Below are 288358 nucleotides of genomic sequence, written 5' to 3'. Positions count from 1 at the left end.
ACCAAGTGCCAAAACTACAACCGAAATCCACGTATTTACCGTGAAGTGCCAACATGAAATTTTAAGCAGTAACTTATTGCTACCTGTTCTTTCACATATTTCAATTGTATTGGCGGTCAGAGGCCACCAGTTAATTCAGATTATCATTATAGCTTCTCTCGAGGGTCTCTCTGTAAAGGTTCTGTCAAAACCTCACTTTTCCCGCAGCCAATGAAGTGTTGAATAGCACAGAGAAAGCAACATCCCTTAATTTGCCTGGGACTGCAGGAAGATTGGAAGTGTTTGGTGAACTCTGTCCTGGGGTGAGGACCTGAGTGCCCATAGAAAGACCTCTGAGTGCCACCTCTGGCACCCGTGCCATAGGTTCGCCATCACTGTCCTAGGGTCTCTGGGTATCAAAGTCGAGAGCAGTAGGAAGCAGTAGAAAACTGCAGCAACATCTAAAAACATCCCTGCAGACTTGGCACCTGGCCCGCCGATGTCTAAAGTCAGCGGCCGGTCCAAAACGAGTTAAAGATCAGTTAACTAGAGGTTTTTGTGAGTACCACAGATTATATAAAGAAAAATTTTGGATGCTTCAATCAACAATAAGATAGTAGAAGGAGCATTTACATTTCTTAACTGAATAATGTGGTAGATAATATTAACGTTACAAAATGCTTCTAATTCGTGCGGTCGCACATCGATATTGGGTGCTGTTAAGGATTAGGGTTCCCACCCCGATAATATCCAAGTACAAGTAAATCCAAGCACTCCGTACGTGTTTTTGATGCCAGAAAGTGATACTTTATTATATTTATACAGAAGTGATCAAAAGGTGTGACGTTTCGACCTACACTCAGGTCTTTGTCAAACACGATCTGGATGGAAGACAGGGTTAGGCTGGCTGTGCTGGTGAGCGTCCGGTATTGACACTATGTGTCTGTAGGCAGTCTGCCTACAGACACATAGTGTCAATACCGGACGCTCACCAGCACAGCCAGCCTAACCCTGTCTTCCATCCAGATCGTGTTTGACAAAGACCTGAGTGTAGGTCGAAACGTCACACCTTTTGATCACTTCTGTATAAATATAATAAAGTATCACTTTCTGGCATCAAAAACACGTACGGAGTGCTTGGATTTACTTGTACTTGGTTACAAAATGCTTCATTAGGAAAAACAGTTTCTCTGCACATTTTGCTCCTATTTTAAACTTTCTTAAGTACGTACACAGCAGATAGACAAGGACAGAAAGCTAGACTAACTCTTTATATCTAGAGAATATTTTACTGGATGATTCAGCTGTGTAAGGAGATATAACTGTATAGTGACTGTCTGCAAAGAGTAAAAGAAAACCTACCATGATCTGGTGGTAGCTTCATCCTTCCTGCCTCTTCCCTAATATGTAAATTAATAATCCTGTAACCTAGCGTAGCAGAGGTAGGCAGCAGGATTCTACCATTAGATCTACTTCTGATAGTAGACTCCTCATGGTAGGTTTCCTTTAAGTAAATGAAAGCTTTATCAGGCTTTTCTTATCCATCAGCTATCAGTGTGAGTACATGAAGAAAAAATATTTTTCTCCAGTTTATGTAACTTTAAAGGTTCCTTTACAAACCAGAATATTTTTTTTTTAATTCTTAAAAGTATCAATATTTTGCTTTGATGACAAGTTGTTTTCACAGTCTTGAAATCCTTTCAGTCAGCTTGCCAAGAGTAAATTTGTGGAATTTCTTAGATTCATAATGTATTTAAGATCATTTGTGTTCTGAAGAGGATGGATTGGTACACACATCCAAACAGTGTTTGTCACTGCGGATCTCATCCCCATTATGAAAAAAAACTCAACCAATCAAAGAGAAACTACAATTCATCATTCCGTGAAAACATGATGGTCAAACGGTCTGGAAAGGTATTGTGAAGTGCAGTCATAAAAGCCATCAAATATTTTAATGAAATTGGTTGTGATGAAAACTACCACATAAAAGTAATACTGATAATTTTCTTTACTAAAGAAGGTAAGTTCATTACCAGTCTCAAAAACCCTAAATATACAGCACTTAAAATTAGAGCCCCAATGGATACCATTAAAAAATCCATCATGATAAACCAGAAACACTTGGATCCAGGTACTGTGACTGGGGTAATCATCTTATATTTTATGTTCCATTTCTAAACAGGTTGTTGGAGCAGCACTGTGACTAACTGGATTCAATCCAACATGGGTGCAGGCTTCAGAAGAACTGATTCAAAGATCTTCCAAATGCAAACTCCAAAGAAGGGAAGCAGAACTCCAGAGTAAATTGGAAATATTTATTCCACCAGTGGTGAATACTACACTTCATTTAGCTCTATGTAGCCATTCTCAAGCACAGTGTAAAGTGGTACAGGGTGGGTTTATATCCCCCGCAGGTCGTGACATCATGAATACATAAACAGATAGTGAAATAATAAATTTAACAATATTCAAAAAACATAAACAACATAGCAATGTGCATTATTCTTACATCACACAATCATGACTTAGTGTCAAGTGTTAGAAACAATGTAGCCGACCAATAGTCTCCCCGTGCGCCGTCTCGCCACAGTTTGTAAATATCATCAGAACGCATGATACATTCACAATTAGAAAAATGCTCAGTGCCAGGGTACGACTAATAGCACCAACAGCAAGAGAAAGCGTGTCCTTACCTTGGTAGAGAAAAAGATCCTGAGGTGACTAGCCGAGACGGCGATCGCATTGCGGGGCTGCAACCAGCTCCGCTGCGAACCACCATGTCACACGGCACCATCGAACTCTCAGAGATCTACCCCGCTCTCACGAGAACTACATGGTGGGACTGCAATCATCGTTGAAGTGGGCAAGCGCACATGTAGCCCATAAGCGGATAAATACAGAAAAATCTGTAAAAGTCACTAATATGGGTATGATATAAAAAGGTGAGCAATAACATTTGAATCATCTCCAGGGTTTGTCATATAAACAAAAGTAATTCCAGGCGAGTATGGCCCGACCTACTATAATGTAGTCAGACGGAACCCTGGAGATAAGCTGTCAGGTCATATCTGAGCAAAATACTGGCATTTGTACTGATGATATTAAAAAAAATGGGATTCCTTAGACAAACACAGGAGTCCAAACAAGGATATGAGAGAAGAAAAAACACAAATGAGGGTGGTGGCTGACGGTCGGCGTTTCGGGCAACAGGCATCATGTGAATAGTGATCTAGATTAAAAAGAGAAGAAAAGAACAATTTTTACTATACAAGCATATGTCAATAAGAAAAAAAATTACTTCCCTACATCATTTATATTGTGATCACTAGAGGGGATCATCAGGCAGAACTAATTCAGAATATTTACATTAAAATCCACATTAAGGCCGGCCGGTTGTAGAGAGTTAAGCTTGTGTATCCATTCGATTTCTCGTTTTAGCAATCATTTCTGACGTTTACCACCTCTCCTTAGTGGTGGTATGTAGTCTACAATACAACATCTGAGTTGATGAACACTATGACCACTGTATATGAAGTGTCAGGGTACAGGTAAGTCATATTTCGACGTATTAATGGATAACGTATGATTATGTAATCTCAGTCTGCACTCAGTCGTGGTCTCCCCCACATAAATTTTAGGACAGGGCCAAAACAAAGCATAAATCACATGGTCTGACCTACATGTTAAATGATGTCGAATCTGGTACTTCTTGCCAGTGAGTGGGTAAGTAAATGAGTCTCCCTTACTCATGTAACTACAATTCTCGCAGTTCATGCAAGGGTAGGAACCCGGCTTAAGACTGGACGCCATGTTGTCCTTTTTCTTAATAGAGCCAAAATCACCCTTAACTAGATTATCCCTTAAGTTTTTTTGTCTTCTGTATGAGAAGAGTGGGGTTGCCTGGAATTCTTTGATGTCGCTATGATAACGAGACAGGGTTGTCCAATGTTTGCGGATCAAGTTTGACGCAAACTGGCTATGAGGGCCAAAAGTGGACACAAAAGGTATTCTGTCTGGTGCCTTAGTGTCCCTCATTTTCAGTGACAGCAAAGATGGTTTGTCAAGTCCCTTTACCTTGTCTTTATGTCTATTAATCAATTAAGTGGGGTACACCCTGTCTCAAAATTTGTCCAACATTTCATTAAGTCTAGTATTAACCCGGCTAGGGTCATTCACAATTCTTCGAACCCTAATAAGTTGACTGAGTGGAAGGGAGTCCACTGTACGTCCCACCAGGTAATTCTTGCGAGAGCGGGATAGATCTCTGAGAGTTCGACTGTGCCGTGTGACATGGTGGTTCGCAGCGGAGCGGGTTGCAACCCCGCAATGCGATCACACTGCCTCGGCTAATCACCTCAGGATCTTTTTCTCTACCATGGTAAGGAAACACTTTCTCTTGCTGTTGGTGTTATAAGTCGTACCCTGGCACTGAGCGTTTTTCTTATTGTGAATGTATCTGCTGTGAAGCGTCATGTTGCTCAGCAACTGGTCGGGGACATGCGCTCTGATGATATTTACAAACTGTGGCGAGACGGCGCACGGGGAGACTATCGGTCGGCTACACTGTTTCTAACACTTGACACCAAGTCATGATTGTGTGATTTAAGAATAATGCACATTGCTATGTTGTTTATATTTTTTGAATATTGTTATAATCTGTTTATGTATTCATGATGTCACGTCCTGCGGGGGATATAAACCTGCCCTGTATCACTTTACACTGTGCTTGAGAATGACTACATAGAGCTAGCCGAAGTGTAGTATTCACCACTGGTGGAATAAATATTTCCAATTTACTCTGGAGTGCTGCTTTCCTTCTTTAGAGTTATGTTTCGTTTTTGGGGTTCACTGCCAGGAAGATTGGTTTTATTTTTTTAACTGATTTTTATTTTTATTGTATATTTTTTGATACCATACTAGGGAAATGGGGATGATTTTAACTTTTAGGTTTATGAATTTATTAAGGTTTTTCAGTTTTCTTTTTACAATTTTTTACAACACCTAGTGGGGGTTTGATCAATCCTACCATATCCTGCCGCATAATGTATATGGCGTTTTTGCACAAGATCTGTGTCAGAAATGTGCAAGACTGAGGCTGTCATGGCGATGGATCGTCGTTCTCCAATGATGTCACAGGGAATGACTGTCAGGATTTGGGATGCGTGGATCCACTGGACCATCACGGGAAGTGGTACTAGCTGACACCTGGGACCGGAGTGTAAGTGTCACCTGGTCTTCACCGGAACCCAAAGCAGGATGGACTCGCTGCGGCAGGGTACCACCAGGTCGTTCCACCGGTGCGACTAGCACACGTTGGCAGCTGAGGTCGATGTACCTTAGCAGGAGACAGTCTCGAGGTCAGGTCCAGGCAAAGGGTCAGGGCAGGCGGCAGAGATGCAACGTCAAGTCCAATCCGGGATCAGCAACGGGAGGTCCAGGTGAAGGGAGGTCCAGGCAGATGGGAACGGGAACATAGGCACACAGGAATGCAGGACATGGGAACTCAGGAACACATGGGAGCAGGAACGCATGAGACACAGGAATGGAGGAGACACAGGAATATCGCTGGGGAGCTTTTTTTTAGGCTGTGAGGCACAGAGATCCGGCAGGGGACATAGGAAGGGGTTGGAATTTATTATGGCAAACAGCTGGCCAGCACCAATTAGCACCAATTAGCAGTGTGATGGCCCTTTAAACTTTACAGAGTGTACACATGCCCTAGGACATGGGAGCGCACGCAGCGCGGACATCGTGGAGATCACCGCTGGAGCCGGGACACGTGAGTGAGAGGCCGGGGCACACGGGTAAGCCTGTGACCCAGGATATGGGTTGCAGGGGCACCCGTGACAGTGACAATCTTAGCCAAGGCAGGACTACATAGTTGGGTAAACTAATTCTGCTCAAAGTGGATAGCAGACCACAAGCAGTGTAAAGCATTGGACCATAGTGAGGCTACAGCTGTTAGTGTAAGTCTATTTCAGATTTGGTACATCCATGCTCTTAAAATAATGTCCACTTATCTGAATTACATTAAAAGCATCACAGATAAGCACTCCAATTTCCTGGTATAGAGCCAGAGAAGTATTGCTGTGTCTGGAATACGCCATACAACTATCCCTAGCACCAGTCCTGCTTCTAGTTAAACATTTTAAGTTATTGTATTAACTATTACAAATATGTTTATCTTTATTTCTTTGTAGTGAGCATAGCCTCTGAAAATGTGAATATTACAATGTCAACTAAGAACCAAGTAATAACAAAGCATAATGGATGGAAACAAATCTAAATATGCTGCATGCATGCACAGTCATATCCCTGCTGAAGCGTCTTGTTTGGAAATGTAATTCTTCTGTTGTTTATAAAATATAAAATATGCAAATATCATTTCACAAAGCTCAAATGATAAAATAATGTTCAATGCTTGGGATTTATTGCAAGGGGTTTATAATATAAGCTTATCACTTATCTCTGATGGCTGCTAACATCATAAATTGTGGGTTGTGCAGTTTACCTCTGTGGTTCTTTCATTTTGAGATTGTGTTTGCTTCTGGAAGAATGCAATGATTTATTAATTAAATAATAATGATGAGTAGAAACAATTATGTAATCAATATTATGTATATACTGACTGTGTGAATATGATGAATATATTGCATGTTACAGTACTGCATTTATTATTCCACAATGAGCATTCATTATGATAAGGCCTAATGAATCTATTGTGACAAAATGGAGGACCAGATTTTTGTACATCAATCTTGAAATTCCCTGTCTTTGAGAGGCAGAACCCCAAATTTAAACCTCATTATAAATTAGGAAATAGGATACTTTAGCAGTCTGTGCAACTATTTTTTTAAACCCCTCCCCCAATTCCCTTATTACATCCCCTTTGGCTGGGGACAAACACTAGTTTAGTACATTGGGGCAGATTTTTCAAGCTCTCTGAAAGTCAGAATATTTCTATTTGCCCATGGCAACCAATCACAGTTCAGCGTTCATTTTACCAGTGCTCATGAATAGTTTAAAGGGGAGCTTTGATTGGTTGCCATGGGCAATTAGAAATATTCTGACTTTCAGACAGCTTAATAAATCTGCCCCACAGTGTCTATCCTCAGCTTTTTTATTCTCCTACCAAAAGTATGTGCACAAGTGTGGGGGAAATTTATCAGGCCCTGAAATAATCATGTTAACTAGTGAACTGCCAGGAAATGCATTTTTTTCCCCTTAATTGCACCTCCATGACAATTGAGCATGGAGCGGTATGGAAGGGGCACTTCTGGGGCCGAAACACCTCATGCTGGCCCACTCCTACACACTAGCTATAGCCTGTCAACCTTCAGGCCTGAAAGAAAAAAAAAATAATATCTATTTTTCTCCCTAGTTTGGCTGCAAATGGGTTGAGTGGGGCATGTAGACTACTGAAATGGGAGCATTAACAGAAGAATGGAGGGGATTGATACAGAAAGGGAGCCATGGGGGCTACACAAATAAAGCATAAGGTGGGACAAACAGAAAGATTGTCAAAACTTAGGGGGCTATAGAAAGGGGTCATAAGGTGAGAGGGCACAGAAAAGAGGTATAAGGTGGGGGGTTTACATAAATGAAGGCATAAAGTGGGCAGCAACAGAAAGGGAGGCATAACATGACAGCTACATAAACTGAGGGTTAACATGCAAGAGCTATATAAATATAGGCATAAAGTGTTACATCCCTGTTCGCAATTAGTCTGTGTGTGCGATTAGTCCGTGTATTGGCTCAAAATAACTGTTTTAAAAATTAACTGAGAAATTGGGCTATTTATTTTCCCCTGTGGTGAACCTTTTTAGTTCAATCAATCATACAGAGAGGTATGGTGCTTGTGATGCATGAATCTCCATTGACATTAGTATAGAAATCGTGTCAATGGAAGCAGATTCACGCTGCTAAAACAAGAGAAACTGAAAAGAAAAGGTAAAATATTGAAACATATAAAACGGGAGTAATTGAGTCTTTGGTAAACATTCCTATTGGTCTAATTATGTCCCTAACAGGTTACAGACACCTTTGTACAAGAGAAACAAATACACACAGATGGTGCTAGTTTTCTGTAGTAAAATAAGGAACACTTAGCTGTCTTTTGAACTGAACTTCTCTTTTCATTTAAATCTTTTCATTAATCATGATTTCCAGATTACAATTCCTTCTCTTCAGAGGGTGTTCCCTAGGACTGGTCATACATTTTGCTGTCTGTTAGTAGAGAATGCCAGAAGATTTTCTCCTCAATCATGTGTTACACTAATATACTGAGGCTGAGAGAGATGTGTATCACAGGACCTTATCTTTCTCTATTCACTGCTAGACACGGGAGATTAAAGATTGAGTAAGTATTACAAATGGAGAAGGAGAGGACATGGCTGAAGAAGGGACGTGGCTGATGGAGAGAAGCAACAGGATTGCATGCTATATCAGACTGAGCTGTCTTTTGTGAGATAGGAGAAGACTTTACTAAGATGCAGGATAAGAGTGACACATAATGAGAGCTGTGTCTAGCCATACTTGTAAATTGCCTGGTAGGGCAGGACATATTTAACAAATTCCTAAAATGATTTCAGTCGGTATAAATCCAAAATGCAGAAAAGAAAAGAACAAAGTCTGTAAAGGTGTAGATAGCCTTGAATATAGTGAACAATCCTCTTCTTAGTTATAGATAGATAGATAGATAGATAGATAGATAGATAGATATTGTAAATAGATAGATACTGTAGATAGATAGATAGATATTGTGTTTATATTTATCAGCAAAGAATAAATCTAGTTCAAAACTATGACAAGGGTAATATGCGAACTGGATATGAAAAAATGTTAATGTATTGTAGTTTGTTCAGTTCAAAAATATGAAAGTACACAGATGTTTATTTGGATGAACACTTTACAGATATGGAAGAAAATTGTCTTTTCAGAAAACACTGCAAGCATGAAATGTCAATAGCCTTAGGGTTCAGATGTAAGCTCCTCAGCAATGATTCACAGAAAATATTAAAACACAACCTTGAATGAAGGTTCCACTCCTGTTTTAAACCTATTTGGATACAATGTTCAAAACATACATTTTCTGTAAAAATGTAGAATTATGGGAGACCAACAGCTAGAATGATTTTTTTTGTATATTAGCACATGAAACCATATTCAACTATATTATTGACACATGAAGACAAATAAAACAAAGCCTCAGTTCTCCAGAAATCTGCTTACGTATAACGGTCCACGTTTACTAAAGTCTGCTTACGTATACAGGTCCACGTTTACTAAAGTCCCTGAGCCAGTTTGTGTCAGACTTTGCACAATCTTTTAAGTACCACTTAAGTGTTTGCGACACATTTACACCTAGTGCAGTTTGAACAGTTTTTAATAAATGTGGCCCACAATGTTTTATATTTCTTCCTTTTAAAATATATACTTATTTTCTTCATTAAACAAGTTGCCAAGTTGTGTATAGTACTGAAACCACGTTTCTACTTACAGTTCAAAACATGTGTTAACATTTTGTTGATACATGCAATTATTAACACATGTGTTAATGGTTGTGTTTGGTAAACACAAATGTTTACATCAATTTAATTGGGCAAAACTCTCTTCAGGTGTTGTATTGCATTTTGAAGCACATGCATTGAACGCCACATGTGAATGCGCCCAAAGGAGAATTTCTTAATAAAGTATATTAGAAAAATGTTCACAACAGTCCCCCATACAATATAAGATATCATCTAAAATGATGGTTACTCTTTAAATGCTCATCTAACATTCCTGTTGAAATGAACTGTATCACTTCTACCCATACATTATACAGTTTCCATTGTTGATAACAGTTGCAGGATCATAAGAAAACATAAGGTAACATTAGGAGACAATTTCAAATAAACGGAGAAAGCATGGGTAAATGAAATGAAGTTTATGCAATAGTTACTCCAAGGTTGAAGAAAAGTAAAATTGAATAAATGCTTTAAATGACAATTTTATTAAACGCATGCACATGGCATAACTGTGTGCACAAAGCCTGTGTTGAGGTACTCTGGAAAAGAATCATAAACCCGGATAAAAGAAAATCTGTCTTGGTAAGATGAGATGTCCCATGCAAAATGTAGGACTTAAAGGAAACCTACCATTTCAAATGGCAGGGGTAAGCTGTAAATACCGAGCACCAGGGTGCTTACTTTCGTTAGTGTTATTAACCGCTGTATCGCGGTTTTGACACTTTTTAAAGTTTATAGCAGAACTGCTTCGGCGCTGCGCATGACCGTGCACGCGCAACATCACCGGCATTTCCTATGTAAGCGCCGAATCAGCTACCGCTATAAACTTTAAAAAGTGTTAAAACCGCGATACAGTGGTTAATAACACTAACGAAAGTAAGCACCGACACCAGCTCACCCTGAGTTGGTGCTCGGTATTTACAGCTTACACCTACCATTTGAAATGGTAGGTTTCCTTTAATGCTTTCTATATTGTTCTTTAATTTTAATTTTTTATCTTTTCCAGTTCCATAGCTTTTGACACGTCTGCATTTGGAATTGACAGTACCTATGGGGCCTGACGGCGGCTGCACAGGCACTACAGCATTTGCGTGGTCATCCTCCACTGGAGGTATGCCACTGCCCTTCACCGGAGTCAGTAGAGGTAAGTGAGGGCAGCGGGAGCGGGGACTGCGGCAGCAGGCATGGGTGCACCCGCGATCCGTACCGAGGATTGTGGGTGTAACCGTGACACTAAGGAACTGAAACTGAACTTTAAGATGGTTATATAGTAATAGTTTATGTTGCAAGGATTAATAAAACATACACGATGCAAAGTGCAAAATATGACATTCAATTTTGAATAAACAATTCCAACTTCACTCATCGGTTCAGGGGATAGATTTATCAATCTTAAGCACATAATTTAAGCACAATAAAGTTATTTATTGCAATAAACAGAATTCAGGTATTTAGGAACTGACAAGATATGTGCAATTATACATTTAGTATCTAGGTAAATATTACAGAATTCATAATTTAAGATGATGGCCATCTTTTGTTCATGATACTGGATGATACTGATATGGATATTGATCATGATACTGCAGAGAAGGAGAGGATTTGGGAGATGGCAAGCCGCGTGTTCATTTGGATTTAAGTACATATAAAGATCCCAGGTTTATATGTAAGGGTAATGGGGTTCTAGTTTACATTACATGGAGAGGCCCATCAAGATGTCGAAGATGCATGAAAAAGACATGATATAGAAACAACCAGCAGAGAGGACCAAGCCATAAGTGTTCTTCTGTGGTGTCTTTACAGGCTCATATGCAGTCATGGGTACAGAGTACAATGGCAGGTCCCAGGTGAAAGTTTCAGGGGTAACAGGATACAGGACCAGGTTTTCATGGCTCAAAATTAATCATTCAAAGTTTGGCAAGATTCAAAGTCAAATTCTAGTCCTGCTGTATGCAGTGAACGGATCATTAATGGCAGCTCCTAAACCCATTATGGCATTGACCATGTATTTTATGTATGAATGCCAAGTTTGCACACACAGCCATAAATCTGCCATTTAAATGGCCATCATCAAATGAATGAAGCATATACTGTACCTAGCCATACAGATTCTCTGTGCAGACTCTTGGATGCCATCACTGCATCAGTCATTGCCCTCTGCATTTCATTTGTAAGAAAAAACCCTACATTTTTCCATTATCACACATATGTACTTCATTGATACAGTTTATGCTCCAATTATTCGTTGATGGCCATCTGAATGGCAGATTTATGACTGTGTATGCGCAGTCTGTATGTAGACATGCTCTATGTACATGACACCAGCTGTGATGACATACATTAAGAGGCGGCAATGACCAGGAAAAATTCTATATTCAATGGGAACCATATATTTCTAAGCTGCCAAAAGAAAAAAAATTGGGATCATAGGATCACAGTCAGTTAAAGTAGATCAGGACCAAAATAAAAGTACAAACATTTTACTGAAAAGTAGATGTGATTTGCCATTGATTTCTACAAAAAAAGTTAGTTAAATGAAAGAAAACTGCAATACCTATCAGCATTGCAGTCATTATTAAGGCTACTGAATGTTTAGAGTTTTGGAGTATATTAATGTACTTAATGCTTGATACATCCCTCTTCTCCAATCAGCTAGTGCAAACCTTATTGCAGTCTCATTTTGCAGTCACATAATGACCACATACAAAGCCCAGTAGAGCTAAGGTTATACATGATTACTATCTATCCATACTTTCTAATATATTCTATAATTATCCTCTAGATTTCAAGAGAATTATAATTGGGCAAGGAGTCATTTGAGTCCATGCTGCACATATGGCGAAACTGGGGCCATTTCCAGATATTAACTACAATATCGGAATGTTCATGGCTAACCCTGCACAGCTTGTTATCACTGTATCTTGCTGTACATATTTGTTTGTTTTGTTGCTAGAACACAATTTCTTTTTTCCCCACATGACACTCTAGACAATGTAAACAGTTGGAAGATATCATTAGAAATAAAGCTACAGAAGTTCTCAGTGTGACAGTGATCTGAGCAGACCTGAAACTTATCGGAATTCAACAGCAAATTGAAAATTCTTAGTTTGTGTTACCAGGACAAATAAAAAATTACATCTTAATTGGATTTGTAACGTTACCCTAACATTGATCTCTCTTTATACACTGACATCTGAAACATCTATTTTCTGTAAGATACAATTACATACAAAATGCCATCTCAGGGTTAAAAATGATACTATAAATATATTGGATGTTTGATTATTATATGTAGGATAGATAAAAATATAATTTCAGTGCTTGAAAACCTGTCTAATGAGTCTCATCCCACTTTATCAGTAGTCAGGAAGGTGTAATGTATTACAATACCCATTTGGATCTGAAGTGTGTATGTAGTCAAATATATCAAATGATATCCAAAGATGTCAGACGAGTGGTAGGAGAGGTTACTTATCCTTTCATCTTAACTAGCAGACGCAGGGGACCTCTTACATCAACTCTAATATATGTGTAAGGATTAAATCTAGCTTAAAAATGATTTTCTCTATAAAACAGTCTACTGAATCACACTGATTAAAACACTGCTATTCTTTCAGTTTCTGCTTGACAAGTTGCACACACTATTGAGAGCTGCATCTAAAACATTTTTTTTACAAGACTGCAGATTCACATAACAGTATTTTTTATGTTATCCAAAGCAAAGCTTGGAAACCTCATATGAACCCTATTTATTTCTATATCAAGGAGGAAAAACAGCAGTGTAAGAATATTTTAAAGGGATCTTCCAATAAAGAAAATTAATACTGCAAATGTGTCTGCTGGGGGCCAGTAACATAAAAAAACTGTTCCAGTAGCAACAATTATTGCCTAAAAAAACCCACTTCCTATATGTCTCCTGACATCACAGGAAAGGGTTGGGGGGAGGGGCTGCTAATCACTATTACCAATGATTGGAATATCAGCCTCACCTAGTACTTCCTGTGGACAAAGGAAGTAGATTGTAGTTGAGAAAAGTAGCTAATCTACCTTCTGTACAGTTTTATTATGGCATCAGTAGACCCATTTTTAACTATAGTTTTCCTTTTTCAGAAAACCTCTTTAAAGATTGACTGTATGTGAACAATCATAATACAAGAAATCAGAGTCATTCATTATTCCATATCAGGAGATATTAAAGAGCCCATGAAGACCAAAGCTGGGCTTTAGCCTATATAATGACATATAATAGATATATTTATAATTCTCAAAAGGTTTTGGTGGACTGTAATTTTTGTGGAAAGTTGATGTACTTGCTGATTCAGCCGAGCTACAGTGCACTTTGATGATAATTTGCTTCAAAATTAGATTTCCTCAGTATTTCCATATCATTTTTCAGCTATCATAGTATCTCTGCGTTTCCATTAGAGACATATACATGGCCACATGGTTGACTTGTGAGGGGTTTGGGGAAAGAGATAAAGCCTGAGAGATTGGCAGATGATTGTTAGCAGTCTTTTTACTATCAATGTAAGTAAGTATATACAGGCGGTCCCCTACTTAAGAACACTCGACTTACATACGACCCCTAGTTACAAACGGACCTCTGGATATTGGTAATTTATTGTACTTTAGTCCTAGGCTACAATCATCAGCTGTAACAAATATCAAATGTGTCTGTAATGAAGCTTTAGTGTTAATATTGATTCTTATGACAACCCAACATTTTTAAAATCCAATTGTCACAGAGACCAAAAAAGTTCTGGCTGGGATTACAATGATAAAGTATACAGTTCCGACTTACATACAAACTCAACTTAAGAACAAACCTACAGACCCTATCTTATATGTAACCCGGGGACTGCCTGTACTTGATTTCTGTTTATTTTCAAGCTTGTTTTTCACTTTGTTTTTGCAACAAATCTCACATTTGTTAGACTAACCCTTACACATGTAAGTAAACCTAAAAAACTGTCACAATAGCCTGAAATTTATTAACCCAAATAATCAGTCCGAGACTCAAAACCAAAATGCTAAATATATAACAAAACATGATACCTATTTATATTAAGAGTGTAGACTACACAAACAATCCCCACATTAAAAATACCCTATTAAAATACATTGTTTAAAAACATGAACTTGGACAGGGTGACATAAAAAAATCAGACAATGATGAAAAAATAGATATCAAAATAATCAGCAGTATAAATGAACAATATCATTGTCTAAGTCCAGAACTAGAGACAGCTACCTAGATGCATATATCTTGCTCGCAATACAAAGCAATGCTACACTCTAATAAGAAATCAATCATACTCACTACTGGCCATGTTGAAAAGGGGAGTCCCAGGTAAAAATGTCTAGCATGCCTACATACTTTTCACACATGGCAGTTGTCCGAAACACAATTCTTGGGTAGGTTCTGGGCATTATTACTCTAAAGCCCCTTCCACACTGGCGTTTTTCACGCGCGAGTTCTGCGCGTGCATTTGACGCGCAGAACTTGCATTGCACTCTGTCCCATTGTATTCAATGGGTCTTTCTTCATTAGCGTTGTTTTTCACGCGCGTAATTGCGTTCGTTTTCACGCGCGTCAAAATCGCAGCATGCTCTACTTTTGCGAGTCACGCGCGTTTTTCACGCCCCATTCAAGTCTATGGAGATGCATCAAGAACGCATTGCACTCGCAATCATTGCAAGTGCAATGCGAGTGCAATGCGTTTTAAACGTAAGGGTTGCTAGGTGACATGAATAACAGTATTTCCCCTGCTCGAGAACGATCATTTAATTAAAAAAACACAATGAAGAACAGTGAAGAATAGAATAAAAACAGTGAACACAGTGAACACAGTGAACACAGGATCATTTAAGAGAAAAACACAGTGCAGAACACAGTGAAGAATAGATTACAGATGTTCGCCACATCTGCTTACTTGTCGGGAGATACGCGCGGAACGGTGCGCCCAAAATAGCATGTGAAGAACAATATATATGTGTGAAGAACACATTGCAGATGTATTTAAACATCTGCAATTTGTTCTTCACACACATATATATAGTTCTTCACATGCTATTTTGGGCGCACCGTTCCGCGCGTATCTCCGGACAAGTAAGCAGATGTGCCGAACATCTGTAATCTATTCTGCACTGTGTTCTGCACTGTGTTTTTCTCTTAAATGATCCTGTGTTCACTGTGTTCACTGTTTTTATTCTATTCTTCACTGTTCTTCACATCTGCTAACTTGTCGGGAGATAATATACACGGGGAACAGTGAAGAATAGATCGCAGATGTTTGCAACTTATCAGAAGACATTATTTTGCAATTAAATAACACATTTTAATCCCAAACCATGGTCCCTTTGAAAAATGCTCGAGTCTCCCATTGACTCGCGCGTGAAAAATGCGCAGAAAACGCAAAAAAAACGCTAACAACACGCGCGTGAAAAACGCAAAAACGCTAATTACTCCAAGGAAAAATGGAACAAAAACGCAGCCAAAAACTGTTTTTCACGCATTGCACCCTGACGTGAAATGCAACGCTAGTGTGGAAGGGGCCTAAGTGTGTCCATTCCAGGTATACCTAATTTTCTATGGCTGTTTATGGCTGTCTGTCTTGGTTTTTACTCCTGTAGCAATTTATTCTCAGTAGATATCGATGCACTATGATACAATTTGTCTTGGAGCACAATAGATATTGTACATTGTTCATGTATCCCACATATTCTGCTGCCCAGCACTTTCAGTCAGCATATCAACCTATGTTTTTTTAATCCCTTATGGTGAGTTTTTAATTGTTTGTGCAATAAATTTTTGTATTTCTGATATCAGGGTTTAATTTTTTTTGTTACAGATAGGAGTCTTGCTATCTGGTACCTAGCACTTTGCTCCATGTATTATTCTTATATTCTCATATGCCACATATTCTTGGTTGTATATACCTTTTCTTTCTGGCATGCTAGTTGTCCAAAGGATGCAATGTGGTATACAATTCAAATGTAGGAAGAGCACTTGAATTCCATTTATTTTTGGAGATTGCATTTTAAATGTTTCAATTTAAGAACCTATGCTTAATTGGCAAGATAATATCGGAAATCCCCCATGGAGACCTCTCCAGGAATTTTTTATAAAGCCTAGAAATGTCTTTTAAAAATAGTCAAGGATTTCTCTGGGCGTTATTACATTTTTGGCTAATAGCTTCATAAAAGTTCAAATATATTTTCCCTGATGCTTATTAAAATGTAAGAATAATAAAAGATGTTTTACATTGTTCATTAACTCTGTCCCATTCTGTACATTAATTGACTTTTTATCTAAAGAGCTTGAAAGCTCAGCCTAGACATCTTACAGTATGTTCAAGAATAGTGGATTTCCAGACACTAGATAAAAGAGGATCATATTACATTGTGGTTCATTTCATTTTAACTTGATGATTTACAGAGAATGTAAATCAAGATACAACCACAGAAGGTACATTTAATGACATCTTAATGCATCATAGAATTTACGACATAGCATGGATAGCTTGAGCACTCAGCCATTTCAAGCAGATGCTGCAATAATTCTACTTAATACTTAGAAGCAAAGTAAGGCATATTGTTTTTGCACAAATGTTTATGAAACATTAATACAAATAATACGCACCATTCTGTGCTAAGCACATAATCTGAAATCTTCCTTTATAAATATTTATAAGTCAGACTTTTTGCCTTACCCTGCAAATTGATCACAAGCTTTAAGGATTTGGTTCCTGGGTTATCAACATAATAAGGCTACTTAAGAAAACATAAACACATAGAAATGATTAAAAGAACAAGAATTTATGTGCAGTGTTTGAAGCACAAAGAAATATTGCAAACAAAGGCATTTCATATCATATTGTTAGTGTCAGATATGCATAAAAACATATATTTTTGCTTTTAACTAAATGAAAGCATGCTGGTAGGATTCATTGTTTCCTATGTATACAAGAGAATATTTACTGCCCATTAATATCTTATGCAAATATAATATATCTTAAGTATTTTCCATCTTTAAACCGCAGTGAGCAGAATATGTACTAATATTGTTAATATCAAGGATTTTGGAAGATATAGGAATGCTGGAGAAGGTTCAAAGTAAGCAACCGGCTTGGGTATCTACCGTATATTCCGGCGTATAAGACAACCTGGTGTATAAGACGACCCACCTACTTTCCTGTTAAAATATAGAGTTTAATATATATTCGCCGTATAAGACTACCCCTTTTCCAACGCATACAAAACACCGGTAAAAATTAAAAAAAAAAACAGATTTGAATTTAACATGGTCCTTTTTTAATTTAAATTCTTATGACATGCAGGTATACAGCAGGAAAACTGTTGCTCATAAACATAAGGCATACAACAACAACATTACCATCGTCCATTGTACTGTAAATGTTACCATACTGTACTATAATACTGACCCTTATGTACAGGAATATAACTACTATGCCATATACCACCGCCAGCCCCACCAGTATATATCTAGCCCTCCCCTGTATATAGCCAAAAAACCACCCCAGTATACAGTCGGCCCCCCCTATATATTGCCAGCCAGTCCCCCAGTATACAGCCAGCTCCCCCTGTATTTTGCCAGCCATTCCCCTTAGTATACAGCCAGCCCCCTGTATATAGCCAAACTGCCCCCCCTAGTATACTGACTAATAACCACTGACATAACCACTGACTAATCTATGGGGGTGCAGACTCATAGGCCCTTTCAATATTAAAGTATTCTGCTTTATTGTACATTATCATCCATTGTACTGTACCTTGCTTTATTGATGGCCGCATGGCAAGATTTTCTGTAGAGCTTCTCACCTTTCCCGTGATCCACCGAAGCTCCGCTGCTACACTCCGGCCGGCGGTGACAGCTCGTTGAGCGCTGGCGGCTCACAGAATATGCCTTCAACCGCGTGCCGACGCCATATTCTCTGCGACGCCGGCACCCACGGAGCTGTCACCGGCGGCCGGAGTGTAGCAGCGGAGCTTCGGTGGATCGCGGGAAAGGTGAGAAACATTACCGGCGTATAAGACGACCCCAGACCAGACAGAAGATTTTTCAGTCTTCAAAAGTCGTCTTATATGCCGGAATATACGGTACTGTAGTGTGAATATGTTTATCATTGGAGCGTGAAGAAACTGGGCTCATACATGATAAAATATGTCTTAGAAGCACAATCCGAATGGCATATCCAAGTATCAAAGGACCTACTTTGTGTCAATAATCATCCACAATCATTTGGACCAAAAAAAGTTGAGCAGGAAACAGCAACATTTCGACCTGACTTTGATGCCAATATCTAGACACTGTTATTTATTTATTTGAGGCTAATAATTGATATATTTTGATGTGATAAGTGTTGAATGAAAAAAAAATTGAGCTATGATTAAAATTAGATATAGATATATTGCATTGTAAAATGTATAGCTTAACCTTTCATGGGTAATTTGACACTTCAGGACCAGACACAATTTTCTGTTTTTTTGTGAAGGTTCTTTTATTAGGTCTTTTTATTTTTTGGACTGGTAACAAGATTTTTGAGACATCTTTTTCGGGAAAAATATGGGATTCTGATTTTATTATTCTATAATTAGAATTAGAATTTATTATTAATTTCAAACAAAATTTTCAAAGTACCTGTTGCAAACTGTCTCACACACTGATAGGTCAGTCAGTGATGCAGATATTAATTGCTTCTAGTATCTTATAGGTGACAATCTGCTCCACCAAGAAGAGGAAAATCTTTAACATGTTTAATGAATCAACCACCAAAAGCATTATATGTTTCGCCATTGTCTGGTGGGGTGAATCAATAAAATGCATGAAATCACAAAATAGTTAGAGAAAGACTCTTTGTCAGAGAAAGACTAAGTCCTATTGATATAATTTGTTGGTAAGGTACAGTAGCAAATTTACATCAATCGCAGGAAACTATCCGCACCTGTTGCATCAAATGCTACTCCAATAACGGAGTACTACAAGTGACTAGTAAGTGACTACCTGTCGGGCCTGTGAGGTACCAGAACCCCTCTTTACTGAAGGTAATTGAAATTACAAAGAGCAGCTGACTAGTAGCTCCTTGCTTCTCCCCCCTCCCACAGAAATCCACCCCCGCCCCCCCCACCACCTGTAACTAACTGGTGTTAATATTTATTGTATTTTTGTTTTATTTTTTTGTATTCTCAGTCATTATTGTACTATACAGAGTCGGAGCTATGCATAAGTCAATTTCCTCAGGCATCAAAAAAGTTTTATTGTATCGTATTATATTTATCACTGTTGCATTCTCTTCCTCATGTCTTCAGCTCTGTGCAGTACAGCTTCACTTTGCACCCCTAAAACACCGCAGTCATTTACAGTATAAAGTGACCTGGATAACATGCTTCTAAAATTTATTAACCATTCACAACACAACTGACCCCACTGTCCCCCATATATAAGAAGAGGAAGAGAGGGAGTGGACAGATTTTAAGCATGAAGTAGGCATGCATAATTAGAAGCAGCCAGAGCGCCAAAGATCCCTGTGTAACATGCACAAGAGCGCATGGCACTAATTTGCATAATTTAAAAAGCTATTTTATTCAGAGAACACAAGGTTTTATGGATTATCAAGAAGAGATCCTGCATGCACTGAGCTATTAGGAGGTATGCTTGGTTTAAATTGGCATTTTTTCAAAGTGACAGATTTCCTTTCATTTGCATTGTGTTTTAAACAAAGCAAGTGCATCATGTGAATGCAGCCTAAATAATATATCCCCTTGTTGTTAATAAGTTATATCTAACACCCTAATGATTTTATATACCAAGCCACCCTGATTAATGAATATTTATATAGCCCACTAATTTTATTATCTACATACCCCCTTTCATTTTAGGGAGTCTGTAAATAAGACCCTTCTAGTTTTAATAGGGTACGGTCATCCCTAGTGGTGGACATTCTGCCACCCTCCTTAAGAATCTGTCATCTTCCTCCTGGGGCAGGGTTCATATCTTACCTTATGGCAAATGCCGTATGGCATATAATCTTCTAATGTATTTGTATACAAAACCTCTTTCATTTTAGGGAGTCTGTAAATAAGACCCTTCCAGTTTTAATCCATTATGCTTATCCCTAGTGGTGGGCATTCTGCCACTCTCCTCAAAAATCTGCCATCTTCTGCCTGAGGCAAGATTATTATCTTGATTTATGGCAGATGCCCCCTTAAATATGGTATGGCCAGAACTAGTTAGAGTCAGCATTTCTGTTAGTAGGACAAATGAACTATAGTCTGAAGCTTCTTAGATATTAAAATTCTATGGTACATGGACTGCCTGATCAATTTTATAAACTGCAAAAATATTTGGGGACATTTTAACCTTTCAACAACATTATGTCTAAGAAAAATAACAGTTTCTGGTCCTGTGTGACTTACAGTCTTTATTTTCCCACCGCTCTCATTTCTGCTTCCTTTACTTTGAGTTTGCAGTGCATTCTCAGTAATTGAGCAGAGATGTTATTCTTGTAACTCACCACCCCCTCCCTTCTCCTTGGAGTTACTATGTAATCTGAGTGAACTTCTGTGTCCCTGTTGCTAACAGGATAAAATTTAGGAAACATTAGGCAGATTAAGAGGGAAGTAATTTTGATCTAAAGTAGACGGAAAAAGAATTGTCTTTCTCTGATAATATATATTTTAGTGCGTTATTTTGAAAATTTAGAGACCATTTAAATATAGAAAATGCAGATTCAAACATTAATATACAAAGCATGTAAGAAAGTGTTCAATATAGTTAAGTCACACTTTAAATGTTGTACATGGATAGTTCATAACGATGTAAATAATATTGGTAACCAATTTGTACGGGAAAAATAATATGCCTGCTGCATGAGTTTAGGTAAAGTTTTTATTTTCCGTCCTCTTGTAGATCAAACAGCTGAGTCTCGTAACTATGAAGTTAACAAACATGCTAAAAAGTAATACACCATGAACTAAAAGTTATTTGTTACACTAAAATATGTGCATCACTCAGTAGTTGTATGATGTAATGAAAAGAATCATCTAACAACGGTACTAGCTATAAAGAAACAGTGGTGAGAAAGCAAGTCACGTGCTGCACGGTGTGACCTAATTGATTTTCTGTATGACACCTTGACCTTAGTCAGTTGATCGTTCAGAAACATATTCAGGTTTTCAAGGTGAAAAAGTAATCCAGTACAAAAACCAATGACTGTGGTTTTTACTTAGGACAAAAGCTCCTTAAGATGGATAAATTACAGAATTTGCAACAATACCACTCGATCATTGGTTACGGGATAGGCATGAATTTACCAGGAAGTATCCCCTAAATACGACATCTTACTGTCTTTAAGGTCAGCATATTATAGTTACTCCTATAGCAACTACTACACACCAAAACAACACAACAGCGGACTAATATTTCTTCTTTTCTTTAAATTACAATTAGCTGTTGTGCAGGCATGTAGACAGACATTATAAGCCTCTTCCATTATCATGAAATATTTTGTTCTGCTATGGTTACAACAGATCTGGTCGTCAGTTTGAGTACGTAAAGCAACATAAGGCAGAAACTATTAGCTGTAGCAGAAACATGGGAGTATGAGTTACTGGATGTAATTTTGAATATTTTACTTGTAAATGTATTCGACCAGTTCAGTATTAAAGGGAACCTGTCACCACATTTGCACATATACAGCCAGTGACAGGTTCCTATTAACTAACTGACACCCTTCTTTTAACTAAAATATGTTTTGCTTATATCCCGTTAAATCACCTTTGATCTTATATAATCTAGCATAAGAGGGGGAGCCTCTTAATAATAGCAAACTGAACCACATGCATGTATCTGACCACATGAAGTCACAGCAGGTCCTTTAGCCTTCTAACAGCAGTCTGTACAACATGTATGTGATCACATAAAATCACTGCAGCCTCCATGGAAGATGGAGAGGAGTAGAAGTCCATGGAGGCTGCTGTGATTTCATGAAGTCAGATACATGGTGTACAGATTACTATTCTTAAAAGGCTAAAGGACCTGCAATTATGTCACAGGTCACATGTCATGAATGTAACACAAGGCACTGTGTAAAAAAGTTCACACAATGGGGCACTTTTATTAAGGGTCCAAATCGCTTTTTTTCCACCGGTTTCCCGAATTTTTCGCCGGAATTTAAAAAACAAATTGTGTGGCAAAGTCAATCACTTACATGCAACAGGAATAGGTTGGTGAAATCCAACGGACCTCGGCGGACTTCAGCGCAGCAGCGACACCTGGTGGACATCGGACGCACTACCTTAGTGAATCGTGGGAAGACCCGAATCCTCGTAGGAGAACGCGCCGCTGGATCGTGACAGGACCGGGTAAGTAAATGACCCCCAATATTTCCCATATGTACATAAATCTTTATATGTCTGTAGTTGAGTATCAGCACATGGTCCCTAAGTACATAGAGTCAGAGCACTGCCAGCCTGAGAGAGAAGAGTCACTAACACCAGACATGAGTCACAAAAGCAAATTTGCATATCAGGTTCTCTGTAAGTAAAACAGGATAATTCTTTCCAGAAATTTTTCATATAATTTGTGGGGTATACCAGTAATGGTGTGACATGTACAGTAGTTTCATTTACTTTCCTAGCTTTCAGAACTCTTGCGGCTTGGGAAGAGGGTCAAATAACATAACACAACCCTAATTTTAGGAATACCCACCCCAAGTTTGGTATGGAGCGATAGAGGATGAGTTACTCAGCCAATTGACAATGATTATATCATTATAATCTTTTTCTGGAAAAAAAATATTTTTCTTAACAACTCACCTAAAAATGTGTCTTAGCCTATTTTCAGTGATGCCACAAGCTAGGAAGTTGGAGAAGGAGACCCACCATCTATAAATTATGGGCCTACAGCAATGGACATTTCCAGTCTTTGAATATCCATCTGCCAGAATCGTTATTTTCAAAGTTTCCCCTGCCGAATAATTATAGCTATTCCATAGTAATTGTTTAATTCCCTTTATATTCTGTAATTGTTGTGTCTCTGTTTGTAGCTTTAGTAATTCTAAGTTTATGAAGAGATAACACTTCTAGGATGCATTTTTAGTAACTGTATAGATAATTTCATAATTCTTAATCTGTAATATGGGTTTCTAAATTGTTTAGGGACTTCTGTAGACAGACGGAAACTTGCCTTATTTATATTAATCATACATTTAAAATGGGTGGTGGCACTGTGGATAAAACTGAGTGATAAAACTAAGTGAGTGCCATGGCTTGGAGAGTAAAGTTTAGCAAAAATTCGCCATCTTGATTAGATGGGTGGGACTTTATATGCTAAGGTTGAAGCTCTCTGTTGTAGAAACACCTTGTGACATCACTTGAGAGCGGGGCTTACGTCACATAAACCCAGAAACAATTTAGCATAAATAGAAACAACTTTTGGAATATGTAAATCTCAAAGCACCATTTTGAATACATAATGAATTTAATACATTTTGATTATCTCTTATATTCAGTATTTTCAGTGTGAGAGTAAATTCCACTCTCTACTTGACGTATGAACAATATCTATTGCCTTTTGTTACAAAACCTTAAGGAAAGATCTCAAATTAAAATGCAAAAAAAGCCTCTTGCTAATTATTTCCTCAAAGTAACTGTTATTGAGTCCTGTAAATTGTGTTAAAGAATTAAGTATGTTCCATTACCAGAATTTAACAGCTAATAAAATAAAAATTCTTTCTTGCTAGACCTGTTTTAATTCACATACTTATCTTGATAGAAGTACTTAATGGATATGTACAATTAATACTAATTAAAATTCTGCAAGTCCACTTTTGAGAACATTTTTATGGGAATGAATGTCAATAGGGGCTCCATCTGTTTTATGAATATGTGAGATGCTCTAAGCTTTTCCCTTCAAATAGTGGTCATCATTTGAATAAAAGAAATGAACTGTATATGTCATTATCAGAACCTATGAGAGCACTTTTAAAATAAGGCATGGGTTCACAGTGATGGCACTTCATTATTGAAGCAAAAAAAAAGTTCTAAATAAAAAAAAATTCTAAATGAAATAAAAATTCCAGTAAAATCAATATTTCACATTTTCACCATTTAAGACAATGAAGAACCTAAAAACTCCTAAAGTGACTCATGTCAGGATTGTGAACCTGTGGTGAATCCTGCACTGCCTATGTAACGTCCGTGCCTATGTCGCACTATGTGTAGTTGGCGGAATTGAGGCATTTATTTGTGTGTGAACTGTGGCTTACTGCCTGTGTTTGGATTAACTGAGCCACACCCTGCTCCTTGCATTTCTTCCTGCCCAGCAAGGGTTACTAGCCCTGATGGACAGTTTCCCAGTGTGCTGCTGAACCCGTTTGGTCTGGTTGTTTGAAGCCTGGTTGTGGTTGCGCGTTTGCTGGACAGGTGCTGACAGCCTATTCATGTTTCAATAGAAACTGATTTAAGATGTGAATAGGCAATGAAGTGATGTTGATAGTTGGAACTATCCCCTCTGCATAACCAGCCAGGCCCCTGCCCAGCACAAAAAAATAATAAACTCTGTACTCACCATTCCGACGCCCCCTGCAAGTCCACTACTTGATCCATTTCCACCGGCAGTGACACTGGCGGCGCACAGACTATGACATTACGGATCACGATCATCCCTAGTGTATAGCCAGCTAGCCAGTCCCCTGTATATAGCCAGCCCCCTGACCCCAGTATATAGCCAGTTCCCTGTATATAGCCGGCCAGTCCCCTGTATATAGCCAACCCCCTGCCCCCAGTATATAACCAGCTAGATAGTCCCCTGTATATAGCCAGTCAGCTCCCATATATAACAGCTTTGTACCCCAGTAACTAGCCAGACAGCCAGTCCCCTGTATATTGTCTTCTAGCCCCAGTATATAGCCAGCCAGGCTCTGTATATAGCCAGCCAGTCTTCTGTATATAGCCAGCCAGCCTATGTATAAAGCCAGCCAGTCCCCCTTATATAGCCTGTATATAGCCAACCCCCTGCCCCCAGTATATAACCAGCGAGATAGTCCCCTGTATATAGCCAGTCAACTCCCATATATAACAGCTTTGTACCCCAGTAACTAGACATACAGCCAGTCCCCTGTATATTGTCTTCCAGCCCCAGTATATAGCCATCCAGTCTCCTTTATATAGCCAGCCAGTCCCCTGTATATAGCCAGCCAGCCTATGTATAAAGCCAGCGCCTGTATATAGCTAGCCAGTCCCCTTTATATAGCCTGCAAGCGCCTGAATATAGCCAGCCAGTGCCATTATATAGCCAACCTGTTCTCAGTATATGTCCAGCTAGCCCTGTGTATAGCCAATTAGTTCTCTGTACATAGCCAGCCAATCCCCTGTGCATAGCCAGCCAGGCCCCTGCCCTGCAAGTCCACTACTTGATCCATTTCCACTGGCAGTGACAGTGGCGGCGCACAGACTATGACATCACGGCTCAAGTAGTGTATCTGTGGGGGGGCGTCGGAAAGGTCAGTATAGAGGATATTTTTTTATACACTCAAGTATAAGCAGAGTGTTACGTTTTCAGTACAAAATTTGTGCTGAAAAATTCAGTATATACTCAAGTATATACAGTAATAGGTGCAATTTATTACATTTACCACAGCAGACTGTTGTATTAACTGCCAATATAATACATTCCTCTCATTTTCTTAGGTGCCAAATAACTAGAAAAACCTGGACTATCTTGAAAAAAATGAATTAACTAGAAAGCCTGTAATGACAAGAAAAACCTGGAAAACTTACAATTCTGTTGAATATTTTCAAAAAAACCTAGTATTCATTACTACATACATAACATGCAAAGCAAATTTTCTTAATACTGAAAAAAGAAGAAAAAAAGAAAACACTATCATTATCAGTCAGAAAAGAGAATAAATCACTAAAGACAGCAAACAGGAGGATGCAAAGTCTAAAAATGCAGATTTGAAAGCAAAATTTAACAGGAACAGATGGGTTCACAGCAGAATATCCCATAACTGGAAAGAATACAAGAACAGCATTAACATCCTAAGATTTCTTTGGGGAAGAAGCAAATAAAAATATACATGAAACATTTCTCAAACACAAATATGTTATCTGCTTTGCATGGAACTGAGAGTGCATAAGTACTGAAATATGAAGATGAATAAAAATGCCCACATAGAAAATGAAAATGTCGGATCTCATCCAGGAAGAAGAAACAATGTTGCCAATCCTAATAGGATTGGATGCAATAGCCAAAAGAACAAAGGAGAAACCCAAAATGTGTTGCTTAAAGGGTTTGCACCGAATCTTGCTAGTGAAGGGATCGCAACACTAAGACAAGTGCTGCAGTGTCTTGCTACTAAGCACACTTTAATACAATGTAGAGAAACTGTGCTTGGTATTGTAGTGAACCTTATTTACTTGAATGGGACTAAGTTGCAACTGGGCCACTTGATGAATGGACTTTATACTGCAGATTTATTAAGTATTTAACATTATATTAAAAAGGTGAACTCTGTGACAAAGTCCACAGAAATAGAGAAAATAATTTCACTATGACCCGAGCTCCAAATATTCTTCTTCTCCCTCGTTTCCATCTTAAAACATCGATGAACAGCACCAATCTTCAGTTTCTCCTGCTGAAAGTATGTCACCATTCAGACTAGCACCATCGCACTCTCATTCTCCTCCTTTAATTATATTTGTAGCTTGCAGCAACGCCCCGGAAGAAGCCTTGCCGGCGAAACCCTGGGTCGGGCAGATAGGAAAGCTGACGACACATCCGGTTTTTGCACCAAACACACGGCACCACTGATTGGGGATACACCTACTGTAAGGTACAACGGGAGGTACTTAAGGGAGCATGGCATAATTGAGGACACTTTCACCCATGAGGAAGTCTCCACTTGGGAGACGAAACGCGTGGGGAGTCCTCCACATCCTCCATTACTGCTGACCCGCCCTGCTGACCACTGACTCGTAATATATACTTACCCATTTATTCGATAGCCGCACCATGATTGTTTTGGCAGATTTATCTTCATCTTTTCAGGGTCATTAGACAGCATGGGCCTTGTTCATCCTTCTATTATACTTGTATAACACGAGGGGCCAGGTTCTACTGTATGGAGGAGGTGTTTGTTTGGTGAACCTCACCCGGTTGTGCCAAACATTTGATTCATGTATGTTTTTTAATTGCTTTTAACTTGTCCTTCATGCCTTGATGGAGTTTTTCTATTATTGTTGAAATAAAGATTTATTGGTTTTTTTTATACAATCTTGTCTATTGGCACACCTCTTTTCTTCCCTGAAAATTCAAACGGTGAACCCCGTAACAGAAAATAGCACCTAAATATCTGAATAACCACTTTTGCACCATTTTGCATCCAATAAAAATTTGAATTAAAAGGTCAAAAGATTGTACAGTTTTCAAAATGACATTAATGAAACGTCATTCCATCCTTGAAGCAGTAACGCCTTACCCAGCTGTGTATACTGTAGTTTAATCATTTTTTTCAAGGTATTAAGACATAAATAAACTATATAAATTTGGTATAGCTGCGAAAGTACTGATCCAAATAATAAGAGAGAGGGGGTATCTTGACTGCACATTAATAGCCATACAAATAAAGCCCATCAGAATATGCTGCAAAGGTGTTTTGCCAATTTCACCTTTTTTCCCACCGTTCCAGTAATTTTCAAAGAATACTAGATGATACCACTAAAAATACAATTTGTTTTGAAGATAAAAAGCCCTCATTAAAAAGTTAAGGTTTCCTGGAAGAAGCAGAGTAAAATACAGACATGCAAAAAAATTAAAAGCCTTGGTCTTGAAAAGATGAAGGGGTTTCCCATGAAAGAAAGTCCTCAAATCTTAAGCCCTTATATGTCCATAGGCATGTGATGGACAGGCAGGTACACAAGCCATTATTATCACATGTCTCTGATGACTCTCTATGATAATGAATAGAGATGTGTAAATTGATTTTAACGAAGTGGAATTTGTTTAGCATTTCAGGAAAACTTCGATTCTGCACGAATCCGAAGTTTACAGTGATTCATGGGAAGAATTTTTTCCCCCCTTTATTAGCAAAATGGCCACAAGCAACGTGTTACATGTGGCAGAGAAGTCTGGGAAGAAGAAAAGAATACCCTCGATCACATGTGCAGGCATGTAAGCCAATCAGTGACCTGCAGGCTTATGTGATGTCATAGCCCTATAAAAACAGATGGCCATATGCAATTCCGTCATTTCACACTACATGTGCTGTCTCTAGTATCTAGCTGCTTGTACTCAGTAACTGATGAAGTACAAGCTAATGGCCAGTAGTGTGGCATCAGAGCAGGTGTTCAGTGTGGCAGGGGCCATCGTTACCCCAAGATAAACCCGCTTGTCCACCCATAATGTGGAGAGACTGACCTTAATTAAGATCGGCCAAGAACACACCAATGCCTTATGAATCAGATTAGATCAGCCATGACGCCTCCCCCAAACATTGAGAAATGAGTCTGGATTCGAACTACCTACCTCAGCCTCAATTCTGATGCTGCCACCCGCCTGATGCCACACATCTCCTGCCAGTTGCTCCATTTGCCTCCCACCATCTTTACCAGAGATTGGAATTGTCATCCACCTCTACACACTTCTGACCTCCTGTTGCTTCTGCTGCTGCCCAGACCTCCACACTCCGTCATTGTGCCACACTGTGGCCTACCATGTTACTGCCACCAACAGAATTTGTCATTGTGCCACTCTCTGGCCTCATGCTGCTGCTACTGCTGCTGCCACCTCCAGACTCTGTCATTGTGCCACTCAGTGGCCTACCATGTTGCTGCCAGCTCCAGAATGTGTCATTGTGCCACTCTTTGACCTCCTCCTGCTGCTGCTGCCACCTCCACACTCTGTCTTTGTGCCATACTGTGGCCTACCATGTTGCTTCCACCAACAGAATTTGTCATTGTGCCACTCTTTGGCCTCATGCTGCTGCTACTGCTTCTGCCCACCTACACACACTGTCATTGTGCCACTCTCTGACCTCATGATGCTGCTGCCGCCACCTCCACATTCACATGTGGACTGAACTCAGCAGGTCAGTTCAGTCCCGGTTTGAAGCATTTGGGCCGGGATATCCCGAAAGCATGCATTGCGAGTGTGATGCAAGTTCATTGCATCACACTTGCGAGTGTAGAAGGGGCCTAAGTGTTAACAATACACAATAGTACCTCATGGCTCAGATCCAAGGGGGCATAGTCGGTCAGCAGGGTTACTTGCAAACTAGTGGAGTTCCCCCATGAAGTTGCTTTGTAGCAGTGGGGTGGTCACTGAGCAACTATGCACCAAATTTAGAATTGAGACCTACCCATGTGAAGTAATATCTGGGTTTACTACTTTAGTGAGTAATAATCTTAATTTATGACAAATATGCTTAGCAGAAGCTTTTTTGCTTATCTTTTTATTGGTTTAAGACAAGAAAGTGTTTTAGATATTTCCAGGCACAGACGCTTGTGCAATGAAGAAACTGGCGGGTGCAAAAACCATTGAATATGAAAATGCTATTAATGTTCCAAATTATTGGAGTTTCCTGAATGTTATAATTAGACTTGTGTTTATTCTTTTTACTTGTTCTCAATAGTCTTTGCTGTGGTTAGATTAGAATTTAGACATCAACATAAAAGACATGCACAATAATCCCCGCAGCTGTGTCTTACAATTTGTTTAGAAACTGCTGCTGTAGTTAGTTATATTGTGAACTTCTCATCACTCAATAAGGATTATTGGTATGAAACCGTTTAACCAGGAAGACTGCCAATGATAAATTAATAGCCCTACCATTCTATCAATGCTGTAATTACAAGCTTTTGTTTTACAGGTTTAAAACAATTTTCCAGAAATTTTCCAGATGTTACGAGACATTTATCGGTCTTAATTGTCAGGCATTACTTCTACAAGAAACCAATCAAATAAATTGAATAAATTGAGATTCTACTGAGGAAATATGCAAATGTCAGAAGAGCATAAACTAAACCACATTCTGTCTAGAAAGCTTGTACGTTAAACACAAGCTTTTCTTAAAACAGGTAGATATTACTGAGATATCCCATCAAGGTGTGAGGCCCTCCTGCTAAAAGTATGGCAGTCTCCAAAAACAGGTTGTTAATTGGCAATTTGCGTGAACAAAGGTAATTGTATATTTAGGGCAGATTCACGTTGGGTTTTTTGTTCACATTAGTTCATTTTTACTGAAGCAATTTCTCTTTCTGGCTTCAGTATTTTGTCACTGATCCCTTGCTGAACAATTCTTTTCAATGGGCTTTTTCATACTTTTTTTTTTTTTACTTTAGTTTTTTCCACTGATCCAATGTGGTCAGTAAACACAGAAAGACATTTTCTTTCCAATCACCAGTGATCAGTGGAAAAAATGTATATATCTTATATTCTATATATATCATATCATCTTATGGTTCTAGGAGGCAGTCAAAAAGGTCATCAGTATGAAAAGTGCATAGGGGACCAAAAACCCCCAAATGTGTTTGGTACCCAGATATAACTTCTGCAATCAGCATCGACACTGATTGGGGGCGTTAACTAATTAAATGCTGCGGTCAAAGTTGCCAGCGGTATTTAAATTACTGCAGCCACACAACATCATTGATATAATGAGCAGTGCACCTGTGTGACATCACATGACCATGGGCCATTTGTTTATCTACAGGGAGTAAAGAATCTTACATGATAGCAAGCAGAGATCTAGAAAAAGTGTTAAGAATTGATAGAGAAAGTATATTGGAAATTTGTATAACTTTTCATTACACAAACAATATTAATTATTTGCTGGATATGCCCAAGTAAACAACCCCTTTAATCATGTAAACATTGACAGGAATTTGCTGTTTTTCTCGCAATCTGCTGAAAATTAATTAAATGAAAAATTAATTAAATGTAAGGATTTTTGGCTATTTTCACACATACATAGCACCTCAAATACCAAGCAGTCAACAGTCTATTTCTGCAATGATAATCATGTTAAATTTTAACACATTGACTATGTCTAAAGGTGGTTGGCAACAGACTTTAGCACATACGTATGTTGGTCCTCTCCAGATTTTTGCCATTTGTTCTAAATAAAAGATCAAAGTGTAATCTAATCTTTCTGAGGTTCCAGATTGCTTTACTGTAACTTTCAAATCCTATCAGTTTCCATTGCAGCTTTGCAGCTTTGTGCGTTAATCTAAATAAATATACAATCTAATAATTGTTTATGCAGCTTTCATCCAAAGTTTCCAGTATATTATAATTCTTACAAAGGAGTTCTCTGTAAGGTAAGTATCTAAGTGTTTCTAATAATAAAGCCTTTTAAAAGGAAATAATTTCAGGGGTCAAAAGATCCGGGGCCCGTGCGCCAGATCTTTTGGCCAGAGCCCCGGATCTCCCCAGGTCAGCAGGACAGCTGTCCCACTGCCCGGGCATCCTCCCCTCTCTCATCATGATCTGTGTCCTCAGGACATAGATCATGATGAGAAACTGCACAGTGCACACTGTTTTCTCCTGCAGGACCTGTGATGATGCCCCAATCGCATGACCTGCAGGGGGAAGCAGTGCACAGAGCTGCATGGTGAGGTGAGAGGGAGAACATAGAGGGATTTGTGTGGGGCACATTACAGGGGGACCTTACAGGGGGGCTGTGTGTGGGGATATTACTGGGGACATTACTGTGGACATTACAAGGGGGCTGTGTGTGGGGACATTACTGAGGGATATTACAGGGGGGCTGTGTGTGGGGAAATTACTGAGGGACATTACAGGGGGGCTGTGTGTGGGGAAATTACTGAGGGACATTACAGGGGGGCTCTGTGTGAGGACATTAAAGGGAGGCTGTGTGTGGGGAAATTACTGAGGGACATTACAGGGTGGGCTGTGTGTGGGGAAATTACTGAGAGACATTACAGGGGGGCTCTGTGTGAGGACATTACAGGGAGGCTGTGTGTGGGGAAATTACTGAGGGACATGATGTGGGGACTCCCCATTCAGTTGGCGTCATCTAATCCCCTTACTACTTTCGTTCCTACCCCGCCCTAAGCGGGCCCCCCAATAAGACAACCGGACACCAATTGACAGTGGAATGTGGCGGCCACAGCAGCCTAATTTTTAATAACAAATATTTTAGGCACAAGAATATAAATAACATAAATAACATGTCATAACAGTATAACAATATAAAACATTGCAAAAAATTGCCAGTAGAAGAGGTCTATGAGGGCCGGTGAAATAAGAGTGTCCGCAGGGGTTTTATTCCCCCCCCCCCCCACGCCGCACCGCTCCGGCTCGTGGTGGTGACAAATTGTCACGGACACCCGAAACCATATATTCCCTGGTCCACCCGTGGGGTGTGACCAACATCACTTTATTCCAACCACCGGCCCTCCTAGACCCCGCCATATGCGGACAGTAGTAACCCCTTACTGCTGTGCGCTGCGCCACACTTGAAAACCCTGCTGAATCCCTTCCCGGATACCCAAAGCCCACAAATCTATACCCATGTCTGTCAAGTGAACACCGTCCTTACGCCTAAATTGTGTGTCCGTATTTTCAAGATCATCATGGCGAACCACAATACCTCCATGCCGTACGATAAATTTGGACACCGCCTTATTAACCTTAGCCCTTGCTCGGTTTAAACTGTTAACTGATCTGGCGTTCCGCCATTTCAAACAGGGTAAAATATCGGACCAGATAATTATAATACCCGGAAACAAAGACAAAAGCCGCATTATGTCATACTTCACATCCCTTATTAATGATTGCGAAGTGCACGCCCCTAGGTCGTTCCCGCCTAGGTGAAGACATAGGATATCAGGGTCCCTATCCATTCTGGCATAAAAATGAAGCTGAGGGAGAAGAGCACTCCATAACATACCCCGGGTCCCCAGCCAGTGCACTTCCGCTTCTTCTCTAGAGAGCCCCAACACGCGGCCTTGAGGGCGAACATCAATTCTGCGTGCGCCCCAAAAAACAAAAGAGTGGCCCACTATCCAAATTAGGCATTGCTTGGACGCTACAAAATAAACAAAAACACGGGGGGGGGGGGGATTAGCTGACATGACGATATATGGACAACAAAAACAAACACTGGGGGAGGGGGGTTATAGGGAGGTGTGGGAGGGGGGATGGATTAAGTTGGGGCGAACATAAAGTTTGAACCTTTTGGATTCCCAACGACCAATCTACTTTATAATATCGTCCGGCAGTCCCCATCGAGCCGCCTCAGTGGCTGCCCCTATGCGAAATGAATGTGAGGCGAACTCACGTGGATCGAGACCCAAACTCGATAGGACCCTTCTAAATACTGCCACAAATTGATATTTCGTGAGAGGTCTACCATCTTTGTGTACTAACAAAGGGACAAGTCCCTCCGGGCGAGCTGTCATAAATGCTGCTAGCTGCTCAACCGGGCAACACGTGGATTGCGGTAACTTATTCAGTACTATCCTACATCCTTTACCCTCCTGATCCGTTTTTGATCTAGCCAAATAACACTCCACCTTACCGCTGAAGATACGGACGGCCGTAAGTGGCAGCCCGTCCGGCCTGGCAGCGCTGGAGCTGATCAGTTCACTCACCCTGAACGCTCCAAAGAACGCCAGGGTGAATGCTGCTTTAAATAATAACACCTCGTAAGAGTCCCTACAATGGCTGGGAAGAGACGCCAACAGGCGCTCCAGGAGGTTAAATGAAAACGGGCGCCGGATATTAGGGGAGTGTTGAAAACTACGACTATAACCCTTTAGTGCCTGTTTAATAAGGAAGTGTTTTGTTATGTCATGGACGGAAAATAATTTAAACCAGAACGCTAGCGCAGCTAATTCCTTCCGCATAACCGTTGGGGATACGCCCCTATTCAATCTATGCCCCAGGAAGCCAAGCAATACCACTAAAGAATCATCCTGATATGGGGTAACTCCTAAGCTAACACACCACTCCTCCCAGGCCCGACGTGTTACCTCGTAAACCCTCCACGTACCCTCTGTCACTGACTTTTTAACAAAGGAAAGTGCGACCTGAACGGGATGTCCCAGACGTGATTCCGGGTGCACGGGTATTGATCCGCCTGCGGAGCCAGGTCCCGGAATTTCTCCCACTGGAAACGAGAGAGAGCATCAGATATCAAATTGATCTCCCCCGGAACATGCCTGGCGCTTAGCCAGATGTTATTAGCCAAGCATAACAAAACAAGATGACGCATGAGATTAATAACAGGTGGGGAAGAGGCAGTCAAGGATGTTAAACACTGAACAACTGCCATGTTATCGCAGAAAACTCTCAAACGCTTGTTGGCTAATTTTGGGCCCCAGACAATCAATGCTGTCACAATGGGAAACAATTCTAGGAGTGCTAAGTTCTTTGTTAGTCCTGCTTCCCTCCATGATTGTGGCCATGCCCCCGTGAACCATGCTCCCTGAAAATAGGCCCCAAAGCCCAAGCTACCAGACGCATCCGTGTAGAATTGCACTTCAGCGTTAGTTGCCCACTCCTGCATCCACACAGACCTACCATTATACTCAATCAAGAACTGCGCCCAGACCGCAAGATCCGCTCGATGTGCCGCTGACAACCGAATGAAATGCAGGGGGGAACGTACCCCTGCCGTGGCCGAGGCCAGCCTCCGGCAGAAAATCCTGCCCATGGGAATAATTCTTGTGGCAAATGCTAACTTACCGAGTAAAGACTGCAACTGACGCAAGCGCACTTTGCGGGCTAAGCGCACCGCCTCTATTGATTCCCGCAAGTCCTGCAGCTTGTCCTGCGGCAAGCGGCATTCCATTGCAACGGAATCAATCTCAATTCCTAAAAAGCGCATAACGGTCGATGGGCCTTCCGTTTTCTCTGGGGCTAGAGGAACTCCGAACTGCGCCGCAACCCTCTCAACAGTTTTTAACTAAATTGCGCAAACATGAGTATTCGTAGGGCCGATACATAAAAAATCATCCAGATAGTGTAAAATGGAGTCAAGACTGGACTCCCTCTTTACTACCCATTCCAGAAAGGTACTAAACCGTTCAAAATAAGAACAGGAAATAGCACAACCCATTGGGAGGCAACGATCAACAAAATACTCTCCCTCCCAAACGCAACCCAATAAGTGAAAAGATTCTGGGTGCACGGGCAGGAGACGAAAAGCTGACTCAATGTCAGTCTTTGCCATCAGTGCCCCTACACCCATGCGTCTAACTAACGCCACAGCCCTATCAAAAGAAACGTAGGTTACCGAGCAGAGTTCCTCCGTGATGCCGTCATTAACTGACAGGCCCGGGGGATGGGATAAATGGTGTATTAGACAAAATTTATTTGGCTCCTTTTTGGGAACAACTCCTAATGGTGACACTATCAAATTTTTAAAAGGTGGATTCTTAAAGGGGCCCGCTATCCGACCTAACGCTACTTCCTTGAACAATTTATCATGAACCACCTGCGAATGCTCTCTAGCGGATTTTAAATTTCTAGTACAAATGGACCCCGTAACCGAAACCGAAGGAATTTTAAAACCTGATGAAAAACCCTCACTCAAGAATTCTGCTGCTTCCCTATCGGGGTATTCATTTAGCCACGGTTGCATCTGCTTTATTAGCACTGGCGTCCTCCCCCTTTCTAGCAGTATCGGAGGCACGGCCTCTGCCTCTCTTAAAGCATCTAGCTGCGGGATGCGTGCCGGCGCAGTGGGAACACTCGTGCTTAAATTTGCACGTGTTTCCAAAGCGGCAGCTTCCTTCATTAAATTGCCAGTAACAACCAGGCCGGCAATTGCCAGAGGCTGTGATGTTCCTGGGAGGGCTGGCCAATAAGAGGGGGCTGTACGAAAGGGTTGGGGCCCCACCCTGGCTGCCACCATTAAACTCATCCATAGGCTAATGTCCCTATGATCCCACCGCATAGAGGGGCGCATTGCCCTACGCTGCCTGAATTGCTCGTCATAACGGAGCCAAGATATGCCACCGTAAAGGCGATGCGCCTCTCCAATCGCGTCCATATAGGAAAACAATGCTGAACAATGTTGTGGCGCTTTTTCCCCAATCACGCTTGCCAAAATGGCAAATGCTTGAAAAAAATTATTAAATGTGCGAGGTATCAACCGGTACCTACGCTTCTCCTCATCATCTTTCTTATAACCGGTACCTACGCTTCTCCTCATCATCTTTCTTATAATCCTCTGGGCGGGGTTTATCCAAATTAAATTTGTCAAGAGGAAGTAGTGAAAAAATCTCCACATACTCATCTCTCCAAATCATTTCTTTGACCTCCTGTTTTAAATGACAACCTAACGGCCCTCAAAACAAACATATATCTCGCTTCTAGCGCCATCCTCAAGACGCATCTCGGGTACGGCCGACGTTTCGGTCAGCGAAACTACCCGAACTGGTCCTGCAACCTCTTGTTGCGAACAGGTGGAGGATGGAATTATTACAGGAGGTGGAACCGTTACAGGGGGTGGAACCGCTACAGGAGGAACCGCTATGGGAGGTGGAACCACTACGGGAGGCGGAGTTGCCACAGGAATTGCTACTGTAACCTCCTGTTGTGACCATACGGGGGTTGGATTATTGGTGCTCAAAGCCCTTCCCATTAACTCCTGAAAACCTGTCCATAAGTGTGCTACCCAAGGGGGAAGGGAACTAAACCCACCCGCTCTAGCATTAATGTTTTTAAAAGAATACATTTGTGGGGATGGAGGGGGGACAGGGGGAAGGGGCTGTGTGGTACTCACCAGGCTGCCCCAATGCCGGGAAAACAGCCGTAGGGCCGGATCCAGGATCTGCAGGCCGGACGTTGTTGATCGGGGCAGGTGGATCATCTGGCTGGAGGATGATGGAGCAGGCCGGAGAGGACTGCCGTGTAGCAGGGACATGCTGCAGTGACTGCACGTGTGGGGAGGCAGGAGCAGGTGGGGGATGGACCACTGCCGCCACCACGTGGTGTTGGGGCCTAGGCGAAGCGCTGGCCTCATGCGCTAATGGTGATGCAAGGGGGGGGCGTAGGGGGCGCTCTGACCCTCCCCCGTTCTCTGGTTGCCTCATGCTGCGGGGAAGGAGACCTCTGCCTTGTGGCAGCGGCGTTACCTCTGCTGGGCCTTGGTGGAAGTGGAGGTGGGGTCTGCTGCGCCTGGGAAGGTGTGCGGCGGCGGGACTTGGAAGCCCTAGCGGCGCCCGCAGGGGAAGGTAAGCCCCTCTTACCTGCAGACTCCGCCGTGTGTGTCCCCCGCGTGGCGGTCGTACCTGGCCGTGCAGAACCGCGGCTGGTGGTGACATCAGGTGGGGAGCTGTCAGGCCTGAAGCGCTCAGGGGGGCGAGCCCTGCGCGCCGGCCGTTGCTGAAGAGGAGATGGCGGTGCCGACGGGGTTAATGCGGCCTGCAGCTGAGCACGCAACCAATCCTGGCCGTGCTCAGCTGCTGCCGCACGCATTATGTCCTGGATGTGGGCCATCCTCTTCCTCTGGCGACGTCCGTTCGATCCCTGATGTCGCAGCAAGAGGAAGAGGAGGAGGAGCCCACATCCTTTTAAACCCGGCGGGGGAGTGTCGCTCGCGCGAGACTCACCCACCCCCCGCGAGCGCCCTCCCTCCGCCGCACTAGCTTAACCCCGGAACTTCCGGGTCTCCCCCATCACGGCGGGCCTGCGCTATAGGCTCTGCCGGACCCTGCGCTCCGGCCCTAACTTTACAGGGAGGCTGTGTGTGGGGAAATAACTGAGGGACATTACAGGGTGGGCTGTGTGTGGGGACATTGCAGGGGGGCTGTGTGTGAGGACATTACTGAGGGATATTACAGGGGGGCTGTGTGTGGAACATTACAGGGCTGCTGTGTGTGGAGGACATTACAGGGGGGCTGTGTGTGGAGGAAATTACTGGAGGACTTTACAGGGGGATGTGAGGGGGACATTACTGGGGAACTTTGTGGGGGGCTTTATTTGGGGGTTGTGTGGGGGACTGTGTCAGGGATATTACTGGGGATATTTGTGGGGGACATTACTGGCGGCCTGTGTGAGGACATTACTGGGGGGCTGTGGGGACATTTCTTGGGGTGCGTTCACACGTGGAAGTAGGACGGGTCTTGGTTTAACCTCACATGAGTTTCCAGTGATTGTTATGTGATGGATAACGAGTGTGTGGTGTCTTTTATTTGTTTAAATGCAAACATGTGAACACAGCACATTGCATTGCATTTCCACTGCATCTGCTAAAATGCAATGTTACCTCAGTGGACACATCACCTGCAGTAACTGGATGTAACAAGAAGGGATTTCTCCTGTGGTTTCTGTAGCTGTATCAGTAAAGTTGTTATTGGCACAACCAAATGAAAAGGGGCTATGCACAGGAATGGGTATTACTGAAAGTGTAATACAAATGCATTGGGGCCCAATGCCCCTGCATAACAATAATCTATCATTTTCTATGATATGCTATCTACTGCATGCCCTCACCCCAAGATGATATCTAAAATCTACAAGAAACTGATCCTCTACAATGCATTTCAGCCTGGGAAAAAGAACTTCACATTAGTTTAGACCCAAAAGAGAACACCCAGTCAATTAGATCTTGCTGTGGGCCATCTCAATGCATTATACTACAGGAAAGCACCTCCAGATGGTACAAAACTCCATATGTTCTGCATAAAATATTTCCTGGAGATGCGATAAGGACGCAGGCACAAATCTGTACATATAGTGGGACTGGAGTGTACTCAAAAATTTCTTTTAACAATTTGGAGCATTAACTCAAATCTGCCAAGGCTCCCATCCCCTAAATTCCTACTCCTCAATCTCACCCCTCTTAACCATTCTAAATTGTTCTCTCAAAACCTCTGGACCTATCTAATATTGATGGTTAAAGCTTTAATTCTCCTGTATTGGTAACAACCCGAACCGCCTTCGATAGACATGGGATACCAAATGTAGCCCAATTATCAAGATTAAAAGAACTCAGTGCATATGAGAAGATAAATGATCCCCATTTCAGACACATTTGGTCACCTTGGTTTGCTTTTTTCAAAACATAACTATGTAAAAGATATTTTTTTAATGAGACTAGGGATTGCGCCCTTCCTTAAACCATATCCAGAATACTTGGAGAGCTGACCCCCACCCCCAAACTATCCTCCACACATATGCTCTGCTTCCCATAGGTCTACACTAGGCACAGAATTAAATGACTACTCTCCTTAAAGACCCCCTCTAACTCCTCTTTTTTGCGGAATATTATCATCCCCTTTCTTACATGTTTTTGAGCAGTTGTGTTTTAGCCACATGTTTTTAAGCTTCCCATTTATGTTATATTATATTATACTCCGAGTTTCTGTATCTGGCTTACATGACTTCACCAATTAGAATCATCCCTACTGTGACTGACAGCAGATTTTCCCCCATTTGTATTTGAAGTTTATTTGAATGTTCATATGCAAAAAAAGCAAAATAAAACAATAAATACAATTTAAATTTTAAATGAGTTGTTCATTGGACTAGAGGTTAAAGGATACCATTTTAGAATCAATGTTAAAAAACACTTGAAACGCTTCAAAAGATCGAGTAAATATGAATGTCAATTTTTTTTCTGTTTTCAAATTATCTGTATCGCATAACATTAACTAAACCAAAATAAATCCAATTGTTAAAAACAGCTTCCCATCTTCTAAGAAAGGAACAGACATTATAGAGAGTTTGATTAAATGCATATCCATCTACTTCCAACTTGGCTAAACATGCATGTGTTTTTATCAGGGAGAGTTTAATAAGAAGCTTATATGGGGGCTTATCTTTTCTTAAGGAACAACTTTCATTAAAATCAAGCTGGCCGCTCTTTGCTGAAGTGCTGAGAGAGCAGGGGAGTGGATGAGACAGTGTACCAGTCTGTGAAGCCAGACCACAGAGGTGCTAGGGTAGCCCCTCAGATTCATTAGCATAATTTTAAAAGTTGTTATTAGAAGAAAGGAGGCCATGGATTACAAATATAAGAGAATTGAAACAGTCATTGATTGATTGTAGATTTCCTTTAAAGTAAACCTGTTATCAGGATTTCATGTTTTACCTAATAACAGGTTCCTAAATCCTGTTTGATATTAATTCCCAATCTGCTTGGAGACATCATCATTATCTGCAGAAACTATAATTTCTCCTCTCTCTCCTCCCCCTGTGCTTACAACACAGGGTCAGTTCATGTTTACTTGGGCGGGGGGGAAAAGGGCTCAAAGTAAAGTTGTAATATAAACTCAAATTCAAACATAATAATTGAGGGACATTTACTCATGGGTTCAGGCTATGGTAATCTTTGCATATTTGTTGTGCATGGCCTCTTTGCTAAAAAAAAAAAAAAAAAAAAAAAACTTTCATAATTGTGTGTTTTTTTTTTTTTATTTTAAACTTTTATTCACAAATAATTATGCAGTACATACAGTCAAGAGAAGAGAGTTTACAGAATTGCCACATAACCAATCTGCTTCTGCTAGAGCTGGTGTTTGTAAACTCATTGCTTTCATTTTATTACTATATTGTGGGTTAGTTGTTGGTTAATCTTTTAGTTTGTTACAGTTGGTTATTGTCAAATAGCAATAACAGTATCTCTTGCCGGTGTCCGTTATTGTATACTTGCCTATTGTTGTGACTCGAAACCATTCCCCCAATCGTTTGCCGAGTCCCGAAACTACTAGGGGATGGTGAGTAAACCAATTATTAAAAAAAAGAATGTAAAAATGAAACGACTAACTAGGTTTGTAATAATGTTGCTTTGTTCCCGTAGGTCCAGTTGAGGATGGAGCTGTTATGTTGTTGGTTTTTCTTTCAAGTTTTGGTCCAGCTTTCCCATTGAGTTTCAAAGTGTGATAATTTATTGTTCTGTGTCGCAATAGCTTTTTCATAAGCATAGGTGGTGTTTATTTGTTGGATTACCTCGTTAATATTGGACATATGGGATATTTCCAGTGGCGGGTCACTATTAACTTGGTTGACATAACTAAGTGTGCTATTACTGTGTGGTTTTTCTGTTCGGTAAGCTCTTTCAGGTTTAGAAGTAATAAAGCTTGGTGTGGCTGAAGTTTAATTTGCTGGTTGGTTAGAGATGATATCAGGTGGTTTATTGATTCCCATAGGGATGCGATTTTAGGACAGTCCCATAGCGTGTGTAACAAGGTTCCTCTATTGTTGCAGCCTCTCCAGCAGAGTGGTGATGAGGTGGGGTAAATAGTATTAAGCTTGGATGGGGTGAAGTACCATCTGTGCATGGTCTTGATTATGCCTTCTTGATGTGATATGCATTTGAATGTAGATTCTATCAGACAAAGTGCCTCTCTCCATTGTTTCGGGAGTAAGGAAATTTGTAAGTCTCTTTCCCACTTGTGCATGTATGGAAGCTTTTCTTCCACTGGAGATTCCTGAAGGAGATTGTAGTAAAAAGAGACCCCTCAGATTTTGGAGGAAGTTTTTTCTAAGTAATTTAATATGGTCGGATCTATGGAGGGTCTTGTGAGGTCTTTGTCTTGAAGAATGTTTCTGATTCTTGCGTAAATGAAGACGTCGCTACTTGGTAGTTTGAATTTAGATGCGATAGACTGGAAAGGTAAAATGCTGTTGTGGCCCCATATATCTTGTATTGTTTTGATACCCTTGTTCGTCCAAGGAGATATGTTCAAGTTTTCAGTGCAATATTTGAGAAAGGATAGTGGAATAGTGCTTAGAGGGAGCGGGGTTGCTTCTTTCTTTCGTTTTTGAAGGAGCAACAGCTTTGTCTGTTGCTCTTATTGTCATTGCTTCAGAATGGAGTGTTTTTTTCCCCACAAGCCGCAGAGTAGCCTCATTTTTAATGGAGATTTCTTATTAGATATGCATTCTTGGGTAGCCCATTGTTTCTCTGTGGAGTCCCTCCACCAGTGACTCATCTGGTCTAAGATTGCCGAATAGTAGTAATTTTTCATTTCTGGGAGTCCAAGGCCACCTGATGCCCTGCTTTTTGTCAAGGTTCCCCGAGCCACTCTGGGTTTTTTGCTTTCCCAAACGAATTTGGTCATTTGTTTGTTCGCTTTCTGGAACAAGGAATCTGGGATAGGGATGTTCAGAGTTCTAAAAAGGAATAAGTATCTTGGAAGGATCATCATCTTATAGGCGGCTATTTTGCCACACCACGATAATTGTGTTTTTTTATGATTACTAATGAAAATACCAAATCCAAAGTCATATGAACATTCCCAGCTCTGACCAAGCTTTATGAGGGTATTCATCTGGCATATAATATTAAAATTAACCTAGTCAAATTCATAACCCTCTGTATTACATGTTTCATGACAACACAGCTAGTACTAAGCAATATCCCATACAAATGGAGCTCTCCCCCTTTGAAATACTTATGCCACCTGCCCCTGCGCTGATAACTCGGCGCAGCACAGCAGGCAAATGTTTTAAATTGTGACAGCCACAGGCCTTCCTGTTACGGCGCATGGACTGTTCCTCACTATTCTTCTGTTTTGTACTCCTTCTGTTCAGTCTGTGTCATACTGCAGACTGACCTGAAAGAGGTAGCGTGTACTGCTCTATTGTGTCAGAGCCCAAGGTAAAGTTGTATATAGCATTATACCACGTATATATAACAGGTGCTTGACGAGGCATCAGCTTCAAAAAGTAAGTACTAGGTATCAGATGCATCTCCTGGACTAAGATTCACTACATAAACTAAAATAACTGCATCATAATGATGATAATACATGTTTCCAAAAACATTACACATCACTCACACACATTATGCACACAAAAACACTTACATTTTGCTCAGATAACAGTCTGGTCAGGTCCTCGAGCTGCGGATCACACAGAGACATTGTAGTACATCCTTCCCAACACTCATCCTGATGCTGAAACTGCTAAGTGAGGGGAGGGATGAAGAAGAATCTCAACTCCAGCAGCTGCCCTAAACTAGAGCTGCAGAAACCAAGTACCTGTTCTTTCTCGGTCATCACGTGATGTTCAAGGCTTTGAAGCTGCATGTGAAATGTCAAAGAATCCTAAAGGCTCACCTGAGCAGCTCCTTCATCCACTTCCTCTCCCTTATAAACCTTGGATAATTTGATGGACTTTATTATGGACCTACCCTTGTCCCAGAGTAAAACAATCATTTCAGTGGTATGTGACATGTTTTCTAAAATGTGCCACATGCTACCCCTGAAGATACTCCCCAGGGCCCCAGGGTTTTAGCCTTTGTTTATTTAGCACAGTCTAAGTCTGCATGGAATTCCAGATATTATAGTTTTTGACCACAGTGTACAATTTGTGTCTAGGTTCTGAAGGGAGTTTGTGGTTGCCTGGGCATCTCTCTATCCTTCTGCTCTGCTTTTCAACTGGCGACAAATGGACAGACATAGAGATTAAGTCAAAATAGAACAATTTTTAAGATGTTATGTCTCTTATTCTCAAGAAAAGTGGAGATCATTCCTTCCTCTTTTGGAGTTTGCTCTAAACAATAGTGTAAACTCTTCCACCAAAGTGTTTCCATTCTATTGTAATTATTGCATAATGCAGCAAACACCTGCAATGTATGAAGAGGACATAGCTTTGAACACTCTTTATACATCCTTAACCACTCCATGATGTATAGATCCATCACTAAGCGTCATTAAGGTGTTAAAGGATCACAAAATGGTTTACCTTGAACATTCTAGTTTTAATTGAGTAAAAATATTTAATATGGATTCATTCTATAAAAAGGTATACTAAATGAATTCATCAGTTGCTTGCATTTATTTTGGATGGTTTTCAGGTAGCCTTGGAATACCAATCAGGTCAGGTAAATAGATAGCATGCATATGTGACCTGAAGGCATAGTAACATGTGAAAATATCATTACATTATTGTAGAAAGTCAAGAATTCAGCTACTAAGTAGACAAAATTCAGTTTATTCAGTTACTTAATATCCTTATATATACACACAAATATATATATATATATATATATATATATATATATATATATAGATATTTATATAGATATTTTTCCACACACATAAAGTATTGCATATTTTCACTCTGCACCTACCATCATGTTATATATTGCACTTTCCAGAGTATCAATTTCTTTCTGCCTCAGGCATGCAGTCCTCCGGTTCCTGCTTTGCTCCTGTTAATTTGCTCAAAATGCCGATCTGTTGTCAATCAAGTGTAGAATAGAATTTGTAGGTGTACTTATAACTCACTGTGTAATATATGGCTCACCTGAAAGATGCTGTTATGTCACAGGTTCCCTAAAATACCACAAATGAAATATGAAGCTCTCAAGAAAAGCAATAATAAATTAAAATAGATATCTTTCTGTGCACAGCAGCTCAAATAAATTACTCATAAGATGTGGAAATACTGCTGGCACAGAACTAGATTAGAAAAAGAAGATTAAAAATATATTTTATTTTATCACAGGGCTTTGTGAATAGTCCTACCATATGTGTTCTGTTTTGTACAAAGCCCCAAAGACTATGTTTTATCACTTTAATTCTTTTCAAGAACATAAGTGAGTAAATGCACCAATCCACTTTTACACTAATACAATATGCTATGTAACATAATAATTAGAGATGAGCGAACACTAAAATGCTCGGGTACTCGTTATTCGAGACGAACTTTTCCCGATGCTCGAGTGCTCGTCTCGAATAACGAACCCCATTGAAGTCAATGGGAGACTCGAGCATTTTTCAAGGGGACCAAGGCTCTGCACAGGGAAGCTTGGCCAAACACCTGGGAACCTCAGAAAAGGATGGAAACACCACGGAAATGGACAGGAAACAGCAGGGGCAGCATGCATGGATGCCTCTGAGGCTGCATAATCGCACCATTATGCCAAAATTATGGGCAACAGCATGGCCATGACAGAGTGACAGAATGAAGCTAGATAGCATCTAAAACATCCAATAATTGACCCTGACACTATAGGGGACGGCATGCAGAGGCAGCGGCAGCAGGCTAGAGAGTGGCATGGCGACATACCCTAAATGGACTCAGGCTTCAAACCAATGGGTGGCAGAGAGGAACCAAAGGAGGTGAGCAAGAAGCGCTCAAATAATATCGGTACATGATAAAAGTTTGCCAGTATATTTTGTGGATTACACAGCAGGGTGGCGACAAAGTTAACATGGAAGCCATGAAAACAACCCAAAATTCTGCCTGACACAGCTCGTTTGATAAGGGGACCATGTATGGAGGCAGTGAACTAGTAGTAGATTAAAGGTGCTGCAGTTAAAACTATGTTAGTTGGATCTTGGCATGGAGCTGGCGCTCCGCTGCCAGGCGAGCTTTCGCCAATCCAAGCCCCTGTCTCTAGGCTACTCCCCAAACAGCACTTCTAAGAACCTTTTGTATAAGATCAAGTGTAGTAGCGTTCTTATAAGTTTAGGATATGCCGGGTGAGGGGAATGTAAACAGATGCGCAAGAAGCGCTGAAATAATATCCCTAAATGGTAAAAGTTTGCAAGTATATTTTGGGGATTACACAGCAGGGTGGCGACAAAGTTAACAACTTTGATGTGGAATGCCCTGTAATAGCTCTTGGGCGGTGTGCCTTTTATCGCCTAGGCTCAGCAGTTTCAGCACCGCCTGCTGTCGCTTAGCGACGGCACTGCTGCTGTGCCTAGAGCTACCGACTGATGGCGCCATGCCCACGGATGGTAGTTCGGAGGAGGAGGAGGTGGAGGAGGGGTGGGAGGAGGTATAGTAGGCCTTTGAGACCTGGACCGAGGTAGGCCCCGCAATTCTCTGCGTCGGCAGTATATGACCAGCCCCAGGGTCAGACTCGGTCCCAGCCTGCACCAAGTTAAGTGTAGTAGCGTTCTTATAAGTTTGGGATATGGCGGGTGAGGGGAATGTAAACAGATGCGCAAGAAGCGCATGATGCGCATGGAGCTGGCGTTCCGCTGCCAGGCGAGCTTTCGCCAATCCAAGCCCCTGTCTCTAGGCTACTCCCCAAACAGCACTTCTAAGAACCTTTTGTATAAGATCAAGTGTAGTAGCGTTCTTATAAGTTTAGGATATGCCGGGTGAGGGGAATGTAAACAGATGCGCAAGAAGCGCTGAAATAATATCCCTAAATGGTAAAAGTTTGCCAGTATATTTTGGGGATTACACAGCAGGGTGGTGACAAAGTTAACAACTTTGATGTGGAATCCATGAAAACAACCCAAATTTCTGCCTGACACACCTCGTTTGATAAAGGGACGATGTATGGAGGCAGCTATATGGAAGACTTTTGGAGGTAGCAATGGAGACAACGTGTGGAGGCTGCTATGGAGACAATTTAATTTGGATAGTGCCTGTATGTGGCAGTCCCAAACATTTTTCAAACCAGAGGAGCAGGTAGGTGGCCCTCCAGTAAAATGGGATAGATTGAGTGCCTGTATGTGGCAGTCCCAAAAATGTTTCAAACCAGAGGAGCAGGTAGGTGGCCCTCCAGTAAAATGGAATAGATTGAGTGCCTGTATGTGGCAGTCCCAAAAATTGTTCAAACCAGAGGAGCAGGTAGGTGGCCCTGCAGTAAAATGGAATAGATTGAGTGCCTGTATGTGGCAGTCCCAAAAATTGTTCAAACCAGAGGAGCAGGTAGGTGGCCCTGCAGTAAAATGGAATAGATTGAGTGCCTGTATGTGGCAGTCCCAAAAATTGTTCAAACCAGAGGAGCAGGTAGGTGGCCCTGCAGTAAAATGGAATAGATTGAGTGCCTGTATGTGGCAGTCCCAAAAATTGTTCAAACCAGAGGAGCAGGTAGGTGGCCCTGCAGTAAAATGGAATAGATTGAGTGCCTGTATGTGGCAGTCCCAAAAATGTTTCAAACCAGAGGAGCAGGTAGGTGGCCCTCCAGTAAAATGGAATAGATTGAGTGCCTGTATGTGGCAGTCCCAAAAATTGTTCAAACCAGAGGAGCAGGTAGGTGGCCCTGCAGTAAAATGGAATAGATTGAGTGCCTGTATGTGGCAGTCCCAAAAATGTTTCAAACCAGAGGAGCAGGTAGGTGGCCCTCCAGTAAAATGGAATAGATTGAGTGCCTGTATGTGGCAGTCCCAAAAATTGTTCAAACCAGAGGAGCAGGTAGGTGGCCCTGCAGTAAAATGGAATAGATTGAGTGCCTGTATGTGGCAGTCCCAAAAATGTTTCAAACCAGAGGAGCAGGTAGGTGGCCCTGCAGTAAAATGGAATAGATTGAGTGCCTGTATGTGGCAGTCCCAAAAATTGTTCAAACCAGAGGAGCAGGTAGGTGGCCCTGCAGTAAAATGGAATAGATTGAGTGCCTGTATGTGGCAGTCCCAAAAATGTTTCAAACCAGAGGAGCAGGTAGGTGGCCCTCCAGTAAAATGGAATAGATTGAGTGCCTGTATGTGGCAGTCCCAAAAATTGTTCAAACCAGAGGAGCAGGTAGGTGGCCCTGCAGTAAAATGGAATAGATTGAGTGCCTGTATGTGGCAGTCCCAAAAATTTTTTAAAACAGAGGACCGGGTAGGTGGCCCTCCAGAAAAATGGAATAGATTGAGTGCCTGTATGTGGCACTCACAAAAATTGTTTCAAACAGAGGACCGGGTAGGTGGCCCTCCAGAAAAATTAAATGCATGAAGTACTATAGCAAGAGCCAGTGGGCCCTGTCAAAAAATAGCCATTTTCCTCTGCTTTACTGTACAAAGAGGAGGAGAAGGAGGAAAATGAGGAGGAGGAGGAGGAGTGGATCAATTATTCAGGTTGAGCTTCCTTCACCTGGTGGAGATTGGAAATTCTGAGAAATCCAGCCTTTATTCATTTTAATAAGCGTCAGCCTGTCAGCGCTGTCAGTCGACAGGCGTGTACGCTTATCGGTGATGATGCCACCAGCTGCACTGAAAACCCGCTCGGACAAGACGCTAGCGGCAGGGCAGGCAAGAACCTCCAAGGCGTACAGCGCCAGTTCGTGCCACATGTCCAGCTTTGAAACCCAGTAGTTGTAGGGAGCTGTGTGATCATTTAGGACGATGGTATGGTCAGCTACGTACTCCCTCACCATCTTTCTGTAAAGATCAGCCCTACTCTGCCGAGACTGGGGACAGGTGACAGTGTCTTGCTGGGGTGACATAAAGCTGGCAAAAGCCTTGTAAAGCGTACCCTTGCCAGTGCTGGACAAGCTGCCTGCTCGCCTACTCTCCCTCGCTACTTGTCCCGCAGAACTACGCACTCTGCCGCTAGCGCTGTCAGAAGGGAAATACTGTTTCAGCTTGTGCACCAGGGCCTGCTGGTATTCATGCATTCTCACACTCCTTTCCTCTCCAGGGATGAGAGTGGGAAGATTTTGCTTGTACCGTGGGTCCAGGAGAGTGAACACCCAGTAATCGGTGCTGGAATAAATTCTTTGAACGCGAGGGTCACGGGATAGGCAGCCTAGCATGAAATCTGCCATATGCGCCAGAGTACCAACGCGTAAGAATTCACTCCCCTCACTGGCCTGACTGTCCATTTCCTCCTCCTCCAACTCCTCCAACTCCTCTTCTTCTGCCCATACACGCTGAACAGTGAAGGACTCAACAATGGTCCCCTCTTGTGTCTCGCCAACATTCTCCTCCTCTTCCTCCTCATCCTCCTCCACCTCCACCTCCTCCGATATGCGCTGAGAAACAGACCTCAGGGTGCTTTGGCTATCAACAAGGGAATATTCTTCCCCCGTCTCTTGTGACGAGCGCAAAGCTTCCGACTTCATGCTGACCAGAGAGTTTTTCAACAGGCCAAGCAGCGGGATGGTGAGGCTGATGATGGCGGCATCGCCACTGACCATCTGTGTTGACTCCTCAAAGTTACTCAGCACCTGACAGATATCAGACATCCACGTCCACTCCTCATTGTAGACTTGAGGAAGCTGACTGACCTGACTACCAGTTCTGGTGGAAGTTGACATCTGGCAGTCTACAATCGCTCTGCGCTGCTGGTAAACTCTGGATAACATGGTCAGTGTTGAATTCCACCTCGTGGGCACGTCGCACAACAGTCGGTGAGCGGGCAGTTGGAGGCGGCGCTGTGCTGCCCTGAGAGTGGCAGCATCTGGGCTGGACTTCCTGAAATGCGCACAGATGCGGCGCACCTTCGTGAGCAAATCAGACAGATTGGGGTATGTCTTGAGGAAACGCTGCACTATCAGATTTAACACATGGGCCAGGCATGGCACATGTGTCAGTCTGCCGAGTTGCAGAGCCGCCACCAGGTTACGGCCGTTGTCACACACAACCATTCCCGGCTTGAGGTTCAGCGGTGCCAGCCACAGATCAGTCTGCGCCGTGATGCCCTGTAATAGCTCTTGGGCGGTGTGCCTTTTGTCGCCTAGGCTCAGCAGTTTGAGCACCGCCTGCTGTCGCTTAGCGACGGCACTGCTGCTGTGCCTAGAGCTACCGACTGATGGCGCCGTGCCCACGGATGGTAGTTCGGAGGAGGAGGTGGAGGAGGGGTGGGAGGAGGAGGAGGCATAGTAGGCCTGAAACACCTGGACCGAGGTAGGCCCCGCAATCCTCGGCGTCGGCAGTATATGAGCAGCCCCAGGGTCAGACTCGGTCCCAGCCTCCACCAAGTTAACCCAATGTGCCGTCAGCGATATATAGTGGCCCTGCCCGGCAGCACTCGTCCACGTGTCCGTGGTCAGGTGGACCTTGTCAGAAACGGCGTTGGTCAGGGCACGGATGATGTTGTCTGACACGTGCTGGTGCAGGGCTGGGACGGCACATCGGGAAAAGTAGTGGCGGCTGGGGACCGAATACCGAGGGGCGGCCGCCGCCATGAGGTTGCGAAAGGCCTCGGTCTCTACTAGCCTATAGGGCAGCATCTCCAGGCTAAGCAATCTGGAGATGTGCACATTAAGGGCTTGGGCGTGCGGGTGGGTTGCACTATATTTGCGTTTCCGCTCCAGCGTCTGGGGTATGGAGAGCTGAACGCTGGTGGATGCTGTGGAGGATCGTGGAGGCGACGATGGGGTTTTTGTGCCAGGGTCCTGGGCAGGGGGCTGACTAGCAGCTGACACAGGGGAAGGAGCAGTGGTGTGCACGGCCGGAGGTGAACGGGCTTGTTGCCACTGAGTGGGGTGCTTAGCATTCATATGCCTGCGCATACTGGTGGTAGTTAAGCTAGTAGTGGTGGAACCCCTGCTGAGCCTGGTTTGGCAAATGTTGCACACCACAGTCCGTCGGTCATCCGGTGTTTCCTTAAAGAACCTCCACACTTCTGAAGATCTAGCCCTCGCCGCAAGAGCCCTCACCACGGGAGCTTCACTAGTTGACAGTGGCGCTGATGCACCAGCTCTGGCCCTGCCTCTCCGTCTGGCCCCACCACTGCCTCTTCCAACCTGTTCAGGTCGAGGACTCTCCTCCGTCTCAGAAGCACTGTGTTCACCCGGCCTCTCAACCCAGCTTGGGTCTGTCACCTCATCATCCTCCGATCCCTCAGTCTGCTCCCCCCTCGGACTTCCTGCCCTGACAACAACTTCCCCACTGTCTGACAACCGTGTCTCCTCATCGTCGGACACCTCTTTACACACTTCCACTACGTCAAGAAGGTCATCATCACCCACAGACTGTGACTGGTGGAAAACCTGGGCATCGGAAAATTGCTCAGCAGCAACCGGACAAGTGGTTTGTGACTGTGGGAAGGGTCCAGAAAACAGTTCCTCAGAGTATGCCGGTTCAAATGCCAAATTTTCCTGGGAGGGGGCAGACTGGGGGGGAGGAGGCTGAGGTGCAGGAGCTGGAGGAGTGGCGATTTCGGTGACATGGGTGGACTGCGTGGAAGACTGACTGGTGGTGGACAAATTGCTCGAAGCATTGTCAGCAATCCACGACATCACCTGTTCGCACTGTTCTGGCCTCAACAGTGCTCTACCACGAGTCCCAGTAACTTCAGACATGAACCTAGGGAGTGTAGCTCTGCGGCGTTCCCCTGCTCCCTCATCAGCAGGTGGTGTCTCACCCCGCCCAGGACCACGGCCTCTGACCCCTGCAGTAGTTGGACGCCCACGTCCCCGCCCTCGTCCTCTACCCCTAGCCCTCGGGTTAAACATTTTTAAAATGAGAGTTATAACTTTATTTTTTTTTTTACTTTTTTTTGTGTTTTTTTTTTTTTTTTGTGTTTTTTGTTTTTTTTTGAGTTTTTAAAACCAAACAATGCTATCCTATTGCTATGGCTATTTTCTAGCCAAGTATCAAAGGAAGCACAGTACTATGCCAGATGAGATGACACTGAGTTATTGCCTAATAGAAATCCAACCCCTACTGAATTTTGCCACTTCGGCCTTTGCTATGGATATGTGCGCCACTAAGCGCAGAACACAGCGGTCGCAAGTCCCACTACAAATTGCTCAGAATTGGCAAGTACATGCACTGCAGAAACTACAGCCACCAGCAGATCAACCAGAAATCAAATATATAGAACGCTACTGTAGGCTTCAAGATCAAGAAGCTGTTTGTATTCTCCTATGTCTATTTTCTAGCCAAGTATCAAAGGAAGCACAGTACTATGCCGGATGAGATGACACTGAGTTATTGCCTAATAGAAATCCAACCCCTACTGAATTTTGCCACTTCAGCCTTTGCTATGGATATGTGCGCCACTAAGCGCAGAACACAGCGGTCGCAAGTCTCACTACAAATTGCTCAGAATTGGCAAGTACATGCACTGCAGAAACTACAGCCACCAGCAGATCAACCAGAAATCAAATATATAGAACGCTACTGTAGGCTTCAAGATCAAGAAGCTGTTTGTATTCTCCTATGGCTATTTTCTAGCCAAGTATCAAAGGAAGCACAGTACTATGCCGGATGAGATGACACTGAGTTATTGCCTAATAGAAATCCAACCCCTACTGAATTTTGCCACTTCGGCCTTTGCTATGGATATGTGCGCCACTAAGCGCAGAACACAGCGGTCGCAAGTCCCACTACAAATTGCTCAGAATTGGCAAGTACATGCACTGCAGAAACTACAGCCACCAGCAGATCAACCAGAAATCAAATATATAGAACGCTACTGTAGGCTTCAAGATCAAGAAGCTGTTTGTATTCTCCTATGGCTATTTTCTAGCCAAGTATCAAAGGAAGCACAGTACTATGCCGGATGAGATGACACTGAGTTATTGCCTAATAGAAATCCAACCCCTACTGAATTTTGCCACTTCAGCCTTTGCTATGGATATGTGCGCCACTAAGCGCAGAACACAGCGGTCGCAAGTCTCACTACAAATTGCTCAGAATTGGCAAGTACATGCACTGCAGAAACTACAGCCACCAGCAGATCAACCAGAAATCAAATATATAGAACGCTACTGTAGGCTTCAAGATCAAGAAGCTGTTTGTATTCTCCTATGGCTATTTTCTAGCCAAGTATCAAAGGAAGCACAGTACTATGCCGGATGAGATGACACTGAGTTATTGCCTAATAGAAATCCAACCCCTACTGAATTTTGCCACTTCGGCCTTTGCTATGGATATGTGCGCCACTAAGCGCAGAACACAGCGGTCGCAAGTCCCACTACAAATTGCTCAGAATTGGCAAGTACATGCACTGCAGAAACTACAGCCACCAGCAGATCAACCAGAAATCAAATATATAGAACGCTACTGTAGGCTTCAAGATCAAGAAGCTGTTTGTATTCTCCTATGGCTATTTTCTAGCCAAGTATCAAAGGAAGCACAGTACTATGCCGGATGAGATGACACTGAGTTATTGCCTAATAGAAATCCAACCCCTACTGAATTTTGCCACTTCAGCCTTTGCTATGGATATGTGCGCCACTAAGCGCAGAACACAGCGGTCGCAAGTCTCACTACAAATTGCTCAGAATTGGCAAGTACATGCACTGCAGAAACTACAGCCACCAGCAGATCAACCAGAAATCAAATATATAGAACGCTACTGTAGGCTTCAAGAAGCTGTTTGTATTCTCCTATGGCTATTTTCTAGCCAAGTATCAAAGGAAGCACAGTACTATGCCAGATGAGATGACACTGAGTTATTGCCTAATAGAAATCCAACCCCTACTGAATTTTGCCACTTCAGCCTTTGCTATGGATATGTGCGCCACTAAGCGCAGAACACAGCGGTCGCAAGTCTCACTACAAATTGCTCAGAATTGGCAAGTACATGCACTGCAGAAACTACAGCCACCAGCAGATCAACCAGAAATCAAATATATAGAACGCTACTGTAGGCTTCAAGAAGCTGTTTGTATTCTCCTATGGCTATTTTCTAGCCAAGTATCAAAGGAAGCACAGTACTATGCCAGATGAGATGACACTGAGTTATTGCCTAATAGAAATCCAACCCCTACTGAATTTTGCCACTTCAGCCTTTGCTATGGATATGTGCGCCACTAAGCGCAGAACACAGCGGTCGCAAGTCTCACTACAAATTGCTCAGAATTGGCAAGTACATGCACTGCAGAAACTACAGCCACCAGCAGATCAACCAGAAATCAAATATATAGAACGCTACTGTAGGCTTCAAGAAGCTGTTTGTATTCTCCTATGGCTATTTTCTAGCCAAGTATCAAAGGAAGCACAGTACTATGCCAGATGAGATGACACTGAGTTATTGCCTAATAGAAATCCAACCCCTACTGAATTTTGCCACTTCAGCCTTTGTATGGATATGTGCGCCACTAAGCGCAGAACACAGCGGTCGCAAGTCTCACTACAAATTGCTCAGAATTGGCAAGTACATGCACTGCAGAAACTACAGCCACCAGCAGATCAACCAGAAATCAAATATATAGAACGCTACTGTAGGCTTCAAGAAGCTGTTTGTATTCTCCTATGGCTATTTTCTAGCCAAGTATCAAAGGAAGCACAGTACTATGCCAGATGAGATGACACTGAGTTATTGCCTAATAGAAATCCAACCCCTACTGAATTTTCCCACTTCGGTCTTTGCTATGGATATGTGTGCCACTAAGAGCTAAACACAACGGTAGCAAGTCCCCCTGCTAATTCCTCACAAAATGGTAAAATATGCAAATTAAAATAAAAAAAGTAGAACGTTATTGTAGCCCTAAGAAGGGCTGTTGGGTTCTTTGAGAATCACTCCTGCCTAACAGTAAGCTAATAGAACACCCTAACGCTTTCCCTGAGCAGCAGCAGCTCTCTCCCTAGCGGCATCCAGAGACAGAATGATCCGAGCAGCGCGGCCAGCGGCTAGTCTATCCCAGGGTCACCTGATCTGGCCAGCCAACCACTGCTATCGACGTGTAAGGGTACCACGTCATGCTGGGTGGAGTGCAGAGTCTCCTGGCTTGTGATTGGCTCTGTTTCTGGCCGCCAAAAAGCAAAACGGCGGGAGCTGCCATTTTCTCGAGCGGGCGAAGTATTCGTCCGAGTAACGAGCAGTTTCGAGTACCCTAATGCTCGACCGAGCATCAAGCTCGGACGAGCATGTTCGCTCATCTCTAATAATAATGATTAGTTATTTGTGAAATTCCTCATTTTGCTAAATGTTCCTTTCTCCCTGCTTCTGTCAATCTACTGATAGTTGTCACTATCCTATCTCAGACTGTAAGTGGTAGAAGGAAGATGCCTGCGGCATAACATCAATCGGTCTTCTGCTAGACCAGGAGGGTCACAGTAGAGTAGAAGGTAGAATGAAGAGTGGTGACATGGCTAATGTGTACCTGTTCTTATAGGCATCAGGCACAGCATAAGCAAGGCACGAGCCACATGCTAGACAAGTTTCACCTTGTTGCAGATTAAGGCCGACAGGTAATGGTGCAAAAGCATGTAGAAAAAAGGAGGTACCAGCTTGAGGGTAGGTAAGGTTGTAGACCAAGAAGAGTTCTGAGGGGACTGCAGCGGAAAAAAAGAAGCATGTTTGAGACATGCAGCCTAAAGTTTAATCTGAAGAAGGAGACAAATGACAAATTTGACTGACGTGTTTCAAATCTTTTGATTCTTAGTCATGGTCTGACTAGTACTTGCTGCAAACAAAGTTAAATAGCTATGAGTAGTGAGTTCCACCTAGGAACTATAGTCCCACCGTACTCAGACAACACCTGATGAGTATGTTCATAGTTTGTTAACCCATATGTGACTTGAAAAAGAAACAGAAAATATTGAAAGATATACAGCAGGTCATTGCAGTAATTTAGACCTGAGGGGGCACAGGAATTAAGTGTTAAGATCCAGTATGCTTCCCTGGATCTAAGTTTTTTTTATCCTGTCACCTCCTCTTTTAGGTTTTCTCACTTGTTCAATAGGAATAACTTGTAGTAAAGCACTTCTTTAAAATGCTTAGAGGCACCAGATACAGTAGTAGAGGACACAAAGGTGGGTGACATAGATAATATATGTTCTGCTAGTCTGACCTTTAATTTTCGTATAGTGCAACCTATGTAATATACATCACATGTGGTGTACCTAATTATGTATACTATATGGTCTGATTTGCCGTTTAAATATTTTTTGATCTAGTACATTTGTTTATTAGATGAAAAAAAGTTCCTGTTTCTCAATGAACTTGCATAAATTGTATCTTATCCCCTTGCATTTGTAACTTCCTTACGTATGTAACCATGTTCTGCTAGTATTATTTGTATAAATTGGTTTGGTGCCAATATGGAACCCATGGTCCTAGCATTTTTTGAGACAAAATGAAAAACATGATGCAGAATATCAGATTTAGTTGTTTAGTCAAATTTTTGTGTAACATTTGCAAATGTCTCTTGATAATTCTCAATATATCATTGAGAATTACCGGATTGTTATCCTTTATTGTACGTTTTAATGTTGTACTTGTTTTTCTGGTTTTGGAATACAGTACTTCTGACCTGGGTTTACTGTTAACATCTGTAAGCATTCTGGACGTATCATGTCTGTTATAGCCTCTTTCTAACAGACGATTAGACATGTATTTTGTAGTGTTAGTGTACATATTATCTGTGGAGCAAATTCTTCTTTCTCTAATAAATTCTCCTTTTGTTAGGTTCTGTGCTTCATGTGGTGGGTGGCACGATGTTGCATGAAGCAACATGTTGTCCGTAATTGGCTTTCTGTAAAAATTAGTTTCTACTTTAATAATAATAATAGGTCAAGGAAAAGGAATTTAGGAAGTGTACGAACTGAGGTATAATTACAGTCTTGCCCTGCCATATTAATAGACTATCATTTATATAACAATTGCAACTTTTTATTGCATGTAGATATGTTTTTATGCTGAAAAAGAATTTGTTCTTTTTAACCACAACATACAAATGTTCGCTAATGAAGGAGAAAACTTTGTACTTTGCAACTTTGCATAGGGCAGCCTGTAATTGGATTGCTTTCCCTATACCTCTACATGCGTGGAGCTTAATATGAAATTTATATAACTTTAAAAACGCTTGTTTTTTGTGGGACAAGTGTGAGTGCTTAATGGCCTGAGGGTGCATATATCACATAAATTGTTATTTCTCTCGGAAGGAATTGAAAAGAAGATATGTGAAATATCAAGAAAGTTAGAAGTTCACCAAGGTGTCAGATTACATAAATTTTTCATGCAGAGGGAAAAGTCACAGCAGCTAGATCTTCACATCACTGAAGTACTACCAGAAAATAAAAATTTGCATAATGTCCAATCAAACACACTGGATTACCGAGTTGCCTGGCACTGCCTAGGTAGCTGTAATCGGTTGCTGAAAAGTAGCAACCAGTTTTAGTATTGAGGATTCAGAGATTAAAATGTATAAATTCAAGGTTATCTTGACTATATTTGCACACATCATATCATCATTCTGTTTTCTTTAACTACTCCGCTTTATATCATGCTGTGTGTAGGAAAGAGAGCATGTTAAAAGTGACAGTTTTCTTTTTATATTGACCTAGGCATATTTTTAGCAATGCACTTGCACCTTGTTACTAATTATTGAAATTGTTAGAAGTTAAAGTAAAACATAAAACTACCCATGTTAAACATTTGTCTGTATAAAGTGGAACTTTCTTAAAGCCAGATAAATCAAGATATTAGTTTTCCTTGCTGGAGAACTACAACGATCACATGTCTTCATATAACATTGTTGTCAACTGGAGGGTGGTATAACAAGTCCAACCAGCAGTATAGACAGCATTACAATTATTTTTCAATGTCATATTTAAATCTTCAGCTTTACACACAAAAACAAAAAACCTTACAAGCTATTATCATTTTTTGATGCTTATAGCCATTAAGTTACAATGTTCTTGTACCAGGGCAAATGCACATTGATGAAGTGTGCCAATTCTCTAGTCTGCAGTCTGTATCTCTGACTTGCACGGCTTACAATACCACCCTGCTCTTAGTGTCTCCTCTGTTTTCCTCTTATTCAGGCTTCCTACCTACAGAGAGGAAGACCATAGTACAACCCTGCTTATATGTAATTGTATTTGAGTCATGCACATTCTTATATCTGCCCCTTTTGGTACAAATCATGTTGACAGTCGCTAAGCAATAATTTTTGTAATTTTGGCAAAATTGCTTAATTGGATTAATCATGACTTTAATTGCATCATGATTGTGGCTGGCCACATCCCATCTTTCCTGATCTTGACAACACAATGGGGCACATTTACTTACCTGGTCCATGCGCATTCCCCGATCCGGAGCGTCCTCCGGAATGCCCATCTGCCGCGATTCAAGAAGGTCATGCACCCGATTTCCTGCTTGTGTTGTTTACCCGAACAGGTCTGCCGGAGTTCACCATCTTCCTCCCGGTGTATGTAAGTGCATGCGACACAAATTTAAATGTTAAATCCATTGGATCATCCAACAGCCCACCCCTGATTTCTGTCACATGAAAGGCATGATGCGCCAAAATCTGATTGCATGTGACACAATCCCCTACGACATCCCCAAAAAGTTAGGAAACCTGACGAAAATTGCGTCCGTGGGACCCTTAGTAAATAAGCCCCAGCATTTTCCACACTCTTATTGAAATGCAATAAGAATTAAGGCACAACTAAATGGCTTTGGAAAAAACATGAAGTTATTATTGTAGTAATAAGAACCTAGATGAATGACCCGACAAATTGCGAGCAGACAACCTAAGCACCTCACACTTGTCAAAATGGTGAAATTAGCTTCACTTATGGAATGAAGATGATGTTCACACAACTATAAAAGTAAATTAAAGGGTTACCTTAATAGAAGAAAATAATAGAAGTATCATAACTAGAGATGAGCGAACATACTCGTCCGAGCTTGATGCTCGTTCGAGCATTAGCGTACTCGAAACTGCTCGTTGCTCGGACGAGTATTTCGCCTGCTCGAGAAAATGGCAGCTCCCGCCGTTTTGCTTTTTGGCGGCCAGAAACAGAGCCAATCACAAGCCAGGAGACTCTGCACTCCACCCAGCATGACGTGGTACCCTCACACGTCGATAGCAGTGGTTGGCTGGCCAGATCAGGTGACCCTGGGATAGACTAGCCGCTGCCCGCGCTGCTCGGATCATTCTCTGTCTGGATGCCGCTAGGGAGAGAGCTGCTGCTGGTCAGGGAAAGCGTTAGGGTGTTCTATTAGCTTACTGTTAGGCAGGAGTGATTCTACAACAACCCAACAGCCCTTCTTAGGGCTACAATAACGTTATCCTTTTTTTTTTATTTGCTTGTGGCTGGGCTTGCTGGCACTAGTAGTGCAGCTAGTACCATATTGTGAGGAATTAGCAGGGGGACTTGCTACCGTTGTGTTTAGCTCTTAGTGACACACATATCCACCTCAAACACCAAAGTGGGAAAATTTATTAGGGGTTTGATTTCAATTAGGCACAGTCTGGCAGTTTCTTTTTATTTTACATTTATTTTTTCATAACTCAGCGTCATCTCATCTGGCATAGTAGTGTGCTTTCATACTTGGCTAGAAAATAGCCATAGGAGAATCCAAAAGGCTTACTTACGTCTACAATAGCGTTATATATATTTGATTTCTGGTTGATCTGCTGGTGGCTGTAGTTGTTGCAGTGCATCTACTAGCAAATTGTGAGCAATTTGGAGTGAGACTTGCGACCACTGTGTTTTGCGCTTAGTGACGCACATATCCATCGCAAAGACCGAAGTGGGAAAATTTATTAGGGCCCGGGGTTGTATTTCAATTAGGCACAGTCTGCCATTTCCTTTTTTATTTTACGTTTATTTTTTTCATAACTCAGCGTCATCTCATCTGGCATAGTAGTGTGCTTTCATTCTTGGCTAGAAAATAGCCATAGGAGAATCCAAAAGGCTTACTTACGTCTACAATAGCGTTACATATATTTGATTTCTGGTTGATCTGCTGGTGGCTGTAGTTGTTGCAGTGCATCTACTAGCAAATTGTGAGCAATTTGGAGTGAGACTTGCGACCACTGTGTTTTGCGCTTAGTGACGCACATATCCATCGCAAAGACCGAAGTGGGAAAATTTATTAGGGCCCGGGGTTGTATTTCAATTAGGCACAGTCTGCCATTTCCTTTTTTATTTTACGTTTATTTTTTTCATAACTCAGCGTCATCTCATCTGGCATAGTAGTGTGCTTTCATACTTGGCTAGAAAATAGCCATAGGAGAATCCAAAAGGCTTACTTACGTCTACAATAGCGTTACATATATTTGATTTCTGGTTGATCTGCTGGTGGCTGTAGTTGTTGCAGTGCATCTACTAGCAAATTGTGAGCAATTTGGAGTGAGACTTGCGACCACTGTGTTTTGCGCTTAGTGACGCACATATCCATCGCAAAGACCGAAGTGGGAAAATTTATTAGGGCCCGGGGTTGTATTTCAATTAGGCACAGTCTGCCATTTCCTTTTTTATTTTACGTTTATTTTTTTCATAACTCAGCGTCATCTCATCTGGCATAGTAGTGTGCTTTCATACTTGGCTAGAAAATAGCCATAGGAGAATCCAAAAGGCTTACTTACGTCTACAATAGCGTTACATATATTTGATTTCTGGTTGATCTGCTGGTGGCTGTAGTTGTTGCAGTGCATCTACTAGCAAATTGTGAGCAATTTGGAGTGAGACTTGCGACCACTGTGTTTTGCGCTTAGTGACGCACATATCCATCGCAAAGACCGAAGTGGGAAAATTTATTAGGGCCCGGGGTTGTATTTCAATTAGGCACAGTCTGCCATTTCCTTTTTTATTTTACGTTTATTTTTTTCATAACTCAGCGTCATCTCATCTGGCATAGTAGTGTGCTTTCATACTTGGCTAGAAAATAGCCATAGGAGAATCCAAAAGGCTTACTTACGTCTACAATAGCGTTACATATATTTGATTTCTGGTTGATCTGCTGGTGGCTGTAGTTGTTGCAGTGCATCTACTAGCAAATTGTGAGCAATTTGGAGTGAGACTTGCGACCACTGTGTTTTGCGCTTAGTGACGCACATATCCATCGCAAAGACCGAAGTGGGAAAATTTATTAGGGCCCGGGGTTGTATTTCAATTAGGCACAGTCTGCCATTTCCTTTTTTATTTTACGTTTATTTTTTTCATAACTCAGCGTCATCTCATCTGGCATAGTAGTGTGCTTTCATACTTGGCTAGAAAATAGCCATAGGAGAATCCAACAGGCTTACTTACGTCTACAATAGCGTTACATATATTTGATTTCTGGTTGATCTGCTGGTGGCTGTAGTTGTTGCAGTGCATCTACTAGCAAATTGTGAGCAATTTGGAGTGAGACTTGCGACCACTGTGTTTTGCGCTTAGTGACGCACATATCCATCGCAAAGACCGAAGTGGGAAAATTTATTAGGGCCCGGGGTTGGATTTCAATTAGGCACAGTCTGCCATTTCCTTTTTTATTTTACGTTTATTTTTTTCATAACTCAGCGTCATCTCATCTGGCATAGCAGTGTGCTTTTATACTTGGCTAGAAAATAGCCATAGCAATAGGATAGCATCGTTTGGTTTTAAAAACTAAAAAACACACAAATAAAAAAAAACAAAAACAAAAAAACGTTAAAAAAAAAATTAAAGTTATAACTCTCATTTTCAAAATGTTTAACCCGAGGGCTAGGGGTAGAGGACGAGGGCGGGGACGTGGGCGTCCAACTACTGCAGGGGTCAGAGGCCGTGGTCCTGGGCGGGGTGAGACACCACCTGCTGATGATGAAGGAGCAGGGGAACGCCGCAGAGCTACACTCCCTAGGTTCATGTCTGAAGTTACTGGGACTCGTGGTAGAGCACTGTTGAGGCCAGAACAGTGCGAACAGGTGATGTCGTGGATTGCCGACAATGCTTCGAGCAATTTGTCCACCAGTCAGTCTTCCACGCAGTCCACCCATGTCACCGAAATCGGCACTCCTCCAGCTCCTGCACCTCAGCCTCCTCCCCCCCAGTCTGCCCCCTCCCAGCAAAATTTGCCATTTGAACCGGCATACTCTGAGGAACTGTTTTCTGGACCCTTCCCACAGTCACAAACCACTTGTCCTGCTGCTGCTGAGCAATTTTCCGATGCCCAGGTTTTCCACCAGTCGCAGTCTGTGGGTGATGATGACCTTCTTGACGTAGTGGAAGAAGTGTGTAAAGAGGTGTCCGACGATGATGAGACACGGTTGTCAGACAGTGGGGAAGTTGTTGTCAGGGCAGGAAGTCCGAGGGGGGAGCAGACTGAGGGATCGGAGGATGATGAGGTGACAGACCCAAGCTGGGTTGAGAGGCCGGGTAAACACAGTGCTTCTGAGACGGAGGAGAGTCCTCGACCAGAACAGGTTGGAAGAGGCAGTGGTGGGGCCAGACGGAGAGGCAGGGCCAGAGCTGGTGCATCAGCGCCAAATGTGTCAACTAGTGAAGCTCCCGTGGCGAGGGCTCCTGCGGCGAGGGCTAGATTTTCAGAAGTCTGGAGGTTCTTTAAGGAAACACCGGATGACCGACGGACTGTGGTGTGCCAAATTTGCCAAACCAGGATCAGCAGGGGTTCCACCACTAATAGCTTAACTACCACCAGTATGCGCAGGCATATGAATGCTAAACACCCCACTCAGTGGCAACAAGCGCGTTCACCTCCGGCCGTGCACACCACTGCTCCTTCCCCTGTGTCAGCTGATAGTCAGCCCCCTGCCCAGGACCCTGCCACAAAAACCCCATCGTCGCCTCCACGATCCTCCACAGCATCCACCAGCGTTCAGCTCTCCATACCCCAGACGCTAGAGCGGAAACGCAAATATAGTGCAACCCACCCGCACGCCCAAGCCCTTAATGTGCACATCTCAAGATTGCTAAGCCTGGAGATGCTGCCCTATAGGCTAGTAGAGACCGAGGCCTTTCGCAGCCTCATGGCGGCGGCCGCCCCTCGGTATTCGGTCCCCAGCCGCCACTACTTTTCCCGATGTGCCGTCCCAGCCCTGCACCAGCACGTGTCAGACAACATAATCCGTGCCCTGACCAACGCCGTTTCTGACAAGGTCCACCTGACCACGGACACGTGGACGAGTGCTGCCGGGCAGGGCCACTATATATCGCTGACGGCACATTGGGTTAACTTGGTGGAGGCTGGGACCGAGTCTGACCCTGCGGCTGGTCATATACTGCCGACGCCGAGGATTGCGGGGCCTACCTCGGTCCAGGTGTTTCAGGCCTACTATGCCTCCTCCTCCTCCCACCCCTCCTCCACCTCCTCCTCCGAACGACCATCCGTGGGCATGGCGCCATCAGTCGCTAGCTCTAGGCACAGCAGCAGTGCCGTCGCTAAGCGACAGCAGGCGGTGCTGAAACTGCTGAGCCTAGGCGATAAAAGGCACACCGCCCAAGAACTATTACAGGGCATCACGGCGCAGACTGATCTGTGGCTGGCACCGCTGAACCTGAAGCCAGGCATGGTTGTGTGTGACAACGGCCGTAACCTGGTGGCAGCTCTGCAACTCGGCAGACTGACACATGTGCCATGCCTGGCCCATGTGTTAAATCTGATAGTTCAGCGTTTCCTCAAGACATACCCCAATCTGTCTGATTTGCTCACGAAGGTGCGCCGCATCTGTGCGCATTTCAGGAAGTCCAGCACAGATGCTGCCACTCTCAGGGCAGCGCAGCGCCGCCTCCAACTGCCCGCTCACCGACTGTTGTGCGACGTGCCCACGAGGTGGAATTCAACACTGACCATGTTATCCAGAGTTTACCAGCAGCGCCGAGCGATTGTAGACTGCCAGATGTCAACTTCCACCAGAACTGGTAGTCAGGTCAGTCAGCTTCCTCAAGTCTACAATGAGGAGTGGACGTGGATGTCTGATATCTGTCAGGTGCTGAGTAACTTTGAGGAGTCAACACAGATGGTCAGTGGCGATGCCGCCATCATCAGCCTCACCATCCCGCTGCTTGGCCTGTTGAAAAACTCTCTGGTCAGCATGAAGTCGGAAGCTTTGCGCTCCTCACAAGAGACGGGGGAAGAAGATTCCCTTGTTGATAGCCAAAGTACCCTTAGGTCTGTTTCTCAGCGCATATCGGAGGAGGTGGAGGAGGATGAGGAGGAAGAGGAGGAGAATGTTGGCGAGACACAAGAGGGGACCATTGCTCAGACCTTCACTGTTCAGCGTGTATGGGCAGAAGAAGAGGAGTTGGAGGAGTTGGAGGAGGAGGAGATGGACAGTCAGGCCAGTGAGGGGAGTGAATTCTTGAGAGTTGGGACTCTGGCGCATATGGCAGATTTCATGCTAGGCTGCCTATCCCGTGACCCTCGCGTTCAAAGAATTTATTCCAGCACCGATTACTGGGTGTTCACTCTCCTGGACCCACGGTACAAGCAAAATCTTTCCACTCTCATCCCTGGAGAGGAAAGGAGTGTGAGAATGCATGAATACCAGCAGGCCCTGGTGCACAAGCTGAAACAGTATTTCCCTTCTGACAGCGCTAGCGGCAGAGTGCGTAGTTCTGCGGGACAAGTAGCGAGGGAGAGTAGGCGAGCAGGCAGCTTGTCCAGCACTGGCAAGGGTACGCTTTACAAGGCTTTTGCCAGCTTTATGTCACCCCAGCAAGACACTGTCACCTGTCCCCAGTCTCGGCAGAGTAGGGCTGATCTTTACAGAAAGATGGTGAGGGAGTACGTAGCTGACCATACCATCGTCCTAAATGATCACACAGCTCCCTACAACTACTGGGTTTCAAAGCTGGACATGTGCCACGAACTGGCGCTGTACGCCTTGGAGGTTCTTGCCTGCCCTGCCGCTAGCGTCTTGTCCGAGCGGGTTTTCAGTGCAGCTGGTGGCATCATCACCGATAAGCGTACACGCCTGTCGACTGACAGCGCTGACAGGCTGACGCTTATCAAAATGAATAAAGCCTGGATTTCTCATAATTTCCAATCTCCACCAGGTGAAGGAAGCTCAACCTGAATAATTTATCCACTCCTCCTCCTCCTCATTTTCCTCCTTCTCCTCCTCTTTGTACAGTAAAGCAGAGGAAACTGGCTATTTTTTGACAGGGCCCACTGGCTCTAGCTATAGTACTTTATGCATGTAATTTTTCTGGAGGGCCACCGACCCGGTCCTCTGTTTTCAACAATTTTTGGGAGTGCCACATACAGGCACTCAATCTATTCAATTTTTCTGGAGGACCACCTACCTGCTCCTCTGGTTTGAAAACTTTTTTGGACTGCCACATACAGGCACTCAATCTATTCCATTTTTCTGGAGGGCCACCTACCTGCTCCTCTGGTTTGAAAACTTTTTTGGACTGCCACATACAGGCACTCAATCTATTCCATTTTTCTGGAGGGCCACCTACCTGCTCCTCTGGTTTGAAAACTTTTTTGGACTGCCACATACAGGCACTCAATCTATTCCATTTTTCTGGAGGGCCACCTACCTGCTCCTCTGGTTTGAAAACTTTTTTGGACTGCCACATACAGGCACTCAATCTATTCCATTTTTCTGGAGGGCCACCTACCTGCTCCTCTGGTTTGAAAACTTTTTTGGACTGCCACATACAGGCACTATCCAAATTGAATTGTCTCCATAGCAGCCTCCACACGTTGTCTCCATTGCTACCTCCAAAAGTCGTTTATATAGCTGCCTCCATACATCGTCCCTTTATCAAACGAGGTGTGTCAGGCCGAAATTTGGGTTGTTTTCATGGATTCCACATCAAAGTTGTTAACCTTGTCGCCACCCTGCTGTGTTATCCACAAAATACACTGGCAAACTTTTACCATTTACGGATATTATTTCAGCGCTTCTTGCGCATCTGTTTACATTCCCCTCACCCGCCATATCCTAAACTTATAAGAACGCTACTACACTTGATCTTATACAAAAGGTTCTTAGAAGTGCTGTTTGGGGAGTAGCCTAGAGACAGGGGCTTGGATTGGCGAAAGCTCGCCTGGCAGCGGAGCGCCAGCTCCATGCGCATCATGCGCTTCTTGCGCATCTGTTTACATTCCCCTCACCCGCCATATCCCAAACTTATAAGAACGCTACTACACTTGATCTTATACAAAAGGTTCTTAGAAGTGCTGTTTGGGGAGTGGCCTAGAGACAGGGGCTTGGATTGGCGAAAGCTCGCCTGGCAGCGGAGCGCCAGCTCCATGCGCATCATGCGCTTCTTGCGCATCTGTTTACATTCCCCTCACCCGCCATATCCCAAACTTATAAGAACGCTACTACACTTGATCTTATACAAAAGGTTCTTAGGAGTGCTGTTTGGGGAGTAGCCTAGAGACAGGGGCTTGGATTGGCGAAAGCTCGCCTGGCAGCGGAGCGCCAGCTCCATGCGCATCATGCGCTTCTTGCGCATCTGTTTACATTCCCCTCACCGCCATATCCCAAACTTATAAGAACGCTACTACACTTGATCTTATACAAAAGGTTCTTAGAAGTGCTGTTTGGGGAGTAGCCTAGAGACAGGGGCTTGGATTGGCGAAAGCTCACCTGGCAGCGGAGCGCCAGCTCCATGCGCATCATGCGCTTCTTGCGCATCTGTTTACATTCCCTTCACCCGCCATATCCCAAACTTATAAGAACGCTACTACACTTAACTTGGTGCAGGCTGGGACCGAGTCTGACCCTGGGGCTGGTCATATACTGCCGACGCAGAGGATTGCGGGGCCTACCTCGGTCCAGGTCTAAAAAAGGCCTACTATACCTCTTCCTCCTCCCACCCCTCCTCCACCTCCTCCTCCTCCTCCGAATTACCATCCGTGGGCATGGCGCCATCAGTCGGTAGCTCTAGGCACAGCAGCAGTGCCGTCGCTAAGCGACAGCAGGCGGTGCTCAAACTGCTGAGCCTAGGCGATAAAAGGCACACCGCCCAAGAGCTATTACAGGGCATTCCACATCAAACTTGTTAACTTTGTCGCCACCCTGCTGTGTAATCCACAAAATATACTGGCAAACTTTTATCATTTACGGATATTATTTCAGCGCTTCTTGCGCATCTGTTTACATTCCCCTCACCCGCCATATCCCAAACTTATAAGAACGCTACTACACTTGATCTTATACAAAAGGTTCTTAGAAGTGCTGTTTGGGGAGTAGCCTAGAGACAGGGGCTTGGATTGGCGAAAGCTTGCCTGGCAGCGGAGCGCCAGCTCCATGCCAAGGTCCAACTAACATAGTTTTAACTGCAGCACCTTTAATCTACTACTAGTTCACTGCCTCCATACATGGTCCCCTTATCAAACGAGCTGTGTCAGGCAGAATTTTGGATTGTTTTCATGGCTTCCATGTTAACTTTGTCGCCACCCTGCTGTGTAATCCACAAAATATACTGGCAAACTTTTATCATGTACCGATATTATTTGAGCGCTTCTTGCTCACCTCCTTTGGTTCCTTTGGTTCCCATTGGTTTGAAGCCTGAGTCCATTTAGGGTATGTTGCCATGACACTCTCTAGCCTGCCGCTGCTGCCGCTGCCGCTGCCTCTGCATGCCATCCCCTATAGTGTCAGGGTCAATTATTGGATGTTTTAGATGCTATCTAGCCTCATTCGGTCACTCTGTCATGGCCATGCTGTTGCCCATAATTTTGGCATAATGGTGCGATTAAGCAGCCTCAGAGGCATCCATGCATGCTGCCCCTGCTGTTTCCTGTCCATTTCCGTGGTGTTTCCATCCTTTTCTGAGGTTCCCAGGAGTTTGGCCAAGCTTCCCTGTGCAGAGCCTTGGTCCCCTTGAAAAATGCTCGAGTCTCCCATTGACTTCAATGGGGCTCGTTACTCGAAACGAGCACTCGAGCATCGGGAAAAGTTCGTCTCGAATAACGAGTACCCGAGCATTTTAGTGCTCGCTCATCTCTAATCATAACCTGATGATGACTGCCTAAAATAGCAGTAGCAAAGATGCTAAGGTTTATTAGACAATACTAGTGTATTGTGCCACATAATAAAAGAATCCCAGCATATACAAATGGCAAATATCCTCATGACCTCATCACATGGTGTTTGTATTATGTAATAAAAAAATCTATACACACCAAATAAAGAAAGAAACCCCTCACTAATGCAGATATCACCAATGCAATTCTGTTTGTCAAAGACTATAGCTAATATTTCAAAATGACTGCAACAAAATAGACAACTCATTTTTTCAATGTGGCTAAAAGTTGACACTTTGTATCACTAATGCTAATCACTATCACTAATTAGTGATACCACTAATCACTAATGTACTTCACTTTTATCTAATAAATAAAAATCAAGTTAAAAAATAATTAAATAATCAAACAAATACTTTAATAAAAAAATGTCTTTTAGATATGAATATAGATGTATATAGAACAATAGCTCTGGCATCAGTACACTTATAGAAACATCTCCATAAGTGCAGAGCTGTCAAAGTTCAAGGTTGTCTCCTTAGGCAAAAAAAATGACAACACAATTTTCAGGGGATATCTCCTTAGGGGCTATGAGTCTCAGGTTGTCAAACCACCCTGTAAAATTCAATATGGTCCCATTTTATGATGATGAATGTTTCCCCTGGCACATAATTTCCTTTGCTTCACATCAAGTTATCATATAAACAAAAAGAGTGGCAAGTCAACCTTCAGAGATCTTTATACAAGAAAGGGTTATCCCAAGCGATAAGGTATTTTATGTTACTTTAAAAAAATGCTGCCAGGTGTCTATCTATTTATTATTTCTCTGTATATCATATATAGTATCTATCTATCTATCTATCTATCTATCTATCTATCTATCTATCTATCTATCTTTCTATCTATTGTCTAATTGTTTCTGGTTTCTTTTATATAATACTGATACAATATGGTTTGTTTTTATTATAAATCATGTTAGTAAAACTGCACTTAATTATCTAGAATATGAACTTTATTGCTTGACCAATCAGAATGATTGTACACATTTAAATGATGACTAGTTTGGATAAGAAAGGTAGTATGACCGAAACATTGTATTTTTCAGTATATCTATTTCATATTTTTCTATCTAGCCAGGTTAAGATTGGAAGTATTTTAATAATATTATATTTCATTTTGTTTTATCATAATTTTTTTGTGAAGTGACAATCTTAAAATATCATTATTTTTTATAAATTTTTTTCATGATATACAAAGTTGCAATAGTTAGCACAAAAATAGAAACAAGTAAATGGCATGATTCCTCCCTAACAAAAATATAACCAAAATATGATTTGAACACCCCTTCATAAAAAGCTATTTAGCATTTATACTGAATGAAAGAAATTTCATGTTATACACCAAATGATTTATATGAAACTGAGCTTCAAGGTACAAATAACCTTCAAGTGTTATCAGAGAAGCCGATATCATAGAAAAATGTATCTTGGTGTCATAGATATCTCCCCAGACCACCATCAGCAGATTTGCCTCAGGTCCCATAAGACATACAATAATAGAACTCAATGTCAAGCAGCATCTGGTTTGAAAAATGTCTATTTAAGCAGCTGCAGCCCAGGCAATATTCATCGCACCCCTCCAATAATTTCCATTTCCCACTATTGCACTAAAACAGAGCACAGAAATAGTAGTGCCGGATGTCAATTATGAAACAAACACTTCATATTGCTATAATGTGGGTCATTTAAATGTCAATAGAAAATAGATGTTATAAAGTTTCATATTACTTTCATATATTATACTATACAATATATGTACAGTATTATGAATCATTGTAATTGGTCATGGTTCTATTATTTGGGCTGTTTATAGTTTAACCCCTTAACGCTGAAGCCACTTTTCACCTTCCTGACACGGCCCATTTTTTCAAATCTGCCCTGTGTGACTATAAATGGTTATAACTTTGAAACGCTTTAACATAGCCAAGTGATTTTAAAATTGTTTTCTCGTGACACTTTGTACTTCATGTTAGTTGAAAAATTTTGGTGGTATGTTTTGCATTTATTTATTTATATTTATTTATTTATATTTGGTGAAAATTTGGAAAAATTCTCGATTTTCAAACTTCAAAATGTTCTACTTTTTCCACACATAGTCATAACAGCAAAAAAACTTAATAGCTAACATTAACCGAATGTCTACTTTATGTGTCCATGGTTTTTTATGCATACTCTTATTTTTGTAGGATGTTCTGGGCCTTTGAACGTTAGGTGCGATTTTTCACATTTTCATAAAAACCGCAAAATCCTGCTATTGAGGGACCTGCTCAGGTTTCAAATCACTTAGAGAGGCCTAAATAAAAGTAAAACCCCTTAAATTACCCCATTATGGAAACTACACCCCACAACGTACATAAAACAAAGAGAAGCTGCACCATTCAGAGCAGATTATGCATTGTCACATTTTATTGGCTATACATTCTTTATTTTTTTGGCAATTTGGACATATAAGGGCTTATTTTTTGCAACATGAGATGAACTTTACAAATACTTCATTTTAGTGGGTCATTAGCTTATTGATGAGATTTTATTAACTCTTGAATGAATGAGTGAAAAGAAAATTGTCAATTTTGGCTTCCTTTCTTTTTGTTTTTTTTGGGGGTCGTACACCGTACACTAAAAATACTATATTATCTTTATTCTATAGGTCACAATGATTACGGTGATACTTCATTTATATAGTTTTTCATTTATTTTTACAATTTTACAGGAAAAAAACGAATATAGAGGAAATCTCATTTGTTTTTGCATCGCCATATTTTCGGGGACATAACTTTAATAATTTTTTGTTGACAGAGCAGGTTTAGGACTTATTTTTTACATGTTGAGTTGTCCTTTCAATTGATACAATTTTGGCGCACATAACTTTTTTTGATCACTTTTTAGAACATTTTTGTGAAGAGATTTTATTTACATTTTTGGCGAGTTTTTCTTTTTTTCTATTTTGGAGTTCACCGAGCGGGCCCAATAATGTTTCTGAGTTATTGTACGGATTGTTACGGATGCGACAATACCAAATATGTGGGGTTTTTGGCGATTTTGTGTTTTTTCCACTTTATTGCATGAATATAGGGAATGTTTGTGTTTAGGGGACTTTAACTTTATTTAATTAATTCTTTTTATTAAAAAATGTTTTTATTAAATGTTTTTAACTGTGTTTTTTCACTTTTACAGGTTAGCTTGAACAAGTGTTCCACTGATCACTTGTTCAAGCTATTCTTCACCTTACACAGTGTAAGTGCACATGCTCAGTGTGTTACAGCCGGGTCCTGCCAGAAGGCAGGACCCGGCTCACGGAGGAGGATCGTGCAGCCCCGGGCACCGGCAGTCCCGGGGCTGCGATCGGAACCACGGACCCCCCTGGTAAGCGCCGCGGGGGGGGGGGGGTGTTTGATTCTTGCGAAAACGCCCCTAACATGCCGCGGTCAGCGGGTGTCAACTATAATATATAGTTGACACCCGTAGCTTCTGGCCCCGGCTCCGTTCAGGAGCCAGGGCCAGAAGCTTGACATAATAGTACTGCATTTTGCGGGAACGCACCTCCCGCCAAGCAGTACTATTACGTCAAATGTCGGGAAGGGGTTAACTTCGTAAATTGATTAAAAAGATCCCCAGGTTTCTCAGCAAGTGACTGTACAGATATAGCACTGCTTAACTTGGTTGGCTTAACTTGTAACCAAAGGTGATAACTTAGTATGTTAGGGTTATAGAGACTTTGCCAATTAAGGCCTACTTGCAGGTGTGTGGAGACTTATGCTCCAATAGGGGATTCTAGGAAATATGCAAATATGTTTTCTATGATGGAACAAGGTAAACCACACCTGTTTTGCCACCGTGGAAGGCTAAAACCTTACAATCATGAAGGACTTCAAGGATGTGTGATAAAAGCCAAACCACGGTGGCCTTAATTGGCAAAGTCTCCAAACTCTTACTTCCTGATCCTAATCAAAAGCCTCTCACTCAGCTACACCAGTTCCCTTACACTGTCCTGAAGAGACACAACCACGTCAAAACAGTACTGTCTACAGTTGGGAATCTGCTGGAATAGATTTACTGGTTTGGCTTAAATCTCATGTCATTAGACTTCCTGGAAGTTATGCTTGGTAGTAATGAGGCTGTCATACAAGGTGGAAAAACAGACACAGTTTTCCTTGTCCTAATCTGGAAACCTTATTAGCACATTATGTAGAGTTATCTAATACAGAGAACTCTGCTTTGATGAGTTAACAAACGAAGTTTATCTACTTTACAAGTGCTACACCTGTAAAACTAAAAAATCAGCCTCCCATTCAAAACAAAGGGAAGGCAACACAATTGGACCCAAACACTATTATAGCCTGTGGTGTATAGGGAATCAATTAAATTATTGAAAAAAAAAACAATGGTTGCCCGGCTTGCAACCAATATTACCCTTAGACCACCAGGGCACAAGTATTATAAAAATTAACTTTTATTAGATTTATTTAAGAACAACTAGACTGAAGTGTATTAAAATGCACAGTATGCAAATGACTGGAAAATGGGAGTACAGCAGGATTAGGAGGCTCCATGAACATACATTAATAGAGAACTTATGCTAGAGGGATTGATCAGTTGCCTCTGTTAAAACAACAGATACTAAGATGAGCATCTATAGATAGGTAAGAGAGTGCTCATAGATCCCTCCCAACTCTTTCTGTTATATGAAAGACCTCTCCGTTTTACTCTCTGAGCAGCTGTCTAATGTAGCCTAACCTTATGTGGCATCAATTTACAAAATTATCCTATTCAAATAAATCTAATAAAATTTTTATAATACTTGGGCCCTGGTGGTCTAATGGTAATATTGGTCACAAGCCGGATGACCATTGTTTTTTGTTTTTTTTTCAATACCTGTAAAACTTGCATTGTTATAAATACTAGAAAATAAAAATTGGGTGTTCACCATAAATTATATAATGCCCACGATTTATATTAAAGGTCACTTATGATACATCAATAAATTTTTGCTTTGAATTGTCTACTGTTGCTGAACTTGTGGAAGCATTTCCAAACCCGCATCAACTTTATTTCATAACTGTGATAATTGTGGAAATAAAATCATTTTTTTCAGTAGGACTCTTAATTATGTGAATTCATTTGCATGGTGTTTATATAGTACTGATATGTTACATTTTCTACTATTCAGTTCTACTATGGATAACCACAGAAACTGAAAGGAATTTATTATTATTTTTATTATATCATTATTATTATTATTATTGTGATATAAGGTACAACTGAAAAAAATTGTAGGAACATTTGGATCTAAAAAAAAACATGAAAGCATATATTATGTTTCTTTAACTAGAATATAATAAAAATTATATCTGTAATTGCTGGAAAATTAATTCCAGAGTACAAAATGTGCTAAAAGCAGTAACCAGGTTGGAGTTCAATGAAAAGTATTGTGTTTATTCTTTTTGTTGGTATTTTAAAAGCTTAGAATAGAATTTGAATAATGACTATAATAACAATGAAAACACATGAAATACCAGTATCAGAACATTTTGATCAATGTAGACATAAAGAAAACAGCTAATTCAGTTTCAACAAAGTACAGCGTACAAGGACTCATAGAAAAGAGGAAGCTGTAGGACGTACAATTTATGTTTTTGTAGCTACATAACAAATATTGTTTACAGTTTAACTATCTATAATTGAAGTTCTTCCAGTAGGACTATGTTATAATATGATAAGGGTAATACTTTTAGATACAACAGATTGTTCAGACATCAATCAACCATCATATATTGACTGCATTAAAGGTGCAAATTCCATCTTGACCACTAGACTAATAACCAGTCCAAGTAGCACCATATCACCTTATAATGTTGGTAGTTTAAGACATAAAGGGTGTTTCCCATGAAATAAAGTAGTTACATTTTAATCCACTATTGATATGTTGGTCCTATCGACAGGTCTGTGTATGAATCCAGAGTGTGAGACAGATCAGAGGTGAGAGATGATGAGATCCATGTGATGGATATAAAACAAAATGACACTTTGTTAACTCATGTAATCGTTAAAACACAGCCAGCCCTGCTCCCTCACCTAATCAATAAAACACACAGTCAGCTCTGCTATAAAGACCTTATCTGTCTGTAGCTAGTACAATAAGTATCTGCATGCTGCTTGCAGGCAGGAAGTGCCTGTGCCTGAGCTGGTCTTGTGGTGCAGGGGGGAGGGGCAGGAGGCAGAGAGCACTGCAGTGTGAAGACAAGAGAAGCTATTCATGAGAAGAATCTGACCATAGTCAGAAAATTTTTGGTCCAATCCAGGGAAACCACAATTATAAACACCAGGACTGATAGAGACAGGGTTGAATTATATCTGTGAAATGCGTATTTTTGTGATATTAGAACGGAGAATTAGAGAATATGTTATTTTGTTATCCTGAGTATATTTAAGAATCTTTTTGGGAATACCCATTTAAGGATTTTCTACTGAAATACAGTCTGTATAACATAAGCAAAAATTCGTAAAGACATGACAAGGTGATCTAATCAGATTGTAAAGCAAGTTGGAGGTAAATTCCAATATGATATGATACAATATCACACACTTTATTGTATGGTAAAAATTATTTTGTGCACAGTGCTCAGGCATACTTGTTACAACCAGAAAGGGATACAAATACAGTTACATATGGTTATATATACCTTACATAAGGAAAGCAAAGACTATATTGCGTTTGCTGGTTGGGGGGACATGGTGCCAGTGCATTAAGCTGCCTGGCTGACAACCCTATGCTGCTGGATACAGCATATCCCCTCATTTCCAGTGCTGATACACAAAGAATGGACATAATACTTGACTGTAACATTAATTAGCATTTGCAAGTACCATTGGGGGGAGGGGGGGTAGTTAGACAGCTTTTTCAGTACCAGGACTTTTGGCATCTGTTTTGACACATTTTTAGTGCAGTCAGGTTTCGGCACTGTAGTGCACCTGAAAACTCAAAGGCAGATTGGTGTATAGGCCATCAGTCTAGTCTTTGCTGATGCTATGGTTCATTATTGCTGTTTTCAGGCAAACACATGGTCATTGGTGCTCCCGGTCAGGTGTTGGTACCACTGCTGTTGGTACAAGGTACCACTGTATGCGGCCCCCAGTGATTTTTACTTTCTGCCCTCATATGTGCTGGTGTCCATGGTGAGGGCTGCGGCATGTGCCTAAGGCCCCGCTACGGCCCTGCATGTTGTGCACCTTTATGTACTTTAGCCTAGGCCTATGCTACCACCACTTGTTGACACATGTGTGCTTCCTTAAAGCCCCGTGTGTTGGCCTCCATATGGAAGGTGTGCCGTGTGGTCTTGTCATCCGGGAGTAAGGTCTTCAGCTGATTCTGGGGGTGTGGTCCAGTGCAAGCCTGTGTATGTGCTTCTGGAATGCCAGCTGTGCTTATGGATCGGAGGGAGCCAATCAGCAGGCTTTCACCGAGCAGAGTGCTGCTGTTACATGGATCCTCAATATGTTTGAACACTGGAAGGAGGGCACCACCTTCCAGCATGGAGACTAAATACTTGGATCTTAAACACCTTGATGGGTCTCCGTGGTTCTAGATCCCCACTACATCACCATGATCCCACTGGTGGAGATCTTCAAGCTGGTTCATATAGTCATGAGTGCGCAAAAATAAAACCAACAAAACTAGGGAAAGAGAGGGAATTTAGGGGGAAAAGGGGGAAAATGCCAGAGCAGCTGTACAGGCTGCCTTTTAGATACCAGCTATAGAGCAGGAGGCAGGATGTTGATGTTGAAACACTATGAGCTTCTTCCCTAATCACATGTTGAAGTAAGATTGCATTTCCAACGTGTTAAGCAAATGTGATAAAAAGGCAATACTACCTCAGCATATGGTGAAATTTGGAGACTTGGATTGCATATCAAAACGCAATCAAAATGCATTGTGTCAACACAGCCTTATCACCGGGTGATTGCCACAGTGATGTGAAGCCGGAACCTGTTAGCAGACAAGCTGTTAAAAATGTTCTGCAACACTTCAAAGATAAATTAGGAATTAAAACTAGAGATGAGCGAACACTAAAATGCTCGGGTACTCGTTATTCGAGACGAACTTTTCCCGATGCTCGAGTGCTCGTCTCGAATAACGAACCCCATTGAAGTCAATGGGAGACTCGAGCATTTTTCAAGGGGACCAAGGCTCTGCACAGGGAAGCTTGGCCAAACACCTGGGAACCTCAGAAAAGGATGGAAACACCACGGAAATGGACAGGAAACAGCAGGGGCAGCATGCATGGATGCCTCTGAGGCTGCATAATCGCACCATTATGCCAAAATTATGGGCAACAGCATGGCCATGACAGAGTGACAGAATGAAGCTAGATAGCATCTAAAACATCCAATAATTGACCCTGACACTATAGGGGACGGCATGCAGAGGCAGCGGCAGCAGGCTAGAGAGTGTCATGGCGACATACCCTAAATGGACTCAGGCTTCAAACCAATGGGTGGCAGAGAGGAACCAAAGGAGGTGAGCAAGAAGCGCTCAAATAATATCGGTACATGATAAAAGTTTGCCAGTATATTTTGTGGATTACACAGCAGGGTGGCGACAAAGTTAACATGGAAGCCATGAAAACAACCCAAAATTCTGCCTGACTCTGCTCGTTTGATAAGGGGACCATGTATGGAGGCAGTGAACTAGTAGTAGATTAAAGGTGCTGCAGTTAAAACTATGTTAGTTGGATCTTGGCATGGAGCTGGCGCTCCGCTGCCAGGCGAGCTTTCGCCAATCCAAGCCCCTGTCTATAGGCTACTCCCCAAACAGCACTTCTAAGAACCTTTTGTATAAGATCAAGTGTAGTAGCGTTCTTATAAGTTTAGGATATGGCGGGTGAGGGGAATGTAAACAGATGCGCAAGAAGCGCTGAAATAATATCCCTAAATGGTAAAAGTTTGCAAGTATATTTTGGGGATTACACAGCAGGGTGGCGACAAAGTTAACAACTTTGATGTGGAATGCCCTGTAATAGCTCTTGGGCGGTGTGCCTTTTATCGCCTAGGCTCAGCAGTTTCAGCACCGCCTGCTGTCGCTTAGCGACGGCACTGCTGCTGTGCCTAGAGCTACCGACTGATGGCGCCATGCCCACGGATGGTAATTCGGAGGAGGAGGAGGTGGAGGAGGGGTGGGAGGAGGTATAGTAGGCCTTTGAGACCTGGACCGAGGTAGGCCCCGCAATTCTCTGCGTCGGCAGTATATGACCAGCCCCAGGGTCAGACTCGGTCCCAGCCTGCACCAAGTTAAGTGTAGTAGCGTTCTTATAAGTTTGGGATATGGCGGGTGAGGGGAATGTAAACAGATGCGCAAGAAGCGCATGATGCGCATGGAGCTGGCGTTCCGCTGCCAGGCGAGCTTTCGCCAATCCAAGCCCCTGTCTCTAGGCTACTCCCCAAACAGCACTTCTAAGAACCTTTTGTATAAGATCAAGTGTAGTAGCGTTCTTATAAGTTTAGGATATGCCGGGTGAGGGGAATGTAAACAGATGCGCAAGAAGCGCTGAAATAATATCCCTAAATGGTAAAAGTTTGCCAGTATATTTTGTGGATAACACAGCAGGGTGGCGACAAAGTTAACAACTTTGATGTGGAATCCATGAAAACAACCCAAATTTCTGCCTGACACACCTCGTTTGATAAAGGGACGATGTATGGAGGCAGCTATATGGACGACTTTTGGAGGTAGCAATGGAGACAACGTGTGGAGGCTGCTATGGAGACAATTTAATTTGGATAGTGCCTGTATGTGGCAGTCCCAAACATTTTTCAAACCAGAGGAGCAGGTAGGTGGCCCTCCAGTAAAATGGGATAGATTGAGTGCCTGTATGTGGCAGTCCCAAAAATGTTTCAAACCAGAGGAGCAGGTAGGTGGCCCTCCAGTAAAATGGAATAGATTGAGTGCCTGTATGTGGCAGTCCCAAAAATTGTTCAAACCAGAGGAGCAGGTAGGTGGCCCTGCAGTAAAATGGAATAGATTGAGTGCCTGTATGTGGCAGTCCCAAAAATTGTTCAAACCAGAGGAGCAGGTAGGTGGCCCTGCAGTAAAATGGAATAGATTGAGTGCCTGTATGTGGCAGTCCCAAAAATGTTTCAAACCAGAGGAGCAGGTAGGTGGCCCTCCAGTAAAATGGAATAGATTGAGTGCCTGTATGTGGCAGTCCCAAAAATTGTTCAAACCAGAGGAGCAGGTAGGTGGCCCTGCAGTAAAATGGAATAGATTGAGTGCCTGTATGTGGCAGTCCCAAAAATTGTTCAAACCAGAGGAGCAGGTAGGTGGCCCTGCAGTAAAATGGAATAGATTGAGTGCCTGTATGTGGCAGTCCCAAAAATTTTTTAAAACAGAGGACCGGGTAGGTGGCCCTCCAGAAAAATGGAATAGATTGAGTGCCTGTATGTGGCACTCACAAAAATTGTTTCAAACAGAGGACCGGGTAGGTGGCCCTCCAGAAAAATTAAATGCATGAAGTACTATAGCAAGAGCCAGTGGGCCCTGTCAAAAAATAGCCATTTTCCTCTGCTTTACTGTACAAAGAGGAGGAGAAGGAGGAAAATGAGGAGGAGGAGGAGGAGTGGATCAATTATTCAGGTTGAGCTTCCTTCACCTGGTGGAGATTGGAAATTCTGAGAAATCCAGCCTTTATTCATTTTAATAAGCGTCAGCCTGTCAGCGCTGTCAGTCGACAGGCGTGTACGCTTATCGGTGATGATGCCACCAGCTGCACTGAAAACCCGCTCGGACAAGACGCTAGCGGCAGGGCAGGCAAGAACCTCCAAGGCGTACAGCGCCAGTTCGTGCCACATGTCCAGCTTTGAAACCCAGTAGTTGTAGGGAGCTGTGTGATCATTTAGGACGATGGTATGGTCAGCTACGTACTCCCTCACCATCTTTCTGTAAAGATCAGCCCTACTCTGCCGAGACTGGGGACAGGTGACAGTGTCTTGCTGGGGTGACATAAAGCTGGCAAAAGCCTTGTAAAGCGTACCCTTGCCAGTGCTGGACAAGCTGCCTGCTCGCCTACTCTCCCTCGCTACTTGTCCCGCAGAACTACGCACTCTGCCGCTAGCGCTGTCAGAAGGGAAATACTGTTTCAGCTTGTGCACCAGGGCCTGCTGGTATTCATGCATTCTCACACTCCTTTCCTCTCCAGGGATGAGAGTGGGAAGATTTTGCTTGTACCGTGGGTCCAGGAGAGTGAACACCCAGTAATCGGTGCTGGAATAAATTCTTTGAACGCGAGGGTCACGGGATAGGCAGCCTAGCATGAAATCTGCCATATGCGCCAGAGTACCAACGCGTAAGAATTCACTCCCCTCACTGGCCTGACTGTCCATTTCCTCCTCCTCCAACTCCTCCAACTCCTCTTCTTCTGCCCATACACGCTGAACAGTGAAGGACTCAACAATGGTCCCCTCTTGTGTCTCGCCAACATTCTCCTCCTCTTCCTCCTCATCCTCCTCCACCTCCACCTCCTCCGATATGCGCTGAGAAACAGACCTCAGGGTGCTTTGGCTATCAACAAGGGAATATTCTTCCCCCGTCTCTTGTGACGAGCGCAAAGCTTCCGACTTCATGCTGACCAGAGAGTTTTTCAACAGGCCAAGCAGCGGGATGGTGAGGCTGATGATGGCGGCATCGCCACTGACCATCTGTGTTGACTCCTCAAAGTTACTCAGCACCTGACAGATATCAGACATCCACGTCCACTCCTCATTGTAGACTTGAGGAAGCTGACTGACCTGACTACCAGTTCTGGTGGAAGTTGACATCTGGCAGTCTACAATCGCTCGGCGCTGCTGGTAAACTCTGGATAACATGGTCAGTGTTGAATTCCACCTCGTGGGCACGTCGCACAACAGTCGGGGAGCGGGCAGTTGGAGGCTGCGCTGCGCTGCCCTGAGAGTGGCAGCATCTGGGCTGGACTTCCTGAAATGCGCACAGATGCGGCGCACCTTCGTGAGCAAATCAGACAGATTGGGGTATGTCTTGAGGAAACGCTGCACTATCAGATTTAACACATGGGCCAGGCATGGCACATGTGTCAGTCTGCCGAGTTGCAGAGCCGCCACCAGGTTACGGCCGTTGTCACACACAACCATTCCCGGCTTGAGGTTCAGCGGTGCCAGCCACAGATCAGTCTGCGCCGTGATGCCCTGTAATAGCTCTTGGGCGGTGTGCCTTTTGTCGCCTAGGCTCAGCAGTTTGAGCACCGCCTGCTGTCGCTTAGCGACGGCACTGCTGCTGTGCCTAGAGCTACCGACTGATGGCGCCGTGCCCACGGATGGTAGTTCGGAGGAGGAGGTGGAGGAGGGGTGGGAGGAGGAGGAGGCATAGTAGGCCTGAAACACCTGGACCGAGGTAGGCCCCGCAATCCTCGGCGTCGGCAGTATATGAGCAGCCCCAGGGTCAGACTCGGTCCCAGCCTCCACCAAGTTAACCCAATGTGCCGTCAGCGATATATAGTGGCCCTGCCCGGCAGCACTCGTCCACGTGTCCGTGGTCAGGTGGACCTTGTCAGAAACGGCGTTGGTCAGGGCACGGATGATGTTGTCTGACACGTGCTGGTGCAGGGCTGGGACGGCACATCGGGAAAAGTAGTGGCGGCTGGGGACCGAATACCGAGGGGCGGCCGCCGCCATGAGGTTGCGAAAGGCCTCGGTCTCTACTAGCCTATAGGGCAGCATCTCCAGGCTAAGCAATCTGGAGATGTGCACATTAAGGGCTTGGGCGTGCGGGTGGGTTGCACTATATTTGCGTTTCCGCTCCAGCGTCTGGGGTATGGAGAGCTGAACGCTGGTGGATGCTGTGGAGGATCGTGGAGGCGACGATGGGGTTTTTGTGCCAGGGTCCTGGGCAGGGGGCTGACTAGCAGCTGACACAGGGGAAGGAGCAGTGGTGTGCACGGCCGGAGGTGAACGGGCTTGTTGCCACTGAGTGGGGTGCTTAGCATTCATATGCCTGCGCATACTGGTGGTAGTTAAGCTAGTAGTGGTGGAACCCCTGCTGAGCCTGGTTTGGCAAATGTTGCACACCACAGTCCGTCGGTCATCCGGTGTTTCCTTAAAGAACCTCCACACTTCTGAAGATCTAGCCCTCGCCGCAAGAGCCCTCACCACGGGAGCTTCACTAGTTGACAGTGGCGCTGATGCACCAGCTCTGGCCCTGCCTCTCCGTCTGGCCCCACCACTGCCTCTTCCAACCTGTTCAGGTCGAGGACTCTCCTCCGTCTCAGAAGCACTGTGTTCACCCGGCCTCTCAACCCAGCTTGGGTCTGTCACCTCATCATCCTCCGATCCCTCAGTCTGCTCCCCCCTCGGACTTCCTGCCCTGACAACAACTTCCCCACTGTCTGACAACCGTGTCTCCTCATCGTCGGACACCTCTTTACACACTTCCACTACGTCAAGAAGGTCATCATCACCCACAGACTGTGACTGGTGGAAAACCTGGGCATCGGAAAATTGCTCAGCAGCAACCGGACAAGTGGTTTGTGACTGTGGGAAGGGTCCAGAAAACAGTTCCTCAGAGTATGCCGGTTCAAATGCCAAATTTTCCTGGGAGGGGGCAGACTGGGGGGGAGGAGGCTGAGGTGCAGGAGCTGGAGGAGTGGGGATTTCGGTGACATGGGTGGACTGCGTGGAAGACTGACTGGTGGTGGACAAATTGCTCGAAGCATTGTCAGCAATCCACGACATCACCTGTTCGCACTGTTCTGGCCTCAACAGTGCTCTACCACGAGTCCCAGTAACTTCAGACATGAACCTAGGGAGTGTAGCTCTGCGGCGTTCCCCTGCTCCCTCATCAGCAGGTGGTGTCTCACCCCGCCCAGGACCACGGCCTCTGACCCCTGCAGTAGTTGGACGCCCACGTCCCCGCCCTCGTCCTCTACCCCTAGCCCTCGGGTTAAACATTTTTAAAATGAGAGTTATAACTTTTTTTTTTTTTTTACTTCTTTTTGTTTTTTTTGGTGTTTTTTTGTGTTTTTTTTTTTTTTTTGTGTTTTTTTTTTTTTTTTTGAGTTTTTAAAACCAAACAATCCTATCCTATTGCTATGGCTATTTTCTAGCCAAGTATCAAAGGAAGCACACTACTATGCCAGATGAGATGACACTGAGTTATTGCCTAATAGAAATCCAACCCCTACTGAATTTTGCCACTTCGGCCTTTGCTATGGATATGTGCGCCACTAAGCGCAGAACACAGCGGTCGCAAGTCTCACTACAAATTGCTCAGAATTGGCAAGTACATGCACTGCAGAAACTACAGCCACCAGCAGATCAACCAGAAATCAAATATATAGAACGCTACTGTAGGCTTCAAGAAGCTGTTTGTATTCTCCTATGGCTATTTTCTAGCCAAGTATCAAAGGAAGCACACTACTATGCCAGATGAGATGACACTGAGTTATTGCCTAATAGAAATCCAACCCCTACTGAATTTTGCCACTTCGGCCTTTGCTATGGATATGTGCGCCACTAAGCGCAGAACACAGCGGTCGCAAGTCTCACTACAAATTGCTCAGAATTGGCAAGTACATGCACTGCAGAAACTACAGCCACCAGCAGATCAACCAGAAATCAAATATATAGAACGCTACTGTAGGCTTCAAGAAGCTGTTTGTATTCTCCTATGGCTATTTTCTAGCCAAGTATCAAAGGAAGCACACTACTATGCCAGATGAGATGACACTGAGTTATTGCCTAATAGAAATCCAACCCCTACTGAATTTTGCCACTTCGGCCTTTGCTATGGATATGTGCGCCACTAAGCGCAGAACACAGCGGTCGCAAGTCTCACTACAAATTGCTCAGAATTGGCAAGTACATGCACTGCAGAAACTACAGCCACCAGCAGATCAACCAGAAATCAAATATATAGAACGCTACTGTAGGCTTCAAGAAGCTGTTTGTATTCTCCTATGGCTATTTTCTAGCCAAGTATCAAAGGAAGCACACTACTATGCCAGATGAGATGACACTGAGTTATTGCCTAATAGAAATCCAACCCCTACTGAATTTTGCCACTTCGGCCTTTGCTATGGATATGTGCGCCACTAAGCGCAGAACACAGCGGTCGCAAGTCTCACTACAAATTGCTCAGAATTGGCAAGTACATGCACTGCAGAAACTACAGCCACCAGCAGATCAACCAGAAATCAAATATATAGAACGCTACTGTAGGCTTCAAGAAGCTGTTTGTATTCTCCTATGGCTATTTTCTAGCCAAGTATCAAAGGAAGCACACTACTATGCCAGATGAGATGACACTGAGTTATTGCCTAATAGAAATCCAACCCCTACTGAATTTTCCCACTTCGGTCTTTGCTATGGATATGTGTGCCACTAAGAGCTAAACACAACGGTAGCAAGTCCCCCTGCTAATTCCTCACAAAATGGTAAAAGATGCAAATTAAAATAAAAAAAGTAGAACGTTATTGTAGCCCTAAGAAGGGCTGTTGGGTTCTTTGAGAATCACTCCTGCCTAACAGTAAGCTAATAGAACACCCTAACGCTTTCCCTGACCAGCAGCAGCTCTCTCCCTAGCGGCATCCAGAGACAGAATGATCCGAGCAGCGCGGCCAGCGGCTAGTCTATCCCAGGGTCACCTGATCTGGCCAGCCAACCACTGCTATCGACGTGTAAGGGTACCACGTCATGCTGGGTGGAGTGCAGAGTCTCCTGGCTTGTGATTGGCTCTGTTTCTGGCCGCCAAAAAGCAAAACGGCGGGAGCTGCCATTTTCTCGAGCGGGCGAAGTATTCGTCCGAGTAACGAGCAGTTTCGAGTACCCTAATGCTCGACCGAGCATCAAGCTCGGACGAGCATGTTCGCTCATCTCTAATTAAAACCAATACATATTAATTTACAAATATATAATTCTGTCATGCAAACACTGAAGCAAAATACTGACCAACAGCTTAGCTTCTCTATAACCTGTTGCCTGCAGATAAGATGTGTTTCATGGTAACTGATTTACATTAGTCTAAATTTATAAACGCTTGATTAAGTTTTAAGATTTCTAAAAATTTGACTGTTATATAATGTCCTAAAATACAGCAATTTGTTTTCTGTAAGAGAACAATGAACCCAATAAATGAATGTGAAATGTATTCATGAGATAAATCTTAAACTTTAGAAACAAAAAGAAAGTATTATTTTAAGCAAAAGCAAAATCTTCACAACACTTAATTTCCGAGGCAGTTAAAGTTTAGTAATGATATCTTATTAGCAATTAGCAAGATGTGCTGTGAAGGCCTCTTGAGCACAATGTTCTGACTTTTTAGTGCATGGTGCTGTACATGAACAAACACTAATACTTCTGCTGAAATAAAAATGTAGTAATGTACTAAATAACGTGAACCCTTTGTACATTAATGTTTTGTCACTGGAGAACAATTATGCAAAATTTCATTTCTTAAAGTTCTTAGCTTGAAGAATCTGCCATCTTCCATCTGCTAAATATGTTATTTTGCTTGATATTTTAAATGAAGAGAACAAGGGAAATGAAAGCATTATATGCCTACATTCATTAACTTATAGTGACAATAAGAATGTTTTAATTTTTTTGTGTAAAACAGACACTGTACTGGAGGCCTGATTGCATCTTAAAGGGAACCTGTCTCCGAAATGTGAAGTATTCTGCAGCGGAACAAAGTGATACATCAATAAAGATTCAGATTGAAATCTATGCTCTTGTTATGCTCATAATCTATCGTCTGGTTATGAAGGGGGACCCAGTAATGATTGACGTTGCTCCATCTATGATGGTACATACAGGCATTTACGTAGATAAAGGATCACAGATTGCATATGAAGAGCAAAGAAATTATACGTTATACAAAATCTTTTAACAACAATACTGTGTATCAATCAAATATGTTCTTAGCGTCAGGAGGTCTGTCCCTCAGATTCTCCTTAGTAGTCATTTCCCATTTGTCAAGAGTAACCATGACATAGCAACTAGCAGGTTGCTTGTGTAGCATTGGAATATACAGTAAGTGATAGAGGATTTATAAGGTCCTTACTGCTACTTTTGTAAGACCCTCTCCATATACACACATGTAGTAAGGTTAGCATATCACTTCTGAGGACAGTAGTTGACTGCAGTTGGCAAATGTGAATGTGAATATGCCATCATTCCAATGAAGCTAACAAAACTTCAGATTAAAGTCTGTTTTTAACGTCTATTCTTTCCGGAGGTGTATTTTTGGCTCAGTCTGGCATCTGATTTTCATGGATCCTCATGAACTATAGCAGTGATGGTGAACCTTTTAGAGACTGAATGTCCAAGCTCCAACACAAATCCCATTATTTAGTGCAATGTGCCATCATGGAAATGTAAGCAGCAGCTGATAGCTAACTTATTGCTCCCTGTTCTGCCACAATCTCCTGAGCACACCAAAATTGTTGAAAGAAAGAGGGACATTAGGCCACAAATAATTCTTCCTGGCCCCCCACCTTCTCAGTTTTTATGCAGTCTAAGGAAGCCCAAGAAGAGTCACTGTAGAGCAACGCTGAGCGTAGCACTTCCTAGGCTGCATGGATCTCCAGTAGGACGCCTTGAGTCAGGGCTGTCAATCTCTGTGCTGGCACAGAGTCCTCAGGGTCCACAGAGAAGGTTCTGAGCACACAGATAATATTCAATGTTGTGTGCACCTCCCCTTAGCCCACATTGAAAGAGCAGATGTTTAGTATATGTGATTAATATTAAATGATCTCAAAATATATAAGAATGAATAACAGCAGCAAAAGGGTCTTATCCTGCAGATCATGTTTCATTTACCATACATAGCGTGTCTCTACTGTTTACTTGAATGTAAAAAGAAACAAATCTCACAATTTTTTCACTGACAATTGGTTGCATTTTGTTGCGCTTATCAGTAACATAGCCCTGTTAATTAGATGCTACTTTACAATCTTGAATAGGCCGATGTATGAATCTATAAGTTCCAATTTTCCAGGATGTTCTGAACTTTTTTAAAGCTATTTTTCTGGTTTGTTTGATTGTTCTCTGCTTTTTTTAGCTCTGTGTGAAATCGATGTAATTTTTCATTTTGGTGTTTCTACTACAATCTAAAATCCAATATGTTGTCCCACTGTGGTGAATTCTGGTGAGAGGCTGGAGTATAGTGTTTGATCTCCAACCTCTCAGCCAGTGAATGCAGAGGCTGGCTAGCATCAGCTGTCACACTGTGTTGAGCATTTAAGGGGTTGGCCACTTTTCAACAAATCTCTTATTAGACATGAATATGTACCTATTTCTTTGCCTCCTTTGAAAGCTGCAGCCTTTAGCTGTTCTCAGCTTGCTATCCTCCGCATACATACACAGCATGCATATCGATCTCTGCTCCAGATTAATCCGCACTGATAGAGACTGGGAGATGAAGAGGGAGGAAGCAATATGACTTATAATATCCTGCTGTAGACTCCACCTATTCAAAAGAGCTCAGAGATGTCAAGAATAAAGCACCAAGGGTCTGCACACAGCACAAAAGTAAGCAGCAGGGCTGCTAATATGAGTAACAATATTAGAAAACTCTCCTAATGCTTTCTTTCTCAGTTTATTCCAACTGTTCTTCCTCCCTGTCCACTATCTCTTCTGCCGTTTTGATGAGATATTACTCAGTTTCTTCTAAAGGTGAAAATAAACAAAGTACTATCTCCACTGATCAGAAAATTGGAGTAATAAAGCAATTTTAGCAATGTAGTAATTTGCATTCAGTTCCCGATTTGGCATTTCGGTGGCCCCAGGCTGAGTAAAGTCTTGGATCAATGCTATTGCATAAATTAATTCCAGAGGATGCTGATATCATGTGTGCTCCATAGATAGAGAGGTCTTCTGTTAGAAGCCTGCTTAGAAAACAAACAAAAAAAGACTTAAAAAAAAAAAGGAAACAACTGACTTTCTAAACAATAGTTTTATTTCTTTATTTGTCTTCTTAGTTCTCCCATGTAACCTCCCTCCATGGATATATATCAAGAACCCTGGAAAGCAAAGCTCCAACGATTGCCACTATAAAATTAAAACTGGGAGTTTACATTCAGTTGGACTTTTCTTAGAGATCGGTCCCTGGTTATTGAATCATTTCTCAGGATAAGTGACATATTTAAGTTTTTATCTCATAGCAGAGAATTTGCCAAAGGCATAAAAAGAGAATCATACCTTTATTACTATTCTACTTGCTATCACCTTATGTGCCAAAGAATTTGTTCAAGAAAACAATAACAACTTTACTCATTTTAGCAGAAACTTTCTGTTTCAAGTTTCTATTTAAGATCAATAATCTTTCCAAAAAGCTAAAAATCCCTGTCTGAAAACTTTTCGTACACTGAAACCTCACATATTTTTTGTTTAAATGAAGACAGCCATAATTCTTTTGTAAAAGTGACAAATCAAGTGCAGAAAAAATCGAGAAGCTAAACATTAGATCAGAGAAGAGTTTTCTAAGCTGTGAAAACAAGAAACAGACACAACAGCAAAAAGTCATGTAGCAGTGGATGACATTGTACAGCAAGTGATGAATAGGAGACTAAAACTGGAAAAGACACCAAACAAATTGTATTCTCTATGCCAGTTCTGTCTTGGCAAAGCGACTTAACAATTTCTCAAATTACCATGTTATTGAAACAAAATTTCCTAAATATCTTCTTCCTCAAATTAAAGCTGTAAATGAAAGGGCATCTACCACCAGAATGAAGGACTGTATGCAAATGAGCCTGAGGGGCTCCAAGCTCCATAGGTGTCAATGGAGCCTGGAGCCCCTCAGACCCATTTTCATACAGTCTTAGATGCCCTTTTAAGGAATCAAAAACCACTCAGTATATAGATAGCCCCTGCACGTGCCCAGTTAGTATATAGTTATAGTATATAGTTAACCCCTGCATCTGCCCACTCAGTATATAGATAGCCCCTGTACCTGGCCACTCACTATATAGACAGCCCCTGCACATGACCACTCAGTATATAGATAGCCCCAGCATGTACCCACTCTAAATATAGGTAGTCCCAGGACATGCCCACTCCTTATATAGAAAGCCCCAGCATGTGCCCACTCTGGATATAAATAGCCCCAGCACATGTCCCCTTAATAAATAGATAGCCCCTCCAGTGCATTCCCCCTCAGTCCACAGTTTGTCTCCTTAGTCCATAGACAGCCACCCCATTCCCTAGACAGCACTACTCAGTCCATAGACAGCCCCCAGTCCTCAGCATGCACTCCCAGTCCAGAGATAGCCTTCCAGTCCATAAATGGCCCCCAGTCCACAGTCAGCCACCCCAGTTCACAGACAGACCCCCCCAGTCCATAGTCAGCCCCCTCTGTCCCTAGTCTGCTTCCCCCAGTCCAGAGTCCCCCCAGTCTACAGTCCCCGAGTCCACAGTCATCCCTCCAGTACACAATTATCTCCTCCAGTTCATAGTTGCTACCCGAGTCGATAGTCACCCCCCCAGTTCATAGTCACCCCCACAGTCCACAGTCAGCCCCCTTTTAACAAAATGTCCACCCTAGATGCCCCCCTTTAATTAAATGTCTACTCCAGATGCCGCCTTTTAATGAAAAGTCCAGACCAGATGTCCACCTTTAATGAAATGTCTACCCCATATGCCCCCCTTTACATAAATTCCCCTCCATCATTAATGAAATGTTTGCAGCAAATCTATATACACCTTTGGCTTCTTCTCCTCAGGCCCAAGGCTCTGTCTTCTTCTCTTCCGGCCTGAGTGCATACACTGTGATGCTGTGGTGTCGTGGCCACTTGACGTCGTAGTGTCACACGATCCTATGACATCACGCAGCTGCGACACCGCCGCATCACAGTGTATGCACCCAGGCCAGAAGAGAAGAAGCTGAAAGGTGAGTATAGATTTTTCTTCTTTTTTTAAGACTGATGACAACAATTCAGACAGTGTTGGTGGGGGTTTGTGGGTTATGTGAGACCCTCGGGCCCCCCCTTTTGATTGGAAGTAGGGGGGCCTTGAATACAGTCCCACTAGACCCCCCCCCATGATGGAGGCTTTGTCCTCTCAGCTCATCGGGCAGCCCATAGCCACGATGTGACCTGCAACCACCCACTGTGCCCTGGGCTGAGCACATAAAGGGCAGTCCAGAGGATCCCCCGGACATGGCATTTTTTCAAGCAATGTGCAGAAGAGAAAACATGTGTCATCTGCATGCTGTGCCACCAGTTCTTGAAGCGAGTAACAATCTAAGCACCCCATATACAGTATATAGGCAGCTGCAAACAAAACATGAGCTGCAGTGAGTGATACACAAAAAAAAATGGCACCCTCTGCTGTTTTCATTGTCTCAACCTCTACCCCCACCTCCCAAGTGACAATGCCACCTCTCTCCCAGCATGTTGGCCATGATAAAGCTATCACCCAGTAAGCTGTAAGGACTAGGTCATTTTTGTTTTTTGCATTTCCATTTTTTACTCCCCATCTTTAAAAATCCATAACTTTTTTATTTTTTTTTGTTTACAGAGATGTAGGAGGTCTTGTTTTCTTTGTACCAAATTGTTATTTCTAGTGACAGCACTTCATATTCCATGCCAGTCACTGGGAAGCTGTAAACAAATTCCAAATGCGATAGAATTATAGAAAAAACACAATTGAAACATTTACTTGTGAACACAGTTTTAACTATGCACTGCAAATGACACCTCTACTTTATTCCTTATGTCAGTTTGATTGTGGGTAGAAAACATTTATATAGGTTTTATTATGTTTTAATAGATTTTTTTTTAATTAAAACATTTTGTAAAAAAAGTCTTCATTTTGAAATATTTTGACGCTAATTACTTTTTCTTACTTGACCTTAGGGAACTTTATAAGGTGTAATTTTTAGCGTGGCATGATGACCTTTACAATACTACCATTTTGGAGACTGTACAACCTTTTGAACACTTTTTAAGAGATAACTTACATGTTAATGATTTTATTTGTTTATTTTTATATCAGTTCAAAAGAGAGTGGGTTGATTATAATTTTTATTATCTTTTAATTTTGTAATTTTGTTTTACTGTTTATTTTTTCTTCTTCTATTTAGAAAAGTCATATGACAATGACCAGAAAAGCATTGTGCCTTTGATTAGTAAAGTTTGAAGTCTGTGTGCAGAGAGTCACTTCAGAACCCCTATCTTTGGTTCTTTAGTAACATCCTGCTGTGTGTTTAGTTTGTTTGTAATTTTTTTAAACTTTTTAATTTTTTCAATGTATTTTTAGACCCCCTATGGTACTATTCACTCCCACCATATACTGCAATATTACTTTATTGCAGTATATGAGGATTTTGCAGTGTATCTGTATTGGTCACTCACAGACCATTAGAGATGCTGCACAAAGACATGCCTGGGAGTTCAACATAAACTCCTGGCTGTCTTGGCAACCGATCGCTGAATCCAGATTGGAATAAAGATGGCGGCGCCTGTACGTTACCAAAATTTAAATGCCCCCAACACCTTTGCTGGCGAAATTGAATTAGTTAACACACACAAGTTTTAGCATTGGTATTTGCTGCATTATTCAAAAAACACCCAGTGAGAATGAAGAGGCCTCAGCCCATTAGCCCTTTTCATACACCCCCTAATGCATCAGGACGTTCAGGAACATCCAAATGCGGTAAGGAGTTAATACACTATGAGGGTGGTAGTTTAATAGGGTAACAGGCACCCTTTAACTCTTTACTTGTCATTTAAATTTCTGTTGCAGAAAATACGATACATTACCACTTTAATAGTCTATATGCTATGTTTACTAAATCGCAGTACATTTACCATATTTCATCTATTTTCGTTTCAAGTTGAAAAAATGAGGAAATGTACAAAATTCTTAAACGATAAAACCTTTCATCTCACCATGCAATAGCTACTGATTTGAATCTTCACCATGACCTTAGTGGCAGGATTTTTTTTATCTCACACTTCTTACATTAGTTTTGATATGTGGTCCCATATCTTTGACTGACACAGCAGTGGAAAAGGTAATTTATAAGGGCATAATACAATTATAGATCACTGTTGTTTAAATGGAAATTCATGGTTGTTCTTTACTGACATTTCAATTTGTTGCAGATAATTCCATATAAGGCTACCTCTTCCAAGTGTCATCTGCGGTGGCTTCTTCTAAGCTTGACAGTCTTTTAAAGAAAGTTATAATACAACTAATTTCTATCATCACCAAGGGCACTGTAGATGAAAAATGAGCACACAGGTTGAAATGAAAATAAATATTGCATGACAAAATATATCACCACTTGAAATACAGCAGGGACAAAGTATTGTGCTGGCTAGTAGTTATACTGTCACATATGACAGAACCATTTCTATTTCTCACAGAATGATAAATAGGCAGCACTATATTCAGTAAAAAGCCTAGTTAACATGTATAGTATAAAGACCTCCTACCCCTAGACCTAAATATGTCCTTCCACTAAATCACCTTTACTACCATGAGCAAGAATGGTTCTGGAATTACTATTTGTTAGGTAACTATTATTATTAACCTTATTTTCCAAAAGGTTAGTGATACATTAGCATTCTCTAAATATTCCAGGGTTAGCACTATTTAACTATATATTGTAGTACAGACCACTTAACCCTGAGTATTGCTGAACCCTAAGCAGTACTGAAACATGTCAGGAGGGCAGAGGCATAGCTAGGGGGTTCAGCATAGGGGGTGAGTCCAACCCAGGTCTACCATTATTTCACCACCTATATATACAGGATAGGGGTAATAATACTAATCTGTTCGCATATATACAGGATAGGGATATTAATGCTAAGCTGTGCCTATATATACAGGATAGTGCTAGTACCGTACTACTGTGCTGTGCTCATGCATACAGGTTAAGGGTAGTAGTACTGATCTGTACTCATATATACAGTATAGGAATAGTAGTACTAAGCTGTGCCTATACAGTAGGGGTAGTAGTACTAATATCTGCCCACAGACTGCCCAAAGACTGAATGAGTTACAAAAACAGACAGAAACATCAGACACACAGACAGGCAGACACACACATACACAGAAAACACATACCACTTACCTCACATATGTTCTCTGTCTCCTCTCAGCAGTTCTGCATGAAAAGGACCTGTGGATGACTTATCTCACAGGTTCTGAAAGGTAAATAGTAATACATGTGCGTCGGGAGCCGGCACATGTATTGCAATAGAGAGTAGAGCAGGGCAGCTCTAGTCCCTGCATACAGCTCTGTGTCCTAGGTATACAGATAAAGCTGAAAGCTACTCAGTGGGCCCCTAAAAATCCCTGGGCCTCATAGACACAGATCAGCCCCTTCGCTGAATAGCTACACCTCTGCAGGGGAGAAGAGGGCTTTGATTTTAGCGAGATTTCACACGCCACACTTCCACTCCAATAGCTTCAATATTGGGCCTTGGTCTATGATTAGGATGCGGCCTCAGCAGTTGGCCATTGGCATCCGTCCAGACGGACAGGAAGCTCCTGTCCTTCACTGTATAGTCCTCAATGTGGCCGGAAATGGCCACAAGATCACTATTACTGCAGGTGGAAAAATGTGGCCGGAAGACAATCCCGGCGCACATTGTTCTTTGAATCTGAATGCACAGCCAGGTGATGCTGTCACCATGCGCCCGCGCACCCTTTCCTGTCTGGCAGCAGCCAAAAGAAAGAAGACACGGGAGCCAGAGGCGAGTATGGGATTTTTTATTTTTTAAAACAGCAGTAAAAAGATTGTGGTGACCTGGGGCCTAATATATGAATTAATTAAAAATGGGGGCATTATAGAAAATAATTAATGGTGGAGGGGCACCATAGGAAATAATTGATAATGAGGGGCAGCATAGGAATAATTAATGGTGGGGGGCAGCATATGAAATAATTAATGTTGGGGGGCAGCATATGAAATAATTAATGGCGGAGGGGCAGCATGGGAAATAATTAATGGTGGAGTGGCAGCATAGGAAATAATTAATGGTGGAGGGGCAGCATAGGAAATAATTAATCATGGGGGCAGCGTAGGAAATAATTAATAGTGGGGGCAGCATATGAAATAATTAATGGTGGGGGCAGCATATGAAATAATTAATGGTGAGGGGCAGCATATGAAATAATTAACGGTGGAGGGGCAGCATAGGAAATAATTAATGGTGGAGTGGCAGCATAGGAAATAATTAATGGTGGAGGGGCAGCATAGGAAATAATTAATTATGAGGGGCAGTCTAGTAATTAATGGGGGGAGTGCAGCATATTCAATAATTAATGGAGAGGGGTCCTAGTATATTTAATAATTAATTGACCCAATTAATTAATTCATTGGGCCAATATATAAAATAGTTCACAAGGGGGTGAGGTATATTAAATAATTAATTGAGGGGGGCCCAGATGTGTTCACATGTACCGCTAGCACTGTGTTTCCAAGGAATTTTTTTTTTTTTTAAACTTTAGTCCGGCCCTCCAATGGTCTGAGAGGGACCGTGAACAACCCCCTATGTAAATAGTTTGGGGACCCCTGTGTTTAGGCATACATCTTCATTGTAGTTCAATTATTTTTTGTTGTTCGCTGCTACTGTGTCATGCTTATTGTTTCTATTTAGTACATTTCTCACCCTATGATACTGGGGCCAGCACTGAGCATGTTATTTTGGTTGTAAAGCTATATGTAATGTGTGCCACTATTAGAATCTTCGTATAGTATCATTTAGTGGTCATACTGATGGGTGTGTCCACTGCGCATCCACAAATATTGCGAACATGTGATATCTGTGTGCAGTCTTGTAGTAGTATCCACATCCATTTTTTTCACATCTGCAAAAAGATTGATGAGATACTTTATCCCTGTCCAGTTGGTTGCCTAGCAACATGTGTATGCAATCCATTGACTTCTATGGAGGTCTGTGTTCTGCATTGGAGAAGAAAATTGTGCATGCTGCAATTTTTTTCTCACTGTCTGTACATCCATGAAAAAAACTTATGGGCAAACATGGTTTAGTATGCCATCTGATAAAAAAAAATGGATAGCATATGGACCTCAAAAACTCCCATCTGAATTAGCTCTAAGTTAAAAATGGTAAGGCATGTTTGCTTGCCATAGACCCTAATAATTTAGTTTCTTAGGTCCAAAAATTTGGACTGTGTTTTCATTTTATTCGTTCCACCTCTGCAAAAATGGTTTTTGAGTCATCTATTTGTCATCCATTTCTGTGGGAGGCTAGCTTAAAGGGGTATTCCGGGAATGTGAACATCTGACACAAAAACCCATGATGATACAAATTAATGAATACAACAATACTCAATGTCATTAGTCACAAAACGAAGCTTAAATAGACTGATTTTATGATTTACAAAATTTATGGCCTCTCTAAAGTAGGTGGAGTTATCGCTAAGATGGCCGCCACCAGAAACTACAAGTTCCATGATCCTTTAGTTCTCAGTAACTCCTCCCACCTCTTATGCTCTGCTGCCAGTGATGATATAACAGACTTTCTTGCTCTGTTACCATAGTAATGATGTGTAACTGCCATCACCACAACACTGGTCATACTGGATGCACTGCAACCAACCGACTACAGCCAAGGGTAGTGGTGATCACATGACCTGCCCAGGCAGGTGGAGAACATGTGATGTGGACATGTGACCAGCGGCCATCTTCTTCCTGTGTATACTCTGCAACGGACCACGCGGAGGAAATTAGCGGACTGATTAAAGGGCCAGTAGCATTTTAATTCTTCATTACAGTCTATGTCACCAGCATTTTCTGCTAAGGGGAGCAAAATTTTAAATAACAACTAATTACACATTAGCTTATATTTTGAGTACCCATTTGTATAAGAATTATTCTGATTCCTGGAATACCCCTTTAAACTATGTCATTGGCTTCTGGCCTATTTAAACTTGGTCATGTGATTATTTTCTGAACACCTGTGTTGTATCTAAGCAACAGAACGAAAAAAGGGCCTGCACAAACAGACAAACCTGAATGCAATCTCCAAAACATGAAACCAAAAGGAGGTCATTTATTTTATCTCCGTTCGATTTGGGTGTTTTTGTCATTTTTCTGTCTGCTTCTTTGGTAATTTATCAATCTCACTTTTTCCTTGTGTTAAATGAGGAAATTTTTTCAGATCTCTTTTGAGATATTTGTTACAAAAATGTCTCACAAATGACTCAAGTCACCTCTTTCCGTTTTCCTTAAGTATGGCTTAGTCTGGAGTTTTTTTGTGCCAAAAAATGTTTTAAACCATTTGGAATACAAGATAAATGTATCTTACTGATAAAAAACAAATGTCCGATGGACATTTCAAAATGTTCCCAAAAAGGTGCAAAAATTGCAATGCGCCAAAAAATGTCTCAAAAAGACAGAAAACAGGAAAAAAATAAAGATAAATGACCCCTATAGACTTCAATGAGAAGGCGCTAGATGAATATTAGGACAGGACCTGATATTATAGCCACACAAATACAGCACTAGGAAAAATGTCATTGAGAATACATTCATTAAAGAAAATAGAGACCTTAGGTATCCGCAGTTACAGGTCTGGACTGAACTGTTTCTGTGAAAGGGGCCTTCTAATTAAGAAATCTTATCGGTTTTAACCATAAAACATATATGAGAGGTGCGCTTTTATCATTCCATGTCAACACAGTTAACCAATGTTTGTAATGGTGCCATTATGAAATGCATGCTCCATCAATCTGGGGCAGGTTTACTTATTACACAAGATATCAATGCCTGCAAAATAAAAAATAATTCACATCTTTAAGCATCAAGTGTGCCTGGAATCTCTTAAGAATGTAGAATGTAAAAATAAGAAAATATGTGAAAAATATTATAATATTATTATATAAGTAAAAAAAGTAAAAGACTACTAATATAAGTTGTGTACATTATATGTTCTATTCACTCACATAATATCCTGTTGCCTACATTTTTGAAATCATAAAATAGAAATAAACAAAGGAAAAATGCCAGCATTGTGATTCCATAAAAAATGCTTTAACAAGAACTAAAACTCTATATTTTACCTGCTCTAATAGCAACTCTTTATAACATGTTGAATAATTTCAATAGCCTACATACAACTAACAATAAGGATACATAAAGTACATTCAAAATGAATTCTTACATTTTTTTTATTCAAGATTATCATGCTGCATTTAAAGTGATTATTACTATATGACTATTACTATATGACTATGAAAACAGTGCAATGAGTAATTATCCCAGGCACATTAGACGATTCCAAAAAGGGAGGGAAAGAGGAATGTGCAGTCCATCTAGATATAACTACTTCATTTCTATTTCTAATTATAATTTTATTAACCTCACACTGAAATAAATCACAAGTGTATAGTAACATAATGACTGATTTTACAGATAACAGACAACATATTTTGACACATAGAACAAAAACATGTTTATCTAGTGACCTTGTGTATACTGTGACCTTTTTCTAACTATAGTGTGGATTGTTTAGCAGAAAACTAAAGGATTTTCCTTTTATTTTATAAAAATAGAGTTATTCAGACTAAAATCGTACATATTTTGTGAAGGACACATTTATTTAAAGAGGGGTTATAAAAAATCCCCATGATTTCATGGAAGGTTGCAGGTTCTATGTGTTGCTACTAGAAATAATGTGAATTAATCCTGTTAGTTTTTTTTCTTGTCTTTTATATTTTTGTAAATATACATTTTATGTTTCTATAGTGAACGTGTGCATACACCTTTTTTGTATATCAAGGCCTTTGCTGCATTGTGACTAAAAACTCTATCTCTGCAGCTTGATGGCATGATTTCATCCATAGACCCAAAGTGAAGGGACAGCAATGTAAGCCTTTTTTATTTCCCTCTATGTGTGGTTGGAGAGGCTCAGAGCATTCTCTATTTGTATGCAGGCTGTTGCCAGATACTGTTCATGAACATTTTTTTTTGTTCCACCATTTTCTTTTTGCAGATTCTTCCATCAAGGCAGTGGATTTTTAAGGAAAATTTTAAGAAGCTTGCTTAAGAAGATGATGTTAAAAATATTTTTTAAATGGTTTATTGCGAATTTTAACAATAGAAAAAGATTACATACCATAGTTAAGAAACATAACAAGTTTTCATGATATGACGGATCTTGAACATATTTCAAGACAGGAGCTTATACATAAATACTTATTATATAAACAGTTAATATCCAGTCCATGACTGCAAACCTCTCTCGAGAGCAGGGCCATGCAAGCCCCCCTTTGGTATCACATCTGCTTCTTGACCTGGAATCTCCTATTCCCATCTCTTCTCTTGTACTCGGATCCATCTGACAAAGTTTAAAAAAAGACTTTTAATAAGAAGTACCGCAGTGAGTGCCAACTTTCTAAATAATTTTTAAATTGATAATTTTTTAAATAGTTAAGTGCTTTTTTGTATTGTACCCACAGGAAATGAGTGCATTGATGTAGCAAACCAGAGCATGGTGCAACATTGGGGCATATTTACTTACCCAGTCCATTCGCGATCCAGCGGCGCGTTCTCTGTGGTGGATTCAGGTCCAGCCGGGATTCACTAAGGTAGTTCCTCCGACGTCCACCAGGTGGTGGAAGACCATCGGAATGCACTGAAGTTCACTGTCCTATCGTGGGTGAAGGTAAACGCGCGTCGAGCGTCACTTTTTTTTAAAAATCAGAAATATTCGTGTAACACATCGATTCGGGCCCTTAGTAAATAACCCCCATTGTTTTTAAAAGGTTCTAACAAATTTGATTATAAGTCCCTATCCTGTCAGTCCAAGGATCCAAGAGTGAAAACCCTTTTCTGTGATAGTAGGGGTGCTATTCTCCTTGGGGTTCCAAACAAATAGCTGATACAGGGACATAATTATTAAATCACAACTCAGCTTTCATTATACCAGTGCTCATTAATATTTTAAAGGGGAGCTGAGGACCCATAAGCAGCTAACAGCGACATCTCACGAGAAGCAATACAGCCAAGCAATCACCCACAAGCTACCTAGCACTCCGGCACCATGGGGAAGACAAAGAAAAGAACAGGACCTGAAAAATTAATGGAATTCTTCCCTGCAGCACGGTCCCAAGATGGAGGCCGCAACACATGTGCGGTAGCAACATCAGGAGACCTCTCCAGCTCTGTCCTCGCGCTCTGCAGTGGTTCTCCCCGGCTCCACATACCCAGGTATTGCTGTACTCCCTCCTCCCATTTGAGGCAATATCCACAGTGACTTAGGGCCACCAGTGATTTACCAAGCAGCAGTCACTCCGGTACATCCACAACAACATGTTGCTGCAGCATTCACCTCTGCAGGGAGGCCCCTATCGGAAAACTTGCTTAAAACAGTACCAGGAGATTTACGCTCATCTCTCCAGCATAATATTCAATCAGCCCTAGCTGTATTCCGAAAAGAATGGATTAGGGGAGCGCACATTGCACGTGGTGACCAAGATGCCAGAGTTTACATCTGCCCATAACAAGCCGGTTGATGAAAACAGTGCACTAGAGAAGGAGGAGTTGAGAGACTTATGCCTGAAAGTGGCTAAAAAACAGGGAGATAAAAAGTGACCTTTCATGGGGCGCTATAAACCTGTCAATTAACTGATTCAACTCCGTCATAGAAAACACATCAAGTTTATTTTTACTAAAGTATAATGATGGTGAAAGGCATATCCATCAATCAATAAAAGCTATAAAACATAAAAATGTATATATGAATATAAAAAAATCTATTACAGGGTACCCTAGACAGAAATCTCTAAAGCGATAAAAACATTAAAAAATAATAAGACCCCAGGACCTAACAGCCTCACTAACGAATATTGTAAGGTGCATGGCAAATTTTAAGTTCCACACCTGACGGCCCTGCACACATCTATACAGTCTTCAGGAGTTATTCCTAAGGAGATGTTGATCGCAGCCATCTCAAACTTACCAAAACCAGGTAAAACACCAGATCAGACCAGGGTCTCCTCAGTTGCCACTCGCTGCTTCATGGATTAGTTGAATTGCGTGGGGAGTACTTGAACGCCTTCTCTGCTACTCTCTTTGGATGTACACCTATCAAAAATAATGCATGAAGCATAAAGTATTAAAAAGGTATAATTTTATTACTCAATCAAAGGTTCTACATATACTAAAATATGGAAAACACATGAACAAGGGAGAGCCCTAACAGTATTGAGTGCTAAGTAGCATCAAAAACAATTTGACTACAATATATAGGCAGAAGTGCGAATAAAATGCTGTAGCAGTTATACCCATGTAACATACATAGGAAAATAGTAGGTGAAGCAAACCATAGAATAGGAAAGGCAAGGATCACTCCATAATAAATCATATACTGACTACGGGCTAAAAGAATGGACACCGATATGTGTTTTGCCTACAATGGCTTCCTCTGGGGGTCCGTTTCCGAATGCCCCAGTTCTACTCTCCAAAGCTTATTTATCAACTTTATAAAAGTTACTAAATAAATATGTATAGAAAAACAGCAGGCCTAGAGTAGCAACTAAAACATTATATAGACCTCAGGCGAAAGGGGGCCTACCTTCCATCAATAGCTACTATGATGCAACCATTTTAGACCGGGCAACGCAGCGGTTCTTCCCCTTAGCAGAAAAACGCTGGATTCAAATTGAAAACGCAATGTCAGATAAGCAGAACGTCACAGTAGCAATTTGGGAAAGAGTTATTAACTCCTTAAAGACGCAGCCATTTTGTAGCTTAAGGCTCAGCCCGATTTATTGGATTCTGACCTGCGTTGCTTTATGTGGTTATAACTATTGAACACTGTTACTTTTCTAAACGATTCTGAGATTTTTTTTCCCCACATGTCGTACTTCATTTTAGTGATAATTTTGGCTGCTAAGTTTTGCCTTTATTTAGAAAAATAGAAAAAATGATTAATTTTTTGAAAAATTTGCCATTTTCAAAATTCTAAATCATTGCGTTTTCAGGCTGATAGATTTACCACCTAAATATGTTTCTGAATAACATTTCCCATATGTCTACTTTACATTTTCATCATTTTTGAAATGTCTGGATAATAGAGATGAGTGCGCATACTCGTCCAAGCTTGATGCTCGGACGAGCATTAGCGTACTCCAAACGGCTCGTTGCTCGGACGAGTATTTTGCCTGCTCGAGAACGAGCTTTCACTTAAGGATCATTTAATTGAAGAACACAGTGAACACAGGATCATTTAAGGATTATTAAGGATCATTTAAGTGAAGAACACAGTGAAGAACACAGTGAACACAGTGAAGAACACATTGCAGATGTTTCCATACATCTGCTAATTTATCAGAAGACATTAGTGCAGAAAGGAGTTCTTCACAATAGTATGTGAAGAACAATATGTGTGAAAAATCTTCACTGAAGAACACAATGCAGATGTTTCCATACATCTTCTAACTTATCAGAAGACATGAGTGCAGAAAGGTGTTCTTCACAATAGTATGTGAAGAACAATATGTGTGAAGAACACATTGCAGATGATTAACACGGGTCATTCTCCTTTTTGAAGTTCCACGAATACTCCATTGAATAAAAAAAATGAAGAAACTTGACTTCAACGGGGTTCGTTATTCGAAAAGAGCACTCGAGCATCGGAAAAAGTTCGACTCAAGCACTGGATAAATACAGTTTTGAATGAAATTTTACATATTTAGCATCAAAACCCCCTATATAACCAACCCAATTTCAAATCTGCACCCCTCATGCTATCAGAAACAGCTTTTAGAAAGATTGTAAACCCCATCAGATCTTCATAGTAATTACATCAAAATGGAGGGGAAATTTAGAATGGTCAAATTGTGCCGATTATACATTCATTTAGCCCTAAAATTTACACATTTCCAAAAGATAAAAAACCACCATACCATTTGTTCTATATTTTCTCCTAAGTACAGAGACCCCTCTCATGTGGCCGTTACTTGTTTTATTGAGGCACAGCAAGGCGCAGAAGGGAAAGAATGGCCTGCAGCTGCCAGGATTTTAGTTTCCTCATTGGCCCGTTTTGCAGACTATAAAATTTTCACTTTTTCCTTATTGGGGCAATGTGATGGCATTTTTTTTGTGGGATGAGATGCTTTTTCCATTGTTACCATTTTGGGGTAGGAGTAGAAAAGCATCAATTCTGTACTTTTTTGGGGTGTTCACCGTATAGCCAAATAATCATGTTATCTTCATTTTACGGGTTGATACGATTATGAAGATACCATACATGAATATTTTTCTTACTTTTTACTAAATTTGTTTAGTATTTTTTACAAAATTTTTTACTTTTTAGTAAATGTGTTACTTTTTTAGTGAGGGAGCTGGTTGATGGCTTGTTTTTGTCAGACATGTTGTGCTCTGCACCAGTATCATTCTGGAGTACATATGTTTTTTTGATCACTTTTTATAGCATTTTTTGTGGGATTGAATAGGTAAAAATCATAATTTTTGGAGGGTTGATTATATATATATTTTTTTTTACGGCGTTCATCATACGGGTTCAATAATGATTTACTTTTATTCTATGGGTTGTTACGGACGTGGTGATACTATATATGTGGGGTTTGTGTTATGATTTAGACTTTTTTTGAGTTATATGTCTCTTTATATGTTTTGGGGCTTTTGGGCATTTTTATTGATTTATTACTTTATTTTTTATTGAATAACTTTTTTTTTCTTACTTTTTCACTTTTTCTAGCATGGGACATGAACAAGCAATCATCTGATTGCTTGTTCATGATAATGGTCTGCAATACTCATGCACTTGCATAGGTTGGCACTCTGCCAGTAAGATGACGTCACAGACGCCATCTTACCGGCAGTTCTTGCAGGCAACACTGGGGTCCAGATCGGACCCCAGTGATGCCATAGCAACGATTGGCGCCCCCCCAAAATCAGTTCAGGGGAGGGGGGAGATCGTGGAGTAAAGAAACCCCCAGAAGAATGTTAGATGCCGCGGTCGCGCTGACCGCGGCAATTAACATGTTAAGCACCCGCGATAGGAGCCCACTCCGATCGCTGGTGTTACACTGGGGTGTCGGCTATATGTCACAGCCGGCACCCCGTCTTGATATATCGGACACTGAGCATTAAGTTACTGAGCTAACAGGTTAACAGGTTAACAAAACACCTGTCCATAATTCGCTAAGCACTATGTAAACAGCCCGTCCCGAATGGGGCCAGTATCTCCAGAATTTGCATCTATTCCGCCTGAGGGTTAAAGACCTCTCATGTAAAGGGTAAGCACAGCTAATAGGAAATTTAGATCTAAGTAACTGGGAAAGGGCGGGAATACATAGTATAGCAGATAATTGGAAGAAAAATCATTTACAAGCATTCTCGGATATACACAGTAAATTTGCAACTTACAAAAATGATTTTTACAAATATTTGAAGTTAAGACTTCATATAAGGACTTCTGGAATATACGAGAAAAGAATAGTCTCTTATCGAAAATAACTTCATAAAACCTATTAAACACCAAAGGTATGTCTCTGATATTTAGAGCCATCGTGGAGAGTCTGTTATCTCTGACTATTGTGTTTGGAACAGTGGAAAAAAGATACAGGGACTACCATTGACGAAGAGAACTCGAGTTCTTTCTTTAAACTGACACTATCTTTATCAAAGTGTTCTCTTCACCTGGAAACCAGGAGACAGCTGTACAGCTGGTTCTATACTCCATATAAACTCTCAAAAATATCCCCAAATTGCTCCAACATCTGCTGGAGATGCAGTATAGAGCTTGGTGGGATTATGCATATATTTTGGAAGTGTAAGAAAATTGAGGGTCTCTGGTTGCAAGTGCAACAAGTACTAAGGGATATTCTACATTTACTATCTCCCTAACTCCAGCTCTAGCTCTATTGGGATTGGGATCAGATTACTCAACAAGTGAGCAAACTATTGTATAATCTTCCATATTTCCACAACGGTTATCACTATAATTTTGTAGTTATGGAAATCCTGGAAAATACCATCTTTCCTAAAACTAACAAGGAAAATAAATAATATATGTATACTTGAGAGGTCTATGGCATTTGCTAACAATACACAGAAAAAATTCTATCTACGATGGGAATCTTGGATACAATCAGTATATTATAAGGCCACACCTACTTTTAGTAGCAAATATTTAGAGCAAATCTCTAATGATAGGACTAATGGTAGAAAGCTAAGGGTAAATAATAACATTATGTAATATGTAAATTATATGCATAAACATAAAGCAACGTATTTGACGGCACCGAAAATAAGATATTGTAATGTCTGAAAAGTTTCTTTCTGTTTTCCCCATGTTACATTATTTTACCGAGACAATTCAAAACTTGTATGGTCCGAAATTATCTATGTCAGAAAAATACTTTTAAAAATGGAGAATGTAAACGGGCAAGGTGCATGTGTATGAGCCTTAAATGCTGTAATTTGTAAAAGTTGATTAAGGACCGGGCCCTTTCCTGTTTATTCATTTCCATTTTTCACTCCCCACCTTCAAAAATCTATAACTTTTTTATTTTTACACGTAAAGAGCTGTGTGATGGCTTGTTTTCTGCATAACAAATTTCACTTCATAGTGATGGTATTGAATATTTCATGCCGTGTACTGGGAAGCGGGGAAAAAATTCCAAATGTAGTGAAAATGGTGAAAAAATGCATTTGCCCCATTTTCTTGTGGGCTTGGATATTACGGCTTTCACTGAGCACCCCAAATGACATGTCTACTTTATTCTTTGAGTTGGTATGATTACATGGATACCAAATTTGTATAGGTTTTCATACATTTACAAAAATTAAAACCTCCTGTACAAAATTTTTTTTAAATTTCTTCTGGCACTAATAACTTTTTTATACTTTATTGTACAGAGCTGTGGGTGGTGTCAATTTTTGCAACATTTGATAATATTTTCAATTATATCATTTTTAGGACTGTGCGACCTTTTGATCACTTTTTATAGATTTTTTTATGTTTTTCAAAATGGCAAAAAAGTGCCATATTCGACTTTGGGCGCTATTTTCCGTTACGGGGTTAAACGCATTGAAAAACCGTTAATATATTTTGAAAGATCAGGCATTTTCAGATGCGTTGATACCTAATGTGTTTATGATTTTTACTGTTTATTTATATTTATGTCAGTTCTAGGGAAAGGGGGGTGATTTGAATTTTTATTTTTTTTATGGTTTTTATTTTTACTATTTTTCAGACTCCCTAGGGTACTTTAACTCTAGGTTGTCTGATCGATCCTATCATGTACTGCCATACTACAGTATGGCAGTTTATGGGGATTTTCCTCCTCATTTATTACAATATGCTATCAGCACATTGTAATGAAGGGGTCAAAACAAAATAGCCTCAGGTCTTCGGAAGACCCGAGGCTACCATGGAGACGGATCGCTGCTCCCCGATGACGTCCGATGACGACAATCCTAGCACCGATCGCGGGTGTTACCGGTAAGTCTTTGCTGCAATATGCGGCAAAGACGTACCGGCTATGGAGAAGGCTCAGCCCGTGAGCCCTCTCCATGCAGCGTGACCCGACCGCCGCCGTGAATACACAGCGGGCGGTCGCTAATCAGTTAAAAAAATAACAAAGACAAACCAAACCTATAAATTAACATAAACACACCTATATTCCCCCACAATGTCAGTTGCAGTGCACACCATCATGTCTGCAATATCAATATGATAGCCTTGCTATGTTTTCAACAATGGCCCAGATAAAGAGCCTTAGTTTACCGTGGTCCATGTGGATAGAAATGCGAGAGAATAGTGCAACACAGTTTCTTTTTTAAGAAAATTTTCTTTAATATTATACTTACAAAACTTTTGTTGAAAACAGGCCTTATGAAAAAATCTCTTATGTGTTTTCTACCCGACTCGAGTTTCGCCAATTTGCGGCTTCTTCCGGGGCTAGCACACGGACCACGGTGAACTAAGGCGGAACTAAAAGAACTGTGGCTCAGTTCCCGAGCCGGAGGGACAGGAGATCTGTACAGCCGCCCGCTGTACACCGCAAGTGGAGCAACGGGACTCACATGAACGCCGCACAGAAGGAACTGCATCCACTTATTTCATCTTCACCTGATCGAAGGTACTGTTCATACTGGATATGTCTATGCATTCGTGCATGTATTTCACCTATAAATGACGAAGATGCAGAGGAAAAATCTATAGACTTTTCTGACCATAAGGAACATTGGACCCCCATTCCTTCTCTTTCTCCTCTGCACCGTCATTGTTTTTTGGCAACTGGATGATTTCTTTTTCCAATAATTGTTAAGTTTTATCTATTCAGAACAGAATGCTTCATTCATTAACACTATGCAGCCAAACTATATTATGCCACTTTTTCTTGTGTCCACATGAGTTTCTTTTTCTTTATGGCATCAGCAGAAGGGGAATTGGGAAGATTTACAAGTATTCCCAAAGGGTCATGCTCCCTTTAGAAACATGACTTCTGGACAGCTATTTTGCACATCATCAGCAGTGGCATACATGTAAACCATACATGTAAAACAGTAAAGCAGTGTCCTAAACCATGATGGTTATTGTAGTTTTCTTGTATGGTAGCTTCTTGTGAAGTGTATTATTAACAATGTTATTGTTAACATCACTTGATATATTTCACAGCGTAAAATCATTTGTCCAAATGCTTGTATGCATTGTCTACATTCAGTACTGCTTGAGAAACACTTATTTATCCAGTTATTACAAGGAGCTTAGCAGTATTGCCATTAACAGAGTGAATATCCTGTTCTAATCATTGTTTAGGGTTGGTAGGTTGATATTAGTGCCAAAAAAGTTTTGTACACCCTTTATCTCCCTCTCCTGCCTACTCAGTTTTGATCTAATAGCATGTGTGGTCCTGCTTTTTGGAATGGTTATTGTCATGTGTCAATTCACTCTAACAGTAACCTGGATATACCACCAATATTTGTCTCAGGTCTCAGATATATGCTGAAAAGATTTTTGATATATTTATCACAGTTTTGACTTCAAAAACTTGCATTGTGCAATCAATCCCTAGTTGTAGATGACAGCATTATGATATCACTTTCCTGTATTGTATACATGACATACATATAATGTTTTTATGTACCAGTATATACTTTATGACCCTTTATGCATAAGACACAACATAATGGGGGGATTTATTTGAAGTGTCTCAAAACAAGATTGTTCTAGTTGCTCATGGCAACCAATCAGAACAATTAGAACAGTTTGCTCTTTGATACTTCTTACTTTGATACATCTCCTCCATTGTCTATTGTCTTTAATTAGTCCCATCATGTAAAATTATACAAATTTCTGTGATATCTCTTAAAATATTTTTTCTGTGCTTGTAATGTATGTAGTATAAGAAATATGTAAAACAAAAATGTTTCTAGCTTCACTTTTTATTACTTGTGCCCATTTGTGTTTCAGAACTTACTAAATCATACAAGAGTCAAACATGATTGATCAAAGTCAATTATAAAGTATAATGAATAATTATGATGAGCAACTACTGATGCTAAAATTGGTGACAACCATGTTTATCATTGCAATGTAAATCAGTTGTAGTAAAGAATATAGATGAGACTAAAAGATTAACTTAATTTCAGCATTTATGCACTATCTATCTTTTGTAGAGAAAACACTTGGCTGCTGCCAAATATTATTTATGTTACATGTATTTGAGATAATTTAGGTCCATTAAACTGCCTCCTCTACTTTATAATATCTGAATATGCTTTAGAAAATGTTTTTAGAGTTTTATTAACTCTTAAAATCTAATCACCCTAGCCGAAAAAGTATATAATGTGAATCCATCTATCTGTGTACATTCTGTATTTTTTTCTTGAGTAATTTAGATTTCAAAAGTGACCATTCTGATCTAAACTGGGAATACCGTATATACTCGAGTATAAGCTGAGTTTTTAAGCACATTTGTGCTGAAAAACCGTAACTAGGCTTATACTGAAGTCTATAAAAAATGAACACTGTACACAACTTTTTGACGTCCCCGATAGGCTGTCTTCTGCGTCCTGTAGTATATAGCCAGCCAGCCCCTGTAGGAAAAAAAATTAATACTGTAATCACCTTTCAGACGTCCCCTGTAGGTCCTCTTCTGCTTCCGATGTGGCCTTGGGTCCTTTGGATCCTCTTCGGGTTCTTCCGTTCCTCTTTGGCTAATCTTCAGGAAGTTCCGCTCCTCTTTGGGTCCCCACACGATGCCAGCAAGCGGCTGACGTCATTTTGTGTGCCAGCCAAGCAAGAAGACCCGAAGAGGAGCATAACATCCAGAAGAGTAGCTGAAGAGGAGCGGAAGAACCTGAAGAGGACCAAAGGACCAGAGGCAGCATCGCAAGCAAAAGAGGACCTACGGGGGACGTCTGAAAGATGAGTACAGTGTTCATTTTTTTTTCCTACAGGGGCTGGCAGGCTGTATACTACAGGGGCTGGATATATACTACAGAGGCTGGCAGGCTATATATGACGGGGGGCTGGCAGGCTGTATACTACAGGGGCTGGCTGGCTATATACTAGGTGCTGGTAGGCAATATACTACAGGGGGCTGACATGCTATTTACTACAGGGGCCAGCATGATATATACTACAGGGGCTGGCAGGCTGTATACTGATTGGGCTGGCAGGCTATATATTACAGGGGGCTGGCAGACTATATACTACAGAGGGCTGGCAGGCAATATTCTACAGGGGCCTGGCAGGCTATATACTACAGGTGCTGGCAGGCTGTATACTACAGAGGCTGGCGGGCTGTAAACTACAGGGACTGGCAGGCTATATACTACAGAGGCTGGCAGGTTATATACTACAGGGGGATGGCAGGCTATATACTACAGGGGGCAGGCAGGCTATATACTACAGAGGCTGTCAGGCTGTATACTAGAGGGGCTGGCAGGCTGTATACTACAGGGTCTGACAGGATATATACTATAGGGTGTGGACGGTATATACTACAGGTGCTGGCAGGCTACATACTACAGGGGGATGGCTAGCTATACACTGGGAGACTGTGACCAATGCATTTCCCACCCCCGGCTTATGCTCAAGTCAATAGGTTTTCACAGTTTTTTGTGTTAAAATTAGGAACCTCGGCTTATACTCGGGTCAGATTATACTCAAGTATACACGGTATGTTCCTTATGGAGTATGGTGCCTTTTCAGCAACTTAACTACATGTGACATAACTGTACATGACATGTCAGTTAAGGATGTATGGAGTGGGCTCATGGATTGAGCACTCTTCATACATCATGTTGTTAGCTGCATTATGCTAAATATTTAAGTGCCATCATCAAACACATTCTTAGAACTGGTCATCGCCCCCTACAACATGGTTGGAGGGGTGTCAAATAGTTGGTATGACACCTAGGGTTCAGTGTCATCATAGGATCTATAAAATATACTGCAGTACAAGAGTATTGCAATACATTGTGATCAACATATTGTGTAGGGGAAATACTGTCGCTAGGATATACAATTTTAATGCAGAAAACAAGCCCTCACATGTCTTTGTACACTGAAAAATTTAAAAGTTGTACATTTTTGAAGGTTGAATATAAAGAAACCTTAAAATAGAAAAAGGCGAGGGTTGATATTCTTTTGGAGTTTTCCTTCACATGATAGCAAATGTAATTTGGTACATGGTTTATACGTAAAGGAAATGTCAAACTTTTGCTGAATAGTTTGCTGAATGTCTCCTCCAAGACATTCCAGGTAAGATAAGCCATGTGAAGTATTTTCACGCATGGCCCTATTTAGCTACATACAGTCCATGTAGTCGCATGTGGCACTAGCCTGCAAGGAATAACAACTAGGTCTTCAATGCCTCGAAGCTGGTCATTCGCTTCAGATACAAGTAACTCTAGTAGCAGCTTTGGAACCAGTTGATTCAAGAAAACCTCACTAGGCTCCTTCTCTGTGATGTAAACGTTGTAATAAGGAAATCCAATTCATTCTGCAGGAATATTAACAAAACTGACAGCAGGGAGTAAACTTTACTAAATGGAGTGTAAGTGCTTCTTTAATTATGTATTAAAAATGATATTCTTCATTAAGTGTTAAGTTTTATCATCCTTGCAAATTATGAAAATGAAACAGATTCTCTAGTATACTATATAATGGTTAAATATAAATCAACTCATAGTAGTGTTCACAGATGTGAAATAGTGTAGTATCCCATCAAATCAATATAGATGTGATGATCAGGTTGCTAAACGTTACACTGCTGCTAGTAAATAATTTGAATGTGAATGTATGTACCAGATGTGGTAAATAGCCACTATTTATGATGGAGCTTTGAACACAGGGTAGAGCTGTAATATCTTCAGTATATAATTTATATGTCTACTGTATGTTTATGTGTAATCTATACATTTTATAGAGAGAGAAATATTGATGTTGACTGTCTGTCTGGGTAAAGAGGATTCAGCATTAAATTACCTATTTGTCCACCAACATCATAAACATTTATGCTCCAGTTTTAATAACAGAAGCTATGGCATCTTTGTTTTCCTTCCTTTTTAATAAAATCAATGGCAACTTTCAATTTGATTTCGGCTAGTTTTGAAGTCATGTTTTTGTACCTTATCATGAGAGTAATGAAAGACAGTAAGATGAAAGTTGTTTATGCTAGTTATCCTTTCTAAAATTAGGCTTCATGTCAGAACTCTAATGCTTTCAGAAATACAAATAAACTATGTGAATATATTAGTGTATTTGATACAGACATTAAACTATAATAACTTGCATCAAAAAGCTACTGAAGTTTGAGAATAGAAAAAAGAAAGTTGTAAATATATATCCCTGAGTTATGTAAAAGTTAGGCTCTGTAGGTTTGTTCTTAAGTTCAATTTGTATGTAAGTCAGAACTGTATATTTTGTAATTCTAACTCCAGACAATTTTTTTGGTCTCTGTGACAATTGGATTTTAAAAATGTTGGATTGTCATAAGAACCAGGATTAACAACAAAGCTTAATTACAGCTTAATTGACACCTTTGATAATTGCTGTTTATAATGGCTGTTTATTGTAGCCTGGGACTAAAGGACAGTAAATTACCAATTACCAGAGGTCTGTTTGTAACTAGGGGTCATGGGTCATCTGTAAGTCGGGTGTTCTTAAGTAGGGGACCGTCTGTGTACATGTTATATATATATATATATATATATATATATTTATATATATACTCACCGGCCACTTTATTAGGTACACCTGTCCAACTGCTCGTTAACACTTAATTTCTAATCAGCCAATCACATGGCGGCAACTCAGTGCATTTAGGCATGTAGACATGGTCAAGACAATCTCCAGTTCAAACCGAGCATCAGCATGGGGAAGAAAGGTGATTTGAGGGCCTTTGAACGTGGCATGGTTGTTGGTGCCAGAAGGGCTGGTCTGAGTATTTCAGAAACTGCTGATCTACTAGGATTTTCACGCACAACCATCTCTAGGGTTTACAGAGAATGGTCCGAAAAAGAAAAAACATCCAGTGAGCGGCAGTTCTATGGGCGGAAATGCCTTGTTGATGCTAGAGGTCAGAGGAGAAAGGGCAGACTGGTTTGAGCTGATAGAAAGGCGACAGTGACTCAAATCGCCACCCGTTACAACCAAAGTAGGCAGAAGAGCATCTCTGAATGCACAGTACGTCGAACTTTGAGAGAGATGGGCTACAGCAGCAGAAGACCACACCGGGTGCCAGTCCTTTCAGCTAAGAACAGGAAACTGAGGCTACAATTTGCACAAGCTTAGCGAAATTGGACAGTAGAAGATTGGAAAAACATTGCCTGGTCTGATGAGTCTCGATTTCTGCTGCGACATTCGGATGGTAGGGTCAGAATTTGGCGTCAACAACATGAAAGCATGGATCCATCCTGCCTTGTATCAACGGTTCAGGCTGGTGGTGGTGGTGTCATGGTGTGGGGAATATTTTCTTGGCACTCTTTGGGCCCCTTGGTACCAATTGAGCATTGTTTCAACGCCACAGCCTACCTGAGTATTGTTGCTGACCATGTCCATCCCTTTATGACCACAATGTACCCAACATCTGATGGCTACTTTCAGCAGGATAATGCGCCATGTCATAAAGCTGGAATCATCTCAGACTGGTTTCTTGAACATGACAATGAGTTCACTGTACTCAAATGGCCTCCACAGTCACCAGATCTCAATCCAATAGAGCATCTTTGGGATGTGGTGGAATGGGAGAATAACATCATGGATGTGCAGCCGACAAATCTGCGACAACTGTGTGATGCCATCATGTCAATATGGACCAAAATCTCTGAGGAATGCTTCCAGCACCTTGTTGAATATATAAAACATTGCATATATATGCAATGTCCCTGCCAATGTGCATGGCAGAGGAGTAGTTGCGCGAATAAGCCCTTTTACTACCCAGTACATATAGAGGTAATTGAGCAGCGGTAGATTCTGCCTGGATAGGCAAGGGTTAAGCATGTTAATGTTATCATCCAATGATGTTCCACTATTGTAACTGGAGTGTCATTGGAGAAGGAGACCACCTGACCAAGGTTTAACTATACCCTTAGTCAGGGGAGGAGTTAGAACAGAGTTCCAGAAACTTGAGAGAGAGCACACTCTCTTGGGACCCAGCTTCTTACTGAGGAGCATCATATCTTAGAGCACCTGCTCTTACTACAGGCCTCCTAGGCCTCAGCTTTCACTACAGAGCTACAGGGTGTCAGTCCACCTTCAGGGCTGATACTGAATATACTCAGGATTAAAGCTGCAGCTTTCAGCATTGGACACAGCTACATCCCAGCCTGCCCCTGCATCCAGGCTGGTGACCCAACTCCTGAGGTTCCTCTCCAAGATCACTCCAGTACTGCACTTGTACAGTACTGCACTGGTACAGAATTGTTTAGCGTGTTGTTACCATTGGTTCGAATAAAGAACTGTAAGTTACTTTTATGCACAACATTGCCTCCGCCTGGTCCCTGCTACGGCTGTATCACCATCAAGGGCGCCCCATCCATCAACCAGGGACACATACTACAGATTTTAAGGGCTGCCCCAGGGAGAACCAGTACCTCAGCCTCTCCCTCTGCATCATTTCTTGCCAACACCACCTGCTGGAGACCTGCCAGGCTGTGGGACAGACCTCCAGTCCCCATACCAGCACCGTGACACAAACATGACTAGGCCGCAAACGTCAGCCACTCCGGTATTCCGGGCCCTAGCTGCCTTCAGGCCCCGGGAAAAGGCTAGGCCTCGGTGGGGGATGTTGCATATATATTTCGCCTATAGTATATTTGTCCATTTTATTTTATTGTGTGTGTTTGTCTTCAGTATATTGTCTTTGCCTACAATATACTCAGAGTTGATGTAAACAAAAGTCATGAACCTCATTATGATCAATTGTGGGTTACATGCATATGTCATACAATTTGATGAAATCATGTACAGTGCCATGGTTTCTGTTCTGAGCATGCACTATCATGCATAGGTGTACATGCACTTAACAAACATATATTGTACCATACATGCATACAACTATGATATTATATTATTTTATATTATATATAGCTTTGCGTAATAAAATGCTTGATGTTATCCTGCCCCCCCCCCCCAAAGTCACACTAATACCCAGAGTGTCTATTTGTGGTCTATTTATGTCAATGAAATAAATATTGGACTTTTCTGTGGAGAAAACAAACAGGGGAAGTGTCAGCTCAACGGAATTTCATTTAGTCCCCCATACTTGGTACCTGAGAAGACAACCTTGGTTAATTGCTGATAAATCAATTTGAAATATACAGACAACCTTTGCCAAAGGCTGATAGATCCATTTGAACTATACAAGTGATGTCCAGCTCCAAGGGAATTTACAGTTTAAATATAATCAATCAAATTGTTTAAAATCTAAATTTAAAATCTAAAGAAAAAAGTAAAAATGTATAGCCGGGCTCGATTAATAGTAGTTTATGGAATAAACTAACAGTTTTTCTTCAGGTTCAGAGATTTCTCTACTCGCTCAGAAAATGTAAGAATTGTAAGAAGAATGTACAAAGCTGCTGAAAGGGAATTCAAGTTTTACAGTGTGACACCTTAGTACATACATATAGCAACTTATTCTGAAATGTCATTTTCCAATGCAATTCTTGTATGCTCTTCATTCCTCTTTTCTAACATTCAGTCTGTATTCATGCCTGCCATCAGTGTAATTGTCATTGACCTTTTTTTAAGAAGAGTGAATGGAAATGTAGAATTGTAGCATTATATATGCTTGCTGTTCACTGGGTTATGTTGGATAAAAGTATGGAGAACAAATGTTCATCCTCAAATGTTGTTATTAAGCTATGATTAAGTACAGATGTCTCAAAATAGGTGTTTTCAGGTAACAAAAGACCAATTTTTGGTAAAGTGATTTATCATCTATCAGATATAACATGTGCACATTCATTGACAACTGCTGGTTAGTTTCAAATCAAGGCTAAAGCAATTTAAACCTTTCTTTGCAGTAGCCTCTATGATAAAAAATTGCTTTTTTTTCTCAAATGTGTGCAGGCAATTATAAAAATGAAAAGGGCTTTAAAACAAGTTCAGGTATTTTTTATTTCTTTCTCTACACAAAAAAATTCCCTGCCACCAAAGTAACAACAACATCGCTATTTAACATTCTCTTTATTTTAACTCTTGCAACGTATCTTTCTATAAAGTTTAATGACTTATTCTTAATATGTTTTTTGCTTAACTCTTTCCATATGCTGTAATTGACGACCTGTTACATCCGTACCTGCATTATACTTTGTCCTTAGAGAGCAGCTGATGATGCTCTGATAAGATTTTGTTCCATTTTGTCTTTGCCAGTTGAACACTGGTGCATTCCTTAACCCCTTAAAAGACATTTACAATCAGAATTTCTCATGGTAGACTGCCCTAACTTACATGTTGGTGACATTTTCTAGGCACTAGCATTTTTTCTTAATTTCTGGAATAGCACCAAAAGTCTAATAATGACTTTGTATAAATATGACCCGGAGGCGCTCCAGCCTATATCACTGGGGCACCTCTTGGCTCCAATGTCTAATTTTATATATGCACTCCCCAGACTCAGAATTTTACCCTGGGCCCACCCTCTGATCCATTCACCCGCTGATCCACCCTCCATGCTGATCTGTCTGCCCTCTGATCTGCACACAGTGGGTCACGGTCACCGGAAGGCAGTGCATATATAATCAGACAACAGAGCCAAGAGGCACTCCAATTATGTAAACCAGAGCACCTCTGGCTCATTAGCATAATTATATAAAGTCTTTATCAGACTTCTGGTGCTACTCCAGAAACAAAGAAAAAAGGTTCTAATGCCTAAAAAATTGCACCAAAAAGTAAATTATGGAAGTCTACCATTAGAAATTCAGAAATGACACAGCCATGGGTCTTATAAAAACCCAAGGCTGCCATGGCGATGACGTCACAAGGATCGATGACCTAAGCCAACGTACCACTGGCTATTGAATATGACCTGCGGCAATCAGAGAGTTAGAGCCTGTGTTTGGTGCTACCACCGATTTTGGTGTTACACGTGGTCTTCTGCTGAAATATGCAGCAAACACCCATCTGTTATGGAGAGGGCTCAGCTGTTAGCCCTCTCCATACTCCTGTAACTAATATGTCACATACTAATACATTATACATTTTTTAGGGGTTAACTAGCAGCCTTACATGATTCACACCATACCCATCTGGCTCCTGTGAACTCAACTCTGAGTGTAATTGACAGAATCTCTCCCCACTCTCATTGTTGTCTTGTCTGGTTTCAATGAGCTGATTCTATAATCTTCTGGACTGAGGCTTTGGCATCTCATATAAGGTTTTGCTCTTTGCCTGCTATAGTATTGTACTAAGGTGTATCTGTTAATTCTGTATTCTGGTATCCTTGATCATTTTGCTTGATTCTTTGTCCAGTGACTAGTATTTGCTTAGTGATTTTGTACTGATTTCTTTCTCTGTGTTTGCATTTTGGAAGAGTAAGGGAATGTGGACCAGTTCTCTCCCACCACTTTAATATAGGTAGGGCAATCAGGCAAGGACAGCGGGGAATACAGTTTAATCTCTGTCTGTTCCCTGATCCTACATAACACAATCCTTGTAGCCTGTATATTATTTAAGTATTTTGAAGTATACTGTGTGACCAGCTTTATGCCAGCAAAAAGCTATCACTATAGAGTCAAATATAGCTATTTGGCATACTTTTTCCCATGGATGCTCTAAATAATTCTTCAATAGGTTGCATTTCTACAGAGCTTATAACATATCTATCTAGAACCATATTCTTTGAAACCTACTCATAAAACCCAGCACTATAGTTCCAGTTATAGCTATTTCACTAGCTTTTACCATGGCTTATTGCTATAAATATTTCCAATGGGCAAGAGTTCTGAAGAGCTTATTACATAACCATCTAAACCCATCCTACTGATTTCAGATGCAAGAATTTGAGTTTGGCTGATAACCAAGTCATGTTCATGATCTATTTCATCAATTCCATCAATCTTCCATATTTGTCCTTACAATGATCACACAAAAGAATCAAACTTAATTACCAATGAAGTTATTGTATTGATTGAAGCCATCTTGAAGTAAAGAATTGTCTTTTTCATGACTCTTTCATATCAGTAACTAAAACAATCTGGTTAATGATCAATATATTTAGAATCTAATTTTTAAGAGTAACCATGCAGTAAATAATGTGATGTGGAGTGATTCCATAATAGTTTGAAATTAATGTTGACTGAGGTCATCTTACTTCAAAGGCGGCTCACGTAATGAAAGTTTATCATACAAAAACATTTTTCCTAATGGAGCTAAAAGCTTTTGAATGTACATAAACACAATGTTTCTAAACAAAACATGAATTATTTTTCCTCAGTTTTGCGCTTCGGCTCACTAAAATTGCCAAAAAAATTTTTGAAATCCCTAAGTCTTCCACTTTAGGTTGAATATTCTATTTGAGAGATTTGTCAACATATATTTTTGTTTAACATATTTGTTTATGTCTATTATTTAGCCATAGGTGAAATCTGCACTGCAAAAGTAACATTGTGGTGAACTAACGTGAACCTCTAACAAAATTTTATTAATAAACTTACTTACATAGTGCCATGGTAGAGCTCTGTGTTTTCCTAAAATTCTGTTAAAAACATCTTCTGATTTTCAATACGCATAGGAAGGGTGAACTAAAGCTTATTAAAACATAACTTTTAATATATTCAATAAAAGGTCATAAAGTACTTCAGACCAGAGCCACACTCCATCTCATAACACCAGAAGAAATGGAGAGCAGTAATAAAACAGACAATTTTACATCAATACACAATGGATAGATCTCAGATCAAAAGATAATAAACCAGAAAGATCTCACCCGTGGCGAGGAGCAAGGCCCCTTCCACACTTGCGTTTTTCACGCGCGTTTTCTGCGTGTGCTTTTGACATGCAGAACTTGCATTGCACTCTGACCCGTTGTAATCAATGGGTCCTTTCAGACTTGCATTTTTTTTCACGCACACACGCGCGTTTTTTTTAACACGCGTTTAAATCTCTACATGCTCTACTTTTGCAAGTCACACGCGTGAAAAACGCACCATACAAGTCTATGGAGATGCATCAAAAACGCTTTGCAGTGCAAGTGCAATGCGTTTTTCACACATCAATTGCCATAGAAGAGATAGAGCTCAGTCCTGAGTCCTTTCACGCGCATTACCTGCACGTGAAAAACGCATTGATATTGCATTGAAATTGCATTGAAATTGCATTGAAAACATGCGTGAAAAACTGAGACACTGAACAAACTCTGACGACTGAAAACTGATTGCACTCTGATGTAAAATGTGCTTTTTTCACTGACCAAACCCTGATCGCACCCTGATCGCACCCTGATCAAACTCTGTCGTATTTTGCAACGCACGTATGGAAGGGGCCTAAGGAGCCACGAAAATTGAGCAGGAATATGGAGCGGCTACTGTCAACAGAAGGGGGTCCCAGACCAGGATAAAGGCACTGCATCCAGGTATCGGTAAAGCTGCTCTGTACCTGCTCCTCAGAATAGCTCCTGTCCTAACAAGGACAGTCCCAGGAGATCCCTAGAATCTAAATGTCCCTAGGATTGCCATAGAATGCCTTCCCATACTTTATGACCTTTTATTGAATATATTACAAGTTATGTTTTAATAAGCTTTAGTTCACCCTTCATATACATGTTTTTTGCTGGTGAATTTATACTCATCATAATTTGATGTAATGAACTGATATCACCTGATGTGGTCTTCTCAGTCCTGCTTCTTATATTGTTCAATATTGTTCAAAATTTATTTATTGTGACCTTAATTTTTGAGGTCACAATGACATCATGGGGCAACAGGCCCAAATGGAAAAATAGTATATAAATGCTGCCGACAGCTTTGCTGGCAGCATTTAAAGGGGAACACCCACGATTGATACAAGCATGAATAATGGATGTTAATGGTGGGGAGCGTTTGGATTAGAGTACCCACACCAGAACCTAGCTTTCAGAATCGGGTTTGCCGAACTCAGCTAACGCGAACCAGATAGACTGGGCATTATGGGAAGTGGGTATCACCAAGATACTTATGATTATGTTTGTTTCATTGTTGTTATTTCCATGTTAAAGGATATCAATTTTTTGTTAAAAAAATAAATATATACAAAGTTTAGGCCCCCTAGGCTGTGTGAACCCTAGTGAGTCTGATTGCTCATACAAGAAGTGTCTGTTACAGATTGAGAATCCACAACTATGCCCCTCAATCCAAAGAACACTGTGAATGAAAGTTACAAGACATTGATAGCCAGCACAGTGGATCAATGGTTGGCACCACAGCCTTGCAGTGCTGGGGTCCTGGGTTCAAGTCCCATTTAGGTCAACATCTGCAAAGAGTTTGTACGTTCTATCTGTGTTTGCGTGGGTTTCCACAGGGTCCTCCGGATGATCCACCGTTGCATATGTGCAGACCAATTTTCTGTTAGGGCACTTGCTGAAGGGAAGTGAGAACTAGGCTTACGGTCAAGTTCATAACACTACAGACAGTGCTTCGGTTTATTAATAGGGCAATACTGCTCATAGATCTTTTTTTCTGCTCTGGGAACACAGTGTCATAGAACTGGAGTAATATATTTAAATAGTGAAATGTCGATACATTTGAATAGAGTGCTGTATATATGATCAGTGGGTATAATTGTATTTATTTTACTTTCATTTCTTATTCATGACTTAACGGAATAAACAAAGTTATTGTAGATTTTGACTAGGCACAATAAGTATGGATGGGTGATAGCTATTCATCTTCAGAAGAAGGGCAACCTGACCTTTTGCAACATAACACAAGTATACATACTGCATACAGTAACTCAGTTTGTCTTTCTCAGCTTTCAGCGCCAAGTCTGTATATAAATAATTTTAAAAGACTCACTGTCGGGAGAGGATCAACTAATCTGCTAAATGAATTTTAAAATCCATTCTCACAACAGTTGATAGCTGCCGACCCCCTCCTTGTGTTTGGTAATTACCCCAATATTTCCTTCACACTTGTTTAAAATGGTTCCCACTTGGGTTTCCTATGAAGATGAGCTTTCCCTTAGTTCCAGTACAGATCTGAAACACAGGAGAAAGGCACATTGGCTTATCACACAGCCTCATTCCATCTGCTGCCAGTGGGGGTTCGGATAATCACAGTCATTGCTATAGAGGACAAGCAGTCTGAGAGATGCAGATAGAAGTCATAATAATGGAGAGAAGGCTTTCTTGTAGCGAGAATGACATAACAAAACATAATAATACTTTAACAATTTCAAAGGCAAAGGAGAAAACCCTTTAAATGTGCAGCCTGCCTCTTAATGATAGAAAAGCAAAGATCAAAGCTACTATATCACCTTCATGGGAAACTAGGGGAAGGTATGAATAAAATTCCTTACACTAACTATGTAAGCTGAAATGCTGAAAATTAGGAGATGGGAATATATTTTATTTTGAGTGCACATGTTTATATAAGTACAATATGCATGCACTCAATACTGAGAGGTACAAGACTTTTACATGAATCCATTACAAAGTGCACTGAAGAAAAATATGAGTCTTAGTTTATACATTAAAAAAAATGTATATATATATATAACCCACACTAGAACTGAAATGTTGTGATCTGTGAATAAGCCAGTGCACAGTGTTTCCAACTGAAGCTTGGAGTGCTGACATGTTTGTTTTGTTTTGTTTCTGGAAGAATTTTATCCACATCCTGGGCCTTACATGTGAGTACATACATAGCATTGTACTGTACTGATATATATATGTGTAGGCGCTGTTCTCAATGAAGAGCATGTGAGTGGTGTCTGCAGTGACCAGGGAAAGCCACTACAACATACATAGAGCGGGCTCATGTGGCTTCATCTAAATTGTTAGAAACAGATCAGCATGCCACTGTTCACCTATTAATGATCTGTCCTGTAGATAGGTCATCAATAGTTTTGGGGGCAAAAAATCGTATTAACTTGTGCATTGTATCACCATCATGTGCTGTTGTGGTAGTCCTTCAGGATATTGGGGCACATTTACTAAGTGCTTTGCGTCACTTTTCTGGTGGACTTTGCACATTCTTTTAGGTGTAAACTGCTTGCACAGGTATTTAAGAAGTTTCTGCACCACAAATTAGGGAGAGTTCTGGTGCTCAGTCGGACCGTGCACTAGATGTATCATGCAAAGTCTGTTGCACACCCTATGTTAAAGGTGCATCACAATAAAGTTGGTGAACTCTCTTTGCCAGATTCATGATTTCTTGCGCATGTTCTTAATGAATCTGGCTCATTGAGAATTATACACAGGCAGATGCCTTTTAGTGCAGTTTCCTACATTCTTAGTAAATGTGCCCCATTATCTATAAAAAAAACCCCTCAAATATTTTTTCCAGATAGCTAAACTCATAGGACTCACAGAAAAGTTGTTGCTAGAGCTTTTGATCTCTTTTTTCACCATGTTATATATTTCACTGAAAAAGATTCTAACAAGTTAACCCCTTAACGCTCTGCGCCGTAGCTCTACGGCGCAGAGGTATAAGGGATGTATGAAGAGGGCTCACGGGCTGAGTCCTCTTCATACAAAGGTGGGGTTTTTTTCATATTGCAGAAAACCCCCACCGCTAACAACCGCGGTCGGTGCTTTCACCGATTGCGGCTATTAACCCCTCCGTTGCCGCCGGTAAAGTTGCCGGCGGCATTTAAAAGACAGCGCCGCGCGGGCGCCGCCATCTTTGTTACGATCGCCGCGCCCCCGAACATCATCGGGGGGTGGCGATTGGTTGCTATGGTAGCCTCGGGTCTTCGTTTGACCCGGGATACATGGCTTCTGCATATCCATTACAATGAGCCTGTGGCTCATTGTAATGTATAGTGTGCAAAAATGCCATATATTGCAATACTGTAGTATTGAAGTATATGGTAGGAGCGATCTGACCATCTAGGGTTAATGTACCCTAGATGGTCTAAAAAATTGTGAAAAAAAAAAAAGAAAAAAAAAGTTTAAAAAAGAAAAAAAAATTAATAAAATATTAAAAGTTCAAATCACCCCCCTTTCCCTAGAACTGATATAAAACATAATAAACAGTAAAAATCACAAACATATTAGGTATCGCCGCGTCCCAAAATGCCCGATCTATCAAAATATAAAAACGGTTACGGGCGGCGGTGACGTTCGAGGCGGGAAATGGCGCCCAAATGTCCGAAATACGACTTTTACACCTTTGTACATAACATAAAAAATGAAATTAAAAATTATCAAAATGTCGCACAGACCTCAAAATGGTAGCAATGAAAACGTCTCCTCATTTCACAAAAAATGATTCCTCACACATCTCCGTGCGCCAAAGTAAGAAAAATTTATTAGCGTCAGAAGATGGCAAATTTTTTTTTTCTTTTTTGTACACATTCGTTTAATTTTTGAAAATGTATTAAAACACAATAAAACCTATATAAATTTGTTATCACCGCAATCGCACCAAACCAAAGAATAAAGTAGGTGTGTTATTTGGAGCGAAGAGTGAAAGTCGTAAAAACTGAGCCCACAAGAACGTGACGACACGTGCTTTTTTTTTTCAATTTTTCCACATTTGGAATTTTTTTCAGCTTCGCAGTATATGGTATGTTAAAATAAATAATATTACGGGAAAGTAAAATTTGTTACGCACAAAATAAGCCCTCACACAGGTCTGTACACGTAGAAATGAAAAAGTTATGGATTTTTGAAGTTGGAGAGCGAGAAATGAGCCGAAAAACCCTGCGTCCTTAAGGGGTTAATACAAAATGCTGTTCAGTACATCAATGTGGTCTTCAAAATCAAATGCAATTACAGGGAGACAACACAGCTACAATGCAAAGTATTGTGTTTGTTTTTCTCTATTTTACAACTTAGGAGTTTGAAAGCTTTATACTGCTAGAGAAAGACAATCAAATCTATACCTTAAATGTCCCAAAGTTTGAACATAACTACAGAGGACCTATTCATGTCTGCCTTGAAATGAGTTTCTAAGTATTTTAGGGCTCATATTAGGGTTGGACTCAGTTTCAGTTGTGCATCCATTGTGTTCTGTCTCCGATTTTCTTCCGTTGTTCTCCGTGTTCGCAAAAACACTGAAAAACTGAAAACATCACACCTTGTTTTTTAGCCTTATCAGTGAAAAAGAAAAATGGATATTTCATCTGTTTTTGTTGTGGATCCGTAGACTTCTATTGCCTTCCGTCATCCACATCCGTGAAAAAAATAGGACATGTTTCATAATTTTTTTCACGAACAGCGGATCAGTGAAAATACAAGCCAATGTGAAAACACCCATAGAAATCAATAGCTTTGTGAGGCTTCTCATTGATGCAAAGGTTTTAGTTTTTAAATCAACATAACGAGTTTGATTCATGTGACATAACCTAATATGACACCCCTATAAACAGTAATTTTATAAATGGAATTGTCTAATGAAGGCTCTAATGAATTCACTTATGAACTGACTTCCAGTATCAATCATGACACATTAGCACACCTCGTGAGTATGTTCCCAATAATGACAATTAATGCCTCCATCAAACACATATTTCATTATAAAAAGAATAGCACTACATGTTTAACATTTTAAAAACACTTAAACTTACTGTTTGTTTACTAAGATATGATACAATTTGTTCTCTGATGTAGTGTAATTTAATTATATAATAATGTTTAAAGAAGAGGTGATTAAATCACTTTTAGTCCTTTCTAAAACAGATATTTTTTCTTATTACTGTATATACTCGAGTATGAGCCGAGCTTTACAGCACAAATTTGTGCTGAAACTTGGCTTATACTGGAGTCTATGAAAAAAACACCTAAAGCAAGAATTGGACATGCGGGGGGGGGGGGGGGGGGGTGTTATCAGAAAGGTGAGTACAGTGTTCATTTTCTTTTTATAGTCTTAGTATACTTGGGGCAGGGGTTGGCCAGTTATATACTAAGGTGGATTGGCTGGCTATATATTGCGGGGGCAGGGGCTGGCAGGCTATATACTGGAGGGGGTAGGGGCTGGCAGGCAATATACTGGGTGGCAGGGGTAGGCAGGCTAGATTCTGAGGGTAGGGCGGCAGGGGCTAGAAGAATATTTACTGGGGTCTTACCTCGGCTTATACTCAGGTCGGCTTATACTCGAGTATATGCAGTACTTTACAAGCACCAATAATGATTTAGCCAAATCAGATTTAATTAAAAAAAATTTGAAGTGTGAAGAACTGCAGGTGTTTTTAAATAAGCAAAGCTGAAATCAAGTGACATGGATGTGGCCCTGGTGCTGCTCCTGCTGGTTTTCATGGAGCTGATGCAGCAGGGAGAGGAAATGTTAAATCTGTGCTAGGTTAATTTTATTTTCGTGTAAGCAGGTGCCAGGTTGTGCAGTGTATATTTTTGGGCCTCAATAGGCTACACAAAGTTGACAAGTTAGTTCAGAGGGCCTCATGGTGTGGCTTCTTTTCCAGAGTGCAGAAGACAGAGCATGTATCATATGCACTCTTTACCAACAGTCCATAAAGCGTGGCCAAAGTGTCCACAATCGGACCACTTTGTGTATGACCAGGAACCTCCAAAGTGAACATGCGCTTCAGTGGATTAGAACAAAAAAGCCTGGAAACACAAGAGGCTCCCTTTGCTGCTTTGGTTGTCTCAGCCTCTATCTCCTCTCAAGTGACAAGGCCACCTGCCTCCCCGTAAAGAAAGGATGTGACGCCATCAGTAACACCAGCAGCAACTGTCACCAAGCCTGTTCACACCATCCATTCAGTTTCCTTTTTTTTTCAACTTTATTTTAAAGTTTAGTGAACAATATATATATATATTTATATATATATATATATATATATATATATATATATATATATATATATATGTCTGTACAATGCAATTTAAATCAATAAAGCATCAATGTCTCAGAATCGCTTTCAGTGTCTTACATCTTCAGCATTATGTTACAGTAGACTATGAAACAGTACTAGCATCTCAGATAGGATAATCATACAGTTATGAAAACCTGATTCAAGTACAGTATCTTAAATCCTTAAGATCTAAAAAGTTACAGAATGCCCATGTAAGTTCTGTTACTGCTGGCATATGGTTTGGGAGTGGTCCCGGGGAAGAAGTTGAGGAGAGGGGAGCACCTCGGACCGCTCCCTTATGACTTATTTAATGCTGTCCACTAATCTCCCAGTCGGACAACACATGGTAACTAGCTTTCCTTTGTTTACCTGTTACAACCATAAATTGTATGTTTTGACTTTGACTACTGTATAAATATATATGTTTATATTCCTGTGTGTATAGTGTATAAACTAATATCTAAATATAACCTGTGTTGTTCATTTATCTTGATTTACAAATACACAGGTCTGTGTTAATGGTATGATATATACGCAACCTGAGCTTGGTTCTGGCCTGATATAAATCTGTTAAGGACTGACCTTATAAGTAAAGAGAGGCAGCTCTACTGGCTGACTTAGTTATTTTTCATTGCGGCAAGTATAAAAGGTCTCTTAGCTTTTCAGGATTATGGGCACCTGTAGTGCCAGAGGTCGTGTGAGCCACTTTCACTTCTTATACTTTCCTGGACCTGTGTATTCAGGGTGTGTCTGTGCAACAGTAGCTAATTGACCTTGCATATCGTCACACTAGTACCAATGATTTTGTGGATAACTGGGCTCAATGGGAAAGATACATCAGATGAGGGGCATTTATGGGGAACAGGTAGTTGATTTGTAGAGATGAGCGAGCACTAAAATGCTCGGGTACTCGTTATTCGAGACAAACTTTTCCCGATGCTCGAGTGCTCCTCTCGAATAACGAGCCCCATTGAAGTCAATGGGAGACTCGAGCATTTTTCAAGGGGACCACGGATCTGCACAGGGAAGCTTGGCCAAGCACCTGGGAACCTCAGAAAAGGATGGAAACACCACGGAAATGGACAGGAAACAGCAGGGGCAGCATGCATGGATGCCTCTGAGGCTGCTTAATCGCACCATTATGCCAAAAGTATGGGCAACAGCATGGCAATGACAGAGTGACCGAATAAGGCTAGATAGCATCTAAAACATCCAATAATTGACCCTGACACTATAGGGGACTATGCAGAGGCAGGCTAGAGAGTGTCTTGGCAACATACCCCAAATGGACTCAGGCTTAAAACCAATGGGTGGCAGAGAGGAACCAAAGGAGGTGAGCAAGAAGCGCTCAAATAATATCGGTAAATGCTAAAAGTTTGCCAGTATATTTTGTGGATTACACAGCAGGGTGGCGACAAAGTTAACAAGTTTGATGAGGAAGCCATGAAAACAACCCAAAATTCTGCCTGACACAGCTCGTTTGATAAGGGGACCATATATGGAGGCAGTGAACTAGTAGTAGATTAAAGGTGCCAGGCGAGCTTTCGCCAATCCAAGCCCCTGTCTCTAGGCTACTCCCCAAACAGCACTTCTAAGAACCTTTTGTATAAGATCAAGTGTAGTAGCGTTCTTATAAGTTTGGGTTCTGGCGGGTGAGGGGAATGTAAACAGATGCGCAAGAAGCGCTGAAATAATATTGGTAAATGATAAAAGTTTGCCAGTATATTTTGTGGATTACACAGCAGGGTGGCGACAAAGTTAACATGGAAGCCATGAAAACAATCCAAAATTCTGCCTGACACAGCTCGTTTGATAAGGGGACCATGTATGGAGGCAGCTATATGGACTACTTTTGGAGGCAGCTATGGCGATGACGTGTGGAGGTAGCAATGGAGACAATGTGTGAAGGCAGCTAAAAAGACGACGCGTGGAGGCTGCTATGGAGACAATTTAATTTGGATAGTGCCTGTATGTGGCAGTCCAAAAAAGTTTTCAAACCAGAGGAGCAGGTAGCTGGTCCTCCAGAAAAATTACATAGATTGAGTGCCTGTATGTGGCAGTCCAAAAAAGTTTTCAAACCAGAGGAGCAGGTAGCTGGTCCTCCAGAAAAATTACATAGATTGAGTGCCTGTATGTGGCAGTCCAAAAAAGTTTTCAAAGCAGAGGAGCAGGTAGCTGGTCCTCCAAAAAGATTAAATAAATTGAGTGCCTGTATGTGGCAGTCCAAAAAAGTTTTCAAACCAAAGGAGCAGGTAGCTGTTCCTCCAGAAAAATTACATAGATTGAGTGCCTGTATGTGGCACTCCCAAAAATTGTTTAAAACAGAGGACAGGGTAGTTGGCCCTCCAGAAAAATTAAATACATAGAGTACTATAGCCAGAGCCAGTTGGCCCTGGCAAAAAAATAGCCAGTTTCCAGTGCTTTAGTGTACAAAGAGGAGGAGAAGGAGGACAATGAGGAGGAGGAGTGCATACATTATTCAGGTTCAGCTTCTTTCACCTTGTGGAGAATGGAAATGCGGAGAAATCCAGGCTTTATTCATCTTGATAAGCGTCAGCCTGTCAGCGCTGTCAGTCGACAGGCGTGTACGCTTATCGGTGATGATGCCACCAGCTGCACTGAAAACCCGCTCGGACAACACGCTAGCGGCAGGGCAGGCAAGAACCTCCAAGGCGTACAGCGCCAGTTCGTGCCACATGTCCAGCTTTGAAACCCAGTAGTTGTAGGGAGCTGTGTGATCATTTAGGACGATGGTATGGTCAGCTACGTACTCCCTCACCATCTTTCTGTAAAGATCAGCCCTACTCTGCCGAGACTGGGGACAGTCTTGCTGGGGTGACATAAAACTGGCAAAGGCCTTGTAAAGCGTACCCCTGCCAGTGCTAGACAAGCTGCCTGGTCGCCTACTCTCCCTCGCTACTTGTCCCGCAGAAGTACGCCCTCTGCCGCTAGCGCTGTCAGAAGGGAAATACTGTTTCAGCTTGTGCACCAGGGCCTGCTGGTATTCATGCATTCTCACACTCCTTTCCTCTCCAGGGATGAGAGTGGAAAGATTTTGCTTGTACCGTGGGTCCAGGAGAGTGAATACCCAGTAATCGGTGCTGGAATAAATTCTTTGAACGCGAGGGTCACGGGATAGGCAGCTTAGCATGAAATCTGCCATATGCGCCAGAGTCCCAACGCGCAAGAATTCACTCCCCTCACTGGCCTGACTGCCCATTTCCTCCTCCTCCAACTCCTCCAACTCCTCTTCTTCTGCCCATACACGCTGAACAGTGAAGGACTGAACAATGGTCCCCTCTTCTGTCTCGCCAACATTCTCCTCCTCTTCCTCCTCATCCTCCTCCACCTCCACCTCCTCCGATATGAGCTGAGAAACAGACCTAAGGGTGCTTTGGCTATCAACAAGGGAATCTTCTTCCCCCGTCTCTTGTGACGAGTGCAAAGCTTCCGACTTCATGCTGACCAGAGAGTTTTTCAACAGGCCAAGCAGCGGGATGGTGAGGCTGATGATGGCGGCATCACCACTGACCATCTGTGTTGACTCCTCAAAGTTACTCAGCACCTGACAGATATCAGACATCCACGTCCACTCCTCATTGTAGACTTGAGGAAGCTGACTGACCTGACTACCAGTTCTGGTGGAAGTTGACATCTGTCAGTCTACAATCGCTCTGCGCTGCTGGTAAACTCTGGATAACATGGTTAGTGTTGAATTCCACTTCGTGGGCACGTCGCACAACAGTCGGTGAGCGGGCAGTTGGAGGCGGCGCTGCGCTGCCCTAAGAGTGGCAGCATCTGGGCTGGACTTCCTGAAATGCGCACAGATGCGGCGCACCTTCGTGAGCAAATCAGACAGATTGGGGTATGTCTTAAGGAAACGCTGAACTATGAGATTTAACACATGGGCCAGGCATGGCACATGTGTCAGTCTGCCGAGTTGCAGAGCTGCCACCAGGTTACGGCCGTTGTCACACACAACCATGCCTGGCTTCAGGTTCAGCGGTGCCAGCCACAGATCAGTCTGCGCCGTGATGCCCTGTAATAACTCTTGGGCGGTGTGCCTTTTATCGCCTAGGCTCAGCAGTTTGAGCACCGCCTGCTGTCGCTAAGCGATAACACTGCTGCTGTGCCTAGAGCTACCGACTGATGGCGCCATGCCCACGGATGGTAATTCAGAGGAGGAGGTGGAGGAGGGGTGGGAGGAGGAGGAGGCATAGAAGGCCTTTGAGACCTGGACCGAGGTAGGCCCCGCAATCCTCGGCGTCGGCAGTATATGACCAGCCGCAGGGTCAGACTCGGTCCCAGCCTCCACCAAGTTAACCCAATGTGCCGTCAGCGATATATAGTGGCCCTGCCCGGCAGCACTCGTCCACATGTCCGTGGTCAGGTGGACCTTGTCAGAAACGGCGTTGGTCAGGGCACGGAGGATGTTCTCTGACACGTGCTTGTGCAGGGCTGGGACGGCACATCGGGAAAAGTAGTGGCGGCTGGGGACCGAATACCGAGGGGCAGCCGCCGCCATGAGGTTTCGAAAGGCCTCGGTCTCTACCAGCCTATAGGGCAGCATCTCCAGGCTAAGCAACTTGGAGATGTGGACGTTGAGGGCTTGGGCGTGTGGGTGGGTTGCGCTATACCTCCTTTTGCGCTCCAGTGTCTGGGGTATGGAGAGCTGAACGCTGGTGGATGCTGTGGAGGATCGTGGAGGCAAAGATGGAGTTTTCGCATGGGAGGTGTTTGGGCCGGGGTCCTGGGCAGGGGGCTGACTAGCAGATGACACAGGGGAAGGAGCAGTGGTGTGCCCGGCCGGAGGTGAACGGACTTGGTGCCATTGAGTGGGGTGTTTAGCATTCAGATGCCTGCGCATACTGGTGGTAGTTAAGCTAGTAGTGGTGGAACCCCTGCTGATCCTGGTTTGGCAAAGGTTGCACACCACAGTCCGTCGGTCATCCGGTGTATCTTTAAAGAACCTCCAGACTTCTGAAAATCTAGCCCTCGCCACGGGAGCTTGACTACGGGCAACATTTGGCGCTGATGCACCAGCTCTGGCCCTGCCTCTCCGTCTGGCCCCACCACTGCCTCTTCCAACCTGTTCTGCTGTAGGACTCGCCTCCGTCTCAGAAGCACTGTGTTCACCCGGCCTATCAACCCAGCTTGGGTCTGTCACCTCATCATCCTCCGATCCCTCAGTCTGCTCCCCCCTCGGACTTCCTGCCCTGACAACAACTTCACCACTGTCTGACAACCGTGTCTCCTCATCGTCCGACACCTCTTTACACACTTCTTCCACTACGTGAATAATGTCATCATCACCCACAGGCTGCGACTGGTGGAAAACCTGGGCATCGGAAAATAGCTCAGCAGCAGCAGGACAAGTGGTTTGTGACTGTGGGAAGGGTCCAGAAAACAGTTCCTCAGAGTATGCCGGTTCAAATGCCAAATTTTGGTGGGAGGGGGCAGACTGGGGGGAAGGAGGCTGATGTGGAGGAGCTGGAGGAGTGCCGATTTCGGTGACATGGGTGGACTGCGTGGAAGACTGACTGGTGGACAAATGGCTAGAAGCATTGTCCGCAATCCACGACATCACCTCTTCGCACTGTTCTGGCCTCAACAGTGCTCTACCACGAGTCCCAGTAACTTGAGACATGATGAACCTAGGGAGTGTACCTCTGTGGCGTTCCCCTGCTCCCCCATCAGCAGGTGGTGTCTCACCCCGCCCAGGACCACGGCCTCTGACCCCTGCAGTAGTTGGACGCCCACGTCCACGCCCTCGTCCTCTACCCCTAGCCCTCGGGTTAAACATTTTCCAAATTAAAGTGTAAACTTGAAAAAAAAAAAATTTGTGTTTATTTTTTTTTAGTTTTTTATTTTTTTTAACAAAACGATGCTATCCTATTGCTATGGCTAGTTTCTAACCTACACTGACAGCACACAACTGGATTTTGTGCTTTGCAAGATGAGTTTGAGCTATAAAATGAAATAAAGGTAAAAAAAAAAAAAAAAAATCTGCAGACTCTGCCTAATTCTACTCAAACCCCTAATAAATTGTCCCACTTCGGTGTTTGAGGTGGATATGCGTGTCACTAAGAGCTAAACACAACGGTCGCAGGTCTCCCAGCAAATTCCTCACAGTATGGTACTAGCTGCACTACTAGTGCCAGCAAGCCCAGCCACAAGCAAACCAAAAAAAGGAAAATATAACGCTATTGTAGGCCTAAGTAAGCCGTTGGGGTTCTCCTATGGCTATTTTGTAGCCTACAATGAGAGCACACTGCTTTGCAAGAGGAGTTTGAGCTATAAAATGAAATACAGCTAAAAAAAAAATAAATCAGCAGACTGCCTAATTCTACTCAAACCCCTAATAAATTGTCCCACTTTGGTGTTTGAGATGGATATGTGTGTCACTAAGAGCTAAACACAATGGTAGCAAGTCCCCCTGCAAATTCCTCACAATATGGTACTAGCTGCACTACTAGTGCCAGCAAGCCCAGCCACAAGCAAATATAAAAAAAAAAAAGTATAACGTTATTGTAGCCCTAAGAAGGGCTGTTGGGTTCTTGTAGAATCACTCCTGCCTAACACTATTCTAATAGAACACCCTAACGCTTTCCCTGACCAGCAGCAGCTCTCTCCCTAGCGGCATCCAGACACAGAATGATCCGAGCAGCGCGGGCAGCGGCTAGTCTATTCCAGGGTCACCTGATCTGGCCAGCCAACCACTGCTATCGACGTGTAAGGGTACCACGTCATGCTGGGTGGAGTGCAGAGTCTCTTGGCTTGTGATTGGCTCTGTTTCTGGCCGCCAAAAAGCAAAACGGCGGGAGATGCCATTTTCTCGAGCGGGCAAAGAATTCGTCCGAGCAACGAGCAGTTTCGAGTAGGCTAATGCTCGAACAAGCATCAAGCTCGGACGAGTATGTTCGCTCATCTCTATTGATTTGTTTTTTTTAGCCCGTTATTGCCCTGAAGAAGTGTTATGACTCTGTGTTAAGACACTGCTCTGCCTGATTGAAGTTCATGTGTTTTTCTATCAAGGTAAATTAATGTGAATTGCTGTAGATTCTAAAGTGTTCTGTAGATAAAATGTCCTATACAAACTATTAAAGTTGCTGCTTTAGTTTGCCTTTATGTTCCTTACTTAAAACTTGGCAAATACTGTATCATGCTCCAAATGTAATTATGATTAAGTTTTCTTTACTGTGGACACGTTTATAATTTTATATATAATCCTAACCATTAAGACTGTCTGGAACAATTATTTTAGTAAACATACATTTGTATTTCCATTTATTGGACAGATGATTCATAAAGAGACTGGCGAAATTTCAAAATTAAATGGAAGTAGTAATACTGATAATATCTAACCATTTAGTTCTTTAGGCAAGATGTAACAATGGCTCATTTCTACATGAGACGAAATTGAATTGCATTTGATCTTGCAGCCATTTTTAGATGCAAATAAAGTTTAAAAGTTGCAAATGTTCTATAATAAAATAAATTCTCCTTATAAGAGGACCTGGGTATAAGACAAGGCCCCTACTTTTACCAAAAATAATTGGGAAAACCTATTGACTCGGGTATAGGTCTAGGGTGGAAAATGAATTGGTCACAGCCTCCTAGTAAGATAATACCTAGTAATGAAAGCAGTCCCCCAAATAATAAAATGCCCTGCAGCCCACCAAACAATGAAATGTCCCGCAACCCCCTTATTAATGAAATGCTCTCCAGACCTTCCAATTAATGAAATGCCCTTCACCCCCCCATTAATGAAATGCCCTGAAGCCCCCCTACTAAAGAAATGCTCCGCATTATCCCTTATAAAATGCTCAGCAGCCCCCCATTAATGAAATGCCCTGCAGCCGCCATATTAAAGAAATGCTCTGCAGCCCCCCTATTAAAGAAATACTATACAGTATTCCTTATGCAATGCTCAGCAGCCCCCTGATGAAATGCCCTCCAGCCCCCCATTAATGAAATGCTCTGTAGTGCCCCAAATTATGAAATGCTCTGCAGCCCCAAAAATTGTGAACTCCATATGATAAAATGCCCTGGAGCCCCTCTGTATAAAAAAATAAACTTACATACTCACCTTCCAATGCTCCCTGATGCTCCCTGCGGCTTTTCTTTTTCACTGGTAACAGAGCGGACAGAGACTTGTCCATGTGCTCTGCCCAATTGCACACACTATGATGCTGCAATGTCACTGCTGCTGATGTCATAGTGTGCGCCGCCAGGCAAAATGCATTGACATCTCCCTGTCTGATCTGCTATGACTCAAGAAGAGAAGGAAGAGGAGCCATAGGGAGCATTGCAGAGCGACTGAGGGATTGTGTATAAGCTAAGGTGAGGATTTTCAGCACACTTTTTGTGCTGAAAAATTTTGCTTATACAAGAGTATATATAGTAATATGATTAGTGGTGAATTTCATCAACAGAACAAAAATACTTTGTTAAATAATATAGGTAGAGGAGGTATAATTTAACAGCCATCTGAAGCCACACATATATGTGTACTGTATTAAGAGAATAGATCAATAATATTGCAAAAATGAAAAGAATGGAGAGGATTTATTGAGCTATAGTTTGTATCTAGAGGGCATTCTAAACTAGAAAACTGAACATAATAGCTAGAACAGGAAACTTAGCGATTGTCCAACTAGGCATTCAAGCTGGGGACATGGGTTAGGGACTTGCATCAAAATCATTGTAAAAAACACTATGTAGGATTTTCCTGGTACTGGAGTATGTAATACTGTATGAGGGCGATTCAATAAGTACCCGTGTTAGAAATTAAGACACCATATTTATTTTTTTTTTATTTTCAACATAGTTCCCTTCTTCCTGCCATTTTTTAACCCATCCAAAAAATAGGACTTGTCAAATTCCCCAAAATATGCCTCTGTCTTGGCGATGACTTCCTCGTTTCCAGCCATTTGTTCATGCTAGGGAACAAGAAAAAGTTGCAGGGAACCAGATTGGGTGAATATGGGGGGGGGGGGGTTGTGCAGCAGCAATTCATAACGCAATTCATGCATTTTGGCAGTGACAACTCCTTTTTTTTTTTTTTTAATAAACTTTTATTGATACAACATATTTTACAGACAATTAATTGATTACATAACATTGCATAGCTTTATCCCAACACTTTCTTCCAGCCAAGAAAAAAAGGAGAACCCAAAAGAAAGAAGCAAAAACCACACTGACTCCTTTTCTAATAACCATCTTCTATTTCATATCTGCCTTTTCCCCATATCGACATATCTAATCGCTTAAAATTTTTCAACAAGTTCTGTCTTTCCCACTCCTTAATATTTGGTGGTTCTTTAAGTATCCATTTTCTGACTATTACATACCTTACTATAAATAGCACCCTTATTAACCATTTGATTTCATATTGGTCCCCTTTTATGCCAGTTAAATTACTCAGTATCATCACATATATATATGGTATAGCCATCCGTATGAGCTCGCTTATCCCGGCATATACTGCTTCCAAAAAGGCTACAATCGGCTTGCAATTCCATAACATATGCAGCAGATCTACATTTTTCTCCTTGCATTTATTTCACTCTATTTCTATTCCTTTTTTAAATTTACTAATCAACTTCGGACTATAGTAGAGTGTATAAACTATCTTAATCTGTATCAACTTAAAGGACTCTGGCAATCCATCCAATTCTATATTACTATAAATATTATCCCATTGTGTCTCATCCAATGTGCCTATTTCTCCCATCCACTTAGATCTACTTATGTGTTCATTTACTGTGTTCAGTGATCTCATAAAAAATCTTAGAAAGTGTCTTCTTTTTATTCCATAATCCACCCAAAAATTTCATCTGTTCGTGTTCCTCCACAAATAATCCTTCCTTGTTTGACATGCTCATCAGACCAGGCAATGTTTTTCCAATCTTCTACTGTCCAATTTCGATGAGCTTGTACAAATTGTAGCCTCAGTTTCCTGTTCTTAGCTGACAGGTGTACCTAATAAAGTGGCCGGTGAGTGTACAGTGTCAGTTAAAAAAAATTAAAAAACTTAACAGCTATCCAGAAACTGAATAGTTAAAGTTGTTCATTTAATGTCAATAAATGTTATTTTTGAAAGGATTGTATGGCTGTAAAATTTAGAACACTTGCAGTTAAAAGTCAATCATGGACAGACCATAATATCATCCAGATTTTCCATCTGTTTTGTAGCCATGGGCTCTGGTGTACAGACATTTTAATTGCTCCTTATTCTTGGGTAATCATTTTATGAAAGGTTTATTGTCACATCTTCCTTATCAGGGCACAACATTGCAATGTACCCCAGTGACAAATTATGCTCTGTGACAGAAGACAGGTCTGTGTTTATAAGTGCAATAAAGCACTTTTCAGATGGAAGAGTTCAGTGCATTTCCATTTATCAAATTCTCCTTGTGATTTTACACAGATTTTAGACTGCTGATTAGCTCATTAGTGAGGTTAATTGGATACATTTACTGGCAGAGTTACACAGAGAGAATATAAACCACAAGATGAAGCTATGTAAAATGTAGACCAGTTAGCGAAATCGCTGCTTGGCCGCTGAAAACGATTCCAAACTTTATTTTATAATTATGTTTCCATTTTTAATTTATTGTGAAAAAATAGCTTACTCTGTGAGAAAATAATGTTTTACATGTTTTAATTACTCATAGCTGTTATTAATGTAGAAAACACCAATTGAAAGCTGATTTATCGAATTTCATACAAGTAAGGCCAGGTTCATCTCTTATACAGAGATTCATTCCATTAATCTCTTGAGTCAATGAAACTGAAACACTTTGCTCTTGGCAACCAACAGCAGAATAGTTTTCTCACAGTCCACCTGAATAATGAAAGCTGCTCTATGATTGGTTGCAATGGACAAACAGACAGTTATTCATGGCCCAATATAAATTATTCTGTTACCTTAATATTAGGTATGATGTGCCAAAATGATGTAGGGATTCTGATACTTTCTATGGAGGCCATGCTTTTGTGAGAACTCCAGACATAGATGCTCACTGACAGCATATCTAAAGGAAAATGTGACTGTATTTCATTTCAGTTATACTTATATGATATATGTTTGTAAATAATAACAAATATGTTTTTAAATCCATAATGACCACTATAGCAGGATTCTACATTCGTCAGTAAGGGTACTTCTTCTGATGCAACACCTTTCTGCAGAGCTGCATCAGTAGAAGTTTGCAGGACATTGGGTCCTGCTGGTGCCGCATGGATAACACTTTATGGTTTTTTGTGAAAATGACCACAATGGCTCCTACATTAGGACCAACCCTAAATGGCCTTCCAGCCATATGCTTGTACCACCCAGTTGTCGTACCTCTTACTTTCTTTTCTCCATTTTTTCTCCTATTCACTTCATATTTGGTAATCACTTATTTTTCTTTATGTTCCGTCTTGTTTTATCCTTCTGTCTGTGTCAATCTGTTAATATACAATGTTTTAGGTATGTGTGTAGCAGGGATGTGATCTTCTGGAAAATGATTGCCTCATACTCTTGGCCATTGACACGGTGAAAGTGATTATATATTGATACTGATTTAGAATTTGAGCCAGTGGCTAATCTGTGCATAATAAGCTTTATAATTGCCCCTTGAAAGGTTTTACTGTATATCAGAGCCTTGCTTGTGAAGTAGGCGCTATATAAATAAAGAAATATTATTATTGTAGGATTGATGTGTCACTGTGCATGCACAACCTGGCTATTTAGGTATGATGGCAATGGAGAGGTCCACTAAGCACTAAGTTGCTTACTGAGCTTTCTGGTCATTGGAATTCCAATAAAAGGCTGTTATTACTGGATCTTGTTGTGTAAACGAAGGTTATGCAAATAAGATTAATTAATGATTAGTTTTTTGTTTCATCTAATTTTTATTCAATAAAAAACAAAAAAGTGCCTTACAGTTGAACAGGCTAAACAGAAACCATTCTTAAGGGGAAGTCAGTTTTGTTGGATACATAGCAAATTACAGCATCATAATAAACAGTAAAACAAAGGCACCTGTGATTTTTTTTAACTATTTATTTGCTGCACACTATATTTATCACTGTAAAATGAATTTATATCATATACTTTTCCTCATAATGATGTGTGATATGGAAATATGAAATACTGTAGTGCAATGTAATTGAATTAACTATGATAAATAAATAAATAAATTTATTAAGCTCAATGAATGAGCACACTTTGGGCTCTTTCACATCGGTGTTGTTTTTTACATCCATGTTTCAGTGATTTCCACCAATGCCTCTCAAAGCCATTGTTTTCTATGGATGTTTTCAGTAATCTGTTGTCCATGGAAAAATGTTGAAATGTTCTATTTTTTCACTGATGCGTATCACAGAAGCCAATAGAAGTCTATGGGGGACATGTATCTTTATTTCAATTAGCCAAATTGTTTCATTTTTGTGTCTTTTGTTGTTTATGCGACTTTTCACTGCTGTCGTTTTTCAAGTGCACCTTGGTCTGTACCTTGTGCAGTGCCTTATGTATCTTTATTTTCCAGATGTCCCATGATACTTATGTATCATCTTTTTTGCGACTTTTTAGGTGCAAATCTGCACCTGGTCCAGGGCAGGTGCAATGGAGGGATGTTTTTAATGAACCCTGTTTTAACATGTAAAATGGAATTATTTTACATGCTTTAAATGTTTAAAATTATTCACAGTAACCTGTTTTTTGAAAATTCTGAAATTGCATTTACATTCTTTTTTTAATTTAATGGTTACTTCTAAGGGTGCGGTCACACATTGCGTTTTAATTGTATTTTCAAACACATTACAACTCCTGAGGAGAGGTGATTTGCCTAATTACATTACTGTTAACATTTGCATATACAAAAAACTATATAAACGTGACATTAAATCGTGCGTTAAAACGTGCGTTAACATTGCGTTTACTATGTGTTTTGTAAGTGCAAATGTAAACAGTAATGCAATTAGGCAAGTCACCTCTCCAGAGCTGTTGTAATGTGTTCCAAATGCAATTAAAATGCAATCTGTGACTGCACCCTTAACACCACATGTGACCATGGCCTCATATGTCATCATCTCTCAGGGGACTGACTAATGTGCTTAAAAATGCAGGACACAGCCTCAAATCCAAAATTAACAGTAGTGCCAACTCCTGCATATAACCCCCTCACATGGCTTGTGTCCTCTCCTGTATAGAGTATAACCCCCTTACATGGATTTTATCCTCTCCTGTGTATAATGCAACACATGGCTTGTGTCCTCTCCTGTATATAACTCCTCACATGGCTTGTATCCTCTCCTCTATATAACCTCCTCACATGGCATGTATCCTCTCCTGCATATAATCCCCTCACATGGCTTGTATCCTCTCCTGTATGTAACCCACTCACATGGCATGTGTCCTCTCCTGCATATAACCCCCTCACATAGCTTGAGTCCCCTCCTGCATATAAACCCCTCACATGGCTTGTATTGTCGCCTGCATATAACCCCCTCACATGGCTTGTGTCCAATCCTGTATATAACCCCCTCACATGGCTTGTATCCTCTCCTGCATATAACCCCGCACATGGCATGTGTCCCCTCCTGTATATAACCCCCTCACATGGCTTGTCTCCACTCCTGTATATAACCCCCTCACATGGCGTGTATCCTCTCCTGCATATAACCCCCTCATATGGCTTGTATACTCTCCTGTACATAGCCCCCTCACATGGCTTGTGTCCTCTCCTGTATATAACCCCCTCACATGGCTTGTATCCTCTCCTGTATGTAACCTCCTCACATGGCATGTGTCCTCTCCTGCACATAACCTCCTCACATGGCTTGAGTCCTCTCCTGTATATAACACCCTCACATGGCTTTTGTCCTCTCCTGTATATAACCCAATCACATGGCATGTGTCTTCTCCTGTATATAACCCCCTCACATGGCTTGTATCCTCTCCTGCCTATAACCCCTCACATGGCATGTGCTCCTCCTATATATAACCCCCTCACATGGCTTGTCTCCACTCCTGTACATAGCCCCCTCACATGGCTTGTATCCTTTCCTGCATATAACACCCTCACATGGCTTGTATCCCCTACTGCATATAACCCCCTCACATGGCTTGTGTCCCCTTCTGCATATAACCCCCTCACATGGCTTGTGTCCCCTCCTGCATATAAACCCCTCACATGTCTTGTATCCTCTCCTGCATATAACCCCCTCACATGGCTTGTGTCCAATCCTGTATATAACCACCTCACACGGCTTGTATCATCTCCTGCATATAACCCCTCACATGGCTTGTATTCTCTCCTGCATATAACCCCCTCACATGGCTTGTGTCCCCTCCTGCATATAAACCGCTCACATGGCTTGTATTGTCACCTGCATATAACCACCTCACACGGCTTGTATCCAATACTGTATATAACCACCTCACACGGCTTGTATCTTCTCCTGCATATAACCCCCCTCACATGGCTTGTATCCTCTCCTGCATATAACCCCCTCACATGGCTTGTGTCCCCTCCTGCATATAAACCGCTCACATGGCTTGTATCGTCGCCTGCATATAACCCCTCACATGGCTTGTGTCCAATCCTGTATATAACCACCTCACACGGCTTGTATCATCTCCTGCATATAACCCCTCACATGGCTTGTATCCTCTCCTGCATATAACCCCCTCAGATGGCTTGTAACCTCTCCTGCATATAAACCCCTCACATGGCTTGTATTATCACCTGCATATAATCCCCTCAAATGGCGTGTGTCCAATTCTGTAAATAACCCCCTCACATGGCTTTTGTCCAATCCTGTACATAACCACCTCACACGGCTTGTATCCTCTCCTGTATATAACACCCTCACATGGCTTGTATCCTCTCCTGTATTTAACCCCCTCACATGGTTTGTATCCTCTCCTCTATAAAACCTCCTCACATGGCATGTATCCTCTCCTCTACGGCTTGTGTCCTCTGCATATAACCCCTCATGTGGCTTCTATCCTCTCCTGTATATAACCCCTCACATGGCTTGTATCATCTCCTGTGTATAACCCCCTCACATGGCTTGTTTCCTCTTCTGTATATAACCCCCTCACATGGCATGTGTCCTCTCCCTCATATAACCCCTCACATGGCTTGTGTCCTCTCCTGTATATTTATCCCCTCACGTGGCTTGTAACCTCTCCTGTATATAACCCCTCACATGGCTTGTGTCCTCTCCTGCATATAACCCCCTGACTTGGCTTGTTTCCTCTCCTGTATACAGTATAACCTCCTCACATAGCTTATGGCCTCTCCTGGATATAACCCCTCACGTGGCTTGTGTCCATGCGGATTGGAGACATTTGCAACAAAAAGTCTCAAAAAAGAAGGCAAAATTTGCGCCTGCCAGGATAGGAAAAACTTAACATGCACCACAAGGAAAAATACATTATCATACATAAGGCACAAAAAATTGCTTCCAAGTGTTTCAAAAACTCACCAAAGAAAGAAAAAACTATGATACATGTCCCCTAATAGGTCTACAAAAAAAAATGATGAAACATCAGGTTTTTTTCACTGATGGGGCTGAAAAACCAGGTGTGATACTTTCAAAGCAATATTAAACCTTCAGGGTTTTTTTGTGGAAACAGGGACAAAATGGACGCCTCATGGTGACAAAACAGAAGAAAAAAAGAGACACAATGGAGACAAAACAGAACAGATGTGCAAATGAAGCTGAGCACCAACCCCAATGTGAAAGAGCCCTAAGCTATTTCTTATACTTGCTGAAAAGTGGTCTTGAGTCTGCATCCTGTAAATACAATATTTTCTATATTTACTTTTCATGCATCTTACATGGTTGTTTTGTAATGAAAAAATACAATAAATTGAAACATTAAATATAATTTAGCTGTAAAAAATTAAAACATTAAACATCAATGCACAATGATTGCAATGTACTGTTAAGATCCTACAAATAGTATAGTGCCATCTTACCACATATACCTTTTCCAACTGTGAGGACCTATGGATCATGCAAAAAGTAAATAAAAATTTACCTTTCATGTTTCTGATAAATGGCCTTATTGTGCCTTTGTTAAAAACCAAAAAGCCTGACCTATTTGCCTTAAAATTGCAGATTATTAAAAGAAAAAAAGGAAAAGAAAAAAACCTGATTAGCACATAAATCCCTTTCAGCAAGAAAAGGAATGTTTCGCATATGTTTTACCCTTCGCTGGATTCAACAAAGAGATTGTTTTAGAAGAAAATTAATAAGGAATTCTGCCAAATTTCTTTTAATGTGTGTTCAGATGTGATAACTGCTAGGCAACAAACATTTACATGAAATTGTTTATTTTATTTTTTTTTACTCTGATGCCCCATTCAAACAATGAAATATACTTGCTGCAAAATACTGACTGCATCCTAGAAAATGCCATAAAACTTTTCAGTTTTACTAAAAGAACATTGCAGCTGGTGTAAAGTCTGGAAAATATCTGCAATCCTTTCTTTGCCTCCAACACAACCATTTTCAATGTCCAGTATTTACTGAATTGCTTTACACAAAGGGCATTTTACAGATTTTTAGATAAATATTATTTGACTAAAAGAAATGATAAGAGCTGAGGGAGGAATAATACTTGTGAAAAACACAGTACGGTGCTAGTTTTATCAAATGGGAAAGTTATAGGCTTTGTGAGCCTCTTGGGACCTCTTGGGTTCTTCGGCTTTTTGGGATAAGTCTTTGGAAATTTGGGTTGCCCGATACTAGACTTAACTGACTCATTTTGGGGGTAAGGGGACAGCAACTGTAGAAATTACTTTTCATTTTCCATTTTGTGTTTTAAAACAATAATAATAAATACTAAAAATCTTCTGTGTTTAATTTTTTAAAATTTTCCCATGAAAGTGGTTGAGGGCTTGTTTTTTTGGGTTAATGAAATGCACTATGACATAGTATCTTAAATGCAATAAGATACAGAAGCTTAAGGCACACATATGGGTTAAAATCATTCAAAAACCATCCAATGAAACATTTTTTAATTATTATGCAAAGTATTTAGCTATATGCATGCCTAATAATCTATGCCATGTTATGTACCCATAGCCAGTTTTCTTTATAGAGATCATATGTTCATGGCAGAGCTTCCAAAAGAAATGGCAAGTATCATGGCTGTTGAACTGAGGAATTGTAAAAGGATTGGAAAACTGGATTAGAAAGTAAGAAGGGACCATGTTGTTAGCTGCCAGGAGTAAGTAATTTTGATCCTGTCTTGAGCCCTCTCCCAGCTGCTTGGGTTGGCAGCATCACAATGTAAGGGTAACATCAGAGCAAAATATGATGAAAAGTTAACATTGAAGGTCAATTATCACAAATGTGTTTATGGTGTTTATTATTTTAGCACTTTACGGAGTAACCCAGAACAATGTTTGTCATTGAAGTTCATGCTGTAAAGACTGGTTGTTCTCATTGCAATATACAGGGAACAGACTGATGCTATGGCTAAACAGAATAGCACGCTATAGAGTAAAACCTCCCATTCTCTAGCGATCTGACTATTCCAGACTGACTAACTTGAACACAAACTTTCAAAATATTTAGCTGAGGCTAAACAAGTGCTTAAAGTGTACTTAAAAGTACCTCAAAAACATTTTTCTCCCATATTCCCTTGACAATTATATTACTCCAAAGCAGCAAATTCTGATTTACTTCTAAAATCACCTCAAATAACTTCTTATATGTCATCAATCATAAGCACCACTTCAGAATTTTCAGTTTCGAAAAATGGTTCAAATCACTTCAACGTTTTTAAATTCATTTTGATTTTTAAATTATAGTTTTTACACAAATGTCAATAGTTTTTTATGAGAACATGCATTTAATACGCAGTTAAATACTGAAGATAGTTATTTCACTAAAAATATGTTTCTAGGTATTACTTTATAATGACTGGTTTAAATTTCATATAAGAATTGAAAAGCAACATAACAGATTTAATCTGTGATTGTCAGGATCAGTGGATCCTCTGGACCGCCGTGGGAGATGGTACTAGCCGATATCTGGGACCAGGTCTTCACCAGCGCCTGACACAAAGCGGGATGAACTTGCTGCGTCAGGGTACCACCAGGTCATTCCACAGGTGCGACTAGGCCGCAGTGCCAGCCAAAGTTGAGGTCTTATGGTTGAGTTCAGGCACAGGGTCAGGGGCAGAGATGCAGGTTCCAATCCGTGGTCAGCAACGGGAGGTCCAGGCAGATGGGAATGGGAACACAGGCATATAGGACACAGCAACACCGGAACACAGAAATGCAGGAACACAGCAACGCAGGAACACAGCAACATGGAGGAACTCTGGTAACAAAGGAACACAGAGGGACTCTTGTAACACAGGAACACAGCAACACAGGAACACGGCAACACAGGAACACGGCAACACAGGACTCAGGAGCAGGAACACACCGGAACACAGGAATACACAGGAACGCAGGAATATCGCTGGGGAGATTTTTCTAAGGCTGTGAGGCACAAAGATCTGGCAGGGTTTGCAGGAAGAGGCAGGGTTAAATAGATTACCTGAAAATGGCCAGCGCCAATTAGTTGCGCACTGGCCCTTTACATTTGCTGAAGCCGGAGCGCACCCATGGAGCTGGGAGCGCGAGTTCATGGCCCAAGAGAGCAGAGCATAGAAGCACCTTAAGGTTCAGTATTGTGTGATTCCCTACTTTCTTTGTGGTTCCAGAATAAGACTGGATTTAAAATATGAGGAGCAAAATCCAAATTGTGCCATTTTCTTGTGGGCTCTGTTTTAACAGATTTCACTGTGCACTCCAAATAACACCTATTTGGATTGGTGTGGTTACAGGGATACTATATTTATACAGGTACATTGAAACCATTTGTGGTCCAACCTTTTGATAACTTTTTCTTAAAATTTTGCAAAATGACCATTCAAAGTGGTATTTCATACATTTGGGTGCTTTTTTCCTTTATGTTGTTAACTGCCATAAATAACCCTTTTATCTACCGTATATATTTTAATATAAGCCAAGTTTGTAAGCACAAAAAATTAGCTTTTTGAAACCCCCTACAGGTCTTTTTCTTTCTTCTTGTGGGGCAAGATCGTGCTCGGTAGCCTCAAACACACTATCATGACAGCCATTGCTGTGGGGGGCATCAAAAAGTTAAAGGGGTATTCTCGTCTCGGCATTCACATTCAGTTTCATTAATCTGCCATATATAAATATTTCTTCAATTGGATGTTATTAAAAAAAATGTTCCTGTGTGAAGATAATTTCTTATAAATGTAGTCATGTTGTCCCTTAGAAACGAGATGGCTTCCTCGGATACGACCACGTCACATTCTTGCAGCGGTGGCCAGACTTGCGCTATAGGGTCCTGCCAGACTACCAGGATTCAGCAATCATTACCATAGGGTGGCTGTGCGACATGTAGTAACTCCAGGACATTTTATATACAATAACCTTTTGTTTATTTGTGCAATCCCTCCAGCAGAGGTGGCCGTATCCGAGGATGCGATCTCCTTTCTAAGGGACAACATGGCTACATTTATGGAAAATTATCTTCACACAGGAACATTTTTTTTAATAACATCTAATTGAAGAAATGTTTATTAATGGCAGATTAATCAAACTGAATGTTAATGCCCAAACGAGAATACCCCTTTAAGTATTGAGTTTACTTTTTATATACTGAGGCAGGGGTGGGCTAAATGGCTATATACTGAGGGCTGGCTGACTAGTTATATACTGGGGGCTGGCTGACTAGTTATATACTGGAGATTGGCTGGCTATACTTCCGTTACTGGCTATATACTGGGGGACATGCACTGGATGGCTATATACTGGAGGCTGGCTGACTAGTTATATACTGGGACAGGATAGTTGGCTGCATACTGGGGCAGGGGCTGGCTATTTACTGGGGACTGGCAGGCTATATACTGGGGGACAAGGGGCTGGCTAGCAATATACTGGGGGAAGGCTGTGATCAATGCATTTCCCATCCTAGGCATACCATTTTTCATGCTAAAATTTTTTGAGCTTTTACTCAAGTACTGTATACACTGGGGGACATGGGCTGGATGGCTATATACTGGAGGCTGGTTGACTAGTTATATACCGGGGATGGGCTAGCAATAAACTGGTGGCAGGCTGTCTTTATACTGGGGATGGGCTGGCTATATACTGGGGGTAGGCTGGAGAGCTATATACTAGGGGCGGGCTGACTAGTTATATACTGGACACTGACTGGAAATATATTGGGTGACTGGCTGGATGTCTATATACTGTGGCATGCTGGCTAACAATATACTAGGGGCTAACTATATACTGTGACCTGGCTATATACTGAGGCAGGTTGGATGGCTATATACTGGGGTTGGGCTTGCTGGCTGAATACTAGGGTCTGGATGACAAGCTATATACTAGGGTCTGGCTGACTAGATATATACTGGGAGTGAGCTGGCTATATACTGGGGACTGGCTGACTAGCTATATACTTTGAAAGGGGCTTGATATATATACTGTGGGGTGGGTTGCCTGGCTACTTACTGGGGGTTGGCTATATACTGGGGGCTGCCTGGGTATATACTAGGGGCTGGCTATATACTGGGGGGGGGCTGGGTTGACTGGCTATATATTGTGAGATGGCTATGTACTGGGGGCAGATTATCTGGCTATATACTGGGGCTGGCTTTATACTATGGATTGGCTGGATATATACTAGGGGGAGGGGCTGAATAGATATATAATGGGGGGCAGGAGGCAGAAAAGTTGAAAGAGTCCAGCTCACCTCACGCCAAACAGGAGAATCCAATGAAGCACGGACTGCCCCACTGCAAGGGCTGCAACAAGTTAACAGACGTAGGAAAAAAGGATTCCGTGTCCAGCTTCATCCAAGATAATCCACACTTTTATTAGGGCATAATTGTTAAAATTCCAAAGTGTTACATGGCCAACATGTTTCAAGCGGGCAGACCGCTCTTAATCATGGCAGGAGGCAGGCAAGGAATATACTGGGGGAAAGGCTGTGACAAATGCATTTCCCATCCTAGGTTTATTCTTGAGTCAATCAGATTCCCCACTTTTTGTGTTAATATTAGATACCTTGGCTTATATTCAGCTCAGGTTATACTCGTTTATATATACGTTGATACCTAACATGTTTATTTTTTGTTTATGTTTTATATGAGTTCTAAGGAAAGGGAGGAGGATTGAACTTTTAGGTTTTTTTTTACTTTTGAACTTTTTTTTTACAATTTTTTTTAGATTGGCGTAGAATCCCTGAAATAGTCACAAATGCTATCTTATTGCTAGTACTTGAGATTATTTTTCACAATCCGCCATCTTCACGCCAGCAGGGAATGAAGAGGTGTGAAGGTGGGGGGGGCACAGCCAGCCGAGCAGAGGGAGCTGCTGGTGCGGGGCGTTACTGTCCCCATGCCTGCGCACTTGCTGCAGCCAGCAAATTTTCACATGTAAAAAATTCACCGGAGGCGTTTAGTTCTACGTCAGGCAGGGCCTGGCATAGAAATAAACGCTGAAGCCTCTTGATGTATCATGCTTCCGGCGTATGATAAATATCCCCCTTTGTTTCTATATGACTTTTGTTTTTTTAGTGCTACTATTTGACCTTTACCCTTTATGTGGTTCAATCTGTCAATTACAGCATGCAGCAGAGAAGGCCTGGCTGTGGATCACAAGCTAAAAAGACTGCATCAAGATCCCATTCAGAGAGTTCTGACATATAACGCCTTTACACCACTGATTTAATTTGAGAAACATGTATTTTAAATCTTTAAAACTCTTATTTAATCACATTTTTAATTAATTAGGGGGGGGAAACAACTGTGTTGCACCTGCATTGGCTTTAATGAATTATGTCTCTGGTCAATTTTGATTATTTTATAATCCATGATAAAAATTAAAAACATCAAATTACCTTTTTTTATTTATTCTAAAGCATAAGACTTTTTAATTAATTTATCATCAACCATGTTAACATTTTAATTTTAAAGGGCTCTTTTTAGATATGATACTTCTTCGAATATTGCCTTTTAAGTTTCACTTACAGTAGAAATTAATGATTAAGCATTTATTTTTAATGCTGCATTTAATACAGCAGTTTCCGAACACTAAAGCTGGTGAGACCTTATATTGTAAGAGCCAAATCTTCATTTCTGGTGAATATGTTGATTAGACTAGTGTGGTTTGGTGCATAGCCAAAAAGATTAAAACAGAGCCTCATCATATAGTAGCCATTAGGATCTAAAACCGTGCTATATATTATACTCAATAATGTATTTCTCTTTACAGGCAGTCCCCGGGTTACGTACTAGATAGGGTCCGGCGGTTTGTTCTTAAGTTGAATTTGTATGTAAGTCGAAACTGTATATTTTATAATTGTAGATACAGCCAAAAAAAAATTTGGCCCCAGTGACAATTGGAGTTTAAACATTTTTTGCTGTAATGGGACCAAGGATTATCAATATAGGTTTATTACAGACACCTTACAGCTGATCATTGCAATCTGGGACTATAGTAAAGAATTCTGAAAGCTTCACCAGAGGTCAAGGGGTCTGTCTGTGACTATGGGTTGTCTGTAAGTCGGGTGTCCTTAAGTAGGGGACTGCCTGTATTTTTGTTCTTTGTGCAAAAACTTAGTTTTTTGTAACCTGATAGCTATAATTAAAGAAATATATACTGCACAAATATTATTTTTTTTCAAATAAAATATTCTCAGAACCTATTGACCCAAAATGTTTTTTTTTTTTGGTCTGGATGATTGATATAAATGACCTATCAATGCGATTTAAGGGAAAGGTAAGCACATCTACATACTGTGCAAAATTGGATATATTTTAACAGGAAAGATGCAAAAAATAATAACATTTTAGAATAAGGCATCCTCATGAGATAAGATATTTGCATATCAAAATTCACTAGTGGCTAAACAAATATGGTCTAAGACAGAATATAAGAATGTCTGTAACATTTCATAGCTGAATCAACAGAAGTACTGCCTCTGAGAATCTAGCATTTACATTCTGCTATTATCATAAATGAAAGTTCAGTCTAAAATAAAAATGACTCTTATAAATAAGAAAATAAATATGGAGTCAATTATTTTGGTGTAAAACACTTGAACTCATTATAGAAAATGAGTGCAAAAATAATAAAAGACATATTTTATCTATTTTATGCTTCTTGATGGAAGAACATATAATGTGTTCACTGGGTATTTTCTATACATCCATAAAGGCAGACTATGAAAGACCATTAAAACTAATGTTAATGTAGACATAGATTTCAAAATACCCATTGAGGCATTATGAAAAGCTATTAACAAAATTAGCTGCTAATGTAACAAATAGATTCCATTTTCTACTTTGTACTCGCCTAGCATGCACAATGAAAAATGTATGTGGTCATTTTATCATATTTAAGCTTATATAAAGGTTGGTTTTAGGTTACATTGTTATGTCAACTAAGCCCCTATATATATTAGATACCTGTATGTTATTTCTACTTTGAAGCTAAAATGTTAGTTGTAACTAGTCATAGAACACTTTTTGCACTGAGATACAGATGCATCTCAATAAATCAGAATATCACCAAAAAGCTTTCTTTTCCAGTAATTCAATTCAAAAAGTGAAACTCTTATATTATATAGAGTCATTACAAACAGAGAGGACTTTTTTAAGTGTTTATTAAAGTAATTGTTGACGATTATGGCTTACAGCCAAAGAAAACCAAAAAGTCATTGGGGGTCATTTATTTTATTTCCCCCTTCTCTGCACTCTTTTTGCACCTCATTTATCTTTGTCGTTATGGCTCTTTGTCAGATGCTGTTTTTTTATTAGGTGCAAATTTTAAAAAGTTCATTTTTTTGCGCAAATTTTACCATTGCCTTTTCTAAGCATGGTCAGGACTGGCGTGTTATTGCACAATTATTTGCGCCCATATAGGCGCAATAGTATAATAAATCAGCGTCTCTGTAAAGAGGCGTAAGGTAATGACAATTATGGCAAACCAAAACACGGTGAATTGAGTCGTAACATTCCAAAAAAGCGCAAAATAGATGCAAAACAGCCATTACACACCAAAAAGGCACAAAAACACCAACGGCAAGGAAAAAAATAATGATAAATGACCCCCATTTCCTCTAAATAAGACCAACTGTGAAAAAAAATGTTTTGTTTTGAACACAGAAATGTTGGCCAAATGAAAATTCTGAAATTTCAATGCATGGTCGGGGCTTCTTTTGCATGAATGACTGCGTCAATGCAGCGCAGCATGGAGGCAATCTGCTGATGGCACTGCAGAAAGTGTTATGAAATGCCCAAGTTGTGTGACAGCACCCTGTCGGCTTATCTGCTTTGTTGGGTCTGGTGTCTCTCATTTTCCTCTTGACAATACCAATGGTCAGGCAAGTTTACTGGAAAATCAAGCAAGATGATTCGGTATTTAACCAAGTATTAGTAATTTTGGCAGTGTGGATAGATGACAAATCCTACTGGAAATTGAAAATTTAATCTAAAAAAAGTGCTCTAAAATTTCCTGGTAAATAGCTGCACTGACTTTGGTCTTGATAAAACACAATCTACCAACACCAGCATATGACATGGCTCCCAAAATGATCACTGATTGAGGCAACTTCACACTAGACTTTAAGCCAAGGGCATAAAAACAGTGGTAGCAGCCATAGCAGTTGCTACAGGGGCCATAGTGTCAGGGGGCCCAGCCACCCGACCTACTAAAATAAAATATGGAACGTGTGCACCAATATATACATAGTGGGGGTCATTTACTAAGGGCCCGAATCACGTTTTTCCGACGGGTTACCTGAATTTTACCGTTTTGCGACGATTTGGCACATGCGATCGGATTGTGGTGCATCGGCGCTGGCATGCACACAACGGAAATCGGGGGGCATGGCCGTAAGAAAACCCAAAGGATTCAGGAAAACCGCCGTATTTAAAAAAAAAAGCTAAAGAATAACCATTTAAAAAATAGCTTGGTGTACTACAGTGAACTCCGACGGACTTCAGCGCAGCAGCGACACCTAGTGAACATCGGGCGCACTACCTTAGCGAATCGCCGGAAGACCCGAATCCTCCACAGAGAACGCGCCGCAGGATTGCGACAGGACCAGGTAAGTAAATCTGCCCCATTATGCTGCACATTGAAAAGCATATTATGTTTATAATATTGCACACCTTCCACGGATTTCGACAGGTAAGATAAGAAATGATGGGGCGGCAGGACAGGAATCTCTCATCTCTACTTTCTGTTGTCATTTTCCTCCATGTTAACTGCACAAAGTCATATCTGTTGCCGCTGACTCACCCCTGAGATTAGAATACTTATTTACTAAGGGTCGCGCTTGCATTATTGTCAAACTGTGCAACTTTTTCATGGCTAAAACTGCTTGCACAGGTATTTAAGAAGTGTGTGTGCCAGGATTGTGGTGCAAGAGACCCTTTATGTGGCGCAGCTCCGCTGGCTTCCATGCGACACACATTAGGGGTCATGCCATCGCATGGTCCGACTGATTCAGACAGAGCGCGGTACTTAACTTTTAAATTGTGTTGCATGCCCTATGTCTAAAATGCACCACAAAAAAGATGGTGAACTCAGTCGGACCTGAGCGGGGAAGCGACTCATTCATGATTTCTGGCGCAAGATCTTAGTGAATAGCTGCAGGACAATAGACTGACAATGCACTTTCTGTGAACTCAGGTGACCCTGTAAATACCGTATTTTTCAGACTAAAAGGAGCACTGGATCATAAGGCGCACCATCAATAAATGCCTGCCAAAATGTCTAGGTTCATATATAAGGCGTACTGGATTATAAGGCACACCTGATTATAAGGATGAATGACCAGCAGGTATCAAGCAAAGAAGATAAGGCGGCACTCACCAGCATGTGCGAAGATTTCTTATTGAGGTAGGTACAGTGGCAGAGCGGGGCCTGGCGATGGACCGTTTCGCGCTATTCTAGCGCATCATCAAGCCAATGACTTCATCTCGCAGCGCCGCGTACAATACAATGCAATACATTGATGTATGCCGACTGTTTGCTCTGGCTGAGCACCACCACGCGTGCAGCTTTGTGCGAAGGCTGCTACACCCTGTAAACATCCTTGCCGAATGTAGCTGGAGCACGTCAGTGCCGTTGGATGGTGCCGAGAACTTTATCTCTATTCATGATTCCATGAATGACCAGCAGGTGGCTGACCTGTGCAAAGTTCAAGGCAGCTGTTGTTGAAGTATGGTTCATATATAAGGCGCACTGGACTATAAGGCGCATCTTTGATTTCTGAGAAAATCTAAGGATTTTTTGTGTGCCTTATAGTCCGAAAAATATGGTAAATGTGCCTCACTGTCTGACAGTGAGTGCATACACCGTGTGTGTGCATACATTGTGTGAATGTGCATACATCAAGAATATAGAACTTTATATGTGTGTATATAAGTATATAAATGTGAGTGAACAAATATGTATATCTTTTTGCAAGGGGAAGGGGAAGACTTTGTAGAAGTCTACTGTGGTGCACAAACTCTCATAGTTACGTCCACTCTTTCTCCAGACTGTGGGATCTTGATTTCCAAATGAAAAACAAAATTTCCTTTCATATGAAAAACATCATGGACCACTGATCAGCAGTCCAGTTCTGGTCAGACACTATTGGCTTTGTCTGATGGTCAGGGGTGGCTTGAATCATGGGGGACACGTATCCGTAACTAATTTTTCTTGGTCTTTTTCCTTCTTTTTTTGCAACTTTTTTGTGCTTTTGCGACTTTTCACTGTGTTGTTTGCTTTCATTTCTAAAGTACATATTGGTCTGCACCTTGTGCGGTGTGCCTTATGTATCTTTATTTTCCGTGCAACTTTTCACCTATGTTTTAACTTTTCACCTTTTGATGCCTACTTTTGCAACTTCTTTGGTCCGGGGCAGGTGCAGAAGAAGGATTTTCTTGGACACTGTTTTAACAATGATCTTTGAGTTTTTCTTGACTGTAAGCCATAATCATCAACATTGACATGCATAAACAACTGAAAAAGTTCTTTCTGCAATGACTCTGTATAATATATGAGTTTAAATTTTTTTAATTGAATTGCTGAAAAAAGTACCTTTTTGCTGATATTACAATGTATTGAGATGCACCTGTATACTTTTTAGTACATGATCATTTTCTCAAACATTACTATGCAATGCTCTTTTAAATTCTATTGCCAAGTAAAAAATCTAACTAAGCAAATAATTTAAAGTATGTTTAGTTGTAATGGTTCGGCACTCAGTCACCTGCGCCTCGTGCTCGTGGACAAATGGTGCTTATAAATAGACAAGGAAAATCCCGGCACTTCGAGGTAGGTGAAAATCAAATATTCTTCTTTTATTTAACAAGACATCATAAATCAAGTATAACACGCAAGGAAAACGCGTTTTTTCAGCTCGAAAGTGCCGGGATTTTCCTTGTCTATTTATAAGCAAATAATTTAAATTCTTCAAGTAATGAAAAGTTACACTGATTTCCAGTATATTTTCTGGATTTAGTTCTTTGCCTGTTGTCATTCCACAGGAAGCTCAATTGTTCACTTCCTGTAGGTAAAAACTCGCCCCTGATCATGTGCTGTCACACAAGAACATAGCTCTTTGGCATCACACAGAGCAATTAGAAGCTGTGTGATATAACAAGCCCTGCACCTGTGTGACATCATATGATTATAAGTCAGTGTTTACTCACAGGAAGTCAAACAATTAATCTTTATATAAAATGACACCAAGCAGAGGTTTAGAAAATGAATTACTATATAGAAAGTATTTTGGAAATATGTGTAACTTATTACACAAACAATATCAATTATATGCTGAAACTTGACAATCCCTTTAAGGGTCAGGCACTTCTCCAGTGAACCTAAATAGCAGAAAATAAATGATTGTGACATTTACAGTAGCTTATAGAAGCTATGAAAGTAAATTGTATCCAGTGAGGTGTCCCCTACCTTTCCCTTTGTGTATTGTCACTCTAAACAGGTAACTGATACCTTATATATTACATCCACAACCTATCTGAAAAAGAATTTTACAGCATGTCAATAGTCTTTTCCAAAACCCATTCAGATGTACAGTAAGGAACTAATGAATAAACCTCGTTTACAAGTATACCACATCTTAGCAGACTTTGAAGGTGGAAATTATTTTGAAAATTTTCCTTATAAAAGTAATGAAAGGGGACCTAAACAGAGGATTTATTGCATACGTTACATGTTACAAGCTTTCCAAAATTTTGCTTACCACACAGATATTAAAATGTGAGTGAACAGAAGGTTATAACCTGAAATTTATCATCTCTGTAATGGATTTTACTGAGGTATAACATACAGTATATAATGTAATTAGGGGATAATTATCAAACATGTACGGCCTTTATTTGTGGGGGGGTTATTTGTAAATCAGGCTCTTTACTTTCCAGTTTATGTTACAGTTCTATCTTTGCTAGTCCACTTGTCAATTTATATAGTTTTATCTATACTTTCCTCCAGTAAATGGTCAGAGTTTTATAGTTTGGCCTTGCTTGCATATTTATTATAGCTAATGACATCCTAAGCAGTACATCCAGTAAGAACAATAATACTGAAAAGCATCTAAATAATTAAAATCATAATCAATAATATCTGCTTTAATAAAAAAATAATAAAATAAACCATACCCATATTCCAGAAAACATCACTTTTTCCAATCTATTAATACATAATGATGCCGTAAAAAAATACAGACATTTATTAAAATCATTTGCACAATTATATTGTACAAATAGTTTTGGAATTCCAGAAAACAAAATAATTTAAAATAGAATGTTGCTAGCAAAATACCAAGTTTTTATGGTAATAATCTGCTTTCTTAGATGAAAAGTCTGTTTTAGATCGGACACTAATTGCACACAAGATGAATTAGCATTTTACTGTGAAGTAAATAAAATTTGTCAATTGTTGGGAAATTACTAGATACTATGTTCACATGGGCCCATTTAATGCTGAATGTATTATACCATAGGATTTTTGACTCTCTTTCAACAAATTTAAATTAAAAGTTGTCAAAAGGTCACATGTACTCATAAGAACCATTAAAGGGTTTGTCTCAGGTTTATAAGTTATTCTTTATCTTCGGGATAAAGGATAATATGGTGATGGGTGGTAGTCAGACGGCTGAGATCCCCAAAGATCATAAAGATGGGACCACTAGCAATCCAAAGAACACTAGTGAGATGTATCAGCAGGACTAGCATGTAATTCTATGGGAGTGCCAGAAATAGCCATGCACTGTTCTCAACTGTTTCCTCTGTTCTTGACTGTTTTTCAAATAGTCATTGAATAGTCAATCAGCTCTACCCACTACTGAGAATGGAATTCTCTGGATTTTGGGGTCCCATTCTCATGATTAATGAGCACCCCAGCAGTTGGAACCTCTCAATAACCCTGTTCTAAATATAAACTTGGGACAAACCCTATAAAACAATATTAATACAGATCTAGAAAGCATTGCCCTTTTTGCTGTTATGTGTTTTGCAGCTCGAGATGGCTCTCCTACATGGATATGGGACGGAGGCTGGTCCCAGGGGGTGCACCCGAACAGGATGTTTGGGGTCTGCTTATCTTTTTAGAACCTTCAAAGACACCAGATGTTCCTAACACAGACTCAAAGCCAGACTAAACCTGTTAAATAAAAACTCTCTTAAAAACAGATCCATCATTCAGATCACCAAAAGCCGACCTCCACATGAAATCATCTAAATGCTGACCATCTTAAATGGTGCAAGTTGTTTTTGCTAAAAACTACGGCAGTTATATGGACTACTATAATCCAAGAATATGATTGATTCAATTTGGCAAGATCTGTGTAGCGCTGCATAATCTGTGTGCGCTATATAAATAAAGGAATTATTATTACCAGATGTACTAAACTCGGCTTATACTCGAGTAAGGAAAAAAAAAGTGTACCCACCTTCTGACGGAACCCCCCCCCCCCCACCCGGGGCGTCGGAAGGTAATTTTTTAAACTAGTTTTTTTCCAACAAGCATTATATTGGGGGCAGAGGGGCTGGCAGGCTATATACTACAGCGGGCTGGCAGGCTATATACTAGAGAGGCTGGCAGACTATATACAACATGACTTTCAATAGTGATAAAACATACTTCATTGCTAAAAATGTTTTACTGTTTTTAATGATTTATCTTCTGATTTCTGATTGACAGGTGTCCAACATCCAAATGCCTATTGATCAACTGCCTAGAGCTGTCCACTAACACAATGCTCATTCATTATGTGGTCTGTGTGCAGAATAGGGCTGAGCTTCAATGCCAAGCATGGCTGCGTAAGCCAGTGCTTTATAAATCAAGAGAACCCAGCAATTATCTACATAGCACTTACACAAGACTAGAGGTGAGCAGACCGGATTAGTGTTTCAGTGTAGGGCACTGAGATCATAATAATAAGATCATAATAAAATATTCCTAATCTTTTAAGTGGTACTCATTTTTTAAAGATTTACAGATTTGGCAATGCCTAGTTGTTTTTTTTTCTGGTGTTCCCTAACGTTTTGGTTATTATGTACTGTAAGTATGTTTACCACTGAATAAGAGAAGCAGGTCTATAATAAATCTTTGGTCTATGGTTTGGAATTGTCTTAGATTTTTATTTAGTTAGCGTAAAACTTAGATTCTCTTCTTATATCACCTCTTCTGGTAAGCCGTGATATTGAGTTTCCATTTTTCCATTAGTGCACATTAACTTGCAATCAAAAAACTAGGTTAAAATTTGTGACCCCATTGCACTCATCTCAGTATTTTTATAATAATGAGCTGTCACAGGGATCTCAGATGAATATGGCTACATATTCTTATCATAACATCATAATGTCTACCACATAGAGTACATTGTATGAGATGACAGCCTCATTTTTTATGTGCTAAGCATGCATTTTGCCCAATCAGAATTTGCCTAAGGGAGAAAGTTATATGTGATGCAGGCTTTTATTTGCATAGATTTGCATCATTCTATCTGGCTTTCCAGGTTTTCTCTTCTACACATGAAGTGTAGTCACAGTTTACATCAATAAGTAGTTGTATTTATCTCCAGTCATGCTCTACCAGCCAGCAGGAAAATTACCTTCTCTCTCTTAGGTTCTAATAATACCTATCTAACAAATTAGATTAATTCTCTCAAGACTTTAAACTGACCAGCAAATTTATTAAATCTGAGAATGGGCATAGAAAACACAAAGTAATTTATATGTACCGCCAGCTAAAGAAATACATAAAATATCTGTTGTGCAGAATGTAGGTACCAGCTATAATTTACAATAATAATGGGTAAGGAGAAAAATGCTGAGATTTTAGACTCCAAAGTCCCTCATTTATCCAAGAGAAATATTGTCCTACGTGCAATGGTTTCACAAAAAAACAAAGAAAAAACAAAACAGTGGAAATGAAGAAACTGTATTCTTTTAATTAATTAACCTAGTCACATGTTATACAATGTACCTAATGATTTCTACCAACTTGCCAAAGTGATGCATTAGACACAGTACCGTCCAGCCACCTGAGATCTTGTGGGACTACTACTGGTACAAAGCCATGAGGAAGATAGAGGGAATGTGGATAAAGGCCACAAACTGTGTTTTTTTGCTACATTTTCATCTACCTTTGAAACTACAATGAAAAAATAAAACTGATGTCTATATAAATACATTTCTTATGCTATAGACCCTTTACTACTTTTTCCAAAATGGTATAAGTAAACTCAATTGAGCTTAATGGGAAAGGAGCATGGTCTAAGATCATCAAAAGATGCAAACATTTTGTACGGTAACCTAAACAGCAAAATTTTTAATTTTCTAGTTTACATGAAAAAATCGAAGTAAAAGAAAAATTTTGTTACATAATCCATCCTTAAAATAATAATAATAATAATAATATGGTCAGGATTCTGTATGCTGAACATCTGTATAAAATTTAATAAATGTATTCTGTCATGCAACAATCATGCAAGGTCTATTAGCCTACCTAACTCATGGGGCAACCCATGGATTTACTTGATTAGCTGTGTCCGATCTGAGCCTGATCAGAGGACTGCAGGTTTTCAGTTTGTCAGCGCCACACTTTAGAATATAAATCTTTTGACAACTTTCTGCACTCAACTTTAGGCATCACTTAAAGCCTAGTCTGAGTGTTTTCAGTGCTAAAGTTATAATTAATGATCATTTGGTGTTTGTATCTGGGTCACATATGGTCCCTAATGAGCCAGGTGCTTTAGTGAAATATGTTAATGTTGATAATATATTCCTGTAAATATGGCACACATCACGGATACATTATATATATATATATATATATATATATATATATATATATATATATATATATATATATATATATTTACAGTAAATGAAACAAAAAGCACTTAAAACATAAAAATCTTTCAATATACAGGCAGTCCCCTACTTAAGAACACCCGACTTACAGATAACTCCTAGTTACAAACAGACCTCTGGATGCTGCTAATTTACTGTACTTTAGCCCTGGGCTACAGTAATCAGCTATAAAAGTTATCACAGGTGTCTTGTCTTATTAATGAAGCGTTAATCTTGGTTCTCATATGATCCCAACATTTTTAAAATCCAATTGTCACAGAGACCAAAAAAAATCTGTCTGTGGTTACAATGATAAAGTATACAGTTCTGACTTACATACAAATTCAACTTAAGAACTGCCTGTATTCTCATCACTGTATTATGGCTAAATGTGATTGTTGAATGGTGCCATAATATACTGAGTTCTGGTTGTGAGTGATCATGTTGCAAAATGATTTATTTACTTTAGTTACTTGCATTTTAGGCTATTTGATTTGTTTATTATTTACCTTTTATTGGTCATACCTTATTGTCACTTACATGTTCAACTGAGCAATGTAAATACATCTTTATATTCTTTATTCATTCATCCAAAATAAAGTTTTAAAAATGAGTGCTCTAGGGGGGCAGAGCAGAGCACTTTCTACCCATCCACTGCTCTTTCCCCACTGCTCCTTCATGCCTAAGTCTCTCCATTGATCATGGGCAATGTACTTTAGGAAGAAAGTAGATGTGTCCAGGGAGACAAATCTTGTGTGCAGTCGCATGATTTCCATGAAAAGGAGGATTGACGTCATATTCAAATGACCTTTTAGCAGCCATGTGGGCAGAGTAGAGTAATGCTAGGATGTCTGCTTTTGGCTTAATTGATGTCCCATTGTCCAGGTGTGGCAGCTACTGATGGTAGCATATGATGATGTGCTTTTCCTATAAGTTGGGGAGTTTATTCACTGCAAAATGTTTTATCTGGTAGCAATAAAAAGAACATATATATCATCTGTGGACAATTTTTGATATGCAGTACAATTTTTAATAGGTGGTGCAATCAGTTAAATGCCACAAGGTGAGTGCAAATACTAACGTTATCAAATTCATCTCTTGCAAATGTGCCATTTAACTCCTATACCTTGTTACATTTAGCTTTTAAATGTTCATGGCACACTTAGGCCCAGTTCACACCTTCATTTTGGAACTCAATTATTATCTTCAGTGGCAAGTAAACAATAATAACAGAAATCCAATAGACGCAATAACATTTGTATTAATTTCAATGGTGTTTTAATGCTATTATTAGTTTCAGCTTTGCAAGGTTTCCATTAGTGTTTCCTTTATTAAAGTATAAATTTTGAAAAAATATCAGCACTATTTTTTCTGTCTTAAATAACAGAAGCTTAACGGACGTACCAACAGTAGCCATTAACCCCCTTCCTGACGCCGCGCCAGGTCCCGGGCCAAGCCCTCTCCATAGCCGGTTAGTAAGCAGGTAAGACCCGAGGCTGTCTTGTTTTAATCCATTCATTACAATGTGCTATCAGCACATTGTAATGAATGAGGAGGAAAATCCTGATATACTGCCATACTGTAGTATGCCAGTACATGATGGGATCAATCAGACGACCTATGGTTAAAGTACCCTAGGTAGTCTGAAAAATAGTAAAAATAAAAAAAGTTTAAAAAAATTATAATAAAAAAGACTAAAAATTCAAATCATCCCCCTTTTCCTAGAACTGATATAAATATTAATAAACAGTAAAAATCATAAACACATTAGGTATTACCAAATATAATAATGGTTTTTCCCTGTGTTTAACCCAGTAACAGAAAATAGCACCCAAATTCGAAAATGGGACTTTTTTTGCCATTTTGAAAATTTTTTAAAAATCAATAAAAAGTGATCAAAAGGTTGCATGGTCCTAAAAATGATAGCAGTGAAAACACCATCTCACAGCTCAGTACAACACCAAAGTATGGAGGTTTTAATTTTTGTAAATGTATAAAAACATTATAAAACCTACACAAATTTGGTATCCCCGTAATCATACCGACCCAAAGAATAAAGTAGACATGTCATTTTGTGTTCACAGTGAAAGCTATAAAATCCAAGCCCACAAGAAAACGGCGCAAATGCGTTTTCTCACCATTTTTACTGCATTTGGAATTTTTTTCCCACTTCCCAGTATACGACATGGAATATTAAATATCGTCACTATGAAGTGTAATTTGTTGCACAGAGAATAAGCCATCATAGAGCTCTTTATGTGGAAAAATAAAGCATTTATAGATTTTTAAAGGTGGTGAGTGAAAAATCTAAAAAGGGCCAGGTCGTTAAGGGTTTAAAAGCCCATTAAAACAATGGACATTTTGACAAATCCTTTACACTTGTGTTATTTTTGTTTTACCAGAGCAGAGTTCTGATTACAGGTATAAACTAGGCCTTATCTGGCCAATTAGAGTATGTTGTATTACCCCCTTTAACTTAACAATTGTCATGTTCCTAAGGGAAATAACTAGTTAACGCCATAGTTCCCTTTGTGTATAAAAACAGGCGTCACCATTTTTGGTGACACCAAATTTGACACCAAATTTGATAACATTTATTATAGGTGTTGTGGCTCCCCATTGACTTTGAACTCAATACCAAAACTTGGTTGGTAAATTATCTTCATATTATGCTTTTTTATTCAGGTAAAAACATATTCAATAGCAGTATGACCACATACTGTATAACTACATTGTAATATTTGATTAAATGACAGGACTATGATTTGTCTATGCTATGTAAGTTGGTTTTGTGTTCCTTTTGTTATTGCATTCTATTCCTTGCATGTAAAAATTTGATCATTAAAAAGTTTTTTTTTGCCTATTTAATTATTCATATCTCCTCTAACCCCTTAATGATAATGCCACTTTAGGGCTTTTGGACCCTGTGGCCCCATAAGTGGTTCAAACATTTATCCAGGCGATTTTGAAATAGTTTTCTAAACGCACACTGTACTTCCAAAAATTTGGATGATATCTTTTGCGTTGAGTTATGAAAAAAAATTAGAAATTCGGCAAATATTTTGAAAGATTCTCAATTTTAACCCCTTCACGCTCAGTGACTTAGCGCTCAGTGACGGATATATCCGCCACGACGCTTATGCCGGCTCGGCTCTGGATCAGAGCCGAACCGGCATCGGGAAACACGGGGTGCCGGCTGTAACTAATAGCCGGCACCCCAGTGTAACACCCGCGATCGGAGTTGTCTCCAATCGCGGGTGCTTAACCCGTTAAATGCCGAGGTCAGCGCGACCGCGGCATCTAACAAGCATCTGGGGGGTCCTTCCCCCATGATCGGCCCCCCGAACCGTTTTCGGGGGGCGCCGATTGTTGCCATAGCAACTCTGGGGTCCGATCTGTGACGTCATCTTACTGGCACAGTGCCAGCCTATGCAAGTGTATAGGCTGACACTGATAATACTCTGCAATACATCAGTATTGCAGAATATTATCATGAACAAACAATCAGAGGATTGCTTGTTCATATCCCATGGTATAAAAGTGAAAAAGTAAAAAAAAAAAGTTATTCAATAAAAAAATAAAGTCATAAATCACTAAAAATGCCCCAAACCCCCAAAACATATAAAGAGACATATAACTCAAAAAAAAGTCTAAATCATAACACAAACCCCACATATATAGTATCACCGCGTCCGTAACAACCCGTGGAATAAAAGTAAATCATTATTGAACCCCCACGATAAACGCCGTAAAAAAAAACTGCTATAAACCTTCCAAAAATTATGATTTTTACCTTTTCAATCCCACATAAAATGCTATAAAATGCGATCAAAAAACCATATGTACTCAGACATGATACTGGTGCAAAGTACAACATGTCCCGCAAAAAACAAGCCATCAACCAGCTCCGTAGCCAAAAAAGTAACAATGTTATGCCACTTGGAAGATGGCAATACATAAATGATAGATTTTTCCCCACATCAGGGTTTTGTTTGACAAATTTAGTAAAACGTAAGAAAATATATTCATGTCTGGTATCCCCGTAATCGTATCGACCCATAGAATAAAGATAACATGATTATTAGTCTATACGGTGAACACCAAAAAAAAAAAGTAAAAAATCCAGTACAGAATTGATGCTTTTCTACTCCTGCCCTCAAAAAAAGTTCCTAAATTTTCAACAATAGGTGATACCAACCCCAAAATGATAACAATGGAAAAAGCATCTCATCCCGTAAAAAAATGCCGTCACATGGCCCCAATAACGAAAGAGCGAAAATTTTATAGCCTTCAAAAGGGGCCAATGAGGAAACTAAAATCCTGGCAGCTGCAGCGCCCTCCTTCCCTTCTGCACCTCGCTGTGCCCCCATAAAACAAGTCACAGCCACATGTGGGGGGTCGCTGCACACAGGAGAAATTGCAGAACAAATTGTATGGTGGGTTTTCTCTTTTTATATTTTGGAAATGTGTAAATTTTAGTGCTAAATTAACGTATAAGGGAACAATATGACCATTCTAAATTTCACCTCCATTTTGATTCAATTACTATGAAGATCTCAAGGGGTTAACAATCTTCGTAAAAGCTGTTTCTGATAGCTTGAGGGGTGCAGATTTGAAAATGGGTAGATTATATAGGGGGTTTTGATGCTAAATATGTAAAATTTCATTCAAAACTGTATTTATCCCCCAAATAGTCAATTCTGAAAATCCGGAAAAGCGATATTCTATTTGTAAGCCGCGTGACATCAAAATAAATTATCCAGACATTTCAGAAATTATGAAAATGTAAAGTAGACAAATGGGAAATGTTATTCAGCAACTTATTTAGGTGGTAAATCTATCTGCCTGAAAACGCAATGATTTAGAATTTCGAAAATGGCAAATTTTTCAAAAAATTTATCATATTTTCTTTTTTTTGTAAATAAACGCAAAACTTATCTGCCAGAATTTACCACTAAAATGAAGTACAACATGTGGGGAAAAAAACTATCTCAGAATCGCTTTGATAAGTAACAGTGTTCAAAAGTTATAACCATATAAAGCGATGCAGGTCAGAATCCAAAAAATCGGGCTGAGCCTTAAGCTACAAAATGGCTGCGTCCTTAAGGGGTTAAAGTTCTAAATTATTTACTTTGCAGGCAGCTTGTGACACAAATAACTTCATAACTAACATTTCCAAAAAGTCTGTTTTATGTTGGTATGTTGGTTAGGTTGGCTTAAAATTGTGTGTGCAATTTATAGATTTTTATGAAAATAACCAAAACCTTTTGAGGCCCAAATAATAGTAAAACCCCATAAATGACCCCATTATAGAAATTATACCCCCTAAAACAAAGTGGAGATGGAATTTACAATTCGCAATTGTTTTGGACAATACATAAATTTTAGTCTAAAAATTAAACATTCACAATGAATTAAATAAAAGTTTAATACCCAATTTCTCCTGAGTGTACCAATATCCTATATATGTTTGTAAACTGCTACATGGGCAAACAGCTGGGCATAGAATGGAAGGAGCACCATTCAGATTTGCATTATCATATCTTACAGACTATATTTTTTTTCCTTTTTAATGTGGACATATGGGGCTTATTTTTTTCTTTCTGGGATGAGATCCACTTTACAGGAACATCATTTAGGGGGATTTGATAGCTAATTGATGAAATTCTATTAACTATTTGATTAATTCTTTATTCTGATAAAGGGTTTTTAGTTTTTTCTTTGATTGCTGTTCATCGTACCAGAAAAATAATATTATCTTTATTCCATGGCTCACCACGATTCCAGCCATAACCAATTTATATAACTTTTTATGGTTGACTTATTTTGCAGAACATAGAACTCATTTGGTAAGAAATGTGCTTGTTTTTGCCTCGCCATATTCTAAGAGGCATAACAGTATTATTTTCTGTAAATAGAACTGTTTTAGGGCAGGATAAGGTATGCTTTTTATTGGTATCCTGTCGGGGTAATTATAACTTGTTGATCAAAATGTAGTTTTTGTCAAATTGGATGTGAAAATATTGTAGTTTTTGCATGCTTTTGTAATTTTTTTTTCACTGCGTTCACCAGATGGGTTCAAAGCTGGGATTTGGAATATCGCCGGAGCCCAGTTGTCACACACAGTGGAGTTCCTGCAGGAACTGCATGGGCTCTGCTTCTGTGCCTGGGCAATCGCTAAGACATACATGCACATCGGGATGCAGCAACAGACCTCATTTCCCAACATACATGTACACATCTAAATGTGCCATGGGGTTATTCCTTTAATAAACAATATTTTAAAACACTTTGTAACAATAAAAACCTTATTTCATGGAACATAATATAATATAATATAATATAATATAATATAATATAAGCCACATCTTAAAAACAAAACAATTAAGATACTAAAAAACAACTACTCTACTATAGAGAAATAAAGGGAATCACATAGACAGTTTCAGTATGTTGAATTTTGGCAGGGCTGTCTAATATGACAGAATACTCATCCTAGCTTACACCTTCCCAAGCTAACAGCTGGCATAATTATAATTATTGTACTTTATAACACTTACTGGATATCTTCCAGTTCTTAGTTTATGTGGGAAAAAACAAAATAATTTTTCGAAGTATTTATTTACAAAATAGCTCATTAATATTAATGTTATTATCCTTGAAAATCAAATACAAGAACATTGAGAGTCTGCATTGAAATAAAGAAACAACAAAATAAAGTTTTGGAAGTTATTCAACATAAGCCTTTTTGAAAAGAAAATTAGAACTTGTGAATGTGACGTCCTTAGTTTTCAGACTAATGTTATGATAGAATAAATATCCAAGGGGGAAATGTCTTTGTGCTTTTGTTTATTATGCTCACTATTTCTGACATTTCATCAATTGTTATTGAATCCTTCAGTAGGAAAACAAAGTCATGCCGCAACAAGATATCATGTCCCACAGCCTATAAATTGAAGAGCTGTGTTTCTATTCAAGGATATATACGATAAAGTTCTGTTTATTATTCAGAACTAATTTCCCAAAGGTGGCAGAATGCATAGTAAGGGTGTAGGCAAGGGGGTTGTCTTCCTCACAACAAAACACTGGCCTGCAAGTTTCATTCCAATGGCTACTAACTTAGCTCCATTTTGTCACTGCAGCTGTTTTTAAATTTCAGTTTTTTTTTTAGTTTTTTGCATTGCTCTCCTAATGTGTTCTAGTCCTTTTTATATTCATTGTTTTAATATTATTATTATTATTATTACTTTTTCTGCTTACATTCACGGCTCCTTGTGAGTTTTTTATGTTTGCTGTCAAATAAATCCCATTATATTAAAGTGTATACATGAATATATTTGTGTACACAGAATTATAGAGTTTGAAAGACTTTTATAAAAGTTTCATGGAAAATGAACTGGAACAAGATTATGTCTTGTTTATATCCTCCTCTGGCCATTCTTTTAAAGCAAAACTGTAAAGTTAAAGTGATTTTAACAAATTATTATATGTGATTCCCCCATTGAAAAGAAAAGGAGGAGCAGCACAAAGCAGGCATTGTTCTGTTTGTTTTCAAAGACATGGCATGTTCTATTCTCAAAGTGTTTGACAAAAATCTTTCTTACCAGCTCTGAAGTGGGTGGAGACTAATGTCCGTCTTTGACCTCAAGTGGAGGCTAGTAAGCTTACCCACAGATCCTATGATACCTTGTATTCTCTCTCAAAGTAATTTAGCTTTAAATCCATTTAGTTCCCCACAAGTAAATCCACTGAGCACTCTTCAGTGCTCATACAGGATGTATATGGTGACTAGCCTAGCAGCTTACATTACATGGAAGAGCAGGGAACATGTAATAAGTGAAATAAATTATAAGTAAACCAGTCTATAGCCTGTGCTATGTGAGCTCTAAGGGTTAATAACTTACCTGCACAGTGCAGAAAGTTCCAATGACATGGTGGGGGAGGGAAGCAGCATGAGGTACAGAGAGAGACAGAGAAAGTTCTGTTAAATCACAGACTGGATGGAGGAACTGACATCCAGCTCTGCTACATACACAGAGAGAGCTCTGTGAAATGACCTAGATCAAAAATAAGAAAAAAGCGGGACCGGCACCACCCTACCCGTACGGCAGTAGTCTCGACCCAGTGGCAGCTGTATGTGTGAACTGACACCAAAACAGTTACATCACGGTGGTGCATATATGACGAAAGTGAAGGTCATGCAATCCAACAAAGAACAAGAACACGGCACTCACCGGCACAGGTAACATAGAAATCTTTATTGGACGAACACAGGACAGGGGCGATGCACGCCACGACTAGTCGACGGGCCATTTCGCCCCCACATGCTTCCTCAAGCCTCAGACCTTCAGGAAGTTCAGCACTAACTTAAACAAGAACACAAACTGCATTGAAGTCAATGCAGTTGAATTGTAACACCCAAAAATGACTGTAAAAAAGGGGTAGTAAGGGCTAGAGGAATTAAAAACTGTGGAAATAACAGGGCAGTTGCCCTGGAGAAAAATGGACAAGGGAAAATAATTAATTGCATAACATAAGAAACAAAGAAATAATAAAAAATGAATAAAACATGCTGTTAATGTCAGTGTGCAAGAAGACAGTATGGGTCGTGATAAGTGGGAAAAGAAAGAAGCTAGAAAGACAGTGAATTTCAGCTCGTAATTTTTAATAAGTGGCCGTTTCAAGGCAGTGAGAAGTACAACATGTGGATGCCCGGAATGGAAAGTACAGACAAAGAACTGGGAAGCCAGCAGATGATGCGTCAGGGTGCATAGGTGCATCGGTCAGTCCATAGCCATAACGTGGTCTGCTACAGCCCATTGTGCCCAGAGCTAAACATGCAAGGGATACCCCAGAGGATCTCTCTGATGTTGCATTTTTTTAAGCAATTTTCAGAAGCTAAAATACATGTCAATTGCATGCTGTGGCACCAGTCCATGTAGAAAGCAATAATCTGAGCAGCAAATAAACATGGGCTGCAGTAGATGACACACCAAAAAAGACATAGAAACACCTGACGCTCCTTCTGCTGCTTTGGTTGTCTTAGCCTCTACTACTGCATCCAAAATGAAGAGACCACCTATATCTCTGTAAATGGAGGATATGACACCACCACAACCATCACCAAGGCTGTCCACACCATTCAAGGGAACCATTCAGCTTTCTATGCCACCAAACAATGGTGAAAAATGAAAGTTTGGTCCATCTCACCCAAGAGCACTGGTCCTGACTGTTCGTTTTTCAAAAGCACTGCAATTTTGGAACTGCCTAATGCAGCACAGCTTTAAAAATCTTACGGCAGTGGCTGTCCCACAATACATAATTCCCATCTGCCACTAATTTTCTGGGCAGTAAGCAAGGGTGGGAATGTTACTTACTGTCCACTGGGTTAATAAAGAGGCACCTAAGTACCAGGCAGAAATCGCTGTGGTGCATATTCTTCCACCACCAAGATTTTTCCTGACCTCATTCCTTGCCTCCAGTTGCCTCTTCCTCCACTTCCTTTCTCCTTGCTCATCATCCAGTTGCCGCTGGGCTGGCATCACCAATCACCACAGCCATGGGGAAACAGCAGTAAGCAATTCTGAAACTCATCTGTCTAAGCAAAAGACCACACACCACGTAAAGTTGGGAAAAATTCCCTCCAGAACCCTAGAGAAACATTGTGGATCAAATAAAACTATTTACAAAAACTGAAACTTTTTAAAAACAATTGTTTCCAAAACTATAAGCTATTTACAAAATGTTTTGTTCCATGCCAATGGGAATATTTCATGCATGGTTGACGCACATTTTGTGCCCTGAATGTGGAGGTGCAAAAGTTCCTGGTCAACTACACAGACCAGCTGGAGCTGCTGCATAAAATGCATGGCATGTAAGAGCATTTTCAGTGTTCATACCCTGCTGCTCTGCAGAGGAATCATGGCCTTCAAACGTACCACCTCATATGTGATGTGGAATTCAACTTTACATATGCTGGAAAGGGTATATGAGCAGAAGCAGGCAATAGTTGAGCTCCAGAATGCCCAGTTGAGTCAAAGTAGTAGTTAACAGTAATTCACCATTGACTGGGACTTTGTGCTTCCAATAGGCAAACAATATGGTCATCATGGTTAACGACGTTGTCTTTGCTACCATCCCCATCTTCTGCCTGCTCAAAAAAGGTTTTCAGGCCATGAAGGAGGATGTAATTGTGACACAGGAGTAAGAAGAGGAGAAACATATGTCAGGCCAGTCAGCACATGGCTCACTGGATGGGTTGCTGGTCCAAAAGTGGCTAGGTACTCTACTGTCCAGCCAGTGGACAGTTAAGAGGAGGACTAGTTTTGCTCACAGCAGGTTGAAACCCAGTGCAGTTCACAGGCGTACCTGGAGCATGGATGAGGGATGTGAAAAGCTGAGGATAATTTGCTGGGCAGTGAGAGAAAGCACCAGGTTGTTTCCATTGAAATGGTCTCTTTCACACAAACACCACTTGATCTGATATAATATTCCAGAAATGTTAGAACGTTTGACAACATTTTATGTTCATACTTGCTACTGTAGGAACAAACTGTTTATATGTATATACTGTTTTGGTTGACAGTATCAGAACAGTATCATAACCATTGCAGTGCAGAAACTGTTAATATATGGAGCAGCAACAGATAATAGAGACCAGTGATCTATTGGTCCACTTATTTTTGACAAAGGGACTGCATGGAGGTGATCATAGATAAATGAAGTGATGATTATGTCAAGATATCATGGAGATGTTCAGAGGAAGATGATCACAGGGTGATTATGTAGATTATCAGGTCAGATGACCCTTTATAGAGAATATAAGGAAATGATGGGGTGATCAATATTGACATAATAAACTAATCCCCATGCACTTTACATATTACAAGTAGATAATGATTATGACAAAAACACTAGGGGAAACACTAAAAGGTGATAATTAGGGGAACCTTTTGTTTTCTGTCCTTCTCTCACTTTAATTGCTTTATTAATAAAACTGTTCAAACAATCCAAATCCAATCCAAAAAAATGAAAGCCAGATTCCTTCAATTCATATTGATGCTGGTTAAAAAATAATAACTGCAAGGCACCTTGGGTGGTTGATAACTAAATGACCATTCAAGTGACCATGCATAAGACTGAAAACACAGCAAACGTGAGAGACACAAATGTACAGGTTGCTAGTCTAAGGCCCCTTATACACTAGCAGGTGTGTCCAACTTGCATCACACTCGCAGCGTGTGCCAGCTGGAATACTCAGGTTTAACATTGACAACAGGAACTGAACTCAGCATGTTAGTTCACTTCTGGTTGTCAGTTTTCGGGCCACATGTTTCAGCAAGCATACGCTGCGAGTGTGATGCATGTTGGCACAAATAAAATAAACTAAACAAAAAGAAAAAACAAACATTTTCCATGAGCAAATGTAGAGTGTTGTAACAGCCTTTTTTTCATTGCAAATTACTCTCATTAGGACACATGTATCTAATTTTTGTCTAGTGTAATATATGTTCGTAATTTTTGGCTTTTCTTCTATCTTTGCAACTTTCTTTTAGCGCATGTCTATTTTTGTGACTTTTTAGACTGGGGTTCTAAACACCAGTATTAAGGAATTCCACCCATATTTCTTATGCTGCCTAGCCATGTTGACCAGTCTTAGGCCCCTTCCACACTTGCTTTGCAGATCACGTCAGAGTTTGATCGGTACGATCAGGGTTTGGTCAGTGAAAAACGCACATTTTGAGTGCAATCAGTTTTCAGTCAGAGTTTGTTCAGTGTCTCAGTTTTTAACGCATGTTTTCAATGCAATTTCAATGCTCAGGACTGAGCTCTATCTTTTCTATGGCAATTGATGCTTGAAAAATGCCTTGCACTTGCAAGTGTCTCAGAGTTCAATGCGTTTTTGATGCATCTCCATAGACTTGTATGGTGTGTTTTTCATGCGTGTGACTTGCAAAAGTAGAGCATGTCGAGATTTAAACACGCATTAAAAAAAAATGCGCGTGTGTGCGTGAAAAAAAATGCAAGTCTGAAAAGATTGATTACAATGGGTCAGAGTGCACTGCAAGTTCTGCGCGTCAAAAGCACGCACAGAAAACGTGTGTGAAAAATGCAAGTGTGAAAGGGGCCTTATAGTCTTGCAATGAAAAAACAATATAAATTGTGCAACTGTACATAACCTTTTAAAGCATAGAAGACTCATTTCTACAGTTCCATAGTTTAAGTTCACTTGTAAACAGTTGTTTTAGGTTTGCCCTCATTACATTGCTTTCATGTAGATTGTGCATTAAATAAAGATTACTTTTCAAACTAATTTCAAATTAATATCTCTCATGTAGAGAGTGATGAGGATTAATCCTTTTATCTTGTGACTTCAGTACATTGTATAAACCCTGACAAATTATGCAGAATACACGGAAAGGCATCTGCTTTCTCTTTCATCACAAAAGTAATGTTTATAAAAACAGATGAAAAAAATATTATCTCCAGTGGAAAAGTACATGTGGCTAAGTTCTCCAACAACATTAAAGTGAAACAAAATTAGCCTAGGGCCACAGTTATGTTACACAATAAAAACGTAGAGGACATACCATAACCTGACATATACTTTTATTTGAGGTGTAACAAGAAGCTTAATGTCACGGCAATGACAAAATGATAAATAAAAGGGAATTTATAGTCAAAAGAGGAATGTCAGCAATTTACCAAAGGAGTGATGCTCAGATTTGGTCATACGGATTTTAGAGATCTTTTTATATTTGGCAGTATTGTCTTTGGTTAAATTATTTAACTAAACGCCATTTTGTATAATCTTTACATTTTACAAAGGACAATTACAAAACAATAGGTAATTGTTTTCGCATTTGTGATAGAGGTATTTAGATAAATATGGAGTATTATCAAAAGTCACTAATGGGGCCTCCTCCTCAAGTATATAGCAATTACAAAGATTGAGAGACAGACCTGACAATATTTATTAGGATGGTCGGGACCTATATTTAGAAGAATTTGTTCATATTTCTTGCATCTCTGCAAGAAAAAAGGAGGTCCTTTGACCAGAATTTTAAAACTTAACTTTTATTTATCTTGAGATTAGAACTGAATAGTGTTTTTCGTATTTTCAATTCAGGATTTGTGTGCTAGTTAAATGTGCAAGTGAATTAAAAACGTAATGTGGTGGGGGTAGGTACTGTATTGAGTAGGGTTGGGGGGGGGTTTATGGTGTTGACTGGAGTGGGTATATTTCACTACCCTGTTATCGTGCGGTTGTAGGATAGCCGCTCTTCAGTTAGCCAACCAGCCAGCCAAAATTCCCTATAGTCTCCCTCCTAATAAGATGCCTAGCTGCAGTGTGTCGCTGCAGACCGACACAGTGCTAAACTAGCTTTGTCCCACCTCGTATCACCACTTCTAAAACTGTGAGTATAAACGCTCAGACAGCCCCCCCCCAACATGTTTCGCCATGATTATGGCGTCCTCAGGGGGTATCGGGGCTGAACTAACGCGCTCGGCGTGTTTCCACTCCTTTTGAAACCTTGTGATGTGACATCATTAGTGGGATGGTACGGTCAAGAACCAATCCGCAGCCGGTAATTTTGGAAGTACATCAGCTGTTTCCCTATCTACCCACCCCCTGTTCCTGATTGGCTGTTAACTGTGACCTCATCATAAAGAGATTAGCATTATTCTAATTAGATCGGCCGGTTGAAAAGATCTAGCGCATGCGTGCCGACTTAGATATTCACATCGCGGATTCCTATTGCGCATGCGTGCCGACTTAGATAAATTCGCATCGCGAATTCCTATTGCGCATGCGTGCCGACTTAGATATTTTCAGTGTGGGTTTCACTGTGTTCCGATTGCGCATGCGTGCTGACTTAGAAATATACCACACGGGTAAGTGTACTTGTAGGTCTTTGTTATAAGCATGGATGCTTGTCTCATAAATCTGATGTACGGTTTTGTCCTTTTTGAGCTGACGGTAATAATCGTCTTAGTACAGAGAAAAGGGTATTTTTTAGCCTCATAGTCCAAATAGCCAGTCCCTATTATTCATACAGATGAATCATTGTCTCTTAGAGTTTTTGTATAGTGGTATTATTATTGGATTGGCAATAATTATAATGTTTAAGTGGGACAGGGCAGTTTAGATCTTGTGCTTTATATGTATTATTACTTTTTATTAGGGGGGGGGGCGGGGGCTAGGGGATGTATTCACACCATAAGACTGCTGTTTGTCTATTAGTCTCTTTGGTCAATGTTGTTCTTTTGATCACAAGGCTCACAATAAGGTACAGTCAGTACCATTAGGAGGGTATAGTGGTTACTAGCACCTGAATTGGTATTTTCAAATTTCAAAATGTGTAGATAATATATTTGGTACAAAGAGTATTGCTATATTCCTTGAGCTACATCTACATTAGTATTTATAGTGGAAGAGTTCCAACTTGAAAGGTGTTAGATAAAGGGGGTAAAGGTAAAGCCCTCGTTCAAACCATATGGGCTTAGGCTTTTAAGTCGATAGATCCACCAAGCTTCTAATTGCATTAGTTGGCGATCCACGTTGCCCTTTCTAGGACCAGTTTTAAGGGTATCAATTCCCCAAAACCTTAGGTGTTCCATGTCGCCATTATGTTTTAAACGTATGTGTCTGGCTAGAGACGTATCTTTTCCAGTTCGAGTGGCACTGAGGTGGGATGATATTCTTCTTCTCAATTCTTGGGTTGTCTTCCCTATGTACAGTTTAGGGCAGCTACATTTTGCGGCGTAAACCACATTAGTGGTTTTACAGTTAATAAATTTGCGGATTTCATAACTTTTCTGATCGGGCGGATTGGTGAAGGTTTTAGTTTTCACCATATATTTACAAAAAGTACAGGTTCCACATGAATGCGATCCTTTGAGAGAGCTTTGTAGCCAATCACTGCCTTTGGATATTTTGTCTGAGAGGTGACTGTGTACGAGTAAATCTCTTAAGTTCTTACCCCTCCGATATGTTATAGTAGGGGAGGGTGGTAAAATGTTTTTAAGATCTTTGTCATTACTCAGGATGGGCCATAAAGATTTTAATACCCCCATAACTTCTTGTGAATAGGCATCGTAGGTACCGATGCATCTCACTATGTGCGCACCATTATCTTTAGGTCTGTTTGATAGGAGATCCTCTCTTTTAGTAGATTTAGCTCTATGATAAGCTTTATGTAAGGTCTTTTTTGGATAGCCCCTCTCTCTAAATCTGGAATAGAGATTGGAGCATTCTCCTTCAAAATCTCCCTCTATGGAACAGTTGCGCCTCGCTCTGAGGTATTGACCCACTGGTATTCCGCTTCTGAGAGAGTGTGGATGCCAACTCTCCCAGTTTAGAAGGTTGTTTGTGGCAGTTTCCTTCCGGTATATAGTCGTATGAAGGTGTCCTGTGTGATCTGTGGTGATAGTGAGATCCAGGAAATTAATTCTATTTTTATTAATTTCTGAAGTGAACTTCATGGCGATGGTGTTTTGATTTAATTTGTGTACGAATTCTTGGAAAGTGGGGACATCTCCCTCCCTGTTCCATAGAGGGAGATTTTGAAAGAGAATGCTCCAATCTCTATTCCAGATTTAGAGAGAGGGGCTATCCAAAAAAGACCTTACATAAAGCTTATCATAGAGCTAAATCTACTAAAAGAGAGGATCTCCTATCAAACAGACCTAAAGATAATGGTGCGCACATAGTGAGATGCATCGGTACCTACGATGCCTATTCACAAGAAGTTATGGGGGTATTAAAATCTTTATGGCCCATCCTGAGTAATGACAAAGATCTTAAAAACATTTTACCACCCTCCCCTACTATAACATATCGGAGGGGTAAGAACTTAAGAGATTTACTCGTACACAGTCACCTCTCAGACAAAATATCCAAAGGCAGTGATTGGCTACAAAGCTCTCTCAAAGGATCGCATTCATGTGGAACCTGTACTTTTTGTAAATATATGGTGAAAACTAAAACCTTCACCAATCCGCCCGATCAGAAAAGTTATGAAATCCGCAAATTTATTAACTGTAAAACCACTAATGTGGTTTACGCCGCAAAATGTAGCTGCCCTAAACTGTACATAGGGAAGACAACCCAAGAATTGAGAAGAAGAATATCATCCCACCTCAGTGCCACTCGAACTGGAAAAGATACGTCTCTAGCCAGACACATACGTTTAAAACATAATGGCGACATGGAACACCTAAGGTTTTGGGGAATTGATACCCTTAAAACTGGTCCTAGAAAGGGCAACGTGGATCGCCAACTAATGCAATTAGAAGCTCGGTGGATCTATCGACTTAAAAGCCTAAGCCCATATGGTTTGAACGAGGGCTTTACCTTTACCCCCTTTATCTAACACCTTTCAAGTTGGAACTCTTCCACTATAAATACTAATGTAGATGTAGCTCAAGGAATATAGCAATACTCTTTGTACCAAATATATTATCTACACATTTTGAAATTTGAAAATACCAATTCAGGTGCTAGTAACCACTATACCCTCCTAATGGTACTGACTGTACCTTATTGTGAGCCTTGTGATCAAAAGAACAACATTGACCAAAGAGACTAATAGACAAACAGCAGTCTTATGGTGTGAATACATCCCCTAGCCCCCGCCCCCCCCCCTAATAAAAAGTAATAATACATATAAAGCACAAGATCTAAACTGCCCTGTCCCACTTAAACATTATAATTATTGCCAATCCAATAATAATACCACTATACAAAAACTCTAAGAGACAATGATTCATCTGTATGAATAATAGGGACTGGCTATTTGGACTATGAGGCTAAAATATACCCTTTTCTCTGTACTAAGACGATTATTACCGTCAGCTCAAAAAGGACAAAAACCGTACATCAGATTTATGAGACAAGCATCCATGCTTATAACAAAGACCTACAAGTACACTTACCCGTGTGGTATATTTCTAAGTTGGCACGCTTGCGCAGGCACTTGTAATCGTCCAACACAAGGAGGCCAACACCGAGGAACCCATGCTGAAAACACCTAAGTCAGCACGCATGCGCAATCGGAACACAGTGAAACCCACACTGAAAATATCTAAGTCGGCACGCATGCGCAATAGGAATTCGCGATGCGAATTTATCTAAGTCGGCACGCATGCGCAATAGGAATCCGCGATGTGAATATCTAAGTCGGCACGCATGCGCTAGATCTTTTCAACCGGCCGATCTAATTAGAATAATGCTAATCTCTTTATGATGAGGTCACAGTTAACAGCCAATCAGGAACAGGGGGTGGGTAGATAGGGAAACAGCTGATGTACTTCCAAAATTACCGGCTGCGGATTGGTTCTTGACCGTACCATCCCACTAATGATGTCACATCACAAGGTTTCAAAAGGAGTGGAAACACGCCGAGCGCGTTAGTTCAGCCCCGATACCCCCTGAGGACGCCATAATCATGGCGAAACATGTCGGGGGGGCTGTCTGAGCGTTTATACTCACAGTTTTAGAAGTGGTGATACGAGGTGGGACAAAGCTAGTTTAGCACTGTGTCGGTCTGCAGCGACACACTGCAGCTAGGCATCTTATTAGGAGGGAGACTATAGGGAATTTTGGCTGGCTGGTTGGCTAACTGAAGAGCGGCTATCCTACAACCGCATGATAACAGGGTAGTGAAATATACCCACTCCAGTCAACACCATAAACCCACCCCCCCAACCCTACTCAATACAGTACCTACCCCCACCACATTACGTTTTTAATTCACTTGCACATTTAACTAGCACACAATTCCTGAATTGAAAATACGAAAAACACTATTCAGTTCTAATCTCAAGATAAATAAAAGTTAAGTTTTAAAATTCTGGTCAAAGGACCTCCTTTTTTCTTGCAGAGATGCAAGAAATATGAACAAATCCTCCTCAAGTATCACACCCTTCTGACCATTTTGTAATTCTCTAGAATGTTATATCCCAATAATTTTTTAAAGGTATAATAAATAACATACTTTAAATTATAATTAACATGTCAAATTACTTACTATTACTTCTTCCATATAAATCACCTAGCTTTTAAAAACTGGTGAGAGAAAAAAAGATATCATTTTGAAACAATTTTGGCTGGCACTATTTGTAAATTTTCTGTGCCAAAAATTACATAATTTTAACGGTTCTTTTAAAAAATCCATTTCATTTCAATTGACTTTTAATGGCTTCCCTTAGTCTTTGTTTGGACACTTTCATTAACGCTTCCTTAAACTGAGCAGAACATTTTTGCAGCATTATCTTTTCTATCTGAACATCCTAACGACATGTGACAAACTTGTACATTAAGGATGTATGGAACGGGCTCATTGGCTAAGCCTGCTCCAAACAATTATGCAGCTAACATCCATGGTTGATACCTGATTGGTGCTGGCACTGATCTTGACATCATCAGAGGCCAGCAAGGACCCTAAGTATGACAGCATGGACCCTAAGGCCCGTTCCACACTTGCGAGTGTGATGCGATGAACTTGCATCACACTCGCAACGCAAGCTGCCGGGAACGCACGGCCCGAACGCTGCACGCATACACAGGGTGCCATACAGGGGCTCAGGGAACAAGCTGTGTTCTCTGAATCAAATGCATTTGCGTCTTTCAAATGCTCTTAGGCTACTGGTTCTTGTAGTGAATTCCATAGAAGGATGGGCTATAAACCAGGCAATGTGCCCCTAGTTTCACTAATGACATAGGCCCCATAGTACCCAATGTTCTTCCACTGTGGGTATTTTGTGCACCCCTGTAATCTTGAGGTGATGAGAAATGAGAATAAGCAAGCTTGCAGAGGGAAAATCCTGCTGAAAATATATGAATATTATGGAGTTATAGATGTGCATATACATTTTTCACAATGGGAAAAGGAACACTATGCCTCCAGTGCTACCTTAAATAAGGCAGCTCCATCTACTTCAATGTCCATGTAACCCTTTCAAGACCTTTCACCCTTTCACCCTTCAGGAAGGGTGTATTTCAACTTTAAACTCACTGTGACCCAGTGCCTTCATCAGGGTCAGCTCGGGAAAACCTTTCATAAGCATTAGAGTCCAGTCTACTCATGGAAAAGAAGTGCTGGTGACTACTGGTCTTATTTCCTGCATAGGATTAACTGCAATGTGAATTGAACATAGCATGCTCCCTGCAAGGGCTACTTCTGACTTTCAATAAGCCTAGTGATGTCAGATAAGCACAAGGCAAACCAGTAAGTCTTTTCAAAACAAACAGACTACTGACTGTAGACGGAGTCTTAGAAGTCATGCATGCATCATTGGGGATACTGGTTAGGTAGCATACAAATAGATTTTCCTGGTTGGGAAAATGCAAGTACATTATTCATATTAGTAGAAATAGTGTTTTTTCTCCTGTACATTAAAGGGGGATTATCAAATGGAAAGTCACATTTAATTTAATTAATCTGCCATTTCTATACATTTCTTCAATTAAATGTAGTCATAAGGTCACCTATCCATCAATGCGACCACTGCTGTTGGAGTGATTGTGCAAAGAAAAAAATTGTACACATAGGGTATACACATGGTAATCAGTAGAACACCCCTGATTTATCCTTTGTGAATCAGACCTGTGTGTAGGTCCCATCCCACAACCTAAACACAGTGCAATGGACCAGAGTTTTTTTTACCATCCAGAAACTGTGTTTGTGACCAGAATGTGGGTCCATTTTCAAGAGATGAACACATTCATGTACATAAGTCAAGGAATTTGCTGCTAACTAAGAAACTGTCCAGAAAAGAAACATTTTATTAAACACTCGTCCTCACATAATTGAGGACAATAATTGCTCTAGAAAAATCTGCATTAAACTATTAATTTAACACTAGTCTAAATTTATCAAACTTGCTTAGGATGTGTGCTGAATGTAGTGCAGCTGTAAATCACTTTATCTAATGTTACACCACTTATTGGTTGTCTTTCTTTGAGCCAAACTTTTTCAGCAATATTGGGGCACATAATGCATCTCTTCTGATTGGAAAAACTTTATAGACTGTATAAATAGTATTTGAAATCATAGTCTACCCACTGAAACAAAATTAAAGCATTGTCTTCAAGGGTGCATCCAATGCAAGAAACCGAAGATTTGTATTGGATAAGAAAAATAATGGGATAAGAAAAAGGAATGAATGATTCATTATCAATCTGTAATTAATTTGAGCTGCTTAAATTAATTTAGGTTAATTAATAGCTCTGCTAATCATTTCCGTAACCATATGAGCTATACTCATGCTTGCCACAGAAGTTTTTTTCTACAATTAAATTAACCAAATTAACAATTAGAATTATGTTTAATAAAATTGTAATAATCTTTGGATTTATTTTTGCCAAAACAAAAAGACTCATGGCTTCATTGGGTAACATTTTAGGTGTTATTCTGAATAAATACATTTTAATACAAATTATTAAGTTAGTTGTTTTTGAAACATTGTGTCTTAGCTTTGACTTTTGTCAGAACTAGAGATGAGCGAACATACTCGTCCGAGCTTGATGCTGATGCATTAGCGTACTCGTAACTGCTCGTTGCTCGGACGAGTATTTCGCCCGCTCGAGAAAATGGCAGCTCCCGCCGTTTTGCTTTTTGGCGGCCAGAAACAGAGCCAATCACAAGCCAGGAGACTCTGCACTCCACCCAGCATGACGTGGTACCCTTACACGTCGATAGCAGTGGTTGGCTGGCCAGATCAGGTGACCCTGGGATAGACTAGCCGCTGCCCGCGCTGCTCGGATCATTCTCTGTCTGGATGCCGCTAGGGAGAGAGCTGCTGCTGGTCAGGGAAAGCGTTAGGGTGTTCTATTAGCTTACTGTTAGGCAGGAGTGATTCTACAACAGCCCAACAGCCCTTCTTAGGGCTACAATAACGTTATACTTTTTTTTTTTATTTGCTTGTGGCTGGGCTTGCTGGCACTAGTAGTGCAGCTAGTACCATATTGTGAGGAATTAGCAGGGGAACTTGCTACCGTTGTGTTTAGCTCTTAGTGACACACATATCCACCTCAAACACCAAAGTGGGAAAATTTATTAGGGGTTTGATTTCAATTAGGCACAGTCTGCCAGTTTCTTTTTATTTTAGGTTTATTTTTTTAATAACTCAGTGTCATCTCATCTTGCATAGTAGTGTGCTTTAATACTTGGCTAGAAAATAGCCATAGGAGAATCCAAACAGCTTACTTACGCCTACAGTAGCGTTATATATATTTGATTTCTGGTTGATCTGCTGGTGGCTGTAGTTGCTGCAGTGCATCTGCTAGCAAATTGTGAGCAATTTGGAGTGAGACTTGCGACCACTGTGTTTTGCGCTTAGTGACGCACATATCCATCGCAAAGACCGAAGTGGGAAAATTTATTAGGGCCCGGGGTTGTATTTCAATTAGGCACAGTCTGCCATTTTCTTTTTTATTTTACGTTTATTTTTTTCATAACTCAGCGTCATCTCATCTGGCATAGTAGTGTGCTTTAATACTTGGCTAGAAAATAGCCATAGGAGAATCCAAACGGCTTACTTACGCCTACAGTAGCGTTATATATATTTGATTTCTGGTTGATCTGCTGGTGGCTGTAGTTGCTGCAGTGCATCTACTAGCAAATTGTGAGCAATTTGGAGTGAGACTTGCGACCACTGTGTTTTGCGCTTAGTGACGCACATATCCATCGCAAAGACCGAAGTGGGAAAATTTATTAGGGCCCGGGGTTGTATTTCAATTAGGCACAGTCTGCCATTTCCTTTTTTATTTTACGTTTATTTTTTTCATAACTCAGCATCATCTCACCTGGCATAGTAGTGTGCTTTAATACTTGGCTAGAAAATAGCCATAGGAGAATCCAAACGGCTTACTTACGCCTACAGTAGCGTTATATATATTTGATTTCTGGTTGATCTGCTGGTGGCTGTAGTTGCTGCAGTGCATCTACTAGCAAATTGTGAGCAATTTGGAGTGAGACTTGCGACCACTGTGTTTTGCGCTTAGTGACGCACATATCCATCGCAAAGACCAAAGTGGGAAAATTTATTAGGGCCCGGGGTTGTATTTCAATTAGGCACAGTCTGCCATTTCCTTTTTTATTTTACGTTTATTTTTTTCATAACTCAGCGTCATCTCATCTGGCATAGTAGTGTGCTTTCATACTTGGCTAGAAAATAGCCATAGGAGAATCCAAACGGCTTACTTACGCCTACAGTAGCGTTATATATATTTGATTTCTGGTTGATCTGCTGGTGGCTGTAGTTGCTGCAGTGCATCTACTAGCAAATTGTGAGCAATTTGGAGTGAGACTTGCGACCACTGTGTTTTGCGCTTAGTGACGCACATATCCATCGCAAAGACTGAAGTGGGAAAATTTATTAGGGCCCGGGGTTGGATTTCAATTAGGCACAGTCTGCCATTTCCTTTTTTATTTTACGTTTATTTTTTTAATAACTCAGTGTCATCTCATCTGGCATAGCAGTGTGCTTTCATACTTGGCTAGAAAATAGCCATAGCAATAGGATAGCATCGTTTGGTTTTAAAAACTAAAAAACACACACAAAAAAAAAAACACAAAAAAAAGTTAAAAAAAAAATTAAAGTTATAACTCTCTATTTCAAAATGTTTAACCCGAGGGCTAGGGGTAGAGGACGAGGGCGGGGACGTGGGCGTCCAACTACTGCAGGGGTCAGAGGCCGTGGTCCTGGGCGGGGTGAGACACCACCTGCTTATGAGGGAGCAGGGGAACGCCGCAGAGCTACACTCCCTAGGTTCATGTCTGAAGTTACTGGGACTCGTGGTAGAGCACTGTTGAGGCCAGAACAGTGCGAACAGGTGATGTCGTGGATTGCCGACAATGCTTCGAGCAATTTGTCCACCAGTCAGTCTTCCACGCAGTCCACCCATGTCACCGAAATCGGCACTCCTCCAGCTCCTGCACCTCAGCCTCCTCCCCCCCAGTCTGCCCCCTCCCAGCAAAATTTGCCATTTGAACCGGCATACTCTGAGGAACTGTTTTCTGGACCCTTCCCACAGTCACAAACCACTTGTCCGGTTGCTGATGAGCAATTTTCCGATGCCCAGGTTTTCCACCAGTCGCAGTCTGTGGGTGATGATGACCTTGTTGACGTACTGGAAGAAGTGTGTAAAGAGGTGTCCGACGATGAGGAGACACGGTTGTCAGACAGTGGGGAAGTTGTTGTCAGGGCAGGAAGTCCGAGGGGGGAGCAGACTGAGGGATCGGAGGATGATGAGGTGACAGACCCAAGCTGGGTTGAGAGGCCGGGTGAACACAGTGCTTCTGAGACGGAGGAGAGTCCTCGACCAGAACAGGTTGGAAGAGGCAGTGGTGGGGCCAGACGGAGAGGCAGGGCCAGAGCAGGTGCATCAGCGCCAAATGTGTCAACTACTGAAGCTCCCGTGGCGAGGGCTCCTGCGGCGAGGGCTAGATTTTCAGAAGTCTAGAGGTTCTTTAAGGAAACACTGGATGACCGACGGACTGTGGTGTGCCACATTTGCCAAACCAGGATCAGCAGGGGTTCCACCACTAATAGCTTAACTACCACCAGTATGCGCAGGCATATGAATGCTAAACACCCCACTCAGTGGCAACAAGCGCGATCACCTCCGGCCGTGCACACCACTGCTCCTTCCCCTGTGTCAGCTGATAGTCAGCCCCCTGCCCAGGACCCTGCCACAAAAACCCCATCGTCGCCTCCACGATCCTCCACAGCATCCACCAGCGTTCAGCTCTCCATACCCCAGACGCTGGAGCGGAAACGCAAATATAGTGCAACCCACCCGCACGCCCAAGCCCTTAATGTGCACATCTCCAGATTGCTAAGCCTGGAGATGCTGCCCTATAGGCTAGTAGAGACCGAGGCCTTTCGCAGCCTCATGGCGGCGGCCGCCCCTCGGTATTCGGTCCCCAGCCGCCACTACTTTTCCCGATGTGCCGTCCCAGCCCTGCACCACACCACGTGTGCACCACGTGTCAGACAACATAATCCGTGCCCTGACCAACGCCGTTTCTGACAAGGTCCACCTGACCACGGACACGTGGACGAGTGCTGCCGGGCAGGGCCACTATATATCGCTGACGGCACATTGGGTTAACTTGGTGGAGGCTGGGACCGAATCTGACCCTGCGGCTGGTCATATACTGCCGACGCCGAGGATTGCGGGGCCTTCCTCGGTCCAGGTGTTTCAGGCCTACTATGCCTCCTCCTCCTCCCACCCCTCCTCCACCTCCTCCTCCGAACGACCATCCGTGGGCATGGCGCCATCAGTCGGTAGCTCTAGGCACAGCAGCAGTGCCGTCGCTAAGCGACAGCAGGCGGTGCTCAAACTGCTGAGCCTAGGCGATAAAAGGCACACCGCCCAAGAACTATTACAGGGCATCACGGCGCAGACTGATCTGTGGCTGGCACCGCTGAACCTGAAGCCAGGCATGGTTGTGTGTGACAACGGCCGTAACCTGGTGGCGGCTCTGCAACTCGGCAGACTGACACATGTGCCATGCCTGGCCCATGTGTTAAATCTCATAGTTCAGCGTTTCCTCAAGACATACCCCAATCTGTCTGATTTGCTCACGAAGGTGCGCCGCATCTGTGCGCATTTCAGGAAGTCCAGCACAGATGCTGCCACTCTCAGGGCAGCGCAGCGCCGCCTCCAACTGCCCGCTCACCGACTGTTGTGCGACGTGCCCACGAGGTGGAATTCAACACTGACCATGTTATCCAGAGTTTACCAGCAGCGCCGAGCGATTGTAGACTGCCAGATGTCAACTTCCACCAGAACTGGTAGTCAGGTCAGTCAGCTTCCTCAAGTCTACAATGAGGAGTGGACGTGGATGTCTGATATCTGTCAGGTGCTAAGTAACTTTGAGGAGTCAACACAGATGGTCAGTGGCGATGCCGCCATCATCAGCCTCACCATCCCGCTGCTTGGCCTGTTGAAAAACTCTCTGGTCAGCATGAAGTCGGAAGCTTTGCGCTCCTCACAAGAGACGGGGGAAGAAGATTCCCTTGTTGATAGCCAAAGCACCCTTAGGTCTGTTTCTCAGCGCATATCGGAGGAGGTGGAGGTGGATGAAGAGGAGGAGAATGTTGGCGAGACACAAGAGGGGACCATTGTTGAGTCCTTCACTGTTGAGCGTGTATGGGCAGAAGAAGAGGAGTTGGAGGAGTTGGAGGAGGAGGAAATGGACAGTCAGGCCAGTGAGGGGAGTGAATTCTTACGCGTTGGTACTCTGGCGCATATGGCAGATTTAATGCTAGGCTGCCTATCCCGTGACCCTCGCGTTCAAAGAATTTATTCCAGCACCGATTACTGGGTGTTCACTCTCCTGGACCCACGGTACAAGCAAAATCTTTCCATTCGCATCCCTGGAGAGGAAAGGAGTGTGAGAATGCATGAATACCAGCAGGCCCTGGTGCACAAGCTGAAACAGTATTTCCCTTCTGACAGCGCTAGCGGCAGAGTGCGTAGTTCTGCGGGACAAGTAGCGAGGGAGAGTAGGCGAGCAGGCAGCTTGTCCAGCACTGGCAAGGGTACGCTTTACAAGGCTTTTGCCAGCTTTATGTCACCCCAGCAAGACACTGTCACCTGTCCCCAGTCTCGGCAGAGTAGGGCTGATCTTTACAGAGAGATGGTGAGGGAGTACGTAGCTGACCATACCATCGTCCTAAATGATCACACAGCTCCCTACAACTACTGGGTTTCAAAGCTGGACATGTGGCACGAACTGGCGCTGTACGCCTTGGAGGTTCTTGCCTGCCCTGCCGCTAGCGTCTTGTCCGAGCGGGTTTTCAGTGCAGCTGGTGGCATCATCACCGATAAGCGTACACGCCTGTCGACTGACAGCGCTGACAGGCTGACGCTTATCAAGATGAATAAAGCCTGGATTTCTCCTAATTTCCAATCTCCACCAGGTGAAGGAAGCTCAACCTGAATAATTTATCCACTCCTCCTCCTCCTCATTTTCCTCCTTCTCCTCCTCTTTGTACAGTAAAGCAGAGGAAACTGGCTATTTTTTGACAGGGCCCACTGGCTCTAGCTATAGTACTTTATGCATTTAATTTTTATGGAGGGCCACCGACCCGTTCCTCTGTTTTAAACAATTTTTGGGAGTGCCACATACAGGCACTCAATCTATTCAATTTTTCTGGAGGGCCACCTACCTGCTCCTCTGGTTTGAAAACTTTTTTGGACTGCCACATACAGGCACTCAATCTTTTCAATTTTTCTGGAGGGCCACCTACCTGCTCCTCTGGTTTGAAAACTTTTTTGGACTGCCACATACAGGCACTCAATCTATTCCATTTTTCTGGAGGGCCACCTACCTGCTCCTCTGGTTTGAAAACTTTTTTGGACTGCCACATACAGGCACTCAATCTATTCCATTTTTCTGGAGGGCCACCTACCTGCTCCTCTGGTTTGAAAACTTTTTTGGACTGCCACATACAGGCACTATCCAAATTGAATTGTCTCCATAGCAGCCTCCACACGTTGTCTCCATTGCTACCTCCAAAAGTCGTCCATATAGCTGCCTCCATACATCGTCCCCTTATCAAACGAGGTTTGTCAGGCAGAAATTTGGGTTGTTTTCATGGATTCCACATCAAAGTTGTTAACTTTGTCGCCACCCTGCTGTGTTATCCACAAAATACACTGGCAAACTTTTACCATTTACGGATATTATTTCAGCGCTTCTTGCGCATCTGTTTACATTCCCCTCACCCGCCATATCCTAAACTTATAAGAACGCTACTACACTTGATCTTATACAAAAGGTTCTTAGAAGTGCTGTTTGGGGAGTAGCCTAGAGACAGGGGCTTGGATTGGCGAAAGCTTGCCTGGCAGCGGAGCGCCAGCTCCATGCCAAGAACCAACTAACATAGTTTTAACTGCAGCACCTTTAATCTACTACTAGTTCACTGCCTCCATACATGGCCGCCTTATCAAACGTGCTGTGTCAGGCAGAATTTTGGGTTGTTTTCATGGCTTCCACAACAAACTTGTTAACTTTGTCGCCACCCTGCTGTGTAATCCTCAAAATATACTGGCAAACTTTTACCATTTACGGATATTATTTAAGCGCTTCTTGCGCATCTGTTTACATTCCCCTCACCCGCCATATTCCAAACTTATCCAAACGCTACTACACTTATCTTGGTGCAGGCTGGGACCGAGTCTGACCCTGGGGCTGGTCATATACTGCCGACGCAGAGGATTGCGGGGCCTACCTCTGTCCAGGTGTTTCAGGCCTACTATGCCTCCTCCTCCTCCCACCCCTCCTCCACCTCCTCCTCCTCCGAATTACCATCCGTGGGCATGGCGCCATCAGTCGGTAGCTCTAGGCACAGCAGCAGTGCCGTCGCTAAGCGACAGCAGGCGGTGCTCAAACTGCTGAGCCTAGGTGATAAAAGGCACACCGCCCAAGAGCTATTACAGGGCATTCCACATCAAACTTGTTAACTTTGTCGCCACCATGCTGTGTAAGCCACAAAATATACTGGAAAACTTTTTTCATTTACGGATATTATTTCAGCGCTTCTTGCGCAGATGTTTACATTCCCCTCACCCGCCATATCCCAAACTTATAAGAACGCTACTACACTTGATCTTATACAAAAGGTTCTTAGAAGTGCTGTTTGGGGAGTAGCCTAGAGACAGGGGCTTGGATTGGCGAAAGCTCGCCTGGCAGCGGAGCGCCAGCTCCATGCCAAGATCCAACTAACATAGTTTTAACTGCAGCACCTTTAATCTACTACTAGTTCACTGCCTCCATACATGGTCCCCTTATCAAACGAGCTGTGTCAGGCAGAATTTTGGATTGTTTTCATGGCTTCCATGTTAACTTTGTCGCCACCCTGCTGTGTAATCCACAAAATATACTGGCAAACTTTTATCATGTACCGATATTATTTGAGCGCTTCTTGCTCACCTCCTTTGGTTCCTCTCTGCCACCCATTGGTTTGAAGCCTGAGTCCATTTAGGGTATGTTGCCATGACACTCTCTAGCCTGCCGCTGCTGCCGCTGCCGCTGCCTCTGCATGCCGTCCCCTATAGTGTCAGGGTCAATTATTGGATGTTTTAGATGCTATCTAGCCTCATTCGGTCACTCTGTCATGGCCATGCTGTTGCCCATAATTTTGGCATAATGGTGCGATTAAGCAGCCTCAGAGGCATCCATGCATGCTGCCCTGCTGTTTCCTGTCCATTTCCGTGGTGTTTCCATCCTTTTCTGAGGTTCCCAGGTGTTTGGCCAAGCTTCCCTGTGCAGAGCCTTGGTCCCCTTGAAAAATGCTCGAGTCTCCCATTGACTTCAATGGGGCTCGTTACTCGAAACGAGCACTCGAGCATCGGGAAAAGTTCGTCTCGAATAACGAGTACCCGAGCATTTTAGTGCTCGCTCATCTCTAGTCAGAACTTGAAATGTACAAATAAGTCTACTTCTGGAATATTTTATGTAGTGATGTTTGCATAATTGTTCAGTCAGACTGGGTTCACACGATGCTTTCATTGAGTTTTGAAGTTTAAAGTTGTCAAGCTATCCCTGGATTTGTTGTATTCTAAGAAACGAGAGCAGCTATTTATCCACATCTTTTACTCTGTCTAATAGATGTAGATTACATTCTTTTGACTCATTTTATTATAAAGTATTAAAATTGCTTTTCTAATCTATAGACTATATGGAGGCTGACAATAAGCAATCTCAAGCCAATGTCAACCAAAGCTTCTGATATACATTAGATCATTGTTGGCCAAACTCAACAGTTTGTGAAGTACCGACCAAGTATCTAAAGAGAAAGGGACCTCCTGGCCCCCACCCAAACCCACAAGTGAATATAAGGACTAAGAAGTTTATTTTTGTTTTCTGTTGCATAAGTTGCCTCCAGATGTGTCTGGTCTGAGCTCTGTTTCCTTTTTTTCTAAGAACAAATGCATACGCCAAGGATATGTACGATTGCAGTTGGCTAAACAAGTAATATAACCCAACCTGTCTCATTTCAAAGATTTACTGATTGAATATAATTCCCTATTTTGCCATTGAAGATATACCAAAAGTTAACCGTCACTTTAACAAGAAGTTGTGCAAGATATTAAAATGTAAATGGCAATATTGTTCAGAAAAGAAAAATGCAGGAAATATTTAAAATTTTGTTATTTATGTTTGAAGCCATAACTTAAATATTTATGTTTGTGTTTTATTTTATTCAGTTTTTTGAAGACTTAACTAGGCTATCCATGGGTAACTATGTGTTTAATATTTATATTGGACTGTAAGATTTTTACATTATTGTCTCCCTTTAGTTCCATTATACATTTTAAAATGTTAAATAATGCTGTTTTCTTTCTAGCTCTGCTTCTACTATTGAGAATAATTCTGACATTATGACCCTGATTTTCTTTGAAGTTGTACACCTAATGATTGAAATCATCTAGGTAGCGCTGGAATCTTTAAATAAGTAACTATAATACAAAATGTGCTTGTCAAAACTTTTAATACATGGCAAAGTTCACCCTGAAAACTCAATTACTTTTTAATGTACAAAGCAGCAATGTCAAGAAATAAACATGCAGATTGCACACTCTTTTTAGAAAATTGTTGGAATAAAGCAAAGATTGTGCAAGCAGAAGATGATGGACTCAGAGTCATTACCCCGACTTGATATTAGATAATCATGGTATCATAGTAGATAAAGTTGAAACATATCAACTGTAACCTATAATCCTACAGTGTTCATCCAAAGGAAGACATTACAGGATTTTACATATAAAATGTCCTGTTGGAGTAATGTAGGTGAAATATGTATAGGAGGCTAGGATGATGGATTCTTTTTATAAGCAGCAGTCAATCCTTTCATATTCAAGCTGTAATGCATTTCTTAATGATTTTGGCTTAGATGTGTCAGTACTCTTTTATGTAAAATCCCACCCATTCACCTATAAAAAGTATTGCCTGAAATTAGTTACTTTTTGAGGCTGGATGCAGGGCCAATTCTACTATTTCTACTGCCAAAAAATGAAAATGCTGCTCCCCCCCCACTGCCCAATGATGCTACCTCACACACTAGTAGTCACTTATTAGACACAGACATTGATAACATCTAGAATCTAGTACCTTACAGTTGACAAACTGCTCCAGCAGTAAAAGGAATTCTTTACAATTTCTCTCAGCCATAGTTTTTTCTCTTGTGAATTCACAGTAAAATGTCTTCAGCTTCACGCAGCACAACTCCACACGACGGCCCTAAAAAAAAATCACAGTTACTTACATTATAATGGAGCATGTTCCTAAATACACAACATGACTGAACAGACTATACCCCACATAAAACTCCATACTCCATATAAGGCAACCCAGTTTAATTAAAATCAAGCCCCTATATACATATAATCAATAGACAGTATATAGAACTACCACAAATATAGTACCACACATCCTCCCGAGTAGCACACAGTCTCCCCCAATAGAACACAGCCTCCCTCAGTAGAACACCCCCCCCCCAGTATGCACAGCCTCCCCCTCAGTATAACACAGTATCCCCCAGCATAACACAGAATCCCCGGGTATAACAAAGCCTCCCTCAGTATTATAAAGACCCCCTAATATTACAAAGTCCCCCCAGTATTCACAGCCACCCCCAGTATTACACAGCCTCCTCCACTATTACACAGCGTCCCCCTGTAATACACAGCCCCCAAGTATTGCACAGCCTACCCCCAGTAAACACATGCTTACCCATTATTACAAAGCCCCTCAGTATACACAGCCCCCTCCCACAGTATAACGCAGCCATCCCCAGTATTACACAGCCTGCCCCAGTATTACACAGCCCCCCCCCCAAATTACACAGGCCCCCCAAATTACACAGGCCCCCCTGTAAATACAGCCTCCCCCAGTATTATACAGGCTCCCCCCAAAATGACAGATCCCCCCAGTAAATACAGCATCCCACCAGTATACACAGCCTCCCCACAAAATGACCGAGCCCTCACTCCAATATGATATGAAAAAGTGGTCTAGGTACTATAAAACCAAATACAGTGGTCTCAGAAGTGGGGTTCTCCCTCCAGCCTCTAAAAATGTTGAGATGTCATGTAAAAGAGGCAGTGCTTAAAAGGATAGTTCATACTCTTCCTTGGATTTTCATGCCATATAAGTCATTTTTGGATAATGTTGCTTATTCCTCTGGCAGCAAACCACTAAACAAGATTGCTACACATGTATTTAAAGACTCCTTTTTAGATCACACCAAACCATTACATATCCATTACTTGTACTATTCTCCTGAATAGTTAAGCAAAAGTGTTTGTTTTCAGATTTAACCAACAATATAACCCCAAATATCAGTTTATAACATGGACAGTCTCTTAGCTGCCTGTTTTGTATAGGTTTTGGTGCCAAATATGCACATCCTTAAGCTGCCCTATGCATGCGGCAACTGCCAAGGCAGCAAATTATAGAGCAAGTCCTCCATTCTGGCTCATAACTTCAGAAGTTATGGAAACAGTGTAGCTAACTCAGGTACGCCATTTTCATAACTCCAAATTCCTTTTGTAAGAGTTAGGGAAACAACATAAAACAGTCACATTTGGCTGATTCAGTAACTCAGTATCCCTTAATGTCCATACATCCTGGTGAGGGTCTAGGTGTATGAGGCTCACCTGCAGTAACACCTAACACCTGGTGTCAGCTCTGCTCAACTCGCAGGTGTTAACCATTTAAATGCTGGCGGCATGTGAGTGTTGGCATGTAAAATTGTTAAAACGTTCAAAAAATGAAAAGAAAAGTAATTAAAAAAAGTATAAAAATTAACAAATAAAATTATGGAATCATATCAAAATAAAAAAGTGGTTAAATCTGGCGGCAAATCCTGTAAAGGAAAATAGCACTTAAAGAGTAACCGTCATTTCAAAAAACTTTTGATATGTTGTAGGGCAGGCAATTTTAAGACCTTTTGCAATTGGATTAGTTAACCGAATCTTACTCCTTCCTCTTGTGTTCTGCAGACTTCCCCTAGATGTCAGTGATGTCTCATATAGCTGTTGCTAGGCACATTCCATCTTCACTGCAGTCCACGGAGCTAGAGACACGCCCCCTTTTCTCTCCTTGCAATCAGCTGTTCACCTCATGGCTCACTGCTCCAGCAGTTATGTGCTGACAGGAACACTAACTAATGTGGTTACCAAACACCTAAATGCTTATCTCTCTCTCAGCTTTCCCTACACTTTTGTATAAACAAATAATCCACACAGACACAAACAGATCACATCCCCCTCCCCCATCATATCACACTCCACAGCAGGAAGTGGCCGGAGAGACTCTCCATGTCTTCAAGCTGTCCTGTCATTTGCTGTGCTGAAGTTTTACTTAGATAGGTAGGTACATAGATAGATATAATATAGATAGATATGAGATAAATATGAGATAGATAGATGTGAGATAGATAGATAGATAGATTGATAGATATGAGATATACGATAGATATGGTTTCATTGGTCAGCAGCAGGTGCTTGTGTTGAGGTGACAGGAGGCAGGTCCTGCCCCTCCATCTTGCTCATTGTAGTTTTTTGAGAGCTGGTAACAATGGTTGCTATGGGCCAATAAAGGTACTAAATGAAGACCGAGTGGCGAAATACTTTGAGGAATGATTCCCAGGGACATCTGGACATCAGAATTTTGTATTTTAGTTTTTTTTTTTTGCTCAGAATGACTATTACACTTTAAATGTGCAAATTGCCACTTTTTTGCCATTTTACAACACCTAAAAATGTATCAAAATGTCATACAGTCCATATAATGGTAACAAGGAAAATGTCAACTCCTACAAAAATTAAACCTTACACAGGTGTGAAAAGTAAAAAGTATGAAAAGTAATTGGCATCAGAATAGAGTGGAATGGATAAACTTTGTTTGGAGGGATATTTGAGATGGAGATGGAGGGATAGTTGGTTAAAAATATTATTTTCTTATGATAATTCCTCAAATAAATACCATGAGACACTGAAATACTATGTACAATGTGACAGTACAATATTCAAGAACGTACTGCAAAGGATGTGTACAATTTTTGGTCAAATACAGCCATCATGTAGGACAGAAATCTATTTTCAAGACATGCATTCTAAAACTTCCCAAAGAAACCGTTTTTTTCTATGGTAGATTACTATTTTCTTTCTGAAGATAAGATATAACTTTGAGTTTTATGCCTTTACAATTAGAAATACTTTTCATAAAGACTCATGGAAGCTTCATGTTTGCAGCTGTATTGTTTAAACAACAGTCTCAGATATTTCAAAGTAAGGCATAAAACTTGTTTTGTTAAAACTAAATTGTACTCAGAATGCACAAGTTTAATATTGGTAATTTATATTCATGGGGAGCATTCCTAAGTAGTCACAAAGGGAGACAGGATTGATAGCTTTAATATAAATACACAAAATAGACAGATGAACTAGTGGAGCTATTCACTTGATAAATTATAGAACTTATCATTGAAGCATCAAAGAGTATAGACTACAAGAAATTGTTATTGTTTGGAGGAATCTGAATTGTTACTTTTTTCTTAAAGCATAAAAGTTTATTTTTTTCAGATTTTATTGTTAGTGCTATTGTTATCATCGCTAGATATTACTTTCCATAAATTACATTAAGATTTTATGTTTTTTTTTTCCTGGGAAAATAAATCTTATGAGTTATACAACAAGCAAAAGTATGGATGTTCCTGATATTTGAATGATGTCTAGAGAGCCTCTGCTACTATTTTGACAAAGTCATAAGTCACATGTATCTGTAGTTGTTGAGCCTGCTGAAATTGTTGATGACCAAGCCATTTTGTATTCTTATTTGAAAATTGTTTAATTCTACCATTTTGAGACTTTTACAGAGCAATTTTACAATAATAAATACTAAAAATACAGAAAAAAAAATCCTGATCTATCAACATATTAAAAAAAGGTTATTCCGGAAGGTGAATCCCTTAAGGTGGAAGGTAAAACACGTCCAAATGCCAGAATCAAAACTTTTTTGCCATTTTACAATTCATAAAATTTGTATAAAATGTGATCAAAAGGTTGTTCTGAAAAGGACACCTCACACAGCTTCATACATAGATGTATGAATACTGGTAAGTTATTCTTAAGAATATGGCTAAACAATGGACATTTTCATACAAAAGGTTTTAATTTTTAAAAATGTATTAAAACATAATAAAACCTATATAACTATAAAACCTATTTATAGATTGTACTCACCAAATTAATAAAGCCAAGGTGTCATTTGGAGAGCATAGTGAAAGCCGTAAAAACAAAGCCGACAAGAAAATGTTGCACTGTGTTTTTGTTTTTCCATCAATTTCACAGCATTTGAGATTTACTTCTTGCTTCCCAGTATAAAACATGGAATATTAAAGGAAATCTTCCATTTGTTGTATGCATGTGTGTATTGAGAATGCTTCAGCTACACTGCTGCAGAAATCTTGTTCAATCCCTGAGTGGTTTTGTTTAAAAAAACAATTATATACTCCAGGACCTTGGGTAAGCTGGGTGCAGGCTGGCTGCACTACACAAACACACTACTTACACATACACAGGAGCAGCCTAAACTGTCCAGACAGGACTTTTCAACCTGAACTGGATGACTTATACACAGCAGCTGGTGGATGTGATTGATTACTTCTGCCTGTCAGGGACAACACAATAATTAAGTTTTCTGCTTATGCTGGGCGGGACAAGGCTGGAGCAGTGCATAATTAGGGTGAGAGGAGAGCGCCGGTGCAGCCCCAGGAGCGACAGAGCCTCATTATCATGATTTTATAATTGTTATAAACAACATATGTCTCTGCATCAGTGTAGCTACATCATTCTCAAGGTATGTTTTCTTCATAATGCATCAAATCAAATAGAAAATTTCCTTTAAACACTGACACCAGGAAGTACAATTTATTATGAGGAATACAAGGTTTTATTCTTTCTAGGATGGAAAAAGAGTCACTACATTGTTATTATGTATTTTAAATTGCGTGCTGAGGGGTCGGGGAAAGTTTGATTTATTTTAGATGATGATAAATCTGGCATCTGAAATCTGTTAGTTTATTGTGAATTTTTTTTCAGAAAGTTGAAAAAAGTCGCACATCTTTGAGCATCTTCTTATAATTTTTTTTCTTATTGGAGTTGGTAGAGTTTTTATTGACTTTTTTCCACCTTTTTTGTACCAGTATTTTATGAGTGCATTCATCAGAAGCAAGCATGATAAACCAGGAACATTTACTCGTAGATATAGGCACTTCATATATGTGTTACCCATAACCTCTTTCCTTCTAAAATCAACTTTTTAGATTATATTTTTTAAATTTTGGTGTTACCAGAGTCCATCAGTGCTGCAGATTCACAGGCTGATACAATGAGAAGAACATGTCTTACCCAACCCCTGCTCCCTCTGTCTGGTAACAGCCGGGAGTGCTGGTAGGTTCTGCTCTGCTCTGGGAGTCCTGCTCTGCTCATTGTGAACCTACAGCACTAAGGGACTCATGTACCACTCCCCAAAGTCCTTCAGGCTCCAGGAAGGAAGGAGGCCATGGATAACAAATATAAGAATGTTACCACAGATTCGGTGCCTGGATCTATCAGTAAGTGCCCCTGGTTTATCATGCTTGATTTTGATGGTAGAGTTTCTTTAATAACATAACCAGTGATATAACTTTTTTTTCCTTTTCATTTATAGCACTTTTTTGGTGTTGGTGGTGGATTAATGTGTATAACTGTTTTTATTGCACATTCCAGGCATATTTTGGACCTCCATTTACCATCTTGGCTGTCTTGTAACTAAACTGACATACTGCAATAATGTTTTAGGTTGTGACTTCATTTTTAGACCACTTAGATGCCGCATTGGGTATTGACCACCACATGTGAAGTTAAATGCACAGGGTTAAAAAGGTTGCATGAAGGTTTAAAACATGGTTACTTTCTTCTCAAAAAACAGTGCCACATCTGACAAGGGTTTGTGCCAGGATTGCAACTCAGTTCTTTAGAAATAAATGTAGTTTATCTAAAGAACAACAAACTACTCATGGACATGAGACGAGCTGTGAAAGCAGTCATGTTTTTAACCACTTTAATTTTTTTCTGTTCCTCAACATTCTGGCAAAAGTCTTTGTTAGGCAATACATTTGTTACAGTATGGCAAATTTTATTGACTTTCACACCCCTAATGAGCTAATGAGGTAAAAAAAGAGAGGCTACACTTCACATATCATGAAAGCAGAGCAGAACTTTTAAGAGATATATATTGATTACTTAAACACACATTACAAAAAACATGAGATAAAGTGGCTTACCCCTTTAAGGTATAATTTGAAATGCATAGGCTCTGTCTACCAGTCATGTCTCCATTTTATATTATAGACATAAAATAAAGTGCCATGATATCATAGCCATGATTAAACTGAAATGCATAGGCTCAGCCATGTCTCCATTTTAACCCAAGTTGGAGTGTTTCAAATATGCCTAACAAGAAGAAGATGCATCTGGAGTATTCTCTGAAGCTGCATGTTAGCTTTCTATGGAGAACACATACAGTTCACATGTTTAGATACAGTACACACAACATACATATGAACATACAGAACAAACAACATATAGCACACACATTTTCACATAACATAATATGCACATATTAGATATATGATACTGGATAGTTTTATGCAGGACTGCAGAGTAAGGGGACTCATCCACAGCACATGCAGCAGTTGGAGACATAGAGTAGAGAGGAGACCAGCTTCCCTGCGCATCTCCTCCCCTAACTCCATAAGGTGTATACGGTAAGCTGTTCACTCCTGCCACAAAAACCTGGGGAGGAGAAGTCTGTAAGTTGAGTAGCTACTAAACTGACAGGCCAAAACTGACAGTTTCATAATTAATAAAATGATGAAATGCTCTGCAAAATTTCTCCCAAGTGTACCGATACCCCATATGTGGTGTTAAACTGCTGTATGGACGCACGGCCGGGCATCGGATGAAATCAGCGCCATTCACTGCAGATTTGTATTGTCACAATGTACAGGCTACAAAATTTACATTTTTTTGTTAATGCAAACATATGAGGGCTTATTATTTGTGAAATGAGATACACTGTATAGATAATTATTATAAATAATTATTTTTTTCCCTCTTGCCATAACATAAAAATAATATTTTATCTTTATTCTCTGGTTCACTACGATTATGGTGATACCTAATTTATATAGTTTTCCTTATCTTTGATCAATTTTTCTGAGCAAAACCAATATTGGAGAAAATCACATTATTTTACATTGACAATTTTTCAGGGGCATAACTTTTGTATTTTTCATCCGATTGCTTGCTCAAGCCCTTACTCTGCAATACACTTGCAGTGTGTTCAGTTACTTACAGCCGGGTCCTGCCAGGAACACATCGGGGGGTAAGCACATCGAAGGGGGGTCCAATAAACGGGGGCGCACTTACACGCCGTCATCATTCTGCATGTAGGGTTTCTTTCTGATCCCGGGTGTTAGTGCTGGGTCTGAGCTGTGATGTCAAAGCCCAACACCGGCACTTGCAGGACCCGATGTCCTGCAATCTTCTTCTGACGTGCCGACGTAGAAAGCCGGCTTGTGAGAAATACCCTTAATGACCCGCATAAAAAGCCGATAGGTGAGTCATTAAGGGTTAAAGTACACTTCTTTACTGGTAATTCTTGTTATGAATAAAGATACAATTTTTTTACTTGATTTTTTGGTGATAGCTTCATAGTTTTATTGGATACTTGTCAGATAAGGAAGAGCATTCGCTGCATAATTGCAGATATTTGCTATTTATGATATTTTGGTTAGTGACAGCAGGAAGGGGCTCAGCTGGATGTGATTAGTGCACCCCGCAACTGTTTGCAGTGCAGGCCCCATAGCAGCCTCTGAGGCTACTATTTATACCATTTTAATTTGGCTTTTGAAATATAAAAGCTGTGCTTGGTTGTTATTGGCTTTTCTTTGATTTGCATTCACTTACAACTTACCAGTGACAACATATTTTCTACAGGCCTTTACCTATGTAGAATCTACTTTAGGTCAAGTTGCATTATGGATTGTGCTTATGGTATATTTCTTTACTACACAATGAGCATTTTAAATATTAATAACTATTTCTAAATACATTTGTTAGGATATCTATGTACAATATTTGCATTGGTGATGTGTTGGTCAGGATAGTCTAGAAATATGAACCAATTATATACAATCATATACAGAATTACAACACAGTAAGATCAAAATTAGACATTTTCATCAGTGAATGGAGTAAATGATTTCTAACTGTGCATATTAAAAATAACAATTTTCACTCAGGTAATTAGACATAATGAAATCAGCCATACTAGTTTTCTAAATGAAAAGTGTTAATTTTCATTCAATGATTTAATAAGACATTAGACGTTCTCTCCTGGGTCTATGATTACTTCCACCCATAAACCAGGGTTAATAAAAAAAATTGTCTTAGGAAAAAGAACCTTTCTAATAAGAGTACTTAATGTCATAGCAGGACCAATAATTTTCTATAATTGTGGAAACTATATTTGCAATTAACTTAAGAGGTTCCATGGCAAAACATTTCTATAGTTCAGTCAAAAAGTCAACATTAAAAAAATAAAATATGTAATGATTATGACCTTCAACATTTCAGCCAGAATTTCATAGACTTCAATAAGCAATTTCTTTGCTTTGCTTCTGTTCAAAACATCTAGTTACAAAGAAAAGCACAGGACTAATCCAATTTGAATAGTTATGAGCATTTACAATTTTGTTACATCAATATAAACCCTGGGTCTGTGATTTATTGCATTGTATCCTACATGTACTTTCCATTCCTAATTAGCTGAAATTGTGTTATAAAGGTGTCTTGCTTGGGTACTACTAATGTTGTTATTGTAGTTTACAGGCCATTTGGATGCAGGTATAATTCACTTTAATAGCAAATTATATATCATTTGATAATAGAAAATTATAAACATTTGCACATGATTATGTGGACTTGAACATATGACTTCTATAACTTCTTTACTTTTCCAAAAAGAATATAGAAATTATATATATATTTATATATATATACACACACATATATATATTTATATATATATACACTGACACATATATATATATATATATATATATATATATATATATATATATATATAAATATACATATACACACACACATATATACATATATATAACAAAGAGAAAAATGGCAGCACTCCAAGATTCCATCCAAAATTGTGTCATTTTATCATTTATTCAATCGACAACTACAACATTTCGACTCCTGAGGTCTGGAGTCTTCTGAAGCAAATCACACTTATTTGCTTATTTTCGTGCAATGAGTTATGTTTTTCACTTTATTATAATAAATAATAAAATTAAATACTGTTAATACTTTATAATAATTATAAGCATGTTTAGAGGGTATTCTGGTGGACAGAGCTACACATGTACAGTACTCTCTCCTTTTCAGTACAACTGTAAGAACAGTGGACTCTCATCAAAGTGCTAGGGGAATGTCCCAGAAAACCTAATTCTATCATTTTTTTAAGGCAAATGCTTTGATTAGACCATAAATGTCCAGGATGGGAAACATCCATTACATAGCTTTTAATGTCAAATGTTTTCATAAGACCATCCAGTATGAGCTCAGTGTCACTATCATAATCATAAATCTATATTGATGTTACCTATTATGAAACAAGTATGTGATTGAGCGTAGGACAGTATTCTGGAATAACTTGTAGTATATGACTTGAGTGTCTGTTAACACTGCGCTAGCACCACTGTTTCATATATATGCCATACTTATACCTTCCAAGTTACTTGGCCTTACTGACGTTTGATCAATACATACAGGTGTGTATGTAGTATATAGTATGTAGAACCTCCTTTATGCTGGCTTCTTCTGGATATCATTACATTGCTAGCATCTATACTGTTTCCACAACAAACCAACAAAATGCACTGTTTATAGTTGTCAACTGAAGAAGCTAATCTGAGGTTCTGTGGCTTTTGAAGTATTTTTAAGATCTGCAGGAATGAATCATGAGTTTTTGTAGTAGCTGAGATGTGTATAAGGAAATTCTGTAGAAGCTTCGTTGAGTTTTAGGGGGATCAACTGCAGCTAATGTGTGTAACACATTGGGGCAGATTTACTTACCCGGTCCGTTCGCGATCCAGCGGCGCGTTCTCTGCAATGGATTCGGGTCCGGCCGGGATTCACTAAGGTAGTTTCTCCGCCGTCCACCAGGTGGAAATTCACCGGCCTATACCTGGTGAAGGTAAGTGTAATTTTCGTGACACATTTTTTTTCTTAAATGCGGCGGTTTTTCCGAATCCGTCGGGTTTTCGTTTGGCCACGCCCCCCGATTTCCGTCGCGTGCATGCCAGCGCCGATGCGCCACAATCCGATCGCGTGCGCCAAAATCCCGGGGCAATTCAGGTACAATCGCCGCAAATCGGAAATATTTGTGTAACACATCGGAAAACGCGAATCGGGCCCTTAGTAAATGACCCCCATTATTTCAATTGTTAACATTGTACACATTATTTTATGCTAGATTATGTTACGAAAAATCTGCATTAAGTAAAATCCTAAAAAAAATTAAAAATTTTTTATATGTTATAATTAAACTGTACCCTGTAAATATTAAAACTCCAAAGATAATATGTAATGCATAGATATAGTTTCAAAAAAACCATAATAAATGTTATCTACAAGCACCATTACCTCAGCTAAATAGGTGTGAGTTTTTATTATCAATAAATTTAACATAGGTTTAATTGCTTGGTTTATTTGCCATTATTCACACAGAGATTATTCTCTGCATCGTTTGCATCTGTGCTGAAATTACATTTCAGTTATGGAAATATGCATCATAAGTCTCCTTGTATCAGCATCAGTCTTATGCTCGAAATCCAACATATTGGGGCAAAATTATCAAAAGTGCCACAAGGAAAGTTAAAGAAAACAATTAATTCTGGATTTTTTTCAGAGCCTCTTAAAGTGCATCTTAAATTAAAACTACAGCCCTATTAATTTTACTGGTTCCATGGAAAACACCTTTACTGTTGTTTTCCCCTTTTTATAAAAAAAAAAGTAAATCTCATGCATTGAGGTGATATATCATTCCTTATATATGAGTGAGAAAGGAGATCACAACAGAGATGCCAGCCATATTTACTACAGTCTCCACATGAAAATTGTTGCAGCTCTAGGATCAGGGACATAGGAGGCAGATGGCGGAGCCCTGAGTGGGGGGTAGTAGCGGAGGTGGAGGGGCCCACAACTGCCAGATGGCAGATTATGGGTCAATGGCAGCGGAAAATAATCTAAAGTATGTGCCTCTATAAGATACACATATTATTGATAATGAGAGTACAACGACATGACTCTGCCTGCCTGTACTGCTACACTGAAAGGAGACACGGGGAGGAGAAGCTGTAGTGGGCACTGGTGGCGGGTGATTACTGAGTTGTTCTTTTTTTTACTGGCTTCTGATGGACATCATAAAAAGGAGGCTGCTGCTGCACATTATAATATAAGACAGGCTGCTTACATATTGTTAAAATATTGCTAAAGTAAGATGGTACTGTACATAATATTTCCATTATGTACAGCATTATGGCTGATGCTGGGCATTACATTATAAGGGAGGCAGCTGTTGGACATAACACTGCCATAAAAGGCTGACAAAGGGAATCATATTGCTGAGGGAGACTGCTGCTAGGCATTATATTATTAAGGGAGGCCACTGCTGGGCATCATATTATAAGGGAGGCTGCTGGTGGACATCATATTGCTATGGGAAGCTGATAAGAGAGGCTGCTTTTATACATGATATTGCTATGGGAGGCTGGGGCCATATTGGATATGGTGGTAGGACGCAATTAAATAAAAACAAAAAACATATATATATATATATATAACACATATGAATATGCACGCTATGTGCAATATTGGATGTATACTATGTGCAATATCGGCTTTGAAATATACCACTGTACAGCGATATTGGATTGCATTGTACATTTTGCTTAGGAACTTAAATTAAAAAAATTACAAAAAAAATGCATGGAGCAAGCTCACGAGCTGAACCTGCTCCATACATAGCGGGTGCATTATGCAGCTAACACACACATCTGACACCTGTAATTGTTTCTGGCACTTATTGTGGGTGTTGATCCTATATTTGCCGTCATCGGATTTATCAAGCTGTCTGAAAGTCAGGATAATCTCAGCCTAAATTAGAACATTCTAAGTCTAATTCCTTATGTAGTAGTACAATTTATTAAACATTGCAGTACTATATCATACTATATCAATTATTATGTTGGACTGAGATGTCTTCATTTGGCAGGATAGTATAATAAAGTGAGTTTTTTATCATGTAAAGTTAGCTATTTTAAGATTTTCAGTGTTAAGTGAGACCATATCATGCCTGAAGTGACCATTACAAAATTTGAAGCTTGATGTTTCAGTAAAGATTTAGTAGTTATAAACATATTTTGGTGCTCAGTGCAACCATTATTGCTTGTTTTTGTCCTAATCCTGTTTTGATGAATTTCCTTCACATTTTTTTAGCTTGTATAGATTTAAGTAATGTTGACAAATTTACTTTTAGTACTTAATAAAGAACTATAGGGCCACAGAAAGTTAGGCTCCCTTTCTGCAAATCCCTAACCCTAACCTCATGCTTGATGTGTGAATGTGTATTGCTTAAATGTAAGGTAGTTTTCCTAGAAACAGTGCACTCTTGTGTAAGGGCTATTTCTAGTACAGACACTCTCCTACTTAAGAACACCCAACTTACAGATGACCCCTAGTTACAGACGGAGCCCTCTGCCCACTGTGACCTCTGGTGAAGCTCTCTGGATGCTTTATTACAGTCCCAGCCTGCAATGATCAGCTGTAAGGTGTCTGTTATGAAGCTTTATTGATAATCCTTGGTCCAATTACATCAAAAAAATGTTGAAACTCCAATTGTCACAGGGGCAAAACAAATTTTTGGTCTGGATCTGCAATGATAAGAACAAACATATGGAACCTATATTGTATGTAACCCGGGACTGCCTGTAGTTTGGGTCACTCTAAATAGGAATTGGCTACAATATTGCAACCCAGGGACCAGATTTTATTTTATAAATACTAACATTTAACAGGTGCTTGTACAATCTAGGTAAACATATTCTTGTTTTGTTTTTGGTTACATTACTGAGTTCAATGGCAATACTTTTATTCAAATGAATAACATAATCCTCACAACAACCTTAGTATTATGTAATGTGCTTTATTTAAACATGCTTTTGAATAAAACTGTTTTTCATGTAAATGGCTGACCACAAGAGCAAGTTCTATCAGCTCATGTCCTTGAGATGCAAACAATATGCACAAATATTTTGTTGGATGTTAACACAATTTCAAATAATTGAACAACCTTGGTGATAAAAATGCAAGGACAATAAAAAAGATTGTCACTTAAGTTAGACAGTAAGCAAGGGGTTGGATTGTTAATCTAAAAAAATATTTACAATGTGTATTACATACATTTTTAATTTTCTAACTGCGATAAGATGATAAGAAGTCAATTTTACTTGTTTGCAAATTTAACTTTTATAATGCACTGCATAATACACAAATTTAAGACTACTGTTACTACTATTAGTAATAATGTCACCACTATAGGAATTTGAAACTCATATAAAGAGGTATAAGTAAAGTCAGCCATTGATGCTATGTTTAAAAATCCACTAAAATTCATATCTGAACAAAGTGAAACTCTGAAGTTTTCTGTTAGCATACTTATTCTTACACCAAACTAAACATAAATCAATAGTCATCAGAAATTGGTCTAATAAACCAATACCAGTTTGTTCTAAGGCAGCTTAACACCTTTAAGATCATGTTTCTTTTGTGGTCAAGTGGGGTGGCATCATCCAGATAATCACTTTTGATGTGAGCTGTAAAATGGTTGCATAAAGTCATGGAGGCAGAACGTTTAGTCCTGCAGTTAAGATCTTTCCACCTCAGAATACCTGCTATGCTGTGAATTATATAATGCGCTGGACTTCAGGAGATCTGGTTAGTGATGTCTCTGGGTCATCAATACAGTGAAGGGGGCTTTCTGAGGCAGGGAGAGCTTGACTTTAGAGTTAAATTCTCCACCTCCTTAACTTTATACAACCATTTCATTTCAAGGTTGATTTTCTGGATGGAGCCACCACATCAGGTCATGAAAGAGCCATCTTCTTGAAGCTGTGTAGCTGCTTGACAACCTACCGGTAGTGGTTTGTTAGGTCAATTTCTGCTGAAAGGTTCTTTTTGATAGTCTCTTCCTGTGCCTTTGTATCTCCCATCTCTCGCTCTCTTTTCCCCTCTTCTGTCCATAGTATTGCATGTAATCTGATCACTCAACTTAGTCTGTCATGCTCTTGCACAATAAATCCAAATAAACTTTGATTTGGGAGGTTGATAGATAGTAGCTTGGTAGGTGGAGGAAGAGAGCCTTATATAGAGAGAAAGAAGTATGGAACTTCAAAATCCTCCACAACATATTTCACTATTAAATATGTCCTAGAAAAAAATAAAATTAAACAAACTATACTTACCTCTAGGCTGCTGCTTTATGTGCTCATCTCCAATTACCCACATCCGGATTTGCAGTTGGCAGTTGTTCCTATACACGCAGCACTGGTGCAACCAATCACTGGTCTTAGCAGTCTTGTGCCATATACAGTACTTCTGAAGACAGCAATTGGCTGCAGCAGTAACAGGTGTAACACCTCCCTGCTCCACCAATGTATTCATAATCTGATTTGCAGGACCAGCGAGCAATTCTGCAAGTTGCAGTGAGGTGAACAGGGAAGAATAGCTTTATTAGGTTTTTTTTGTTTCCTTGCAAATTATTAAACTTCATAAAATGACTTTTTAGGCCATAAAGTTTTAACTAAATGTAGTTAAGATCAGCATTGATACTGTTTGGTAAAATACTTTTCTAACCACATATTGGAAATAAAAGTTTCCAATATTATAAAACTAGGTCCACATTTTAAAAAAATATAAACTTTGTTAAGAAGTTTTGCCAGCATTTTTTACATAAAGGTATAAATAAAAACGTATCTCATAAAAAAAAAAAAAAAAGCTAAACAAAAATGTTAAAACCTGCAAGAATGATGTTGCTTGGCAACAATGTACTGTATGTAATTTATCTTCATAAGTGTGATATTCTTTTCAATAGCAGGTTATCCAAGCAATGTATTAGAAACAATGTCAATATAAACTGTGTATTATTAAGACAGTATTTTACTAGTTTGCCCATAAACTTATCAAGCTGTGCAAACTTATATGACAAGCAATATCTTATTTGAAATTAAAAACCTAACTGATTTTTGTACAATCCTGAAAATAAAAGAAACATGAACAAAGTATTTGGTATGCTCCCTGGATAATTTTAGTTTGCAAAGTAAAAGTGTTGAATTGGAAACCACTTTAATAACATGTGAAAACCCAGAAAAAGGCCTGATTCCAGTATTTGAAAAACTGTGGTACAAATATATCATATGTTTTTAATTTTCTGGACCATTGTCAACATGCCATTGTCTTTCACCTAAATATAGTGCACACATCATTTGAGCTATACTTGCTGTACACTACTACACAGTGTTTTAGTATTAATTTACACTTCTAATTAAACAGATACAGTATGCCTGAAAAATAAATGACATAATTTTTCCAGTAATTATTTTTGCAAAACAATATGCTCTTTACATAAATCATCAAATTGGAAAATAATTGTAAATGCCAAATAATTCAGCTGGAGTTGAATATTGGATTTTTTTTGTAGGTGAAATTTTATGAACACAAATAAATTCTTCAGCCAGATATAAACTAAACATACGGCCTTGTTAAAAATCCAAGGGTTGGATTCATCCAGTTCTTCTTTGTTTGGCTGACCCGTATTACAAAATCACAGCTGAATTGCAAAACTGAAAAGAACTTTTACTAAATATAGGATCATAATTCCTCATACTGAGCATTGAGCTTTGCATTATAACATGTAGCATGTGCTTTCTGTCAACTGTCAACCTCTGCTTACCTTACTAAAGAGTATCCGGGACTCACTGGGGACAGAGCATGGATCAAGATAACAGAGCCTCCGTGTCTAAAGGGGTTAATCAGATAATCAGAGCTACTGGGTCTAATTAGACGCAGTCCAGCTCTGATCAGAATCCCCAGTCACAGGTGGTGGTTTTCCTCTATTTTAGATGCCTCAGTTACAGGGGAAAAAAAGTAAAACAAAAGGGGAAAATGTCCCCCAGGAGTCTTTTATGACCTCATGGGGGACATATAAAGTAAAAAAACACACACACAAAATATTAATAAATAAATAAAATACAATAACATTACCCCATAAAATAAAAAATCCCCTGCTATACTTCAAAAAACATTGCCACAGGTGCACCGTTTGCCCGAGACTACACATATTATATATTAAAATGACTGAAACAAGATCGGAAATTCATTATTAATGTTAAGTTTAAGTTAATTTGAAAATTTAGAAAAAATGTGTACTATAAATTACAAAAAAAGGACTTTTTTTCCACTTTTAACCACAAATAAAAAATATAATAAAAATAAAATATAAATAAAAAAGTTAAAAATATAAATGAAAATTTGTTAAAAACTTTTATTATATTTTAATTAGCTGTATGTGTCCCAAAAAAACACTGCAAAAAATTTTAAGATGCCACGCAAAATGAAAAGGTATGGCCCTAAAACGGCGCATACGAATATTTGCTTTTCAGGCCGCATCACTAAGGAGTGAAACAGTTTACAAGACTGAATCATTTCATCTTCTACTCTACTTCCTACAATAATTAGTCAAGATTTTTCTGCTTAGTAAAACATTGTAGTTGTTGAAAATATAGATATATTTTCATATAATAATTTCATTAACTTAATTTATTTTAAAGCAATATGAGCTTTGCTTCAAAAAGTTCTGACCCTTTTCTCTAATTCATCTACCAGCTTCCTGAATTTGTTGTAAAGCATCTTGTTAAGGTATGTGTTATCTCTCATTGTCACATTCTTTCTCACATTTTATCGCAATATTTATCCACTATATTTTCTAAGTTCATATTATGCATAGAAGTTCCTGTAATTAAATTATTTTTCATTGTTCAACATTTTCTATTTCTGTTATTTAAAAGGACTCTCTAAGAGCTCCCTCAAGTAGAGTCTGAAGTGCCCTTTCTAGAATTCCCTCTTTTATGTGAAATTTCTCTCATTTACCTATAAAAAAAAACCTGTGTTCCAAAGTCATGAGCCCATGAACTAAGAAGAGTTGTTTTATTGCCTTGCCTATTGTTGGCTCTGTAACTAGAACCATGTTGGTGTCATATTTGTTGAAGTGTTTGCTCCAGTTTTCTTTGTGACTTTGCACTAGAAAGAACGTGCAAACTGCTTGCACATGTATTTACAAAGGTTCTGCGCCAGTTTTATGTTGCGGCTGCACTGTGCTCCACAATTCCAACCAACATATGCCACAATTTTGCAGCATGAACAAAGTGCACCAAAACAATGGCGCACACTTCCAGAGCAGTGCAGGGTTGAATCTGGCACACTCTACACACTTTACAGGCAAACCTCATCTTTCAGATTGTGGTGATACAGGCAGTTAGATGTAGGCAGTTACTGGTTCTCTATCTGCAACTCACATTTCCAAATATGTCTTTAACTACCTGTATCTTTGGCTCTGTAGCTCACAGAGCCACCTGAAGCAAACTGAAAGAGGAGATTTCTAATATATTTTTTTAAACATTTTTTATTAGTTTTATAACAGTAGAAAAAATTTGACAGACAATATATTCCCCGTGGGCACCCATTACTTAACAGGACACAAAATGCTTGTTTCTTGGATACTATCAAACTTAAGACAAGGGCATCTGAATTGACACTTACTCCACAGCCTCTAATAATGACTCATGTCAGGAAATACATGATTCTTCTCTGCTCCTTTTGGTAAATGGGTGGGATTTCACATAAAAAACATTTCATACTCTGAGGGCACTAGGGTAAAATATGTTGACAAATATAAAGTAAACTATTCACATTGGCATACGTGTACTAAACCCATAAACATCCGAATTCGGGCTAATTTCTTTATGTGGCATATGCCAGAATTATAGTACAAAATATATGTCTAAAGTAAGCCCATTGAGAGCATAAAAATAGGAAATTGTTTAACTTCTAGGAAGAAAAAAAACAAATCTTTTTGCATGCTGTACTGCCTTGCTGTGGAAAAAAAAAAAACAAAAGAAATAGTCATAAAAAACAGGCATCTTATTCGAAGGTAGGACCATGTCCTAACCTATAAGTACAGTATCTCAATGTCATAATCAATCATAAGATAAAATGGTCAGCGAACATGGACATGACATAAAAGCTTCCTATAGAGCTTAACTTACTTCCTTTGGAACTTAAAGGATTATTTCAGGAATAAGAATAATTCATATTCAAATGGGTCATTAAAGTACAAACTAAAGTGTAATTAGTTGTTATATAAAATTTTGCTCCCCTTAGCAGAGATATGTTGTGGACATTCACTATGATGGAGAATTTAAATGCTACTGGCCCTTTAATAAGTCTATTTATTTTGCCCCTGTGGCGGTGACACAGGACAGAAAATGGCTGCTGGTCACATGTCCACATGACATGTCCTACACCTGCAAGTGAGTAAATGGTCATTAAAACCTTTTTAGGTCATGTCATTAAAGGGTTAAACAGAATGAAAAAATATCATCTATTTATGTCTAGATATATTCAATCAACTTGATACGTAAGGAAGGACACATATGATTTCCACTAAATAAGCACAAAGTCGTTTACTATATTAGAACAAATAGAACAAATCACTTGGTCCAGATGAATAATAAGACCAAATATGGCAGACCCTTATCCTTATAATAATACATAATAATAGATTCTGAGTATACTATTGTTAGTTTAGAGTAAAAAATCAGTGCTCTAAAATATTGATGTTAAAGAGTATTTTAAAACAGACGCTAATTTTGTTTAACAGGATCTGAAATTGATAAACATAAAAGGACATATTGTGGATAGAATACGAAGCTACATATGGCAGCTGAATAAGGATTTTCTTCATTACCCTAAAACAAAAGAATCATTTGTATCGCAGCTTGATGATCACACATGTCATCTGCAGTATCTCTCAATCCTTCAGAAATAGATGATACAGGCAATTGGCACAAAAGTAACAATCAATTCGGTTACAATTACCATTATAGTCAATCTGCATCTATGTAACTAAACACAAAGACAATAAAAGCAAAAGTTATTGTACAGATCAGCTCAATTTAGTATGTTCTACATACTACATAAATACCAGCCTATGCTCTTATAAACCAATTTGCTTGTTTCTTATTAGGCTTTTGATTAAATTGTCTGTTGTAAATATGTCTCTCACTAGAATTAAGTGATAATTGTTATTACACTAATCACAGTTTTTCCATATTCCCTTCCCAACCAGTTTCCTGATCCAATAAACTATCAAGGTCCAAATCTGTGAGACCAGACTGTACTTATACAGTTGAATGCACCAGACTCCCAGTGGCATATGACATGTTCAGTTTCTCAAGTGCTCTGACAATCTTAGCTGCTGCCGCTGTTCTGCAGCCAAGGCAGGGAAACAGACTGCTGTGTTTATTCACCTGTTAGTCTAGGCCTGCCAAGCCACATACGTCTTCTGGAAGGTTTGCTATACACATATGCCTTGCTTATTTGTTATTTAATGTCAAAATTTGCAATCATTTTGACTTTGTATATTTAGGAGAACATAGGGAGAAAATTGAGCATTAAGACGACAATAGCATTGAACACATGGCTAGGAGCATAACCAGGATTGTCCTGATACAATTAAACATAAAATGGGCTTTAGGGTATCATCTATACTGTAATTAAAGTAATCTGCCATATGTTCAATTTCATACAGAAAAGCTTTATTGAAAGGCAGACTTTTTTATAATAAAAGTCGAAATTGTAGAATATGAGTAAATAAACTCATGTTTATTTTGATTCAAATATCATTTACATTTTGTAAATATGTTATACAATGCACAAAAAAATGCAATATGCAGTCAAAATAACGTAGCTTTTTGTTACACTTAGCATCTATATACAGTTACCTTACTTAAACAGTGTTTTCTGATGATGGCAGCCTCAGTCCATAGCCCCATTAGGATATATGCCTGGAAGGACATGGGCATTCTCTGCTCTATTTGTCATTATGGGAATCCATTCTTTAGGACTGCCCAACCTGATGCTTTCCTTATTTTTTAACAAGGTGGAACCCCTGTGCTTTCCAACCAGTTTAACATAGGGCTACCACTAAGGGCATTATCCCACAGCCCCTGTGGCTTTCACACTTTCACCCCTATACATGGCTATAGAGGAGATGTGTAATTTATAATGCATGGGGAGCAGAAGGAACAGAAATTGAACAGTGCCATGGCAGGTAACATGGTACCAATTGCCATCATTCCAAGGTGACAGTGTTGTTTATAAATAAATGTTTTGTAAATAAGTGTGTTGTAAAACAAAAATATCACTTTGATGGGGTTCTGTGTAGAAATTAAAAGGTGGGACATATTGACTACTTTTGTGCACTGTTACCATATTGGTTACTAAGTGGCATTGGATATTCTAGAGGCTCTGTTACTATAGTGGCTACTGTGGAGATAAGTTATTATATTAATTAATCTGAGGACAATGTTTCTTTTTTGGCTACTGCGGTGATACTGTGACTACTGTACTATTGTACTACCATTGTGATGGTACTGTTACTTACTGTGGTAGGGCACCATTAATGGTTTTGCTACTGGGAGTTTACATTTACTATATTGGCTACTGTGAGGTCACAGTTACTATATTAGCTACTGTGGGGCCTTGTTACTATTTTGGATACTGTGTGGGACCTGTTAAAGTACTGGCTAATGAAGGGAGCATTAAATGTTATAGTGTGGGAGATCTATTTCTATATTGGTTACCATGGAGGCACTGTTACTGTTTTAGCTACAGTTGAGTCGCCATAACTATTTTGGCTATTGTGTAAACACTGTTACTTTATAGACTTCTGTGTTCCTTGTCTAGATTGGACCTTAAATAGCACTTTTACTATGCACTAGTTTTTTATGAAACAAACATGTGAGGTTTCTATAGCTGTTCTCTTCTCTTATTTCCTCTTTTACTTCAGTGCAGATTGTTACTGTTCGTAAAATGTAATTCCAATTTTTAAAATTGAAGGTAAACTTGTGCAATTATCCATAAATTTAATTAGATGGTTACTACATTATGGCATTACAGCAGATGTAAAACTTATCACAATCAGATTCAGTTCATAGATCATTGTCGTTATCGAATAAAGGGTCAATATATAAATAACTTATTTTATTTTTAAATGAACAACTTATCTTAATTAAAACCCATATTGTTTCACTTATCACCTAACCATTAGCAATGTAGACTTCAGATAACATATTCCTTTTATGTTTTTTTTCCAATCACAGCTAACATTTCTAAGATATCTTCCTTGGTCTTTGTACTTTGAAGCTCTCTTGTCATGTACAATAACCAGATACATTAACAGGTCAGGGTCGGGTCAGTATCTATTTCATGGTATTTTTATTTATCATGAGAAACATGAACATGTAATATACTTGGTGATAAGGGAAACAAGAGGATTCACACAATATATAATGAACAGATCTAAACAGGCATGAGAAATTGTTTAAGAGCTGCCTCAACAGCACATAAGTTACCGTACAGATTGTTTTTTGCTGAAAATTTAGTACAGCCACATCTTTGACAGATATCTTTGGTTGCTTTGCAGTTTTTCAAATGGCAAACAAAAGATTGATGAGCTTTGAAACAAAGTACTTCTTCTTTGGTCTTTAAGATTATGATAAAGAACAAAGTGCCCATGTTTTAGATATTTAAAGGGGTATTCCCTTTTCTAAACTTTTCCTAACTATTTATAACATGTCCACAGGACAGGTCATACATGGACATATCCACATCCTCCATTACTGCTAATTAAATGCCCCTGCAATACACTCTGTAAATCATCAAAAGGCTAAATAACGGAATTCATGTGGTAGACTTCCTTTAACATTCTGTACAAATACTACATTGGTCATAAATAACCTCTTACCTTAAATGGACATAAATGTATGTCCGACTTGCAAGTTACTTAATACAAATGGACATACATTTCAATCCATTACATTTAACCACACTGCTGGCACCAGGTAACTGCTATCACAGTGGTAGCAGTTACTGGATATAGCTGCCTAGCTCCAATCAGGGTCCCACATCAGCATTCGCTATGATTGGCTACTAAGTTCTTTCCCCCCAATCGCCTCTATGAGCCACCGTCATCCTCTCTATCAAGCTCAGTGTTCCCTCAAAAATTGTCAGAAATAGATCACGTCAGTGTGGAGACCTCAGAGACGAAGGTGACCCCCACAGTGCCCTTCTTTATAAAAAAAAACAACCAGCTGATCTCTTCCTTCACTGCCTCTGACAGTTGTTGGTGAGCAAGGACAACTCCTCAACCCCTAAAACCCTCCTCCCCTGTCACCTTTCTATAATACAATTCCCTTCTAAACAAGAGTAAGACATGGTATATAAAGTATGGAGTCCACTTCACCCAAACAGCACTGTAGTACTCTGAATTGTGGTATGCTGGAAACTGTGAAACATGCCACAAGTTCCAGGGAAGTAGTAATGAAGAAGTAATAAAGTCATTGATGTTGTGGGATGGAGTAGAGGGGGTACCTCATTAGGCACTAACCCCTTTTCTCCAAAGAACCCCCAACCGAGAAAAAAAGTGACCCATGTCACATATGTGCAAAAAGATGTATCCAAAAAGATAGCAATTGTCTTTGTGATACTTACCCAAATAAACTAGGTCTCTGCATTTCAATACCTTTTTAGAATTTCCAAAACACAAGAATGCTAAATATTTCACCCAAAATATACTGCTAACCTGTATTACAAAGTGTAGCAAAAACACTATCTCAAAACCACTTGGATACATTAAAGCGTATAAATGTTATTGCCACATAAAGAGACATATGTAATTGAAAAATGAGGTCCGGTCTTTAAGGCCCAAACTGCCTGCAGAAGCAAGGGGTTAATAAGCATGACCTTACTCAAAACCTTACTCTTCATAGAGAGTATATTTTAATATTTCATGTTTGCACATTCTCTGGTCTATTATAGCTGTTTGCTGTGTACAATTTTGCATTTTCTGATGGTTTCTGCTTCATATTGACTAATCATTAGTTTACTATACACAATTTCCTTCAAAAATCTTGTTTTCTGCTTTGTTTACTACTAAACAAAGCCCAAAATGCTAAATATGAATAAGACATCAAAAGAGGAATACATTCACTGACTTAACATTTAAAGTAAGTTACAAATTCCCTTCATATTACCCTTCATTAGTTACTTCATTTCCTAGACTGAAGTTCCTAACAGTCTTTTTGTCACAGGGACCTAGAAAGTGATAAGAAGCGATAAGAAATGATGTCAAACTATTTCCCTTGACAGCCAGAGCACAGATGGAGGCTTCATTTGGCCATATTGTCTGATTTAATGTCATCCCCAAAGCCATTAACTATCATAATGATGACTCTTAGGTAATTTATTTCTCTACAATTTCCTTAGACCTCGTGGATGACTTTCTTCAAATCTCTGAACTAGATTCTACTTTTCATCTCGCAACTACAGTGTGTCCTAGATTATTAAATAAATATAATTTGAAAGAATCATGATTTTTGTTACTTTATGTTTCTTGTGGGCAGTTCATGTCTAAATATGGAAATTATAATGTCTGTTTTGGACATTTTACATGTTCTGGTATTAGTTTTATCACTACCATAACAATAAATTACTACACGATGATGTTTGTGTAATTTGTTATAATGTGACGTATTACACTAAAATATAAAGGGGTGTTCTTTGTGCCTGTGTTTCAGCTGATAGAAGGCGTATGGCAGTGACTGGGATGTAAATGAACAGAAACCCGGCAGTGAAGGAGGGTACCGTGAGTAAACAGGACACAGTAGATGTGGAGTATAAGTGATTTGTTGATTTTATAGCCCCCCAAGCTATATATAACATTTTTATTTTTAATAATGATGTGTGTAACTCCAGCACTGCACATTTCCTCAATAAGGTGATGCCTCACCACATCACTGGCCACACTGGATGTACTGCAAGCAACTGACTATAGTCAAAATTAGTGATGATCACATGACCTTCCTATGTAGGTGCAGGACATGTGATGTGGACATGTGACCAGCGGCCATCTTCTGTCCTGTGTCGACTCCACAGAGACAAAACCAATGGACTGATTAAAAAGCAGGTAGCATTTTAATTCTTCATTACACTGTATGACCACAACATTTTCTGCTAAAGGGAGCAAAATTTTACACAACAACTAATTACATATTAGCTTATATTTAATGACCCATTTGAATTATGCTTATTCCTGAAATACCCCTTTAATGTTCTTTGTCAGATATATAATAGTCTAGGAAAAAGAATAGTGAGGCCTGTAAAACTTCGAAGACTAAGATAAAGCATTGTTCAACATTATTTTTCTTAGACGTATAGGATAACATGAATCTAATATTATACAATTAAAATAAGAAATAATAAACACCTTATCTTCATGTTGCTGAAGTTAAGGACTCGGCACGTAGCCTGCCATGTTCAGAATCTAGAACTACTCCACCATAATTAGTATACTACCACAAAAAAACAGAGTTACAGCGTTCTTATAAAATCAATACATATAATCTTTATTATAGACACAGGACAACACAAAATTGTATTGTCATGAATTAAAACAATGTAATTGTGCAGAGGAAATCCAAAACAAAAAAGGTCCGATGAGACAAATATCCACATGAATGCATAACAGGGTATATTGCTTCAATATGAGTCACACCTCAGTATTAAGTAACAGACAAGTGTCCTACCCATTGGGGTAGGGGGTACCCTGAAGAAGCATGGGCGAAACGCTCATTGGGGAGTCCGGGAGGCAGCCACAGATGGCGTACAATGGGTAGGACACTTGTCTGTTACTTAATACTGAGGCGTGACTCATATTGAAGCAATATACCCTGTTATGCATTCATGTGGATATTTGTCTCATCGGACCTTTTTTGTTTTGGATTTCCTCTGCACAATTAAATTATTTTAATTCATGACAATACAATTTTGTGTTGTCCTGTGTCTATAATAAAGATTATATGTATTGATTTTATAAGAACGTTGTAACTCCGTTTTTTTGTGGTAGTATAAAATAAGAAATAAGCTGAAACTGAGTTAAATCACCTTTAACATTTCTTCGCTATTCATCAATTAGTATCAACTAATTGATAAAATTCTGACAAGTGTATCAAATTCAATTAACTTATCCACAACAAATCAATTCACATCAACTATATAATTATAGTTACAATTGGGGTAATGGAGGATGTGTTTTAAATTAATTTAAAATTAATCAATTATTTTCACTAAAGGAATTGATTAATTGTTTTAATAAAAAAATATGTAGTTCTAAAAGACATCACTGAAACTAGGATTGGGTTTATAGGGCCAAATATATCCAGATTACACAGCTACAGTACAAGAAGCACTATCAGTTCCTGAATAAACTTTCATATGTTGGGTGGGCCAATGTTTTTTGAAAAATAACTAGAAAAACTAAAAATGTAAAGATAATTATCTTCCTTAACTCTGTAGTAGAGATGATGTTTAGGTCCGAAGTTGAGGTGCATCCTGTGGGACCCAGACAAATTGCTGCAATAGTGGTTGTATAGCCATTCTGACAAATTAACGCCCCTACCTACTAGCCATGGCTGTGATAGGCCAGGGGTTTCTACTATTCATTATTATCAATTAAAATAACAAATCAAAGTTACTATTTTTAGGGAAAAAAACACGCAATTAAAAAAAGCACAATACCCACTATACATCAATTAACAATAAGAAACACTTCAAAAGCAGGACTTCCACATACTGTAATGGGAGCACTGGACTTAGGGACTACAAGCAGGACAGTAACCCCTAAAACTCCACCCCACAAACAACCCTACTTGCTTGCCTTTACATATCCTAAATGATACAGGACATTCACGAAGACATTCTCTCTCTCTATGCCAGAGTACAGACACGAAACAAGACAAACAAACAGATAAACATAACAAGGGGTGGTAAACAATGTGGGTCACGTCTATAATAGCATGTTACAGAATCAAATATACCAATAGATAGCCACAGAAGAAGCCAAGAATCAGATAACCAGAAATACAGTAATAACATACAACAGAAGTACAGATTGAAGAACAGGTAATAATGACATGAAACCAGCAGAGGAACAATTCAAAAAGAAGATATTTATTTGTTAGCCAGAAACCCAGCTCCAGTTGCAAGAGGTAGGGCTCTGGCAGTCAAAGTGAGTTGACCCCTGCCAGACCAGAAGCCGGGCATGTTTCACTAGTTTCACAGTCCTGCATTAGAACTCTTTTCCAACTGCCGAAATGCAAGGGCATCACAGAGAAAGATCAGTGGGTTATGACACATACATTGACATGATTCTCAGATAAAGTAGCAGTAGTACGGTAATGCCATCAGTAAAATTACTGATGAAACAACATGGCTGTAAAGCTAACACTTACACCTCTTTTTATCTGATGAATTAGCAGTTACACGGTCCAGATCACTGCCATTTAAGAATTAACCTCTCATATATGGCTTCAGATGTGATTAGGATGTTTTAGATCATGCCTAATTAGTTTTCCAAGTCAAAAAGCTTTCTATCCTCTAGTAACGTGCACAATTAGAAGCATGCTTTGCAAGCTTATTTTTGTGAAAAAGAAAAAGGCACAATGAAATAATTTCATTTTAAGATTATGTATTGTGTTTTTTTGTTGCACACTCATATCACATGTCGGAGATATCAATCAGTTTAAAATTTAAATCTAATTTTGCACACTCACTTGATGGGACACATGTTTAATTTGTTTTCTTTTGCCACTTTTTATGGATGGCTGAATTTGGCATACTTTAGCAGTGCTGTGTATCTTTCTAAATTTGCCATTTTGATGCATGTCTTATGATTGGCTGAATTTGGCATACTTTAGCAGTGCTGTGTATCTTTCTAAATTTGCCATTTTGATGCATGTCTTTTTTCTTTTCTTTGTCTCTGACTTTTTACAACTTTTTAGATGCATGCATGGAACTAAGCATGGGGTGAGTTGTACTTTGATTTGCACCTACAAAGTCTCTAATTTGCACTAAAAAATGTCACAAATGGAAAAAAAACATGTCTTGCAGATACATTAGGAACACTGCAACAGACACACTCATCACTAAAATTGTTAAGAGCCTGGCTTAGTTGCAAAACCATACCCAATAAATTAAAACAAAATGCAAAAAGAAAGAAAAAAACATGTGAAAATAAAGATACATTTCTTCCAATGTCCAGTATTTTATATTTGAACACCTACCTGAGCCTGTTGTCATGGTAAAGCTTGGAGAAACTTAACACCAAAATGAATACAATTTGATATTTTCCTCTACACAGTAGCCCAGAGATAAGGAGGCTCTCCTGCGCAAATTATTTGAGTTTATTACAGGTTAATTGGCCTACTAGTCAAAAAAGGCCAATGACATCCAGTAAAGCAGATTGCCCTTTTTTGTCATTTAAGTATTTCTTATTGATATATCAGAGATTTTGACTACATAAGGGAAATCTTATTTTATTAAAATATTGTTAAAAAATTGTGTGCGTTTATGGACCGTCACATACAGGTACCAGCCTGCTACATTGTATGTAAGGTGCATTGTACTTTGATTAGTTAGTGCTAAGATGCAAAACCTGTTTTAGGCTACATTCACACCAATGTGTGAAAATGGCCGTATATACGGGTACTCTATTCTCTATTCTTTTCAATGGGCAATACAGCCTTCCATTGTATGGCCATATATGCGCTGTACCATTTTTGAGCCATATAAAAAATATAGAGCATTTCCTATTCTCTCATGTATTTGTGTCCGTATGCCCCATAGAAGTCAATGGGAACATATAAAATATGGGTTGCATACGGATGCAGTACCCAGAACCAGTGGGAGGAGCATTCTGTAAGCCAGCCAATAGTCAGCCATCGATCAATTGCCAGCCCACCATATTTTATATGGATACGGTACGGATACAGTGCCAATCATGCACATACATATGAAAAACGTCACGTATATATATGGATTAATTCGGACTCGGAACAGCATGGAAATAAAGGACTGGAGAAAACACATGTTCGTTTGAATGCAGCCTGAGATTCTTTTGGTGCTTAAATTAATACTTTGAAGGGAAAATGTCAGCTTTTTAAGGCTCTCCCAAATAGCATGTCCCCAAGGTTTCCTAACATTACTGGCATTTGTAGTTAAGATAATAACTAGAGATGGGCAAATCGATTCTATTGATTCTAACTTCGGTTAGAATTTCAGGAAAGATTTCATTCGTCAAGAATCCGAAGTTTATGCTGATTTTCGGGAACAAAGTTGTTTTTTTCCCCTCATGTTTCTGCTAAATGGGCGCGAGAACAACGTGTTACATGGGGCAGAGAACTCTGGGAAGGAAAAAGGAACACCCCCGATGTCATCTGCAGACCTGTAAGCCAATCAGCGACCGGCAGGCTTATGTGATGTCACACAGCCCTTTAAAACCCAGCCATTTTCTAAATCAGCACTTCACACTTCATGTTGTAGCGTCCAGCTGCTGCTATTGTACTGTGCGATTCTTGCTGCAATGCCTTGTTGTCCTTTAAGGGGGTTCTATATACCCCAAATAGTAGTTCTATTTAGTGACATAATTTAATAGGAAGAAATCTGTTTGACTTTAATGCATCTGCAGTAGCGATTGGTGGACCAATCCCTGGTTAATCTTTAAGGGGGATCTGTATACCCAAAACAGCAGTTCTATTTAGTGAAAAAATCGAATAGGAAGAAATCTGTTTGACATTCATGCATCTGCAGTAGTGAGCTGTCAGTTGTGGGTTATCTGTATAACGCACATTGCCATACATTTTGGGGGCTCTAGTTTACAGCCAGATTCATGTGTCAAATCCACGTAGTTTATACAGTGATTTTCGCTGAAATTACACTGTCAGTTGTGGGGTATTTGAATAACGCACATTGCAATACCTTTTGGGGGCTCTAGTTTACAGCCAGATTCACGTGTCAAATCCACGTAGTTTTTACAGTGATTTTCGCTGAAATTACACTGTCAGTTGTGGGGTATTTGAATAACGCACATTGCAATACCTTTTGGGGGCTCTAGTTTACAGCCAGATTCATGTGTCAAATCCACGTAGTTTATACAGTGATTTTCGCTGAAATTACACTGTCAGTTGTGGGGTATTTGAATAACGCACATTGCAATACCTTTTGGGGGCTCTAGTTTACAGCCAGATTCACGTGTCAAATCCACGTAGTTTTTACAGTGATTTTCGCTGAAATTACACTGTCAGTTGTGGGGTATTTGAATAACGCACATTGCAATACCTTTTGGGGGCTCTAGTTTACAGCCAGATTCACGTGTCAAATCCACGTAGTTTATACAGTGATTTTCGATGAAATTACACTGTCAGTTGTGGGATATTTGAATAAAGCACATTGTAATACCTTTTGGGGGCTCTACTTTACAGCCAGATTCATGTGTCAAATCCAAGTAGTTTATACAGTGATTTTCGCTGAAATTACACTGTCAGTTGTAGGGTATCTGTACAACGCACATTGCCATACCTTATTGTGGCTCTAGTTTACAGCCAGATTCACGTGTCAAATCCACATAGTTTATACAGTGATTTTCACTGAAATTACACTGTCAGTTGTGGGGTATCTGTACAACGCACATTGCCATACCTTATTGTGGCTCTAGTTTACAGCCAGATTCACGTGTCAAATCCACATAGTTTATATAGTGATTTTCACTGAAATTACACTGTCAGTTGTGGGGTATCTGTACAACGCACATTGCCATACCTTATTGTGGCTCTAGTTTACAGCCAGATTCACATGTCAAACCCACGTAGTTTATACAGTGATTTTTGCTAAAATTACACTGTCAGTTGTGGGGTATCTGTATAACGCACATTGCAATACCTTTTGGGGGTTCTAGTTTACAGCCAGATTCACGTGTCAAATCCATGTAGTTTATACAGTGATTTTCGCTGAAATTACACTGTCAGTTGTGGGGTATTTGAATAACGCACATTGCGATACCTTTTGGGGGCTCTAGTTTACAGCCAGATTCACGTGTCAAATCCACGTAGTTTATACAGTGATTTTCGATGAAATTACACTGTCAGTTGTGGGATATTTGAATAAAGCATATTGCAATACCTTTTGGGGGCTCTAGTTTACAGCCAGATTCACGTGTCAAATCCACGTAGTTTATACAGTGATTTTCGATGAAATTACACTGCCAGTTGTGGGGTATCTGTATACCGCACACTGTAATACCTTTTGGGGGTTATAGTTTACAGCCAGATTTACGTGTCAAATCCACGTAGTTTACACAGTGATTTTCGCTGAAATTACACAGTCAGTTGTGGGGTATTTGAATAACGCACATTGCAATAACTTTTGGGGGCTCTAGTTTACAGCCAGATTCACGTGTCAAATCCACGTAGTTTATACAGTGATTTTCGATGAAATTACACTGTCAGTTGTGGGATATTTGAATAAAGCACATTGCAATACCTTTTGGGGCTCTAGTTTACAGCCAGATTCACGTGTCAAATCCACATAGTTTATACAGTGATTTTCGCTGAAATTACAGTGTCAGTTGTGGGGTATCTGTACAACGCACATTGCCATACCTTATTGTGGCTCTAGTTTACAGCCAGATTCACATGTCAAACCCACGTAGTTTATACAATGATTTTTGCTGAAATTACACTGTCAGTTGTGGGGTATCTGTATAACGCACATTGCAATACCTTTTGGGGGCTCTAGTTTACAGCCAGATTCACGTGTCAAATCCACATAGTTTATACAGTGATTTTCGCTGAAATTACACTGTCAGTTGTGGGGTATCTGTACAACGCACATTGCCATACCTTATTGTGGCTCTAGTTTACAGCCAGATTCACATGTCAAACCCACGTAGTTTATACAGTGATTTTCGCTGAAATGACACTGCCAGTTGTGGGGTATCTGTAATACCTTTTGGGGGCTCTAGTTTACAGCCAGATTTACGTGTAAAATCCACATAGTTTATACAGTATTTTTCGCTGAAATTACACTGTCAGTTGTGGGGTATCTGTATAACGCACATTGCAATACCTTTTGGGGGTTCTAGTTTACAGCCAGATTTACGTGTCAAACCCACGTAGTATATACAGTGATTTTCGCCGAATTTACACTGTAAGTTGTGGGGTATCTGTATAACTCACATTGCAATACCTTTTGGGGGCTCTATTTTCCAGCTAGATTTAAGTGTCAAATCCAAGTAGTTTATACAGTGATTTTTGATGAAATTACACTGTCAGTTGTGGGGTATCTGTATACCGCACATTGCAATACCTTTAGGGGGCTCTAGTTTACAGCCAGATTTATGCGGGAAATCCACATAGTTTATACAGTGATTTTCGCTTAAATTACACTGATTGTTGTGGGGTATCTGTATAACGCACATTGCAATTCCGTTTAAGGGCTCTAGTTTACAGCCAGATTCACGTGTCAAATCCACATAGTTTATACAGTGATTTTCACTGAAATTACACTGTCAGTTGTGGGGTATTTGTATAATTGCAATACCTTTTGGGGGCTCTAGTTTACAGCCAGATTTACGTGTCAAATCCACATAGTTTATACAGTGATTTTCGCTGAAATTACACTGTCACTTGTGGGGTATCTGTATAACGCACAATGCAATACCTTTCGTGGGTTCTAGTTTACAGCCAGATTTACGTGTCAAACCCACGTAGTATATACAGTGATTTTCGCCGAAATTACACTGTCAGTTGTGGGGTATCTGTATAACTCACATTGCAATACCTTTTGGGGGCTCTATTTTACAGCCAGATTTAAGTGTCAAATCCATGTAGTTTATACAGTGATTTTCACTGAAATTACACTGTCAGTTGTGGGGTATTTGTATAACGCACATTGCAATACCTTTTGGGGGCTCTAGTTTACAGCCAGATTTGCGTCTCAAATCCACATTGTTTATACAGTGATTTTTGATGAAATTACACTGTCAGTTGTGGGGTATCTGTATACCGCACATTGCAATACCTTTAGGGGGCTCTAGTTTACAGCCAGATTTACGTGTGAAATCCACATAGTTTATACAGTGATTTTCGCTGAAATTACACTGATTGTTGTGGGGTATCTGTATAACGCACATTGCAATTCCGTTTAAGGGCTCTAGTTTACAGCCAGATTTACGTGTCAAACCCACGTAGTATATACAGTGATTTTCGCCGAAATTACACTGTCAGTTGTGGGGTATCTGTATATCTCACATTGCAATACCTTTTGGGGGCTCTATTTTACAGCCAGATTTAAGTGTCAAATCCATGTAGTTTATACAGTGATTTTCACTGAAATTACACTGTCAGTTGTGGGGTATTTGTATAACGCACATTGCAATACCTTTTGGGGGCTCTAGTTTACAGCCAGATTTGCGTCTCAAATCCACATTGTTTATACAGTGATTTTTGATGAAATTACACTGTCAGTTGTGGGGTATCTGTATACCGCACATTGCAATACCTTTAGGGGGCTCTAATTTACAGCCAGATTTACGTGTGAAATCCACATAGTTTATACAGTGATTTTCGCTGAAATTACACTGATTGTTGAGGGGTATCTGTATAACGCACATTGCAATTCCGTTTAAGGGCTCTAGTTTACAGCCAGATTCACGTGTCAAATCCACATAGTTTATTCAGTGATTTTCACTGAAATTACACTGTCAGTTGTGGGGTATTTGTATAATTGCAATACCTTTTGGGGGCTCTAGTTTACAGCCAGATTCACGAGTCAAATCCACGTAGTTTATACAGTGATTTTCGATGAAATTACACTGTAAGTTGTGGGATATTTGAATAAAGCACATTGCAATACCTTTTAGGGGCTCTAGTTTACAGCCAGATTCACGTGTCAAATCCACGTAGTTTATACAGTGATTTTAGATGAAATTACACTGTCAGTTGTGGGATATTTGAATAAAGCACATTGCAATACGTTTTGGGGGCTCTAGTTTACAGCCAGATTCACGTGTCAAATCGACATAGTTTATACAGTGATTTTCGCTGAAATTACACTGTCAGTTGTGGGGTATCTGTACAACGCACATTGCAATACCTTTTGGGGGCTCTAGTTTACAGCCAGATTCACGTGTCAAATCGACATAGTTTATACAGTGATTTTCGCTGAAATTACACTGTCAGTTGTGGGGTATCTGTATAACGCACATTGCAATACCTTATTGTGGCTCTAGTTTACAGCCAGATTCACATGTCAAACCCACGTAGTTTATACAATGATTTTTGCTGAAATTACACTGTCAGTTGTGGGGTATCTGTACAACGCACATTGCAATACCTTTTGGGGGCTCTAGTTTACAGCCAGATTTACGTGTCAAATCGACATAGTTTATACAGTGATTTTCGCTGAAATTACACTGTCAGTTGTGGGGTATCTGTATAACGCACATTGCAATACCTTATTGTGGCTCTAGTTTACAGCCAGATTCACATGTCAAACCCACGTAGTTTATACAGTGATTTTCGCTGAAATGACACTGCCAGTTGTGGGGTATCTGTAATACCTTTTGGGGGCTCTAGTTTACAGCCAGATTTACGTGTGAAATCCACATAGTTTATACAGTGATTTTCCCTGAAATTACACTGTCAGTTGTGGGGTATCTGTATAACGCACATTGCAATACCTTATTGTGGCTCTAGTTTACAGCCAGATTCACGTGTCAAATCCACGTAGTTTATACAATGATTTTTGCTGAAATTACACTGTCAGTTGTGGGGTATCTGTATAACGCACATTGCAATACCTTTAGGGGGCTCTAGTTTACAGCCAGATTTACGTGTGAAATCCACATAGTTTATACAGTGATTTTCGCTGAAATTACACTGATTGTTGTGGGGTATCTGTATAACGCACATTGCAATTCCGTTTAAGGGCTCTAGTTTACAGCCAGATTCACGTGTCAAATCCACATAGTTTATACAGTGATTTTCACTGAAATTACACTGTCAGTTGTGGGGTATTTGTATAATTGCAATACCTTTTGGGGGCTCTAGTTTACAGCCAGATTCACGAGTCAAATCCACGTAGTTTATACAGTGATTTTCGATGAAATTACACTGTCAGTTGTGGGATATTTGAATAAAGCACATTGCAATACCTTTTGGGGGCTCTAGTTTACAGCCAGATTCACGTGTCAAATCCACGTAGTTTATACAGTGATTTTCGATGAAATTACACTGTCAGTTGTGGGGTATCTGTACAACGCACATTGCCATACCTTATTGTGGCTCTAGTTTACAGCCAGATTCACATGTCAAACCCACATAGTTTATACAATGATTTTTGCTGAAATTACATTGTCAGTTGTGAGGTATCTGTATAACGCACATTGCAATACCTTTTGGGGGCTCTAGTTTACAGCCAGATTCACGTGTCAAATCCACATAGTTTATACAATGATTTTCGCTGAAATTACACTGCCAGTTGTGGGGTATCTGTAATACCTTTGGGGGGCTCTAGTTTACAGCCAGATTTACGTGTGAAATCCACATAGTTTATACAGTGATTTTTGCTGAAATTACACTGTCAGTTGTGGGGTATCTGTATAAAGCACATTGCAATACCTTTTGGGGGCTCTAGTTTACAGCCAGATTCACATGTCAAACCCACGTAGTTTATACAGTGATTTTCGCTGAAATGACACTGCCAGTTGTGGGGTATCTGTAATACCTTTTGGGGGCTCTCGTTTACAGCCAGATTTACGTGTGAAATCCACATAGTTTATACAGTGATTTTCGCTGAAATTACACTGTCAGTTGTGGGGTATCTGTATAACGCACATTGCAATACCTTATTGTGGCTCTAGTTTACAGCCAGATTCACATGTCAAATCCACGTAGTTTATACAATGATTTTTGCTGAAATTACACTGTCAGTTGTGGGGTATCTGTATAACGCACATTGCAATACCTTTTGGGGGCTCTAGTTTACAGCCAGATTTACGTGTCAAATCCACGTAGTTTATACAGTGATTTTCGCTGAAATTACACTGTCAGTTGTGGGGTATCTGTATAACGCACATTGCAATACCTTTTGGGGGTTCTAGTTTACAGCCAGATTTACGTGTCAAACCCACGTAGTATATACAGTTATTTTCGCCGAATTTACACTGTAAGTTGTGGGGTATCTGTATAAGGCACATTGCAATACCTTTTGGGTGCTTTATTTTACAGCCAGATTTAAGTGTCAAATCCATGTAGTTTATACAGTGATTTTTGATGAAATTACACTGTCAGTTGTGGGGTATCTGTATACCGCACATTGCAATACCTTTAGGGGGCTCTAGTTTACAGCCAGATTTATGCGTGAAATCCACATAGTTTATACAGTGATTTTCGCTTAAATTACACTGATTGTTGTGGGGTATCTGTATAACGCACATTGCAATTCCGTTTAAGGGCTCTAGTTTACAGCCAGATTCACGTGTCAAATCCACATAGTTTATACAGTGATTTTCACTGAAATTACACTGTCAGTTGTGGGGTATTTGTATAATTGCAATACCTTTTGGGGGCTCTAGTTTACAGCCAGATTTACGTGTCAAATCCACATAGTTTATACAGTGATTTTCGCTGAAATTACACTGTCACTTGTGGGGTATCTGTATAACGCACATTGCAATACCTTTTGGGGGTTCTAGTTTACAGCCAGATTTACGTGTCAAACCCACGTAGTATATACAGTGATTTTCGCCGAAATTACACTGTCAGTTGTGGGGTATCTGTATAACTCACATTGCAATACCTTTTGGGGGCTCTATTTTACAGCCAGATTTAAGTGTCAAATCCATGTAGTTTATACAGTGATTTTCACTGAAATTACACTGTCAGTTGTGGGGTATTTGTATAACGCACATTGCAATACCTTTAGGGGGCTCTAGTTTACAGCCAGATTTACGTGTGAAATCCACATAGTTTATACAGTGATTTTCGCTGAAATTACACTGATTGTTGTGGGGTATCTGTATAACGCACATTGCAGTTCCGTTTAAGGGCTCTAGTTTACAGCCAGATTCACGTGTCAAATCCACATAGTTTATACAGTGATTTTCACTGAAATTACACTGTCAGTTGTGGGGTATTTGTATAATTGCAATACCTTTTGGGGGCTCTAGTTTACAGCCAGATTCACGAGTCAAATCCACGTAGTTTATACAGTGATTTTCGCTGAAATTACACTGTCAGTTGTGAGGTATCTGTATAACGCAAATTGCAATACCTTTTGGGGGCTCTAGTTTACAGCCAGATTTACTTGTCAAACCCACGTAATATATACAGTGATTTTCGCCAAAATTACACTGTCAGTTGTGGGGTATCTGTATAACTCACATTGCAATACCTTTTGGGGGCTCTATTTTACAGCCAGATTTAAGTGTCAAATCCATGTAGTTTATTCAGTGATTTTCACTGAAATTACACTGTCAGTTGTGGGGTATTTGTATAACGCACATTGCAATACCTTTTGGGGGCTCTAGTTTACAGCCAGATTCACGTGTCAAATCCACGTAGTTTATACAATGATTTTTGCTGAAATTACACTGTCAGTTGTGAGGTATCTGTATAACGCACATTGCAATACCTTTTGGGGGCTCTAGTTTACAGCTAGATTTACGTGTCAAATCCACATAGTTTTTACAGTGATTTTTGCTGAAATTACACTGTCACCAGTGGGGTATGTGTATAACGCACATTGCAATACCTTTTGGGGGTTCTAGTTTACAGCCAGATTTACGTGTCAAACCCATGTAGTTTATTCAGTGATTTTCGCCGAATTTACACTGTCAGTTGTGGGGTATCTGTATAACTCACATTGCAATACCTTTTGGGGGCTCTATTTTACAGCCAGATTTAAGTGTCAAATCCATGTAGTTTATTCAGTGATTTTCGCCGAATTTACACTGTCAGTTGTGGGGTATCTGTATAACTCACATTGCAATACCTTTTGGGGGCTCTAGTTTACAGCCAGATTCACGTGTTAAATTCACCTAGTTTATACAGTGATTTTCGCTGAAATTACACTGTCAGTTGTGGGGTATCTGTATAACGCACATTGCAATACCTTATTGTGGCTCTAGTTTACAGCCAGATTCACGTTTCAAATCCACGTAGTTTATACAGTGATTTTCCAATGATTTCCAGTGATGTAGCCAATCGCACTTGGGAGTCGGGTGTAGCAGGGGATTCATCATGGTCGGGCGAAGAGATTGTCAGCTTGCAGAGCAGGCAGCACGTCGCTACTGTGGCTGTGAGTCAGCAGGGTGGCAGCAGGGTGGCAGCAGTGCGAGGACGGGAGCCAAACGTCCGTGGGGTACAAATCCCGATTCGCAGGCCAAAATAAGCAGTGGCACAGGGGCTCAGTGAGGCAGCGGCGGTAGTAGTCGCTCAGTGCAGAGTGTTGGTGGAAAATATGCCACCTCAGTTGTGTGGCAGTTTTTTGTAAAGACAACAGAGGAGCCGATCGTGGGTATATGTCTTATCTGCGGGCAGAAAGTGAAGCGTGGCCAGGGAGCTAACCTTGGCACCACAGCCCTGTGCCAACACATGCAGCGTCACCATCCACTGGCCTGGGAGAAAGGGGTGTCAGATGCGGTCCATCCTGCAGACGCAGCAACAGCAGCAGCACCTAGTAGCACACATGCTGTTTCAGCAAGTCAAGGCTACAGCACCTCTGCCGAAGGGAGCCGTTTTTCTTTGACATCATCTCCCGGTCCAGATGCTCCTACTCCTCGCTACGCATGGCGCCAGCAGTCGTTGTCCGAGGCGATTACAAAAAGACAACTCTATGCGTCCAGCCATCCTAAGGTGCAGAAGCTGACTGTGCTCTTGTCGAAGTTGTTGGTACTGCAGTCTCTCCCTTTCCAAGTCGTGGACTCTGCATCCTTCAGAGAACTAATGGCTTTTGCCGAACCGAGGTGGAGAGTTCCAAGCCGCAATTTTTTTTCCAAAAAGGCTGTGCCAGCCCTTCACCAATATGTACAACAGAATGTGGGCCAGTCCTTGAGCTTATCCGTTTCTTCCAAGGTGCACGGCAGCGCGGACGTGTGGAGCTGTAATTATGATCAGGGCCAGTATATGTCCTTTACGGCCCACTGGCTGAATGTGCTTCCCACCCAGCCACACCAACAACTTCCACAAGAGATGGCGCTTTCTCCTCCACGTTGTCAAACTACTGCTCCTGCGCCAGTGTCCACCTCCTCCTTCTCCACCATCACCTCAGCCTCCACAAGTGCTGCTCCATCATACCACATGTGCAGGGCACAGCGGCGTCACGCAGTTCTACACCTGGTTTGCCTGGGCAAACGAAGTCACACAGGGGAGGAACTGCTCCGCGTCATGCAAGAAGAAATCAATGTGTGGCTTTCTCCGCGACAACTAAAATTCGGAACCATGGTGACAGACAATGGGAGGAACATGGTGTCCGCGCTGGACAGAGGAGGGATGGTCCATGCGCCCTGCATGGCGCATGTGTTCAATCTGGTAGTCAACAAGTTCCTGAAGTCTTACACCCATCTGCAAGACATTCTAAAAATGACCAGGACACTGGGCATGCACCTAAGCCATTCTTACAAAGCCAAACCCTAACATAGTCTGATATGCGATGTTTCCACCCGTTGGAATTCCAGCCTCCATATGTTAGACCGCCTGTATTAACAGAGAAAAGCCATTCATGATTTTTTGATGATGCAAGCGGACCATAAGACTCCCCTGTGTAACTTTGATGTCAGCCACTGGCAGCTCATGCTTGACACCTGCCGTTTGCTCCGGCCTTTTGAAGAGGCCACGTTATTTGTCAGTCGCCAGGACTGCGGGATGAATAACGTCATTCCACTGCTTCATGTCCTGGAACTCATGCTGCAAAATCTGTCTGGTCAGGGCACTGGAGAAGTGGAGACTACATCTCTTGGCCACATGAGTCCGGTGGGGGCTGAACTGGAGGAGGAGGAGGACATTGGAGCACAAGCAGAGTCTGGTGCAATTTGTGGTTTTTCTACTCAGGTGACAGGAGAGGAGGAGAAGGAGCATCCGGAGGAGGTAGATGACGAGGCAGATCCCACAGAAGCACCGTGGCATTATACAGTGGATATAGAGACCGGGAGTCCCTCAGAGTCACTTGCACAGATGGCCCGCAGCATGCTGCTTTGCCTAACTAGTGACAGCCGAATAGTCAACATCCAGCATAAGGATGACTTTTGGCTCTCCACCCTCTTGGACCATCGCTACTGGTTCAAAATGGGTTACTTTTTTCCTGCTGCTGAGAGGAAGGAACAACTGGCATACTATAGAGAAATACAGAGCACACAGTTGGCCGCTGCCTATGTGCGCCATTGTCCATCCTCTGTCAGGTCTATCCGGGGGATTCCTGGCAGTCATTGCTCACATACTACTACGGGGAGCTGGGGGGGTAGGAGCAGTTGCAGTTCCATCAACAGTCGCTTAAGTCTGGATTCCTTAATGAGCAATTTCCTTCACCCGCCTATATCATTGTGCCACTCTGCGGGCTCCTGCTGCTGCTGCTTTTGATGCCACCAACACACTATATCATTGTGCCACTCTGCCGCTCTTGCTGCTTCTGATGCCGCTTTCACACTATATCATTGTGCCACTCTGCAGGCTCCTGCTGCTTCTGATGCCACCAACACACTATATCATTGTGCCACTCTGTGGGCTCCTCCTGCTGCTGCTGCTACTGATGCCACCTTCACACTATATCATTGTGCCACTTTGCGGGCTCCTGCTGCTGCTGCTGCTACTGATGCCACCAACGTCATGCAAGAAGAAATCAATGTGTGGCTTTCTCCAAGACAACTAAAATTCGGAACCATGGTGACAGACAATGGGAGGAACATGGTGTCCGCGCTGGACAGAGGAGGGATGGTCCATGCGCCCTGCATGGCGCATGTGTTCAATCTGGTAGTCAACAAGTTCCTGAAGTCTTACACCCATCTGCAAGACATTCTAAAAATGACCAGGTCACTGTGCATGCACTTAAGCCATTCTTACAAAGCCAAACCCTAACATAGTCTGATATGCGATGTTTCCACCCGTTGGAATTCCAGCCTCCATATGTTAGACCGCCTGTATTAACAGAGAAAAGCCATTCATGATTTTTTGATGATGCAAGCGGACCATAGGACTCCCCTGTGTAACTTTGATGTCAGCCACTGGCAGCTCATGCTTGACACCTGCCGTTTGCTCCGGCCTTTTGAAGAGGCCACGTTATTTGTCAGTCGCCAGGACTGCGGGATGAATAACGTCATTCCACTGCTTCATGTCCTGGAACTCATGCTGCAAAATCTGTCTGGTCAGGGCACTGGAGAAGTGGAGACTACATCTCTTGGCCACATGAGTCCGGTGGGGGCTGAACTGGAGGAGGAGGAGGACATTGGTGCACAAGCAGAGTCTGGTGCAATTTGTGGTTTTTCTACTCAGGTGACAGGAGAGGAGGAGAAGGAGCATCCGGAGGAGGTAGAAGACGAGGCAGATCCCCCAGAAGCACCGTGGCATTATACGGTGGATATGGAGACCGGGAGTCCCTCAGAGTCACTTGCACAGATGGCCCGCAGCATGCTGCTTTGCCTAACTAGTGACAGCCGAATAGTCAACATCCGGCATAAGGATGACTTTTGGCTCTCCACCCTCTTGGACCATCGCTACTGGTTCAAAATGGGTTACTTTTTTCCTGCTGCTGAGAGGAAGGAACAACTGGCATACTATAGAGAAATACAGAGCACACAGTTGGCCGCTGCCTATGTGCGCCATTGTCCTTCCTCTGTCAGGTCTATCCGGGGGATTCCTGGCAGTCATTGCTCACATACTACTACGGGGAGCTGGGGGGGTAGGAGCAGTAGCAGTTCCATCAACAGTCGCTTAAGTCTGGATTCCTTAATGAGCAATTTCCTTCACCCGCCTATATCATTGTGCCACTCTGCGGGCTCCTGCTGCTGCTGCTTTTGATGCCACCAACACACTATATCATTGTGCCACTCTGCCGCTCTTGCTGCTTCTGATGCCAATTTTTACACTATATCATTGTGCCACTCTGCAGGCTCCTGCTGCTTCTGATGCCACCAACACACTATATCATTGTGCCACTCTGTGGGCTCCTCCTGCTGCTGCTGCTACTGATGCCACCTTCACACTATATCATTGTGCCACTTTGCGGGCTCCTGCTGCTGCTGCTGCTACTGATGCCACCAACGCACTATATCATTGTGCCACTCTGCAGGCTCCTGCTGCTTCTGATGCCACCTTCACACTATATCATTGTGCCACTCTGCAGGCTCCTACTGCTTCTGATGCCACCTTCACACTATATCATTGTGCCACTCTGTGGCTTTCCCTATTGCTGCCACCATGTTGCTGACACCTGTGGACTCCTGCTGCTGTTTCTTCTGTCGCCACCTCCACACTCTTATCATTGTGCCACTTTGTGGCCTCCTGTTGCTACTGCTGCTGCTGATGCCATCTTCACACTATATAATTGTGCCACTCTGTGGCTTTCCCTGTTACTGCCACCATGTTGCTGCCACCTGTGGGATCCTGCTGCTGATGCCATCTCTACACTAAATCATTGTGCCACTCTGTGGCTATCCCTGTTGCTGCCACCATGTTGCTGCCACCTGTGGGCTCCTGCTGCTGCTTCTGCTGCCACCACCTCCACACTCTTATCATTGTGCCACTTTGTGGCCTACCATGTTTCTGCCACCTCCATAATTTGTCATTGTGCCACTCTGCAGCCTACTCATGCTGCTGCCAACTGACCGCTGTCTCCCTGGAACAATTTTGATGCTGTTTTCACCCTCCATCACTCTATGACGTTGCCACTATGTTTGGTTTAACCCTTCATTTCATCTGTCAGAAGGATGAAAAGATTCAGGATTGATAGCCAAAAGCAGGAGTGGATACAGAACACAGAGGACATGCAAGTATCCCATTTGCTGCTCATCTCTATTCTGGATCAACTCCTGTTTGTTTTTGGCTTTAGCAATACTGATGGATTATTGACCGATTGAAAGAGGACACTGACGCGTGAAAAGAAGGGCAAAATGATCAGTGACGTCAATGCAAAATTACTGCCGACATCCTCTGCACTCTTTTGGTGGTCTTTCCACATGTATCCGCATTTAACAGAACAGGTTCTGTCGTAATCTATGGAATCATCTGATGTCAGTGTAAAAAGAGTGCACTCTTTGATGTTATAGTGGTATCTTGGCCCTCAGCTTGGTCCTTTTGAGCTGGCACAGACGTTACATGGTCAGGCTGCGTTCCCGCTTCACTTACTTGGGGAAATTGGCCTATGTAAGTGCACATGGAAGTGAAGAGTGACGCGATTCTAAGAGCCGCGGCTGTCATGTGCGTGTCATACTAAAACACAGCATTGTTTGAAGACCAAACCACGCTCCCTATGCATATTTAAGCATGGCACAACGTTCTACAACACTCTACAGGCTCTCTGCAGCCAGGGAATACCTGTTTTTTAATGTGATTAGTTTTGATTCGATTCGGGTCGAATCTAATTTTTTCGAAAAATTTGGCGAATCGGGACGAAACGAATTTTAACAAATTCCCAAACCCTAATAATAAGTTAAATTGAAGTTTACCTGGATCTCTGTCAGCTCATGTCTTGGGTCCCCAGAGATGTTCAGCATGGAACATCTCCTGCTGAAAATGCTTCTCATCCATCACTTTGAAAAGAAAAAGCCTCCCTCCATCAGTCCCTCTTTGAATCACCTCTGCTTCCTTTTCATGTAGATACAGTGGAGATAACTGGGACAACTCCACTGTTATCTGCGCATACTCCCCATCATGATGGATGAGAAGCTTTTTCAGTAGGAGTCATGGGGGACTTGGCTTAATGGGGACCCAGGACATTATCTGGCAGAGATCCAGGTAAACTTTGATATAAAAATTATAAACTTACAGTACTAATACGGCGTGCGTCAGGTCCAAATGCATGGAGATGCTCTCTCCATAGCCGGTAAGTCTTTGCTGCATATTGCAGCAAAGACTTACTGGTAACACCCGCAGATCGCCGCTGGGAATGCTGCCGGCGGCTTCAAAAAGATGGTGCCGCATGGGCGCCGCCATCTTGCCGAGGATCGTCGCTCCCCGTGACTTAATCAGGGAGGGGTGATCAATTGCCAAGACAGCCTTGGGTCTTACACATACCCAAGGATAACTCATATTAACCCTATCAGCACATTGTAATGAATAGGGAGGTACTGTAGTATGGCAATATATGTTAGGATCGATCAGACAACCTAGGGTTAAAGTACCCTAGAGAGTCTGAAAAATAGTAAAAATAAAAATATAAAAAGTTTTAAAAAAATTATAATAAAAAAAAACCTTTCTCTAGAACTGATATAAATATTAATAAACAGTAAAAATCATAAACAAATTAGGTATTGCTGCTTCCAAAAATGCCCGATCTATCAAACTTTTGTGCCATTTTGAAATATATTAAAAAATCTATAAAAAGTGATCAAAAGGTAGCACAGTCCTAAAAATGATAACAATGAAAACATCATCAAAAGTCACAAAAAATGACACCATACACAGCTTCGTACACCTAAGTATTAAAAAGTTATTAGCGCCAGAACATGGCAAAATCCCCCCAAAAAATTTGTACAGGATGTTTAAATTTTTTTAAATGTATGAAATCATTATAAAACCTATACAAGTTTGGTATCCTCATGATTGCACTGATCCAAAGAATAAAGTAGACATGTCATTTTGGGTGCACAGTGAAAGTCGTAAAATCCAAGCCCACAAGAAAACAGTGCAAAGGTATTTTTTCCCCATTTTCACTGTATTTGGATTTTTTTTTCTGCTTCCCAGTACACAACATGGAAAATTAAATACCATCAATATGAAGTGCAATTTGTTACGCAGAAAACAAGCCACCACAGAGCTCATTACGTGAAAAAATAAAAAAAGTTATAGATTTTTGAAGGTGGGGAGTGAAAAATGGAAGTGAAAAAGCTAAAAAGGGCCCCCTTAATGGTTATATTAAACCATGCCAGAAGTGTTATAAAAACTGTTTATGTATATGCTATTTATTGTCTGTGGAGACTTGGGGTATGCTTAAACAGCGTGTCTGGTGACAGGTTTACTGTAACTGCTTTTGTGATTTACTTTATTTTGCTAAGATAAAGTGCTTGGTGCCATCATTGGTTCCAACGATTGTGGTTTGATACAGTAAATGGGGAATTTATTAAGGGTTTTTTTTTTGGAAAAAAGAAACATGCAATAGTAAAAAGCATGATTTGCACTATACAACAATTAATAATTTAGTACAAAATGCTTTAATAGCAGGACTTCCACAAACATCACCATGATTTTCAGATATTAACAACAGAAATGCATAACTTGCCAGATATTGTGATTCTTTTGCGCCCTACATGACTGTTCGAACATTTTTTATTTAAATATTCATGGGTAGAAAAATGTCGCAAAAGTGGCTCTTCGGGCATTTTGGCACTATTTACCTTTATACTGTAAATGGCTGGGAATAATCTTTTTTATATTTTGATAGACATGGCATTTTTGGAGGTGATACCTAACATGTGTATGATTTTTACTGTATATTTTTATATATGATCTAGGGAAAGGATGGTGAGTTAAAGTTTAAAAAGATTTTTTTTATTTTTTTTACTATTATTTCAGACCCTCTAGTATTTTAACCCTACATACTGTATACTGCAATACTACTGTAAGGATTTTGAAATATGTCTCGATATTGTATTTACTTAGTGTTGGTCAAAAGTGTGGAAAGTTAAGTGGAGTTGTGGAGTTGCCACAACTGTATTTTAATTTACTCTAGAAGATCCAGTCCAACCTATTCATGTAGGTTGTTTGTAGGGCATAGCAATTTCATACATTTGTATTGTTCTAAAGAGAAGTCATAATTTTACTTTATTGTTACATCAAAGTTGATATTTTAATTGCACCCTTGCTATCTGTCCATGGGTGTTGTTTTATATACTCACCGATATTGCAAATGTTTAGGAACAATGAAAGGTATATCTGTTTAATGAAAGGTTTGTCTCTGAAATTATGATCAAACTCCGGTTTTACATTTAACAGTGGTTCTATGTTCCCTCTGTTTACTGTTGTATCTCCTAAAATAAAAAAAATTGTGCTACATTATTTTCTCTTCTGTATGTCGATTTATGCTTTGCTCCTTTTGAGAATGTAATGATCTTGGATCCATACTGTCTAGCTGATTAATATGCAGCTGACTGAAGTATACATTTTCCTTATCTAGCCCTGTGCAGACCTGACTACTGCCTGGGGAAACCCACTGCTAAGTAAGTACTTGGAAATATGTTGTCTGCTTTCCATGGTAAAAGAAAGGAATAATAATCTGATAAACTTCATACAGAAATGTGACAAACAAAGGAAAGATTGTCTGTGACAAAAAGATTTCTTAGATCACTGTTCCAGTTTCCTTGGACTCTTTATGTTTACAAGTATGAGGGAGGTATACACATAATAGACATTTATATCAAAGCACATCTGTTACACTGTCTTCTATAATCATTCCAAACTACGTATTTTTTCTTAAATAGCAAAATGATATACACCAATTGTAAAATTGTTAAAAATAAAAAATAGTTACAGTTTGAAGGAAATCTACCATCAAAATCCATGAAGATAAACCAGGGACACTTACTCATAGAACCAGGCACTGTGGTAATGTTAGTCCATGCACCAATCCCTTTCACCACAAACTTACTACCCACAGAAAAATATAGTACGGTTCCAGTGCCACCATGCACCAAAATTAATAAATGCCCCTATTTGAGTTTTTACAAGCTAATTGCTGGAAAAGAAAATACCGTATATACTCGAATATAAGTCGACCCAAATATAAGCCGAGCCCCCTAATTTTACCACAAAAACCTGGGAAAACCTATCGACTCGAGTATAAGCTGAGGGAGGGAAATGCATTGGTCACATCCTCCCCAGTATATAGCCTGCTGGACCCTATGCCATAGTACAGTGATGGCGAACCTATGGCACTGGTGCCAGGGGTGGCACTCGGAGCCCTTTCTGTGGGCACTCAGGCCATCACCAGAGAGGACTCCAGGTTTCTGCCTGCAGTCCCAGACAGCCCAGGACTTGCTGTGCAAAGAGGTATTTTAAAGTGACAGCTCTACCTGGGACTATTTTCTGCTTTATTGGTGTCCTCAGGTGCTGGTATCCATGAAACCTGTGATAGAGAAGGGAGTATAAATCACAAATTAAATTTCTGTGTTGGCACTTTGCGATAAATAAGCGGGTCTTTGTTGAAGTTTGGGCACTCGATCTCTAAAAGGTTCGCCATCACTGCCATAGTATATAGCCAGCAACTGCCCCCAGTATATAGCCTGCCAGCCCATATCCCCCAGTATATAGCCAGCCCCCTTCCCCAGTATATAGCCAGCCCCCTGCCCCAGTATATAGCCAGCAGCGGGAGAAGTCAGAAAGGTGAGTTTTGATATATTTATTTTACTCGAGTATAAGCCGAGTTTGGGTTTCAGCACATATTTTTGTGCTGAAAAACTAGGCTTATACTCGAGTATATATGGTAAGTATTTCCCTACTCACCTGGCACATGAGCCGAAATATGTTATGGTACTTAAGCAGTACATGGATCTTTGATGTGATTTTAATTTACCATTTCACCATTATCTACCAAAATAAATAATGATTTGCATATAGCAACATAAATACTGTACACTGATTCATTATTTTGGTAGTAGTAAAATAAGGGTATTATTTGTCTCTAGACAACTAGTCTCCCAGCGTATTAAGATTGGCATGTTGTGTGGCAGTCTTAATAATAGGCACAAACAGTATGCAAAATGACCAGGTTCTATCAACTGTGACTTTTTATGCCTTATATGCCAAAAACTATTGCAGATAGTTTGAAACATCAGTCCCTCGGCACACATAAACTGCAAAGCGTAAAATTGTAAACAAAAATTGAATATTTCTACATGCCTTGATTGGTTTCAACAAACCTTGGTGCACATAGTCTCCATGCTCTTTGAATATTCTAAACACACTACATATGCACACACAAAATGATCAGTATGTATCCAGGTGAACTATATGGCACCTAGATGAGTGCATATCTTGGTGTATGTGTGCAGTTCTGGTGTGGGCATCTCATAAGCAACAAGTGGTGGCAGCTGTGAGAAGTGAAATTCAATCTGGGTTCCGAGTGTGAGGAGTAAATTTAGCGTAAAGACGCCATTTTGTGGAAGTGGGCATAGCATAAGGACTTAATTCTGGAACTCCATAGATTAGGTGCACCCCATGTTTGGATGCCAGTGGGCGGTGTTCATGACAGATATGTTAACAATTGTCTTGTTTTTTTTTGTACTATGATCTATTTAAGAATGGTTGAAAAGTCTTAACTATCTATTTAACCCTTTCACGACCCGTGACGTAATAGCACGTCACGGGTCGGCCGCGGGTGCATGGAGAGGGCTCACGCGCTGAGCCCTCTCCATAGCCGGTAAGTCTTTGCTGCATATTGCAGCAAAGGCTTACCGGTAACACCCGCAATCGGTGCTAGCACCGATCGCGGGTGTTTTCACCTCGATCACCGCCGGCAATGCTGCCGGCGGCTTCAAAAGGATGGCGGCGCATGGGCGCCGCCATCTTTTCGAGGATCGCCGCTCCCCGTGACATCATCGGGGAGCGGCGATCCGTCGCCATGGTAACCTCGGGTCTTGCGAAGACCCGAGGCTACTTCAGGTTAACCCATGCATTACAATGTGCTATCAGCACATTGTAATGTATGAGTAGTAAAATCCCCATATACTGCCATACTGTAGTATGGCAGTATATGATAGGATCGTGCAGACCCCCTAGGGTTAAAGTACCCTAGGGAGTCTGAAAAGTACTAAAGATAAAAATAAAAAAAAGTTAAAAAAAAAAAAATTATAATAAAAAACCCTAAAAACTCAAATCACCCCCCTTTCCCTAGAACTGATATAAATATAAATAAACAGTAAAAATCATAAACACATTAGGTATCTCCGCGTCCGAAAATGCCCGATCTATCAAAATATGATAACGGTTTTTCACTGCGTTTAATTCCGTAACGGAAAATTGCGCCCAAAGTCGAAAATGGCACTTTTTTGTCATTTAAAAAAATTAAAAAATTCTATAAAAAGTGATCACAAGGTCGAACAGTCCTAAAATTGATAACATTGTAAATGTCATCAAAATCCGCAAAAAACGACACCACACACAGCTCTGTACACCAAAGTATAAAAAAGTTATTAGCGCCAGAAGATGGCAAAATCCCCAAAAAAATTTTTGTACAGGAGGTTTTAATTTTTTTAAATGTATGAAAACATTATAAAACCTATACAAATTTGGTATCCCCGTAATCGTACCGACCCAAAGAATAAAGTAGACATGTCATTTGGGGCGCACAGTGAAATCCGAAAGATCCAAGCCCACAAGAAGGCGGCACAAATGCGTTTTTTTACCAATTTCACTGCATTTGGAATTTTTTTCCCGCTTCCTAGTACACGGCATGGAATATTCAATACCATCTCTATGAAGTGCAATTTGTTACACAGAAAATAAGCCATCACACAGCTCTGTACATGGAAAAATAAAAAAGTTATGGATTTTTGATCATGGGGAGTAAAAAATGAAAATGAAAAAACAAAAAAGGGCCAGGTCCTGAAAGGGTTAACTTAGCTTATTTAGATATATGTTTATATTTTTCGCCGCATTTATTTATTTTAGAAGGCATTACTAGCTATACTGAAAAGTGGATTACCGTAACGGTGATTTGAGTATGAGGCTCCCAGGTAGCTAATGCCATCCAAGATTACCACAATGCACATAAACTGTGTGCTACATATTTGCAGTGACAGACAAGTATAAGCATCAAGACTCTGGATTGTAGAGGGACATATGACAGCTGTTATGTCAAGATTTACTTTCCAAGTTGTAAATTTGCATGTCATAGCACATCATGTGACATTGCATATCTCCTTTTAAAAGCTCCTCTTATGCAGTTATGCGATGTTGCGATCTTCCGCCTGTAATAACTTTTTCATATTCCAGTGCACAGAGCTGGAGGTAGTGTCATTTTTTTTTTACTTTTGATGACGTTTTTATTGCAACCAATTTTAGGACTGTAAAAAGTGCCATTTTCGACTTTGGGTGCTATTTTCTGTTACGGAGTTAAAGACCATGATAACTGTTATTTTATTTTGATAGATTGGACATTTTAGGATGCGGAAATATATTTTATATGATTTTTGACTGTTTATTTATATGACTTCTAGGGAAAGGGGGGTGATTTGAATTTGAATTTTTTAACTTTTTTAAAAAAAATTTTTACTATTTTTCAGAGCTTCAAATGTCTGTATGGCACTATATTGGGATTTTCCTCCTCATTCATCACAATGTGCAAATAGCACATTGTAATGAATGGGTTAAATCCAGTCAGCCATGGGTCTTAGGAAGGAGGCTGTCATGGCAACCGATCACAGCCCCATGATGATGCCATGGGGAACGACTATATTCACTATCTTTTTGATCAATTGAAAGATTGACAGCCGCGATTGGGTGAGCCCTCTCCATTCACCCGCACCCGACAGGTGACGTAGTACTAAATCACATATTGGTAAGGGGTTAAAGCTAGAGATGAGCGAACATGCTCGTCCGAGCTTGATGCTCGGTCGAGCATTAGGGTACTCGAAACTGCTCGTTACTCGGACGAATACTTCGCCCGCTCGAGAAAATGGCAGCTCCCGCCGTTTTGCTTTTTGGCGGCCAGAAACAGAGCCAATCACAAGCCAGGAGACTCTGCACTCCACCCAGCATGACGTGGTACCCTTACACGTCGATAGCAGTGGTTGGCTGGCCAGATCAGGTGACCCTGGGATAGACTAGCCGCTGGCCGCGCTGCTCGGATCATTCTGTCTCTGGATGCCGCTAGGGAGAGAGCTGCTGCTGCTCAGGGAAAGCGTTAGGGTGTTCTATTAGCTTACTGTTAGGCAGGAGTGATTCTCAAAGAACCCAACAGCCCTTCTTAGGGCTACAATAACGTTCTACTTTTTTTATTTTAATTTGCATATTTTACCATTTTGTGAGGAATTAGCAGGGGGACTTGCTACCGTTGTGTTTAGCTCTTAGTGGCACACATATCCATAGCAAAGACCGAAGTGGGAAAATTCAGTAGGGGTTGGATTTCTATTAGGCAATAACTCAGTGTCATCTCATCTGGCATAGTACTGTGCTTCCTTTGATACTTGGCTAGAAAATAGCCATAGGAGAATACAAACAGCTTCTTGAAGCCTACAGTAGCGTTCTATATATTTGATTTCTGGTTGATCTGCTGGTGGCTGTAGTTTCTGCAGTGCATGTACTTGCCAATTCTGAGCAATTTGTAGTGAGACTTGCGACCGCTGTGTTCTGCGCTTAGTGGCGCACATATCCATAGCAAAGGCTGAAGTGGCAAAATTCAGTAGGGGTTGGATTTCTATTAGGCAATAACTCAGTGTCATCTCATCTGGCATAGTACTGTGCTTCCTTTGATACTTGGCTAGAAAATAGCCATAGGAGAATACAAACAGCTTCTTGAAGCCTACAGTAGCGTTCTATATATTTGATTTCTGGTTGATCTGCTGGTGGCTGTAGTTTCTGCAGTGCATGTACTTGCCAATTCTGAGCAATTTGTAGTGAGACTTGCGACCGCTGTGTTCTGCGCTTAGTGGCGCACATATCCATAGCAAAGGCTGAAGTGGCAAAATTCAGTAGGGGTTGGATTTCTATTAGGCAATAACTCAGTGTCATCTCATCCGGCATAGTACTGTGCTTCCTTTGATACTTGGCTAGAAAATAGCCATAGGAGAATACAAACAGCTTCTTGATCTTGAAGCCTACAGTAGCGTTCTATATATTTGATTTCTGGTTGATCTGGTGGTGGCTGTAGTTTCTGCAGTGCATGTACTTGCCAATTCTGAGCAATTTGTAGTGGGACTTGCGACCGCTGTGTTCTGCGCTTAGTGGCGCACATATCCATAGCAAAGGCCGAAGTGGCAAAATTCAGTAGGGGTTGGATTTCTATTAGGCAATAACTCAGTGTCATCTCATCCGGCATAGTACTGTGCTTCCTTTGATACTTGGCTAGAAAATAGCCATAGGAGAATACAAACAGCTTCTTGATCTTGAAGCCTACAGTAGCGTTCTATATATTTGATTTCTGGTTGATCTGCTGGTGGCTGTAGTTTCTGCAGTGCATGTACTTGCCAATTCTGAGCAATTTGTAGTGAGACTTGCGACCGCTGTGTTCTGCGCTTAGTGGCGCACATATCCATAGCAAAGGCTGAAGTGGCAAAATTCAGTAGGGGTTGGATTTCTATTAGGCAATAACTCAGTGTCATCTCATCCGGCATAGTACTGTGCTTCCTTTGATACTTGGCTAGAAAATAGCCATAGGAGAATACAAACAGCTTCTTGATCTTGAAGCCTACAGTAGCGTTCTATATATTTGATTTCTGGTTGATCTGCTGGTGGCTGTAGTTTCTGCAGTGCATGTACTTGCCAATTCTGAGCAATTTGTAGTGGGACTTGCGACCGCTGTGTTCTGCGCTTAGTGGCGCACATATCCATAGCAAAGGCCGAAGTGGCAAAATTCAGTAGGGGTTGGATTTCTATTAGGCAATAACTCAGTGTCATCTCATCCGGCATAGTACTGTGCTTCCTTTGATACTTGGCTAGAAAATAGCCATAGGAGAATACAAACAGCTTCTTGATCTTGAAGCCTACAGTAGCGTTCTATATATTTGATTTCTGGTTGATCTGCTGGTGGCTGTAGTTTCTGCAGTGCATGTACTTGCCAATTCTGAGCAATTTGTAGTGGGACTTGCGACCGCTGTGTTCTGCGCTTAGTGGCGCACATATCCATAGCAAAGGCCGAAGTGGCAAAATTCAGTAGGGGTTGGATTTCTATTAGGCAATAACTCAGTGTCATCTCATCTGGCATAGTACTGTGCTTCCTTTGATACTTGGCTAGAAAATAGCCATAGCAATAGGATAGCATTGTTTGGTTTTAAAAACTCAAAAAAAAACAAAAAACACACAAAAAAAAAAAAAACACAAAAAAAAACAAAAAAAAGTAAAAAAAAAAATAAAGTTATAACTCTCATTTTAAAAATGTTTAACCCGAGGGCTAGGGGTAGAGGACGAGGGCGGGGACGTGGGCGTCCAACTACTGCAGGGGTCAGAGGCCGTGGTCCTGGGCGGGGTGAGACACCACCTGCTGATGAGGGAGCAGGGGAACGCCGCAGAGCTACACTCCCTAGGTTCATGTCTGAAGTTACTGGGACTCGTGGTAGAGCACTGTTGAGGCCAGAACAGTGCGAACAGGTGATGTCGTGGATTGCTGACAATGCTTCGAGCAATTTGTCCACCACCAGTCAGTCTTCCACGCAGTCCACCCATGTCACCGAAATCGCCACTCCTCCAGCTCCTGCACCTCAGCCTCCTCCCCCCCAGTCTGCCCCCTCCCAGGAAAATTTGGCATTTGAACCGGCATACTCTGAGGAACTGTTTTCTGGACCCTTCCCACAGTCACAAACCACTTGTCCGGTTGCTGCTGAGCAATTTTCCGATGCCCAGGTTTTCCACCAGTCACAGTCTGTGGGTGATGATGACCTTCTTGACGTAGTGGAAGTGTGTAAAGAGGTGTCCGACGATGAGGAGACACGGTTGTCAGACAGTGGGGAAGTTGTTGTCAGGGCAGGAAGTCCGAGGGGGGAGCAGACTGAGGGATCGGAGGATGATGAGGTGACAGACCCAAGCTGGGTTGAGAGGCCGGGTGAACACAGTGCTTCTGAGACGGAGGAGAGTCCTCGACCTGAACAGGTTGGAAGAGGCAGTGGTGGGGCCAGACGGAGAGGCAGGGCCAGAGCTGGTGCATCAGCGCCACTGTCAACTAGTGAAGCTCCCGTGGTGAGGGCTCTTGCGGCGAGGGCTAGATCTTCAGAAGTGTGGAGGTTCTTTAAGGAAACACCGGATGACCGACGGACTGTGGTGTGCAACATTTGCCAAACCAGGCTCAGCAGGGGTTCCACCACTACTAGCTTAACTACCACCAGTATGCGCAGGCATATGAATGCTAAGCACCCCACTCAGTGGCAACAAGCCCGTTCACCTCCGGCCGTGCACACCACTGCTCCTTCCCCTGTGTCAGCTGCTAGTCAGCCCCCTGCCCAGGACCCTGGCACAAAAACCCCATCGTCGCCTCCACGATCCTCCACAGCATCCACCAGCGTTCAGCTCTCCATACCCCAGACGCTGGAGCGGAAACGCAAATATAGTGCAACCCACCCGCACGCCCAAGCCCTTAATGTGCACATCTCCAGATTGCTTAGCCTGGAGATGCTGCCCTATAGGCTAGTAGAGACCGAGGCCTTTCGCAACCTCATGGCGGCGGCCGCCCCTCGGTATTCGGTCCCCAGCCGCCACTACTTTTCCCGATGTGCCGTCCCAGCCCTGCACCAGCACGTGTCAGACAACATCATCCGTGCCCTGACCAACGCCGTTTCTGACAAGGTCCACCTGACCACGGACACGTGGACGAGTGCTGCCGGGCAGGGCCACTATATATCGCTGACGGCACATTGGGTTAACTTGGTGGAGGCTGGGACCGAGTCTGACCCTGGGGCTGCTCATATACTGCCGACGCCGAGGATTGCGGGGCCTACCTCGGTCCAGGTGTTTCAGGCCTACTATGCCTCCTCCTCCTCCCACCCCTCCTCCACCTCCTCCTCCGAACTACCATCCGTGGGCACGGCGCCATCAGTCGGTAGCTCTAGGCACAGCAGCAGTGCCGTCGCTAAGCGACAGCAGGCGGTGCTCAAACTGCTGAGCCTAGGCGACAAAAGGCACACCGCCCAAGAGCTATTACAGGGCATCACGGCGCAGACTGATCTGTGGCTGGCACCGCTGAACCTCAAGCCGGGAATGGTTGTGTGTGACAACGGCCGTAACCTGGTGGCGGCTCTGCAACTCGGCAGACTGACACATGTGCCATGCCTGGCCCATGTGTTAAATCTGATAGTGCAGCGTTTCCTCAAGACATACCCCAATCTGTCTGATTTGCTCACGAAGGTGCGCCGCATCTGTGCGCATTTCAGGAAGTCCAGCCCAGATGCTGCCACTCTCAGGGCAGCGCAGCGCCGCCTCCAACTGCCCGCTCACCGACTGTTGTGCGACGTGCCCACGAGGTGGAATTCAACACTGACCATGTTATCCAGAGTTTACCAGCAGCGCAGAGCGATTGTAGACTGCCAGATGTCAACTTCCACCAGAACTGGTAGTCAGGTCAGTCAGCTTCCTCAAGTCTACAATGAGGAGTGGACGTGGATGTCTGATATCTGTCAGGTGCTGAGTAACTTTGAGGAGTCAACACAGATGGTCAGTGGCGATGCCGCCATCATCAGCCTCACCATCCCGCTGCTTGGCCTGTTGAAAAACTCTCTGGTCAGCATGAAGTCGGAAGCTTTGCGCTCGTCACAAGAGACGGGGGAAGAATATTCCCTTGTTGATAGCCAAAGCACCCTGAGGTCTGTTTCTCAGCGCATATCGGAGGAGGTGGAGGTGGAGGAGGATGAGGAGGAAGAGGAGGAGAATGTTGGCGAGACACAAGAGGGGACCATTGTTGAGTCCTTCACTGTTCAGCGTGTATGGGCAGAAGAAGAGGAGTTGGAGGAGTTGGAGGAGGAGGAAATGGACAGTCAGGCCAGTGAGGGGAGTGAATTCTTACGCGTTGGTACTCTGGCGCATATGGCAGATTTCATGCTAGGCTGCCTATCCCGTGACCCTCGCGTTCAAAGAATTTATTCCAGCACCGATTACTGGGTGTTCACTCTCCTGGACCCACGGTACAAGCAAAATCTTCCCACTCTCATCCCTGGAGAGGAAAGGAGTGTGAGAATGCATGAATACCAGCAGGCCCTGGTGCACAAGCTGAAACAGTATTTCCCTTCTGACAGCGCTAGCGGCAGAGTGCGTAGTTCTGCGGGACAAGTAGCGAGGGAGAGTAGGCGAGCAGGCAGCTTGTCCAGCACTGGCAAGGGTACGCTTTACAAGGCTTTTGCCAGCTTTATGTCACCCCAGCAAGACACTGTCACCTGTCCCCAGTCTCGGCAGAGTAGGGCTGATCTTTACAGAAAGATGGTGAGGGAGTACGTAGCTGACCATACCATCGTCCTAAATGATCACACAGCTCCCTACAACTACTGGGTTTCAAAGCTGGACATGTGGCACGAACTGGCGCTGTACGCCTTGGAGGTTCTTGCCTGCCCTGCCGCTAGCGTCTTGTCCGAGCGGGTTTTCAGTGCAGCTGGTGGCATCATCACCGATAAGCGTACACGCCTGTCGACTGACAGCGCTGACAGGCTGACGCTTATTAAAATGAATAAAGGCTGGATTTCTCAGAATTTCCAATCTCCACCAGGTGAAGGAAGCTCAACCTGAATAATTGATCCACTCCTCCTCCTCCTCCTCATTTTCCTCCTTCTCCTCCTCTTTGTACAGTAAAGCAGAGGAAAATGGCTATTTTTTGACAGGGCCCACTGGCTCTTGCTATAGTACTTCATGCATTTAATTTTTCTGGAGGGCCACCTACCCGGTCCTCTGTTTGAAACAATTTTTGTGAGTGCCACATACAGGCACTCAATCTATTCCATTTTTCTGGAGGGCCACCTACCCGGTCCTCTGTTTTAAAAATTTTTTGGGACTGCCACATACAGGCACTCAATCTATTCCATTTTACTGCAGGGCCACCTACCTGCTCCTCTGGTTTGAACAATTTTTGGGACTGCCACATACAGGCACTCAATCTATTCCATTTTACTGGAGGGCCACCTACCTGCTCCTCTGGTTTGAAACATTTTTGGGACTGCCACATACAGGCACTCAATCTATTCCATTTTACTGCAGGGCCACCTACCTGCTCCTCTGGTTTGAACAATTTTTGGGACTGCCACATACAGGCACTCAATCTATTCCATTTTACTGGAGGGCCACCTACCTGCTCCTCTGGTTTGAAACATTTTTGGGACTGCCACATACAGGCACTCAATCTATTCCATTTTACTGCAGGGCCACCTACCTGCTCCTCTGGTTTGAACAATTTTTGGGACTGCCACATACAGGCACTCAATCTATTCCATTTTACTGGAGGGCCACCTACCTGCTCCTCTGGTTTGAAACATTTTTGGGACTGCCACATACAGGCACTCAATCTATTCCATTTTACTGCAGGGCCACCTACCTGCTCCTCTGGTTTGAACAATTTTTGGGACTGCCACATACAGGCACTCAATCTATTCCATTTTACTGCAGGGCCACCTACCTGCTCCTCTGGTTTGAACAATTTTTGGGACTGCCACATACAGGCACTCAATCTATTCCATTTTACTGCAGGGCCACCTACCTGCTCCTCTGGTTTGAACAATTTTTGGGACTGCCACATACAGGCACTCAATCTATTCCATTTTACTGCAGGGCCACCTACCTGCTCCTCTGGTTTGAACAATTTTTGGGACTGCCACATACAGGCACTCAATCTATTCCATTTTACTGCAGGGCCACCTACCTGCTCCTCTGGTTTGAACAATTTTTGGGACTGCCACATACAGGCACTCAATCTATTCCATTTTACTGGAGGGCCACCTACCTGCTCCTCTGGTTTGAAACATTTTTGGGACTGCCACATACAGGCACTCAATCTATTCCATTTTACTGCAGGGCCACCTACCTGCTCCTCTGGTTTGAACAATTTTTGGGACTGCCACATACAGGCACTCAATCTATTCCATTTTACTGCAGGGCCACCTACCTGCTCCTCTGGTTTGAACAATTTTTGGGACTGCCACATACAGGCACTCAATCTATTCCATTTTACTGCAGGGCCACCTACCTGCTCCTCTGGTTTGAACAATTTTTGGGACTGCCACATACAGGCACTCAATCTATTCCATTTTACTGCAGGGCCACCTACCTGCTCCTCTGGTTTGAACAATTTTTGGGACTGCCACATACAGGCACTCAATCTATTCCATTTTACTGGAGGGCCACCTACCTGCTCCTCTGGTTTGAAACATTTTTGGGACTGCCACATACAGGCACTCAATCTATCCCATTTTACTGGAGGGCCACCTACCTGCTCCTCTGGTTTGAAAAATGTTTGGGACTGCCACATACAGGCACTATCCAAATTAAATTGTCTCCATAGCAGCCTCCACACGTTGTCTCCATTGCTACCTCCAAAAGTCGTCCATATAGCTGCCTCCATACATCGTCCCTTTATCAAACGAGGTGTGTCAGGCAGAAATTTGGGTTGTTTTCATGGATTCCACATCAAAGTTGTTAACTTTGTCACCACCCTGCTGTGTAATCCCCAAAATATACTGGCAAACTTTTACCATTTAGGGATATTATTTCAGCGCTTCTTGCGCATCTGTTTACATTCCCCTCACCCGGCATATCCTAAACTTATAAGAACGCTACTACACTTGATCTTATACAAAAGGTTCTTAGAAGTGCTGTTTGGGGAGTAGCCTAGAGACAGGGGCTTGGATTGGCGAAAGCTCGCCTGGCAGCGGAACGCCAGCTCCATGCGCATCATGCGCTTCTTGCGCATCTGTTTACATTCCCCTCACCCGCCATATCCCAAACTTATAAGAACGCTACTACACTTAACTTGGTGCAGGCTGGGACCGAGTCTGACCCTGGGGCTGGTCATATACTGCCGACGCAGAGAATTGCGGGGCCTACCTCGGTCCAGGTCTCAAAGGCCTACTATACCTCCTCCCACCCCTCCTCCACCTCCTCCTCCTCCGAATTACCATCCGTGGGCATGGCGCCATCAGTCGGTAGCTCTAGGCACAGCAGCAGTGCCGTCGCTAAGCGACAGCAGGCGGTGCTGAAACTGCTGAGCCTAGGCGATAAAAGGCACACTGCCCAAGAGCTATTACAGGGCATTCCACATCAAAGTTGTTAACTTTGTCGCCACCCTGCTGTGTAATCCCCAAAATATACTTGCAAACTTTTACCATTTAGGGATATTATTTCAGCGCTTCTTGCGCATCTGTTTACATTCCCCTCACCCGGCATATCCTAAACTTATAAGAACGCTACTACACTTGATCTTATACAAAAGGTTCTTAGAAGTGCTGTTTGGGGAGTAGCCTAGAGACAGGGGCTTGGATTGGCGAAAGCTCGCCTGGCAGCGGAGCGCCAGCTCCATGCCAAGATCCAACTAACATAGTTTTAACTGCAGCACCTTTAATCTACTACTAGTTCACTGCCTCCATACATGGTCCCCTTATCAAACGAGCTGTGTCAGGCAGAATTTTGGGTTGTTTTCATGGCTTCCATGTTAACTTTGTCGCCACCCTGCTGTGTAATCCACAAAATATACTGGCAAACTTTTATGATGTACCGATATTATTTGAGCGCTTCTTGCTCACCTCCTTTGGTTCCTCTCTGCCACCCATTGGTTTGAAGCCTGAGTCCATTTAGGGTATGTCGCCATGCCACTCTCTAGCCTGCTGCCGCTGCCTCTGCATGCCGTCCCCTATAGTGTCAGGGTCAATTATTGGATGTTTTAGATGCTATCTAGCTTCATTCTGTCACTCTGTCATGGCCATGCTGTTGCCCATAATTTTGGCATAATGGTGCGATTATGCAGCCTCAGAGGCATCCATGCATGCTGCCCCTGCTGTTTCCTGTCCATTTCCGTGGTGTTTCCATCCTTTTCTGAGGTTCCCAGGTGTTTGGCCAAGCTTCCCTGTGCAGAGCCTTGGTCCCTTTGAAAAATGCTCGAGTCTCCCATTGACTTCAATGGGGTTCGTTATTCGAGACGAGCACTCGAGCATCGGGAAAAGTTCGTCTCGAATAACGAGTACCCGAGCATTTTAGTGTTCGCTCATCTCTAGTTAAAGCCTTTCCACTCGTTTTTTTAACTTTGTGCTACAAAGAATGTGCAAACTGCTTTCTCACTTATGACAGTGAATATATGGGCTTTCCAGTGATAAGATACTTTGCAATCCACTCATTGTTAGAACTTCCTTTTTTTAAAACAACTCTTTGTTTTATTAAGTTTTCAGTTTAAAAATTGCCCAGCATGGTTAATATAGCAAAAAAAACAATGCCAATGTCCTACAAAGTCCATACAACAAAAAAATATCTCTGTTTGCTTCCCCAGAAGTGCTTTCAGAGGTTTCAGGTTCCGTGTGCCACATTTCATGACCCCTGAGGAAGCCACTACATATGGCGGAATGCGTTGTGCCATCTTGACTACCCCATTCCTTGGACACTGACTGATGACTTTGTTACTGTTAGCCATTTGTCATCTGCATTATTTTGCATTTGTGCTGCATACACATTGAGGTGTTTAGGTGATTTGGTATATGATGTTGATGGCAGTAGATGATATGCTTACATTCTTATAGTCGGTTGTCACTCTGCATTTGGTGTTCTTTGGGTAGTGGGGTTAGAGTTATACTGATTTATTCCCACCAGACCCATGATGAAGCACAGATTGTATGCATTTTTAATTGTTTTTAGAGACTTTGCTATAATAAACTTAGAATTTTTCTATATTTAAATGAGTAATGTTTTTGATATATAGAGCCATTTTTTGTGGTATTTCATATATGTTTTTGATGGTGTGGGCTCAAATTCATTGATTTTCTTCTGTAATTGATGCTTTTCTCTCTGATAACATTTCATGAATCTCCACAGGCTCCACAGGCATTGCGCAGTTTGCTTTACTTTAAATATGGGCCATAAACTGAACATGAACTAAATATAATTGTAAAATTCTAATGTCAAGTTGGACTGGATGGCAGTTTGTGATTTGAGGGAATTTGATCATATAATAGATAAGCACCCTCACTTATGACAGCGGATGTATGGGCTTTCCAGTGATAAGAAACTTTGTAATCCACTCATTGTTGTGACTTCCCTTTTTTTAATCAGCTCTTTGTTTTATTAAATTTCAGTTGCTAAATGCTTAGCACGGTTAATATAGAAAATGAAAATAGGAAAAAAAAGCGATATACTGAAAGAATAAACAATGGGGAAACAGTATAGTCCTCAGTAAGTTACTCAAATAAACAAAGGGGACAATGCCAATGCCCAACAAAGTCCATGCAACAAAAAAATATCTCTGTTTGCTTCCCCAGAAGTGCTGTCAGAGGTTCAAGAGGTCAAGTTTCATTTAGAATAGAGTGTTGCGGCATCCACTTATTGAACAATTGGTCAAACATGCAACGCCTATTGCTCAACTAACTTTATTTAATTTAATCTAATTTTAATTATCATAGTCACTAGATTTCAAGCATGTTGACATTAAAGTCAGAAATGCAGAAGCTAAGCTTTTCCTGATAAAATGAATATACTGCTTTGACTTCATGGTAAATAAAGTCACGGATGAAGTCATTTATAAAATTAGTTTAGCGAAAAGGTTTAGCTTTTTGCTGACTTTTATCTCCATATAATTAAGTTGGACAATGCTGCCATTACACAATTTCAGAAATGGAAGTGACAAAAATACCTTACCATGTACTTACTTAAAACTGAACGACCTTCAACAGAAAACAAAGAACAATGCTGAATATTATATATTATACGGTGCTCCCAATTGTGATAGTAGAAGTGTTAATTAGAATACTTGAAATAAGCTACAGCTAATAAAATATTCAATACAGAAAGCAAACTAGGCTTTTATGTCATGCAACTACATGCATTTTGTGAAAATAATTGCCACTGTTTACATAATATTTTTTCCTTTTCTTTTAGTTTTTTTTTAAACATTTTGTTCACACGCTACCTTTACAGATACGAAAAGAAAAATCCAATTAATAAAGGAAATGGGTAATTCCAAAGCATCCATTCCCTCCTTAGTGACAAAAAGACAATATATTGCAAGGTTTTTTAAGCTGCCCTTGAGAGGAAATATTAAAATTACAAGATCATCACTTTTTCATTCTTTATTAGCCAAAATAATGAAACCACTAATAGGCGAATTTAATATATGTGTAAATATAGTGGCATCTAATATGGGAAAATAAAAGGTAGTAAGCAAACAGCTCATTCATTCACAGCAGATAAAATGCAAAACTGTATGAATCAAAATGACAAGGGGTGGGGGGCGTGGCTTGGCTGCCGTCTGAGATGGTTGTGTGAGGTGACAGCTCCGTCCTGCAACCACTCTATTAGCGACTTTCACAGCGTTCTTGGGGTGCTATCTTATCTCCTGACCTCCCTAAACACCCCTCAACATGACCAAGAGGAGAAAGAACTTGGGGAGACCCCGCAAACTAACAGAATTCTACTTTTCACCTTCTTCGGCGGCAAACCAAGATGGCGCTGACCCCGCTGCGCGCCAAGAAAACAGGCCGCAAGACGTGGACAGTAACTCCTCAGTACGGAGATCCCCCGCTGCACCTGGGATGACTAACTCACCTACCTTTAGCAACATCCAGGTAGGAGAGGGTTCCGGGGAACCTACATACGCTGCAGCGTGCCGCACACCAAGCGGATCACCGCAGGCGCGAAGTCCCGCCAAACAGAGACCTCGCTTACACAGCGACACTACCCAGATACTGCAGGGGCAGGAGTCCCCCAGCGCTTGGCTCTCTGGGGAGGACCATGACCCGTTCGCTACCTTGCCCACCTCGGAATCCACGATCACACAAGCATCAATGAAGGAGATGCTATCAATCCTCAGGAAGTCTTTTCAAAGGGACTTCAATTATATGCTTAAACCCATTAATGGCGCCATACAAGACCTGGGAGGTAGAACTGACCACATAGAAACCCAGTTCGGGGTCTTCGCCAGCTCACATAACGAGCTCATAGACGCTCACTATGAGCTGGAATCCGAGGTACATGAGATGCGGGCGAAACTGGCAGACCTGGAAGACAGGTCTCGGAGGAATAACCTCAAATTTAGAGGCATCTCCGAGCTCATACAACCAGCAGACCTCACCAGATACCTGCAAAACATGATCAAAATCATCCTGCCGGAGATCTCCCCACAGGACTTGGCCATTGACAGGGCTCATCGGGTGCCCAGACCTAAACACCTGGACGAGACTACTCCCAGAGATGTTTTGGCTAGAATACACTTCTATACAACCAAAGAAGAAGTCATGAAAGCAACGAGGAAAATGGAGACCCTTCCAGAGCCGTATAAGGATATCTCAATTTATGCAGATCTTTCAGCGGCGACCCTCCAGCTCCGTAAGCAATTGCAGCCTATCACTAAAGTCCTGCGAGACAATAACATTCTTTATAAGTGGGGATTCCCAGTTCGAGTTGTCATCACCAGGAACGGAGTCACGCAGATAATTAAATCATTTGAAGAAGGAATGGCACTGCTCAAAAGATGGAACCTGGAGATCCCAACTATCCCACCATCAAGGAAACCTCCGGCTTCGGTGGAAGAAGAGTGGATCACCGTCCCGGGCAACAAAAGCCATCGATGATGGATTACATCATTAATCCCAAGAGATCTTGATACTTAGTGGTGCAGACGTCTGATCCCCCACACGTCCAGACCGGGTAACTACATGACTGTTTTTTCCCTCCTTAGTCCGATTGACCCACATAAAGTGGCTTTATACAGGACATCGGACAGAATTGAGCTAGTTAGCTCTTGTTTGTTTCCGTTATTTTCTTTTATGTTTGCACAGAAAACAATCTTTATGTTTTTACTTGGTGGTAACTTGGGTTGCACTGCAGCTCCTATAAGGTGTTCTTATGGCAATTAGAATAACCAGCATTAACGCAAAAGGCTTAAATACCCCATATAAAAGAAATCAATTATGGAAAGAGGCGAAAACCTCTAAGTGTGACATACTCTGTGTACAAGAAACACATCTCCTACAAGCAGATGCGTTTCGTATCAACCATCCAACTTTCTCCCAAGTATTTCACTCCCACTTTCAAAAAAAGTGCAGAGGTGTCCTGATTGCTGTAAGAACATCTGTGTCCCTCCAAATTACAGAAACCATATGTGACCCACATGGCAGATTTGTAATAATTGTCGGTACTATCAATAATATCCTCTTTACAATTGCCTCTGTATATGCACCCAATCGTAAGCAGATTCGCTTCTTTCACAAGGTAATGCATGTGATAGCAGCCCATAAAAAGGGCAAATTGATCATATGTGGGGACTTTAATATCTCCCCGGACCCCAGCGTGGATTGCACCTCCACTGTAAGAACGGCCATACCAGCATTCAACCCTGAGATTTGGAAATTTGAGCTGTATGACACCTGGCGTATTATCAATGCATCTGAAAGAGATTATACATACCATTCTATGGTGCACAACTCATATAGTCGAATAGATCTTATTCTAGCGGACAGAGATGCACTATGCCAAATCAAAGAGGCAAAAATTGGGTTAATCAAGTGGTCAGACCACGCCCCAGTCACTATCACTATAGACACAGGCATACAAGACCGGCCGGCTTACATGTGGAGATGCAACCCCTATTATCTATCACATGACAAACACAGACTTCAAATCGAGAAAGAGTTAAAAGAGTATTTCTCTATTACCTCCCCTCTTATTGCGGACCCTGCTTTACTGTGGAACGCCCACAAGATATATATACGTGGCACTTTTATGAGGTTAGAACGCACAGACAATAGGATTAGGAAAATTCAGCTAAATACTCTCACTGAACACCTACATCAGGCAGAAATTGCTAATAAGAACGCTCCGTCTCAAACCAACCTAGAGAAGGTGTCCGAGATACGTCTCCAGATAAGAAACCTGTTACTATCCCAGTATGATAAGTGCCTCAGGAAACTTAAGGCCACATATTACTCCCAAGGGAATAAGGCAGGCAGACTACTAGCGCAGAAACTTAAACAAAAACACCAAAAAGCAAGAATTCCTTACTTATTGCACCCATCTAATGGCAGCAAATTATACACCCCAAAAATGATAGCCGACAGATTCAAAGATTATTATGAATCGTTATACAATTTAGCAGAGGATAGATTTACATTTCAACCAGAAAAAGAGGCGATTAACTCCTTTCTTACCTCTGCAGGCCTCCCCAAACTAACAAAGGAGCAGTGTAACAACCTTAATGCTAAGATTTCAGTGAAAGAAGTGATCAAAGTCATACATTCCATGCCATCCCAAAAGGCCCCCGGTCCCGACGGTTTCATAGCAGAGTACTATAAGACCTTTTCCTCAATCCTCCCCACACATTTCACAAACTTTATTAACACAGCTGCAATGAAGGGAACTCTTCCAAAAGAGAACCAGGAAGCATTGATCGTAACGATACCCAAACCTGGGAAGCCACCCGACATACCTCAAAATTTCAGGCCTATCTCGCTGCTAAACGCAGACACTAAAATATATGCAGCTGTGCTGGCAGCTAGACTCATGTCATGCATCACACATTTAATATGTGATGACCAGACAGGCTTCATAAAAGGGCGTCAGGCCTCGGATAATTCTCGCAGGGTGGTGGACATCTTGAGTTGGTTACATTTTAAGAAACAACCAGCACTTTTACTTGCACTGGATGCCGAGAAGGCGTTCGATCGCATTAACTGGTCGTACTCCTTCTCGGCGCTCAGAATGATGGGCATAGATGGCTTTTTGCTAAACTGTATTCAGGCCTTATACTCGGCCCCATCTGCCAGGGTTTTTGCCAATGGTACACTGTCCGACCCATTCAAAATAACTAATGGGACAAGACAGGGGTGCCCCCTGTCCCCTTTAATTTTTATTCTATCCATAGAGCCTCTTGCCAGACTGCTTAGATTGAACCCAAACATTCAGGGAGTACAAATAGGAAACCGTTCTCATCTCATATCGCTTTATGCGGACGACATACTATTAACAATGCTTGATCCTGAGGACTCCTTGGAGGCAGTAATGGAGACTATCATAGAATTTGGTAAAAATTCCTATTACAAACTTAACATTCATAAATCGCAAGCCCTTCCACTTAATATTCCCCCAGAGAAACTTCATTTTCTTAGAACTAAACACATTCTGGATTGGCAATCTTCCTCAATTAAATATTTAGGAATAACACTTACTAGATCACCTTCAAACCTATTCTTGAATAATTTCCCCCCCCCTACTAGCTGAAATATCTAAAGAATGTACAAACATACAAAAAGGAGAACTATCCTGGCTAGGACGCATCGCAGCCTTTAAAATGCTCTTATTGCCGAAGCTGATGTACCTATTTAGAACCCTCCCCATACCCATACCTAACGCCTTTTTCAACAAAGCGCAAACTACTTTATCCCGCTTTATATGGGCAGGTAAAAAACCGAGATTGGCCAAACATATATTGGTCAAACATAAAAGCATGGGGGGTCTAGGGGTTCCTGACCTTAAAGCCTATTACTTAGCTAACCTGCTATCCCAGGGATCTGCCTGGCATAATACTACGGTTGAAACCCCATGGATGCAAATTGAATCGGCTATGTGTGGCGGTCTTAGCCTCCGCAACATTTTAAGCGCAGCCATTTGGAACATACACTTACCTGTTTCCCTACCCACACCCATGAAGGCTCTGCTCCAAGGATGGAGGTCTCTTCATATAACTTCTAGTGACGAGGTCAATTGGTCAGACCTACCACTATCTATTCTAGCCATAGCAATTCCCTCAACTTCCCTATCCACATGGATAGAAGCAGGCATAAACACATGTGAACAATTGTTTGAGGAAGAGAATCTGCTCCCTTTCACTAAACTGAAACTTAAATATGCTTTGTCTGACAATGAATTCCTCCGGTATGCCCAGGTAACACATTACATCAAGACAAAATTAATACAAAAACCACACTATAATAAAGATATTTTCAACCTCATGTTTCGAAATATTAAGGGGATTAAACCTTTCTACACCAGAATTACACAGTGCATGTCTTTCCAATACATATACCCCCTGAGAATATGGGAGCGAGAGCTTGACACAACAATTACTCCCCAAAGTTGGTGTTCATCTATGAGGTTAACACTTAAAGCGCTTAAAAGCGTGTCCCATGTAGAGCTAACCACCAAACTAAGACTACAATGGTACTACACTCCAATCCGGCTTAGTCATATCTACCCTAACACATCTCACCTATGCTGGAGAGGATGTGGAGGCAGGGGGTCATTGTCACATATCTTCTGGAACTGCCCCTTACTGCAGGCATATTGGGGGAACGTATTTAATCTGATTCAGCAAGTATTCTCTAACAACATTCCTCAATCTCCTGAGCTTGCTTTACTGCTTATAGGGATCCCCAACCTTCCAATACACCAAAAGAAATTGTTAGTTAAAATTTTGACAGCCGCCAAAATTCTCATCGCTAGAAGATGGAAATCTCCCCTGGTTCCAACCAAGGATGATATCATAGCAGAAATCAACACAATCTTCTCTTACGAGATGGCTATGTCACATGGTTTTCTGAAATCACATGCTCCCAACCTCATATGGGAGTTGTGGTCCTCATCCCACTTTGTCTCCCAGGGAACCCTCCCCACAAACGCTTCCAACCACTAAGGTCCACTAGTATACCAGGTTGCCCCAACTGCAACACTAACGGTATTAACCGTTTTTATTTTCTGTGCTCCAGTTTTGTTGTTCCTTTGTTTGAGTTTTAATCCTTTTAGTTAAGTATGATAATAGGATGCATATAGTCATGTCTTATCGTTGATGTGCAGTGTATCAGCTTTTTAGGAATGATAAATCATTTACTTGATATGCTATCTTCTGACTTGAATCTAACATGTCATAAAGTATCTTACTTCCCCCTGCGTGGGGTATATGTGGCTCTAATGTTAGTAATTCATACATCTGAAATATTGCATGGATGAGATGTGATGCTATGTGATTTATAAAAAACTGTTAAAAAATTCTTAATAAAAACTATTTGACCAAAAAAAATGACAAGGGGTGAATATTTGAACTAGACAACATATTAGCAGCAGAGTAAAAATAATAATAATAGTTACATCTTTTTTATTCTGCAGGGATTTATAGATCCTAGGGTACATATACAGAGAAAATAAGACATTACAGAGCAATAACTTACATGAGGGCTCGCAAGAGCTTACAATCTATGAGACAGAATGATGCTTTGACTGTCGATAAAAATTAGAATATACTAAGGAACTTTGATGTCTTCTTTATCATCAAGTGATGACTTGATGCATCAAATGTTTAAAGGAAGTGTCTTTATGGTTAATTGAGCACATGCAGAATAAATACTTGGCCTTAGCTATGACCGTATACATAACAATACAACTCACATACACAATTCCTGTAGAAAACGTATAACAGCAAAATATTATTAAGATCAGACTAATATGGTCTTGTCTCCAGCTGAATATCTGCACACATTATGATAAAAAAGAACCACTAATGTCAGCCCACAGGGTGCATAGATTTCGAAAAGGCCAGGTAAATAGTATTAAAAAGTGTTTTTTAAAATAAAATGTACATTCAACCTTATGTTCACACTTTTAACCAACAGAGATATGAAAAGTAAAGACTGTCAGGAGTTTTCTCATTATTTCCAACGAGTATATGTCAAATGAAAGTCTAAGCCACAGGGTTACTTCTTCGGAGAACACTCATAGTCTGAACTTTGTATTCAACATTATAAAGGCTAATACATGTTTATATATTTGTTTTGAAAGGAGAAATGTTTTCAAGTGCATTTATTTGTGTTTTCAAATTACATTCACAATTCCCTAAAGCAATCCAAGCAATATTTTTTTTCCAAAAACAAACTCTGTTTGACTAACTAGAGATGCTCACTGAAGAGTAAAATGCAACTCTTTGCTTGAATATATACATATATGTATCAGCTTTAAATATAACAAGATTTCCCAAAACAAGAATGGAAACAAAATGTATTGTCTGCAACTACTGGCCAAAGAACAACAATGTAAACATACAGTCAGAGGATGTGTCATTGCAGTTACCTCAGTTTTCTGTCCTGAAATTTTCACAAAATTTTCAAACTTTATTTTTCACTTCACTGCAAAATTAAAGATAAATGTCATAAATCTCCCCCAATGTATACAAATTGAAGCTCACACAAAGTGGTATATATAATGAATGTCCCTTATAGATATGTACTCCCTAAATGTCAATAATAATAAAAATACGGAAGAATATTATATATAGTCTGCTTTTTCAGAAATCTACTATAAAGGCTATAATTTATCCAACCTATTGTATCATGGAAGACAGTCACTTTTGTAAGGTACTATTCCATTTCAATATTTTTATAATAATAGTCAATTTTATCATTACAACCAGCAAGTTGTCAATCTGATTACAAAATGCATCTGTGATAAGTTTATAGCTAAACTATTCTTGTAATAATAGATTTGTATCTGTCTTTGAACAGCACAATATATTACATGTCCTTAAAACAAAGCTGTTATTCAACTGCACATGAATTACGGCATCTTGCAAAAATAGACTATATAGTCAAGGACAAGATTACTGTGTGCTCCATGAAAATGCCAGAATATAACTCATTTTAGCAAAGTTTGTCCTTCAGGGGAGTTTAAGAAATTTCATGTTACACTTTCTGTTTCAAGCATGTAAAGTGAGGGGAAAAAAGGTTATTCCCATGAATTTCCCTGTTGCCTTTAAAATAGACATTTAGAAAGTTAATAAAGATTCCTTACAAAGAGATTCTGTACTTCCTAGCACAGAGATTCTGTCTTTAGAAGCTGAGCTCTTTATTTTGAAAATGCTATACAGCTAAATATTTTGTTAACTATAGTTGTTTCTTCTATTCATTTTATATAAACATTTGCATAATGTTTTTGAGTATGAGTATACAAATATTAGTGAATTATCCTTATAAATATTATCATTACTAATGAAAATATGATGTTCATGGACATCATTATGTCAATGGTAACACTGATCAATATGTTTGGAAACTTATCTTATCTTATCTTAATACCCGTATCTTAGAGGGTATTAAATGTGGTATTTTTGGTAGTTTTTTTTATTCTTCTTTTTTAAATATCCCAAATAAGGTTACAACAGCAGGGGAGACTTCTAAAGACTTCTAAATTCCCAAAAAAGGGTGGCACGGTGGCTGAGCTAGTACCACTTCTGCCTTGCAGCACTGGGTTACTGGTTTCAAATACCACCCAGGCCAACATCTGCAAAGAGTTTGTATGTTCTCTCCATGTTTGCGTGGGTATCCTCCGGGTACTCCGGTTTCCTCCCACACTCCAAAAACAAACTGTTAGATTGTGAGCGCCATGGGGACAGGGACCAATTTGACATGCTTTGTGCAGCGCTGCATAATCTGTGTGCGCTATATAAATAAAGAATTATTATTATAGAGTAAGTCTTAGGCTCAAAAATATAAGGTGAAACCGCTTATTCACCAACAAAAGCAATAAAACAAGAAGAAAAGAGGGGAAAAGATGCAAAATTATGTTATTTAAATATAATTGTATTATGTTTAACCCCTTCCCGGTCTGTGTTTGATATATCGGACGCTGAGCGCAGTGACTTAGCGCTCAGTGTCTAATATATCGAATGCTGAGCCGATGCCGATTCAGCTCAGATCTTGAGCATCGGGAAACACGGCGTGCCAGCTTTGACTGATAGCCGACATCCCAGTGTAACACCCGCAGTCGGAGTGGGCTCTGATTGCGGGTGTTTAACCCGTTTAATGCCCCGGTCAGTGCGACCGCAGCATTTAACTTGCCTTTGGGGGGTCTTTTCCCCATCCTGAGCCATTTTCAGAGGGGGGGGGGGGCGATCATTGCTATGGCAACTCTGGGGTCAGATCTGGAAGAACTGCCTGAAAGATGGCATCTGTGACATAATCTTAAAGGCGCAGTGCGTGGGCTGACACTGCTAATACCCTGCAATACATCAGTATTGCAGAATATTATCATGAAAAAGCAATTAGATGACTGCTTCTTCATGTCCCATAGTGGAAACTGTAAAAAAAAGTTTAAAAAAAAAAGTTATTCAATAAAAAATAAAGTAAGAAATCAGTAAAAAAAATTCCCATAAGCCCTATAACACATGAAGAGACATATAATGCAAAAAAAGCATAAATCATAATACAAACCCCCCCATATATAGTATAACCACATCCATAACAACCCGTAGAAAAATATTAAATAATTAACCCGTACGATGAACCCCGTTAAAAAAACTGTTATAAACCCTCCAATCCAATCAAACCCACCTATTCAATCACACAAAAAATGCTATAAAAAACATATGTACTCCAGAATGATACTGGTGCAAAGTACAACATGTCCCACAAAAAAACAAGTCATCAACCAGCTCCGGAACCAAAAATGTAACAATGTTATGCCTCTTGGAAGATGGCAATGCAAAAATGATAGATTTTTCCCACATTAAGGTTTTATTTGACAAATTTAGTAAAACATAAGAAAAAATATTCATGTATGGTATCTCTATTATCGTATCGACCCATAAATAAATAAAGATAACATGATTATTAGGCTTTACGGTGAACACCAAAAAAAAAAGTTAAAAATCCAGTACAGAATTGATGCTTTCCTACTCCTGCCCTCAAAAAAAGTTCCTAAATTTTCAACAATAGTGGATACCAACCCCAGAATGGTAACACTGGAGAAAGTATCTCATCCCGCAAAAAAAAAAAAAATGTCACATGGCTCCAATAATGCAAAAGCTAAAATTTTATAGGCTACAAAAGGGGCCAATGAGGAATCTAAAATCCTGGCAGCTACAGGGTTCTCCTTTCCTTCTGTGCCTCGCTGTGCACCCACAAAACAAGTAACGACCACATGAGGGGGGTCTCGGGAGAAATTGTAGAACAAATTGTGTGGTGAGTTTTCTCTTTTTATCTTTTGGAAAAGTGTAAAGTTTAGGGCTAAATTAATGTATAACCATCAAAATTTGACCATTCTAAATTTCTCCTCCATTTTGATTCAATTACTATGAAGATCTCAAGGGGTTAACAATCTTCCTAAAAGCTGTTTCTAATAGTTTGAGGGGTGCAGATTTGAAAATGGGTTGATTATATAGGGGGTTTTGATGATAAATATGTAAAAATTTCCTTCAAAACTGTATTTATCCCCAAAATAGTCAATTCTGAAAATCCGGAAAAGCGAATTTCGATTTGTAAGCCGTGTGACTTCAAATAAATTATTCAGACATTTCAAAAATTATGAAAATGTAAAGTAGACATATGGTAAATGTTATTAAGTGATTTATTTAGGTGGTAAATCTATCTTCCCGATAACGCTATGATTTCGAATTTCGAAAATGGCAAATTTTTAAAAAAATTCCTCACTTTTTCTTTTTTTTTGTAAATAAACGCAAAACTTATCAGCCAAAATTTACCACTAAAATGAAGTACAACATGTGGGGAAAAAAACAATCTCAGAAACACTTTGATAAGTAACAGTGTTCAAAAGTTATAACCATATAAAGCGACGCAAGTCAGAATGCAAAAAATGGGGCTGAGCCTTAAGCTACAAAATGGCTGCGTCCTTAAGGGATTTATAGCCTGCAAAGCCAAAAAAATGTCTTTACTATATTACTGCAGCCCAAATGTGCACATGTTTAGGTAAAGCTTTTAAATCAACTTTCAGAATAGTTTTTTTTGGACAGGCTTAAAAATATGTTTCTGAACTGTTGAGTAACAACAACATAATAATAGTAGTAAAGAAATGAAATATCCAGAAGCCCCTGGCTGTTAGATGCTAATCCTAGTTCTTGTTATGTGATGTTGTCTAGTTGTTCACAGCAACTTCTGTAGATAATCATTTTCTAAATAAACTGTGAATAAGAACACGGGCATTTGGAACTTTAATGAAATACATAAAAATATTAGAATTCTGCTGACGCTTTTCCATACATGCTGTGTCCAACCCTTGTGTGAACTTTCAATAAAACAACAGAAAGAAATAATCTTAAATACTGTACATTTTTATAATAGCCAAGGAAACATGTAACAACAATAAAAAGAAAACCTTAAATGTGCCTTTTAGGGCACTATAAATAGTTATGAAGTATTATTAAAGGACAGCTACTCCCTGGTGCCATAAGGCATGTTCATGCTAAATTATCTGTGGTTGATCTTGAGGCTGTTCTTCCACCTCAAAATCAGATGGAACACCTTTATCTGTGGCTCAATCTCAGCTTTCTGCTGATGATTAAAGGGGTGGTTGGGTATGTATTTTGAAGCAGAGGAAATCCTTGAAATCCAATTCAAAATATGGAGTGAACAGTCCTATCAACCAAGGATACACTGTTATAGTTGATCATTTATTTTGAATTTCAGCACAAGATTCTCCTTTTAAAGGGGTACCAAGTTTAATTATTCTCCCCATGTCAACAAGATAGTGGACAGAACCACAGCAATCAGGAGAATGGGGCTCCAGTTCTCTGTAATGATGCGGCAGGCCACTACATTCACAGTACTGTGAATTACTGTGGAAGTGATGCTAATTGCAGAGCACAGTGCTCAGAATTCTTTTCATTATAATAATATTTTTTTTATTTATCATGCCTGCTTCATGTCCTTCTCTGACCTGGAGGCCACAAGCAGATAAAAGCCAGGGCTCACTTACCTCACCTCACAGGTTTTTAGTGTGTTTATTGCCGTCCTGTTGTAAATAAGATGTCCCTGTATTTATCAATGTGTTGTTTTAAAGGTTTTTAAATATCCTTTGAACAGCACTGCCTAGTGTGTAAATGTTTCATGCATAATATCATGTCGGACGAAGAGAACTAGTATTCTTGGAAGCTCACCATCAAATATACTCATTTAGCTTCTAAAAGGTATTACCTGAATTCTTTACTGTTCTTCTCATCCATCTCCAGCATTCTCATAGACTGTGGCAAAAACTTTATACAACCCTTTTAAAGAAACATTGAGTATTTAAGAAAATGATCAAAATAAATGTAAATTTCAGAATTTGCATTACACCAGGAAGCAAATAAAATCCATAGACATATTATATTATAATAAACCTATTATACAGTATCTAAGACATATAGGAGTATGTAAGAAGTGCCTGGGCCACATTTGTGTTGCACACGACAGTTTTGTGGCATGGTTGCACTATGCTTTATGCAACACAAATTTCTGCACTGCAGGGGGTGTTCCAGTGCTTAGTTCCACCGCGTGCCACATTTAACATGCACAGTCCGACAGAAATGTGTTGTAGGCCATATGTTAAAGTTGCACCAAAAAAAAGTGATGCACTGCAATCCGGCACACTCTGCACTATACAAAGGCACCTAGTGCAGTTTGCACTGTTCTAAGTACATGTGCCCCATAATCTTAGAAACTGTATATTAAATAATTTAGTGATATAAACATCTAACAATTTACAGTTGTTAACCCTGCATAGGGAGGGCTCCTGATACAATAACATGGTTTGTGCTGCATCAAGCCTCCTTAGCTGGCACATCATTGGGGTATAGCAATTGCTCCAAGGCTCCCAGAGCTGTTATGTTAAGATCCTGGAGGTGAGTAAGATTTTTTGACATTTTAAAATGTAAACATCCTTACCCCTAAAAGTTTGAAAAAAGTGTTATTACAGTTTTCAATATTGTATAATTGAAAACATCAAAACATTTTTGCTGGTCTTGAAAAAAATGACACCTTACATAGTAATGTATATCAGAATATGGGTTTACAGAGGATTATTTACTTTAAACAATTTCTATTTTCAAGAGAGTTGAAAAATAACAAAAACTAAGTAAATTTCTTATTTACAGAATGGCAGTGAGCCACATAATAAAGGATATGGGTCAATCTGACCACATAGTAAAAGTCATAGAAAAAAAATATATCTTCAATTTTGCTGCATTTCAATTTTTTTTCTAGCTTCCTACTCACTGCACATAATATTCTGTCATTGATTCGTTAAGGGAGTATGATGGCTGAGCCCTCTTCATAGAGTAGGACCATACACCCCTGGCTAACACTAGTAGTGCAGTATATTTTACAAGTGATCAAGTACTCTGGGGGTTTAAAATAACAATGAAACAACTAAAAAGTGTTATTTAAAAAGTAAAAAAAAAAATATTTGACCCCCTTTTGTGAAGAAAACATCTAAAAAATGTAATTACCAAATAAATATGAAAGGTATCTGCGCATCTCAAAATGTCTGATTTATTAGAATATAAAACTAATTGTTCCCCCTGTGATGAACCCTGTAACAGAACAATTCACCTAAATGTCCCAAACTCACACTTTTCCCTCATTTTGATAATGTCAAAATCAGAAATGTTCTTATCATTGCTCAAACAATGGGAACTTACCCATCTCCATACACTGAAATATGAAAAGAGTCTCATAATATGGCAATGAATGGCATTTTTTTTGTTAAAATATAACCAAACTAAAATAACTGTGGTATTTCTACAATAAAACTGACCCAAAGAATAAATGGATATGTCACCTGTTTTTAAAGCCGTGAAAACAAAGCCCATCAGAAGTTTTTTTGCCCATTCCACCACATATTAAATTTGTTTCCAGTTTCCCAGTATATGGCACAAAATATTAAATAGTGCTACTAGAAAGGACAATTTGTCTGACAGATAACAAGCCAATATATGGCTAGTGGAGGGAACCGAGTGAAGAAAAGCATAGCCCAAAAAAGTTGGTCTAAAAGAGATTAATTATACAATTTAATTACAGGCAGTCCCCAGGTTACATACAAGATAGGTTCTGTAGGTTTGTTCTTAAGTTGAATTTGTATGTAAGTCAGAACCATATACTTTATTATTGTAACCCCAGTCAAAAATTTTTTGGTCTCTGTGACAATTGGATTTTAAAAATGTTGGGTTGTCATAAGAACCAGGATAAACAATAAATCTTAATTACAGGCACCATTAATAACTGTTATAGCTGTTTATTGTAGCCTAGGACTAAAGTACAGTAAATTACCAAAATCCAGAGGTCCGTTTGTAAATAGGGGTCGTATGTAAGTCAGGTGTTCTTAAGTAGGGGACCACCTGTAGTGTATTTTACTAGTAATTTAAACTTTCTACTGGTTCAACTTATTATTTATGTTGACAATCGGTAAGCAAAATTCCTTGATATCAAATGAAATACATAACATTGAAATCATGAAAATGTGTAACTTATTCTCTGTAAATATTTCTGTATTTCAAGAAAGATCTTTAGCTGTGTGAAAGTTAGAACTATTGTCCGCCCATCAAATAGTTTGAAATGCGTTATTATTTTTGCTTCATAGCCTTGCAGGTGAGCATAAAGTCTATTGAAATACTTCATTTCTTTTTACTGCTCCATCAGCAGTGGCATGGAAAGGACAATCTGATGCCGTCTCTTCTTCAGCCACTCCTCTCGCCCTCAGAAATTGCTAGTTACTCTGGAGAATTCTGTAGATGAATGAAAGGCAATTTTCTATTTTCACACATCTGCATATCCATCTGTACATACTCTACAGATCAGACACATTATAGACAAATGCCATAATAATTCTTTTATCCTCTTTTTGTTTTTTTGACATGCTTTTATGCTTGATGAACTCCCAAAGCTTTGTGGATATTATTGCCTTAGAAACCATTAAGTCTATTTCAGTCATCAGAATCACATATCCAAGTATTCTTTTATATGCAGGTTTATGAATTTTAACTTAGAAATAATGTTTCATTAACATGAGATATTTCTAGAGTTTAAGAAAATGCAACTTTAATTGTTCTTAATAATTGGGTTTTTCTACTAAATACAATGCCCTGGAATTTAGTTGATAGGTATTAAATACATTATACGAATTCAGAAATAATGTATTAGTAATGTTTATAAAATGGCAGGTAAAAACTAAAGGTGATCACCTAAAGGGTTTGTCCAGTTTCATAAAAAATTTTTTTTATTGTTGGTATGATGCATACCATGTTTCCCAGAAAGTAAGACAGTGTCATACATTCTTTTTACCCCCAAAAGTCCCCCTATGTCTTACTTTCGGGGTATGTCTTATATTGGAAAAAGTTAAGGAAACTTTACATGGTGCATTTTGTGAATTGCTTACTTGGTACCGTAATGGTGATCGGATCAATTCCTCTGTGGTGCTGGGTAGAGGTGTGGCTTCTTCTTCCTAATGCAGGAGCCGCTGGGCCAATCAGAGGGGCCACCGGCGGCTGCACATGAGGGCACTGATGCTGCGTGTTTTTGTATGTTGTCCATGGTCCTGATGAACCACGGACAACATTACTGCTGCTCCCGCGGCCTCCACGTCCTTCCGCTACAGATCCGTCCGCATACCGCTCTAACCGTCCGCATTCCTCAGTTAATGCAGCAAAAGGTACTGGAACTATGTCTTATTTTTCCAACGTACAGTTTACTATGTCTTACTTTCGGGGTACGTCTTACATTAGCCGGACTCCCCTAAAACCCCCACTACGTCTTACTGTTGGGGGTGTCTTACTATCGGGGAAACAGGGTACATGTAAGGTATAAGGTATAAGGCATACATAATGTAAAAGACATGCATAACAGGTGTTGGCTGCTTTAAATGGCTGCACCTGCAGTTAACTGCTAACTGAAGCACCTAACACGTCTGCTTTATTGGTAGGCACCGATCTGTCAAAGGCTCATAACAGTCTGCCTGAGACGGATTTAAATATAGAAGCAGTAAATTTACAGCATACTGTAATTCAGTTGTATTGGAGTATATTGTGTACGTGATGAGGAGTGATAAACAATAATATCATCTCTGCACATCCAGTCAACCCACTGCCACCACCCACAAATTTCTCTTAAGCTAAAAAGGATGTAGGCACCTCATCCACTAAGATAATGCTCACTGGTAATTCACACACAACATGCAATCACTAAATATGCTATGCTATGCTATAGGACCTGGTAACATAAATCTCTTTGGAAAATTTGATACTCTAATACTACAACCAGAGGCTAGTTAAGGTTAATACTTTAAAATATGTGTGAAGGTACAATACATTCATAGCAACATAAACTTGTCAATGCATAAAAACAGTTACAAAAATAAAAAGAGAATAAAAAACGAATAACCTTACTACTGGAATAGCTTCAGATAAATGCACCGTTTGGGTTCAGCAGAAGTTCCGGCCAGCCTTACCAAGTGCAATGAATTCCCAAAAGACTCGCAAAGGGCTCACCTGGATTCAGTAATTTAAATCCAGTGGGCTTTTGACCCCCACCCCTTGACTGTGATGTCACTGAGATGTGGAGGTCCATCCTACCTCTTTCCTCCAGAGAGGTACCCTCGGTGTCAGATTTTTATTAAAGCCCAATAACATTTGATTAGGAGATGGCACAACTCTGCCATTGCTTCCGATCATCACCACGCTACCTCTCACCACACACCAAACTTGGGGTGGCTATGCTTAAAATCAGGGGTGTTCCGCAATAGGACTGGGTTCTCACCCAGCTAGATTCTTAAAATGCAGGCTAGGTGTATATGAACCCTCTCCTGTAAGATGATGAAGACTCATGCAGACGTAAGAATACTCAAAATCCTGAATTTATGGAACAAATATGATCTCCCTTTGTATTTTTGGCAGGAAATAGGCAAACAAATGTTTCATCATTTTATGCCTCTGTTCCAGAGATATGCCTGAAATGCCTGAAAAACAGAGTGAATGCTTGCACTCTGTTTTTATACTGACATAAAACACAAAAAAGTTTTTTAAAAAGTTAATTAATGCCCTCACATCTCACAACAATGACACCATAACCTGCTCCATACACTTAAATATAAAAAGGTACAGGTCTGAGAATATAGCACTAGGATGTTTTTTTTAAATCAAAGGTTTTTGAGTTTTTTAAAAAGAATATTCAGACAAATAAACTGATGCCACTAGAAAGTACAATTTGTCTCACAGATAACAATCCTTCATATAGATTTGTAAATGGAAGAATAAAAAGATATGGCATATAAAAGAACTGGAGGGGAAAATGAAAATGCAGAAACCTGAAAAATACTGTTTTCAAATGGGGGGGGGGGGGGGGATAAAAGCTTTCAATTGAATGACGGCAAGTAGAGGTGTATAAATCTGCAAGAAATTGATAACATAAGTTTATTGGCAATTTTTATAACTTTTCCTGAACCTGGAAAATTGATTTGCCATGGGAGGACTCCATCATTGCAGCGGCTCCCTAGTATTCATTATTTAATCTGCTAGACCTTGCTACTGGGAACTATTAGGGCAGAAGTTGTCTCGGTTTAGTGATAGTTGTCCTTGTTTGGTCAAAAGACAGAAGTGTGTGCACAGTACAAAAGACAGAGACATGGTCACAACATAGTCCAAAGTTCAGTCGAATAAACATCATTCAGGGACAAAGACAATTGGAAATTTGTTCTTACCGTGTATGGTTACAATGGCAGAGGTCTGAAAAAGGCAAGTCGTCACTTCGAAACACTAGATGCTTAGGTATCTGCCAAGGGTATGTTTTCACGTAATACACAAAGGTCAGTTGCATATGCCTGCGTGATGCTCCATAAAACACTATTGACATCTTCTAAACAGATCATAGGACATGCAAAAACAAAAAACCTATTTCCTCCTTTAATATAAGGTATTGATCATGAATAAATCTGAGCAAATCTTGTTGATTCATATTTTTGTTATGAATCTGGTGATTTTCAGCCACTGAATCTGAACTGAGTATTTTCAATGTGCTTAGGATGAATCTTGTATACATACGATAATAATGAAAATCTAACAGATACGTTAAAGAATCCATTGATTTCAGTGAAGCTTCAGTGAAGACAAATCTTGAATTATTCACTCATCTCTAAACCTGAAAATGGATTCTTACCAGGGTTTAAAATACATGTTTTAGAATACATAGAAAACTGAAGAGTAAATGCTAAATGAAATACATAATCTTTATTTCTATTTATAATTTATGTATATAGAGAAAAAAACATATATCCACTTTTTTTCAGTGCAGTCTGGGTAATGGCATCATAAAAGTTTACCATGTATGTCATTTTACTACCAAATGTTTGCAGCCCAATGCCATCCATGTGTGCACTATGCTTGAAATAGAGGAACGAGAAAAAGCTTTTCCCAGTGAGTCGCATTTGAGCATAAAATAGATCAATGTTGCTCAGTGACATTTGTCACACTGTGATATGAAAATCAATAGTAATAATGATAATATACTATTTGAGTAGTGTTGGATGCATATGAAGAGCTATGTTACACAGCACTATAAAAATGATCAATAGTGCTGTTTTTTTAATCAATGATCTATACCACACAAGGAGGAAATTTGAAACGGGAGACACAACACAAAAGAACAGAATAGCAATGTGCTTTTTGATTGGCAATTTTTTCAATACAGCTTTGGAGTTTCTGTAATGTTTTTTTTATTTTATGGCAAAGTGTGATCTTGTCCCATACAATGAAAACCTTTTAAAGCAATCTTAAAAGAGTATATTTTCATATAGTCTGGTAACATGGGGGGTTATTTATTATGGCCTGTCAAACGGAAAAGTGGCAGTGTTTTTTTCTATCCTTTGGTGCCACAATTTTGGTGTTGTTCGGCACTCTTGACTTATTCTATTTTTGGGTGCAAGATTTTGGTGCCGCTTGTGAATCCAACAGTTTTCTGATGCTTCTATTTTTTGGTGCAATATGTCCCCAAAAAGAGAGCAGCTAAAAGCTGGTCTAGGAATATGTATACCTTTTAGTCCTTTTAGTTACCCACAGAAAATATAGCACGGTTCCACCGCCAGCCAGCGCCAAAATTAATAAATCCCCCTCATGGTCTCTGTTCTACAGGAGGAATGTTAATTTCCCTCTGATTCCTCAAATACAAGTTCCAAAAATGACCTGTACACTGCGTAGAATTAGACATGGTTCTCAGCTCTTCCACTAAGTCAATAAATCACTATGTTTTAGACTACAGTGCAATATATCTAATAATTAGATTACTAATTACTAAACGGCAAGTTTTGTCAAATTGCATTATTTGCATTTCATGAAGTTGATTGCTCAGATTTTTCTAAAATATGTATCCTGTTCATGTGGTTATTGTTCACAATAAATTCTGTTTGGTTTGACAGTTCAGTACGTGACTGGATACAAAATTGACCAAACCCCACGAAGGGGTGGGATTTATCAAGGGTTGTACTGGTCTACAAGTCTTAAATGTTGCAATTCCAGCACAAGACCCTCGCCCCACAGTGACTACTTTCATGCCAAGTAGGCAGGGAGGGGAGTGGGCCATGTCAGGCTACAGAGTGGGCCAGCAAATTGGCTACAGCCTGTGCCAATTATTAATGCATGTTGCAGTGCAATTCTAAAGCAACTACCCCTTAGTATATCTGGCATGACCTGAAGAAGTGGGACTTGCAAGATGTGCCAGTGCTTGATATATTCCCCCCCACATTCAAGAAATAGCTTCTTTTATATAAGATAAATGAATTAAGGATGCAGAATTTGGACTTTGTTTCCCTTTATCTTTAATTACAGATTACATAAAGCTTGATACTATGGATAAGGGATTGACCTATGCCATTTAGGATGTTTTTTTCTTTTTAGGTGCACCACATAGTCATGTTTCTTTTAAGGTTGGACTTTGTTGCCAAGTTAATGCAAGTACAGTTGGTCCCAGACTTAAGGACACCTTATAGACAACTTAATCCTAATTACAGATGGACCTCTCTGCCCACTGTGACCTTTGGTGAAGCTCTCTGGATACTTTACTTTAATCCAAGGCTTCTGGTCACCTATAAGGTGTCTGTAATGAGGTTTTATTGATAATCCTTGTTACCATGGCAGCACAAAATGTTGAAAAATTATAAAATAGAACTGTTCTGACTTACATACAAATTCATCTTAAGAACAAACCTAAAAAATTATCTTGTACCTAATCCAGTTTAGGATTTTTTTTCAAGGTTCATCTTCCCTAGCAATAATACTCATGTAGTAATATACTTTCTCCATATTATCCACTTCTCTATAAATACAGTAGATTCCATCTTTAATATCCTTACTGCAGTTGTGATCTCATGACAATGGTAAAGGCCAGGTATAGGTGTCACCTAGCATGTTAGCTCATTAAATTCTGTAGCTTTAGTATTTCAGAATCAAAAAAATTAAAGTGCTATACAATAAGTTAAGTAAAAAGTCAAAATCCCTCTCATCAGCTATTTTTCTTTTATAACAGGCACTAAACCCACTCAAAGAAATGTCACATACTGAACTCAGATACAGCAGGTAGCAACAGCTTCAAATGAACTAAAACTTTTCTTTCCAAAAGAACAAATCTGCTGAAGTATCTAAAATTATTAGTTAGGCAAACTTTTTTTAGTTTATTTTTTCATTTCTTTGTTAAAGTGGTCACATTTACAGATTTGTAGAATTTGTAAAGAAACAATGTAATGAGTTCTGTAACAATGGATTATCAAAGAAAGTCAATGTAGTAGGAAGTCCAGTACAGCTTACATCTCACAGGGATTGTAACGAACAGTTCTTTTCTATTAAAAACTAGCTGTAGATCCTGGTGTTACCAGGATAGGAAATAACGCTCTTAGCTAAAACAAAATGGGTTAAAAAATATATTTTATATGTATCTATCTCTCTTTTTCTGACTGTTTGTCTCCGACTTTTTCTAACTGTCCGTCTGTCTGTCTGTCTGTCACTGACCACCTCTTTCAGTGACTGTTTTTGACTGCCTCTGTCTCTGACCGTCTCTTTAAGTGACTATCTCTGACCATCTCTTTCATTGACTGTCACTGACCTCCTCCTTCTCTGACCTCTCTTTCATTAACTGTCTCTTTCATTTTGTCTATGGGGAGATTTATCAGGAGTGTCTGAGAGCAGAACTTCTCTAGTTGCCCATGGCAACCAATCAGAGCTCAAGGTTCATTTTTGCACAGCTGTTTATAAAATTACAGCTGATCTCTGATTAGTTTCCATGGCCAACAGGAAACATTTTATCTCAGACATTTCTGATAAATCTCCCACATCTCTTTATCTCTATCCATCTTACCTCACACATAAGGTGTCTTATACTCATTGCCTCTAGTAACCAATCAAAGGTCAGAGCTCATTAATGACCTGTGGCAGAACAGCAGCCAATCACGACTCTTAAGCTTCTAACTGCCACAGCAGCAGCAAACAATGGCTCCTGTATGGTAGTTATTAAGGGTATTTTGGTAGAAAAGTGTGGAGCTAAAATTTAGGCTTAACCCCTTAACGCCGGAGCCCTTTTTAGTTTTTGCATTTTCATTTTTCGCTCCCCACCTTCAAAAATATGTTACTTTTTTATTTTTACATGTACAGAGCTGTGTGATGGCTTATTTTTTGCGTAACAAATTATAATTTAAAATGTTGGTATTTAATATTCCATGCTGAGTACTGGGAAGCAGGAAATAAATTCCAAATTTAGTGAAATTGGTAAAAAAACGCATTTGGGCCGTATTCTTGGGGGCTTAAGGTCTTAAGAAGCTTAAAGAAGAGCTAATTCTGACAGAGTGGGCACACACCAGCATGTATGTGTGCTTGTTTTAGAAACCTTATTTCTGGTGGAAGATGTCCTTTAATCATGTAGTTGTGAGTCGGATCAATGTGAATCCACACTAAGCTAGATGCTTATTCATATGGGCATACCTCACTGTATGCTATCATGGTAAGCATGAACTTTATTTTTTTCTGTTGAAGACTACTCAGAATGCACCCATGTACTGTGTGTGATTTATTTGTAAGTGGTCATTGAGATTCGAATTAAGGAGAAGAAAGACATTCAGGTCAGATGCAGAACTGATTAAAGGGGTTTTCCCATGAAGAAAAGCTAGGCCCTAGGCACGGGTTAGGGCCTAATTTGATGATCAGAGGGGGTCTCAGTGCTGAGACCCCACAGATCATTAAAATGAGGGGACCCCTTCTTGCTCCATAAAACTAATGGAGCAGACAGCCGCGTGTGATCGTTCTGCTCCATTAATCTCTACGGAGCCGAAAGAATTTTTTTTTGTGGGTAAAGCCCTTTAAAATCACTGAAAGTGTATTAGCACAATTAGTTATCACAGAAAATGGGTGGTTCCCTGTATTCATTTGCACTACAGACTGTCATGTCTGTTTTTTTTTTTTTGATCAACTCTTTATTTTTGTATTTTTTCAAATGAAACAAAAATATACTTTGAAATGCAGAAAAGGTACATAAAAGAACCAAGGGGAGTACAGGGTTCCACAATAGCAGAACATAGTAAACGAGAAAAAAAGAAATTAAGTAACAACTATCACATATAACAAGTATTTCTTATAGTACACAGCCTACCTGTACACAGCCTACCTGAGTATTGTTGCTGACCATGTCCATCCCTTTATGACCACAATGTACCCAACATCTGATGGCTACTTTCAGCAGGATAATGCCCAAGTCATAAAGCTGGAATAATCTCAGACTGGTTTCTTGAACATGACAATGAGTTCACTGTACTCAAATGGCCTCCACAGTCACCAGATCTCAATCCAATAGAGCATCTTTGGGATGTGTTGGAACGGGAGATTCGCATCATGGATGTGCAGCTGATAAATCTGCGGCAACTGTGTGATGCCATCATGTCAATATGGACCAAAATCTCTGAGGAATGCTTCCAGCACCTTGTTGAATCTATGCCATGAAGAATTGAGGCAGTTCTGAAGGCAAAAGGGGGTCCAACCCGTTACTAGCATGGTGTACCTAATAAAGTGGTCATTGAGTGTAATTCCAGCAATGATGGAGGGCAGAATGTCTCCAATTCAATGATATTAAACACTTTGCTGCCGTAACTATATGTAGGAACAACCTGGCACTCGGACCCCTAAGAGAGCTGGGATATAGATTGAGTATATAGATTTCAGATATAGCTGGGATATAGATTGAGGATCCCCCCAATGAGGGACCTGACCTTCAACCAAAAATGAAGCAGCGTCAGGCCCTCCACACCTCCAGCATAAATTAGGAACTGAAGGGTAGATTATCATGTCTGTTTAACTCATTAAACCATGTTAACTTGTGCAACAACAGCTTATTTTAAATATGAAATATTGTGCTAATGATTATCATAAAACTGTATAACTTGTTGAACAAAACAGGGATCCTGTTAGTTAAAATTGGCCATTAACCCCTTAACAACTAGACCTTTTTCATTTTTGCATTTTCATTTTTCACTCCCCACCTTCAAAAATCCATAGCTTTTTTCCATGTAAAGAACTGTGTGAGGGCTTGTTTTCTGTAACAAATTGCACTTCATTGTGAGGGTATTTAATATTCCATGCCATGTACTGGGAAGCGGGAAAAAAAATACAAATGCAGTGAAATTGCGGAAAAAATGCATTTTCACAGTTTTCTTGTGGGCTTTGATTTTACTGTGCTCAGCAAATGACATGTCTACTTTATTATTTAGGCTGGTATGATCACAGGGATGCCAAATTTATATAGGTTTTATAATGTTTTTTCACCATACTTCAGTTTACGGATCTGTGTGTAGTGCCATCATTTGTGACTTTTGATGAGGTTTTCAATGCTACCATTTTAAGGATTGTTCAGCCATTTGATCACTTTTTATTTAAATTTTTTATATTTTTTGAAATGACAAAAAAGTGGCATTTTCAACTTTGGGTGCTATTTTCCGTTACGGGGTTAAACACTGGGAATAACCGTAACTATATTTTGATTGATTTGACATTTTAGGATGCGACAATACCTAACATGTTTATGATTTTAACTGTTTATTTATATTTATATCCGTGCTAGGAAAAGAGGGGCAATTAGAATTTTTATGTTTTTATTTTTTTATTTTATTTTTTACTTTTTTTCAGACCCCCTAGGAAACTTTAACACTAGGTTGTCTGTTTTATTAAAATAGAGCAGAGGTAATCAAAAAGTAACATACATCTAGTCATGCTAAATTCCCTATATCCAGCTAAACATTGATAAACAGCTAAAGCACACAATATTACAATGCAGAAAATCTGAGGTAAATATAACAACTGTTAGTATTCTGGATGTTTCTAGCCTCTTGGAAATATTCCTTATCTGTTTTATCTACAAGATTTTCTATGCGTAATAACTTTGTAACAATGTGCACATTGCTGTTAGCATTATTTGAATGTTTCTCTGTTATATAAACTTGTTATCTCTAAAAAAAAAACTAAAAAAACTGTTTGGAAAATAAAATTTCAAAGTAAATAGATAAATCTGTAGCTGCTGCGCAGCTGTGATCAGGACAGTACCACTATCCTTTATATAACAGCAGAGGCTGGGAGTGACAGACTGTGCAGTGGCTGAACAGGAGCTTCGGGGGAGGTGAGTATAAGAGGTTTATTATCTTACAGCTCCCCCAGCAATATATATATATATATTATTCCTAAAGAACCCCTTTAAGCCAAACAACCCAATAAGGCAGTGAAGTTCTCTCACAAAGAAAAGTGGTGCTGTACAGCATTACTGCTTTATTAAAGTGTTGTGCCTTTTATTATTGTTTTCAACATGGAAACACATACATTGCAAAAATCAGAATATTTACCTGTAATAATAACATTTGTATGTGTTTCATGTCTTTTTTTAACTAAGAGTGGTATTCCGGGAATATGAACGTCTGATACAAAAACCCAAAATGTTATAAATAATTGAATATAACAAAACCCAATGTCATGAGTCACAAAATGGAGCATAAATAGTTTGATGTTATGATTCACAACATTTTATGGCCTCTAAAAATGCAGATTTATCACCAAGATGGCCGCCACTGGAAACTACAGGTTCCATGATCCTTTAGTTCTCAGTAATCCCTCCTCCCTCTTATGCTCTGCTCCCAGTGATGATGTAACAGACTGTCCTGCTTTGTTACCATAGTAATGATGTGTAACTGCCATCACTGTTCATTACCTCACTGAGATGGATCCACCCACAACACTGGCCATATTGGCTGCACTACAAACAACCGACTACAACCAAATATAGTGATGATCACATGACCTGCGCAGGCAGGTGCAGGACATGTGATGTGGACATGTGCCCAGCGGCCATCTTCTGTCCCGTGCCTGCTCTGTGTGGAGGACATCATCAGACTGATTAAAGGGCCAGTAGCATTTTCATATGTATGACAGCAACATTTTTCTCCTAAGGGGAGCAACATTTTAAATAACTAATTACATATTAGTAACTTACATATTAGCATATACCCATTTGTGTATGATTTATGCTGATTCCTGAAATACCCCTTTAATTTTCAATATGTTTGTAAAAAATATGCAGTACTATAGGAAGAAACCATGTAGGAAAAGAATGTCATTGCTGCCAAAGCTGTTAATAAAAACCACAAGACACAGAGAATTGATTCTACCATATGAGCAGATTCGCCACTTATTTAAGCACATGCTAAGTTACTACAAGGAGAATAACAAATCAGTAAGACAAAACTGTGTTCAAGCTCCAGGGTACAACATGTCTGAAATAATTAGAAGAAACTTTGAACAACGTTGCTAAGGTTTTTAAATTATGCTAAGCGGTGTCTTTATTGAGCCTCCTAACTGAGCTGTACAGATAAAGTTTAGATTATTTCATGTTTATATTCCAGAGACCTTTTGGGGCCTTTATTGTTACTTAATTATGAATGATAAAAGAAATGTATCCAGGTCAGCTAATTTAGTTTTTGTTTACTTTGTATGTTGTTGGTGTTATGAAAACCCTGATTAAATTTATTTATAGTCTGAAGGTCAGAAGGGTGCAGAACTATTGTCTTGGAGATTGGGTGAAGTGTTAAAAAAGCATTACACCTGGTCTCCAAGAGAGAAGTCTCTGCACTGCTCTCTCCCTCTCCTAGCACCCTGATAGTAAGGAACAAGGGCCTTGTCTGACATCATAGGGTCATGTGTCTCAGGTCACATGACCTAGAAAGCAGTGTTATGTGTTATGGAACAAGGGATGGTGCTTTGGTGCTTTGCAGCTGGTGATTGTCCTCTGCAATTACAGATTGTGAGTGGCTGCGAGCGGCAGGAGAGGAGATAAAAAGCATATGTGGGTCAGTGATGCTGATGCAATACATATGTGTGTGTCTTTAGTTTGGTTTGGGGAGGTGGGGGATAAACTGAGGTAATTATAAGTGGTTGAGAGCTAATGGTGTGTGGCGGGAGGTAATTTAATGTAGCAAAGCTGTGTATTTGTGTGCAGATGCAGGAGAGATGTGCAGATCAGTGTGCATGGTACAAAGCCGTTTGCATAGGAGCTGTTGCAGATATGTTTGAGTGACAACCAGGAAATTTTTATTAGTGTGATTATATATCATATATATTTATGTATGTCATTTTTATCTGAAGCCATGCTCCAATAGCCTATACTATGCTGATTCTTAAAATGATTTTGTCAGCATTCTGAATAATTTCAAAACATTATATAAGTTTACTTTACATTACCTGGCTCCCTGTCAGCAGCATATAGTGTGTCCCAGGGAAGAGGCAGCTGCAGCCTGTGTGTGGCTGTGTTTCCTTATGCCTTCTTTTTCTCCTCTGCAACATTGCCCTCTCTCTGCTGCCTGCTCAATGCACATGACAGCAAGGGGGAAGGGATAATGGATCTCCATGAGTGAGGAGCAGAGCAGCCTGACATAGGGGCACATAGGCTGCAGCTGCCTTCTCCTCGGGAACTCACCACATGCCACTGGCAGGGAGCCAGGTAATGTGAATCAAACTTATATAAACTACTGAAATTATCCTGGTGACATGTTCCCTTTAAGGAAAACATTATTCTAACTTTTGTACAACCAATGTTGCCATAAAGCTATTTTATCTTATAGATCAATCCTTAAGGCCATTGGAACCAACACCTTATGATTCCCTTTGGATTAAATTTGCTTCTTTTCTGTTTTCCTCTTTATTCATGTAACATCAACAGAATACTGTATTTCATACACAATATGCACCTATTCAGTCCTCACACATTAAACATAGGCAATACAATCAAAACATATGGGGCACATTGAAAAAGTACCTATTATCCATGTCTTCTTAAGTAAATAATTGAATTGACAACATCATGCCGATTCAAGATAACATGTTGCTACTTTAGCAGTTGCTTCAAAAATACCTTATCATAATGTGCAGAACCTGAAAAGATTGATTAATAATTAATAATGTTACAGTTGTCCCTGCGATCCATGCCTCGTTAGTAGGCACACACATACTCCTCTCCGTGGCAGCATTAGGTTCCTACCGCACTCACCTCTCCCCGCACCTGCTCCCGCCTGGGCTAACCAGCATGTAAACCCCTGCCCCCTAGGGCGCATGCGCCGTCACTCACGTCTTGGAACAACCTGGTGGCACCTTGCCTGTCTTGGAGACATTCTTCACAACTGGCTGTGCACCCTTGGGTGCAGCTCTCTGTGGCCCTGATCTCCCGCTTCGCACTTTCCGAGTTTTCCATAAAGGCCAGCTTCTCTCAGAAACCCCTGCCGGATCTTTGCGCTCATGTTTCAGAGAAAGCTCTCCCTGAGATTCCCCTGTGTACCTTGTATTCCAGCTCTGACCTCCAGTTGTGACGCGGGATCTGATCCTGACCTTGCATCTCTGCCGCCTGCAATGACTATCTGCTGGTTCCTGACTCCGAGACTGCATTGTGTTCCTGTACCTCGACCTTGGTTGCCACAGTGGACAAGTCAAACCTGTGGAACAACCTGGTGGCACCTTGCCTGTCTTGGGGAAATTCGTCACAACTGGCTGGGCACCCTTTGGTGCAACTCTCTGTGGCCCTGATCTTCTGCTTCTACTGGTGGCCTGACCTGGTCAAAGATGTTCAGGATTTTGTAGGATCCCGCACATCCTGTACCCATAATAGGCCTTTTTGCCTAAAACCTGCTGGTCTGTTGCTTCCGTTGCCAATAGCAAGCTGCCTGTGGTTTCACATGGCTAACGACCTTGTCACTGATTTTCCTTCTTTCTCTGGTAATACCATCATCTGGGGGGTGACTGACCAGTTTTCCAAGATGTCCCATTTTGTTTCTCTTCCAGGCCTTCCCTCTTCCCCACGTCTTCCAAGTTTGTTCTTCCAGCATATGTTACAGCTGCATGGATTCCCTCAACACATTTCATCCGACCAAGGGGTCAAGTTTGTGTCCAATTTCTAGCATTCTTTGTGTAACCAGCTGAAAGTAAAACTGGACTTTTCGCTTCTTAACGCCCTTAATCGAATGGTCAAATAGAAAGGGTGAATGAAATTCTGGGCTCTTACCTCCATCACTTTGTCTCTGCCCATCAAGATGACTGGTTGTATCTTCTACCGTGCGCTGAGTTGTCCTACAATTAACTGGACTCTGGTTCTGCTGGGCAGTTCCTTTCTTTTTGATTTAAAGACAAATTCCTTGCTCTTCTCTTCCTCTGTCAGTTCTCTCGGATGTCCCTGCAATAGAAGAACTGGTAAAGGACCTCAAACTATTTAGGAGCAAACCTGTCACTCTCTCCTCCGGGCCACTGACCACACCAAGGCCCAGGCTGATAAGAAGCGTAGGACTCCTCCTGTCTTCTCTTCGGGTGACCGGATGTGGTTATCTTTCAAAACTCGGTGGTGTAAAATCTCCGCCTTCCTCCTACTATGCATCCAGAACTCCTTCCATTTCTTCCTCCTGAAGCCTGTCATCTTGAACCCCTTCTCTCAGCAATCTCCTCCTCTTAATCCAGAGGCTGATTCACAGCAAGAACATCCTGGTTTGTGGCAGGCTTTGGTGAAGACCGGGTGCCACTTAGATTCTGGTCCCAGGTGTCAGCTTGTGCTATCATCCATGGTGGTCCAGGGGATTACCAGGGGGCACTTACTACATATATTTGTTATCCATGGCCTTCTTCCTTCCTACTAGGTAAGTTCCCAGAGCCCTATATATCCAACATGTCCCATTTTGTTTCTCTTCCAGGCCTTCCATCTGCCCCACGTTTCCAGATTACCACAGTCACAGTGTCTGGATCTATGACAAAGTGTGACTGGTTTATCCATGCTTGCTTTTGATGGTAGATTTCCTTTAACAGTGAAAATAAATTCACATGAGCTACAAAAGCAAAGTTATTGAAGTGAATCCAATTGGCATTGTTGACCAGATGTGTGATGCATTGATTCAACACTAGGTGGCATTTTACATTTAAACAACTCCTCCTTAAGCCCCTTCTACACACGTTTTTCACGCGCGAGTTCTGCGCGTGCATTTGACGCGCAGAACTTGCATTGCACTCTGTACCATTGTATTCAATGGCTCTTTCTTCATTAGCGTTGTTTTTGACGCGCGTGCTTGCGTTCGTTTGCACGCGCGTCAAAATCGCAGCATGCTCTATTTTTGCGTTTCACGCACGTTTTTCACGCCCCATTCAAGTCTATGGGGACGTATCAAAAACGCATTGCACTCGCGAACATTGCAAGTGCAATGCGAGTGCAATGCGTTTTAAACGTAAGGGTTGCTAGGTGACCAGAAAACAGTATTTCCCCTGCTCGCGAACGATCATTTAATTAAAAAAACACAATGAAGAACAGTGAAGAATAGAATAAAAACAGTGAACACGATGAACACAGTGAACACAGTGAACACAGGATCATTTAAGAGAAAAGCACAGTGCAGAACACAGTGCAGAATAGATTACAGATGTTCGGCACATCTGCTTACTTGTCGGGAGATACGCGCGGAACGGTGCGCCCAAAATAGCATGTGAAGAACAATATATATGTGTGAAGAACACATTGCAGATGTATTTAAACATCTGCAATGTGTTCTTCACACACATATATATATTGTTCTTCACATGCTATTTTGGGCACACCGTTCCGCGCGTATCTCCCGACAAGTAAGCAGATGTGCCGAACATCTGTAATCTATTCTGCACTGTGTTCTGCACTGTGTTTTTCTCTTAAATGATCCTGTGTTCACTGTGTTCACTGTGTTCACTGTTTTTATTCTATTCTTCACTGTTCTTCACATCTGCTAACTTGTCGGGAGATAATATACACGGGGAACAGTGAAGAATAGATCGCAGATGTTTGCAACTTATCAGAAGACATTATTTTTCAATTAAATAACCCATTTTAATCCCAAACCATGGTCCCTTTGAAAAATGCTCGATTCTCCCATTGACTCGCGTGTGAAAAATGCTCCGAAAACGCAAAAAAAAAACGCTAACAACACGCGCGTGAAAAACGCAAAAACGCTAATTACTCCAAGGAAAAATGGAACAAAAACGCAGCCAAAAACGTCAGTTTTTCACGCATTGCACCCTGACGTGAAACGCAACGCTAGTGTGGAAGAGGCCTTACTAAGCTTTCCTGGAGCATTTTTTTCAATGTAGGTTCGGTTGTTATTTCCTTTGCAGCTGATGGTCCCTTTCCTTCAGAAACGTAAACTTGATTCGTTTATTCAGTATAGTATTAGTATAGTTTGATGCATTTTAAGGCCTTTTGTACTTTTTTGTATTCATGACTGCTTTTGAGATTGATTGCATAATGTTTTTGCATCAACATCCTCTATTATCGTTCCAGAGGACCAGCAAGTACCAGACATGGGCTATTATTTATGGTATACTAATAGTGTAACTTGAAAAACAGAAACCAGTTTGACATTACTGTTACTGAGAGAAAGTTGTCTGTGTGTTGCTTAGAAACTGTATTAGCAAATATATATAACTGACAAAAACTCACAGGTGAAAATCAGCATGTTATTCTGTGGGAACACTAGTTTTGTTACTGCAATATGGCAAATAGAAAATAAATCCTGGACACTTTGTACTTGAAACATTTTATATTGTCATATACTCTGCTGCAAAACAAAATCTAAAAATAGTACATTAATTGTTACTTGAATGTCATGGAGGTGGAGAGTTTAACACTGAAGTCAAGTTGGGGAGCTCTGACAGTTACCTCCTCTGTGATTGACATACTGGGGGTCATATACTAAGGGCCTAAATCTCGTTTTTACGGCGTTATCTTGTTATTTCCGATTTGCACCAATTTGCCCTGAATTGCCCCGGGTTTTTGGCGCACGCGATGGGATTGTGGCTTATCGGCGCCGGCGTGCACGCAAGGGAAATTGAGGGGCGTGGCCGAACGGAAACCCGACGGATTTGGAGAAACCGCCGCATTTTAAAAAAAAAGGGTCGCTGGACACGTGCTTACCTGCACCCAGCAACGGATCTTGAACTCCGGCGGACCTTGGCGGACTTCAGTGCAGCAGCGACACCTGGTGGACGTCGGAGGAACTGCCTTAGTGAATCGCCGGAAGACCCGAATCCACCGTAGAGAACGCGCCGCTGGATTGCGAATGGACCGGTTAAGTGAATCTGTCCCAATGCTTCCAACTTCAGGAGAAGAGGTTAGTGATGTCTCTGCAGAGAGAGCTTGAATTCAGTGTTAAAATATCAGCCTCCATAACTTTATGCCACCAATTTGGTTGTAGAGCACAGGGATTTGGGTTCCTGACTTTTCATTGGGGTACAAGCTGTTTTCGGCAAATAACTTGCACTAGGATAAGGGCAGGAGGAAAAGGAAGAAGCTAAAGGAGTGTTAGGTTGATTAGAATGTTATCCCCATGGGGACAGGGACCAATTTGACATGCTTTGTGCAGCGCTGCATAATCTGTGTGCGCTATATAAATAAAGAATTATTATTATTATTTATTAGACAGGCAAGAGAGGGGGCAGCCTATGTTGGTGGGTGGTGGTGAATAGGGGAGTAAGGCAGTGGATAGGCAGATCCACAAGTTGCAAAACAATAGTGATGTATATGTGCAAGTAAAATTACTATAAATCAAATAAATAACTCTGGAAAATTAAAGTGTATGTTCACAGATGCCAGAAGTATCACAGGCAAAATGGGTGAGCTTGAGGCCTTAGGATTAGAGGAACAGTTAGATGTAGTTGATGTAGCGGAGACATGGCTTGATGCATCACATGATTGGGGTGTTAATATTCAAGGTTTCACACTCTTTCAAAAGACAGGGCAAATAGGAGCTGAAACCTTGTGGGTTGCAATTAAAAGCCAGGAGAGCTTTGAGCTTTTGGTGTAATTTATAGACCATCCAATATCTCTGAGGAAATAGAGGGTCACTGATAGAAACAGGATGGAGCATTGTAAATCAAGAACACTGACATACTGGTGTGTGCCCCCTTTGGCAGATCGTCTCTTCTTTAAACGGGTTTTCCCACGAAAGAAAATTCTCACATCTCAATCCCCTTGTGATGTTAACCCAATAAAGATAATTTTAGCCCCTTACTTTACAATTTTACCTCCTATTGCTCACTATGCTGCTCAGTGTAGGATCCCAGGTGTGGGCGGGGCTTCTCTAAGCAGACACATTACTGTATTATCCATCTAGTCCTGTGGGGTGACAATGTGGTTACATTATCAGGGTATAGGTGTAAGTTCAGGGAAGTCGAGGACAGGAGGCGCAGGACAGGACCGGATAATTACTCCAAAATTTTTTCTTTTATTTATATTAAATAAACCAAATAGGCCAAGTAATAACAACACTTTTCGGGGCTCTGGGGTCCCCTTTTTCAAGTGAATAAAAGATCTCTCTCTGTGTCTCGGGTCCAGCGTGTAGGTGTTCAGAGTGGTGCTCACCATGTACCTTGTGCCATGTGCTCACCATGTACCAACAGGATGTAATCATTGAGAGTCTCTGAGCTGTGTGCAGGGGGCGTGGCTACAGTATACACAGCAGAGACAGGCAGAAACCCAGCCCACGATCTCATCCAAGATGGCTGCCTGACCCTAAGAGAACTGGGTCATCTCTAGGGGAAACTGAAATTTTGTACAGCAGGACTGATAGAGACAGGTTGGACTTATATCTGTGAAATGCTGCATTTTTGTTAATAATTAGAGAATGTGGTTGGGAAGCGTAACGGCATGACTTAATACGCAAGTCATGCTGCACGGCTCCCCTCGTCTGCTGTCTCCGCGGCTACCAGCTAGATCGGACAGATCGCAGTGATCCGAACGCCGTAACCGTCCCGCATACAGGAGAACCCCTATCGCTGGACGGATGGCTGCAATAAGAGGGTGGATACCTCTAGCATGAGGGGTGAACCCGTTGGTGGCGCCGTGGACGTCTGGGGATCGACGGTGGAAAGCGGGGCTGAGGGTCCGTCAGCTGATCGACTAGGAGCTCCAGCGGTGACCTCGAATACAGGAAGTGGAGGCAAACAGTGGACGACGCGGAGGACGCCTGGATCGTGCGGTGAGCTGTGACACGTCGGGGGTCCACGCGGATGGTTGCTGCCCAGATTGGAAGCCTGGAGGTCTAATGTTGTCTGGAGCCCTTTATTTTTTAATGATGATGATGACATAGGATGGTCCTGTAGAAGCCCCGATACCCCTGGGAGCCTGTGGAAGTTGCTGGATTGGTGAGATAAATCCATTTAAATCCATTTAATCCCTAACTGGAAAGCCAGTAAACTAACTGTGTTCTATCTTCTGTACTATCTGGCTTGGCACTTAGTGTAATATCTATGAAGAGCTTCGCTGTTATTCTTTCCCGCTTCTGTGTGTTTTCCATATAACAGTGTGCTGGACGACTGTTGGTATATGGATAAGGCCGCTTTCTGAGTGCAAGCTGAGTTGTGGAGAACTGTGCCTGGTCACTACTAATTGCCATCATGACCACTACTTTTACTAACACTATACTACGGATTGGATGCCGGACTAAGGAGGGGAAGGAAAGGCGAGAAATCTCTACTAACTGCTATTGATTAACCCCTACTAATACTGACTCTACTATCTAATTCCTTATCTGAGTTGAGGAACTTTGCGAGAGGAACAGACGGAAATCAGTGCTTGAATGCTTAAATCCTAAGCTGCCTCTATATATTGGTTTATGATCACGGACAATAGGATATAAGTGTGCTTTCTGTGTATATTACTCACATATGGTCGTACATCTGCATGCTGATTTGATAGCATTTTTGTTGGTATAGAGGTAACGGGTATACTGACTAACCGTTAGGTTATATATCTGCGGTACAGTTCGAACTGGTAATACGTATGCTAATTACCCAAAAAGGGCATTTAACCGTGATATATTAAGAAGTTGCAAATAGTAGGTTGTCTAACTAATTAGATACCGATCGGGGATAGTTTAAGAAATGGCTATTGTGTACAGATATTGTTACAAGTAGGGAGGAGGGCCAAGTGGGAAAACGGGGGAAAAATGGGACCTAAAAACGCAGCAAGGAAGTCTCTGGGCTCCCCGAAAGAAAAAGGTAGTGGCAAGGGAGAGAACTTAGCCAAACAAGACAAACTATGGAAGTCCCCCCCAGTGAAAACACGGGCGATGCCCACTGTACAAAAAAGTGATCTTCAAGAGGTGAAAAACAAACCGCAAGGGTCTAGATACTCCCCGCTAGAGGGAGAGGAACAATTGGAAGAGGATTCAGGGGAAGGGGGGGAGAATCCCATGTTAAAAGAAATTCTACTGTCTATTAAGTCATGCAATGCAGCGATAGTGGAGTTAACTGACCAAGTCGGAGGCTTAAGAAACGAGATGTCGCTCCTAAGGGAAGATCTAAATAAAGTTAGGGATAGACAGAAGTCCACGGAAGAAAGGGTGCAAAAGTTGGAGAAAGAAATGGGCTCAGTGAAAAAAATAACTAATGACCTTAGCCAGGAGAATGGAAAATTGAAAGATAAAATAGCCGAGCTAGAGGATCGATCTAGAAGAGCTAATATCAGAATTATTGGGATGCCTGAGAAGGCTGAAGGTCCGAACCCGACTAATTTTGTGAAAGATTGGTTGGTAAAGATCATTGGGAAGGAACACCTATCTGAAAACTTTGATATAGAACGAGCACATAGGATCCCTGGAACTCCGCATATACCCGGAAATCCTCCTCGAACACTGATTTGTAAAACGGTCCTTTCTAGGGACAGGGACATTATTTTAAAAAGAGCCCGGGAGCTAAAGGATTTAACTTATGAGGGGTCTACAGTGGCTTTTTATCCAGATTTTTCTAGGGATACTCTACAAAAAAGGAAAAGCTTTGTAGAAGTAAAAAAGACGTTAAGGGATAAGGGTATCCCATACTCGCTGATTTTCCCAGCGAAATTGAAAGTTATCCATCTGGGCCAGTCCCATTTTTTCACTTTCCCTGAACAAATCTCTGAATGGATGGATTTAAAGGGATTATAAATATAAGTATACGATCAAATAAATAAACATAATATGGGTAAATATGGTTGTTGAGGAGACAGCTAGGGCGGGGGGAGGTAGGTGGCTTTAGTAGGTAGAGTTCCATATGTTTGTGGGACATTGGTGGGGGTGGGGGAGGGAGAATTCCCTGTGCTGGAGCCAAAAAGGGGGTGGGTTTCTTTTTCTTTTTTTACTATTATTTCCGAAAATTAAACTCCGATGCCGTTTGAATACGATACGTGTTAAATAGAGATGAGCGAGCACTAAAATGCTCGGGTACTCGTTATTCGAGACAAACTTTTCCCGATGCTCGAGTGCTCGTTTCGAGTAACGAGCCCCATTGAAGTCAATGGGAGACTCGAGCATTTTTCAAGGGGACCAAGGCTCTGCACAGGGAAGCTTGGCCAAACACCTGGGAACCTCAGAAAAGGATGGAAACACCACGGAAATGGACAGGAAACAGCAGGGGCAGCATGCATGGATGCCTCTGAGGCTGCTTAATCGCACCATTATGCCAAAATTATGGGCAACAGCATGGCCATGACAGAGTGACAGAATGAAGCTAGATAGCATCTAAAACATCCAATAATTGACCCTGACACTATAGGGGACGGCATGCAGAGGCAGCGGCAGCAGCGGCAGGCTAGAGAGTGGCATGGCGACATACCCTAAATGGACTCAGGCTTCAAACCAATGGGTGGCAGAGAGGAACCAAAGGAGGTGAGCAAGAAGCACTCAAATAATATCGGTACATGATAAAAGTTTGCCAGTATATTTTGTGGATTACACAGCAGGGTGGCGACAAAGTTAACAAGTTTGATGTGGAAGCCATGAAAACAACCCAAAATTCTGCCTGACACAGCTCGTTTGATAAGGGGACCATGTATGGAGGCAGTGAACTAGTAGTAGATTAAAGGTGCTGCAGTTAAAACTATGTTAGTTGGATCTTGGCATGGAGCTGGCGCTCCGCTGCCAGGCGAGCTTTCGCCAATCCAAGCCCCTGTCTCTAGGCTACTCCCCAAACAGCACTTCTAAGAACCTTTTGTATAAGATCAAGTGTAGTAGCGTTCTTATAAGTTTGGGATATGGCGGGTGAGGGGAATGTAAACATCTGCGCAAGAAGCGCTGAAATAATATCCGTAAATGAAAAAAGTTTTCCAGTATATTTTGTGGCTTACACAGCACGGTGGCGACAAAGTTAACAAGTTTGTTGTGGAATGCCCTGTAATAGCTCTTGGGCGGTGTGCCTTTTATCACCTAGGCTCAGCAGTTTGAGCACCGCCTGCTGTCGCTTAGCGACGGCACTGCTGCTGTGCCTAGAGCTACCGACTGATGGCGCCATGCCCACGGATGGTAATTCGGAGGAGGAGGAGGTGGAGGAGGGGTGGGAGGAGGAGGAGGCATAGTAGGCCTGAAACACCTGGACCGAGGTAGGCCCCGCAATCCTCTGCGTCGGCAGTATATGACCAGCCCCAGGGTCAGACTCGGTCCCAGCCTGCACCAAGTTAAGTGTAGTAGCGTTCTTATAAGTTTGGAATATGGCGGGTGAGGGGAATGTAAACAGATGCGCAAGAAGCGCTGAAATAATATCCGTAAATGGTAAAAGTTTGCCAGTATATTTTGAGGATTACACAGCAGGGTGGCGACAAAGTTAACAAGTTTGTTGTGGAAGCCATGAAAACAACCCAAAATTCTGCCTGACACAGCACGTTTGATAAGGCGGCCATGTATGGAGGCAGTGAACTAGTAGTAGATTAAAGGTGCTGCAGTTAAAACTATGTTAGTTGGTTCTTGGCATGGAGCTGGCGCTCCGCTGCCAGGCGAGCTTTCGCCAATCCAAGCCCCTGTCTCTAGGCTACTCCCCAAACAGCACTTCTAAGAACCTTTTGTATAAGATCAAGTGTAGTAGCGTTCTTATAAGTTTGGGATATGGCGGGTGAGGGGAATGTAAACATCTGCGCAAGAAGCGCTGAAATAATATCCGTAAATGGTAAAAGTTTGCCAGTGTATTCTGTGGATAACACAGCAGGGTGGCGACAAAGTTAAGAACTTTGATGTGGAATCCATGAAAACAACCCAAATTTCGGCCTGACACACCTCGTTTGATAAAGGGACGATGTATGGAGGCAGCTATATGGACGACTTTTGGAGGTAGCAATGGAGACAACGTGTGGAGGCTGCTATGGAGACAATTCAATTTGGATAGTGCCTGTATGTGGCAGTCCAAAAAAGTTTTCAAACCAGAGGAGCAGGGAGGTGGCCATCCATAAAAATGGAATAGATTGAGTGCCTGTATGTGGCAGTCCAAAAAAGTTTTCAAACCAGAGGAGCAGGTAGGTGGCCCTCCAGAAAAATGGAATAGATTGAGTGCCTGTATGTGGCAGTCCAAAAAAGTTTTCAAACCAGAGGAGCAGGTAGGTGGCCCTCCAGAAAAATGGAATAGATTGAGTGCCTGTATGTGGCAGTCCAAAAAAGTTTTCAAACCAGAGGAGCAGGTAGGTGGCCCTCCAGAAAAATGGAATAGATTGAGTGCCTGTATGTGGCAGTCCAAAAAAGTTTTCAAACCAGAGGAGCAGGTAGGTGGCCCTCCAGAAAAATGGAATAGATTGAGTGCCTGTATGTGGCAGTCCAAAAAAGTTTTCAAACCAGAGGAGCAGGTAGGTGGCCCTCCAGAAAAATGGAATAGATTGAGTGCCTGTATGTGGCAGTCCAAAAAAGTTTTCAAACCAGAGGAGCAGGTAGGTGGCCCTCCAGAAAAATGGAATAGATTGAGTGCCTGTATGTGGCAGTCCAAAAAAGTTTTCAAACCAGAGGAGCAGGTAGGTGGCCCTCCAGAAAAATGGAATAGATTGAGTGCCTGTATGTGACCGTCCAAAAAAGTTTTCAAACCAAAGGAGCAGGTAGGTGGCCCTCCAGAAAAATGGAATAGATTGAGTGCCTGTATGTGGCAGTCCAAAAAAGTTTTCAACCCAGAGGAGCAGGTAGGTGGCCCTCCAGAAAAATGGAATAGATTGAGTGTCTGTATGTGGCACTCCCAAAAATTGTTTAAAACAGAGGACCGGGTCGGTGGCCCTCCAGAAAAATTAAATGCATAAAGTACTATAGCTAGAGCCAGTGGGCCCTGTCAAAAAATAGCCAGTTTCCTCTGCTTTACTGTACAAAGAGGAGGAGAAGGAGGAAAATGAGGAGGAGGAGGAGTGGATAAATTATTCAGGTTGAGCTTCCTTCACCTGGTGGAGATTGGAAATTAGGAGAAATCCAGGCTTTATTCATCTTGATAAGTGTCAGCCTGTCAGCGCTGTCAGTCGACAGGCGTGTACGCTTATCGGTGATGATGCCACCAGCTGCACTGAAAACCCGCTCCGACAAGACGCTAGCGGCAGGGCAGGCAAGAACCTCCAAGGCGTACAGCGCCAGTTCGTGCCACATGTCCAGCTTTGAAACCCAGTAGTTGTAGGGAGCTGTGTGATCATTTAGGACGATGGTATGGTCAGCTACGTACTCCCTCACCATCTTTCTGTAAAGATCAGCCCTACTCTGCCGAGACTGGGGACAGGTGACAGTGTCTTGCTGGGGTGACATAAAGCTGGCAAAAGCCTTGTAAAGTGTACCCTTGCCAGTGCTGGACAAGCTGCCTGCTCGCCTACTCTCCCTCGCTACTTGTCCCGCAGAACTACGCACTCTGCCGCTAGCGCTGTCAGAAGGGAAATACTGTTTCAGCTTGTGCACCAGGGCCTGCTGGTATTCATGCATTCTCACACTCCTTTCCTCTCCAGGGATGAGAGTGGAAAGATTTTGCTTGTACCGTGGGTCCAGGAGAGTGAACACCCAGTAATCGGTGCTGGAATAAATTCTTTGAACGCGAGGGTCACGGGATAGGCAGCCTAGCATGAAATCTGCCATATGCGCCAGAGTACCAACGCGTAAGAATTCACTCCCCTCACTGGCCTGACTGTCCATTTCCTCCTCCTCCAACTCCTCCATCTCCTCTTCTTCTGCCCATACAGCTGAACAGTGAAGGACTGAACAATGGTCCCCTCTTCTGTCTCGCCAACATTCTCCTCCTCTTCCTCCTCATCCTCCTCCACCTCCTCCCATATGCGCTGAGAAACAGACCTGAGGGTGCTTTGGCTATCAACAAGGGAATCTTCTTCCCCCGTCTCTTGTGACGAGCGCAAAGCTTCCGACTTCATGCTGACCAGAGAGTTTTTCAACAGGCCAAGCAGCGGGATGGTGAGGCTGATGATGGCGGCATCGCCACTGACCATCTGTGTTGACTCCTCAAAGTTACTCAGCACCTGACAGATATCAGACATCCACGTCCACTCCTCATTGTAGACTTGAGGAAGCTGACTGACCTGACTACCAGTTCTGGTGGAAGTTGACATCTGGCAGTCTACAATCGCTCGGCGCTGCTGGTAAACTCTGGATAACATGGTCAGTGTTGAATTCCACCTCGTGGGCACGTCGCACAACAGTCGGTGAGCGGGCAGTTGGAGGCGGCGCTGCGCTGCCCTGAGAGTGGCAGCATCTGTGCTGGACTTCCTGAAATGCGCACAGATGCGGCGCACCTTCGTGAGCAAATCAGACAGATTGGGGTATGTCTTGAGGAAACGCTGAACTATCAGATTTAACACATGGGCCAGGCATGGCACATGTGTCAGTCTGCCGAGTTGCAGAGCCGCCACCAGGTTACGGCCGTTGTCACACACAACCATGCCTGGCTTCAGGTTCAGCGGTGCCAGCCACAGATCAGTCTGCGCCGTGATGCCCTGTAATAGTTCTTGGGCGGTGTGCCTTTTATCGCCTAGGCTCAGCAGTTTGAGCACCGCCTGCTGTCGCTTAGCGACGGCACTGCTGCTGTGCCTAGAGCTACCGACTGATGGCGCCATGCCCACGGATGGTCGTTCGGAGGAGGAGGTGGAGGAGGGGTGGGAGGAGGAGGAGGCATAGTAGGCCTGAAACACCTGGACCGAGGTAGGCCCCGCAATCCTCGGCGTCGGCAGTATATGACCAGCCGCAGGGTCAGACTCGGTCCCAGCCTCCACCAAGTTAACCCAATGTGCCGTCAGCGATATATAGTGGCCCTGCCCGGCAGCGCTCGTCCACGTGTCCGTGGTCAGGTGGACCTTGTCAGAAACGGCGTTGGTCAGGGCACGGATTATGTTGTCTGACACGTGCTGGTGCAGGGCTGGGACGGCACATCGGGAAAAGTAGTGGCGGCTGGGGACCGAATACCGAGGGGCGGCCGCCGCCATGAGGCTGCGAAAGGCCTCGGTCTCTACTAGCCTATAGGGCAGCATCTCCAGGCTTAGCAATCTGGAGATGTGCACATTAAGGGCTTGGGCGTGCGGGTGGGTTGCACTATATTTGCGTTTCCGCTCCAGCGTCTGGGGTATGGAGAGCTGAACGCTGGTGGATGCTGTGGAGGATCGTGGAGGCGACGATGGGGTTTTTGTGGCAGGGTCCTGGGCAGGGGGCTGACTATCAGCTGACACAGGGGAAGGAGCAGTGGTGTGCACGGCCGGAGGTGGTAGTTAAGCTATTAGTGGTGGAACCCCTGCTGATCCTGGTTTGGCAAATGTGGCACACCACAGTCCGTCGGTCATCCGGTGTTTCCTTAAAGAACCTCCAGACTTCTGAAAATCTAGCCCTCGCCGCAGGAGCCCTCGCCACGGGAGCTTCACTAGTTGACACATTTGGCGCTGATGCACCAGCTCTGGCCCTGCCTCTCCGTCTGGCCCCACCACTGCCTCTTCCAACCTGTTCTGGTCGAGGACTCTCCTCTGTCTCAGAAGCACTGTGTTCACCTGGCCTCTCAACCCAGCTTGGGTCTGTCACCTCATCATCCTCCGATCCCTCAGTCTGCTCCCCCCTCGGACTTCCTGCCCTGACAACAACTTCCCCACTGTCTGACAACCGTGTCTCCTCATCGTCGGACACCTCTTTACACACTTCTTCCAGTACGTCAACAAGGTCATCATCACCCACAGACTGCGACTGGTGGAAAACCTGGGCATCGGAAAATTGCTCATCAGCAACCGGACAAGTGGTTTGTGACTGTGGGAAGG

This window comes from Engystomops pustulosus, chromosome 1 (assembly GCF_040894005.1).
Source record: "Engystomops pustulosus chromosome 1, aEngPut4.maternal, whole genome shotgun sequence".
In the NCBI taxonomy this organism is placed as follows: Eukaryota; Metazoa; Chordata; class Amphibia; order Anura; family Leptodactylidae; genus Engystomops; species Engystomops pustulosus.
This window is presented reverse-complemented; position numbering follows the sequence as displayed.